The sequence below is a fragment of the Lepidochelys kempii genome, chromosome 6 (genome assembly GCF_965140285.1).
Source record: "Lepidochelys kempii isolate rLepKem1 chromosome 6, rLepKem1.hap1, whole genome shotgun sequence".
Lineage (NCBI taxonomy): Eukaryota > Metazoa > Chordata > Testudines > Cheloniidae > Lepidochelys > Lepidochelys kempii.
In genome coordinates, this window is record NC_136385.1 from 29,916,659 (window position 1) to 30,152,646 (window position 235,988).

The following is a 235,988-nucleotide window of genomic DNA, read 5'->3' on the forward strand; positions in this document are numbered from 1 at the left end:
TGATTAATTAGCATTCTGGAGAAAAGACCACTTTCTCATACCTTCCCAGGCCCTCCCTTTTTCATTAAGCTGTGTGAGGCCAGGATATACATTTTCCTTGTCTAGACTAGGAACAATATATTTTTTAAGACACGTTAGCTAGCAGGTATTAAGTGCTGTTTAAAATGTGTGTTGCTAGCACCTAATATAGACAGACTTTAAAAATGTGTGATTACTGGCTCAATGGTTGGCCCCACCACCAGATAGTGTTTTTAAATGACAGATTTCAGAGTAACAGCCGTGTTAGTCTGTATTCGCAAAAAGAAAAGGAGTACTTGTGGCACCTTAGAGACTAACCAATTTATTTGAGCATGAGCTTTCGTGAGCTACAGCTCACTTCGTCGGATGCATACCGTGGAAACTGCAGCAGACTTTATATACACACAGAGAACATGAAACAATACCTCCTCCCACCCCACTGTCCTGCTGGTAATAGCTTATCTAAAGTGATCATCAAGTTGGGCTGTCTCTGTTTAAACCAGGTGTTAAAAGCATTCACAAGTGGCAGCTAACACATTTCCTAACCACATCTTCCCACTTTTAATAGTGATGTCATTGAATCCCACTTCATAATTTCACTTCATGTTGTTTGCCTCTTTGGTTGTTGCAGTTAGTCTCACAAATTAAGAGAAGCTGTACTGCTATTTTAATTTCTCCCCATATGTGCAGCATCTGCATTCTCTTTAAGCATAACTCTCAACTGTTCCTGACTGTGGCAGTCTGCCAGTCTCTAGATTCAAGTTTACCTTGTTCTATGCAAAACTCATGCTCTTCTCTTAAATTCTGTACTGTCAGTACATCATGGCTTTTATGCTCACCAACACCATTTCCTCAAATAAGGGATTCCTTTAAGATCCTCATGCAGCTGTTGACGTGAGAGCTGATGAGAAGTGCAGCCCAAACTGGTATGGCTGTGAATGGTAATAGAGCCTCAGAGAAAAATCACAGGCAAGGAAAAACATCACAAACACTTGCTGATGCCTAAATACACAACTGAAGGAAAGAGTATTGCCTGCACAATTGTGAAATCCAGAGACAGAAGAGCAACTAAATATTGTCCATTCGCTCTCTAAATACAAATGTCAGATTAGATACTAAAACCTGCAGGCTGTAACACTAGACATGCTTTGTTCGGTGCTGCTGCATCAGGATTGGCAGGTGCTTGTGACACGTGGCCTGGGGGAGGAAAGGAATTGCAATAATTGTGGCAGATGTGGAAGGGGAAGCGCTGGGGAAGGGAGGAGTAAATCTGCTGTGGAATAAATGTAGAAAAAACAAAGTGACTTACTCCAGTGCTGTCATTTTACATTATTCCTGGTTCACAGAGCATCCTGAGCAAAAGACTTGGAAGGAGGGGTCAGGAAATTTAGTTACGCTTCCCTGAATCCTCACTTTCAGCAACTTTGTATGCATCTGAGTAGCTCATTGCTGACTTGGCATTTTTTCACATACCAAAATGGAGTTGGGTGCCAGACACCAGAGTCTAAAACATACAGGTAGTTAAACATCATGCTTGAGGGTACAAAATGATCATCTGGAGGAGAGTTGGTCAGGAAAGAATACTTTTTCCCGTATACACTGTTGAAGTTTTTGGCAGTAGGACAAGGGGCCTGTTGACACTAAGCTAAAAGGGGTATTTTTAAAAAACCCTTTGATTATATGATTTAAAACTCTAGAGCAGAGAGGGCAAGCTGTTGTTAACACTTTAATGGGCTGAGGTGAACTCCAGGCTCCCAAAAGAGAAAAGGTTCTTATTTGTACACTTTTTTCATCCTATAAGCCAAGCAAAATTAAAAACAGGCATAGTTTCCAGTGTATCACGGGGCCTCCATTGCAGTGATATCAGCTCTGTGCACCTGCATGGAATCTGTGTTTGCCACAAAGACCAAAATCATCTCTATTGCTAATAACTCCTTCTAGGGTTCACCTCAACCAGCCAACACAGGTTAAAAAACAACTTGCCCTGTCTGCACTGGAGTTTAGTTAACGTAGGTGAGCTAACATGTTTTAAAATATATATTGTTTTTATCCTAGTCTAGACAATCCCAAGGTGGCGATACAGCAGATTGAGCACCATGACCTGTTGAAACCTGTCTGGTTTTATGATGTTTGCATTTAATTCACCCAAATTATTTGGTGGAAAATAGGATGGCAAATGCCAACATTTTTCTTATGTGTGTATTGTGGGGCCGAGGCACAAGTGAGAGGAGAGAAATCTTCAGGCATGACTGACGATTTTCTGTCTCAGTGATTTAACCAAAGGAGGCCCATGCCAATGCAAGCAGTATGGAATATGCTGATGAAGGGCACTGTTCCTGCACTTGGATGGTCTCTCTCCCATTCTCCCTTCCAAGGACAGGAGACCAAATCTCTTTTAGTCTTCCTTTTAAATGGCTGACTTCGCTTATGTGGATGTAGGCCTGCATTTCCCCTCCCAGCCCCCAAACCTTACCTGCCTAGCTACTGCCTCCATTGCAATGGGTGAGGTGTGTATATATAAAGTTACTAAAGTGTTTTCAAATCCTTCAAATCTCTGTGGGAAATCTTGTCCTCTCTATAATATGACTGGCCTTTTCTCTCCATTTTCACAGGCTTCAAAAATCACCCCCTTGAGTTAAAATAAAAATGGGGCAGCTGAAATTGTTAGGATAGGACAGGAGTAGGCAAACTTTTTGGCCTGAGGGCCACATCTGGGTATGGAAATTGTATGGTGGGCCATGAATGCTCATGAAATTGGGGAGTTGGGGTGCTGGGGGTATGGGCTCTGGGGTGGGGCTGGGGTTGGGGGTGAAGGAGGGTGCTCCAGGCTGGGACCAAAGGGTTTGGGGGGTGGGAGGGCATCAGGGGTGCAGTCTCCAGGCAGTGCTTACCTCAAGCAGCTCCAGGAAACAGCAGCATGTCCCCCCCTCCGGCTCCCATTCGGAGATGCAGCCAGGTGGCTCGGCATGCTGCCCCGTTTGCAGGTGCCGCCCCTGTAGCTCCCAATGGCCATGGTCCCTGGCCAATGGGAGCTGCGGGGGTGGCTCTTGGGGTGGGGGCAATGTGTGGAGCCCCCTGGCTGCCCCTAGGCATAGGAACCAGAGGGGGGCCATGCTGCTGCTGCTTCTGGGAGCTGCGCAGAGCGGGGCCAGACCCCAGCCCCACTCCCGGTTGGCAGGAGCTCGAGGGCCAGATTAAAATGTCTGAAGGGTCGGATGTGGCCCCCAGGCTGTAGTTTGCCCAACGCTGGGCTAGGAGCACATCCAGTGCCCACTGAAAACAATGGGAGTCTTTCCATTTATTTTGATGGACATAGAATTAGGCCCTGATTAAGTAACAAAAATTACCTATACCACATTCTCTTCAGTCTGGATTTTTTTTTTCAGCTGAGTGATATGAGGTAGCTTTAATTGTAAACTAAGGCTCACTACCATATGGAAGAACATGGGTTTAGATTATCCATCACATCAGATGTTTCCAATATTCTGGGGGGGAAAAATCTACAGCATTAGGAGGTATTATCTCCATTTTGATACTTTGCTGTAGGGTTTAAAGTATTGTTCAATCTTGGTGTCTCTTGTCAGTTGCATGTGTCCTTTTTCTCTGGAAAACCAACTCAAAGCTGATACTGACCACTCCGAAGATGAGAAGACATGAAGCTACAACATGCACGGGGTCATTTTTGGGGTTCAATTCTGAAGTTCTTGCTCAGGCTGCGCTCCCAATGAACTCCATTGGGTTTTGTCTGCAGAAGCAGGCAGTGTGTTCTGAAGAAAAGATCAGGGGACTGAGCATCAGGATGTTCTGAGTTCAAATGGGAATGGTTTTCTAAAAGATCTTTTCTAGGACTTATTTCGAAGAAGTTCCGTGGCCTGTGTGATACAGGAGATCCAGATGATATGATCACAGTGGTCCCTTCTGGCCTAGGAATCTATTAATCTAAATCCTGGTTTACCCATTAATTTGCTCTGCACCCTGGGATGAGTCCCTTCATCTTTCTGCCTCAGTTTTTCCATCTGTAAAATGATAATATTTAACTACCCCCTCATAGTGATATTCTGAGGATTAGCTAATTAACAGTGATAAAATAGTTCAAACATGTAAACCTGTAAAATTGCTAATTATTATAATCAAGGGGTTCAGGATTGGCACTTAGATGCCATGCTGCTAGGTGCTTTAGACATACCTTAAGTTGATTAGACTAGACCAGACCCTAAAATGGACTGAGTGAAATCAGATAAAAAAGGATTGAGGTGTGTCTTTTATTGTCATTCAGTTGATTATGCGACAGCAGGGAGTGGACTTGATGTCCCAAAAGGTCCCTTCCAGTCCTGTGTTCCCAAAACCAGAAATAACAAAGTATGGTTGAGCAAGAACTTTAGTGATTGTTACATGTGTAGCAGGGTGAAATACATTGTACAGTGCATAAAATAATCATGTTTATACATGTCCCCGTGCTCTTCAGTCATCTGTAATATTCCCACTTCAAAGGTTTGTACTAACCTATAGAGAACCGAAGGCTCAAAAATGGATCCCCTCTTAGCTTGCACTAACAGATTTCTATGCACCCAACTGATTTGCCATAATAAATAATCTTCACAATTTTGTCTTGCTCTTTATCTGTTCCCACACATGCAAATATCCTCGGGGCAGAGCCAACTGGAATTACAAAGACCTAGAGCTCTTGCTACTTATTAGAAGGAGGTGCTGGCTGAAGTCTTAACACTGTTTGTTTTTTTTGTTTGTTTTTTTGGGGGGGGGGGAGGGTTGCATTGTCAGGGGGTGGGGTTAGCTGATGCAATTCTCATTTCTGGAAATTTCCACACATTTTGAAATCTTACTAAGGTACAAAAATAAACATCAGGGAAATGTAACTGAAATATAAGTGGTGATTTTATACATAACTGACAAAATCTGAAAATCCTCCACCTTCTGGGGGAACTTTTCATTATATCGCCATAGGTGTTTATTGAGATGGCCTAAGAGGCTCTCCAGCTGGTTACCAATTATTTTTGTTTCCTAGTTTACACACTTCAATACTCAAAACTTCTAAGTACGTTGACTTTTCCCCCACCAAAAAAGTTCTGTGTGCTTCCCAATTATACAGTCATGGAGGATTTGTTCACTGGTGCAGTGTGCCCTAGAGGGTAGAGCACTGAAGTGGGACTCCGGAGACCTAGATTCTATTCCTGCCTTGGCCACTGGCCTGCTGGATAAGCTTAAGCAAGTCACTTCACTGTGCCTCAGTTTCCCTCTCTGTAGTATGAGGCTAATGATGCATACCTCAGTTGGAGAGTGCCATGAGCACTATGGCTGAAAAGTTCTATTTAAGTGAGATGTTGTCATATTATTATGATGCTACATAGCTAAAACTATATTACTAACAATGGCTTCCTAAATCACAATTTTAATTATTTTAGGTTTAATGCACCACTGCGTAATTAGAGCTGAGCAAAAGCCCTGGACTTGCCTTACTTTATGAGGAGAATAAAATTATCCATGCGGGCATTAGCCATTATGTAGGACTCTATTGAGTCCTGAGTAGTGGGCTTTATCCAAAATATCCCTTTTTCATGCTGTTCTCCATAGTCTTTGTTTCTGCACAGATACCAGAGGATAAGTGTGGAGCATACAGACAGATAAGAGATGGGGAGGCAGCCTTATGCAGTGACAGGGCACTTTCTGATCTGCTGAGTGACTTTGGCCAACTCATTTAGGCTAGGATTTCAAAGAAGCCTAGGGGAGTTTGGCACCTGACTTTCAATGCGAGCCGAATGAAAAAATCTGCTTTTAGGTCTTAGTCCTAAACCTGCTACAGGAGCTAAATATTCATATTACCCCTTTATTAACTAGTGTCTTGAAATTAAGAACCCTGAAGATTTCAAGAAGTAAGACTTTCCATAAATGATAGTAAGGTCGACAGTGATACCAGAGGAATACTGCAGATCCTTGCCACTGCTTCAGTAGTGAAAGATTAGATGATAAATGTAAAAGTAGTGAAAGGTTGTTGGTAAATGTTGGTAAACATTTATTTCACAACACACACACACAAACCGACAAACAAATATTTCCATCAATAGTAATAAAAATTTACAGATCAGCAGAGTAGAAAAATGCTTAAACCCCATAATTTTGGGCAAACCCCCCTGAGTACAACTCGCTCAAGGGCTTCAGCTCCTCCCTGCACTGTGCAGCGGCGGGGTGGCTCCAGCACTGACCCAAGGAAGTCTTCATTCTGGGAATGGCTCTGGCTCTTCACGGGTGGCGCAAGCCACCTGGCTGGGAGGTGCTGTGGCCCCCTGCCCAATGCAGCCATGGGCCTGGATTGTTCACAGTCCCCACCAAGAGGCCACAGGATTTTGCTGCTGGCTGCTTCAGAACAGCAGTCCTGGGACTGGGAGGAGAGGCTAGCAGGGTGCTGCCTTTCCCCAGCACTACACGTTCATCTCTACCAGAGTGATACTCAGGCCTCAGTGGGTGAGGAGCCAGATTAGTGATCAGGGGTACCCAAAAGAGCCACAGTTGTGTGAATTCATCGTTCCATTTACTATTGTACTAGTCATATTTAAACAGTATGATGGGGAAATATTTAGTTTTTATAGGTTTCAGAGTAACAGCCGTGTTAGTCTGTATTCGCAAAAAGAAAAGGAGTACTTGGGTGCCACAAGTACTCCTTTTCTTTTTAGTTTTTATAGATTATTCTCACAGCAAAATGACTGATCAAGTATTTTTATCAACTGCAATTGGTTAATATAGTAAAAGCATCCTGATTGGTTAATAACTTAGATTGGTTAATGAAATCACAGTGTTTTCAAAAAAAAAATATCTATAGTGGGAGGCCGTGCACTGAGTCCCGCACAGAGATTAACAATCCACTTAGGTCATTTTGGGCACAGTGCATGTAATGGTTCTAATATTTGTTCCCTGTGGTGCAGAATATTAGTGCCAGTGGTAACAATCACCTAGAAATTAGCATTTAAAAGATAGTGAAGATGATTATAGGATTTATAAACCCTTTTTCATGACACCAGGCAGGTGGCCAAGTCAGATACAAAAATAAATGAGAGACAAGATAGAGATAATCAGTAACTTCTCCATAGCTTTTATTCATATCTGATCAAAGTGTTCTCTTTATCATAGATATAGTTACAGAACTAAATCATTGTAGGACCTGTGTTATCCTGGCCTCATTTCCAGAGCTCAGTGCCACACCTGAGGTGCTTTAAAAGCGCTGCAGCTGAGCTGGCTCAGCCCTAGCAGCAGTAATAGTCAGGGAGCGGCTGATTGTTTCACAGAGCCAGGCTCTTTCAACATCAAGCTGGGAGAAGTAGGCTGGCTGGTTCTTCATCAGGTAACGGAACCTTTTTAAGGCATAGTTAAAGGCTCTGCTCTGGGGAAACAGTATGCAAAGGTCACTTATTATTTATTTGGACTGTTAGTGCGTAAGGATCCTAAACGTGGACTAGGACCCCATTGTGCTAGGCTCTGTGTGAACATAGAACACAGGCAGTCCCTGCCGTAAGGAACTAACCAAAGAAAAAAGTGGGGGCAGCTAAATATCAATCCTAGCACATATATTCTTGGCAAAAAAAAGTGCCTCAAGTCGAAATGGAGCCATTTTCAAGGGGAAGGTTTCCCTGTCCCTTCAGTAGCTCTGCTGTCTTCGTGTGAGAACCAGCCGGACAAGGAGATAGTAAGCAAGCCTTCTGCTTACTGGTCAAGCCCCCTTGGCTTTCTGCTGCCTCTACCTAGTGTTGCTTTATATAAATAATTAGAGATGAGGTTTTGTGCTAGTCTACACAGAGACACATTGGCTTTAAGTTAATTAGCTGTTGTATGATATAAACTATCAGTATGGGTTTGAGGTGGGCAGGCCATGGGGTCTGAACTCTCCCAATGGCCTGGGGGAGGCAGGGGTTTGGAGTTAGAGATCTGGTTCTGCCCATTGTAAACCTAGAGGTTAGCCACAGAGTTCAGATGTGGATCCCCTGCCGGCTGTGCCCAGAGTTTGGGGCAGCTTAGGTCTAGGAGTGGTGGTTTTGGTCCATCTCAACAAAGGGGTGTTTTTTACAGCCTCCTCCCTACTTTTCATTAGGATGAGGCATGGATCTGTCTGTATGGCTCTGGATATTGTTTACAATCCCGTCATTTAACCTGGTGGCAGCCTTCAAATGAGGTAAACGGCACTGGACAGAGCAGGGAGCTTGAGGTGAGGCATGATTGATGGTGTCCTATATGAAACAGTCTGTTGGTTCACGCTCATCATGCAACACAGCTGAAAACAGTAACAAACTGTAAGCAGGTGACAGGTACTAGCTAGCTGAGCTTGCATCACAGCTACTAGGATACTGATACTTGGCACCTATCATTTTTTATTTACTCTAGGGCCTAGAAGCCCCAACTGAGATCAAGGTGGCACTGTGCTAGGTACTGTACAAATATGTAGCAAAAGAAAGACTCCACTTCAAAGAGCTTAAAATCTCAATAAGACAATGGGTAAGAGGGAAACAGATGCACAGTGAGGCAAAATGTCTTGCCCAAGGTTACACTTACATTCTTCAAGGCATTTCACAATATTTAGTAACTCTCTCCCCACCCTTCTAGGTAATTAAGTATTCTTGTTGCCCTCGGTTTTCTGACGGGGAAACTGAGGCACAGAACCGTTGCTGCTTCCTCAGGGATATACAGTGAGTCAGTGGTACATCTAGTACTAGAACTCAGAGGTCATTGAATCCCAGTCCCCTGTGCCTTTATCCAGATCATACTGAACAAGTTCAATGTAGCCATGTTGCTTTGCAAGCCACGATAAATCTTGCTTAATAACATGAGTATGACTGTTCCCCAAGGGAAATAGAACATCTAACTCCTAAGAGAAAAAGAACAAATGTAAAGAAAACAAGTTGTATAGATTCCGATCCTGCCCGGGAGTGAGTGCCCACATTTCTAGCTAAGACAATGGGAGTTGAGGGCGCTCAACTCCTCTTAGGAGGTAAATTCCAGGATCAGTATATAAATAAAGAAATCTGAAATCCTGTTGATGGTAAGATTTCTCTTTATTTAGCTTTACATACAGTCCACCACATCCATATGTACTAAGCAGCTGGCTGGTGCTTGCACTAACAACCAGGGTGTGGCAATGCCAAGGATGCAAATCTATTTTAAAATAAGTGTGACTGTAAAAATAAATAAATAAATAAAAAATAAAAAATTGGCAACACCCTGATTAGCTGGTACTGCTGCTCCATGCTCTGGAGTATGGTCTGGCCTTCTGGAACCTCTGTCTTTGGAATTTTTTCACCTTGTGCATGTGTGCTAGGGATGTTCTTTGCTAATTAGTGCAGCATTTCTGTTTCTGACCATCTTCACCCTGATTTGGTCATTGTTTGCCATCTTTTGGAGCCCCTTTGTGTACGGTGGTGCAGTTGATTAATTGCATGTTCTATTAAATATTTTTAATATTTAATGCTTTTATGTCAGAAGGAAGGAGAGTTACAGATCCAATTTAGAAATGGAGTACTTGTGGCACCTTAAAGACTAACCAATTTATTTGAGCAATAAGCTCAAATAAATTGGTTAGTCTCTAAGGTGCCACAAGTACTCCTTTTCTTTTTGTGAATACAGACTAACACGACTGTTACTCTGAAAGATGCAATTTAGTACCATATTGTTGTGGACCCTCAATGGGAATCAGATGTAAAATAAACTCAGGATTTTGATTTTGATCAATAAAGTCCCTTGCCTTGACTCCTGGTCATCTAGTCATCTCTGACTAATCACCTTCCTTCCCACCTACAAATGTGGCAGCTGGATCAACTGATCTCCTCACGCTTAGTCCCTGCAAACTGAGGTAAAATGTTTTCGGTTTAGGGGGAGGGTATTGACTCCAGAATTTGCTTCAGCCACTAGGTAAATAGAGCCCAGGCCTGTGGCCATCAGAATGCAATACAAAGCCTGTTTGCATATTCAGGAGAATGTGGATAAGGTGTATTTGTTATTTTCAATTGTTTAATTCTGGGCCTGGGTTCATATATTTGGTTGACATTGGTCCACCAATTCTTGCATTGTTTCTAATTAGTTGTGCATGATTATGACAAGGGAAGTACATCAAATGCACAAATCTATTTTCCTTTAAAGCCTTTATGGCTAAGTGTTGGAGTGGACTTGATCCTGTGAGGGGCAGAGTATTGAAAGTTGAGAGTACTCCATACATCTGAGGTAGTGCTGACCACCGGATGGCCCCTTGTTTTTTTTAAATCTTTGTTCCTGCTGCTTATCTGTACTGCAGTAAATGTATCCGCATAGGCAATCTGCTGTTTGCCTGTTGACATTTATCCATAATAGTCAATCTATAAAATATTCATGCACGCGGCTTTTGTGTCTGCAGGATTTGAGTGCGAGGACATGTTTTAAAAGGGAGAATAATGAATCATCTGCAGTGTTTCTGACCCCTCGGGCAAAGGGTTTTTTAAAGGTCAGTTAATTCAGTGTGTGACCTATGTAAGAGATCTTGGGCATAAAAGAGAAGTCAAAAATAACCCCTTGGAAGGTCAGAAAAGGCACATCTTGTGCACTAGGATAGCTCTGTATTTCATGGCAAATAACTGTATTGTGGTTGGAAACACAAGAGGCTACCAAACACATTTCAGTAGAGGGACTCCTAGGACCAACAGGCCTGTGTAATGGATTCTTTACTCGGACCAGCCCTTGTGAACTACTCTCTGCTTGGGAGACTTTCCCTTTGTAAAACAGAGAGCCCAAGTCTATCTTTATGAAAATATTTCAGACGAGATTAGTTGTCTAGGAATTAAATCTTGGCTTGCCAACAGGATGGACAATAGCACAAGAAATGTTTATATTTAAAACAGAGCCAGCAGTTCATATGGATCTGTTTTCAGATTATTTGAGCTTTTGATTGGTCTAGGGATGAATTTCAGTTTGTCATACGGAATGTTCTCTCAGTGTCAGTGCAGGTAAAGAGGTTTATAGAGAGCGTATTTATAAAGCTTCCTATTCAGATCTGCTGTAGAATGCTTTTTTTTTTAACCTATAAATGAAGTATACCAGAGCAGATGTGAAAGCGAAGAATTCAGTGATTCTGCACAAATGAAACCCTGCTCGACTCCTCTCGGTTAACGAGGTTATGTGCGTTCCATTTCACAAAGGGAGCAGAATGCTGCATTGGTAGAAACCAAATATTCCCTGTTGTCAAGGCAAAGGGAACTAAATGTGTTTAAAGCAGGAACCAGTTTAGAAAAGAGAAGATTTCCAAATGGTCAAATACTCACTTTGCACATGCTCCAGATATTACAGTAATATACATCACCACCACCACCCCCCATCTCTGCTCTGCTCCTGAAATCTGTGCTGGTTAGATATCTCCACACAGGGAAATGCATGGGTCGTGCCTCCTGGATCATATGACTAAACAGGAGTGAAGGAAGCTTGCAGTGAAATGCATTTTGCTTCTTTAACATATCCCTGTCTGAGCATGATTCATGAGCTGCATTGGTGGTGATTTGTGTGTGCTTTTTAACTAACAGTGATTTTGCTTTAACTCAGAACAAATGACAAATTTGCTAAACAATGTATCTGTGCATTGAACAAGGTGCATACACCCTCCTGGTTGAGCCCAGACCCTGAAGTGCTGTAGTAGTTAAACTGGTTACACAGCAGAACGTGCATGTTCTGGTCCTGTACCCAGCAACGCCATCTCACTTCAGCCTCACTGCACTCAAGTTATTTGGGCAGAGGCTGTGAAAATGGAAGTGTGTCAGAGATGAGCAGCCTGAATATAATGGAGACCTTTCTGAACGGGAGCCAGCATGCCCACAAACACCATCGTTAACCTACCTTGGTTTTGCTTCAGTTTGCAAAAAGGACGTAGGGTTCTGCTGGCAGCCTGAGTTCCTGGCAAACCTGTGTACTGAGAGGAGTTAGTTACAAATGGTCTTGAAGCGGAACCAGAATTTCTGATCTGAGTGCCCCCAGGCTTCAGGGGGACTCCGAATCCAAATGTGGATATGCTCTTTGCAAATGGCTTCTGGTCTGATCTCAGGTTTTGATTCAGCACTCCATGTCCAAGATATGAGCTTTTGGCTGTTCAGTATCTGGATCCAAATCCTGCAGTTCAAACTCTCCTTTATTTTGAAATGTGAAGGGTTTATTGCACCAAGGTCTTGTTTGATGGAGCTTTTTGGGACAGGGCTTATCACCCGAGCTGAGACTCGGCAGGTTGGTTTTGCAGGGGATGCGTGTGCATGCACTTTTTTTGTTTGTTTCCATTTGACCAGAGTTTGCATTTCAGGGCTAACCCCTGACACTCAAAGCCAGACCTTCCGGGTTGTGCCAGGCTATGCTACTGAGATTCCTGTAGCCTCCCCCCTGAAACCGTAAATCTTTCCCTTAGCTCTTTATCTTGGCCTAAGCTCCCTCTTATTTTAGCCAGGGCTTGCACGTTGGTTTTGTAAGGAAGCTCCAAACCACAGGTGCGATGCTTGCTTTTGTGTTGTATCATGGATGCTTTGCTCAGATCTAGCCAGGCACGGTTGCAGTGGGGTATGCCGCATGTTATTTAGCGACCATTTCCAGCATTCCTGTTTGCTAACAGTGTAGATCATGAGCTTTTCTGCAGCCAGGTGAATGTTAAGGGAAAGCAGGAATTACTCTCCTCTAAAGGGGGCATATGAACATTAGGAAATACAGGCTGTGACAGGTTGGATCGCAGAAACCCCCTTAGGAACTGCCAACTAGGCTGAGCAGATAGCAAGTGTGAGAAATCGGGACGGGGGTGGGGGGTAAATAGGAGCCTATATAAGAAAAAGCCCGAAATATCGGGACTGTCCCTATAAAATCGGGACATCTGGTCACCCTACTGCCAACTGATGTGCTTAGACTACCTCTGAGCCATTTCCCCTGCCAGCTTGGGACTTCAGAACACTGCCTGGTTTGAGCCAGACACGCTTGCATGCTGCAAATCCAGACCCAGGTCTGAACCACGTCCTCTGAATGCTGCAGGCTTCACTGAAAACAGCTTAAGAAGTGTTCCTGTCTCTAACGCTCAGATGCCCAGCTCCCAATGGGGTGCAAACCCCAAATAAATCTGTTTTACCCTGTATAAAGCTTATACAGGATAACCTCATAAATTGTTCGCCCCCTATCACACTGATAGAGAGAGATGCACAGCTGTTTGCCCCCCCCCCAGGTATTAATACATACTTTGGGTTAATTAAGAAGTAAAAAGTGGTTTTATTAAATACAGAAAGTAGGATTTAAGTGGTTCCAAGTAATAACAGACAGAACAAAGTGAATTACCAAGCAAAATAAAATAAAAAACACAAGTCTAAACTTAATACAGTAAGAAGCTGAATACAGATAAAATCTCACCCATAGAGATATTCCAATAAGCCTCTTTTGCAGACTAACCTCCTTCTAGTCTGGGTCCAGCAATCACTCACATCCCTGTGGTTACTGTTCTTTGTTCCATTTTCTTTCAGGTAGCCTCTCCACCCCCCCCAAAGGATATCTCTTCAGCCAGCTGAAGACAAAATGGAGGGGTCTCCCAGGGGCTTAAATAGACTTTCTCTTGGGGGTGGAGACTCCCTCCTATGCAAAATCCATCTCCAAGATGGAGTTTTGGAGTCACATGGGCAAGTCACATGTCCATGCATGACTCTATTTTTACAGGCAGCAGCCATTGCCCACATGGTATCTTGAATGTCTCCAGGAAGACTTCTTATGTGGATTGGAGTCTTCCAAGATCCATTTTCAGAGTAACAGCCGTGTTAGTCTGTATTCGCAAAAAGAAAAGGAGGACTTGTGGCACCTTAGAGACTAACCAATTTATTAGAGCATAAGCTTTCGTGAGCTACAGCTCACTTCTTCAGATGCATATCGTGGAAACTGCAGCAGGCAATGCTGGAAATCACTTTAGATAAGCTATTACCAGCAGGACAGTGGGGTGGGAATAGGTATTGTTTCATATTCTCTGTGTATATATAAAGCCTGCTGCAGTTTCCACGATATGCATCTGAAGAAGTGAGCTGTAGCTCACGAAAGCTTATGCTCTAATAAATTGGTTAGTCTCTAAGGTGCCACAAGTCCTCCTTTTCTCTTTCCAAGATCCATTGTCCGTCAAGTTTCTTGATTGGGCACTTAATTTGCACATTCCTTTTTCAAGAAGCTGACCAAATGCTTTACTAAGGCTACTTAAACTCAAACAAGTACACAGCCAATATTCATAACTTTGAATACAAAAATGACACATGCATACAAATAGGATGAATATATTCTGTAGATCAAAACCTTTACAGAGATGGGTTACATGGCATATGTAGCATAAAACATATTCCAGTTATGTCATATTTACATTCATAAGTATATTTCCATAAAGCATTATGGGGTGCAACGTCACACAGGCCTCAACTTTAAACAGTGAATAAATATGTGCATGGCCCATGGCATTAAAGCATGTTTACATGTTTGACGGTACACAGCAGCACTATTCAGAAGGCCACAAGTTCCTCTACTCTCACTAATGCACAAAGGGTGGAAGTGAACACACATTGGGCCGGCATACTAAGTTGCTATATAGGAAAGATCTACCCTAAACGCAAGCCCCTAAGGCAATTCTGGTGTTGGGGTGCTGCATAGATCGAGGTGTACGTGTGCCGACAGATAGTTTTGGGGGCCAGGGCATACATTTCGAAGCCCTTTGAGAAGATCAAGCCAAACAACGGCACTGTTTGCAGATCCACTGACACTTTTATACTCTACCACATCAAGGTTGAGCTGTCTGTCAATCCTAAGTTACTGTTACGGTATTACTTGATTGCATCTATTGTTTTGTAATTTTTGTGGCTCTGCGGCGGTACACTTTGGTGTGGGGAAGGACTTAATTGAATCAGACTGAATACATTGCTGCCTGCCTGTGAGAAGCCAGCATGTGTGTGAGAGAGCAGCGTGTGTGTGAACAAGCAGAGGGTGAGATGAACTCTGGCCAGGAACGGTCTCAGGGCCTGGCTTCACTGCTAAAAAAGCTGTTTTTTACCCAGGACTAGCTCAGACACAGTAGTTACCCTCAAGTAAAAGACGCAGCCTTTTTTAGCAGTGAAGACAGAGACCTTAGAGACTTGGGCTCAACTATACCCAGCCCTAGGTAGGTGTGTAAGGGGCACAGGGGAGACAGCTCAAAGATCTTTCCCCTCACAGTCCTGCGTGGGAGTCTGAGGCCTGGCATTTTGGAAGCACAAGGACTCCGTGCAGTTAGTACCCACACTGCAATGGCACGAACCTCCCCAAGGAAGCAGGCCAGGCCATCCTCATGCAGGAGCAAGGGCACCATGCACCTTTGGTGAGAGTGACACGGCAGCCACGTACCCCCCGAGTCAGGCACAGTGTCTCCCTGCTGGGACTGTGCCTCTACAGCTCCCCCCAGAGAAATTTGGGGCCCCAGAACATCATGTTTGCTGGACCCCACCCCTTCCCATTTCACCCCAGTTAAGAAGTTTTGGGGGTTGCCCTGAACTCAGGGTCCCAGTACAGTTGTTCTCTTTTTCCTGCCTTGTCAGGCCTGCCTGTAGCTGTATTTCCCTGTGTGGCTTTGCCCAAAGAGCCTAACTGATAACGTGCTCATGGGGCACAGGAGGCCTTTTTTTCTATGCCTGGTCAGTCTTGCAAGGTAAAAGAGCATTCAAAAATCTGGAGTCCGGCCCAAAAAATCATGAGATTAGCTTCAAAGTCATAAGAGATTTAAAAATATCATCATTTGGGATTGTTTTATTTGCTTCTCTGGTTTCTGAACCTGTAGTGAGCACTTAGTTCACGGTTTCAAGCTTTTTGCCAGCACCATGAAGGCTGGAAATGTTTCTTCAAATGAAAGCTGAGTTTCTTGCACAGTCACATGACTCTAGAAGCTGGAGCTTTAAGACAAAACCAACCACTGCATGAGTTGGTAGCACTGAGCCAGTAAAGAAAAGGAAGAGGAGAAAACGCGCGGGTTTGCTCCTGGAATCCGGGTAGTGGATAGGCTTTAACAATGGCACCCTACAGCATAGGCTTCAGCTACTGCTTGGATGTACGTGGCAAGGTTTGTACTCAGTGGCTGTGATGGGTTGCGTCTTGCAGGCTGATGGCCCAGACCATCACTGGAACGTTGCTTGCTAGTTAATTGTTGCAGAGCGAACAGGGAGAGCTGCACAAGGGCACAATGTTAAGTTATTAGGTAGGTTAAAAAAAAAAAAAAGGTGAAATTAAAAAACCAAAATAGATATGAAAATCTTGATCTATATTTCTCACCAACTTAAAAACAGTGTAAGGTCTAATTTTGGACCTCAGCTTTTTGACTCTGCACAATTTTAAGTGGAATTTCATGGAAGTTTACAAATAATTCATGCGTCTTATTTTGCAATGGGGCCTTAAGGCCCCGCAGTTTGGGGCACGGAAGAACGTTCCGGGAGGGAGGGGAAGAAGACGTGCAGCAGGGCCTGCACCAGCCACCACAGGAGCGAGGAGGGACCACCTCCCAGCCCAGCTCCTCCCCCAGCCACAGCTCCGCTTTGCCCCCCAGACTAGCCCCACTCTAGCCCCAGCTCCTCCCCACATCCCCAGTTCTGCCCCCAGCTTTGCTGTCAGCCCAAGCTCCTCTGCTTAGCCAACTGTGCAGTAATGGAAGGGGGCATGGACGGACTCCATTACTGATAAAGGGGGGGGGACACGACTTTTGGGCATCACTGCTTTAAGGCCTTAAGATCCTTGTAAATTGCTATGGATTGCAACTCCATCAATGGCCCCTAGAAATGAGACTTGCACATTTCTATGGCTTTGCTCCAGCCTGCTTGCAAACAGGTTAATTGTTGCTAATGTACACTTTTGATGGGTTCAGGGACTGTACAAATGACAGTACATGTGTCTGTTACATTTCACATCTAGTTCAGTTTAAAAAGAAATAAAATCGAATAGTATTAAAGATCTGATCCTGCAGAATTTACTCTTACAAAATTCACATTAAGGTCAATGGGACAAATTAATCCCTGGTCCGACTCCTCAAGTCAATTTGGCATTTCACCACGGATGAATCTGGCCCAGTAAGAGCTTTGAGCATGACTTAGGACAGCAGCTTATTGTCTGACTTAAAAGAGGAGAATTCGGATCCCAAAGTGATCACACAATCACCCTACTTGCTTCACTGTTACAGTTATGCTGATGATGTCGTCATAGTTAAGAAAAAGGGAGAGAGGTTTTCAGGCCAAGATTTTCAAAAGTGACTCAGGTTTTTAGTGTCTCCACTTTTGGGTGCCCAACTTGAGATACCTTTGTCTGATTCTGAGAGGGCAGATGCTCAGCACTCTTTGAAAATCAAGTCCCATTAAGATATCGGTTGCCCCAAATTTGCCATCTCCCTACACTACTAATCACTCTTGAAAATCTTGGCCATCATACTGAGTTGTGAATTTCAAAATAAATCCAAACGTTAATATGTGAGGATAGGTTGTCAGGGTGTGGATACTGTGGTGGTGTGTGCAACGGAAATGCCTGTACATAAATAAATTTTGTAAGGGTGTCTTTTTTAGAATTTGATTTACTTTGTTTTTGGAGAAATGGCTTAAAAATGTTTGTTTGGGCATAAGCTTTCGTGGGTAAAAAAACACTTCTCCAGATGCATTCAGTGTTTTTTGTTTTTTGTTTTTTTTACCCACGAAAGCTTATGCCCAAATCTGTTAGCCTTTAAGGTGCCACCGGACTCCTTGTTTTTGTGGATACAGACTAACACAGCTACCCCCGATACTTAAAAATGTTTATTTTACAGAAAACGTAAATGTCCTGCCCAAACTCCCTGGCAATGCCCCTAATCCTTGAAAAACTTTAAATTGCAGTTTGAGGAGAAAGGTCGTTAATGACTTGTTACATAACCCATTGGATCAAACCCTGGAGGTTTAATTGGTTTTGAACTTTGCACCAAGGCCATTTCCTGCTCGTGAGTAACAAGTTCTGATCACAGGTGGATGGAAATATCAGATTAACAAATACTAAGTGAACTCAAATTATTTGACCTCTTTGTGTTTCCTGAAGTGCTTACATGGAAATAGATAATGAGGTAATGGGTGCATTGAAACAGGGTAGTTAAGCACCACGCTTCTCAACTGGGTCATGATCTTGCACCCGTTGAAATCAGTGGTAGAACCAAGGCACTTAGTGCAAACTGGTTCCATTCTGCGTCGAGACCACAGAAACACAGACCCACAGATAAGCATGCAAAGTTATAGGTGTGTGATGTGCGGTGTGTGCCGTGGGAGGCTGTTTTTGAAAAGCTGACCCTTTGGGGCTGTTGTATCATCCCATGCATCTGGGTCTAGTGCAGAGCAAATGCCTTTTGAACAGTGTTTGCTGAAGTGGGCTCTCCACTCGAGTAAGGAGCTGTTGTTAAGCTAATGAGCTGGAAAAGCTTCATGTGAAAATGATGCGGAATATTTGTCCAGTCCATTCACCTGAAAGAATCGTTAATTTGTGGCTGCTCAGTGACCACCTCGAGTTGCTGTAGTAGCAAGTCCAAGAAGTAACTTACTGCGTTACAGGAACGGAAAGCAGGAATGGGCCCAACCAGCAACATTTGTGGGAGTTTGGATCCAGATTTTTGTGTCTTCTATAATCAAAATATATTCAGTCCCAATGATTTGTCCACTGTGTCTAACAATAGTATGTGAGATTCCTAAATTATACAGGACTGTGACTGTGAGCTGGGATATTCAGATCTTGGTTAGATATCACAATAAGTGCCTTATCTACCTAATATAGTATCAGACTCTTAGAAATACACTGATGTGCAGCTATTTATTACTTCAAATGTAGAGAGAGAGCGAGAGAGACACTGACTAGAACGAGAATAGAACTGAACCATTTGACAATGGCTGGTTAAAAAGCAGTATGGCCATTGTATGAAGCCACAGCACTATCTCTGTAATGTGGTGTACATCTGTCTGTCTCTCATGCACATGCAGCTGATTTGACAGAGTTTCCTCCCTGCACCAAATGATCACTTTGGGAAGCAGCATCTCTAGGAAGAAGTGAAGTGGTTTGACATGATAGGAGGAGACACTTTTCTGAGTCAGAGCTGGGAGGGAGGGAGGAGATCTCACAGCAGCAGAGGGCAAGAGAATAACCTTTAATTTTGTAAAAAGAAAAGGAGTACTTGTGGCACCTTAGAGACTAACAGATTTATTTGATCATTAAAGTTTTCATGACCTACAGCTCACTTCATCAGATGCTGAAAGCTTATGCTCAAATAAATTGGTTAGTCTCTAAGGTGCCACAAGTACTCCTTTTCTTTTTGTGAATACAGACTAACACGGCCGCTACTCTGAAACCTTTAATTTTGTGTTTCTGGGGGACAGTGTTTGGACCATTTAGCATCAGGCAAGACTCGATACTAAAGGGTCCGAAGAGTCCATCTGGGATGTAACCAAATCCATGTGATGGATTCTGTGTGTTTCTGTTTGCTTTCTGTGGCCTGTACATACGCACAAGGCTTGAGCACAACGCGCCAACTGCTTCCGGAGTGAATGAAATTACCCCTAACCTAGCCAAGTGAGTAGTGTGACCAATTAGGCCTGTGTACAACAGCTAACGTCCTATTTCAACGAGCAGTAACCCCATCAGATATTAATGCTGGTAAGAGATCCCTGTGTGAGGATTGCATATCTAAAGCATGCCCAGATTTTGTGCCATTGAGATTGCCGTGCCTAGTTGCACATCTGGTATCTCCTCATGACCTCCAGCAGAATGATGGGGTCAGTCCAGAGGTCCCCCCAGCCTGCTTACATTGACCTGACTCTGAGTTGTCTTTGAGTGGCAAAAGGCTGCTTCGTGCACCCAGACTTCTAAAACCTCTGAAAACATGTAACCTCCCTGGAGGCTCTTCTGAGCTGGCTGGCACATGTCCCATTGACATTGCTAATTGCTGCGGTGCATCCCCACTGCTGCTGTTTTAAAAGCTGAAATAGGAATGTCAAAGGGGGGCGGGGGGGAGGAAGAGGCTGTGTCTGTGATGGCCTGTATTCCATGGATTCTGGCTCTGTTCCCCAAGCCAGTACATATGTGGAGATGCAGGCAGTGGAACGTGTGCAAAGTCAGCATCGCTCAGCTCTTCCTGCTTGCCTGGCTGCCTCCCCTATGAATAAACCATTTCAGAAATGTAGACCAATATTTCATAACCTTCACCATCCATCAGTGCATAAAGCTGCAGTACACAGACGTGCACTGAAATCAGTAGGGTTTCTCTGGATCTGTGCTGGGGAAACTGGGAGCAGTGTCTTGCCCCAGGAATGTATAAATTGTTATGTAAGTGGACCATACATGATTGAATATTGAAATTCACAAACACCATGACATGGTAAATATATGCATGGAGCAAATCTGTAGTAACACGAAAGATTTTGGATGGTCTCCAATACAACAGAACAGTTACTGATACAAATAAGTGACTGACTTAGTTTTCTTGTGTGTTTTTGGGTGGATCATGTCTCCTAGATCTGCAGCTTTCCTCCTACCCCCCCTCGCACACAGCAGGGAGCCCAGCTCGGCACAGTTCTTCCTCCTAAGACTTTGCCCGAGGAGGGGAGGGGAATTGAGGCTGGGGGGAGCTATGGGGATGACATGTTGTCCCATGCTCCCCAGCCCTGAGCACTACAGAATCCCCAGAGAAATGAATGACGATTTAAGCCATGTCTACACGTACAAACTTAGAGGCACAGCTGTACAGATACAGCTGTATGAGCGCTCCTGTAGCTGCATTATGCTGATATATTAAAACCAGCTCAACCAGCTCCTGCTTTTGAGCAGGGGGTTGGACTAGATGACCTCCTGAGGTCCCTTCCAACCCTGATATTCTATGATTCTATGCCCTGGTCTACACTAGGACTTTAGGTCCAATTTAGCAGCATTAAATCGATGTAAACCTGCACCCGTCCACACGATGAAGCCCTTTATTTCGACTTAAAGGGCTCTTAAAATCGATTTCCTTACTCCACCCCTGACAAGTGGATTAGCGCTTAAATCGGCCTTTACGGCTCAAATTTGGGGTACTGTGGACACAATTCGACGGTATTGGCCTCCGGGAGCTATCCCAGAGTGCTCCATTGTGACCGCTCTGGACAGCACTCTCAACTCAGATACACTGACCGGGTAGACAGGAAAAGAACCGTGAACTTTTGAATCTCATTTCCTGTTTGGCCAGCGTGGCAAGCTGCAGGTGACCATGCAGAGCTCATCAGCGCAGGTGACCATGATGGAGTCCCAGAATCGCAAAAGAGCTCCAGCATGAACCGAACAGGAGGTACGGGATCTGATCGCTGTTTAGGGAGAGGAATCCGTGCTATCAGAACTCCGTTCCAGTTTTCGAAATGCCAAAACCTTTGTCAAAATCTCCCAGGGCATGAAGGACAGAGGCCATAACAGGGACCCGAAGCAGTGCCGCGTGAAACTGAAGGAGCTGAGGCAAGCCTACCAGAAAACCAGAGAGGTGAACGGCCGCTCCGGGTCAGAGCCCCAAACATGCCGCTTCTATGATGAGCTGCATGCCATTTTAGGGGGTTCAGCCACCACTACCCCAGCTGTGTTGTTTGACTCCTTCAATGGAGATGGAGGCAATATGGAAGCAGGTTTTGGGGACGAAGAAGATGATGAGGAGGAGGAGGTTGTAGATAGCTCACAGCAAGCAAGCGGAGAAACCGGTTTTCCCGACAGCCAAGAACTGTTTCTCACCCTGGACCTGGAGCCAGTACCCCTCGAACCCACCCAAGGCTGCCTCCTGGACCCAGCAGGCGGAGAAGGGACCTCCGGTGAGTGTACCTTTTAAAATACTATACATGGTTTAAAAGCAAGCATGTGAAAGGTTTACTTTGCCCTGGCATTCGCGGTTCTCCTGGATGTACTCCCAAAGCCTTTGCAAAAGGTTTCTGGGGAGGGCAGCCTTATTGCATCCTTCATGGTAGGACACTTTACCACTCCAGGCCAGTAACACATACTCGGGAATCATTGTAGAACAAAGCATTTGCAGTGTATGTTTGCTGGCATTCAAACAACATCTGTTTTTTATCTCTCTGTGTTATCCTCAGGAGAGTGAGATATCATTCATGGTCACCTGGTTGAAATAGAGTGCTTTTCTTCAGGGGACATTCAGAGGAGCCCGTTCCTGCTGGGCTGTTTGCCTATGGCTAAACAGAAATGTTCCCCGCTGTTAGCCACGGGGAGGGGGGAAGGTTGAGGGGGTAGCCATGCGGTGGGGGGAGGCAAAATGCGACCTTGTAACGAAAGCACATGTGCTATGTATGTAATGTTAACAGCAAGGTTTACCCTGAAAGAGTGTAGCCACTGTTTTATAAAATGTGTCTTTTTAAATACCGCTGTCCCTTTTTTTTTCCTCCACCAGCTGCATGTGTTTCAATGATCACAGGATCTTCTCCTTCCCAGAGGCTAGTGAAGCTTAGAAAGAAAAAAAAACACACTCGCGATGAAATGTTCTCCGAGCTCATGCTGTCCTCCCACACTGACAGAGCACAGACGAATGCGTGGAGGCAAATAATGTCAGAGTGCAGGAAAGCACAAAATGACCGGAGGAGAGGTGGCGGGCTGAAGAGAGGGCTGAAGCTCAAATGTGGCAGCAGCGTGATGAGAGGAGGCAGGATTCAATGCTGAGGCTGCTGGAGGACCAAACCAGTATGCTCCAGTGTATGGTTGAGCTGCAGCAAAGGCAGCTAGAGCACAGACTGCCACTACAGCCCCTGTGTAACCAACCGCCCTCCTCTCCAAGTTCTATAGCCTCCACACCCAGACGCCCAAGAACGTGGTGGGGGGGCCTCCGGCCAACCAGCCACTCCACCACAGAGGATTGCCCAAAAAAAAGAAGGCTGTCATTCAATAAATTTTAAAGTTGTAAACTTTTAAAGTGCTGTGTGGCATTTTCCTTCCCTCCTCCACCACCCATCCTGGGCTACCTTGGTAGTCATCCCCCTATTTGTGTGATGAATGACTAAAGAATGCATGAATGTGAAGCAACAATGACTTTATTGCCTCTGCAAGCGGTGATTGAAGGGAGGAGGAGCGGGTGGTTAGCTTACAGGGAAGTAGAGTGAACCAAGGGGCGGGGGGTTTCATCAAGGAGAAACAAACAGAACTTTCACACCGTAGCCTGGCCAGTCATGAAACTGGTTTTCAAAGCTTCTCTGATGCGTACCGCGCCCTCCTGTGCTCTTCTAACCGCCCTGGTGTCTGGCTGCGCGTAACCAGCAGCCAGGCGATTTGCCTCAACCTCCCACCCCGCCATAAACGTCTCCCCCTTACTCTCACAGATATTGTGGAGCACACAGCAAGCAGTAATAACAGTGGGAATATTGGTTTCGCTGAGGTCTAAGCGAGTCGGTAAACTGCGCCAGCGCGCCTTTAAACGTCCAAATGCGCATTCTACCACCATTCTGCACTTGCTCAGCCTGTAGTTGAACAGCTCCTGACTACTGTCCAGGCTGCCTGTGTACGGCTTCATGAGCCATGGCATTAAGGGGTAGGCTGGGTCCCCAAGGATACATATAGGCATTTCAACATCCCTAACAGTTATTTTCTGGTCTGGGAATAAAGTCCCTTCCTGCAGCTTTTGAAACAGACCAGAGTTCCTGAAGATGCGAGCGTCATGTACCCTTCCCGGCCATCCCACGTTGATGTTGGTGAAACGTCCCTTGTGATCCACCAGAGCTTTCAGCACTATCGAAAAGTACCCCTTGCGGTTTATGTACTCGGCGGCTTGGTGCTCCGGTGCCAAGATAGGGATATGGGTTCCATCTATGGCCCCACCACAGTTAGGGAATCCCATTGCAGCAAAGCCATCCACTATAACCTGCACATTTCCCAGGGTCACTACCCTTGATATCAGCAGATCTTTGATTGCATGGGCTACTTGCATCACAGCAGCCCCAACAGTAGATTTGCCCACTCCAAATTGATTCCCAACTGACCGGTAGCTGTCTGGCGTTGCAAGCTTCCACAGGGCTATCGCCACTCGCTTCTCAACTGTGAGGGCTGCTCTCATCTTGTTATTCATGCGCCTTAGGGCAGGGGAAAGCAAGTCACAAAGTTCCATGAAAGTGCCCTTACGCATGCGAAAGTTTCGCAGCCACTGGGAATCGTCCCAGACCCGCAACACTATGCGGTCCCACCAGTCTGTGGTTGTTTCCTGAGCCCAGAATCGGCGTTCCACAGCATGAACCTGCCCCATTAGCACCATGATGCATGCATTGGCAGGGCCCATGCTTTCTGAGAAATCTGTGTCCATGTCCTGATCACTCACGTGACTGCGCTGACGTCGCCTCCTCGCCCGGTATCGTTTTGCCCGGTTCTGGTGCTGCATATACTGCTGGATAATGCGTGTGGTGTTTAATGTGCTCCTAATTGCCAAAGTGAGCTGAGTGGCCTCCATGCTTGCCTTGGTATGGCGTCCGCACAGAAAAAAGGCGCGGAACGATTGTCTGCCGTTGCTCTGACGGAGGGAGGGGCGACTGACGACACGGCTTACAGGGTTGGCTTCAGGGAGCTAAAATCAACAAAGGGGGGGGCTTTACATCAAGGAGTATTTCAGGCAGGACTTCACGGAGGGTTCCAATAAGAAATAGTGCACCTAAGTTATTGTTCTTATTGGAACAAGGAGGTTAGCCTGGCCTCTGATTGATACATGGCTAGATTTACCTCGCTGCACCTTCTCTGTGAGTGACTGCAGTGTGACCCAGAGGAATGAGTCCCCTAGACAGGGGAGGAGGCAAATGAGTACAAAACAAATCTGGTCTCTTTCTTGTTTTGATCCACTCCATCTATCTTTTACATCTTTGGCTGGCAGCGGATGGTGCAGAAGGACTGCATGCCATCCACATCTCATGGCTGCTCGGCAGAAGATGGTACAGTACGACTGCTAGCCATCCTCATCTCTTGCCTGCCCGGCAGAAGATGGTACAGTACGACTCCTAGCAATCCGTATCGCCTGCTTGCTCACCATAAGACGGTTCAATAGGACTGACTGCAGGACTAAAGAGAATGACCTGGTCAAGTCACTCCAAATTTAATCCCTGTGCCCATGTCTGCCCAGGCGCTCCCAGCCGACGTGGCCAGGAGCACCTCGGACACGATGAGGACGGCTACCAGTCGTACTGCACCGTCTGCTGCCAGAAGGCAATGGGTTGCTGCTACTGTGTAGCAAAGCCGTACCACGTCTGCCAGCACCCAGGAGACATAGGGTGACGGTTATCTGAGCGGGCTCCATGCTTGCCGTGGTATGGCATCTGCACAGGTAACTCAGGAAAAAAGGCGCGAAACGATTGTCTGCCCTTGCTTTCATGGAGGGAGGGAGGGAACGGGGGCCTGACGATATGTACCCAGAACCACCCGCGACAATGTTTTAGCCCCATCAGGCATTGGGATCTCAACCCAGAATTCCAATGGGCAGCGGAGACTGCGGGAACTGTGGGATAGCTATCCACAGTGCAATGCTCCGGAAGTCGACTCTAGCCTTGGTACTGTGGAAGCACTCCGCCGAGTTAATGCACTTAAAGCATTTTCTGTGGGGACACACACACTCGAATATATAAAACCAATTTCTAAAAAACCAACTTCTATAAATTCGACCTTAGTCCGTAGTGTAGACATACCCTATGATTCTAAGTGGCGGTAGCTAGGTCGGTGGGAGACGCTCTCCTGCCGACATAACGCTGTCCACACCAGCGCTTAGGTCGGCGTAACTTATATCACTCGGGGGTGGCTTAGTCACACCCCTGAGTGCTGTACGTTCCACTGACCCCCATTACTGTTAGTGTAGACGTAGCCTAAGGCTGTACAGTCTTTCTTGAAGAGAGCTTGCAGAAGAAGCAGGGGTGCCATGCTGCCTGTGGTGAGTCAAGGGCAGGAGGTCCCAAAGCTGGTGCCAAAGCACATGAGTGTCGTGTGTGTGGAGGTCAACTCCTGCAGCTCCTCCCAAGTCCACAGTCTCTGGTCATTCCCCAAAAGGTGACCGCCCCTCTAAGCTCCCTAGAATAATGTGGGGAAAAACTGAGCAGCGCTTGCCCTTTGTCCCCTCACCCAGGAGGGTGACCTCTGGTCCCCTGTTCCTTTGATGATGATTTTGATTGTGTTCAATCCTAGATTTGACAATCTGTATGAAGTTTATATGCAGGGTCCCATCTAGCGCCTCCCTTCCTTCCCCTTCTTGAAGGAATGGTCAATGCCCTGTACCTGCCCATAACTTCCCCCTAGCAATCCACCCCCCTCCCATGCTGGAGTATGGGACAGTTCCAAATGCCCTCAGCTACTCAACCTACAACATGAGGGGGATTGGGAGGAGAATCTCCCTATGTAGACTGGGTGGCCCAGGAGCAGTGAGATTGTCAGCAGACTGCCTAGGAGTCAGCTCCTCTGGCTGGGGGTGTGTGGACAAACATGCATAAACCAGTCCCATATTTTGATAGTTGATATTAGCCATTGAGCCTTGGTTTATTTAATGAAGCCTGACCATATGGAGCTGGTCTTAGAATTGCACCCATTCTCAGCCAATTGGTCTGCTCCCTAAATCCAGGCCATGTTATGAGCATGGTACTGCACTAGGGCTAAAGTAGCATCTACAAATACATTCCTGAGATTTCGCCCCAGTGTATCGTAGCACAGAGTTTATAGATGGGAATGAACAGGCTTTTTCTCTGGTTTTCTCTAGTAACTATTCAGCCATTTCTCTTTGACTTTCTTGATGTTGCATTCTAGTGACTAATCTCTAGTTAGGATGGACTAACAAGTGGCAGTGAGAGACTTTCCACCTGCTGGGATGCTTAACTTTCACAAGAAAGCAGAAAAATCTTTAAGGATTTGATTTCCTGGGCCTATTAAATTTATAGGACTAACGGCAAGAGTTCTGAGTAAAGCAAGATAATTTGATCAAGCCTCCATTTCCGCCCTTCTGGAATACACCTCTATCAACTCAGCACTGCCAGGTGCCTTGTTCACACAGGGACATGCTAGATTTTTAAAATCGGAACGCTTTGGGAGCCTTGCTTCCCAGATGTAGTATCCATTCTCTGCTGTCACCCATGCAACTTTTGTGTCTGGCTGCTGAAAGCTGGTAGGAAAAGACCACTTGTTTTCTAGGATATTTTTCATTTGATGAGTAGTTCCTAAGAGTGGATCACATGGGGCTGCTTGTATAAGCATGCTCTGTACACCCTGCATGCACCAGGAAGTATAAATGCTCAGTCATATCAAGATAAGCTGGATTCAGCATTAGTCAGATAGGAAGTCTGATTTTTACAGCCACTAGGCAGGGTTTAGAGCCACACCCATAGGATAAAGGAAAAATTTAGGAGATTTCTCACCAGGAACTAGCTATTTCTGGGCCATGGTGTCAGAGCTTTCCCTTCAAATCACTAGACGGCTGCATTTTATATAGCATTTTTCAACTTGCTGTATCCCAACCTGCCCCACAGAGTCCGGTAAAACTACAAACTGTATGTGGTAGGAAACGAGTGCTTTTGTTGTTGATACTACAGTACAAACTAGACCAGTGGTTCTCAACCAGGGGTACGTGTACCCCTAGGGGTACACAGCCGTCTCCCAGGGGGTACATCAACCCATCTAGATATCTGCCTAGTTTTACAACAGGCTTCATAAAAATCACTAGCGAAGTCAGTACAAGCTAGAATTTCATACAATGACTTGTTCATACTGTGCTATATACTATACATGGATATGTAAGGACAATAGTTATATTCCAATTGATTTATAATGATATGGCAGAAATGAGAAAATCAGCAGCTTTTCAGTACTAGCGTGTTGTACACTTCTGTATTTTTATGTCTGATTTTGTAAGCAAGTAGTTTTTAGGCGAGGTGAAACTTGAGGGTACGCAAGACAAATCAGACGCCGCAAGGTGGTACGGTCGTCTGGCAAGGTTGAGAGCCTCTGAGCTGGAGACCCTAATGGAAATTGGGGCCCGTTTCGCTAGGTGCTGTACATATGCATCGAAAGAGCGTTCCCGTCCCGAAGCGTTTGATGATCTCTATCCAGTTCACAGAACAAAATACCATGTTTAGGCCTGGTCTCCTTACTGGGAGTTTGGCCTGAGTAAAGAATGAAAGAAAGGGCTCAAAACTGGCTCCTTTGCTAGTAGCTGCAGGAGAGTGAGGCCAGGATTGGAGTGTATCATGGAGCCTGAACAATGCCTTTCCCCTAAAGCTGTTCCCCCTCTAGATAAAGGTTGGGACGCTGCTGGGATAATACGGGGAACATGCTGGGCCAGATTTACACCTTACATGCCCCCAGGCACAGCATCTTCAGCCCCCCCCTGCCTGCAGCGGACTTTTCTGTTGCACAGTTTGGGAGAGGTAAGGCTAGGGGTGACCAGATGCCCATATTTTATAGGGACAGTCCCGATTTTGGGGTCTTTTTCTTATATAGGCGCCTATTTCCGCCCCACCAGCCCGGTTTTTCACACTTGCTGTCTGGTCACCCTAGGACCGTGCCTACTGTGCCTAATTAGAAATCCAGCCCTGGGAACATGCTGGAATCTGGACAACTGATGCTTTGGCAGGCCAGAGAGAAGGGAGCTGCTGTCCTGAAGACTAGGAGAGATGCTGGCATACATGAGGACTTGAGCAGAGGTGGAATCAAATCAGTGGCTGACATGGATCACCAAGGGAAGGTCATGCCTGACTAATCTAATTGCCTTCTATGCTGAGATTACTGGTTCTGTGGATGAAGGGAAAGCAGTGGATGTATTGTATCTTGACTTTAGCAAAGCTTTTGACATGGTCTCCCACAGTATTCTTGTCAGCAAGTTAAGGAAGTATGGGCTGGATGAATGCACCATAAGGTGGGTGGAAAGTTGGCTAGATTGTTGGGCTCAACGGGTAGTGATCAATGGCTCCATGTCTAGTTGGCAGCCGGTGTCAAGTGGAGTGCCCCAGGGGTCGGTTTTGTTCAATATCTTCATAAATGATCTGGAGGATGGTGTGGATTGCACTCTCAGCAAATTTGCGGATGATACTAAACTGGGAGGAGTGGTAGATACGCTGGAGGGCAGGGATAGGATACAGAGGGACCTAGACAAATTGGAGGATTGGGCCAAAAGCAATCTGATGAGGTTCAATAAGGATAAGTGCAGGGTCCTGCACTTAAGACAGAGGAACCCAATGCACAGCTACAGACTAGGGACCGAATGGCTAGGCAGCAGTTCTGCGGAAAAGGACCTACGGGTGACAGTGGACGAGAAGCTGGATATGAGCCAGCAGCGTGCCCTTGTTGCCAAGAGGCCAATGGCATTTTGGGATGTATAAGTAGGGGCATAGCGAGCAGATCGAGGGACGTGATCGTCCCCCTCTATTCGACATTGGTGAGGCCTCATCTGGAGTACTGTGTCCAGTTTTGGGCCCCACACTACAGGAAGGATGTGGATAAATTGGAGAGAGTCCAGCGAAGGGCAACAAAAATTATTAGGGGTCTGGAACACATGAGTTATGAGGAGAGGCTGAGGGAACTGGGATTGTTTAGTCTGCAGAAGAGAAGAATGAGGGGGGATTTGATAGCTGTTTTCAACTACCTGAGAGAGAGTTCCAGAGAGGATGGTTCTAGACTATTCTCAGTGGTGGAAGAGGACAGGACAAGGAGTAATGGTCTCAAGTTGCAGTGGGGGAGGTTTAGGTTGGATATTAGGAAAAACTTTTTCACTAGGAGGGTGGTGAAACACTGGAATGCGTTGCCTAGGGAGGTGGTGGAATCTCCTTCCTTAGAAGTTTTTAAGGTCAGGCTTGACAAAGCCCTGGCTGGGATGATTTAATTGGGTATGGGTCCTGCTTTTCAGCAGGGGGTTGGATTAGATGACCTCCTGAGGTCCCTTCTAACCCTGATATTCTATGACTCTATGGGCAGCCAGGCAGATCTAGGAGAACTCAGAGTCAAGGATGGTGCTGTGGTTACAGGCGGGGGACCCCGTGGCTGGGAGATAGACAACAGGGCAGTACACTTGAAGATACACCCCTTGCTCAAGGACTTATCATAATGCAGAGCGTTCCTAACCTGAGTCCATGGGGAAAGGAATGGGTTACGTAAGCACTGAAATTTTGGAGAGCGAAATGGTGTTTAGGCTCCCATAGCTTCAGGGAAGCTGCTCCCTTTGGAGAGCTTTAGGTTCTGAGCTTGATAAGTGCATAGAAACATCCTCCCTGTTGCAGATATTGGTGAATGCCTTCCTAGGGCGACCTGAAGGACCAACAGCCCCCCTGAAGCAGCAGGGAAAGGCAGGGCCTACCTCACTGCTGGACAGAACAAGCTTTCATCCTTATGTGGTCAGGCAGTGAGCCAGCCCTGCTGGGAAAGGAGGAGTTTGGCTCAGATAGAATGAAGCAGCAACAGCCTGCCTGGCCCCCTCTAGTTGGGGAGCAGTAGGGCAGCTCCATGGGGTCTTCTGGAGGGAGCCAGAGAGGAGAAGGAAGCTGGGCTGGACATGAGCCCAATAAAGTCTTTCAGCTGAGATGGCTAAATAGCACTTACACAGCAGGGAATGGGCTAACTGAAAGCCCAGCTCAGTCACAGGTGGAGGGTAATTCCCATAGTAGGAAATAGTGGAGAAGCTGGTGAGGTCTGATCTCTGAAAAATAAATCCACAGAGAAGGAAAAGCAGCTTCAGAAGGTTCACGCTGAAACCTCTTGCCACCTTCCAGACTGTGAGGGCTGTACGGTGCTTTGCGGAGAACGCGTTAGGTCTGTGCTCACAGCTTAGTGTTTGGGGCTCATTGAGGCATCTTTCGTGTCATTTTCAGAATTGATGTTCATCAACTTTATTATATTGTAGTCACATTCAATGGCCCCAGTCAGGATCAGGGCCCATTCTGCTGGGGGCCATGCAGACACCACACCTACAACCAAGACAGAATAAGCAAAGGGGTAGTTTTTAAAATGAGGAAATCAGGCTCTTTTGTTTAAGTTGGATAGAAGAGTGTACGTGAACTTTGGGTGTATAAATTTAGCTCACTTTACTGTGATCTCTTTTGCAGTTCTCCTTCCCCTTCTTGATTTACTACCACCAGCTGTTCCTGCTTTTGCAGCCAGGACTTTATTTATGTGCCCTCTAGTGGACATTGTGTATTTTTTGTTTTTTAAAATGCTTAACTTGCTAGCATCATAGAAATGGGGACAGCTTGTACTGACTTGGACTCTCTTATGTCTTGTTATGTAAAGAAATGGTGAACAGTGGTAAACCAAGTATAGGTCCTGCACGGGGATATTTAGCTTATTACTAGGGTTGGGTAGGCAAATCCCCTTCACATACGCTTTTTAGGAACAGCTCATATTGGAACAAATAGAGCCTTGAGATGACTGAGCTATGCCAGAGATGAATTTAAGGAACTTAAGAGCTCAGTCTGTTAAGCTAATCAAAAAGAATATTGAGAACTGACTTAATTACAGTATACAAGTATCTTCAGGGGGAGAAAATACCCTGGTTCTAAAGGGCTCTTTATCCTAGCAGCAAAAAGTATAATAAAAATGAGTGGCTGGAAGCTGAAGCCAAATTCAAATTAGAAATGTATACACAAATTTTTAACAGGGAGGGTGATTAACCATGGGAACAAACTACCAAGGGAAGTGGTGGATTCTCCATCTCTTAATGTCTTCAAATCAAGACTGGATGCCTTTCTGGAAGTTATGCTTTAGTCAAACAAATTATTGGGCTCAATACCAAGGTAACTGGGAGAATTCGTCTGAAATCAGCAAGATGAAATTCAATAAAGACAAGTGCAAAATATACTTAGGAAGGAAAAACCAAATGCGTAACTTACAAAATGGGAAATAACTGGTGAGATAGGAGTACTGCTGTCAAGGTTCCTTCCCCACTCTGAACTCTGGGGTACAGCTGTGGGGACCTGCATGAAAACCTCCTAAGCTTACTTTTACTAGCTTAGGTTCAAACTTCCCCAAGGTACAAACTATTTTACCCTTTGCCCCTGGACTTTATTGCTGCCACCACCAAGTGTCTAATAAATATATAACAGGGAAAGAACCCGCTTGAAAATGTCTTTCCCCCCCAAAATCCTCCCAAGCCCTACACCCCCTTTCCTGGGGAAGGCTTGATAAAAATCCTCACCAATTTGCATAGGTGACTACAGACCCAAACCCTTGGATCTTAAGAACAATGAAAAAGCAATCAGGTTCTTAAAAGAAGAATTTTAATAGAAGAAAAAGTAAAAAGAATCACCCCCGTAAAATCAGGATGGCAAATACCTTGCAGGGTAATCAGATTCAAAACATAGAGAATCCCTCTAGGCAAAACCTTAAATTACAAAAAGACACAAAACTAGGAATATCCATTCCATTCAGCACAGCTTATCTCCTCAGCCATTTAAAGAAATCAGAATCTAATGCATCTCTAGCTAGATTACTTACTAAGTTCTAAGACTCCATTCCCGTTCTGTCCCCGGCAAAAGCATCACACAGACAGACCCAGACCCTTTGTTTCTCCCCCCTCCAGCTTTGAAAGTATCTCTTCTCCTCATTGGTCATTTTGGTCAGGTGCTTGCAAGGTTATCCTAGCTTCTTAACGCTTTACAGGTGAAAGGGTTTTTCCTCTGGCCAGGAGGGGTTTTAAAGGTGTTTACCCTTCCCTTTATATTTATGACAACTGCTAAAAGGGATCTGGGGATGAGAGTTGATCACAAATTGAACGTGAGTCAGCAATGTGGTGCAGCTGTGAAAAGACTGGGGTGTATTAACAGAAGTGTTGTATGTAAGATGGGGGATATAACTGTCTCACTCTACGTGACACTGGTGAGGTCTCAGCTGGAGTACGGTGTCCAGTTCTGGGTGCCACGCTTTGGGAATGATGTGGAGAAACTGGAGAGAGACCAGAGGAGAGCAACAATGTTGATAAAAGCTTTAGAAAATCTGATCTATGAAGAAAGGTTTAAAAAGGATTAAGGGCCGTTATAAAGAGAATGGTGATCAATTGTTCTCCCTGTTCACTGAAGGTAGGACAAGAAGTAATTGGCTTAATCTGCAGCAAGGGAGATATAGGTTTAGATTTTGGGAAAAGCTAATGATCCAACCAGTGGACCAAATTGGTGATGAATCCTGGTCATGTGCCACCTGAGGCATGTTGTGTATATGCTAAGATGATGACTTAACTATACGGGTAGTTAAATTCTGGAATAGGCTTGTTGCTGAATTCCCATCATCCTGGAGGCTTTGAAAAACACCTGCCAGGGATGGTCTTGATTTACCTGATCCTGCCTCCGTGGGCAGGACTCGATGTCTCTAGGTCCCTTCCAACCCTACATTTCTAGGATTCTAAATTTAATGGCCTGTGATATACAGGAGGTCCAACAAGATGACCTAATGGTCCCTTCTGGCTTTAAACTCTCTGAATCAATCCCTCCCTTTGACTAAAGGAGTATATTTGCCATTAATTGCTAGTGTTTGCAACTGAAGGGTGACTTTTGGACACACTCCCAGGTGCTGTTTATTCCATATTACAGTAGTGACCCATCTGCAGCTAGCTAGGATGTTGTCACCTTTCCACCCTTATCTAGGCTTTTTTGTTACATTAAGATTACATTATTGCAATGCACTCTACATTGGACTCTACTAGAGCTGGTTGGAAATTTGACTGAACAGTTTTATTAGAAAATGCCAATTTGTTGCAACCCAAAATGTTTCAGGAAACATCACAGGGTTCAGCGAACTTTTGGCAGATCAGTGTCAGGGTTCCAGTAGACCCTTGCCTGCTCAGCAGGTTTCTGTAGGAAACCTGGCAACTTGCTGGGGAACCCAATCTTCCAGGGTCCATGGCTCTGGGAAAGTCCCATTGGATAAGACTGCAGTTCAGGGAGCCAGCTCGGCCAAGAGTCTGCAAGTCCTGAGGTTACCCAGCCCAGGACAGTCTGCATGGCAGGGCTGCCCCTGCCAACTCCAATAGTTGAGTGAAATTGATGTTGTCAGTTTTAGGCTGCTAATAGCAGTTGTGAAACAGACAAGAATGTCATTTTCACTCAGCAGCCATCAAGATCTTGGGCAGCAAACTTGGTTTTGTAAGCACAACCTGTCAGTGTTTCCAAAATGACTTTTTTGGAGATTTCTGGTTCATGTGAAATGTTTGAAAAATTTGGATCTAGTCTGATTTAGACCAAACCCGCAACATTACCCATGAACTGGAAATCCCACATTTTTGCCAGCTCTGTGTTACACCTTAAAATCAACTGGAGACTAAAGCTGTTGCAGAACACAGTGGCTTACTTATTGAGGGGATGTGGGGAGAAAAAGAACAGTGCTTTAGAATCTGCAATGGCTGCCTATTGGTGTCTGGGTGGAATGTTAGGGGTTAGTTATGACCTGCAAAGCCCTGAGTGGCCCAGGACTAGCCTACTGGAGGGATCACTCCTCCCCCTGTGCCATTCTGCCACAGCTGTGGTCAGCAGGGGAACTGAAGCCGACTATATGAAAGAGGACTGGCAAGGTGTTGTGATGGCTCAGACTCTGGCACTCTTCCCCTGATCCAAAATAGCCTAAATCTCATGACTTTCCAGGCATGTGCAAAAGATACCTGTTTGGACAGGTTTTCTACCTGATGAAGGGGTTGGTGGGTGGCTGGCAGAGCTCCTGTGGAAGTGATGATTTTAAAGATGCTGCAGCTTACTTATTTCTTGTATAATTAATTGAGCACCTTGCTTAACTTTATTTTAAATCAAGGTAGGCGGTGGCCTAAAAAGGCAGATTTTTCCATATAAAGAGAAGCAAGGAAGAGAGATGTGATAGTACAGCCCTATGACTTTGGACTGTGTAGAAATTGTAGAGGATCAAGAAGGGTCAGACTGTATACAACAAAACTCATGCATGCAGAGGAAGTAGCATTGCTCATACAACAGATGGCACCCTTTCCTCTGAGTCAATGGCCCAGCGTTAGCATAGTGCTTCTGGTAGTAGCAGAGCATCAGTCTTTCAGTGAGGCCTCCAGCTGAAGGACCCAACCCCATATTCTCATTAAAGATCCCACAAGGACTAGTCCATTTTTTGTTTTGTTTTTTGCCAGATTCCAGTGTAACTAGTCACTGTAGCCATAAGAATTCAGTAGATGAAATTCTTTACTTTCCATTCTCATTTTAGGGTTAGTATATGCTGTTAAGTAGCTGCCATCTTCCACCCTAGCAAAGCCTGCCTTTGAGTGATAGATGATGCAATTGTTACAGTACCTATAGGTTGTAAAGTATTTTTGGTAATTAAAGTTGCTATGTTAGTATATATAAATACTAGGGTTTTCCTATATTACCGTAAAGCTCCAAGACTTAAGAGGGGAGCAGGTTAATATACCACCAATGTCCTCTTATCCAATAGCTGTTGTACGACTGACTGGGAAAAGTCATTACAAGAGAACAGAGTAGCAATAGGAAGATGGTACTCTGCTGTTGCAGCAACAATGAAATGCTTCCTACATTTAAAAGCTAAATGAGGAATTTCAGAAGATGTTTCAGTCACAGAATAAAGAGGATTCCTTTGCCGCAAGTAAGTCCTCTTCTGAAAAGCACTCTACTGCCAAGAAGAGAGCTGAGCTTATGCCATATGCAGCACCTTTGGCTGAGACCCATAGAGTTTGTTTTGGTTTCGATTTGTTTGAACATCGCAAAATACATAGTCGGAAGCATTAGAGAAGACTTGACTGCAGAATTCAGTAGGGTTTATTCTACAAATACTTTGAATCAATGCCAGTGATACAAGTTGTATGAATTTCCTTTAAAAATACAAGTCAGTATAAAAGATTCCAATTGGCATATTAAGCAAGGTAGCGAATGATTCAGTTTCAAAATGGTTAAGGAATTGTCAGGTCACTTTTTTGACCATGCTACAAAAGTATTGAAATCAATGCTGTCAGGAGACAAAAAAGGAGAAAGGTACGTAAAGTATTTCAATTTGTAGGAGAGAGGGTGACTGCCTCCCTTACTTTAGGAGGGGCTTGCATCTTTTATTGCCAAAATATTTGAAAGAGCAATATGCGCAGTGCATAGCAGCCTAGCTCAAATTGTTCCTGGTCAGAACTGCTGCTTTCAGCATTTCTTCTCAACACATGTTTTATTAATCCATCACACATTTAGGTAGCAACAAGCTCCCTGGTATCCATGTAAACCTAAGGACCTGTGAAGAGGAACATATCCCTCCCTCAAACAATGATTGCAAGGCAAGGATTCCCCAGAGTGTACGGACAGTGTGCATATGCCCTGAAACTTAAACGTTTTGCCCAACATTTCCAGGAGTCATAAATGCTGTTGCTTCAGCCTAAATGCCACTTAATTTGATGTTCAAAACCCTACCTTTGTAATGTTAAAACAGTGCAACTGCTTAAAAAAAATTCAGTGCAATCTTGCTTAAGTTTATCATAGCTCCAGGGAACATTAGAATGCAACTATATCAATTTTCCTCATTCCTGGTCTGATGAAAGTTCTCCCACTGAGAAATGTACTACAGTTCAAAAAAAGCCACTTAGATTTACTTTATTTTGGAGCATACTGCTCTCTTTGTGGCTATTTAAAAAGCAAGATGTATGACACTGATAGGTGTCCAATGTTAAAGACAACTATTGTGGGTCAATGTCTCCCTGATATGAGTCCATTAAAATCTAGTGGAATTCGAGCAGGGATGGATTAGGTTTACTTTAGTTTTAGTTCACGGAGAAGTAGGTTACTTTGTTTCTACACGGACAGTAGGACCATATACTACCAGAACACACACATTGCATTTTTAGCAAGATGGCTTCCCCTACCTCTTCCCCCTACTACGCTTTTCACCATGTAAGGTTAGAAAAACTGTTCCTCTTACTAAACCCAGCAGTCTGTGTGGTAGCAGAACCGTATTAGTTACCACAGAGCAGATAACAAGCACCTATCTGCAAGGGCAGATTGAGGGAAGCTAGGTTAACAATGCATTATTAAATTTCTAAACCAGGCTTCGTCAGTGCAGACAGGGAGAGAAATTCTGATTGTACCAAAAACCTTATCAGACTATGCAACCCACAAAAAGTGCATACAATAAGCATGTAGCTTACATACTTTACTCAATGAGAAAACCCTCCACCCCTTCAAAGGGAGTAGCGGTAGAGCATGGACACCATAGATAGATTCTGCTACTGTGTGTGTGTAAACACACACACATTTTGTCAGGATTAGGTGCCATCCCCTTACTGACAACATGTGTGTGTGTAAACACACACACATTTTGTCAGGATTAGGTGCCATCCCCTTACTGACAACATGCTGTAGGGTTTAAGTACCATTGCAATGCTCATCTGTCTCTCTCAGGTAAACCATTCTGGAGGCTGATGAGTCAGTCTCCAATTTGAATGGCTGTCTGCTCTTAAATACGTACTGTCATTCTGAGTTGTTTCAGTGTATTAAATACATCCCAATTCTCCAACAGTCACATTTAACCCAAGTCAAAAACTCAGTAGCCCATACCATGGGCCTTGTTAATGATCAAAATGAAATACAGTGTGTCATTACTGCATCTACTAATATAGAACAGGTTTACTTTGTCTCCAAGTCAAATATTTAATACAAGACGGATAGGTTTTATGATCAACTCACAGTTTATGTATTTGGAACAAAGTATGGCACAGATTCCAGATACCTCAGGAGCTTGTGTATTCACACACTTTTCACTCTTTTGCAATGATTATCAATTCGCCAAAAATAGTGTAACAGTCAACAAGGAAGAGTGGAGAAAAACAGATTTAGGAGCAATCTCTCTCTTCTAAGAGGTGAAAGTAAGTGACTTTTCCTCTAGTTCTTTAGTAAGAAACTTTTATTTTAGAAAATGCATTCTCTCCTTCTCAAAACAGATGCCACCTTAAAAAAAAATTGCAATAGCAACCCTTGCATTCAAAGGAAAACATGCAAACTTGATGGCTGAAAATATTCTGCATAAAAATCCAAGACAGAGGCAAAAGTGTGCCCTCCCCCACTCATGCCTTTAGGGACTCCAAACCATAAACAGCTTTCAGTGCAATGTCTGTTGCTTCCAGTTTGTGGGGAAACATATGGCCGAAGCTGGTCTTCTGACAGCTAATCTTGTCAGATGTTTGAAGCAAAAACAGTCTCAGCTATATTTAAAATGTCATTGTTAACCTTTGTTTCAGTAAGTACAAACAGAATTCAATAAAATGCCAGAATCCAGTGAAGAAAAACATTACATTCTACCCTGTGCCATACACATTTTAAAAAAATTAGACAAACAGTTTCAGATTTTATTAATACACCCTTTTTAAAGTTTATTTCTGAAAGCAGCTCTTTATGCAAATCAAAAGCAGTTCCTGAGTAACTGCAGTAAACAGCATCTTAAATATGTTATTTTTTTTGCCTCTCAGCTCTTCTGTTTTGGTTCTTCCTCAATTTTTCCCTAGTTTCAAGTTTAATCACAGGTCTTTTTCCAAAAAATGTGCAAGTTCAGTTAGCAACATTTCCAGGAATCCACATATTGCAGATGTTCCTGCAATATCTAAGAACTGCACATTTGCCAGGTTGTGTTCCTACAGCTATTGCAGATTTCCCTCTCCAACCTTTATAGCAGGAGTCTTCACGTTTTCTTCAGCATACGTCGGGACTGCCACGTGTGGAACTTATTGTAGGCTGTCTGCAGCATCTCTTCTATGTGATTTATCAACTGAAAGATAAAACAAAGGGATCATCCCAGTATCTGAGAAACGTGTGCCCTTACTCTGCTCAAACATAAATGGGATTGATTGTTGTTTCTCTCAGTATGAGGAATCAGGAGTAACTCCTCTAAAGCCTAGGGAGTTGCATCAGGGTATGTGATGTGAGAGGAGAATTGGCCGCAAGTTTCAATTACAAAATGTCTCGAAGTCAAGTATGGCAGAGTATCAGTAAAGACAGTGGATATGCAGTTAGCTAGTTCAAGGGAAATTATGTGGACAACTTATGTTCAAGTGCTGTACTTAAAAGCACTTTCCATAGTCACTGGAAACTAGCTAAACAGGCCATTCATCTGGTCATTGAGAAATCAGACTATCAACTTGAAAGATAATAAAAGGAGAAAATTATTCCAAAATATAATACCCCTAACATCCTTTTCTCCATCAGCCATTTTTTTTGGGGGGGGGGGGGTGAGGTGGGGGTAGAGAGATGATGATGAGAGAAATACACTTAAGAAAAATTAAGCATTATACGTGTAGTTAATGGAACAAATTAAAACCCCCCCAAATACAGGAGACCAAAATCTGCCATCCTGTGATAAATATGAGTCAGTTATTTTTTTTTAAAAGATCAATATGTGCACAAATAATTGAAATTGGAAAGAATACTTTTTCCTCTTACATTTGTGCTTAAATACTGTCTCCGAATTTTTTCTTGGAATGGACAGAGCTTTGTAACTTGAAATCTTTCCAAGTTACTCTTCATTTTCATAACCTGAAAGAGATCAACAGGAAAAAAGAGTACAAACTCCTTCACATGAACATTTTCTTGCTTTCAGCAAATTGCTCCTGCAAATTGAAATACCTTGAAGCTAGTACCTAGGATTACTGTAAATATGTACAGTTAAAGCAAATTGCTAGGAAGCACTTACTGTATTGAAAATGTGATAATCTTTTTGCTTTAAACAACTGAAAACAAGCACTAAATGGCTCTGCATTTTTCTTAAACTTAAGCTGTTTAACTGAGCATAATATGCTTTACACCTGTACTGTGGTAATTTCTACAGTATCTTTGTCAGCAACACCTCACATTTAACATTATTTATCTCTCTGCTTCAAGCCAACAGCACACTATGATTTTTTTTAAGTGTTGCAGTAGAAGGCCCAAGCCATCTGAATAGAAGTTTTTATTTCACACAGTAACCTACAGTGGCAGAGCTAGAATCCTATGCTTTGTTTCCGATTCTTAACCCCATGCTCTAACCTTTTTGAAGTGCAGTTATACTCTGCAAGGTGACTAGAATGGCACAATGATACTGTGGATGTGTGTGAGATTCTATACTAAACTTGCTCTGTTTAGACAAGTTCTCTCCTGCCTACCACTGTTATCTTGATTTTGAGATCCAAGGTTGATTGTATTTTCTTTCCAGTTCTCATTACCAGTAATCAGGATTCTACAATTGGAATATAGGTAATACGACAATTTCTGAGCCACAAGTATTCAGCCCCTTCTTCTGTACTGTAGTTAACAGGACAGCAAAAAACAGTTTTAGGCAATAGCATTGGCAGATCACACTCCAATTATGCAGAGGGAGCAGATCTGCTGAGTTAATTATGCTGTTTTTACATAGTGCCTTTCTGTCCATAATCATTTCAAGAGTGAAAGGACAATCATCATGTAGAATTATATATACCACATGATTGATAATGTGATACTACAGCTTGAATAAAAATACTTTCAATGGTCTCATTACAGAACATACACGTTTACAAGACACACTGACATTTATACTGGCAAGTTTATACCATCAATCGCTCTTACCTTTTCTTCTAGGAATGGTGTATTAACAGGAAAGCAGGACCAGAAGTGTCGCAATAGCTCCCCAACTGCCACATACAAGTGTTTCAGTTCAGACTGAACATCATTTGGCACCATCTCTGCAACAGGAAAAGAAATTTTCGAAAAGGCATGTCACTTAATTTATGTAATGTGTAAGTAAAATAAGAGCTGGCTAATACATAAAGAAAGATGTTTGATACCTGTAACAGGAGCAGTCTAGGACTCAAACAACTGTATTGTGCCAGTCCACAAGCAGAGAGTCAATTACACTATTTCTTTGTAGTCTACAAGTCTCTTAAAAAAGATGCTCTAGGGCTCATTTAAAGTTAACAGAGTGTTTATTAAATGTATCCCCTTGGAGGTAACAGGACCCGAAGAACCACCCAGAGTGGTTAGGAACACTGGACCTTAACCTGCTACTACATCCTCCATTTTCCTCCCGGGGGCTCTCACCCTCAGCCCCCACTGAGCACTTCCCCAACCTGAAGTGGTCAACACTATCACAATCCACTCATTGTGGAGCAGAAGCAGCACAATCAGTTTGGATCCTACTGACTCACATAATCAGGGTCCTTCCCTCCTCATGACATACAGGGGTAGGGGCAAGATCACGGTGGCAGAGGGAGTAGAGAGGAGAAAAAAACTGGGAAGGAAAAAGCACAAAGAAGCTATAGGAGTGAAAGAAGCAAGGGAAAAGAATTAGAGACTGAGATGCACAGGAAGAGAAGTTAGGGAAGGAACAATCAGACAAAGTGACCAAGAGAGGAAAGGGGGAAAAAAAGCAGAAATATAAAATAGTCAGTGAGGAAGAAGCTGTACAAGGAGCCCCCCAAAAGTCTGTGTGGGGATAAAATGGGGGAGGGTGGGTCCCCAGTAAACATGATGTATCGGGGCCCCAAATTTCTCTCAATGCACTGTGCTGTGGCTCTTTAGCCTTGAGGGGGAGGGGAGCTGTAGAGGCACAGTCCCAGCAGGGAGACACTGTGCCCGACTCGGGGGGTATGTGGCTGCCGTGTCACTCTCACCAAAGGTGCATGGTGCCCTTGCTCCTGCATGAGGATGGCCTGGCCTGCTCCCTTGGGGAGGTTCGTGCCATTGCAGCGTGGGTACTAACTGCACGGAGTCCTTGTGCTTCCAAAATGCCAGGCCTCAGACTCCCATGCGGGGCCGTGAGGGGAAGATCTTTGAGCTGTCTCCCCTGTGCCCCTTACACACCTACCTAGGGCTGGGTATAGTTGAGCCCAAGTCTCTAAGGTCTCTGTCTTCACTGCTAAAAAAGGCTGCGTCTTTTACTTGAGGGTAACTACTGTGTCTGAGCTAGTCCTGGGTAAAAAACAGCTTTTTTTCGCAGTGAAGCCAGGCCCTGAGACCGTTCCTGGCCAGAGTTCATCTCACCCTCTGCTTTTTCACACACACGCTGCTCTCTCCTGGCTTCTCACAGGCAGGCAGCAATTTATTCAGTCTGGTTCAATTCAATACCTAATTGCAGCTCTCCAGAGCAGTCACCCAGTCCTTCCCCATGCCAAAGCGTACTGCAAAGAAGTATCGTGCAGCAGAACCACAAAAGGGTAATAGCTGTGATCAAGTAATACAAACTCACAGTAACCTTAACTCGACGGTCTCAGCAGAACTCCAAACAGAGGCCACAAACAATGCCGCTGTTTGAGTTTATTTCATTAAGGAGCTTGCAACTCAGCATGGCCTCATTATAAACCTGGCCCCCAATACTATTTGCAGGTACTTGTAAGCTTTGACCTATGCATTACCCCAACACCAGAATTGAGCACTTTAGCTCTCTATAATACCCCCAAGGTCTTACTACACCTTGCATTTTGGGCGGATCCATCCTATGTAGCAACTTACTATGCCTGCTTAATTTGTATTCACTTCTACCCTTTCTGCATTCTTGAGGGTAGAAGAACTTGTGGCCTGCCGAGTAAGGTATTATTTTTTTAAGAGTGGAGTTGGGGTTGCAGAAGTGGGGTAGAATACAAAACAAAACCTGACAGCATGGGAGGGAAAACCCTGTCCTTTCCCACCTTTTATTGACCCCTTTTCATCCATTCTGAAGTGCACTCTACACTTTCCCTTGTGGTACCTGACTGTGGCTACTTCTGCCCTTGTTTCTGTGATGCTTCCTGTCAGTTACCAGGGAAGTAAGAGTGCAAACTGGGCCTTACAGGGACTCAGCTTAGTCGCTGCAAGGCTGAAGAGGCAGGAGCTCAAGGAGGTATAAGCAGGATCGGTTGAAAGGGGAAGAACTAAGTGGACATATAGGGCCTGTGTAGAACAGTTATGCCTCTGTAATCCATAAGAAAAATTAACATTGAGCAATTATTTCATAGAGACAAGGTGGATGATGTAATATCTCTTTTGGTGAGAGACGAGCTTTTTGAGCCACACACAGTTCTTCAAAAGATACTCCGAGCATCACAGCTAAGTCCAGTTAGCTGTGACACTCGGAGTAACTTTCCGAGACCTGAAGAAGAGCTGTGTGTGGCTTGAAAGCTCATCTCTCTCAACTGGTCCAATAAAAGATATCCCCTCACCCACCTTATCTCTCTAATATCTTGGGATTGGCACAGCTACAACTACACTGCATACAATTATTTCACAGACAGATTTGGTTACAAAATCTGTTTCCAAATAAAATCTACAGCTTGCTCCCCTAGCATAAATGAAGCTTTATTTTGTAAATGTCAGAGAAAATGTAAGAGCCAAGAAGCTACCCCTCTGCTTTTACACTGTGGCATACCTTCCAAGGCCAGGGAGTGTTGAGTTTTAGCCCTTAACTCAAGGCTTCAGAGCTTTCATTTGTGTGCAGCTGGACTGCTGCTGCTACCTCTTATCTCTTGTGATTCCTCATTTCTACCACTGCAGAAAGCCAGCAGGAGGAGAAAGAAGGGGGAGGAGAAGCCTACACAAAGCAGGTGTAGAGATGAAAGCACCTAAGCGTGAGCAGAGATATTGGAGAAGAAAGTAGGCTTACTGGCTGTCCTCAACTCAACAGAGTGGCTACTTGGGTTTCACCCTATCTGCTCAAAATGGTGGCAACAGGTTGGAAGCAGCTAGACAGGGCCTTTAGTGGAGGAGTAATAAATGGTTTTACCTTTTAAATAACTTAATATTCTGAGAGTCAGTCTGGCTTTGTTTGCTCCTAGCTAACTTAATTCCATTTACCTCTGCACCAGAGCCACCACTGCTTCCCTATCGGGCAGACTGGATTGCTAGTTTCTCTCAGAATTTTTCCTTTGTCCTTTTTCCTGATAACTTCTATACTTTGCAAGGAGTATTTTCGATGAATGTCTCTGCATTTGCTTTGTCAGTATAACCTGTTGTATCCAAAAATTTAAAAAGCCAGGGCACGCCACCTTGCTGTTGGTGTAGCCTATACGGCTAAAAGGTAACTTACAATACGAAAACTTACGGTTTATGGCTTGCTGTGTCCCACCCTGCATAAGGGCTCCTCCAGGCGACAGGGCTGTGATGGTGCTAGTAGCAGCACCACTTGAAAGAACCTGAGGGAAAAAAAAAAACCCAAAGCCCTTTCATATTGTCTTCCCCAGTGACTCGCTTTAAAACATTCTGGACAAAGTCTTAAAGAAAAGCGTGAACTGCACTGGCCCAGACATATCCATCCGGACGTACGTTAGTGATCTTAGATTGAAATAATTTTGAATTTTGCAAGTATAAAAGTCATCTCCCCACTGATGGGATAGGGAACTGGACATGCAGTTCTACTAAGCATTAACTCATGTTGCCTTAGGAAGTTCCAGAAACCATGATGGGAACCCAGAGAGCACCTGTCCACCAGTATTGTTCTCTACTTGATGTCTGTGGTGTGGGTTCTTAACATGCACATGATATTGCCAAACTAGTGCAAGTCAAGATCATTCAAACTTTTAATAAGGCAATATGACAAGTGAAGGAAAATTTTCATTGGTCCTCATGACTTTACTAGAACTGTGAGGCACAAACATTGTGGTAATTTAATAAGGGCCAAAAGTAAATTTTCTGAGTGCAAGGGAAGTTACGAGAACCAGCTGCCCCAGTCAACCTGAGGGCACAGCACACATGCAGCCATTTGGCAACCTCAGAGAGGTAGTAGCACCTGTGTCCTACAGATCCACTTAGTCACAAACCCACTGGCTGTGACCTTGTATTGCCATCAAACCCTCCCCACCCCTCCCTGTGCCTGAGGTAAGGGCCGCCAGAGATAGCTCCACCTTCACGTTGTGGAGCTAAGTCCCCATGTGTGGCTTTCTGTTGTACCCTGTGCAGTACAGCAATGCTGATTCCACTACATTTGGAGCTTCCTCGCAGGTATGAGAGGGCTATAGGATTTGCCGATCAATACCAGCAAATATGGTAGTTACTTGTCTTAATATTACAACTTCAGAGAAGAGCTGAAGTGGTATGGCTAAAACACTGCTCTGCAACTTAAGTGTTGTTCTGATGGAAGACTTCACTTCTAAAATAGTTTCCAACATTACGCAACTTAATCGGAAAAGTATCAGGCTCATCTTGAGGGACAAAACTCTGTAAGTACCAGAATTCTAGTAAGTCAAGAAATATCTAGACAAAGCTAATTTGACACTAACTTTCCAGTATTAAGGAGGGAGTTTTACTTTTTTGTATTTAAATTAAAATGAATTTTTCCTACCTGAGTTAGTCTGGGTATGTAGGCTTCCATTTCTTGTCTAATACTATGAAAAGAATTAATAATATCCTGACTGGTTGCATATTGCTGTGATTGAATTGGAGTTGGACCATGATAATACCTATGGGAAGAGAAAGGGGAAAAAACCAAACCAAAACACAAGGTAACTTAATTCTCAGTAGATTAAGATTTATGTAGCAGTCGCACCTCTCAGATTTTAGGTGCTGTACAAACTTGGCTTTTGGCCTCTATTAAAAATTAAATAAATCAATAAATCCAGTGGTCTGACTGGAAATGTAAAACAATTAAAACTTAACTGTAAGCTTCCAAATTCCACCTACAACCTAATTTTCTCCCACACATGACAGCAAAATGAGAAGGGACATGCCATTCTTGATTTTTTTGTTATGCAGATCTTAGGGCAGGTCTACACTTAAAATGCTGCATCGGCCCAGCTGCAGAGCTCTCCTGTCAGCCAAGTTAATCCACCTCTGAGACGCAGTAGCTTTATTGACAGGAGAAGCTCTCCCATTGACAAAGCGCTGTCTAAGGGGGGGGGGGGGGGGATAAGGCTGGTATGACTATCACTCGGGGGTATGGATTTTTCACACCTGAGTGATGTAGTTATACCAACGTAGGTCCGTGGCGTAGAGCTGGCCTTCGTGTCATCACCCCTTTTATGCTTTGCTCAGCACTGGCACTACTGTCACTTAAACTGACAGACTCCAGATGAGTGGGGCAAGTCCCACCTCTCAGGACTAGTATTTGACAAACACCACTACACCACTGGTTCACATTTGGAAGGCTCTCTTTGTATCTCTTGTCCTGACAGTTGCAATGTTTTTCAAACTGAAAGCTTAGGTTCTGGAAGACAAAAGGGCAGCCCATCACAAAAGTAGTGAATCAAACCACTGAGAGTTGTCCCAAGTCAACACCCAAGTACAATCTGTGTCTGTGCAGAGAGTGCAAATATTTCCAAATACATCATACCAACAGAAATGCTTATAAGATATCTCAAACTAAATTAATAAGGTACATTTGTTAGATTTTCATACTCAGACTAAAATTATGGATCTCTTCTAGTAATCATTTGTAATAGGCTTACTAAATTCAAAAGTCGATATGAATTAAAGATACAGTTTTGAAAATGGTAACTAAAATTTGTTTAAACAAGGTTTCAGATTAATGAAATTTTAATTTAGAAGCATTGAAACACAAAGCAGATTAGCATATTAGGGACAGATTGATTCTGAATAGATCATAAAGAGATTTATATTAGTTTTAATATGCTGAAACATCCAAAGAACTGCAGTTTTCTTTTATCCATTGAACTTACCGATCAGATTTCTTTAGGTTTAGTGCAATAGTTTTAATGCTATTATTCTTTCCTAAATCTTCATATTCAATAGCCTCCTGTAGCTTCACCTGCAATATAATGAGACAATAAAAACTAAATTACTTATGATATAGTTGCACATACACAGACTGTGCTTTTTTTCTTGTCATAGTTTCCTGGTAAGAGAATGGAAAAAGCCAAGATAAATGAAAAAAGCCCATGTGGCTCAGATCCTCTGCTCTGGCAGTGCATCACCAGCGTAGGTTGGGAGGAGAGGTGTATAGGTGGCTCTGGTTGTCTAGCTCAGTTTTCAGTGACACTGGCTGTGAAGGCCACAAGATCCCTATACTATTTGCCATGGCAAAGGGGGACCTCCTTTCTCCCATCACAGCCCAACTGGCAACAGCAAGAGGAAGGAAGAGGATGGTGGCCTAAGAGCGGCCATATTTTCTCTATACCACAAGTGGATTACCCCCATATAAATGCGTCTTCCTTCCATAGCAGGCTGTTGGCCCAGTGATTAAGATTCCCTCAGCAGCGCAGCACGAAGTGGCCACATGCTGTGCTATGATCTCAGCCAAATCTCAAAGACCTTTACACAAACAGACAGGCCTAATTTTACAAATGACTAGCATTCCTGGGTATCCAACCTAACATCTTAAAGGATCCAGGTCTTCAGAGAGCAAGTACTCAGCACTTTTGGAAAGTCAGATCCCTTTAAGGATCTGAAACTGGGCACTCAGAACTTAAGACACTCAATACCACTGGTTTCAGAGTAGCAGCCGTGTTAGTCTGTATTGACAAAAAAAAAAAGGAGTACTTGTGGCACCTTAGAGACCAACAAATTTATTTGAGCATAAGCTTTCGTGAGCTACAGTGAGCTCACTGTAGCTCACGAAAGCTTATGCTCAAATAAATTTGTTGGTCTCTAAGGTGCCACAAGTACTCCTTTTCTTTTTGTCAACTGTAGCTCACGAAAGCTTATGCTCAAATAAATTTGTTGGTCTCTAAGGTGCCACAAGTACTCCTTTTCTTTTTGTCAACTGTAGCTCACGAAAGCTTATGCTCAAATAAATTTGTTAGTCTCTAAGGTGCCACAAGTACTCCTTTTCTTTTTGTCAATACCACTGGTCAGTTCTGAAAATGTAAGACAATTATAATTGGAGTCAATGCTTGTGCGAGGGCTTCAGAGTTGGGCTGAGTGTTTAAATGCACTGGAAGTTACGTGGTGGTAAATCCGATCGTAAAATTATTTCTACTATTTTTAAACTAAAAAGCACAGAAGCCAACTAAAATGTTTAAAAATTCCAAAATCATTGTCTTGTTAAACAAATTTTTAAATGGCATTTGAGAAATTTTAATAAAAGCAGAAACTTGTCGAAGAACCTAGTGTCTGCCAGTTTTGAAGGAAGTTACAGTAAAACTCACTCTATGAATATATGAACAGGAAAAACATGACCAAAGCCATATTTAGGTAAATACTCTACTGAAATCCCATGGGCAGAGCTCCCTGCCACCTTCCCTTTTTTAAAAAACATGTTCACATGCTTGTTTTAGTACTAATGGCCTTTACTACTTTTTCTGCAGATCCTGGCCCGGATTTTTTTTTTTTATAATCAGAGCCAACTCATTTTAAAAAAAAAGTGCACACATACATAAACAACCCTTTGTAGTCCCTGTTTATGTGCATATGTTACTTTAATACAAGAGGAAGGAACAGGGTTAATGTTTTTAGTGCAGGAATTTAACCCTAGAGCCAGCGCAGATATGTAGCTAAATAAGGTGTTCATTTGTGGCAGAAAATATTAAGGATCATTAACAGTAGTATACTTAAATATGATACAATGAAAATTAAGTGAAAACTGCTTTGGACATCTCTTGCTTTCTTCATTCATTAAGTGTAGAGAGATTTTCCTTTAGTCCTGCTCTGTTGTTCATTCCCACTGAAAACTGCACCATATAGTAAAGTCAGAGCTAGTGACTGCCACAAAAGCTACAATGGGTATTTTCTACAAACTGTTTGTTACTTGTGTAGATTTCAAGTAATTTTTGGGGGTTGGGGGAAGTGTATGTGCAAAGGTTAAAAGTCAGTGAAGTTTTCCCCCTTAGCTTTTTGGATTGCAGTATGCAGTCATTCAAAACATTCTATTTTCTTTGCAATTTTTACATAATTCCAGTATCCTGAACACAGCAGCTCTGTGGAAAAATTCTAAGAGAAACACTATAGTTGCCTCATTTTTGTGCACCAATAATCAATCAAATTTGAAACTCACTTTCAGTTGAGCCCTATGATTCTGATGCAAGGTCAACCCCTTTAGCTTAAGTATCAAATTAGCATTCTGTTTACTAATAAGTAGTAAGTGTGCATTCCTTCCCCAATGTATTCAATATATTAATTCCATGCAGTGGTTGCAACTACTAATAATATCTTAATTCTTTGCCTGGATGTTCTCCTAAAGGTGCTCAGGCACTTACAGTGGTAATGCATAAATACAACCACACACAATGAACAGAACATGCCTTTTAAGATCCATTAGAAAGGTATGGGGGAAAATGTCAATATTTACTCAGTGAAAGAAAAAAAAACAACAGGAAGATTGTATTATCAATTAAAGTTATTTGCATTTAAATAAATGAAGAGCTCTGTGTCAACAGCATGTTCATCTTAAGGCTGTTGTATTTAATACTTTATTCATATCATTCTTCATACTTTTAAGCAGATGATGCTTTATGCAGCTGTTCGCAGTATTATACGTCAATTGGAATTGCAGTGGAAAACTCACTTTGTTCATACCTTTTTTATTGGTGTCTGAAAGAAATCTGAATCCCGGGAGTTTCCATCCATACTGCTGGTCTCACTGTAGTGATCATTTTGTGCTTCTCTTAAAATAAAAGACAGTATTAGAAGGAAGCGAACAATAAGTCATCTTGTGGGAGACTGACATTTAGACTGAGGACATGTAGTAGGTTAATCTTTATTTCTTTCAAAAAGGTCTGCACTTAAATGCTGGACCCCTGGGTGTCACTCTAAAAAGGGTCAGTATTTTGTTGACGATGGGCAATGGGGATAATATTCCTCATCTCTGCACAAAGAAAAAAAATAGTGTACTCTTGACATAGACAGGGAGGTAACAGGACCATACTGCAGTGAAGAAGTCCTCCTGCCAACTAAAACTTTAGTCACACACGTGGTGTGTTACTGTTAATGCATTTACATCACATCATTTCCATGTCAGTGTTGGCACACAGGACAGAAACTACTCTCTTTTAGTCCTCTGTTATTTGCTGCTGCTTCCATCTGCTCTATGGTGTTGAGATCTACTGTTCTGTCCTCCCTGTTAAGGGTTTTTCTTAAAGTGTCTCTTGGACACCCTTGTTTTCTCATACCAGTTAGTTTCTACTTAACATCTTCATGTGGGAATCCATGTTAGTTTCTGGAGTACAGCTACTCCTTCTGATTCTGGTGGAGATGAGTGGCTGGTGGCTGATTTCTCACATCTCTTCGCTGGTAAATACGTATTTCCAACCAATGCCCAGGATCTGTCATAGACACTTATTTTCAAAGGGGTCTAGTTTTCTGTCTAACATTTTGATAGATCTCCAGTTCGAGGCCACATGATAGAACAAAATTGAGAATTTTCAATTCAAACGTAATCTCAGTGCTGAGTATCTTAGCTTTCCATACGTTAAGTTGAATAAGTGCTCTGGATGCCTTTCCTATCCTTGATGTCACTTCCTTCTTGAGGTCTCTGTTGGCCATGATGGTGCTGCGCAAGTAGGTGAACTATTCTACTTTCTCGATGTTTTTGTCTTCAAATGTGGTGTTACTGTTTGATGTCTGGGTTTCCAGGATGTTTATTTTAGCAGATGTCTGTTCTGAGTTCTGCCTGGCATGCTGTATTTGCCAGGCTGTCTTTATTTTTAACTTTTCAGGGGTAGTGTTCAGTGCAGGAAAATCTTGGCTTTCTAGGTATTTGCCATCTATCCATGCTATACCAGTATTTGTATTGCTAATATACTACTTTGTTATCCTGTCTATGACCATGCCAAACAACAGCAGTGATAAAATGCAGCCCTCATTTCATGCCACTCTCCACATTAAACCACTCTTGTGTGGTTGTTCCCCCCCTTAAAACACTTCTGATCTCTGCACATGGCCTTGATGATATGGCCAACTTTAGCTGGGATGCTATAGAACTGAAGAATATTCACTATGTATGTCTGTGAAGGCTGTCAAATGCCTTTTGAAAATCAGTGAAATAGGTAAGGAGGGCAGCTTGCCATTCTATACACTCTTCTATGAGGGTGCTTAGTGAGAATATCTGCTCTACAGGCTCTCTTGGGCCTCAATCCTGTTTTTCTCTAAGCTTTGCATCCACTGCCTGCATCATCGTCTTTAGTATCACACTGAAGAAGTCTTGCCCAACACCATACTGTCACCTCCACACAAACTTGTCTGGAGTGTGGGAGTGCTGGGCGTGCTACGTTCACAGTATGAGTGTTGCTATTCTCCCTCTAATTGGCACTCTGATTCTGACTGCTGCTGTGCACATACAATAGGGAGTACTCCCACACAGGACGGGCAAGTAAAGGTGCCTTAATCTCCAGACTGTGCATTTTGTAGAAAGGAGCAATATAAGTTTTGGGGGATGGAATGTTTCCTATCAGAAAGGCTTATTAAGGTAATGTATTCTATTTAAATGAAAACACAAATACATCATATGAGCAAATAAAGAAGCACTAAGGGGAAAATGTGTCTCCTAAAGAACAGACTGGATAAGTTGACTATAGTTGGCTGAGTTTTGCAGGACTCAGATGGAGAAGGAATCCTTCCTGGGCTGCACAGCAGACACTACTGCAACAGAACTGTAACTCAGCCACCTTGTGGATCTGCATTAGTAAACCCAGTTGCCCTGGCTCTTCTGTCCCCTCCTCCTGAACACAGCAGTATAGGAAGTCCCTACAGAGCTATGTTCAATGTGCAGGTGGCATGAACTCCACGTGATGTCCTTGCATCTAATCAATCTATCCCTCTGCATGGCAAAAACTGGACCAATTTCACTGCACTCATGGCCTTCTAGGCCTTAATTTGGGCTATCGTTTGGATGAGGTTGTCAGTTGTCAAATATTCTCTAAGGCAAATCAGTCAAGGCATGATTGACTGTCATGATTGACAGTCAAGGCATGATTTAAATAAAACATGAAAAAAATCCATGTTTGAGATACAGTACAGAAGAGGAATATATGAAGGTATTTCCAGATGGCCATATTTTACGCCACCTTGTGCAAAAATAACATCTTTAATTTTGGTGGTTGGTATGGCCTTATACACTGAAAGGGATTTTAAAAGTAAAAATGGAATCCACACTATCAGATTTGTTTTTAGATCATAATATTCCACAGGCTTCAAGATAACATTTGTAAAATTTTCAAGTTTGAATTAGTCACCAGTTTGGAGAGCTTTTTCCTATGCTGAAACTTACTGTTTTCTGAGCCCAGCTGCAAGGACCATGGCACTGTGATGATTAAAGCGTTTTATAATGGCAGCATTGCTACTCTCCTTTAAGGACTTTGAGGAGTTTGATGTGGATGGCACAGAGGAAACACCATAACCCTGCAAGTAAAGTAATTAACAGTTAAGTTATTCCAAACTAACTGCAGCATGGGGCACAGGTCACTTGCAGGTTTAAACTAATGTAAATAGTGGATTCTCTGTAACTTGATATCTTCAAGCCACAATTTGAGGTCTTCAGTAACTCAACCAGAGATTATGGGTCTATTACAGGAGTGGGTGGGTGAGGTTCTGTGGTCTGCAATGTGCAGGAGGTCAAACTAGATGATCATTTTGGTCCCTTCTGACCTTCAAGTCTGAGTCTAAAAAGTGAGACCATTCCCTATTTTCCATTAGATCAGACATGTAGCAGTGATTCTGCATTTCCCATTTTCTGGGCTTTACTGAATGAACAGCATTGCAGTGTGGTTTAGAGGAATATACATAGTATTGGGAGTCCTCAGGGTCCTAATGCTGGCTCTACTGCTTATGTGCAGTGTGACCTCTTCACCTCTGCCTCGTTTCCCCATTTGTACGCTGGGGATAGCACTTCCCAACCTCACAGGGACGTTGAGAGCATTAATGCTTGTTTTGCACTTTGAACATGTAAACCTCTGTATAAATGCTAATTCTTTATTTTCAAACTGTTAGCTCCAATTACCAAATTCTTACAGAAGTTTATAGAAATCCAGTAGGCCAAGGACTGTTTAGTAAACAAATGAATAGGAATGTCGTTCACCAAATCTGTCGTCATATTTTAAATTTTATTAAGTGCTTAGGGATACAGCTTATATCATTGTAAAACAATATAAAGTTGTATTAATTTGCACTCTGACTCTAGCGACTAATTCTTCTGTTTTAACCATTAAGTCAGTGGTATCTTTGGAACTATCAAACAAGCCTTTGCTGTGTGTGGTGCAAAGCACACCTCTATAACGCAACCTGATATAACACAAATTCAGATATAATGCGGTAAAGCAGCACTCCGGGGGCCGGGCTGCACGCTTCAGTGGACTAAAGCAAGTTCGATATAACGCGGTTTCACCTATAACACGGTAAGATTTTTTGGCTGCCAAGGACAGCGTTATATCAGGGTAGAGGTGTATTTAATATTTTAAATTGATATTAAGAAGTGTTGTGTATATAGTTAACTTCATTTTAAGTACATAAGTTGGACCAAAAACGTGGTAACTTTTATATTTATCTTCGCTTTGATCTTAATCTTCTGTATTGTAGGATTCCTGTTTACCAATGCCAGGTAGCCTCTAAATGGAAAGGATTAAATAAGGAGAGGTCTATTTTAAAATAAAAAAGCTGTACAAGAATGCTTCTAGAAACAAAGTCAGATTTTATCCCAGTGTGCTTAGGAAGCCAGCTGAGGTAATGCAGCGCCATCGAATAAAGAAAAGATGCATAGCACACAGACTGAGAATACAAGTTCTGATTCTCCATCCACTACCCCAATGTATATCAGAAGTAACTCTATGCAGTTACACTGGTGTAGAACTGATGTGATTAGAATCAGACCCAGAACATCAACACAAAGAGGAGACATTCAGTGAAAAATTAGCACTGGGCACCAGAAGTTATTCAGTGGAAAGTTTGTATTTTGGTATTGTTTGCAGTCCTTTAAGCTGATAAGTTGATCCAGTTTTAAAATGTGGAAAGTCTTACTTTTTTTGTTTTACAGTCTCTGTACTTACCTCATCTAACGATTTATCCTCCAAGGCCGTTAAATCTAGCAGTGGATTTTTCACCCCTTGAGACACCATTGTTTTTAACCCTATGAGAAGGAAAAAATCCAATGTCTTCTTGCAAAGTAGTATCTAAACAAGAATATCTGTCAACACTCAGGGCTGATAAAGCGTGAGCCTCCAAGTTATCTGGACTTCAGTACCTTTTTATGATTCCATAATTTTCTTACAAACATATAGTACTAAATTACTATTAGACACCAATATATGTGCAGGAAATTTATTTCTAAAACAGCACTAGTTGTTGCCAAACTTGAATTTGTAGTTTATATCTAACCAAGCAACATGTAAGACATCAGGTACATTTTAGATTATATGGGTTTGCAGGAACCAGTGAACTGAACACTACAGGTATCAAAAAAAAACAAGGCTGTATCTATTTTAGGACACAAGTATTTCTAAAAAGTACAACGATTTTTTTTTTTAATCCTCCGAACATGTTCCGTGGTTGGGAAAAAGGGTATTGTCAGAAGGTTTTGCATGTGTCCAAGTGCTATTATGTGCAGTAACTTTCAGCCCTTTATAGCATCTATCATTAAAGTCAGTCTTTTGCTCTGTATTTTTGAAAATTATTGCAGGAATTATTCTAACTAGTTCCAGATACTTCCACCCACAATTCTGAACGTTTTCTAGTAATTCATCAATGGTACTGCCTTCAATATAAAGTATTATATTTAATTTTTCAATAGATAGTATTGACTAGTGGTTAGAACAGAGAACTGGAAGCCATAACTCCTATGTTCTATTTCCAATTCTGCCACTGTCTTACTGTGTGATCTTGGGTAAAACACTTAACTTTTTTATGCATCACTTTACACATCTGATGATGAGGTATGGCTTTTGTTTGTTTTTGCTTTGATAGTGTCCTTCAGCTGACAATCCCAGAATGAAAAGCATTCAGTATTAATATATTAAAGGATCTAATCTTCTCTCCATACATGTGTGTATCATTCGTGGATTATACACATGCATCAAGAGAAGATGACATTTTCAGAATATAACTTTGACGTTTTTCACCTCAAGGTCATGGTTTCAAATATGTCTCAGAACTGTGATGGTCAATGAAAGTAGAATGTATTCAAATGGCCTGTGAAAGAAACCAATCTTTATCCACTTTCTAGAGAACTGATTTATCACAAAACCCATGTCTGTTGCAAGTCTCAGCAGAGACATCACAGAATAAATAGTCACCTGAACAAAACTATGCCCTACTATCAGAGGTATGGTTAAGGCCCCTTCGTTGTACATTATGAGGAAGCTTTCACTGACATTATCCATGCTGCATGAGTTGTGTATAAAAAGGATTTTCTAGTGCTGGCATCTTTTAAGCACTAATTTGTTTCTAAGGATTTTAGTACAGAACCTGAAATGTCTTCCATAATCAGATACTGTAAATATATAGGTTTCAGAGTAGCAGCCGTGTTAGTCTGTATCCACAAAAAGAAAAGGAGTATTTGTGGCACCTTAGAAACTAACAAATTTATTTGAGTATAAGCATCCGATGAAGTGAGCTGTAGCTCATGAAAGCTTATGCTCAAATAAATTTGTTAGTCTCTAAGATGCCCCAAGTACTCCTTTTCTTTTTGTAAACATTCAGCGTGATCAACACTGTCTAAAGATTACATCACAGGTCTTGGCTCCTGTCATCTTGCAGCATTTATCAAATAACAGGACAAATACATAATTTTTAAAAATGAGAATGTTGGTTTTATCTGATTAATCTAATGTGGCTTTCAAAAACTTAGCTTTATTTTTTTAATTAATTTTGAAGTTTCAGTTTACTGTGGCTACCATCACAATCACCTGTTGCAGAGAAAGAAAAGCTTACCTTTTTCATCCATTTTGGCACATTCAGCAAAGAGGTCTTTTGAGCCTGTATTCAGCCTATCTCGATGGAAGTAGTGAGACTGGAAAAATCGTGTCCAGAATTCTTTTTCCGTCATATTATGTGGAACATTTTCTGCATATTTCACTTTTACTGCAAACAAACCAAAGTGTGTTTAAGCTATTTTGCAATTCAAGATACTGTTTTAATTGTTGGTGTGTGATGGAAAATGACCAAAGCTTATGTTGAATAGGCGTAAACACTTACTAACTAAAAAGATATGGAGTTTGGATTTTAAAAAGAGATGGCAATTTATGCAACAAACTGAAGTTCTGTCATGCCCAACAATGCTTATTAGGTATTGGAAACAAACACCAATAGCCTATAAACTTTGAAAATGGTATAGCTGAGCACATCTGGAAAATTTCGAAGGTCAGAAGTCTAGTTATTTAAGAGGAATCCTTCCATATTGTTCCCAAGATGGACTGGTTCTTTTTCATCCAGGACTGATCAAACTAATGTCAGTATCAGGGTCCAATCTAGCATTTGTAAATCAGATAATTTACCAACAATCTCTCATTAGAAAATTTTAGAATCGTTAAAAAAAAATCCTTCAAATGGAGAGTGGAACTTAGCATGAACATTTACTCATGGCTTAAAGGCAAAGCAAACTGAATAATTCCAGAGTCTCTTTTCAGCCTCAAGCCTTAAAATTAGGGCCGTCGAGTGATTAAAAAAATTAGTTGTGATTAATTGCATATTAATCAAACTCTTAAACCATGGAATACCATTTATTTAAATAGCTTGATATTTTCTACATTTTCAAATATATTGATTTCAATTACAACACAATACAAAGTGTACAGTGCTCACTTTATTTTTTATTACAAATATTTGCACTGTAAAAAAAATAGTATTTTTCAATTCACCTAGTACAAGTACTGTAGTGCAATCTCTTTATCATGGATGTTGACCATACAAATGTAAAATTATGTAAAAAACCCAAAACCCCTGCATTCAAAAATAAAAATGTAAAACTTTAGCGCATACAAGTCCACTCAGTTCTACTTCTTGTTCAGCCAATCGCTCAGACAAACAAGTTTGCTTACATTTGCAGGAGATAATGTTGTCCACTTCTTGTTTACAGTATCACCTGAAAGTGAGAACAGGTGTTCGAATGGTACTATTGTAGCCAGCATACGCCAGATGGACTAAAGATTCATAGGTCTCTTCATACTTCAACCACCATTTCAGAGGACATGCGTCCATGCTGATAACAGGTTCTGTTCGATAACCATCCAAAGCAGTGCAGACCAACACATGTTCATTTTCATCATCTGAGTCAGATGCCACCAGCAGAAGGTTGATTTTCTTTTTTGGTGGTTCGAGTTCTGTAGTTTCTGCATCAAAGTGTTGCTCTTCTAAGACTTCTGAAAGCATGCTCTACACCTCGTCTGTCTCAGATTTTGGAAGGCACTTCAGATTCTTAAACCTTGAGTAGAGTGCTGTAACTATCTTTAGAAATCTCACATTGGTACCTTCTTTGCGTTTTGTCAAATCTGCAGTGAAAGTGTTCTTAAAATGAACAACATGTGCTGGGTCATCATCTGAGACTGCTATAACATGAAATATATGGCAGAATACAGCTAAAACAGAGTAGGAGACATAATTCTCTCCCAAGGAGTTCAGCCACAAATTTATTTAATGCATTATTTTTTTAATGAGCATCATCAGCATGGAAGCATGTCCTCTGGAACGGTGGCCAAAGCATGAAGGTGCATATGAATGTTTAGTATATCAGGCACGTAAATACCTTGCAATGCTGGCTACAAAAGTGCCATGTGAATGCCTGTTCTCTCTTTCCAGTGAGATTGTAAACAAGAAGCAGGCAGCATTATCTCCTGTAAAATATAAAGAAACTTGTTTGTTTTAGCGATTGGCTGAACTAGAAGTAGGGCAGAGTGAACTTGTAGGCTCTACAGTTTTACATTTTGTGTTTAAGTGCAGTTATGTAACAACAACAACAACAATCTACATTTGCAAGTTGCACTTTCACCATAATGAGATTGCACTATGGTATTTGTATGAGGTGAATTGAAAAATACTATTTCTTGTTTGTTTAATTACAAATATTTGCACTGTAAAAATGGCAAAGTGAGCACTGTCTACTTTGCATACTGTGTTGTAATTTAAATCAATATATTTGAAAATGTAGAAAAACATCCACAAATATTTAATACATTTCAGTTGGTATTCTATTGTTTAACAGTGCAATTAAAACTGCGATTAATATTTTTAATCGCATGAGTTAACTGTGATTAATCGACAGCCCTAAAATATTTCCAGAACCTACAAAAAACACCACACTGAAGTAAGACCACATAAGAAGTGCAGAAGGGAGTAGGAGGGAATGTTCAGAAGCCCTGTACATTTTACCAACAGAAACAAGTGTAGGACTAACCCTCTAGTCTTCTAATGATAAAACATAAAATCAACTTGGCGTGCTTTGTATCACATATGTATTGATTTTTCTGCCTACCTGCAGGATAAGTCCTGAATATGGATTCAATAATATCTGAAGTTAAGTTATACCTCAGACCATTGCAGCCATCTGTTTGAGGCCGAACATCAGCCTATGGGAATAACATAAGAATATTGTCAAACTGGGTAAAATCTTGTTATGGGTTGAGTTAAAACTTTGTTAAAACTGATGTGTGAACCCACATTTAAGATAGCTGTAAGAGAGAATTAACCTATATAAACAAAAACAGTAGTAGAGTGGGTAGTTTTTTTTTTTTAAGCCACAGTACAAAATGAAGAGCAGCTTTGATCGTCTCTTAAGGAAACTAATTTATTTGCTTACAGACAATGTCTTTCATTATAAAATTGTCTTTTCAGGTGGGAAGAAGGATTTATCAATTTAAAAAAAAAAAGGACTGAATACACACATTTCTTGGCTAAGAAAAGAGCCTACAAATATCTGAAGGTATAAAGAAAAAGGGCAGAGGAAGTATCATACAAGGAGTAAGAAAATGAAATAGAGAAAAATTTAGGTTAGATATCAGGAAAATCTTTCAGATGGAGCGGTATAACAGAATATGGAAGTATAACAGGAAATAGAGGAAACCTCCTTTCTCATTACATTTATAAATAGACCAGACAGAATACTTTAGGGTATATGCAGAGAACAATCCTGCACTGACAAGGAGATTGGCTTAACTTCTGAGACTATGGAAAGATAATGGATACTCTTGTTTAGAATTGGGGAATTTCACTTACAAAAAACACCACATTAAAACTCAAGGCAGGGCCTTTTTTTTTGTATTGCATTAGGTAGAAAAAGATTTCAAAGCAAATTGTATTTGGGGTAAAATTTAAATTCATCCACATTTTACAGAGAAAGTCTAGTCAAGAAATAAATGTTTTTGTTTTAAAATCCTTCCTATGCTATGTAGGTCAAACGTACCAGAAAAGCTGCAGAGATGCCCACATCCTGCTTACTAGGTGCCACAGAATTATCCACAGCATTCAAGCTTAAACGGTTGGCCCAGAATTCTTCAGCACTAATTACTTGGCTCACAACGAGATCTTTATAAAGCTGAAACAAAACAGGATCTTCTTGCAGCATTCTAGTAAAAGAATGTATTGAATAAAATTGAAACATTCCACACTAATTCGGCAGGATTTCCATGTCAATAAGCCATATGGGTTCCTGAAGCGAACAGATCAGTGAGGTAAGAAACGCACAGCATTGTCCAATAAAAGTTAATTAGTTGTACAAGTGAGATATTGAGGCCAATACTACTATTCATATTGGTCAAAGGGGAGAGACAAAGGGTTTGTCCGCATGAGGACACTCAGTTGATTTGTTTTCACTTCCCTGAAAGTGTGAAGTTCACAAGCATTAGTTTAAAAGGCATTAAACCCCTGTGTGGTCACTCATTCAGCAGTAAAATGGCCGTAGTTCGCTGTAGCTTAATCCTCACTTAAGAAGAGTCTACCCAGGTTTAATGTGTTTTAATTTATGCACTTTAATTTCACATCTTTAGTTGATTCATCTTAACTTTTGTGAGTGTCCTTGTGTAGACAAGCCCTAAACAGAAACAAAGCTGCTGGATGAGGGATAGTTTTAATGGGCAAAAATGGTGATCCCTAGAGAGAAGTTAATACAAGACAGCACCCACAAAAAGAAAAAAGTTACTTGCCTTATAGTAACTGGAGTTTGAAAGCTGTTAATGTATAGTCACTCTTGGTGCCCACGGGGTTGAGATCAGAGTCTTAGTCTTTTGGCCAGCACTATCCAGTGGGGATGCACATGCACCCTGAGTATCTTCATGCTCCTGTTCCAAGGACATAAAGGGCAGAGCATGCCCAACTACCACTATTTCCTTCACCATCACAGAATCCAGATGTTCTAGGACTCCATAGTAGCAGGGAAGAAGGATGGGTCACGGAATATACATGGAAAACACATTTCAAAGAATTTTTTTTTCCTAAGTGGTTATTGATAAATATTCCATTCTTGATGACTCACAAGCAGTGACCTGATGCAAGTAGGTAGGTGCCTGGAGTTTACTTAAAGATTGAAGCACAGCACCAAACCTCAATGCTTCTACCAGGGAACACATTTACTAAAATATGGATTGAACCACAAATAACTTCTTTTCAGGTGTCTGAAACAGGTATGCTTTGCCAGGCAGCTGTTGGGTACCTAAACTAGCTAATTTGTAACAAATCTTAATGTAGACTGAACACACATGGATAGCCTCTGGGCTGATGCTGCTCGACCTTTCATTTTCTCAGCAAATGCTGTAAATTGATTCGGAGAGGTCCTGAAGGATTTAGTCCTTTGCAAATAAATGGATAGAGCTCTGCAAATAATTTAAGGTGTGCAGCCTAACCTCCCCCTGATTAATATGTAATTTAGGGAAGAATATTGGTAAGTGAATCATTTGGGCAAGAACTTGGGATGGGGTGTAAGTGATACCTTTATCTCTAAGAAATACGGCATAGGGAGGTCCTGTCATAAGAGCCTATATTGTCCCAACTCTAATTAGCTGATGTAACTGCTACTAAAAAGGGATGTTTTCATAGATAAGTCAAGCACAGGGCTAAAGGTTCAAATGGGAGGAGGGGGAAGAGCATTAAGTATGCCACAACCACATTAAGGTACCGGGAGGTTTCCTTACTAGTGGAAAAACATATAAGGCCTTTAAGGAATTACACCACAAGGGGGTGAGGAAGGTGTAATAAGCAGAAGGGGCTATGAGGTGCACTCTAACAGAGCTAATCAACAGTCCAAAACTCTTTAGAGCAAGCAAGCAATCCAAAAGAGGAGGGACCTGGTTGTCAATAGGCTGTGATTCACGTTGTTTACAGCAAATCCTGGATCTTTTCCATTTAGCAGCATAAATTAGTCCTATTCTGGACTAACACATGTTCCTCAGATGTCCAGAATGATCTGTCTGACGACATCCACTCAGTAGCCAAGCAGTGAGATGGAGGGAGGCTGGATTTGGATGCGAGTTGTTCATGTTGTCTTGAGAGATTAAGTTTGATAGAAGAGGAAAGGTTTTCAATGGATGAACTGGTAACAGCATCAGCTTCAGGTACCAAAGCTATCTCAGCCAGGCGGGAGCTATCATGATAACTGTGGCCGCATCCTAACTGCTATTCCTCAGCACCACGGGAATCAGGGATTGGCTTGTAAGCATACATCATCCCTGGTAAATCACTGAATAAGGAATGTTTAACAGAGATCCTGGAGCAGAATCTGACATACTACTTGCTCTTGTCTGTTGTGAGTAGGTCTATTGAAGGATGCAGCAGAAAACAGAATCCTTGATCATCCACTGGTGGTCTGATGAAAAATGTCTGCTCTAGCAGAACATTTGAGCTTTCTGTAGACCTGGAAGATACCTGGTGCTAAATGCACCAGTTCCATAGCAAAACCATGTCCTTCAGCCATAATGGGGATGAATAGGCCCCTCCCTGCCTGTTTATATAAAACGTGGCCATTGTGTTGTATTTCATAACTTGACCAGTCAGTCCTTGAGTCAATGGTAGGAACATGGCCCAGGATTTGTGAAGAGCTCTGAGCTCCAATATGTTTATATGTAGTAGAATCTCCTGATGATGGTCCAGGTATGCTCCCAAACCCTGAAAGGGACAGGAAGATGGAGTGGGCATAGTATGGAACTGTAGAGAATATCCGTTATCAGGTTCCAAGACTCCTTGAAAAACTGAAGGAGATTCCCAATTGCATGTGTGTAGGGAGTGGCACAAGAAGGAAGGGTGTTGATCCAGTAGACCGATCAGAGCGACTCTCAACCAGCCGACTGAAATAATAATTTAGATAGACGGAGAATGGGATGAAGTCATAGCCAAGACAGAAGAGCTCCTTTTATGAAAATGCTGCCTCGTTCTTGGAAGCTTTGCGTTTCTCTAGTGAAAGAAGGTACCAGATGATGGTCTCTGTTTGGCATAAGTGTGAGGTCTTCCCTATTTTGTCCGGGGGAGAGTCTTCCCTGCCTGAATCAGAGGCTGGGTGCATTGAGTGGTCTAACAAAAAAAAAAAAAAAGTAAGAAATCCCAAATCTTTAAAGTCCTTTGGGCCATAATTAACTTAACTTGAGGTGGCTGGACTAATGGGATCAGGTGATAGTAAGTTGAACATCTGGGCCTCATAAAAAGGCTTGAGAGAGAACAGTTGGAGAGAAAGCTTTGCCAGAGGCCCCAGACAACAAGAAACTCCTGGAGGGATAAGGAACCAAAGGGAGCAAGTTAAGCTCCTATGGGCGGCCTTGAGCTATGAGTTTGCAAGAAGGTCCTTGGGATGAGACACACTGGGGGGGAACTTACTATGAAAATGACTCCAGGAAAACCAGCCTAAAAATCAGTGCTGTATTACAGCCACAGGGAAGGATTTAAAGTATGGCTGTCAATCACAGTTAATGCTTGTGATTAACTGAAAACAAAATTAACATGTTAATAGTTTTAACAGTATTAATTGCATACCTCTGGAAGGGGAAGGAGGCATCGGCTGTGGAGGGACCCTACAGTGCCCAGTCAGGTGCAATAACCCAATCTGCCTCCGGAGGGCAGGAAGAGGAGAGAAGAGAAGAGGAAGTGGCTATCATCCCAGCTCCAGTGGAGAGGAAGGGATCCTGACCCTGCTGTGCCCCACTGCCCCCAGCCGGCCCCTCGCTCTGGGGACCAACCTCCCCGCACACCCTATTGTCCTTGGCCAGCTCCTTGCTCTGGGGACTACCCCCTCTGTGTTCCATTGCCCCGACTGGCCCCTTGCTCCCGGGGGGCACCCCATAGAGAACAGAGGCCTGGTGAGCTCAGCCTCCCTGCACCAGCCTCTACAGTACTTGTATGAGGTGAATTGAAATACTATTTATTTTGTTTATCTTCTTTGCAGTGCAAATATTTGTAATAAAAAATATAAAGTGAGCACTGTACACTTTTTATTGTGTTGTAATTGAAATCAATCTTTGAAAATGTACAAAACATCCTAAAATATTAAATAGAATACCACTTATTTAAACAGTGCTATTAAAACTGATTAATTGCAATAAAATTTGTTTAATAGCTTGACAGCCCTAATTTAAAGGTGGCCCAGAAGAGGCTGAGAACAGAATCCAGAAGGTGGGCTGAAGAGTAACCCAAAAGGGGCAGAAGAATTGTTTGTCTGACCTTCTGGTTGGACCTTTGCTATCCAAGAGCGAGACTGAACTTTAAGTGTAACCAGGCCGTAGCACCAGGTTGCTTGAAGAATATGACCACTGCAAAACAGATCAGCCAACAAAAGGAAGCGCGGGACTGGAAGAACCACTGCGATGTTATGTACTGACATGAGGAGGAGCTCTGACAGCAACTTTCACCCAACAACAGTCTTGCACAGTGAGTTTCTGTCAGAGATATGAGCCTTTCCAAGACAAAAAGGCATCTGGGATGCCCATTGTTAACTGGAATTGCTACCTGGCAAAAGGGACAATACTTAAAGCCATGTAGTTTAATCCGTACTGACAAGAACATCCTGATCAGAGGTTCAGGGGGAGGGAGGGAGGGAATCAAAATAAGGAAGGTAAACATTTCCAAAATCAAGTAACTATCCTAGCACTAATATAAATATATATACACAATTATCTATAAAGATTATGAAAAAGGTTGCATTGAGACCTGGACACTGAGGAGCTCCATTTTGCAGTTATGGATGGTGAGAAGGAACTGAGCGGCAGAGGGACCCACTCTGCCCTTCGTGTCCTTGGTACAAGGACACTTAAGGTGCACGTGTAACCCCAAAGGACAATGCTGGCCAAAAAAGACTCCAGTCCAAGCACATGCTCAGCAAGCAGAATATATAAATATGGAGAACTCAAATAGCCTATGTTTAGTTTCTTGTAGGCAGTGTATTTATTGCACCTCACATGTTAAGACAGTTAAAGAAGAATTTTCTACTCAAATTCTCACATTACCCATCAGAAATTCTAATCTAGAAATACTACAGAAGTAGACAGAAATCAGTTTGAGAAGGTTATTTAGAAAGGGGTAGTTTAAAAAAAGCCTAATTACTAATGACATAGCAAATTCTAGCCTGCAAACCCTCCATCATGTCCTTTCTAAATAGATACAACGAAAAATTCTATTTTTTTTTTAAAACACAAACCTGGAGTTTTCCAATTCTTCAAAATTATACAGCTGTTCCTACTCTTTAAAAATACTGTAATATTTAATGAACTGTGCACTCGAGTCTTATTTGCCATCCCGCTGAACACAAGTCTATTTAGAAAAATGGTATAGCTATGTTCAATTTAGGAAGGAAACTGATTGGATAGAAAAAGTATTTGTATTCCAGGATTGGGGAGGAAATGAATAGATTCCAATGCATCACTTATCTTGCTCCACTTGTCTGCTAGAAGGAAGTAATTTCTAGTCTCTCTCTGAAATCCATTGATCCTTATAAGGTAACAGGTTAGTCACAAAGCTTTTAACAAAATAAATGGCTTGCTTACATAAGTCCTGTGAAATGAAAACATGCCCAGAGGAATTTCACCAGAATCTAAAGCCAACAGATTTTTACTACTGAAGTAGAACACAAAAAGCATTTTTGTGCTACAGCAATATAGCTCAAGAACTGTTCACAAGTCATAAACATTTATGTTGTAATTAAAGATCTTCTCCTTCTCCCTTCCCACTTTACCTGTTCTTTTCCTCAAGTTCTTTATTTGCTTTCCTCTTGAATTTGGGTAACAGCTGCTGAAGAAGGTCCTTCACTGCATCTCGCTCCTTCACTGCTGTGCTTTCATTAGAGAAGTGGAAGTTGGTTGTGTCCCCTGCATGCAGTACCAGCTGTAGTTGAATTTTAGCCTTTCCTTCCGGACTGATTTTCTGGCCTAGAATATATAAAGAACAGCAATTAGTGATACAAGTACATTTATGTAACAAACTTTCTCCACAGATCATTCATTTATATGCCGTTGTCGGTATCATCCCATTAAATCCTGATATCCCACATTGGTGGTATTATAGCACATTTCTTCCAGCCCTGGAAGAGAAGCATGCTGCTGCCTCTACAAATTAGCTTTAAAAGCTGCATCTCACTTTTCCCCACTGCAACCAAAGACATCCTGGCCCAGATCCTGAGCTGCAGCAGAGTACTCCTTGGCCACCTTTATGTTCCACCTTTGCTAGTTTTCTAGCAAAACTCAGAGCAGCCCTCAGAGTTTCTGTTCCCTCCAAGTTGCAGGACCTAGCAATGGCCCCATGGTGCTGCTTATAGCAGCTGGAGATCACTAAGGCATAAGGATACCTGAGCCCTTCCTCCTTTCCCATAGCCACAGAGAAAAAGGAGATACAGGACCAACTAGGGGAGATCGACACCACCCATAGTGAATATCTACCCGCTTCTACATTGAGGCATTATCTTATTTGCATTGCTTCCCTAAAACCCGCAAAAACTGCCCTACCACACCTCAAGATCTGAGCCCCTTTCTCCAATATAACCCCACTGTATACCAGATTTTAATCTAGATTTTCAAAGATGAGAGGCTAGTATAATGAACCATCAGACCACATAACTCTACCAAACTTTAATCAATTTATTGTGAGCTGGGTTTTATAGAATAGACTGTGGCAGAGCTAGATGCACATCCTAATTAGCCGAAAATGGGTTAGATAGTTCCCTCTTGGGGCCCATAAATCCTGTATCCTCCAAAACAAGACATATGGCCTAGTGATTTTCCATTAGGCTACAATACATATTTCTGCTTCCAAGCGATTGCAGAGATTAACAAATTGGAAAAATGAAAAAAAAAATTAAGAAATTTGGGGTCTATATTAAAAACACCTGAAAATTTTTTGAATTGCAGAATCTTCTATGCCTGTAATTTACTCCTGGTTCCACTCATGCTTGCCAGAAAGAATAATCTAATGAAATGCCCAAATTGGCCAAATACATGTGAAATAAGGTTTGAGTTTTATTTAAATATTTACTGATAATTTGCATACAAGAGCAATAGATAAAATAGAAAGTGCTTTCACTTACATTTTATATCTGCATACATATGGCTGACTGTGAATCGGTCTTTGCCTTCAGGTGCCCATGCTATCCTTTCAGCCATAAGGTAGAGAGCCCCATCCTGTTTCTTTTGACGCACCTTCTTTACTATCAGTAACACTTCCTCAGATGATGTTGCCATGATGGCTATAAGGTGCTATTAAAAGCACATGGTACTGTTAGTTACTTAATTCAATAGCAATTAGTACAGTATTTCCATTGACCGATTTTTCCCCCCAGTATTCCAACTTGTTTCAAGGCATTAAGACTTGCATTTTCACTTCAATACTTACATTCTGTAAACTAACAGCAGCATATAGTCACTGTCCAAGCCTTATGAGACACACTCTGAGCTTCACTTTATACATGCAGTCAAACATTTTCGGATTAAATACAATAATCACATACAAATATAATAATCCACAGCCATATTATACCTAGATTTCTTTTCCAATCCTCCTTGTGCTCCAGCTACACCTACATTTCATCTAATTCCTATATTTTCTATTTCTCTTTTATGTTTCTTTACTGGTTTGTCCAGTTGTGAAGAGGGCTTATACCTCAGAGAGCATGTACATTCCAAATCCCCTGTGGCATTTCATAATGCTTTCCTTCTGTGATAGGAACTCTATAGGTTAAAACTATTTGGAAGGGGAGAGGGACGAAGACTTACACGTTCTTGCAACTGTGTACCTCCCAAGTAAAAAAGATGAACCAGTTACTTTCCCCTTCCTTCAGCACGATCCACTGATTACCATGCAAGACTTGAATGAGACTTCAGACACAATCATAATTTTAACTGGCCTATTTATTTTGTTCCAAAAATACTCAGGATCTAATCTTGCAACAACAGAAAAGAATGTTTCAGAGCAGCAGCCATGTTAGTCTGTATTCGCAAAAAGAAAAGGAGTACTTGTGGCACCTTAGAGACTAACAAATTTATTTGAGCATAAGCTTTCGTGAGCTTCAGCTCACTTTATCGGATGCAGTGCTTAAAAGCTCACGAAAGCTTATGCTCAAATAAATTTATTAGTCTCTAAGGTGCCACAAGTACTCCTTTTCTTTTTGCACAAAAGAATGAGAGTTTTGTCATTGACTTCAATAAGATCTTTTGTAATTGGGAGGAAGGATAATGGGAGTGCCAATATCTTTTTTCCTTTATAGTTTTCCCAATCTTAAATTTCTCAAGAGAACAGATAAACAGTAACATACAAATTTTACTGTATTCCATCACTACACATTTCACTCCTATCAGAATGACATGAAGTTTCCTTCAGTACTATATCCTTTACATATTTTATTCCCATCCTACTCCTGCAGTTTTATTTGCCATGTACCTTACTGCCCCCTCCTCACTTTGCTACGAGTGTATTAAGTAGTTTTAGAAATCCTTTCAATACTTTGAATATGTACATGTACATTTGCTTATTTTAATTGCCAAGATCTACATCAATACTTTAAAAGAACATCTGTACCATATTTTACCACGTATTAATAGGCATCAGAAACCAATATACATATCCATTTATACTTACGTATGGATATGTTTTTAAACTGGATTTTAAATACTGTACAATGTTGAAGATAAAAATCCAATTGTTTTAAATTTGAACATCTATATAGATAATTAGTAATGACCAGCGCTCTGCTCAGTGAAAATCTTATAAGCTGAGCAATCAGACAAGTGTATTAAGTACAATATTTATGAGAGAAGATGTTGAGTAGAAGATGTATCTGCACGTAGGCTTTGGTCCAGAACCAGATCAACAGTTTTGCTATTGACTTCAATGCTGCAGTATTGGGCGCTTATATGATTTCTGCCTGTTTGTGACAAAACTGTGGTTATCACTAGAATACTTAGTATTTAGGGTGCTATAGCTAGAGAAGTTCTGGTAATACTTTGCTTCAGAGGCAAAATGAGACATGTATGAAGCCAGTATTTCAAGAGAGCACCCAGGATATTCTGTGCCATTTCCCCTTCCCCCCAATACCACTATTCTTTCCTGGTATTATTTAGGACACCCATCTCCTTTAAGATTTAAAACCTTCCCAGCTCTGGCTCTGCAGCCTCCCACAGGATTCTTACCCTTGCTGGAAGTAAGAGATTTGGCCATAGAATGAGAACTTCAATGTTTTCTCAATAGTGTAGATTTTAACAATTTTCTCACTTGTTATTTTTAAATTATATACCCCACGTTTACTACAGTTGAAAGAGGGCAGAACTGCACTAAAGGCGATGGACTTCAAATCACACTGAATTGAGATGAATTAAAGGCATTTTCATGCTTAGGCTTAGCCTATTGTGCAGTTATACTTTCTCAGCTAGGTAATGTTTCCTCTATAAACATCTGATTTTCCAAATGAGAAAAAAATATCAGCTGTTCCTGATTTATCTAACAAAGACAATATTTCTGGCACTGTACTTTGCAGTGTGCAGCTTCTGAATGCATAATATCCCACAAGTAGCTTGTTCCATTGTCTGGGAAACTGAATGCACTAAATCAGTGCTCTTCTGTTCTTTTTTGGTCATTGCTACTTCTTTTGCTTTCATGCCTCTGTAATAACTGCACTTTAAAGATGACAGCTCTGACATAACTCTGTCTGCAAACTACTTGCAAGCAGCAAACATTATCCAAGATAGGGGGAAAAAAACCCTGGAGTCCTCTTTAAACAGTGCATTAAGAATCAAAATATTTCACTAATCAGGGTTTAAAAAAATACTATACACCTACAACCTAACAAGACGAAATGGCTCCACCAGTTCGGTTCTGAGGTATTACTAAAATAGAAATCCAAATGCTTCTCCTCTAATTGCTGGTGGGAAAACTCTCTTTTGTATCATCTCTAGATAATAAGTGTCTTCTCCACCATTTAAAACTTTCTAGCTGCTGTGAGGGAGGAAAAGTTTCCCAATACTCTACCCCCCCACTCCCTTTTTTGGGGCACTTTCTCTTGAATGTCTGCAGCAGCACTGTGAAAGTGACATGATTCATGACAATATCACTGCTGCTCCCAGGGGTCTGAACTACAGTCCTCAAGCTGACAAGTTTTGTTAATTTTAATCTACTGGTTTTTTTAGCAAAACTATAAATTAGCAGTAAAGGCATTGGAGTTGTCTAGTTGAAACTCAGAAAGATGGCTCTTTGTCAGTTTACACTTGCTTCAAATTTGAAAGATTACCTTTGCAACTCTGAAGGGTAGAAACCCAGTTTTATTTAAAAGCTTTAATTCTGCAGAAATTGATAGTTAAGAGACCCCCACTCAAGACCGGTAAGTGGACTTTACATGCCAAGTACTAAGCAATATGAAAAGACAACTTGTTAGACACAGGTTTTCGCTGCTTTGCATAGACATGTATCCCTGATAGTAACTTATCTATGAAACATGAGGTTATGTTGTTGAACATTTGTGTTCTGCAACAGGGCCTTTGAAATAATAAAATAGGTAATATTTTCAAAAAGCATGTAGATAAATCAGTGGTTCCAACTTGTGGGTAGGACTCCATGGAGGAGGCACAAAACTTCTCCCAGGACTGACACTTTCAGCTGTACATGACTACTGACACCACTCATCCTGCAGCATAAGTGGTGTGTTAAAAAAATGAAAACAAAGGAAGACTGAGCTGCAAGGGTTGTTTATTTCCCAGCCCATTTCTGAATATTCCCCATGAAATTGGGAAAGGGGGGGTAAATGCAGCATGGGAAGAGTCCAGCAAAAATTGGACCGCAGTAGTGGGGAAAAGGATCTTCAACATACCCACTTTCAATTCCCTAGTTGGTGGATTAAGTCAGGCAGAGACAAGCTAGCAGCTACTTTTAAGCCACCTGCCTGGCTTCTTTGTTTCTCTTTAATTAGCTCTCCCCTACCATTCCTTTTCTCTGCTCCTTCTAGAGTAGCCAAGTAACATAGTGGCACCAGGGGATCTTGCCTATTCCCCTCCCACATGGATTGCTTTGGCAAGTGAGATTTGGATAGAGAAGAGAGGCCTCCAGTACCCCTGCTAATAGTCCTGATTTGGCTGAGACAAAAATGGGTTTTGAAATGGTCCTAGGCTTCTATGACAGGTGGACAAGAAAGGGAGCTCATCTGTCATGTTACTGTAAGGAAGGGTAGAGCACAACAAGTTGTTCTTATTAGGCAAGCAAGGCAACAAGCTGAAGAACTCTGGAACTTATGTTTTGGCCTGTCTACACAATAAGTCTGAACCCCTGGCATGGTTAGAAGCTTCTGTGGTCTAATGTAGTAAAAATTTTAGTTGCAGTGAGACTAGAAGAAACAACACATTATTTGCTTAAGTGAGAGAGAAAACTAAGATGTGAATGTGTGTCAGATGCCACCACTTTTTAAATCGGTGGAATTTTCTTTTAGATTTTGGAAAAGGGAGAGTGGTGCTATCATTTCTTTGCCTTTAAATTACTTTGTATATAGGCCTAATGGCTGTAATCTCCAGCTAAATTTCCCAATATCAAACCTCTGAATCTTGAAGTTTCATTTCAACTACAGTTTCAAGGTCACAAGTAAAAGGAATACCGTAGTTTCCTGCCCTCTTTGGTACTTCTCGCTATCTTGGATTTTATGGCAAGACAGCAATGCTGAACAATAGACAATTACTGGTGACATTTCCATCTCTCTCCTTCCTTAACCTTTTGTTCCAGTTTTATCCCTCCCTTTCCCAAGTTTCAGTGTCTCATGTATACACCAAACAGAAAAAGATCACCCAATCTGTTGATGCCATCTGTGCTTCTGCACAGGGGTGCTTTTAACAGCACAGAGCACGGAGTGGTGACCAGGGTCAACTGGGCTAGCAACAGCACACGGAGATGTGAGCAGACCCACCTCAGTCAAAACACGTGGCAACAGGGTCTCAAATGGGAGGCTGATTCTTTTAAGGAAAAAAAAATGAAGGGAGGGAGGAGGTAAGCCTCACAACTATTTACGGAACTATAACCTAAACCTTGATCCTACGAGCTGCTCCACACAAGCAGACGTTCACACCCACACGGGGTTCTGCAGAGGCACAGAAGTCCACCTGCATAAAGCAGCTTGCGTGATCAAGGTATATACTTTAGGGAGGCACAGCATGATTATCTAAGCTGGGTTGCAACCAGACCATCAGGCATCAAATCCTGATCATTACACAATGGCATTTTTTTATCTTTAACAAACACACGAGCAGGACCTTGGTTTTACCTCATTTGGAAGGGCACAGGGTCAGCAGGGCAACATTCCCACACGTTACACACTGCTGGATCAGTCCCACCTCAGAGAGAGGAGCATGTTCCTGCCACCACGCGCCCCTGGGTCCTCTCCCGCCCAGCTTGCCCTGTCATTCCCTCAACCCGGCTGCACGCCCTCCCCCACGTCCGAGCACACCGCGTGTGTCAATAAATCCGCCTCTTCCCCCGGCCGCATCCCGCTCAGCGGTAGCCCCCAGGGCAGGACAAGCCGAGCCGCCCTCGCCCGGCGATAGCTGGGGAGCCCGGAGCAGCGGGGGCCGGAGGCGGCCGGAACGCGTTGTGCTCTCGGGCTGTCAACGCCGGCTCGCAGGTGCCTCGCTCCCCGCCAGGAGCCAGCACAGGGACCCCGGCCCGGCCCATCCCCTCCCGCACAGACACGAGCCCCCGCCTGGGGAGCAGCCCCGCTGCCCCAGCCCGCCCGGGAGACTCCGCCGAGCCCCTGGATACCGTCCAGACTCCTACCGTGCGGGCGGCTGCTCAGGCCCCAGGCCGCGGCTGGCTGGCTGTTGCTGCCGCCGGGTGCGGGCGCGGCGGGATGAGAGGGCGGGTGGCGCTGGGCACTGACTCCAGCCGCTGCCGGTGCCGCTACTCGGGGGGTCTCGCCGCCTCCTCTTCCATGGGGCGGCCAAACTGGCCAGCAAGGGCACGTGACCGGAACTAGCCAAACTCCCGCGACGCGCAGAGGGAGACCGGGTCACGTGACGGGGGAGACTGGTGTCGCCATGACACCTCCCGGTCACATGACAGGTTCTCCCCACCACCATCACAATCCTGCATCACGTGATGGTTTCTCCCTTCCCCCTCCCGTCGCCATGACAGGGCGCGGGAGGGGGTGGTGACCAGGTACCAACAACGCGGCTGCCACCGTCCGATCCCTCCCATCCCAGTCACCCGGCCCCGAAGAGCGAGGAGTCCGGCTCCGTCCCTTTCGTTCCGCCTGTTCGGTCCTGTCTGTTCCGCTCCGGGGTACCGCGGCGCTGAGGGGGGGCGGGGACTTCCCTAGGCAACCGCCCGAGGGGGGAGGGGTGAAAAGAGCGTAACCGTCACGTGACTGGGGGGGGGAGAAGTTGTGTGCGCGTGACGCACTTTTTTGCGGGCGCGCGCGCGAGCTGACGTGTTTCAGGTAGGCTGGGGAAGGATCGCGTGCCGTGGGGGCGGGGCCGGAGAAAGCAGCTGACGGGGCTGGCCAGGTTGGAGTTCGGTGGGTGAGTGTCCGCGCGGGGAGCTGGGCCAGGGTCTGGGCAGCAGCAGCAGCAGCGCTGGGGCCCAAGCATCGTGCAGTGGGTGGGTCCCATCCGTTTCCTGCCTCCCCCTGGCCCGGTGCCGCGGTGTGACTGGCGCCCAGCTCCTCTGCCTAGGCAGTGCTGGCTCTCGCAGGGGCTGTCGTGCTCCCCGCCTGCCTCCCCTGGCTGCCACAGCGAGCACTGCGCCGCCAGCAACCCCCAGAGGGCGAGAGCCACCCTCTGCAAACTGACAGGTTTCAGAGTAGCAGCCGTGTTAGTCTGTCTTCGCAAAAAGAAAAGGAGGACTTGTGGCACCTTAGAGACTAACCAATTTATTTTGAGCATGAGCTTTCGTGAGCTACAGTAAAGTGATCATCAAGTTGGGCCATTTCCAGCACAAATCCAGGTTTTTTGGAGGGGGGTGAGGGAGTGAGAGAACCTGGATTTGTGCTGGAAATGGCCCACCTTGATTATCATACACATTGTGAAGAGAGTGGTCACTTTGGATGGGCTATTACCAGCAGGAGAGTGAGTTTGTGTGTGGGGGGGGGGGGGCGGAGGGTGAGAAAACCTGGATTTGTGCTGGAAATGGCCCAACTTGATGATCACTTTACATAAGCTATTACCAGCAGGACAGTGGGGTGGGAGGAGGTATTGTTTCATGGTCTCTGTGTGTATATAATGTCTGCTGCAGTTTCCACGGTATGCATCCGATGAAGTGGGCTGTAGCTCATGAAAGCTCATGCTCAAATAAATTGGTTAGTCTCTAAGGTGCCACAAGTACTCCTTTCCCTCTGCAAACTGGGAGCCTGCACGTTGAAATAACTTCTCGGTTTCGTGTCCTGGCGGCTCCGTGTTGTCATCGCTAGTATGAGTGGCAGCCGGGAGAGTCTCCCCAACCAGGTCCTGGCCCTGTTGCCCAAAGTGTTTGCAATCTGAGCTTAAAAGTGAACGTACACGTGTGTGAAACGTACGCGCGGGGAAGAAGATGACCCCGATGGACCTGAGTCTGCAGGCAGACAGCGCTAGTGGCACTGCTGCTCCTTGGGAAAGCCAGGGGCTGACTCTGGTATTTAGCTTCCTGTGGCAGCAATGAAGGAACATGTCAGTTTCAGGCTACAGCTTGAGGAAACTGTGGGTGGTAGACATGAGTACTGGAGGGAGGAGGGAAGAGGATCTACAAAAAAAGTTGGGGAGCTCCCCACCCATTCCTCAGAAGAGCCTGAAGGAGGGGAGGAATGGCAAAGCCCCTTCCAACAGTTGTCAAAAGGCTGTGGCAGAGGGGAGAAAAAGATCCTTTTCTAGGCTTGGGTGGTGTGATTTGTACAAGGGTACACTCCCTGAACCGTATTTGGGGAAGTGTGGATTCAATCTGCTACTGTATGTACTAGAGTGGGATTAGAGTATTTTGTTTATTAGGCCAAATCTCCCCTAAAACGTGTGAACAGCAACAAATATCTTAGTCTGTAGCCACTAGAGATGCTCCCGTCCATATCCTGGAACGGACTTAAGAATTCCAGAAGTCCCAGTGTTACTTTGTTGTCAGCAAATATCTTTGAAATTCGCTGTCAAAGTATGTGTCTTATCCTTCTAGTGACTGGTCCTCAGTAAATAAGTCTGCTGCTACTGCCAGGTAAGTGGTAGAAGTCTGTGCTGTGGAGCTAAAAATGCATGCCTCCCGACCCTAATGATATGTAGAGTGGTCAGTATAAAAAAAATATCGTATATTGTTTTTTGTTTTGATAAAGCTTGTGAGGAAACTGCCAATTTTGTATTCAGTGCAAGGTTTGGATGATGTGCAGGAAATAATGCATGGGGCCCCACCCTGATGGTGAAGATAAAAATATTGAATAGCTATCCCATTCAGTGCATGAATGATGGGTCCTGTGAAAACTGTTGTATGTCGTTAGGGTGTATCATAGTGCATGTGCACAAGGAGGCTGAATTAAGGTTGAATGGACTACCTTGGTTTTGGTGTTAGGGAAAAAGGGTTCCCCTCCCGTCTAGGGTTAGGAGGGTAGCCTTCCCTGGACTTCTGTATTAGCCAAACAAAACACAGAGTCTTGGCTCTTTGATAAAGTGAGGCACTTTATTGCTAGCGAATACGACAGCTGAAGGGCTCACCAATTCCTTTTCAGAGGAAAATGGTGAAGCCCCGAACAAAGAACAGGGATGAGCTTTTATAGCTTGGTTCAACATACATTGTGATATCTCTTCCAGTTCGAACCGGTTAACCCAGTCTGTTTGAAGTTCTGGGGTAGGTAAGAGCATGGAGGCTTATCTGTATAAGGAATTCTCTCCCCAAAAGCAGGGAGTGCAGGTTACACACAGTTCGCATTCTTTCTATCCATAAACAAAGTAGAAAGGACAGATAAGCATAGAAAAAAGACAGCAGCGTAGCTTTACATGATTATAGGGTCGCTTTCTGGGTTTTTTCCCTATCATTGGTATTTTTTAACTTTTGAGTGCTTGATATTGTAACATTCATATTTTAACAACATATTTTACATGTAATATCAATTTTAAGTGTGTCAATGCAGTGATTTACACTGGTTTAACCAGATTGATTTTCAAAATTGATTTTTAGCTAAATCAATGCAGTTTGAGTCTATGGGCTGGGCTTACATTGCACAGGAGACTGTAAACCCGTCAGATATTTACCTTTAGGAATACTCAAATTGTAGCTCATCCAACAGACTAACATTTCCAGTGTAAGTTCATAGACAGAACAAACAAGGGCCCTGCCCTTGTAGTCGGATCCATGTGGGAGGATCCTTATGCTTGTATGGGTCCAGTTGCAGGATCAAGCCTGCAGCCTGTTAGATCCCCCCCTTTTTTTTATCTTTATGAGCAGTCTTAAGTCTTTGTCCCCATTAAAAAGGGTTTCCCTGAATAGCTATACCAGCTAATCCTCCTTGTGTAGGCAAAGTTTATACCAGCAAAATATTTCTTTTGTCAGTATGACTTATACCAGTTCTCTGAACAAAATAAACTGTATATACTGTATATAATAAACTGCTATACTCGTGTTTGCTATCAGGCTATATTAGGTTAGGGGTGTTTCCCCTCTCCCCCTCCATCCCATTTTCCTAAGTGACATAGCTATGTGAGGAAACTTTTAACTTTAGATTAGTTCTTAAAGAACAAAGGTGGGGCTAGAAAGCAAATTGTAACAGCTCAAGAAAGGGATTATATTCTTAAATTTAACTTCTGCAGGTACAGCTAGAAGCTGAAGTAAATAATGCACCAATGATTGAGTATTGCCAGGCTTTCTTAACTCAATGACATCTGTGCCAATGATACCAGAATCTTACAGCCATGTATTGGCAGAACTTGAGTGTTTGGATCCATTGCTTTCTGCACTCAGGTTGGATTCTAGCCGTCTGAAGGTAAGTTTGGTTCTTGCTTGTTGCATTTTTTGCTTTGTTGCTTCTTGTTTTTCAGACACAGAAGTCAATATTTTTGTCATGCTACTGCTTGGTGAATGACTGCATAAAATTGCTTTGATTTGTATAGCTCTAGAAGCTATTATGCAATTTGCAGATTATGACTTGGTGTTTGCTACTTAAAGCTTGGGTGCAGTTTTATTACTGTCAGCTGCATGGTCGAGAACAGTGGCTTCTTGGAAGAACAGTTAAGAGCAGTGTAGAGCAAACAAAGATGGATCTTCTTTTGTCTGTAATGAAATAAATAGAAAAATCTTGCATGTATCTTTAAAAATGTTGCTTGCCCATTCTTAAAGTCAGAGTAATTTGCTGTTTAATTCTGTTTTTGAAGCAAATTACAAATATAAGGTACTTTGAGAATAGATTAGTCAGTTCCAGGAAAAATGCAATATTTACCCCCAAAGCCTCTAAGTGCATAGTCACTTAATTTGAATTAAAACATTTGTATTATGATTTAAGGTTTATTTTTTGGTCAGCCCATGAAATCGGATGATTGGTTAAACTTTAAGTGGATGATACCTTATTCCGATGTACAACTTCATAGCAAACTGTTCTACGCTTTGATCTGTGCTTATTGGGTATGATGGCAGATCCATCAAAAGAAAATAAGTTTTGCCCTTGTTTAAAAAATATCGTCTAACAAGGTTTAAAGTGCTCAAACAGCTTATGAAAAAACCTGAATTTGTCTTTTTCTGTGTCCTTTATCACTAAATATATTTGCAGGAAAACAGTCTTCAAGAGTTTGTTTGCTTTTGCTGCATTGGTTTCACTTCTCTGACAACCTAGCCTTGCTGTTGCATACCTTGAGGGGGGAAGGGAGGGGGAGATGAGCAGCAGGCATAGAATAGGTTCATTGTCAAAGCTTTTGTTTTTAACAAATAAAGGACAAATGAGATGCCATTATCAGGGAGTTTACGTTTAAGTAGCTACATTGTCCTGTGTCATAATTTTTTCAGTGCACATGTATAGCTGTGTCTCGGAAATGGCTGGCTCTGGGCAGTTCAGGAGGGGGATTAAACCTGATTCAAAAAGATGGTTGGAAACAGAGGCTGTTCCTCACTCATAAGGTAAGGTTAGAATTGTGCAAAAATCTCAAGAAGGGCAATATTTCAATTGCAGAAGTGGGGAAATGGTATATTCATATTAAAGTCCCAGGAATGTACAGCCTGTTGAATTATCCAAATAAGCTGAATTTTTTCACTACTTGTGTTTGAAGAGAGAGGTGATTGTTTGCAAAAATAGCGCTTTGCAAAGTGTGGGGGTTTGAAGGAAGAGTAGCCTGAAAGGGTGCATAGTCTACTCAGTTGTTCTCCAGACTCATAGCTTTCCTTTTTTAAACACGTCTCTCTCTCTCTCTCTCTCTCTCTCTCTTATGTTCAAAAGAAAATCTTCAAATCTTATGTGAAGTCAGCATAACCAGTTTGGAGATATCTACCTAAATTTGCAGTGAACCTGAAACAATAACTCTAGCTGTGAATTGCCTCAGTCATTTCAATGGGTGTTAACTCAAACGCCAATGATGATTCTCTATATATTAACACTGTTAGCTATTACTAAGGCTGCGAGTTTGTCACGGAAGTCACAGATTCTGTGACCTCTGTGACTTCTGCAGTGGCTGGTGTGGCTGGCTCCGGGGCTGCCTGATCAGCTCAGGCAGCCCCTGGACCAGTTGCACCAGCCCCTGCTGGGGCAGTCTCAGGCCACTGCCCCCGCAACAGGAGGATTTTGGATGGCGAGCTTAGGGCTGGGGCTAGAGGTGCGGGAGGGGCAGCGCTTACCTTGGGGGGGCTCCCCAGAAATGGTAACATGTCCCTCCCTCTCAGCTCCTAGCTCTACTTGCTGCCTTCGCCCGCAGGCACTGCCCCTGCAGCTCCCATTGGCTGCTGTTCCTGGCCAATGGGAGCTGCAGAGCTGGCAGCACGCAGAGCTAGGAACTTAGGGAGGGACATGTCGCTGCATCCCAGAAGCTGGGTAGGGAGCCTGCCAGCACCAGTGGGGGTCCCGGGCCCGCCAGCACTCGCGGCACCCCCCGGACCACTCCCCCAGCATGTGCAATTGCGTCGCTCCCTTGACCGCTCCCCCCTGTAGCACCCATGGCACTCTCAATATTTAGACAGGGGTATAGTACAAGTCATGAACAGGTCACGGGCAGTGAATTTTTGTTTACTGCCCCTGACCTATCCATGACTTTTACTAAAAATACCCGTGACTAAAACATAGCCTTAGCTATTACCGTGCTCAACACACGTAAGACTGGAATAGATCTTCAGAATATACTTCGTTTCTTGTGTTCCCCAAAGTTGGTGGCATATGTAAAGGACTAACTTGGGCTGGAGGAGGTGTTGAAGATATATAAATTAGGATTTTTAAAGGATTGTTGGCTTTTAACAACACGTGGCAGGATTGGAGGCAGAGAATGATGGATTTAATTTTCCTTTGCAGAGGAAGGGGGATCAGCTTTCAAAAAGCTGAGACTGTGTTTTGCAATCTCTGCATTATTAGTATATCAAATGGTCTGTTTCATTTTTCACTGTTGTGGGGGGGATGATGGATGAATAAAGGTTTTGTTTATTTACAAGTCTTGATTTCTAAAAAAGTACAGAATTAAAACTGCTTTGATGCTGGTGATGGGATCAGTAAAGGTCCTTGTCAACCAAATGATTTGGAGGCACCTCTATTACAAAAATTTCTGTTGTGTTGGTCTTCTTGTAAATGTATCTCCTTTCACTTGTCCAAGTGCTAACACCGTGCTTGCCTTGAGACAGACATGATTGGCAGCATTTTTTTAGATATGATTATGCCTTTATTGGTATCCTTGTGTATTTGTGTATGCCAGGATTTCCCCCTTATTTGGTTACTTTTCAAAACTTTACCTTTAAACTTGAGTTGTGTACAATTATTTAAAAATATAACCACAGATTTCCAGTTGGCTCAAGGGCCACATGAAAGATCCCCTTTGTTACTTGAAGCACAGAGTGAAGAGGATGCTGTCTAATACAAATGGTATACTTAACTTCCATGTGCAGGAGACTGTCTTTTTCACTGGGCCAAAATAGGCTGTCAGTTGGACTTAGTTACACTGACGATTGGTAATTCGTTATGAAGCCTTTTGCGTTGAGTTCATCAGTTTAGAATCCAATACAGATCAGTCGTGATCAGATATCTTTACAGTCTAACAATAGTTGGTGAATTGAAACCACAAACTCATTTTGGTTCCTTGTGCATTGCTGTTTGTATTCTGAAAACAACCCTCGTCACTGGCAGAATTGAATGGGTTTGGAAACTGAACCCTTGTCACTCATGGAGCTGGTTCCTTTAGTCCAGATTTTAAGACGTTGCGTAGACTGTGTCAGATGAAATAATTTTCACTGCTACTACCTATGTTCCTCTTCAATGGATAAACATAAGGCTTCAGTCTCCAGGACTGTCAGTTGGACGTTTTTCACAACCAGTAAGTTCCACTGAAAAAAAAAAAAATGAAGAGAAGGCAAAGGATCCAAGAGCACTCAAAGCAGCTATGAAGACTGACTTTCATCTCTTGTTGTAGTTCTCAGATAGAGGATAAGAACTGTCTATAACCAAACGTAGTAATGAGAACTAACTTTACTACTGCACTTGGAACTATATTCACTTCATCACTTGACTGGTCTTTCTTGCATCAGGAAGGTGCCATTTCCCGGGTTGCCTGTTGTTTACATGATGAAGATTATGTTGCTGTTGCCACCAGGTGAGAAATTCGATTTAATTAATTTTTCCCTTCCTGCCCCAAGGCTATAAAGCATCTTCTCTGCTGGAGTGTATTCCACAGTAGCCATGTTGGTCAATTTCCCTGTTAGCTAAGGCCTGAGACATTTCAGTGGCACGGTGAAAGTGTGTTTGCTGACCTGATAAAGTGAAATGGGTAGCTAAAACATTTATACGTTGAAATTCCAGTTAGTTACATTTATTTTGTTCACAACAGACACCTTTATTGGCAGTTTCAGAACAGAGGCCCAGGTTTGAGTGAGCAACCCTCCAAGTCAGGGCTGATGTACGTTGGTAGGTTGGTGTGTGGAAGCTTGTATCTTTGGATAAATGTAGCACTTTATTTTTCAGAATGGTCAACCTCGTAATTTTCATATGTACAGCATTCAAACACAGCATTATTATATCAAAATGTATTCTTTGCTTGCCTCTTTCTGCAAGCAGCACTTCTTTACTACTAGTATAAATGATAGTCACTTTCAAAAGATCAGTTCTCTTAAAAATGTTAATCTCCTAACTGTTACAGTCAAGGCCTTGTAGTTGTCTGGGAACTCAATCAGGAGCGTCGTGGAAAGCCAGAGCGGATTTATGTTTCCACTGAGCACAAAGGCAAAAAAGTCACATCTCTTTGTTGGGATACAGCCGCACTTCGAGTTTTTGTAGGAGATCATGTGGGAAAAGTGTCTGCTATCAAGATTAATACATCCAAACAAGGGAAGGTAAAATGTTACCCATTTTCTTTACAATGAGAGGAGATTCCAACAGACAGACACACAGATTCAATGTGTCCATGTTTGTTAGTAAAATCAGGGTGGGGGAAAGAATTCACTAGCAAATTAAGTTCTGCTCGTTTTAGTGACTAGACAGGAGTGATGAACTAGATACTGGTATAAATGTTTGCTTCAATTCTTGACTGTATATGTAGCTAATCCAGCAAGTGGCAATATAATGTAAATATTCTAAAATACATTAGCATTCAATTTGGAGGTACGATTTACCACTTTTAACAGACATTGAGTTCAGGGTGGATTTTTTGCACAGTGATGCAACTCCTTTTTAGAAGTCTGAGGTTAAATCCATAATTTCTGTCTTGGCGGTTACGTCAGATAGTCTTAAGTAATCAAAAGATGGATGCACCACTTATTATGGTACTTCTGCTTAATTGTAGAATGGGTCCGTCACTGTACAGGATGATATTAAGTAATTGTCTACACTTACAGCGGCATATAGAATACAGGCACAGCACGCCCAGCTAGCACAGGTATAAATAGCAGTGTAGACATGTCTTAGGTGAGTAGAATAGAGTGCCCTCCATTGCTAAACACATGAGTATATATTCTACGTAGCTCTCTACATGTTCAAGCATTGCCTCCTATGTCTACACTGCTGTTTTTAACAGTGTAGTGTCAGAGTCCATTCCCTGCCACGGGGAAAGACTCTGCAATGGAGAAAGGCTCTGGTATGGGGGAGGCAGCAGGGAAACTCCTCCCCCCCCCGCCCGAGACTTTCCTTGCTGTCGCCCCGCCAGAACTTCTTACTGTCATGTCTTGCTACACACTTCAGTGACAAGTGTGCACGCAGCCTTATTTCACTGGAGCATGTAGTGACATGCATAGTGCCTGTAGACAAGGCAAAAAACAGTTTGTCACAGTCCTGGCTAAGCTTCTCCCACTGGATGCTTGGCAGACAGCTGTTTGTACCCACATGCTGGATCCATGTGCTGCTAAGCTCCTCTGGATAGGCTTCTGGTTTCTCGGGCACACTTCCCAGGCATAAACTCTCTGATGACACTTATGGGGAATGGGACCTTGTGATTGAGCAGTCTTGGTTTCCAGGATCAGTGCTAACCCCCCAAACCCTCCAGTCTCCCCATTAGCTTAAGCACACCTTCCCCAGAGCTTCATTCTCATGTACGTTCTGGTTCATAGTTTAATCCATTTGGGACATGTGAAGTTAAAGGAGGTAACGCACAAGGACTTTCTAAACTAGTCATGCTTTATTCAGAAATCACAATAGATAAACAGATATAGGCAAAATTAAATACCTTTATGCAATTCCCTCCCCGAGTGCCCATGCTGAGAGGTGTTTGGATTTTGGTTAGTGTATTCAGGGTCCCAGGACCTTCCTCTCCTTCCTTCCTCCTGATCCATCTAGCCACCTTGTTCTGTGCACTGAGAGAGTTACTCGGAGCACACTGTGTCCATTTATAACTTTCCAGTTCCTCTGCCATGTTACTCTCCTAGTCAGCCTCAAAGCTTCCCTCAGGTGATCAAGATCCACCGTCAGGTGTGCTGTTGCTTGGTTACTGCCTGTCTGAAGTCCAGACTGAAAACACTAGTTTCTTGCAACACAGTCTCCCCATATGGGTAACTGTTATGGCCAAGGTACACCTGTTAAAATGTTAATGACTCTTGATGTTCCTATCATAGCTGTCTAGTTAGGGTCTGTGCCATGTATAATACAATCCCTATTATCAAATGGCTGATTCAGTATACACTGAGACTTTCCATGGTATAGCAATTTCATAATATGAACCAGAATTCATAAGTTTTACATAAGGAAAGTCCCAAATCATGTCACAGCTCCACAGTTAAACATGTTACCAGAACAATTGCAAAAAAGAGAAAAAGTGGAACTGAAATTTGTAGTAAAGTGGAAGTTCGGGTTTTGAGGTTCGTATCATGGCAGATCTGAACAATACATTTAGCATTAAATCTGCAAAGAACTTTTAGAAAACTGGCCTCTATCTTTTTTGCTTTTTTATAATTTGGGCTTCAGATTTGTCAGGGCATTTTATATTAAAAAATCATGGAGCAGTTGCTAAGCCTGTGATTTTTACTAATTTTATTATGACTGCTCTGTGATTCTTGATAAAATGTGCCCTGACAAATGAGGGGGCACCGACCAGCTGCAGCAACACCCTTTGCTCTGACACCACAACCCTAATCCTAGCCTGGGAATGGAGGGGGCTTCAGAGCAAGCCCAACCTGCACTCACCTCGAGCACAGGGAGCAGTAGAGCCTGCATCCTGTGGGGCTGGTCCCAACTCCCCACTCTGGGCATTGCAACCAGGCATGCAGGATTGCAGCACTGCTCAGATTTGGCCCAGCTGCCTCTTCGTTGTGATAGAGGGGCAGGCCAAACCTGAGTGGTGCTGCAGTCCCATACACCTGGTTGCAACACACACAGCGGGGAGCTGGTCCCAGGCCTGCAGGACAGGAGCTGATGGTGTGAGGTGAGTGAGTCATGGATGAAAAAAGTTACGGATAAGTGGGAAGATCATGCTATTGTGACTCTTCTTTCCTGCCATGACAAATCTATAACCTTATTTATAATGTATAAAATATAGACTGTAAGAAGGCCTGAAAGCCTTTGTATTAAAGAAAAAAATCTGCTTGTTTTATTTTAGAAATATCAAGTAAGTCAACTCTATTCTTCCCTGGTTTTCCCTGGGTAAAATGTCTCCGGAATATATAATGTGTGCACTAAACCCTCAGTTGAAGGGATTGGACTGTTGAAACTCTGACGTACTTTCTCCACAGTGTTAATTGGCCATTGAAGCTAAATAATACCGAAAGCTTTAATAGTCAGGCTATGGAACAATTAGAGAATTGTAACGAACTTTTCACTTGTGCGCCTCCTGGTTCAGCTGCATCAGTGTCCTCACGAGTGAGAGCCCAGGTGTGTGCTACTTGTTGTATGGCCCACAGTCAATGCAAGTCATCTATGTGAGAATTATTTAGTAAATGGTATTTAGACAACATGCCGCAGAGGAACGATGAAACTTGCTGGCATTTGTAGGTCGATTAAATGTGAAGCTAAGTTACCTTAGTAAATAGGTGTATTCCCATAGGGAATACACCTAAGGGAGACTATTACAGGCTTAAAAGAAAATGTGCATTACATGGGTAATGACACATTTATGTAGAAAGAGAACTTACTAAAAAAAAAGTCAAAGAGGACTATGATGTACAACAATGAATATAGTACAAGTATACATTGATGGGGAGAAAAATTACAAGACACTATAAACAAGGCCCCCATCTTGCAAGCACGTATGTGAATAACTGTATGTGTGTGGATCAGAGGTTGGCAAACTGTGGTCCGCGGGACCATCCTGCCTGGCCCCTTAGCTCCCAGCCGGAGAGGTTAGTCCCCGGCCCCTCCCCTGCTGTCCCCACTCCCCCACAGTCTCATCGTGCTGTGTCGCCAACACTCTGGCTCGCCGCTCCTGCTGGGCAGCGTGGGCGGTGTGGCTGGCTCCGGCATGGTAAGGGGGCGGAGGGTCCCGGGAGGCAGACAGGGAGCAGGGGGCGGTTGGATGGGGGTGGAGGTTCGGGGGGGCAGTCAGGGAACGGAAGGGGGGAGCTGGATAGGGCGTGGGAGTCCCAGGGGGCCTGTCAGCGGGCAGGGGTGTGGATAGGGGTCTGGGCAGTCAAGGGACAAGGAGCAGGTGGGGCAGTCAGGAGACAGGGAACAGGGGGGTTGGATGGGGCGGTTAGGGGACGGGGAACAGGGCGGGTTGCATAGGCGTGGGAGTCCCAGGGAGCCTGTTAGGGGTCGGGGGTGTGGATAGGGGTCGGGGCAGTCATGGGACAAGGAGAGGGCTGGGTTGGATAGGGGGTGGAGTCCCAGGGGGGACAGTTCGGGGCGGGGGTCCCGGGAGGGGGCGGTCAGGGGACAAGGAGCGGGGCGGTTGGATGGGTTGGGGATTCTGAGGGGGGTAATCAGAGGGCGGGAAGCAGGAGGGGGAAGATAGGGGGCGGGGCCAGGCTGTTCGGGGGGGCACTACCTTCCCTACCCGGCCCTTCATATAGTTTTGCAACCCCGATGTGGCCCTCGGGCCAAAAAGTTTGTGGATAGTCCATTGAAATCTGTAGGGCTATTCACTCACATAAACATTCTCAAATCCAGGGTCTTATTTGTAGGGGGAAAGTAATGGTGTATGTTATTGGACACAGGACAGAGTTAAATTAATGTGAACAACCACAAACAGTTTGAAGTTTGCCGTTTTCTGACCTTTGAGTGCAGCAGTTTGCAATTTTTTCTTAATGTCGTTTTTATAGAATATTATCAACATTGACCTAAACCCAGTATATGTTGTTTTTTGTTTGTTCCTTTAGGCAGCTGCTGCTTTTGTGATGTTTCCAGTTCAGATTATAACCACTGTTGACTCCCGTGTAGTTCAGCTTGATTATTTGGATGGAAGACTGCTTATTTCTTCACTTACTCGCTCCTACTTGTGTGATACTGAGAGGTAAGTTATACACTAACTGCAAAAGTATCAAAACATCTCTTAAATCTGGAAACTGATTCAAATGGATCAGCTGAAAGATTATTCTTTAGCATTTACATTTATTATTTGTAAATTTCATCACTCAACATTGTTACCATTTAGCTGGTCATACATACTCGTCATTGAAGAAACTTTCTGACATATTGTAGACCAGATATTACCCCTTAGCAGTATTATCTTAACAGTATTAACTTACTTCTTGGTTTTGCTTCTGATTTTAGGGGTTGGGTTTCATGGTTTTAAAATGAATGATAACTTTAATTTACAGCTCTTCAGAACAGTATTTAGTGTCTACACTGCACATGCAGTTTAATGGACACAGTTAAACTTTGAGTTAAGCAGAGACAGCAAGGAAGATACCGGCCCTGCTGTGTAGACCCTAGTAAGATAGACCCAATTGGCTAGGCAAATAGCATAGAAATTACTTTGATTGCTAAATCAAAATAAGTAGTAAAAATTAATGCAGAAAGTATGCAATGTCTTCGTAAAGTACAAATTTAAAAATAATGGAAAACTGACTTGTATCAAGCAAACAGGTTTCGTTTTGGTTAAACTGCAACTATCTCATCACTCTATACTTTGAATTATAATGGTGAGATTTTTTGGTTTAACTTACTGGTCATCAGGAAGTTTAGACTTGAAATTAGATGAAGGTTTCTAACCAACAGAGGAGTGAAGTTCTGGAACAGCCTTCCAAGGGAAGCAGTGGGAGGCAAAAGACCTATCTGGCTTCAAGACTAAGCTTGATAAGTTTATGGAAGGGATGATGTGATGGGATAGCCTAATTTTGGCAATTCATTGATCTTCAACTATTAGCGGTAGATATGCCCAATGGCCTGTGGATGGGATGTTAGATGCGGTGGGATCTGAGTTACTACAGAGAATTCTTTCCTGGGTGGCTGGCTGGTGAGTCTTGCCCACATGCTCAGGGTTTAGCTGATAGCCATATTTGGGGTCAGGAAGGAATTTTCCTCCAGGGCAGACTGGCAGAGGCCTGGGGGTTTTTCGCCTTCCTGTGCAGTGTGGGGCACGGGTCACTTGCTGGAGGATTCTCTGCACCTCCAAGTCTTTAAACCACAATTTGAGGACTTCAATAGCTCTGACGTAGGTTAGAGGTTTGTTATAGGAGTGGGTGGGTGAGATTCTGTTGCTTGCGCTGTGCAGGAGGTTAGACTAAATGATCATAATGGTCCCTTCTGACCTTAAAGTCTATGATTCTATTCAATAAACTTTACCATATCAAATACAAACTAAAATATTTTGGAAGCTTACGGTTATGAATGTTCCTTTGGTGGTTACAGTCCTCCAAGAAAATGTTAAAACAGAGCCTGTTTTTCTTTATTGTCTAAATATATATTTTCCCCCACTAGAGAAAAATTCTGGAAAATTGGTAACAAAGAAAGAGATGGAGAATACGGCGCCTGTTTTTTCCCAGTTGGAAAGAGTTGTGGGAGCCAGCAGCCATTAATATATTGTGCACGTCCTGGGTCAAGGATGTGGGAGGCGAACTTTGAAGGGGAGGTGCTAAGTACCCATCAATTCAAACAGCTGCTCTCATCTCCTCCTCTCCCCGTTATTACTCTAAGGTAGTGGTATTGATGGTGGTTAGTGATAAATTGGGTTATGCTTTCATCCCGTGACTCTTTCTGTGAAAGCTACTCTCTGAAAGTCACAAAATACAGTAATAAAAAGTCAAGTCATGAACAAACACTTCCACTTGTCATGCAGCCTAAAGTTTTCATTTTGCAGCTCTCAGAAATATTTGTTCAGCTGTTCTTTATAGCATCCACTCGCCCACACGCTTGCATCCAAAAGTTTTCTTCTAAAAGGAAAAAAAAAATCTTCTAATGACAAAAGATCATGCTTAAGTAGTGACTAATGCAATGGTTGCCATTTCAATTAGAAGTGGTCAGTTTTTATTACATATCTTCAAGTTGGCAGGAGCTCTGTGCATGAGTGCTTTAAGAACTGATTTCTTTGTTTTGTAGTCAATTCTGGCTTCCAATTAAATGTAGCTGTAGCAAGTTACCGTCATATTTGATTAGAGAAGTGAATTCATACTTTGACTCTTGGGTTATATTTTCCATAGCAGAGATGCAGTTTAAAGTAATAAATCTACAGTGTTGCCTTTGGATGCTCTAAAATTATTATTACTAAACATAGAGCTGTTAATGCACTTCTGTTTGGTAACATGTTTGACTCTTTTTGGAATGGGTTAGGTTGGGGTAAGGGTCATAGCTTTATCAGAAATACTTCCAGTGTACTTTATGCCTATGGAAAATATAACTACATAATTATTTCATAGAATAATTAATTTTTTTCTATATTCGTATTTTTAAATGTTTTTGGTGGGAAAAACTTTTAAACAAACTGATCTCTGACCTTTACTGTAAATTATCTTAAGAGTTAAGGCAACCAGAGGTCTTGGACTCTTGTAAATTTCTATTTCCTGTTCTGAAGTATCAGTCCTTTTGTAAAAAGAAAAGAAGTACTTGTGGCTCCTTAGAGACTAACCAATTTATTTGAGCATAAGCTTTTGTGAGCTACAGCTCACTTCATCGGATGCATACTGTGGAAAGTACAGATGATCTTTTTATACACACAAACCATGAAAAAATGGGTGTTTACCATTACAAAAGGTTTTCTCTCCCCCCACCCCACTCTCCTGCTGGTAATAGCTTATGTAAAGTGATCACTCTCCTTACAAAGTCCTTTTGTAGTTTATGATGACCTCTTCCTTCCATATTCATGGCTATTTAAAATGCCAGTGAAAAACAATTCTGTTAGTTAAAAGATTTAAGCTAATCCATCCACCCTGTATTAATTTTAGAGGTAAATTGTAATATAGTCAGATTGTGACTTTAATAAATATTGAAATTCCTAAGTATTCCACTTTAGTAATAGTAGGTATTTTGCCAATAAACTTTGTTCATAAGTGACAGAAAAAACTAAAGCCTCAATCTTACAAACATACCCATATGTTTAATTTCATACATATCACTTTAGTGGGACTAAATACATGCTTAAAGTTTAAGCATGTGTGTAAATGTTTACAGGACTGAGGGTTTAAATATTTTGCTAACGTGTGTTTTGTAATTAAAATGAATAATTGTCAATTGCCATTTAGATATTATATATTCTATAGGTTGGATCCTCAGTATAATACTTCTGCCTGCTCTCTCCAGTCTTTGTCTTTCCCAAAACTGTTATATTTGACGTAAGTATTTACCAGCACTCTGCTTTAACAACAATATTGTCTTTGTGTTAGCTTTCATCTCATCTGTTCAAATTAATATCCTGCCAAGCTCATGAGCAGTAGTTTTGATTTGTTTATCCTCTTCTTCCCATGCTCCAAATCCTCTTAACCCATTTCCCCCCAACCCTGTTGTCTAGTGAATTCTTTTCAAAATCCTAATTACTTTAAGTTTCCAGGTCTTGTCAACAAAATATAAATTTGTACTAACTTTTAACATTTTCACTAAACGCATTTTTTTACGGGTTCACAGTTTCATGTAAATCTGCAAACCTTCTCCAAAAGTCAGTTTTTTTTTAAATCTACAAAATAATCTTCCTACCTGAATTCCCTGTATGCAGGTTTGGTAAAAGACTATAGAAAACAGATGTGTTAGGTCAGGAGGCTGTGTCTTAAATCTTGTTTTAGAGATCTAGAGATCTTGTTCTCTAAATAAAAAAATAATAGATTAATTAAATATACTATTAAATGGCGTACTCTGGCAAGAGAATTTCCTTCTGAAATGAGTACGTTAAAACTTCTTGAAACAATGCTTAATATTTTTTTCTTTGCTTACAGCGAGCATTGTGTTATGACGTGGACAGAAAGAGGCATTTATGTCTTCATTCCTCAGAACGTTCAAGTTTTACTTTGGAGTGAAGTAAAAGGTGAACTTTAAGAAACTTATGTTTTTGCTGCATTGTTCATTACATTTTGACTTTCTAAAGTCCTGTACTTACAGTTCAGTAAACCAATTTCCATTTCCACAAAAGGGTAAAATAACATTCATTAATAACTTTCTAGTTTAATAGTCAGCAATTTATATGACAAATTTTTGAATATTAAAAAAAAACCAAACCCTTTGAAAACTAATCTTTACAAATTACTTATTTGGATGCTTGTGCAATAAAAGTAATAGGGGACAGTGTATTGAATCTCAGAAATAAAATGACCAAATGTGATTCAATGAAACATCATAAATATTATGGTTTTCTTTCCTTGCTTCTCCTTACTCTGTTTTATTATCTTTCAAAGAATATCTGATGTGGATCTGACTCTAACAGATTAGGAGACTTTTGTATAGTGTTCTTCTAAATTGTATTTACATTCTTCAGTTTAGACAACTGCCGAGTTACACAGAAGGACTAAGAAATGTCAAACACATATGTGCTTACTATATTGGTTCTAGAACTGTTCTAAGAGTATTTAACTGCACTCTTGATATTAACAGTTCAAAATGCCAGTGTTATGGAGCATTTGCACATTAAGTGTTTCTTGTACATCAAATTAATTAAATCCTTAACAAGCAACTAATTAATTTCAAATAATGGGACCTGTCATTGTGCTATGTAGTCTCTGCGTTTTGGTTTGTTTTCTTTTCCAAAGAAAAAAGGTGCATAACTTGTAATTAAATACTTCCAAGTAACTTGGTAAAGATCAAAGGACTCTTAGATTTTAATTGTATGCAATGATAATTATATATTAATGTACTGTCATCTAATTTTATCCCATATTCTGTTGGTCTATTTCAGGAATGGAAATTTGTTGTAATCATTAGTAGGCAGATGGAAAAGTACAAACTGTTTCCAATGTGTTTGTGTCCGTGTCAGTCCCAAGAAATTAAAAATGTAGGGTGGCTGAAGAAATGTCTTTTATTGGACTAACTTCTGTTGGTGAGAGAGGCAAGCTTTCGAGCTTACACAGAGCTCTTCTTCAGGTCTGGGGAACTTACTCAGAGTGTCACGCTAAATCTGTTCTACGTTGTATTGGTCCAGTACAGAATTTGGTCCAATAAAAGATATTGCCTCACCCATCTTGTCTCTAAATTGTTTCCAAGTTTACCCAGAAATGGAAAGGAATACTGATAAGTACATTCATCCCTAAGACTTCTCTACTCGTCTGTTTTATATAGATATCCAGGATATAGCAGTGTACAGAAATGAGTTGTTCTGTCTGCATACGAATGGAAAAGTCTCGCACTTCTCTCTTCTGCTAGTGGAGCGGTGTGTAGAACGTCTGCTAAGAAGAGGTTTCTGGAGTCTTGCTGCCAGAGTCTGCTGTCTTTTCCAGAACTCTATTATTTCCTGCAGAGTAAGTTAGGACCTCTTCCCACCTCTTTCATACATCTATTCATTTAGTACATCTATCTTTTGTCCTAAACCAAATCCTATAAAACTCTGCACTTCGGATTTTGGAGCTTTTTATCGTGTTGAAATGTTATTGTAGAACTAATCAGCAATGATTCCTTTATTAGAAAACTTAGCCTATACTTGTATGGGTAGTAAATTAAAACCCATCTGTTATGTTTCCTATGTGCATTAAGACTATTAACAAACCTCTTGCTTTTTGTATTGTTAGGCAAGAAAATTTTTGCCTCTAGACAAACTAGAGCACTTGAAATCACAGCTGGACCTCTCAACCCAAAGTGATGTCAGTAGCCAACTGGAAGAATTGATATCAAAACTGGAACCTTTAGATTCTGCATGCAGCAGCAGAAGGAGCAGTATTTCATCACATGTAGGTGTACATAAAGTTGAATTTTTTCGTTAATTGAGTTCTTCCTCGTTTTGTTATGAGCTTGTCTTTTGCCATCTTTGACCGGGGTTGCTGGAGGGATGATGCTGAAAATGCTCAAATGCAAAGAATAGGGCAGACAATCCCCAAAACGGGTAGTTTATTCTAATAATTATATTCACCAGGCCAGTAACAAAACAGCCTCTGTAATGCCTGACAGGTTCCCTTTAAGCACTCTAGCCTTTGGCTTCCACTCAAACAGCCAAGTCTATATGGTGAGGATTATTTAAAACCTTATTCACCATATATAAAGTCCTACCAGTCCCAAGGGATCAGACACATTACCCACCAGGTTAATGAATATTTCAGATCTTACCCAAATACATGCTTACAACCAATTCTTATTAACTAATCTAAGATTTATTTAAAAAGAAAAGAGTTACTGTGGTTAAAAATCATTATACGTACAGATATGAGTATAGTTCTTAGGTCAGTTTCATAGCAGAGATGGTGATGATGCTGATTTGTAAAAATCCTTCCTGAATCAGTTCAGTAGGTTATAGTCCAATAGGCAGTTGATGTGTAGAGTTTGTTCAGATTCTTCCATGAGAATTTGCAGGGATAATTCAGGGTACACCTGGAGACCTCTTGCAACTTGAACTTCCTCATCAAAGTTTAAGCAAATCTGAGATAGTAAAGATCAGGCCCGAGCCCTTTATAACTAAAGCTCAGCAGATAAGTCTCTTGATAGCAAATGATCACAGCGGGGGCCTTCCCGGATGAAGAATAGGCAGTGTATATTGTGCTTTGAAGCTAAACTTCTATTTCCTATGTATATGCTGATAAACTAGTTGCATTGATTAGCATTATCGCAATTACCCATTCAAATGGTTAATAGGTAGTGTACTGCACACTTCAAAGAGAAATAAAGACGATATTATTACACCACAAGTCTCATCTAAGTGTTAATATCCCTTTTTGATCTCTGAATCAATAGAATATAGTAATGAAACATTACAGACAGGAACTGAAGTTTAGCATGTACAAGCTAATTAGATTACATTGTTAAACTTCTGATAAGATATAGATAAACAGACAAATATAATTAATATCTGCTTCTAATTCTTTAACAATAGAGGTTTACATTTCAAGAACTCTGAGTGTATTTAACATGGCTTTCTTAACTATATACAAGGAATGGTCCTGTTTACCATTTCAGTACTATTCTAGTATGTCCTGAAAGGTTGATTTTTGGATCAGCCAGCTGCTGGTTGCTTAACCCTCGCTGGCTCAGTGTCACACAATCCTTCACTCTGCAGATTAGAAAAAAGGTTTATCTTATATTTGCCTTTCTTCACTGATAGTGGTCAGATATTTAGGGTGTGGGGGAGGTAATATCTTTTATTGGACCAACTTCTGTAGGTGAAAGGTACAAGCTTTCAAGCTACACGGAGCTCTTATTCAGGTCTGGGGAAGGAAATCAGAGTGTCTTAGCTAACTACAGTTTGAGACACATTGCTAAACGTAAGGGTTAACTCATATTGTAGGAGGCCACATGAAAAGAGGTGGGCAATTGAGGGTTTAGACTATTATTCATAAGGGGTTTGAAGTGGGCAATTAAGGATAGCAGGCGGTGGTGGGGGTATTACAAAGCATTGTAATGAGCCATAAAACCAGTGTTCCTGTTGAGTCCATGGTTTTTGTTGTCCATCAGAGTTACGAATTTAAGTTCCCAGTTGAGACCTACCACCCCACACTGGAACCCATACTGCATGTCCTCATACAGTTAAAACCCATATTTGATGCGGACCACATCCTGAAGTAAATCTTTCTTGAGCACCCTATTCTTGTCTTCAAACAACCCCCCAGCCTTGTCAAGCTCTTCATCAGAAGCAAGCTCCCCACAGACCGGGATGTACCAACTCAGAGCAGCACCAAACCCTGCCAGAATAACCGATGTAAAACCTGCAGACATATCTCCACTGCTACAATGATCAGTACCTCACACAACAAACACACCTTTTGAGATTCATGGGTCCTACACATGCTTATTACAACTCATTCAGTACATCAAATGCCCCAAAAAAACTTATGTGGGTGAAACCAGTCAATCATTACATTCTTGAATGAACTCTCACAAAAAAATGATAAAAGACAAAAACACTTACTGCCTATGGTCAAACTTTTCTCACAAAGTGATCACTCCATATCTGGTTTCAGAGTAGCAGCCTTGTTAGTCTGTATTCGCAAAAAGAAAAGGAGCACTTGTGGCACCTTAGAGACTAACAAATTTATTTGAGCATAAGCTTTCATGAGCTACATGCTCAAATAAATTTGTTAGTCTGTAAGGAGCCACAAGTACTCCTTTTCTTTTTACTCCATATCTGTTCTTTCAATACTCGCCCTCAAATACCACAATACCTTCAAAAGGTGAGCTTGGGAACTTAAATTAATAACTCAGCTAGACACCAAAAAACACGGATTCAACAGGGACACTAGTTTTACGGTCCATTACAACAATTTGTAATATCCCCCACCCCCACTGCCTGCTACCCTTAATTGTCCACTTCAAATCCGTTATGCATAACAATCTAACCCTCTGTTGCCCATTTCCTTTCAAGTGGCTGCCTATAACATGCATTATCCCTTATGCTTAACAATCTGTCCCAACTTGTATTTAGCTTACACACTGATTTCCTTCCCAAGATCTGAATAGGAGCTCTGCATAGCTCAAAAGCTTGTACTTTCCACCAGCAGAAGTTGGTCCAATAAAAGGTATTACCTCACCAAACTTGTCTTTTTCATATCCTGGGACCAACCTGGCTACATCCACACTGCAAGATACTTAGGGTGTCTATTACTAACTAGTCTAATGGGGATAGGAACCTAAAAATGTTAATTATGCAGTTTTTTAGATTTGTGAGGGTATGATTTGATAGATTTCATGTTTATCTAGGGCTACTTAATTCTATTCTCTGACCCACAATGATTCCTGCATGACAGTACTTCTCTTCTAAAGTTATATTTTAGAGTGCTGTAACATTCTTCAGAAAATGCTGGTTTGTGTGGAAATGTGACCTCATTTGGGCATAAGACCTTGTACTCAGTTTTAAAAATTGGCTTTAACTTTACTTACAAAAGTGTCAAGTGCTGTTTTACTCATGTGGTTGGTAAGATGTTGACCCTTTTAATGTCTTGTGAAAAGGAAAAACTTGCTTCGTATTTAGCACTTACATAGCTGTTTTCATCTTCGAAGCACTTTAGACAACTAATTATTCTCACAACATCCTGTGAGGTTATCCATGTTGTAGAGATGTAGAAATGTACAGCTTGAGCTGAACCATGACCAGGGAGAAACGTGTGTTTTGGGGAAAACTTTTGTGGAGGGTCTATAATTGCACTTACAATTGTGTTAGCAAACCAGTTATTTAAGAATCAATTAACTGCAATTACACCATGACCAAAACTCCCTTTATAGGCGAGAGGAAGTGTCTTGTACAGTGTGGCTTTGTCAGAGACGATATTAAAACTGAGGAGTTCTTAGTTCCTCATCTTGTGCCCACCCCACCAGACTTGCAATTTTTCTTGTAGTTACTCTTCCTGTAAAAGTTTCATTTTAACTCTTACTTAGTTCAATTTCTTTATAAATATACAGTGTGGCATACTCATCTGCGTACAAATACCAGAATGCTTTTCTAGCATACATGTGTTTATTTCCAAGGTTTCAGATTAAAAGCTCTGGTGGTTCACTGAATTCTCAGTGTGGTTTAATAAGGATATTTTTGTGGCTCATGTGACTATTATTTGCCCCCACAGGAAAGTTTCAGTGTCTTAGACTCTGGAATTTATCGTGTTATTAGTCGAAGAGGCAGTCAGTCAGATGAAGACTCTTGTTCCCTAAACAGCCAAACATTGTCAGAAGATGAGAGACTTAAAGAGTTTACTGCACACCAGGAAGAAGAGCGGGTGGAGCTTGGTAATGGCTTGCCATGAAAATTGCTTTTCGGTTGCCTTTTTTGTGTTCAGCAAGTAGCTGGTGATATGGTGTCTAAGTTTAAAACAACGACAAAATCCTTTATAGCTGTAAATTCCATTTGTCTTCCACCATTTAGATATCCCTGATTTAAACCCTATAAACTGTTCGGTGAATCACATGTGCCACATCTTGCTGGTAAGCCTAAAGTCACCACTTATGTGGCCTCTTGTAGTAAAACATTGCACTGAAAACCTTAGGGTTGAGATCCTGACTCAATTGAAGTAAATGGCAAAATTCCCTTTTATTTCAGTAGAGCCAGGATTTCACTCAAGATTTCCTTTTTTTGTAGGTAACTCAGCTAGGTTATTCTTACCATTAAGGCAAAATACCCTGCTTCAGTATTAATCCAGCCTCTGCTAGCCAGATTTCCACTTTTGTTGTCCTATCCTAACTCTAGTTGAGCCAGGCCTTATATTGGTGCCAGGGCGCTGGTCGGTGTCGGTCAAGAGCTTTTAACTTTCTTGCAGGGTTTCTTTTCTGGGTTTTTTTGGAAGGGATTCCCTCCTGTACATTTACACATTGGTGTATGAGGGATGCAATCTTTTGAAATAGTAACCCCATTATTCCACCCAATCAGCTTTGTTCTTTTCTTCCCCCAACAAATGTCCATCTCTGGACAAAAGTAGAGGCTTCTCTGGCTTTTCAAGGGGTAGTGTGATCTCTCCTTTCTGAAAAAAACACACCTTTGTTAGTAGCTCCTTTCTCTGCTGCTGCCTGTCTGTGTTGATAGAGGAAGCTGTTTAAAGCTGGGTAGAGGATAGAATGGCCTGCAGAGAGGGAGATGCTCTTGGGTTTCTGCTGGGAATATACTCTAGTGCTATAGGGAGAATATTGGGATTTATTTTTTGTATAGTGAGCTCTCTCTTCAGATGCACCAAAAGAGCTGGATGAGGCAGACCTGAAGGCACACTTCTATTAAATATTAAACTCCTTCCACCTCACCCACCCAATTTAGAGCTGCTTGCTATGAGAAGGTGTGGAGTCTTTCTCCTGACCCCTAGGTTGCTGATGACCTAAAAATTAAGTGGGGCAGGAGAGCAAAACTCCTTTCTCATCAGGGAGTCAACTGCTATCCCCTGCAGAGTGGGAGTGTCCTGTAGGAAGGGATGGCGCCCCTTGTGATCTACCTGATCTTGAATTGAACCCTGCTCTGTTTGGTCAAGAGGGAAGGTGAAGAATGCAGCTGTATTGGTAGACTCATTCTTTTCTAAAATCAAGTGGATTATACTAAAGTGTATGAAAATATGTCAGGGGGTTTCTTTGGCCTGTTTTTTTAGTAATCTGTTGGTGTCAGAAACTAAAATGTTGTAGTGCAACAGTTTTTTTTTGCCAAGGTGTTTGTGGACTTTCTCACAATTTGTGTCAAGAAAGAGTGGAAAATATAAAGGTTTAAAAGCTAATACCATCTTTAGGAAGGTTTGTACTATTAATAAATGCATGTTTTGTGACCATGAACTTTACACTTGTCATTTGTGACATTTGTTCACCCATCTTTACTTTTTGGTTATGCCATCTTAATGTATTTTAGAATGTAAAATTTTCAAGTGAAGAGACTTGGCTTTACACGTTTGGAGTTAGAGCTTTCCTGTTGCTGCTCAACTAGTGATCTCCAAGTGGCTGGTTATTTCAAACTATAAAAGTCCTAGCTGCTTCTGTATCTCAGTGCATGTGAGCATCATTTGGTACTTTAGATCAGTGGTTTGCAGACTGCAGGTTGCGACCTAGAACTTGGTCGCGGAATGTAAGGTGCTGGGTTGCGGCAGCTCTGGTCAGCACCGCCGACCTGGTCGTTAAAAGTCCCATCGGCGGTGCTGCCTGACTAAGGCAGGCTAGTCCCTACCTGACACTGTGCTCCGCCCCAGAAGCGTTCAGCAGCAGGTCCGGCTCCCGGGGGGGGGCACGGGGCTCTGCATGCTGCTCCTGCCCCAAACTCTGGCTCTGCACTCCTAGCCAATGGGACATGGGGGCAGTGCTTGCGGGCAAGAGCTGTGCGGAGCTGCTTATATACCTTTGCCTCGGAGCCGGACTTCCTGCTGGCTGCTTCCAGGGCACAGCGTGGTCTGCGGTGCCAGGACAGGCAGGAAGCCTGCTTGAGCACCCCCACTGCACCACTGACCGGGAGCCACCTGAGGTAAGCATGCACCCCCAATCCCCTGCCCCACCCCTGAACCCCACCCAAACCCGGAGGCCCTTCCTGCACCCAAACCCCTCATCCCTGGCCCCACCCCAGAGTCTGCCCCCTCAGCCCAGATGTAATCTAACTTTCTCAGCCCAAATGTAATCTAACTTTCATGAAATGTCACTACATAGTTTAATATGACATATTTATGTTAGTTTTTTTTTTTTTTTTTTTTTTGAGCCATCTTGGTTACCTGCTGAAAACAGCATTGAGCTGTTGCCTCAGAATAGGCCAGAAATCCATGTACAGAAGACAGTCACCCATCCAGTGTTCTCCTCTTACTGCCACTAGTTTGTCAGTTGCCTCTTTATCAAATAAAGATTCAACAGGTTAATAAAACAAATACCTACTGGTCTAAGGCCAGTAATGCTAAAATTGCCCTTGATCCCAAGGACTGTGTGTGTGTGTGTGTGTTGCTAGTTCCTATCCTATCTCCAGTCTCCCAGTCTCAAAAAAAAAAAAAAAATAATAATAAAAAAAATCCATGATAGAACCTGCAAGTAAAAAAGAAAACACAATTTAGGCTACAAGAGTAAAATTTCCCAGTTAAAGGAAAGCATGGGTCCTAACTGGATTATATGTTTCGTTGTCAAGTCATTGCTTCATAATTTTATTATTTCAATTCCGTTTGTTAGAAAACGTATCTCATACTTCTGTGGTGGTTGAGACTGATCGGAATGAGACTTTTCTCCCATTCAGTATTCCATTGTCATTTCGTTCACCATCTCCTCTGGTCTCCCTCCAAGCTGTCAAGGAAAGGTAAACATCATAGGATATTTGTTCATCCATTATATTCCTTTTTTTCTGAATTCATAGCATTGTTGTTTCATACTTTGCCGAAAGATAAAATATTACATAAAATACACAATATAAAATCAAATTTGATAGGGAAGTTAGAGTTTAATCCTGACTCCAATGAAGATAATAGGAGTCTTGCTATTGACTTCAGTGAAGCCAGGATTTCACTCTTGAGTTTTAAATGGAAGTTAAGAACACATACCATAGTCTTGTGGCTAGCGTTTCCAACTTTTGAGTGAGTCTATTGATTGTGGCTATGGGATTTAGCATTTTGGTACTTAGATTGTTGAAGATGTTAAGGTCCTGTGTGTATTTTAATGATGGTATGTATTGTCAAGATATGTACCCCAAATCAATTAAATTGTCCCTTCCCTCCTTCAGTAAATCTTATGCATTCCTCACAGGTATCTGGAATCAACTGTGGTTTATACCTACTGTATGTGAACAAACCCAGTTTTATGTCTAAAAATCAAAATGTGCGGCTTTAAAATATAAAACAAGCAAGCCACTAAAATAAGGGGGGGAAATAGCTTGGATAAAACTGGTTATTTCAAAGCTCTGAATATAATGCATCTTATTTAAAACCAGAAGTGCTGGCCCATGGTGTTTGTAGCATTATCTTGAAATGTTGGGTTAGCCCTTTCATTCAGTTTTCTAAGGTAAGTGTATTGCTCCCAGACCCTTCAATAATAAAATAATGTTTTCATCAAATTACTTGATGCCTGTTAGTCTATTGAAAGCTTCATCCATAAGCTTTATGTGGATATTCACACCTCCATTTTCCTCTTTCCAAATACCAAGCTATATCCATTTAAAAAAGTTTGTTACCAGAGAACATTAATTTTTACACAAGCAGAAAATTAAATCCATAAGTATTCATATGCTACATTCTAGTTACTCCAGTTTAAAGGCTTGGGTCAAGAATCCTATTTTATTTTGTGGTTTATAATCTTTTATAAAAATTTCCCTTCAACGCTCACTGTATTTTAAGATCAGTAACCTACTGGGCTTAAACCCATTCCCTCTTCTTAAATTTGAAGAGCAGCTCTTTTTGTGTTGTACTGTGCCACCACTAGGAGGGGCTCTTTGAGTGGTGAATGTTAACTGTTTAACCAGAGAATCCAGAAGTTCTATTTCGAGTGATTGTACAAGTCATTTCCACTGTAGGGGTGTGTGTGTGTGTGCCTTGCACAATTGTTGGGAACCTTTTCCCTGAGTGGTACCCAGCAGGGTGGGTCAAGCACTCTCTGCCATCACTCGCCACTGCTTGCAGGTATAGAAGGACAGTGACAGCTTTTGTAACAGTTCCAGTCTTGCTATTACATGTTTATTTCACTTGCTCTTTGTATATAGTCTGTTGTTTAGTTGGTAGTTCGATATAGTTCATGGTTAGTGTTAGTGATAGGTTTCAGTTTTTAGATTCTTTATGGACCAAATTTGATTCTCAGTAGCAGGCACTGTACTGGAGCCATGCCTTGTTCTCTGGGGTTCAAGTCCTGCCAATCTTTGTGCTAGAGCTTTGCCCGTCAGTGACCCACAGCCCAGCTGCCTAAAATGTTTGGGGGAGTCCCACATCAGTGAAAAAGTGTCACATTTATAGAGAGTTTAAGCCTCACTAGAAAAACGAGAGAGCAGCAAGACTTAAACATCTCTTTATGGAGGCGGCATTTTACCCTCCTTTGGAGCCATTGGGTTCAGAGCATATTCCAAGCCCGGCACCATCAGTACAGAGACACATCTTCCAGGGACTCAGTACCTCGTTCAGCAAGGCCAGCTAGAGACGAGGACTCTGTGAGGGACTCGAAGGGGAAGTGTTTTCTAGAGCATTCCTCTGCCACAAAGTGGGGTTGTCAACTCCAGAATCTATGCCAGGTCTGTTGAGGCCAACCCCTGAATTTATTATACAAACACAGCAGACTGAAGACCAGTTCTGGTATTGATGACGTCAGAGGTACGCTGCCACAGAGAATTGCTTAACCTTTTGGTACCGGCATCCCCAGCAGAGCAAGAGTGGTTTCAGCAGGTCAGCAAGAGCATGCAGTCCTGATGCTGCTTCCAATACCTAAGGGGCCAGTACAATCCAGAGGCAAGCCACTGTCACTATCCTGAGTACCACCACCTCTGGGTTCAGCTTACCTGTATCCTGTCTACATGGGTTCTGCTCCGCTGTTACTGCAGGACTCAGTCATCTTGGTCAGATTTGGAAGTGGGGTCTTCTGTGTCCCAAACCAGATGGCAGGGTTATTGTCCATCAGAACTTTGTGGTTTATGGATGTCCCAGTCTGAGAAGTCATGTCTGAATCCAATGGGAAAGGCAGAGGAGACCCTACTAGTGTTGCTAGAAAGACCAACAACCAATTTTGCTGATACCATGCTGGTGCAATTAGTATGAGGTAAGCATGATTCTGCTTGGCCTTGAACAGGACATTGGGTAGTAATGTATGCATTTCCTCTAACAACAGCAGGGAGCTCATCTGTGATAGCATGAAACTCTGTTAAAGAACCTGGGCTGTGACCCCCTCTGGAGCAGAACTGATGGCACTTTCTATTGGTCTTTGTTGCAAACAGGTCCTCTTGGGGAGTTCTCCACAACTGGGCGGTGGACCTGGCCACATCCAAACAGAGACCATTCCTGGTGAGCGGAGGAGGACCTGACAATGTGTTCTGCTCGCCTGGGAAGCAAGCAGCTTTGGGGTGTATTGAGTTCGTTTTACAGAACTCCCAAAGCAGAATTACCTCCTGGCACAGCTAGAAGGAACACACCCCTCCCTGTCTGTTCACATAGGACATAGTCCCTGTATTGTGCATTAACGCTAGCAGACTTTTCCCTCACAGTATGTGGACGGAAGGTCAAACAGGCTAGATTGGTAGCATGTAGCTCCCTGATGTTTATTGGAATCCTCAGATCTTGCGAGGGCCACAATCCTTGAGTTGCAGGGTTCTGATGTGGCCCTCCCAGGGATGAGGTATCCATGACCAGCTTGAGCATTGGTTGCGGAGAAACGAAGGGAACTCCTGCACAGACATACCAAAGGTCTGTCCATCAGTTCAGAGAGGATAAAGTTACCTATGGAACACTAATCACTCTGCCTAAACTACGTCGCAGGGGACATACACCGACGCTAGCCATTCCTGAAGCCTTCTGAGGGCAGAAGTGTAGTCTGGCATGCTGCACTATACGGGTACATGCCACCATGTGTCCCAGAAGCTTGAGCCAAGTGTGTGCTTGGTAACTGGATGTGCTTTTAGATCCAAGACCAGGTCTCTGAGCATTTGAAGAGTTGACAGGGACAGATACACGCTGGCTTTTGTAGCATCCAAGCATGTGCCGATAAATTCTATTCTTTGCATGGGTTTTAGAACTGATTTGTCCATACTGAAGAACAGCCCTAGTGTTTTGAAGGTGGACTGAATGATGGTCATACTGGACAGTGATTGAGACTCGGACTGACCTCTCATCAGTCAGTCGTCCTGGTGGAGGAATCACATGGATTTCCAATCTCTGCAGATACACAGTTACCTGCGCCCTGTACTTTGTGATAATGCAACAGGCTGCTGATAGGCTGAATGGAAGCACTGTGAATTGGTAGTGAATTCCATTGACTACAAACCTGAGAAACTTCTGGTGGTCTGGATGGGTTGCAATATGGAAGTAAGTGTCCTTTAAGTCAGGGGCAGCATACAAGTCGCCCTGTTCCAGGGAAGACCAAATGAAAGCTTAGGATAACTGTAAGGAATTTTATTTTCTTCGGGTACATGTTTAATTCTGTTAGGTCTAAAATAGGTCTTTTGCTTTGGCACAAAGGAAACAGCACAAATAAAAACGCTTCCTACTGAGGAACAGAGGAACTTTCTCTCAGGCTTCTGCTAGAAGGAGAGATTGGACCTCCTGCTGAAGAATGGTCTTGCAAGAGTGGTCCCTGAAGAGTGACAGGGAAGTGGGATTTGAAGAAGGGTAGAAACAAATTGAAGGGAATAATCTCCCCTCCCCAACCTACAGGCTTTCCACGTGGCCATAGGGATGCCTCTTGGTTAGCACTATTGGAAATGGCTCACTCAACAGATGTTCAGGAAGCACTTCTGAGTAGCAGAAATCCTTCAACTAGATGTGCTTATCTGGCCACATGGAAACGTTTTTCTATTTTTTCTCAACAGAAACGGTGTCTCTCTAGTGCAGGCTTCCATTAACCATGTTTTGGATTATCTGTTGCACCTCAAACATCAAGACAGTTCAATTAAAGTCCATTTGGCGGCTATTTCAGCATTCCACCCTCTACTGGGTAATAAATCACTCTTTTCCAACCCCGTAACTATCAGATTTCTAAAAGGGTTGGATGAATTATACCTTTAGGTACAGGAACCTATTCACCCAAGGGATCTCAACCTGGTGCTAAAAAAATGAACAGGACTTCCCTTTGATCTTCTTGCAAATTGCTCCCTGCTCCATCTCTTTATGAAAGTGGCATTTCTGGTTGCGTTAACCTCAGCAAGGAGAGTGGGTAAATTGAGAGTCCTGGTTTCCGAGCCTCGTTATACAGTTTTCTGTAAGGATAAAGTGTACCTCCTCCCCCATCCAAAATTCTTGACAAAGGTGGTTTCCAATTTCCACATTAACCAGGCAGTTTATTTGCCAACTTTTCCCCAAAAGCCTACATGTGTACAGATGAGCAAAAACATCATTTGTTGGATGTGAGGAGAGCATTAGTCTTCTATTTGGGCTGCCCCAGACCCTTTAGATCTTCAGCACAGTTATTTGTCATGATTTGCAGCCAGGGTGAAAGATTAACCGGTTTCCACTTAGGAAATCTAGAAAGAAATCCTCTCTTGCACTTGTTTGTGCAGTTAGCTTATGTCACGCCACTTCTTACCTGGAGTATTGGCTCATTCAACTAGAGCACAAACAGCTTTCCTCATGCATGTACCTGGTCAAGACATTTGCAAAGCAGCTACCTGGTCATCAGTTCATACATTTGCTGCTCATTATGCCATTTCCCGTCAGTCCAGGAATAATGCCAGTTTTGGATGGCTTGTTCCACCATAACTGTTCAGACTCCAAACAGTTATCTGCTTGTGAGTCACCTGTAGTGGAATGGACCTGTGCAAAATATTTTGAAGAACAACAGTTATGTAAAGGTAGGTAACTGTTTTTTCTTTCTGACATGGCTAAACTTGTTCTGACCTAGAGCGCAGGAACTTGAGGTTGCTTTTGAATCCTGGTTTTCTAAAAAACTCTTGCATGTTATGGGCCAATATATTAGAGTTTTGGAATGTAGGTAGGCCTTCCTTTGGAATGAGACATTCTAAGGGTTAGGAATGGATAAGTGAAACAGAGGACCTCTTAGAATGCTCTCTAATTTATTAATAACTGTAAATTTCCTGAACAATTTTCTTGTCACTGTGAAGGTCATTATAGACCAAATTAAAAGATAATTAACAAAATTCTTGTGCGTGTGCGAATTTAGAGGCTTTATCATGGAAAAATTAACCTCTCTGTATTGCAAATAAAAATCTCATAATTTGCATAATTGTTAAATCTCCTCTACGAGCAGCACAAAACCAAACTTCCAGTGTTTTATTTTGTGATTTCCATTGGGGCCTAAAAATCTTAGGAGTAAAGAACTTGACTAAAGCATACAAGTTCTGAGATGTTTCTTACTGAGTGCAACATTTTTTCATGTTTGGTTCTGACTGACTGATACTTGCTGGTTGCCAGTGCGCCCATCCTCTCTTCCTGCCTCCTTCAGATGATAAAGGTTTCTGAAGTGAGAAGCTGGCTAGAAAGACCGAGATTTATTGCGTTGACTGAGCTCCCCCCTACTGCCATCTCAGTTGTTTGAACTTTTGACTTTTAGTGTTTCCAGCTTTGTACGCAAAACCACTGAAAAGATTGGCACCCTTCATATGAGTCCTGATGTCAGAGTGAGGCAGGAAATAAAAGATGATGAGGAGTCTCACGAAGTGACTGCTAGTATAGCCACGCACTCCCAGGAAGAAGATGAAAACGAGTAAGTTCAAGCTCGCATAGTTTTATTAGTCGAATGTGCCAGCTGCCCAAGGACTGGGAACTCTTGTCTTCCACAGTGATCCCATTCATTTAAAGAATGGGAAATCACATGATTCTGCTGGAGATTTTTTTCCAGCTGGCTGTATAGAGAGGCTCCATGAATTTACCTGGTTTCTCCCTCCTCCCTCACCCCCTTTCTCAATTTTTTACCCCCAAGCTTGTTCAGGTGTCAAACTCGTCTCGAAAATGGATGTTAACAGTTTACATTCGTGGTGCTGGAATGGTTGAGGAAGGGGAAACTAATATAGCTCCCTACTTGCTCTTCTTGGGTACCTAAGCAGGCTTGTTGACGCATGTGAATTTTAAAGCCTACATCCTATTTTTAATTAAAAGAGGAACAAGCAACTTTATCAGCCTCAAAACTGGGTTGTTTAAAGGAATAAGAAAACACTCTAGTGGCTTAGTCATATGAATAAAGAATGAGAGCTAAATTGTTATCTGGAGTTAAATTGGCAAATCATTGAAATATTTTAAGCAATGAATTTGTAATAGCTCAGTGTTAGTTTTGTTTCTTGACATCTGAGAACCCTCATAGGTAATGAATTACAAGATGGAAGAAATTATTTTTCTTCTGCTCCTCAAGTCCAGCTGCTCCATAATTACTGTAGTCTCATTTGTCTGTTTCTCATGAAAAGTAACAGAGCTGCATTTCTCATAACAGAATTAATGCTATTTCTCCCTCTGTTTTGAAAAGAGAGCACAATTTTGTCTTCATATTTCTTTCTAGAGTGGAACTACAGAGCCAGCCTCAAGAAGAGGATCGGCTAAGAGATCTCAAGGTAGCAACGACAGAAGCTATGTAAGTAGAGACCATAGAGCTATATTTTACTTTGGCAGAAAGCCTTTATTGTAAATGTCTGCAATAAATGATACTGTGCAAGTATATCCAGACATGGTGTATGGCTGTCTTGGGAGTGGGCAAACTTTTTGGCCCGAGGGCCACATCTGGGTGGGGAAATTGTATGCAGGGCCATGAATGTATGGCTGGGGCAGGGGGTTGGGGTATGGGAGGGAATGCAGGGTGCAGGAGGGGGCTCAGGGCAGGGGGTTGGGGTGCAGGAGGGAGTGCGGGGTGTGGGAGGGGGCTCAGGGCAGGGGGTTGGGATGTGGGGTGTGGGCTCTGGCCCAGCACCGCTTACCTCAGGTTGCTCCGGGGTGACAGCGGCACTCAGTGGGGCTAAGGCTGGCCCTGTGCTGCTCCCGGAAGTGGCCAGCATATCCAGCAGTGGCTCCTGGGGGCAGGGTGGGGTAGGCGGCTCTGCTGAGCGCTGCCCTCGCCTGCGGGTACCACTCCCAAAGCTCCCATTGTCCACCATTCCCCGTTCCCGGCCAGTGGGACCTGTGGGGGGCGGTGCCTGCAGGTGAGGGCAGCCCAAGGAGCCGTTCCCTCCAGCCCCAATAGTTTGCTCTTCCCTGGGCTATCTGAAAGTCCTTCCTTGAATAGTGGCTTTTTTCCATTAAAAATATAACTTCATTGTGAGTTTTGCTGAGAAAAAGAGGACTGTAGCATTAGAGGTAGAATTGAACAGTTGCCTACCAAGCTACATGAATCATTTGGAGGGGAGATCCCCCAAAGCATGCGAGGAGAAATTATATAGTGACTTTCCTACTGTCCTGACTACTCAGGAAAACAGCATTGGTCTGACCAGTATCTAGGAATATACTAGAGTTGCGTTGTCCTCTTGATATGTCTAATAGATCAGCTCTGGCATCTCTTGATTATTAAATAGCAAGTTCAATTCATTTCCACTTTGTTTTACAGAAACAAACTGCAAGATCCACTGGTTTTGTTAGAACCACAATGCTTGAGAGGAGTTTTGCAGGAGTGGTTTTTGTATCTGGAAGAAACATTTGGTTTCAAAGAGCCTTCCTTTTCAGGTGACTGCTTATCCATGAAGAAAGTTAAGAACGTGCTTGCTGAAGAACAGAGTGAGGTTTTAGAAGAAAATATTGCACCAGAGCAACACAGTGAAGATCATGTAGGCAAAGGACAGACAGATGCCTTGCAAGGAATTACTGAACAGGATCAAAGTAGCGAAGCTCATTTTGGCAGAGAAGTGTGTGAAAATGATGCCAATTCAAAGGGAGCCTCAGGCCATGTTTTTCAAATGTATCCTCCATGTCTCATAGCGCACGATATTCACAAGGACCTAATGGAGTTGACAACATTATGTTTTGAATTAAATGTGTTTCCTTGCGAGAATGGGAATGCGGAAGAAAGTGCTGAACAGGATTTACAGCGAACAATGGCATGGGTCTTGGCTTGCCAGTTCATAAAGGACTATTTCTTTCTCTTGGATTTAAAAAGACTGAAGCGATGTATTACAAGCAATTACACTAGCAGTCCCAGTGTTTGGGAAACTTACATTGAGGGATTGAAAGGTAATGGCTATGGTGGCTTTTTGTTTTAACTTTTAAACCAATTGAAGCTAAGTTTTAGGTTTTTGTTCTGGAAAAAATCCAGATTTAAAAAAAAATAAATAAAAAAAATCCAGCCTGAGGGGACATTCCTTTCTGAACCACCTCTGAAACAAGTGGTCTTTTTCGTTTTTTTAATAAACAAAACTAGGTTAATAAGAACCAGTGGCTTCTAGGGGAAAATGCTTCTTGTTTAGTTACTACACTGATGTTACTTCCTAAACAAGTTAATCTCTAGTGCAGCTGCAGTTAGCTAAACATGGTAGTGATATGAATCAAATGTGTTGAAACAGAATATGCAAATGTCAAAGAGAACTTGAAAAAGTGTGGTGCTGTTAAACTCAAATAATTTCAATTATTTAACATATAAACCTAAAATTAGGGAAAGAGTTTCAGCACCCTCAGGGGCAAAGTAGGCACAAATATTTCAGCTCGTTTCCAAAGCTTGAACGACAGCACATTTATGAAGATCAGCAGTGAATTGGAAAAACATTCCCCATATCGCCTCAGACATCCTTTTCTTCTCCAGAAGTCCCTTCTGCCCTTTCTCATACGTTTGCACTCCAATGAATGAGGCTTCCTGGATGTAACTCAGAACAGAATTTGGTCCACTATATGCAACTTCTAAAACTGAAGCAAAACCTTTTTAGGCAGGTCTTCAGGGCCACCAATTGATAGAACCCTGATTCGGCATAGAAAGTTAAGCACATGCTTAAGTTTTTTGCTGGATGGAGGACTATGTTTGGGCATGCAGAAATTTGTTCCATGTTGGCGTAAGCAAAGTTTAGAGTAGAAAAGTATTAATTGCATCCCTGCATTGATTTGAGCGGAACTGGTTATTTGCATTCAGTTAAGGATGTGAGGTTTCGCAAGATCAGGGCTTATGTGCCCAGTTTGCTTCCTATGAATTCAGTTACAGAATTCCCAGTGACTTCAGTAATGTCCTTTATTGGTAATTTAAGCTTTAAATTGAACTTGTAGTTCATTAACAGTTGGTGTCGAAATAAGTTCAGGATGGTCTGTTCTGTACATGTGAAGCATATGTTCTGAAATTCATGTGAGTTATGTAACTTTATATAGTAGAAAGTAAGTTGCCTTAAATCTTAAAGGGAAGGAGAAGTGGAAAACCTTATCTTGAAGTTTTTATACAAAAAAATTCCCTAACAAAAAAAATCAATTTAATAATGTTAACTTTGCCGTAACACTATTGATGGTAATTCAGTCAAAGCCAAACACACCGCTTAAGTGTGATTTACTCACCTGCTACCATTGCAGCTAGAGATACATTTCCATGATGGGGACTTTGGAAGAATAAAGGACATTTTTCTCTTCCTTAATTGTTTTTTAAACCAGCTGAGTTGAAAAAAATAAAATCTTAAAACGTTTACAATGTTTTGTGTTTCAGAACTGACTCACACTAGTCCAGTGACTCTGGCAATGGAAAATGGAGATATGTTGAAAATATTAAAACTGTTAAATGACTTGGGGCCCTGGGATAGTCCTCTGTTATTGGCACATGCTCAAAGGTCTGTAGTGTGTGACTTTTTTTCTTGTTGGTTAATATGACAAATTTCAGACTGTCAGTTCACTTTCTGTTTGCCTTGCTCTGGATTTGTATTCCCACTAGCCTCTTCAATGTTTTGTGAGACTTTATGGTAATAGTTCTAGTGTTAGCCTTGTTAAAGCAGAAGAACTTGAAACATGCTGGTAAATAAATTAGAATCTTGAAATAGAGTTGTATTTTCTTATCAAAGTGGCAATCTTGCTGTGATTTGGCATTAAAGATAATATTTGTTTGTTTGTACAGGCTCTATGAAAAGTTTGGGGAAACAGCTATAAGGCCCTTGGTCAAGTTCTACCCATCAATCTTGCCCTCTGACATCATGCAGCTTTGTAGACATCACCCTGCCCACTTTTTAGCATATTTAGACAGTCTTGTTAAATCAAAGCCAGAAGATGAAAGGTAAAGGGGCTGCATGTATGCTGTGTGCCTTTTTTTGTTGTTGGGAAATGGTTACATAATAAAAAGACTGGATATCATCCAGGTGTGTGGGGTTTTTTTAATGTAATGCTACTTTGCCTGCTCATTTAAAAATAGAGTGGAACTTAACATTAAATAAGCTTTTTGTTTTGCCAGTTAATTTCTATGCACCAGTCTCTTCCCATGTTGCCTCATTACAAAGCAGATTCCATTTTATCAAGATTTTTATAACAACTCTTTAATGACTTAGTGTTTTATAGACTGTAATGTATCAGATTAACTCAAACTAGCAATGGGAAACACTTCAATATGTAAAATTCAAATGTGGATGTAGTCTGTAATATTTCTGATGATTAAAGGAAATGTAACTTGTCTAGAAATCATCTTTCCAGTGCACTGATCCTAGGTATTTTTAAATAGTATATATAAAAAGTTTATCACATTTCCATATTTGGTCAATTTAAAACCCGTGGATTTTCCCATTCTTTCTTTAGGTCGTCCCTGCTTCAATCTCTTCTTAATCCTGAAGCGTTACGACTGGATTGGCTGTGTCTGGCAGTTTCCCATGATGCGCCACAAAGAACAAATACAGTGGATTCTGAAGGAAACCCTAGGTAAGGTAGTAAATAATGTATATTTAATTGCACTGCGCAAACCAGACGTAGTTGTTCAGACTTTCTATGTGTTCCATGATGGAGCTGGCTACCTCAGAGTAATTTCACTTCCCTAGAGGGTGAAATTCACCCCAGTGGAGAGAATCCCTATAAAGCCTTCAGTTAAACAAATGGCTGTAAATGATGCATAGTCTTGCCTTGGCCCTTCTGCAGCAGGTTGAATTTCATTCTAGAGTATGTTATCTCATCTACCTCAAGATGTCTAACAGCAGCAACCAAAGGATTAAATAACTTTCCTATCTTCATAATCCAGGCCAGAATGATCTCTTCAACGACTATAAATACATCTCTCTCTTAAGAAGCTGCCACTTCGTTTTTCAGAATCATTTTCAGTGTGTTTCTGGGGAAAACATTTTTTTAAAATGTGTGAAATTCCCCTACTGGCTCAGCTGGAGTATACAAAACGCCATTCCCTGCGCTGTGCACATGCCTCCTAATGTTGATGCTGATACACAAAAAGGCCACATTAACTTTTTTCTGTCCCTCTGTAATCACGTTAATCTGTGCCTACAGGGAAAATCTAATTTTAAGTGAATCCGTTAAGAAGATAGCTGGATGCACTGCTCTTTGAATTAATATTGTCAAAACTTCATGTGAAAGATGAAACAATCCCATTCATCTATTTGGCCTCCTGATAAAAAAAAAAGTGTTTTTTTTTAAAACTCATCAGAATGTTAACGTTTAACTTGAATTAAACTGTCTTCCCAGACCACGTTCACATTTGTTTACCTGGGGCTATAGCCAACTGATTTTGCTTCTGATTAAACTCCCAGCTGATTTTGTAACAAAAGAGAGGATGGCTCACTGCTGCAAGTCATATGGGTAAGTCGGAAACTTTGTAGTTTACTGAAAAATTATGATTATTCTTGAAACTGGTTTAGTTGGTATCTTGGCCCGCTGAACATACAAATGAAAACCAATATGCTTCCTGCCAGTCTACTGTCAACTAAATCTGTTTAAATGAAGTATTTTGTGGCTGGCTTTATTTTAAAGTGTCGTCATGTATAGGTTATAAATAGCCAATGTGAAACATTCCTCTGCAGTATTAATGGTATTTTGCTTTGTAGCTAAGAAGCAACAAAGTCAAGTTGTAGCACATACTACACCATTACCTGTTAAGCTCTGTTTACTAGCCAACAAATGTTATTGACCTAAAATATGACCAAGGAAATAACCCCAATGCAAGTCACAAGGGTTATACCTTCATAATTACACTAATGCCTCTCCCATATTTAACCTGCTTTAGCAGAGAGAAATTTACCCATCAGTCTTCATGGACCTCTTGTAGGCATAAAGACAGTCCCTCTGTTCCTAATTACCCCCACTCACTTATTTCCCTAATGACTTCCCTTCTTTTCCTTATGCAGCTCTTACTTCCGTATGATGATTGTTTTCCACTTGACCCTTTACACTGTCATTCACAAAAAACCCCTCATTGTAATATGGGACCTGGATTTGTTGATCATTGAGCACTTATGACCTTTGTGAGGGTGGTGTTTGACAAAAAGCCGGCTCTAGTTCATTCAGTAAACTGACAGTTCTGGGGACTTATGGCATGGCCAGGTTATTCCTAGTATTTGGGGTTATTTGCTTTTACTGATGAGTTTGGTAATGAAATGCTGATTTACCAATGACATTAGTTTAGAACAGATAAGTATTTGATTTTGGAAATTTTAATCTTTTTTTAAGCTTCTGGCCTGGATATCTCTCTCTGTGTTTGGAACTGGATAGAAGAATAGAAGCCTTTACTAATATTGTTCATTTGGATGATATGAACCTGTTGGATGGAGAACATGGTTAGTGAATCTTAACTCGTGAGCACACCAGTAGAATACATGATCTATATTGACTATGTACTGATTACCATTTAAATATAGAGAAGCATTTATCGAGAGTTGAATGATGTATTTTTTAAGCACTGATGTAGCAAGATCACTTAGCATTTTGTATAACTTCATATAGTATATTGTACAGCATAAATATAATTGAGTGTATAAATCAGTGACGCTCTTTGTAGTTTAATTCTTGTCTTCCAACAAAACAGCAGTGTTTTAAAAAATAAATAAATAAAAATCATAGTCTCGTTTTGAGTGGTTCAAATCTCTTGACATTTTAATCGGATTTTTTGGCTCCAGCTTTCCCTCTGAGTTTTTGTTGCCCAGTACCTTGAAGGATCAGCTAATTCACTAGCACTATCTCGTGGCTTTTCTAGAATATAGTGAGCCAGTTTCTGTATCAGATGGCAGAGTTGCAGGGAAAATCTACAATATACTAAAAAGACACACAAAGGAGCTCTTTTGCTCTTAGTTGAATCCAAAATCTCAACAATGGCTATGAAAAAGCTGGTTTTAGTGCTATACAATTAGCTCTGGTACACTTGAAAATGTTTTGTGTGACTGTCAAAAAATCAAATGCATTTTAAGCCATTTAACTAAGATATGAATGTAGAAAGTTGACTCTAGAAAACTAGCTTCTTTTAAATGCCAGTAGATGTAAAATTAGGTTGCTACAAGCTTTTTCCTCACAGATAACTACAGCCAGTCATTTAATTTTGCATTTAGGCTCAATTCCAGAGACCGTGGAAGAATGGAAGTTCCTTCTCCATCTTGCACAAAGTCACAGCACTGACCTCCACTATCATGGTACACAGAATGGGAATACTATCGGCCATGGTAGCACTAATTGGTCAAACTGCATTACTGTTGAAAATGTAGCTCTTTTGTTGGCTAAGGTAATTGGCCCAGATCGTGCCTTGCCAGTACTGCAGGAGTGTGATTTGACGGCTGAATTCTCTGAGAGATTTACCAGGATCTGTGAAATACTGAGAATTGCTGAAAAAAGGCAAAGGTAAGATGGGTGGGTGGGTGTGTGTGTGTGTGTGTATATATATATATAGAGAGAGAGAGAGAGAACTGTATTGATACTTCACTCAGTGCCATCCTAGGCCATAGTTTTGTCTTTCATTAAATTTAAAAAAAAGTGAAAACACTTCAGACTTGAGCTCCAAGAGTTTTTAAACAGTGTTACAGAGTGGTAAAACTACCTGAAAATACTTCTGTCCCCAGTTTAAGAGGTATATTTGAGATCTGTAGCTTAAAAATGAAAAATGTATTAACAGAAAATATATTCAGAATAAATGTTTAAAAAAAGGGGGGGGGGGAGAGGTAAATGACTAAACTATCAAAAGTCCACTGCTGAAGAACTCAGAAACTCCTCACCTGTACTTCATCCTCCTATAGCTAGACTGCTCTGATGGCTGCTTCATAAATGCTGTAATAGTGCAGTGAGACATTACAGTATTTGGGATTTGAGTCTACTTACACTGCAGCTGTTGCTGTTGAAGTAGTTCACCTGCAAATACACTATTTAACTCCTTTACGGAAAAAAAGCATGCATGGAAAAACATAAGAGGTTTTGGAATTAAATGAATTAAGTTCTAGAAGATGGCACTTGAAATGGTCCTATTGCAATCTCTCTTACACCAATCCTGAGGGGTGGTTACAAGCAAGAGTGAAGGCCTGGAATCTAGGAAGCTTTAAATGCTAGCATTAAATACAAAATAAAATAAAAAAACCCTGGTATCTTCTATTTTCTATTTACGGTTTATCATTCATGCTGTCTATTCAGGTCAGTGAAAAATCTTTAAAGGCAGGGGCATGATAGGGCTCTCTCTGAAATGGAATAGTATTTTTCTCTACATCGGACAGTTTAAACTCTTTCAAAAAGCTAGTGTCCAGCAAATTAGGTAACTAATATGTTGGATTTTTTTTTTCTATTTTGTCTGTAGAGCCCTGATACAGTCCATGTTGGAAAGGTGTGACCGTTTTCTGTGGTCCCAGCAGGCATAGCAAATATTCCAGGAAACACTGAAACGAAGTTGTGTACTGTGCATCTTCTACATTAAATTGCCTCTTAAGTTTCATCATCTCTTAAAGAAACAAACTCTTGTCCATACAATAATGTATGCAGCCACACTGCATGAAAATAGCACCTGAATTGGGTTTTCTTCTACAACTCTTCCTAAATAGTTTAAAACGTGCTTCTAAAACTGGTTTTAGAAATTGTTGAAATACTCCAATGTTTATGTTGAAATTAAGACCACAAGTGTCTAACAGATTTGGTTTTTTTACAATAGGATTAAAAGTGTTGAATGAACTTGGTAATAACTCTGCATGAATTAAAACAGTTGGTTAAAAGTACAGTCTTTTGAACATTAAATTATGTTTGAAAATAGTGTATTTTGACTTCAGCTGCTTTTCTGTGGGTTGGTTAAGACGTAAATTTCAAACAGATTAATTCTGTGTATACTGCCAGCATGAGCAGCCCCTGCTGGTAAATGTTAAGACTCACCCAAACTGTTTTCCCCTTCTGACATTCACTTATGTCAATAGCTGCAGTGAATCCATGCAAGAATGCAGATTTTTCCTTAATTGCATAGAATATCTATTCTTTTGATTTATTTCTTGGAATAGCTACATCTTTATCTTAAGAGCTATGTAAAATAATGTTATGGGGTATTCATTGCATAGTGTTGAAATATGCATTAAATCTTTGAAATACTCATTTATTAATAGAACACTGAAAAGAAGTGTAAACACAGCATTCGTAAATTGTATGAATCTGTCATGAGGTCATCTTCAGATAAATTACCACACAATGAACATATCTTTAGATGTCAATATTTCATAACTGATTTTTGATCTTTTTGGAAGAAATGATGAAACTGCATACTTCTTTTTATCTGAAATTGCCTTAAAAAAAGTATTTTAAAGGGAGGCTGTCAAGTTAAGAATCATATTTTTTAAAAACCTTTACCTCTGTTAAGATAAACATTGGATTATTAAAACTGAATATTTAAAACACCCAGTTTTACTTAATCATTTGCAAAAACTAGCTTTATACCTATTCTGTTTACTCTGTGAACTTCCTAGAGCTTAGATAGTGAAAACAGACAAGTGAGATTTACTTTTGGTTTTAGCTTATTTCAATTTAGAGCCTCATTTACTAGCACAATCCTATAATATTTAGGCAGTAGTCAAACCCCAAAGAACTAACTCCCTATAAAAAAATTTGTCATTTTTTCCCTCGTACACCAACATTTTGTGAGTAAATTTATTTGACAGTATCCCTTTGAAATAAGAGCCTTTATATGTTTTATATATATAGTTTTGTCTCCATGGTTTGCTGCATTCCAAATTAATGGTTTTGTTTTTATTTTATTTAAAATTTAATTATTTTTTGGTCAATGTGAATTTTATCTGTGAAGTTTGGTCTGATATATAAAACTACAGTTGGATGGGTAACCTCTTTGTCTCAATTGCTAGTACGAGTCACTCCCTTATGGTGGAGTGTTTCATAGCTCTTCTGGTGTGGGAATAAATGTCTACAGAAATAGGCCCAGTGGCAGGAATTTCAAACCTTAAGGTTCCTGTCTCTGAAAAGCCAACGAAACGTCCTCTTTCAACTTCAGTTTTTCCTGGGGTTGAGATTTTCAGCTGAAGTTGGGAAAACAGCACAAATGTGCCATCCTATACCTTCAGGCACACCATGTCTTATTTATCATAGGTGTAAAAAGGATTGGAAGTCAGGTACTCCTCTGTCGTCCTAACTTTGGTATTGATATGCCATGAGGCTTAGAACAAATCACTTTACCTTTCTGTGCCTGTTTCCCTACCTCTGCAATGAGAACACTTCTACCTCATGTCGGTGTTAGAATTAATTAGTTCAGTTTTATACAGCACTTCAAAGAAGTAAAGATCTATATAAGTGGAAGAATCATCTGTCTCAGGAAAATACATAACCAATGCTCTTTGTCAAAAGTCTAGTGAAATATTTTCAGTTTAGAGGATAAACAGCTGAAAGCTTTGTGTACATAATAACCTTTATTTTAAAATGCACAATTAACAATGCTGACTTTTACGATATATTACAAACTTTCTTTCAAAGAGCTTGTTTTTCCTTTTGCATAGCACTGTTCATATTAACCAGTTCAACAACAATATTTAAGTTTATTGCACCTAAAATGAACTTGTATTCATAATTTCAACTAATTTTAAGAGATTTCAATAAAAAAGAAAAATGTTTAGACTTAGTCTGAATTTCCTTATTTATACGTGAATAAGATGTGAAGGATACATGAACACATTGTGACTTCATCCTAGGAAATGCTGCAGTTGCACACCTGCAAGCATAAGAAAGGGAAGTCCGTCACCCAGATACGTTATGAGCCATTTAACACTTGTGTTTAACCTTTTTGGTGTGGAAGTGGAAAAAGGGATAAAGGGAATCTGAACGCAGACATCTCAGTTTTCTTAGGAATAGAGCTAACTCTAATAATGCAAGACTTTAAGGCAGGGCCTGGGCAAGTGGGAAGCGAGTGGGAAGACTGCAAGAGATGCTGTTTTGTCCTTGTGTTAGATAAGAATGGAACGCAGACTGTAGCAGGAACTGCTGTAAAAAGTAAGATATCAGGAAGGAATATGTATAAACAAGACATGGCTGTTGATCATTATTGTATGCAACAAAAGGTATAAATGCTTGCCCTAATTGTTTATCTGGCGGAGACCTGCCTAGGAAGGGGGAATCCCTGTCTGTGCACGCTCTCCCCCTTGCAATTGCTCGAGAATAAACTGTCTCTGACTTGTTACAAACAACCCAAGAGTGAAAACTGCGTTTTTCTTCTACATTGGCTAATACTTTGTGAAATCCTGTCACTTGGCTTATGAGTAAGATGGTCTGTATAGTGGGTTTTCGTGTCAAGACAAGAATCCACATATGTTGGTCAAAAGAGGTGTAGTTTAAATAATACTGAAGTGAATTTACTTTTTTGTACATTGTTTCACAGAGGAAAAATATACAAAATAGCCCAACTGTCAAATATTGCAAGCATGAGGACAACACTTTATTTTGATGCTTAGCTGTCCTCTGCTGGACAAATTGAAAGGTCTTTCTTGATCGGTGACTGAAACTGTACCTTTCCTCATTAAATAACCTAATCATCTGTCTTACTGGAATGCCCAGGCTCACTTCCAAGTTTCCACAATAAGCCCAGCCTTTTGGATATCCTCTGAGTGAGGCGTAGTAGGTCTCAGTAGATAAGACAACTTCACTGAGAATCCATAGAAATGGGTTCTACCAGTGAGTGCTGTGGCCTTGAATCTATTACTTCTCTGTGCCTCAGTTTCTCTATTTGTAAACTGAAGATACTTACCTGCCTATGTAAAATGCTTGGAGATTTGTAGATGAAAAAGACTATAGCCATTCAAGGGGTTCATGCACCTGTGGCTCGTGCATGTGGTCTCAGTGTCAGGTGTGTTCCCTGCACAAACACCTTTTAAAAAAACTCCAGTCAGAGCAATAAAGACTTGGCATTTCCTGACTTCAGTATGTTTCAATGTAAACGTTAAAATTGAACGTGCAGCCTTAACACTGTTTATGTGCATGTATGCATCGCTATATCGCCCTCAAATACTTTGTCCAACTTTTGGTAACACTGTATATTATGCCATTTTTTCTGATGGCCTTAGACACCTGTGTGACACTTATATCACTGTGTACAATCCGTAAGTCACAGATGCAGTTTGTGAAAATAGTTTATACACAAGATGTACAGCTAATAAGGCCAGGGCCCTACATCACTCTCTGCTCCTCCTACAAGATTGTAGAAATAATTGCATTCTTTGAGAGTGTTTTCAACGATGTGATTATATACACTGCAATGCAAACAGCTGTGGAATCTGATTTTTGCCTGTGTAGGTTTAAGAACTTTAGAAAGCTATGGCATTTAAGCTTTTAAAAGAAATCATATTCTGTAAGAACAACCCTAAATTTCACTGAATTATGCACATTACTGAATGGACAACTTTATACTCGGAATACATGAAGCTTTTAAGATTGAGGAATATTAAAGGGCTGTCTGCATGATATTGTAAATTCCCAGCACTCTGCTTCATACTGCTTGCACTTCTAACTGTGCAGGTCCTAAGGTAGTTGCCTGGCATGCTGCATGGCAAAGTTAGCCACAGCAGCATACTCTTCCTTACGAAATCCGTTAAAAAGAGCCAAAACATCAGACCAATCAGTGTTTAAAGATAAGGTGAGATTCTTAAACCCTCATGCCTGCCAAATACAAAGTATTGTTACAAGGAACTTCCTTTTTTCTTACCAAATGTTCACTCCAGTCATATTGCCCTTCAAGCTTTTTTGTTACAAAAGGACAAAATGTACAGAATCGATTTTCATTTCAAATTTTTTAAAAAATGTTTCTTTTTGGATGTAGACCAGGCCTGTAAAATTTCAGTCCAGAAGCTTGAGTGTTTTCAGAATGTTGAGTGAATGAAAAGAGGGCTAAAGGAAACATTTCGATAACCTTAAATACCGCTGTTAGGAGAGCTCCAGCTATACAACCCACCGCTACTTTAAATGATGATGTGCAGTGTCTCTGGTAGGCAGATCATAGAGGGTCTGAAAAACTAATGCATTACAGCAAGGTTTTCAAAAAGATGGAGTCACATAATTTAGGAAACAAAGTGGCTCTCTCCTGCCCCTTGAAGCCAGAATTGTTTCCAATTCCAGGTATCAAAGGTGGAGATTTACCATAGTTCAGTTCATCTAGGGGAAAATGCAGTTGTAGTTCAGGGACTACTGAGCTTCTCAATCTCTGCAGCTTTGTTACTTCAAGTAGTAAATGCTCTCCAGGATAACATGACCTAGGAGTTATCTTTCCCTTTTTTAAAGAACTAGTTGGAGTTTGTCTAGAAAAGTGTAGATGCTCATGGGAATAAAATGAGTAAGATTAAAATAAAATTACACGATTCAGCCTAACATGTCATTTTGCTGTCAAGGCTGTTACTGTTGAATGTAGACACTTCCAAAAGCTTCCAGGAAGCTCAAAGCCAGACTGGTCAACAGGGCATTGAGCATGGACAATACAGCTATGGTCTGTTGTGTTTACAAGTCATAGCATTCTGTTGGGCTAGTGAGCGGGACTGATTTAGCACTGGTTTCACAACACTTTCCCAATCATGATGATTTTATTCAGATTACATTCCCATAAGAACCACACTGACCATTTACAAGATCTGCTGTTTAGTTTACAAACTTTAGAGGGCAAAGTCTGACCTGAACTAGCAGATATTTACCTGCATCTTTCCAGCTAGAATCAAAAGGAGTTTTACATATTATCGCCCATGCACTGATCTGAGAATGTAAACCGTATTTACTTCATTTAAACACAATTTTGATAGTTCAGATTGTTATTTATCAAAAATGAAAACACTTCACAAAGTACCCTGAATTCCAGATAGAGCTGATTATTCCAATCCACTGGTAATATTTTGAATTAAAAGATACTTTTATAACTCTTCATATAACTGCACCTAGCTTATGGCTTAGATCTTACCAACAGCTACACAATAAGTTAACCGCTATTCAGACAAATTAACCTCTCCCTTTTGAGGTCATAATGGTGGTAATCAAAGCTCGTTGATGTTGTTCAAAATTTTGACAAGTTTCCATCTAAATTTAAAAGGGAAAAAATGAAAATGTCTACAAAGATGACATCCCATTTCTGACCAGCTCTGGTCATTTGTTTTTTTATTGATTTCTATTACCATAGCCTCTTGGAGCCCAAGTCATGGAGCAGGACCCATTGGCTAGGCACTGTACCAACAGTACAAAAAGATGGTTCATGCCCCTATAAGCTGATGGCAAAGGCTTCTCCAGCTACCTGTGGCATCTCTTGTGTGAACCCCTAATTACAATTACAGATGAGGATAAAACTGATTTGGTGTCTATCGTACATGCAAGATGATTACTTAAAACTTCGGCATAAAAATCTCACATAAAATATTTTTCTTTTTTGGATTTCTCAGATCTTCCACTGAACCAAAAAAATCAGATTTCAGAGGAACAGCCGTGTTAGTCTGTATTCGCAAAAAGAAAAGGAGTACTTGTGGCACCTTAGAGACTAACCAATTTATTTGAGCATAAGCTTTCGTGAGCTACAGCTCACTTCATCGGATGCATACTGTAGAAACTGCAGAAGACATTATATACACAGAGGCCATGAAACAATACCTCCTCCCACCCCACTCTCCTCGCTGGGAATAGCTTATCTAAAGTGACCACTCTCCCTACAATGTGCATGATAATCAAGGTGGGCCATTTTTGGGCAACAAAGCCCATTGCCAACTGTGCCCACATATCTATTCAGGGGACACCATCACAGGGCCTAATAACATCAGCCACACTATTAGAGGCTCGTTCACCTGCACATCCACCAATGTGATATGTGCCAGCAATGCCCCTCTGCCATGTACATTGGTCAAACTGGACAGTCTCTACGTAAAAGAATAAATGGACACAAATCAGATGTCAAGAATTATAACATTCATAAACCAGTCGGAGAACACTTCAATCTCTCTGGTCACGCAATTACAGACATGAAGGTCGTTATCTCAAAACAAAAAAACTTCAAATCCGGACTCCAGCGAGAAACTGCTGAATTGGAATTCATTTGCAAATTGGATACTATTAATTTAGGCTTAAATAGAGACTGGGAGTGGCTAAGTCATTATGCAAGGTAGCCTATTTCCCCTTGTTTTTTCCTACCCCCCCGCCCCCCAAGACGTTCTGGTTAATCTTGGATTTATGCTGGAAATGGCCCACCTTGATTATCATACACATTGTAGGGAGAGTGGTCACTTTGGATGAACTATTACCAGCAGGAGAGTGAGTTTGTGTGTGTATGGGGGTGGGGGGTGAGAAAACCTGGATTTGTGCTGGAAATGGCCCAACTTGATTATCATACACATTGTAAGGAGAGTGATCACTTTAGATAAGCTATTACCAGCAGGAGAGTGGGGTGGGAGGGGGTATTATTTCATGGTCTCTGTGTATATAATGTCTTCTGCAGTTTCCACAGTATGCATCCGATGAAGTGAGCTGTAGCTCACGAAAGCTTATGCTCAAATAAATTGGTTAGTCTCTAAGGTGCCACAAGTACTCCTTTTCTTTTTCAAAAAAATCAGAGTTTACTTAGCGATATATAGGAGCCTTTCTGCCTTCTCTAGAAGTACTATACTTGGAAGCCACAGTGGGGAAGTGAGAAGAATGGTGCTTGACGACTTCAGAGGAATGTGGGTGGAATAACCTCAAAGTGTTGTTTTTAAATTTTGCAGCGTCTCTATAATCCTTTCTCTCCTCCTGTTGTGGTTCTGGATGCACTTTTCCCCACCTCTCGTCATATAGTCACGCCCTTTCTGTGGCCTTATGAATGAGACCTCGTCATCAACCTCCTCCTGGTACTGGCAAAGTGTCCATTTACAACACCAGGATGAGGATGCTAGACAAGGGAGTACTCTGTTACTGTGGGGCCTATTTCCACTCCTCCCTGGTCTCACACATCCGGGCAGAGTTCCTCTGGGCAGCGTCTGCTGGCTCCTTAGGCAGCTTTTAGGAGCAATAGGTGCTGTCTGGGGTTCTCTGCTTGGTGTCGCCCTCTGGATCCCTAGTTCTGAACCTGTGGCCTCCACTCCTGTCCCTGTTATTCCTTAGTTGTCCCAAGAATTCATTTGGATCCCGGGTCCAGTGGTCCCTTGCACAAGGCTGGGGGAAGGGCCTTTAGATGCGGGTGGGCTTGTGCAGCTGAGCAGCGAGTCCAGCTGGGGCTGATTCAGAAGCTGCTCCCATCCCCACAGCGGCGTGAGGAGCTGAGCCCCCAAGCAGGAGTGGAGGGAGCGGACTGCGCTTGCTCCGGGTGCCCCCCGCCACACACCATGCCTCTGCCTCGCCAGGCGATGGGCGGAGTCACTTGCCCCGGCCCGGCACTCCCAGACCCAGTGGCTGCCTGGGTAGGGTGGGGGAATCGGTACTTCTTGGGGGGTGTGTGCTGTAAGGCCTGTGTACCTGGGGTGGAGGAGCTGGTGCTCCTTATGGTGTGTGTGGTCTGGGTACATGGGACGGGGAAGCCTGTTCCCCGTGGGTTGTGTGTGCTGTGGAGTCTAGGTACATGGGTGGAGGTCAGGGGAGCCGGTGCCCTGTACAGGGGGTGTCCAGGTGGGGTAGGGACCTGGGTTTAGAGAGAGTAGATGGGATGGAAGGAGGAATCAGTGCTATGTGGGATAAGGAGTTCATGCTGTGGTGGGGAAGGGGACACAGGTTGTGGCTGTGGGGGACCCTCCCATGGTTTGGTGGGGACAGGGATGCTGCTGGCTCTTGCCTGGAGTCACTGCCTGGTCATCTCTGTTTCTAGAGAATCAGGATTGCTGGAAAGATCTTGCTGGATTTCTGAAAAATGGACCGGAATCCTTCGCCCCCTTCTAGTGATGCTGAGGACAAGGAGGCTGCAGGGGATTCCATTGCGAACACAGTTTACAGAAAGAATTGGCTGTTCAGTGACCTTACAAAACTGATTGACGTGCATGATTGGTCCAGATCTAATGCATCCGAGGATGCTGAGGGAATTGGCTGATGTGATTGCAGAGCCATTGCCCGTTATTTTTGAAAACTCATGGCGATCGGGGGAGGTCCCGGATGATTGGAAAAAGGCAAATATGGTACCCATCTTTAAAAAAGGGAAGAAGGAGAACCTGAGGAACTACAGCCTCACCTCAGTCCCTGGAAAACTCATGGAGTAGATCTTCAAGGAAACCATTTTGAAGCACTTGGAGGAGAGGAAAGTGATCAGGAACAGTCAACATTGATTCACTAAGGGCAAGTCATGCCTGACCAACCTGATTGCCTTCTATGATGAGATAACTGGCTCTGTGGATATTGGGAAAGCAGTGGACATGATATATCTTGACTTTAGCAAAGCTTTTGATAACGGTCTCCCACAGTATTCTTCCCAGCAAGTTAAAGAAGTATGGATTGGATAAATGGACTATAAGGTAGATAGAAAGCTGACTAGATTGTCGGGCTCAACGGGTAGTGATCAATGGCTCGATGTCTAGTTGGCAGCCGGTATCAAGTGGAGTGCCCCAGGGCTGGTTTTGTTCAACATCTTTATTAATGATCTGGATGATGGGATGGATTGCACCCTCAGCAAATTCGCAGATGACAGCTGGGGGAGAGGTAGATATGCTGGAGGATAGGGATAGGGTCGAGAGTGACCTAGACAAATTGGAGGATTGGGCCAAAAGAAATCTCATGAGGTTCAACAAGGACAAGTGCAGAGTTCTTCACTTAGGATGGAAGAATCCCATGCACCGCTACAAGCTGGGGACCGACTGGCTAAGCAGGAGTTCTGCAGAAAAGGACCTGGGGATTACAGTGGATGAGAAGCTGGATATGATTCAGTAGTGTGCCTTTGTTGCCAAGAAGGCTAAAGGCATATTGGGCTGCATTAGTAGGAACACTGTCAGCAGATTGAGGGAAGTGATTATTCCCCTCTATTCGGCAGTGGTGAGGCTACACCTGGAGTATTGAGTCCAGTTTTCAGCCCCCCACTCCAGAAAGGATGTGGACAAATTGGAGAGAGTCCAGCAAAGGGCAATGAATATGATCAGTGGGCTGGAGCACATGACTTACGAGGAGAGGCTGAGGGAACTGGGATTGTTTAGTCTGCAGAAGAGAAGAGTGAGGAGGGATTTGATAGCAGCCTTCAAGTACCGGAAGTGGGGTTCCAAAGAGGATGGAGCTTGGCTGTTCTCAGTGGTGTCAGATGACAGAACAAGGAGCAATGGTCTCAAGTTGCAGTGGGGGAGGTCTAGGTTTGCTATTAGGATACACTATTTCATTAGGAGGGTGGTGAAGCACTGGAATGGGTTACCTAGGAAGATGGTGGAATCTCCATCCTTAGAGGTTTTTAAGGCCCAGCTTGACAAAGCCCTGGCTGGGATGATTTAGTTGGTGTTGGTCCTGCTTCGAGCAAGGGACTAGATGACCTCCTGAAGTCTCTTCCAACCCTAATATTCTATGATAGGTATCATTTATCTGTCTCAGAAGATGTGCTGCAGACACTCTTAGGTACTGAGCTCTTTCTATGTTAACAGTTCGCCTGCAGGTTAAATAATGGGTGTTGTAACATGGAGAGAAAGTGACCTCCTCATTGAGTGACCTGCAATATGATTGTTCACTATGAATGCCTTAGTGGGGTCAATACAAGGGAGGATGAAGAGCTGTTTTAGCTAAAGGACAACTTTGGTGCAATAATAAATGGATCAGAGGGATGGGAACAGCATCCCAGTAGGAGTTGTGGGGGCAACCAACTCAATGAGTTTTAAGAAAGCGCTGGAGAAATTTATGCGTGTAATTGTATGACAGCGTTGATTGTGATGTAGGGAGTTAAGGCTTGAGAGCCCTTGGGTTCACTTCTGGTTTATGTCTTATGTTCCTAAAAGCTCATGCTTCAGGGTTTTAGTCAGCCACTGGCAGGGGATCGGAAAGGGATTTCCTGCCAGCCGCTGCCCCCTCATGTATTCTGGGAGTGTTTTTTTTTTATTATTACCTTCCTCTGAAGCCTCAGGGATAACCAGGACTGGAGATAGGATACTGGACGGGGAGGGCCAGGACTCTGGGGTGGCACCAAACATTCTCTCTCTCAGGTGCGTGGTTTGCTGGTTTTTGCTCACATGTTCAGGGTCTAATCGATTGCTATATGTGGGATCAGGCGGAATTTCCCTACAGGTTATATTGTCAGTGGCCTTGGGGGATTTTTGTCTTCCTTAGCAGCATGTGAATTTGGGTCACTTGCCAGGTTTATCTAAATATAATCTCACATAATTGATTATTTCCATCTTATTTCAGGAGCCTCGGACACTGGTACACCTCGGTCTTTCCTGTTCTCTGTTTGTGACACATAATAGTCTAGTCACTTATGGGCTGTAAAATTTTTGTCAAATTTTTGTTGTTGGGTTTAGTGTTCAGGTGCTGGGTGGTGATGGTGGCCTATGATATGCAGGAGGTCAGACTAGATGATCTGGCTGTCCCTTCCCACCTTAAACTGTATGACTGTGACTTGTTCTCATCTAAGCTTTAGTTATTTGAAGTTCACTAGCGATCTCTAATATCATTGTATGATTTCATAACTTTAATATGGCTAGCCCAGTGCACACAATTAATTCTGATCCACGAGAGTTTCACTTTGTCACTCATATAATGTTTTACTAAGTAGTCTGAAGATTTGTTTTGAGAAATATATCTTAATTCATCTGTATGTAATATCTCTGCAAAGGAAGTAATACTTGAACTTTTCAAGAGAGGACCTCACACCCTCTAACAAATGTTGATTAAACTTCCCAGCAATTTGTCAGGTAGGTAAGTATTTTTGTCCCTGCTTTTTTAGATGGGTAAATTGAGCCAACATGAGGTTAAAGACCTGCATCTCTTTCAAGGAAAGTCTTTTCTGCCTAAGAAGATTCATTTAGAAAATGCTTAAAAATTAGCAGTACAGTTTGGAAAGGTCTGAAAAGAGTAGATTGTTAGTGATGTCTGGCTTTGAATAACTAAAGCAATAGTTGTAGTTCTTGACTGTGACTCCCTTACTATTGCCCCATTTTCTTTTACTTCACTTGATAGGTCATTAGCCCTGAAAAGAGTGACTCCAACTTGAACTGTGAGAAAGTGCAGACAGAGCTAGATGAAGAAATGGAGAATGACATTTATAAAGTGTGGGACATGTCAATGGATGAGGTATGTTGGTGAGCATCCTGTAATGAAGTGTTGAATACAACTGTAAAGCTGAATAACGGATGAAATGCTGTGGTTGGGTGACAAGAGTGGTAAGATAAAGGAGAATAAAAAGGAAAGACGCAAGTCTAAGAGGGGAGAATAATAGGTTGACCAGAGAGGTGAGACAGAAAGCAAGGGATTCCAAAACAACTGGATAAATGAACAGCGTAAAGAAGCAGAGAAATACACAAAAAGAAGTGTGACACAAGTTGTACTGCAAGATAAGAAAACTGAATGGAACACATGAGTTGAAGATGTCAACTGTGAAAGAGAAGCAGGGCAAATAGTTGAGGATGAAAAGCAAATCACAAATGAGGGAAAGCGTATTTTGCAGAGCTGTATGGAATTCAAAACACAGGACAAGTTTTCCTGTACAAATGAGGTAGAACAGAAGCAGGAGTTCTTAGAAGTAAAGATTTCACTAGAAAGTCTGAAAAAGGAAAGGTCCTGGGAAGTGACGAGCAGAGCAGTTAGGCGCAGGTGAGCAACACACATGAAAGGCAATGCACAAACTATGTAACCAACTTTACGAGCAAGGGCAGAGCAAATGGGGGAAGGCGATAATAGGAGTGATCTATAAAATAGGAGATTGAATGAGTTTAAGAACTATGGAGGAATCAGCTCACTGAGTCTGTGGGAGGAAAAGCACTCACCAGGATATTTCAGAGGAGAATGAAGAGGTACATAGAAGCATCGCTTGCAGAGGGACAGGCCAGATTTAGACCGGGATGAAGTATAAAAAGTCAGCTGTTTGTGATGAGACAGATATCAGAGAAGGAGCTAGAACAAATTTGGTTGCGTTCTAACAACTTGAGAGCCTTCAAACAGTCTTTTGATAGCATTTGGCAGAAAAGATTATGACAAGTCTTGAGAACATATGGCATCCCCAAGAAATTGATCAAGCTGGTAGAAAACATCTATAGCAAGTCAATGAGTGCGGTGAGAGTAGACAAGAAGCTGATGGAAAGGTTCAGGATAACCATAGGAGTGAGACAAGGATGCACCCTTTAGCTAGATTTGTTCAACTTGATACTGGAATCAGTATTGTTTAGCACTGAGAGATAATATGACTCCTTTTATTTCATGTGGGAGGATAGTGAATCACCTTTAGATTCACAGAGGATATTGATTTCATAGCATTGTCCCAAGGAAGATTTACAGACAATAACTGCCAAGGGTAGATTAGGAATGCATAAAATTTGGACTGAAGATCAACACGAGGAAGGCAAAAACTGTGACAACTGGAAGAGAAGAGGGAAGAGGTCGAGATCAAATTTAGAGACAAAGAACTAGAACAGTTGGAAAAACATGGGAATTGCAAAGATGATATAAAAGAAGACTGCATTGAGAAAACTCTGCAAGATGTGGAAGGCTAAAATCAGTGTATAGGAGACAGTTATCATGCCTGTACCGTGGTACAGGTTGGAATGTTGGAGTGTGAGGAAAGCCGAGGAATGTAAGATACTAACTGCAGAAATGAACTGACTGAGGGGAGTTTTGGAAGTTTCAAGACTGTGGAAAATGAACAATGAAATAAGAAAACAGGTAAAGCAAGAAATAGTGCTTTTATGGAAGAGTGAAGAAAGATAATTACAGTTTGGACACATGTCAGGAATGTATCCGGAAAGGGTATCATTTTGGTGGTATATACCAGAGTTCAAGGAACTAGAAATGAGGAAGACTGAGGTTGCGTGTTGGATAGGCACAATGAAGAATGATATAGAACAAAAAGATTTAAAGATGAACAAAACCATGGAACTGGCACAAGACAGAAAGTGATGGAAAGACTTCTTTCGGCCCTGTCGTCGCTGGCCGATGGGAATCAAAGAAGAAGCTAGTTCCCAGGTTGATCTTTGAAGTAAGGGAGCCCGGGGTATGGGAGTTGCTTGGTGTACAATCTGGTGGTCACTGGTTGAGGATCACCTGAGATAAATGGCTGCAATTCCTTGTATTTTACATATGATTTGAACTAAAGCCTTTGGTAATTAGAGCTCAATACATCAGCCATTATTGATGCTAATTCTGATGGCTTTCAAATTTATAATGGTTGTTTAATCTTCAGCATTTTTAAGTATAGAGATAATGTGATGCTGCCTTTAAAATGACACATTTCTCTATAGCCATGATAACTATTATTGCTATTAAATGTAATTAAATCTGATCAATAGACTAGGTTTATCGGTTTGATTGACAAAGTCCCAAGGTAGGGATATAACATGACTTGTTTATTTTGTGGGACAGATTGGTACCCAAAGATTACAAACACTGAAGTATTAGCAAATTCTCAATTAAAGAAAAGAGACATTATCTGCTTCTCTCAGTCTTCAAAATAAACAACTTGGGAGATGTCTCCCTCACTTCTTGTGGCTTAATGAGGTGAAATAGGAGTAGGAGGAGAAAATTTCTAATACATTCCTCTCTTGTACACGCTGATCGAGTCTGAATGGTAATCCCTTCCCTTGTGTTTCTTTTTATATGCCTGATATAAGGTCATTGGCTAAATTCTCATGGCTTAGGGAAAGGGTCAAGTGTGCTGAGAGAAGAAAAATAATTAAAATATAATTTTTTTTGGTACACTGTTGATAATTCAAGAATTTGGAGATATGCTGAGTAGGAGTTTGTAGAATTTCTCATTGATCTGATTGAAGGAATAAGGATGATAACGCCTGTGGACACATCAATGTACAGTAACTCCTTGCATAATGTTGTAGTTATGTTCCTGAAAAATGCTACTTTAAGTGAAACCATGTTAAGCAAATCCAATTTCCCCATAAGAATTAATGTAAATGTGTGTTGGGGGGGCAGGTTCCAGGGAAATTTTTTTCACCAGACAAGAGACTGTGTTTTTATATATACACAGTATATATATACATATACATATATATAGTGACAAAGTTCCTCCTCTGCCTTGGTGGGTCCTGTGCTTATTGGCAGTTTTTCTCGCCTCAGAGGTTCACAGCTCAAACCTGCCGTTCAGTCAGTTAGCCTCATCGCTGGCCAGCGTGGGGAAAAGAAGAAGAACAATACCCTCAGTCTCTGCTGATTAAGCTTCTGGCCTGGATATCTCTCTCTGTGCTTGGAACTGGATAGAAGAATAGAAGCCTACACTAATATTGTTCATTTGGATGATATGAACCTGTTGGATGGAGAACATGGTTAGTGAATCTTAACTCGTGAGTGCACCCGTCTAATACATGATCTATATTAAATATTGATTGCCGATTAAGCATAGAGAAGCATTTATCCAGAGTTGAATGATGTGTTGAGTTTTTTAAGCACTGATATAGGAAGATCACTTGGCACAGTGTATAACTTCATATAGTATATTGTACAGCATAAATATAGTTGAGTTTATAAATCAGTGATGCTCTTTGCAGTTTAATTCTGGTCTTCCAACAAATCAGCAGTATTTTTTTTTAAAAAATCATAGTCTTGTCTTGAGTGGTTCAAATCTCTTGACATTTCAATCAGATTTTGTTTTGGCTCCAGCTTTCTCTCTGAATTTTTGTTGCCCAGGACCTTGGAGAATCAGCTAATTCACTAGCATCATCTAGTGACGTTTCTAGGACATAGTGAACAAGTTTCTGCATCAGATTGCAGAATTGCAGTGAAAATCTACAATATCCTAAAAAGTCACACAAAGGAACTCTTTGGCTCTTAGTTTAATCCAGAACCTCAACAATGGCTATGAGGAAAGCTGTTTTTGGTGCTAAATGTCCATAAGCCCTTACAACTAGCCCCCTCAGTGGCCACAACAGACCTGGTTGCCAAGAACAGCTTCCAGGTCTGGAGGAGGTGCTGGTAGAAGACTGGCAGCTCAGAGACATCTCGCAGAAGACCCCTTGGATGGAGAAAAAAGAGCTGCCAATCGTATCGGAGGCGGCGGATTATTGGAACAGGCTCCCCTGCCCCACCATGTACCCAGACCCCACAGTGCACACACCCCACGGGGCACTGGCTCCCAGGGCCAGCTCTAGGTTTTTTGCTGCCCCAAGCTTAGGTGGGGCTGGGGCTCGCAGGCGGTGCTGGAAGCGGAGGGAGTTGATGTCCCCTTCTCCCAGCGCCTGCAGGGGCTTTATCCCCTCCCCTGCCCGGCTCCTCGGGCCTGCCCAGGCAGCCACAAGTCTGGGAGTGCTGGGCCGGGGCAGGTGGACTCTGCCCAATGCCCGACAAGGCAGGGGCACGATGCAGGGGGGCACCCGGAGCAAGTCGCGGCCTGCTCCCTCCTCCCCTCCCTGGGGGCTCAGCGCTCTCTGCCACGCGACTGCTGGGGCCAGCACCAACAACCCTGCCCAGGGGCTGGCCAGAGAGAGAGAGACAGACAGCACCTCAGCCACCTCACAGCGTCCCCTGCAGCCCTGCCTCGCACAGACAGACAGCGCCTCAGTCGCCTGACAGTGCCCCGACAGTGCCCCCTGCCTCCAAGAAATTGTAAGATTTTGAGGCCTATTGACTACGCACTTTTACCCTAAAAATTGAGGAAAGGCCTAAAAAATTATTTGAGCAAAGTCATGCTAAGAACCCCCCACTGCATGCTGCTAAATTCTTTGATCTTTTGATCAAGAGTGGGACTAGGGGTAATTAGTGTTGTTGCAGCTGTGTTGCTCCCTGAATATTAGACACACAAGGTGGGTGAGGTAATAATGTCTATTTTTGGACCAACTTCTGTTGGGGAGAGACAAGCTTCCGATTTGCAAGAGCTCTTCCTCAGGACTGTTAGGCTGACATGAAGATGGGATGGGTCACTACAAAAACTAATTTCCCCGTATTAATTTCACCCTACTGTTACTTACACCTTCCTGTCAACTGTTTGAAATGGGCCACCCTGATTACTTTGGCCTCATTACCACTACAAAAGTGATTTTTCCTCGCTTGGTATTCTACTGTTGAGAATAGCCCACTTCCACTGAATTGTCTCATTAGCACTGACCCCCCCCCGCATTTGGTAAGGCAACTCTCATCTTTGCATGTACTGTGTATATACCTGCCTCCTGTATTTTCCACTCCATGCATCTGATGAAGTGGGTTTTAGCCCACGAAAGCTTATGCCCAAATAAATGTGTTAGTCTCGAAGGTGCCACAAGTACTCCTCGTTGGTTTTGCTGACAGACTAACACAGCTACCACTCTGAAAGCCAAGATTCCTCTGTTTTTAAGTGAAGATGTTAGGGTTAAATGCACGACCAGAAACCTCTCATGAGACTGCTGTCAGCTGCCTGATAACTATCCAAAGACTAGGAAGCACACAGCCGGAAAACACTGGTTTCATTTTGATTTGGTTTTGTGCTACTACTTTCCTTTTCTTTCTTTTCTACTTCAAGTTGTGAGCATTGAGTCTTTTAACCCCTATAATCTCTTCAGGTTTTTATCAATGTACATTAACTAGTTTTGAACTTAGTTTTGCCACCCCTCTCTGATGCTGTTTCCACTCACTCCTGGTCTTCAGAAACAATGGGAAATTTCATCCAGTGATGACTCTGATCCAGCCTTTCTAGCCTGACCTCAGATGGAACAGAGGTTCTACCCACCTGACAACAATAAATATATACTTTTAAAACTTAAGCACCATCACTGCTTATTAAAGTGGACCCAGACTCCCAGCCCCATAGAAAATGTGTTTTCATCTTTTCATTTAAAATGTTAACTTTCCTCCTGACCTGCCCTAAAAAATTTCTGTTTTTGCCATGATACCTAAACCTTTGCAGGGTGGTTTTTATGCCCCCAACTAATTAGCCAGGTAGGATGGTCTTATAGTTAGAGGACTGGACTCCATTCCTAGCTCTGCTATAGACTCCCCTGTGATGTTAGGCAAGTCAATTAACATCTCTCAGATCCCTGTCTGTAAAATGGGGACAACACTAAAAAGGAGAATTTTCATAATGGATCACAATAGTCCAGTAGCCTGTCTGTGACAGTGGCCAGTGCCCGCTGCTTCACAGGAATACGCAACAAATCAAGTAAAGAACAATCGTTAAATAATCTGGAAGAATCTTCCAAATCCCGGGCAGTTAAGGGTTATCTTTGGCCCCAAATCATGAAGGTTTGTATGTATATTGCTTTTTATCCTTTCTAATGTAGCTGAGGATGTTTGTTCATTCACTGAGAGCTTCAGAAATTTAAGGTTTTATTTATTGTGGTTTTGCACAGCTGGTAGAAAAATTGAACCATTGTAAAGTATTACAGGCTGCATTAGTATTTCGAGGGAAGGCCCTCTGGTCTGTAGCGGTTTGGGTCTCCTCCACTTCTGCCCCATGCATTTGCCTCCTGGTCTTGACGTGTGTCTTCGTCTCCTCTGCCGCTAACGTCACTCTGCCAACCTTCCCTTGCATCACTGGAAAGAGGAAACAAAGATTATTTTAGACAGTTTATTATTAAATCTCAATAACTAAATTATTTACTTTTCAGTTTTTCCCCAGTTTAATCCCTACTTTTCCATAAAACTGAGGACACGCACAAATACCTCACCAACAGAAGTTATTCTAATAAAATATATTAGCTCGCCTACCTTGTCTCTCTCTCTCTCTCTCTCTCTCTCTCTCTCTCTCTCTCTCTCACACACACACACACACATCTTAGCCTGTCTGTGAATAGCATCGGTCGTCCCAGAAGTGCATCAGTCCAGCAGTTGTGAATTAAAAAGCTTTCCCATTACTTGCCTCCACTAAGTTCTGCCTACTCCTCATAAGCCTCCTTTGTATCATAGTCATCACATTGGACAGCAATATTTTAAAACAATCCTCGTTCAAGGTCCGCAAGTGAACCATTGATCATAGTTTTCTTGGATGAAATACCAAGGGCAATATGTTCCAGTTCTAGATTAAAGTGAGGTCCTGCAATTATTTAAGTTTTAAAAGCCCTGTGGTGAACTCATCAGCCTCCTGGCACATAGTAATGATATCTGATATCAGAATATATCTAAATAGGTCAGCTCAGAAATCACCTTTACAACTCAAGAATGGGCACGGTCTTCACACTTAGCTAGTTCGGAGGTTAAATAAAAATGTTTTTGCTTCAAACAGGACAATAAGGAGTTATGAATTACAATGTACTTCATAGTTATTTGATGGCATAGCTCTTTACTGACATTTAACTCGTAATCCAAGTGGAATACATTACCTAATAACTTCTGCTGCCCATTTACCGCCAGGCCCTCTTTGGGCAGCATCATAATTCCCACGAGCATGGAAATATTTATCTGAATTTTTATAATTTGCCTCCCTCATGTCGCTGTATGCACGCCACATATCCTCAGCGCCTGGAGAAGAGAGAGAGGATTATAGAGACTCTGCAAATTTAAAAACAACACTTTGAGGTTATTCCACCCACAGTCCTCTGAAATCGTCAAGCCCCATTTCTGACACTTCAGCACTGTGGCTTCCAAGTATAGTGCTTCTAGAGAAGGCAGAAAGGCTCCTATATATCGCTGAGTAAATTCTGATTTTTTTGGTTTGGTGGAAGATCTGAGAAATCCAAAAAAGAAAGACTGTTGAGTTACAAACCAAAACTGATTTGTTAGGGTTTTTCTCATCAAAATGAAAAAAAAAATTGTTCAGGTTGATTTGAATAGACATTTCTGCAGAAAAATGTCAGAACAGCTCACTGTGAAAATTATCAGTTTTGAAATTATTTTTGACCAAAATTTGCCAAAAGTTGCAGTGTCCCTCTGAAATGCATTTTTTGGTGAATTTAATATTTGCCAAAAAAAAAAAAAACCTGCCCAACTTCCTTTGGTACCCAGGACTCCCATTAGAGATACATGGATTTGCAGCTATATATGCTTTTTTATTAACTGAAGCTTCCACCAGGTGACATCTTTGGAAGAGGAAATGAAAGGGAGTTCCCTTGAGAAGGATCTCATAAAAACATGGAATCTCCACAAAACTCTGTTGTAATATCTTTGGGGAATTCTTTAGGGACAAAGAAACCCTCAAATTTCTCTCAGTGCTCACCAGGACAATGGAGTAGAGCTATGATTTAGAAACATCAGTCTCCCAAATCTCCTTTAGCGCTTTGTCTGCATACGGTTTGTGCATCGATGTAACTAAATCTGTTTAGAAGCCAGTTCAGTTAAATCACTGCCACACAAGTCCATTTAATCTAAATCCATCTAAGGCATTCTTAGGAGTGTCTATTCCAGCATTTATCAGCAATTTAACTAACAACTTCTCAAACGATTTACACTAGAGACAGTTGGGGACAAATTGGTGAGAATATTTAAGCTGTGAGTATACAACGTGAGAACAAAAAAATCTGATTTCATAGATGTGAACCTCTATCTACCACTAAAGTTTTAAAAAAAACCCAACACTTCTTACAGCAAAAAGGCGAGATCACGGAGTATCAACCTAAAATAGAAGCATGAGGATATTTGGGCATATAGGAGACAATAACTAGAATCAAAGACTATGCTGAGTTGTTTCTTGAGACTAAATAAATCACAACGGTAGAAGACCTGGTGGTCCACTTTAATTTGATCCACATCTCCATCCAGACAAAACCTATTATATCTCACATACCTCTCTGATTGAGTAAAGCATCTCTATTCAGGAAGGGTACTTAAGCACATGCTTAAGCTTTCTTAAACAAGGATGAATTTAAGCTTGTGCTTAAGAATGCAGTTCTGCAAGGTGTTGCATGCCCTGAGCTAACCAGCCTGGGAATAAGGGAAGTTCAGCACCTTGCAGAAGATGCTCATTCCTGTAGTGCTGAATCTGACCCCAGTGCTGAATCTGACCCCAGAAACGTTTCCGGGAAGGGGAAGGAAAGCTTCTGAAAATATTCAGCCAACATTTACAGTATATTAGATTTCCTTTACTGAGAATTGGAATACACCTCTCACAAAACCTAGAACAAACATATAAAAGGTACCCATTAGTTCTCAATGTATTAATATGCCTCCAGATTTTACTAGACCCACTGAGATCCACATCAGGAAAGTGCAGAAGTTAAAGTCAGAACATGGTCAGCTGGGTGCACAGGTTGCAGTTAAACATCTTGCTAAATGTTAAGTGAATCTTGTCTGGTGAAAATATCTGTTTAGTTATGATCCATAATTTGTACTATCTATGGCCCATACCTGCCATCTGATTGGCTTTGGTTCAGCAGCCTTGTGCTTGGACTCCCAATGAGGGACCTAAAACTGCATCACTTTAAGGGATCATGAAAAAATTCTAATGTATCTTTTTGTGAAGAACTGAGTAAATTTCTTATTTATCAGAAATTGGCCTAGAACTCCTGTCTTCAGCTTGGCTTTGCGGGGTTTTTATTCCTTTATTAATTTTTTTAATATGTACACCGTGCTGAGGACAGTTTTGATGAAGAACAAACAGTTAGTAAAAAGCATACCTAGATAAGCATCCCTTATGAATGATCCAGCATCAGTGAACCAGTTCTGGGCACTGACACATAGTACCAGGGACAACAACAACATGCAGTTGTAGAACTTCATAGTTCACTTCTTTAGGCTGTAATAGAAGGAGAATATATGTCAGAAAACTGGTCAATCTTTTAAAGACTCCAGACATAATGTAAATTTCTCTTATATCTGCTTTGGAACAGGTACATGGATCTTCAGGGTCACACACAATTCAGAAGAGTTCCAAAAGTGATGATTTCAACTCAGAAAAATGAAATGCCCTCTGCCATCACAGCACCAGGCTGGGACATAAGTTGTAAATATAGAAGTTTTTATTTCCGCTTAAGTTTTTACATAATAAAAATCACTAGTTCTATGACAAAAATTGAATACACAACAAGGTAAAGTGGTACAAATATGAAGTTTCCATATGGAATGAAACTTACCACTGCTGTATTGCAAAGCCCCGGAAAAATGGAGTCCTTTCTGATGGATTCTCACAAGAAAAATGGTACTATATTTATAGGAAGCCTTATCTCAAAGAGCAAATGGGAAATAATTAACAGAAACCTGACTAAATTCAAATTGGGCAATTCTTTGCTTGTTGAATGCAAACAAACATTGCTTCTGTTGGGAATTTACTGCAGTAAATTCCCTTATTTCTTCTTGAGCCTTCCTGATTTCAATTGGTCACGGTCTGTATTGTCTCTCTATTGATCCAACGATCAATTACTTAACCAGTGCCTAATATGATGAAATGTCCATCATTTACTGGAAGTTGCAGGCAGTCACTTTTTCTGACTTGCTTCTAATTTTTTTTAATGACTGAAATGAGTGCGTAGCCAATGGGTCCTGGTCCATGACTTTGGCTCCAAGAGGCTATGGTAATAGAAATAAATAATAAAACTTAAATTACCAGAGCTGGTCAGAAATGGGATGTCATCTTTGTAGATATTTTCATTTTTCCCTTTTAAATTTAGATGGAAACTTGTCAAAATATTGAACTTTGAATAACTTCAATGAGCTTTTATTACCACCATTATGACCTCAAAAGGGAGAGGTTAATTTGTCTGAATAGTGGTTAACTTATTGTGTAGCTTTCTTGGCAAGATCTAAGCCATAAGCTAGATGCAGTTATATGAAGAGTTACAAAAATATCTTTTAATTCAAAGTATTACCAGTGGATTGGAATCATCAGCTCTATCAGTAATTCAGGTTACTTTGTAAAGTGTTTTCATTTGTGATTAAATAACAATTTTAACTATCAAAATTTTACTTAAATGATGTAAATACGGTTTACATTCTCAGATGAGTGCATGAGCGATAATATGTAAAACTCCTATTGATTCTAGCTGGAAAAATGCAGGTAAATATCTGCTAGTTCAGGTCAGACTTTGTCCTCTAAAGTTTGTAAACTCAACAGCAGATCTTGTAAATGGTCAGTGCAGCTGTTCTTATGGGAATGTAATCTGAATAAAGTCGTCATGATTGGGAAGGTGTTGTGAAACAGTGCTAAATCAGTCCCACTCACTAGCCCAACAGAATGCTATGACTTGTAAACACAACAGACTGTAGCTGTATTGTCCATGCTCAATGCCCTGTTGACCAATCTGGCTTTGAGCTTTCTGGAAGCTTTTGGAAGTGTCTATGTTCAACAGTAACAGCCTTGACAGCTGAGGGTTTAAGGTTGCTTGAGGGTTTAAGAATCTCACCTTATCTTTAAACACTGATGGGTCTGATTTTTTTGGCCCTTTTTAACAGATTTCCTAAGGAAGAGTATGCTGCTGTGGCTACTTTGCCATACAGTATGCCAGGCAATGCCTTGGGACCTGCACAGTTAAAAGTGCAAGCAGTATGAAGCAGAGTGCTGGGAATTTACAATATCATGCAGACAGCCCTTTTACATTCCTCAGTATTAAAAGCTTCATCTGTTCCAGGTATAAAGTTGTCCATTCAGTAATGTGCATAATTCAGGGCTGTTCTTACAGAATATGATTTTTTTTTCTTTTAAAAGCTTAAATGCCATAATTCTCTCAAGTTCTTAAATCTACACAGGCAAAAATAAGATTCCACAGCTGTTTGCATTACAGTGTATATAATCACATAGTTAAAAACACTCTCAAAGAATGCAATTATTTCTACAGTCTTGTAAGAGGAACGGAGAGTGATGTAGGGCCCTGGCCTTATTAACTGTACATCTTGTGTATAAACTATTTTCACAAACTGCATGTGTGACTTATGGATTGTACACAGTGATATAAGTGTCATACAGGTGTCTAAGGCCATCAGAAAAAATGACATAATATATAGCATTATCAAAAGTTTGACCAAGTATTTGAGGGTGGTATAGTGATGCGTACATGCACATAAGCAGTGTTAAGGCTGCACGTTCAATTTTAATGTTAGCATTTCCTGACTTCAGCATGTTTCCATGTAGAGTATTTATTGCTCTTACTGGAGTTTTTAAAATGGTGTTTGTGCAGGGAACACACTTGACACTAACATCACATGCACCAGCTGCAGGCTGCATGAAGTTGGAATACAGCCCTCTGCATGTGGCTGTTACCTATGCCATGTGGAAGTCTGTGTGTCAGATGAGATGAGGTGCCATGGAGTCAGATGCTTTTGCATAGGCTGTATTGCTTTTCTTTCAGGAAACCTCTTTCTACGTGTATCCATCTTGTTGGACAGGACCTACAATAGGTTCTCACTAGGCTGAGGACAATGGGGGGACACTTAACTTTAAAACTATGTTCTGATGATAGCATCTTTATGCTAAGTATGGTGCCTGAGTTGGGAACCCAGTTTGGCCAAGTTGGTGTTAAGGAGAATGGGGGTTAGGAGTGGAAAGTTACTGAAGGTTGACAGAGACAGATGACAAAAACAAAAGGTTCTAAAAGAAATCACTAGGGGAAGACGCACAGGACATTTGGGCAAGAGGAAGGAAGGGGATGAACTGGCCAAGGTCAGGTTAGCTAAGCTTGGGGGAGAAGGCTCTGCTTTTGTGCATAAAAGTGATGCATTGCAACAGAAGGATGTTGGATGACCCCAAGTGACCCTGATCCAGGCCCATAGAATGGCTTGGTGTTTTGAGGAAACTGAGGCCGGGAATTGTGTATAGGGTTTACAATTTAGATAACACTATATATTTACAATTAGATAACACTATATATTATGCCACTTTTTCTGATGGCCTTAGACACCTGTGTGACACTTATATCACTGTGTACAATCGGAAAGTCACATATGCAGTTTGTGAAAATAGTTTATACACAAGATGTACAGTTAATAAGGCCAGGGCCCTACATCACTCTCCGTTTCTCTTATGAGATTGTAGTAATAATTGCGTTCTTTGAGAGTGTTTTTAACTGTGTGAAAAGAAAAGGAGTACTTGTGGCACCTTAGAGACTAACCAATTTATTTGAGCATAAGCTTTCGTGAGCTACAGCTCACTTCATCGTGATTATATACACTGTAATGCAAACAGCTGTGGAATCTTATTTTTGCCTGTGTAGATTTAAGAACTTTAGAGAGTTATGGAATTTAAGCTTTTAAAAGAAAAAAATCATATTCTGTAAGAACAGCCCTGAATTTCACTGAATTATGCACATTACTGAGTGGACAACTTTATACTCTGAATAGATGAAGCTTTTAAGATTGAGGCATGTTAAAGGGCTGTCTGCATGATATTGTAAATTCCCAGCACTCAGCTTCATACTGCTTGCACTTCTAACTGTGCAGGTCCTAAGGCAGTTGCCTGGCATACTGCATGGCAAAGTTAGCCACAGCAGCATACTCTTCCTTAAGAAATCTGTTAAAAAGGGCCAAAACATCAGACCAAACAGTGTTTAAAGATAAGGTGAGAGTCTTAAACCCTCATGCCTGCCAAATCCAAAATATTGTTACAAGGAACTTCCTTTTTTCTTACCAAACGTTCACTCCAGTCATATTGCCCTTCAAGCTTTTTTGTTACAAAAGGACAAAATGTACAGAATCGATTTTCATTTCAAATTTTTTAAAAAATGTTTCTTTTTGGGTGTAGACCAGGCCTGTAAAATTTCAGTCCAGAAGCTTGAGTGTTTTCAGAATGTTGAGTGAATGAAAAGAGGGCTAAAGGAAACATTTTGATAACCTTAAATACCACTGTTAGGAGAGCTCCAGTTATACAACCCACCACTACTTTAAATGATGATGTGCAGTGTCTCTGGTAGGCAGATCATAGAGGGTCTGAAAAACTAATGCATTACAGCAAGGTTTTCAAAAAGATGGAGTCACATAATTTAGGAAACAAAATGACTCTCTCCTGCCCCTTGAAGCCAGAATTGTTTCCAATTCCAGGTATCAAAGGTGGAGATTTACCATAGTTCAGTTCATCTAGGGAAAAATGCAGTTGTAGTTCAGGGACTACTGAGCTTCTCAATCTCTACAGCTTTGTTACTTCAAGTAGTAAATGCTCTCCAGGATAACACGACCTAGGAGTTATCTTTCCCTTTTTTAAAGAACTAGTTGGAGTTTGTCTAGAAAAGTGTAGATGCTCATGGGAATAAAATGAGTAAGATTAAAATAAAATTACACGATTCAGCCTAACATGTCATTTTGCTGTCAAGGCTGTTACTGTTGAATGTAGACACTTCCAAAAGCTTCCAGGAAGCTCAAAGCCAGATTGGTCAACAGGGCATTGAGCATGGACAATACAGCTACGGTCTGTTGTGTTTACAAGTCATAGCATTCTGTTGGGCTAGTGAGCGGGACTGATTTAGCACTGTTTCACAACACCTTCCCAATCATGATGACTTTATACAGATTACATTCCCATAAGAACCACACTGACCATTTATAATGACAGGTTTCAGGGTAACAGCCATGTTAGTCTGTATTCGCAAAAAGAAAAGGAGTACTTGTGGCACCTTAGAGACTAACCAATTTATTTGAGCATGAGCTTTCGTGAGCTACAGCTCACTTCATCGGATGCATACTGTGGAAAGTGTAGAAGATCTTTTTATACACACAAAACATGAAAAAATACATTCCCCCACCCCACTCTCCTGCTGGTAATAGCTTATCTAAAGTGATCACTCTCCTTACAATGTGTATGATAATCAAGTTGGGCCATTTCCAGCACAAATCCAGGTTTCCCCCCCTCCCCGTCACAAACCCACTCTCCTGTTAGTAATATTTCCAACATACCTCTGAACAACATACTAATCCACAGAGACCTCCCTACCAACACTACAAAAAGAAGGATTCTAGGTGGACTTCTCCTGAAGGTCGAGACAGCAGACTGGACTTCTACATAGAGTGCTTCCGCCGATGTGCACGGGCTGAAATTGTGGAAAAGCAGCATCACTTGCCCCATAACCTCAGCTGTGCGGAACACAATGCCATCCACAGGCTCAGAAACAACTCTGACATCATAATCAAAAAGGCTGACAAAGGAGGTGCTGTTGTCATCATGAATAGGTCGGAATATGAACAAGAGGCTGCTTGTTCCAACACCACTTTCTACAAGCCATTACCCTCTGATCCCACTGAGAGTTACCAAAAGAAACTACAGCATTTGCTCAAGAAACTCCCTGAAAAAGCACAAGATCAAATCCGCACAGACACACCCCTGGAACCCCGACCTGGGATATTCTATCTACTACCCAAGATCCATAAATCTGGAAATCCTGGGCGCCCTATCATCTCAGGCATTGGCACCCTGACAGCAGGATTGTCTGGCTATGTAGACTCCCTCCTCAGGCCCTATGCTACCAGCACTCCCAGCTATCTTTGAGACACCACTGACTTCCTGAGGAAACTACAATCCATTGGTGATCTTCCTGATGACACCATCCTGGCCACTATGGATGTAGAAGCCCTCTACACCAACATTCCACACAAAGATGGACTACAAGCCGTCAAGAACACTATCCCTGATAACGTCACGGCTAACCTGGTGGCTGAACTTTGTGACTTTGTCCTTACCCATAACTATTTTAATTTGGGGACAATGTATACCTTCAAATCAGCAGCACTGCTATGGGTACCCGCATGGCCCCACAGTATGCCAACATTTTTATGGCTGACTTAGAACAACGCTTCCTCAGCTCTCGTCCCCTAACGCCCCTACTCTACTTGCGCTATATTGATGACATCTTCATCATCTGGACCCATGGAAAAGAAGCCCTTGAGGAATTCCACCATGATTTCAACAATTTCCATCCCACCATCAACCTCAGCCTGGTCCAGTCCACACAAGAGATCCACTTCCTGGACACTACAGTGCTAATAAACGATGGTCACATAAACACCACCCTATACCGGAAACCTACTGACCGCTATTCCTACCTACATGCCTCCAGCTTTCACCCTGACCACACCACACGATCCATCGTCTACAGCCAAGCTCTGCGATACAACCGCATTTGCTCCAATCCCTCAGACAGAGACAAACACCTACAAGATCTCTATCAAGCATTCTTACAACTACAATACCCACCTGCAGAAGTGAAGAAACAAATTGATAGAGCCAGAAGAGTTCCCAGAAGTCACCTACTACGGGACAGGCCTAACAAAGAAAATAACAGAACGCCACTAGCCGTCACCTTCAGCCCCCAACTAAAACCCCTCCAACACATTATTAAGGATCTACAACCTATCCTGAAGGATGACCCAACACTCTCACAAATCTTGGGAGACAGGCCAGTCCTTGCCTACAGACAGCCCCCCAGCCTGAAGCAATTACTCACCAGCAACCACATACCACACAACAGAACCACTAACCCAGGAACCTATCCTTGCAACAAAGCCCATTGCCAACTGTGTCCACATATCTATTCAGGAGACACCATCATAGGGCCTAATCACATCAGCCACACTATCAGAGGCTCATTCACCTGCACATCTACCAATGTGATATATGCCATCATGTGCCAGCAATGCCCCTCTGCCATGTACATTGGTCAGACTGTACCCCCCCCCCCGACGTTCTTGTTAAACCCTGGATTTGTGCTGGAAATGGCCCACCTTGATTATCATACACATTGTAAGGAGAGTGATGATCACTTTAGATAAGCTATTACCAGCAGGAGAGTGGGGTGAGGGGAGGTATTTTTTCATGCTTTGTGTGTATAAAAAGATCTTCTACACTTTCCACAGTATGCATCCGATGAAGTGAGCTGTAGCTCACGAAAGCTTATGCTCAAATAAATTGGTTAGTCTCTAAGGTGCCACAAGTACTCCTTTTCTTTTTACTGACCATTTACAAGATCTGCTGTTTAGTTTACAAACTTTCGAGGGCAAAGTCTGACCTGAACTAGCAGATATTTACCTGCATCTTTCCAGCTAGAATCAATAGGGGTTTTACATATTATCGCCCATGCACTGATCTGAGAATGTAAACCATATTTACTTCATTTAAATAAAAGGTTGATAGTTAAGATTGTTGTTTATCACAGATGAAAACACTTTACAAAGTAACCTGAATTCCTGATAGAGCTGATTATTCCAATCCAATGGTAATATTTTGAATTAAAAGATGGGTACCTTTTATTTATTAGTTCTTGGTTTTTGTGAGAGGTGTATGCCAATTCCCAGTAAAGAAAATATAACATACTTGTTAGGGGGCTTATTCCTTCACCCACTTACTTCCCTGGTCCTTCTCGCATGAACAGAGAGCAACAATACCCAAAGTCCAAAAGTGCAAACAATTCGATGTTTATTGGGGTGAACTTCCAGCAAGCATGATTCCAGTTTCCTTCCTTAGTGTCCTCCTTCCCAGCTCTGACGCTACAGAGCCTTACACCTGTGTCCCTGTTCCCATTCCTGCCCTTAGCCAAACATGATTCCAATTTCCCCACTCCCATTCCCTGTTCCCATTTCCCCCTTTAGCAAAACATGATTCCAATTTTCTTACCCCCATTCCCTGTTCCTATCTCCCTCACCCACACACCCACCCACTCACTTCCTGATTGACTGCTGACTATATCGTAAAACTTGAGTTCAGCTTAGCTATACCTAAACCAATCATTTTCCTGAAATTTAACTAACGAATCCTAACATATTGTAACATGATTATGTAACCAATTATATCCCACCACCTTAATTAGTTTACACCCAGCAAAATTAATTATACAGCAGTCAGAAACAATCACAGAACCAGACAGAAATTATACAGACAAACAATAGCAAAGTGGGAACTATGATGACAAAACAATACAGAAGTGAGGATTTCACATCCCAGCTATGGATAAGTGAGTTCTTGCCAGACAGGATGCTATCAAACTAAGTTTCCTTTTTCATCTTCTAGGCACTTCCCTTTCTCTGGAGGTGATTGGCATTATCAGGACAGGATTGTATTCCTAACAGCCCAATGGCACCTTCTTTCAATGTGACTAGTTTGGAATGTGAGGATGTGACCGTTCACTTCCCAGTTTATGGCTGCCTCTGCTGCTTAGCCAAAGGCCTTAGCCTAAGAACAGGGCCTCAGATTGTCACAGTAAGAGAAGGACCTTACACTGGCAGACAGTGATTTTGATTCTTTCTTTTATACCTCTAACTAGCCAAGTGATAAGAATACACCTAAATTCTTAAAGTACAGGCCTTTGCAGACAGGCCTGAATATCTATATCCTAACAATACTGTAAATGTTTGTTGAATATTTTCAGACGCTTTCCTTCACCCTCCCAGAAATGTTTCTGGGGTCAGATAACTTGGGTCCTGATTCAGCACTGCAGGTATGAGCATCTTCTGCAAGGTGCTAAACTTCCTTAATTCCCATGCTGGTGAGTTGTGGCCATTTAACACCTTGCAGAACTGCATTCTTATGTCCTGACTGAGGAAAAACACTTAAGTACATGCTTAAATTCATCCTTGTTTAAGAAAGCTTAAGCATGTGCTTAAGTACCCTTCCTGAATAGAGATGCTTTACTCAATCGGGAAGGTATGTGAGATATAATAGGCTTTGTCTGGATGGAGATGTGGATCAAATTATAGTGGACCACCAGGTCTTCTAGTGTTATGATTTATTTAGTCTCAAGAAACAACTCAGAATAGTCTTTGATTCTAGTTATTGTCTCCTATTTGCCATTGCACTTTTTAGAGCCAAATATCCTCATATTTCTACATTTAGGTTGATACTCCATGATGTCTCCCTTTTGCTGTAAAGAAGTGTTTTTTTTTTTTAAACTATAGTGGTGGATAGAGGTTCATGTCTATGAAATCAGGTTTCTTGTTCTCACATTGTACACTCATAGCCTAAAGATCCTCATCAGTTTGTCCCCAATTGTCTCTAGTCTAAATCAGGTTAGAAATAGTTAGTTACATTGCTGCAAACCCCTGGAATAGACTCTCCTAAGAATTCCTTAAATTGATTTAGATTAAATGGACTTATGTGACAGTGATTTAACTAAATTGGTTTCTAAACAGATTTAGTTACATTGATGCACAAACTGTATGTAAACAAAGCCCTAAAGGAGACTGATGTTTTTAAGTTGGAATCACACCTCTACTCCATTGTCCTGGTGACCCTTAGAAAACCAATGACAGAAATTTGAGGGTTTCTTTGCCCCTAAAGAATTCCCCAAAGATATTGCAACAGTGTATTGTGGAGATTCCATGTTTTTATGAGATCCTTCTCAAGGAACTCCCTTTCATCTCCTCCTCCAAGGATGTCACCTGGTGGAAGCAACAGTTAATAAAATAGCATAAATAGCTGCAAATCCCTGTATCTCTAAAGGGAGTCCTGGGTACCAAAGAAAGTTGGGTAATTTTTTGGAGGGGCAAATACTAAATTCACCAAAAAATGCATTTCAGGGGGCACTGCAACTTTTTGCAAATTTTGTTCAAATTTGGCAAATAGTTTAGGTTGGAAAAATAAAACTTCAAAACTGATAATTTTCACAGTGAACTATTCTCACATTTTGCTGCAGAAATGTCTATTCAAATCAACCTGAACAATTTTTTTCTGATTTCAATTTTGATGAGAAAAACCCTAACAAATCAGTTTTGGTTTGAAACTAAACAGTCTTTTTTGGATTTCTCAGATCTTCCACTGAACCAAAAAATCAAGTATTTGCTCAATGGTATATAAGAGCCTCACTGCCTTCTCTAGAAGCACTGTACTTAGAAGCCACAGTGGGGAAGTGAGAAGAATGGTGCTTGACGACTTCAGAGGAATGTGGGTGGAATAACCTCAAAGTTTAGTTTTAAATTTTCGGTGTCTCTATAATCCTTTCTCTCTTCTCCAGGCGCTGAGGATATGCGGGGTGCATACAGCAATATGCGGGAGGCGAATTATAAAAATTCAGATAAATATTTCCATGCTCGTGGGAATTATGATGCTGGTCAAAGAGGGCCTGGCGGTAAATGGGCAGCAGAAGTTATTAGGTAATGGATTCCACTTGGATTATGAGTTAAAAGTCGGCAGAGAGCTATGCAATCAAATTACTATGAAGTACATTCGCAAAAAGAAAAGGAGTACTTGTGGCACCTTAGAGACTAACCAATTTATTTGAGCATGAGCTTTCGTGAGCTACAGCTCACTTCATCAGATGTTTACCGTGGAAACTGCAGCAGACTTTATATACACACAGAAATCATGAAACAATACCTCCTCCCACCCCACTGTCCTGCTGGTAATAGCTTATCTAAAGTGATCAACAGGTGGGCCATTTCCAGCACAAATCCAGGTGGTGAGAAAACCTGGATTTGTGCTGGAAATGGCCCACCTGTTGATCACTTTAGATAAGCTATTACCAGCAGGACAGTGGGGTGGGAGGAGGTATTGTTTCATGATTTCTGTGTGTATATAAAGTCTGCTGCAGTTTCCACGGTAAACATCTGATGAAGTGAGCTGTAGCTCACGAAAGCTCATGCTCAAATAAATTGGTTAGTCTCTAAGGTGCCACAAGTACTCCTTTTCTTTTTGCGAATACAGACTAACACGGCTGTTCCTCTGAAACCTATGAAGTACATTGTAATTCATAACTAGTTATTGTCCTGTTTGAAGCGAGGACATTTTTATTTAACCTCTGAACTGGCTAAGTGTGAAGACTGTGCCCATTCTTGAGTTGTAAAGGAGGTTTCTGAGCTGACCTATTTAGAAATATTCTGATATCAGATCTCATTACTATGTGCAGGGAGGCCGATGTTTTCACCACAGGGCTTTTAAAATTTAAATAATTGCAGGACCTCACTTTAATCTAGAATTGGTACATATTGTCCTTGGTATTTCATCCAAAGAAACTATGATCATAGGTTCACTTGCAGTCCTCTAATGAAGATTGTTTTCAAATGTTGATTTTGAACATGATGACTATGATACAAAGGAGCTTATATCTTAGTGGAGGCAAATAATGGGAAAGCTTTTCAATTCACAACTACTGCAGTGATGCACTTCTGGGATGACTCCTGCTATTTAGAGACAGGCTAAGATTTGTGTCTGTGACAAGGTAAGTGAGCTAATATCTTTTATTGGAATAACTTCTGTTGGTGAGGTGTTTGTGCATGTCCTCAATTTTATGGAAAAGTAGGGATTAAACTATGGGGGATAAGTGTAAAGTAAATAATTTAGTTAATGACAGGTTTCAGAGTAACAGCCGTGTTAGTCTGTATTCGCAAAAAGAAAAGGAGGACTTGTGGCACCTTAGAGACTAACCAATTTATTAGAGCATAAGCTTTCGTGAGCTACAGCTCACTTCCTCAGATGCATATCGTGGAAACTGCAGCAGGCTTTATATATACACAGAGAATATGAAACAATACCTATTCCCACCCCACTGTCCTGCTGGTAATAGCTTATCTAAAGTGATTTCCAGCACAAATCCAGGTTTTCTCACCCTCCACCCCCCCACACAAATTCACTCTCCTGCTGGTGATAGCCCATCCAAAGTGACAACTCTTTACACAATGTGCATGACAATCAAGCTGGGCTATTTCCTGCATAAATCCAGGTTCTCACATCCCCCCCACATTTGACCAATGTACATGGCAGAGGGGCATTGCTGGCACATGATGGCATATATCACATTGGTGGATGTGCAGGTGAACGAGCCTCTGATAGTGTGGCTGATGTTATTAGGCCCTGTGATGGTGTCCCCTGAATAGATATGTGGGCACAGTTGTCAACGGGCTTTGTTGCAAGGATAAGTTCCTGGGTTAGTGGTTCTGTTCAGAACCACTAGTGTTCAGAACCACTAATCCAGGAACTTATCCTTGCAACAAAGCCCGTTGCCAACTGTGCCCACATATCTATTCAGGGGACACCATCACAGGGCCTAATAACATCAGCCACACTATCAGAGGCTCGTTCACCTGCACATCCACCAATGTGATATATGCCATCATGTGCCAGCAATGCCCCTCTGCCATGTACATTGGTCAAACTGGACAGTCTCTACGTAAAAGAATAAATGGACACAAATCAGATGTCAAGAATTATAACATTCATAAACCAGTCGGAGAACACTTCAATCTCTCTGGTCACGCGATCACAGACATGAAGGTCGCTATCTTAAAACAAAAAAACTTCAAATCCAGACTCCAGCGAGAAACTGCTGAATTGGAATTCATTTGCAAATTGGATACTATTAATTTAGGCTTAAATAGAGACTTGGAGTGGCTAAGTCATTATGCAAGGTAGCCTGTTTCCTCTTGTTTTTTCCTACCCCCCCCCCCCCCAGATGTTCTGGTTTAACTTGGATTTTAACTTGAAGAGTGGTCAGTTTGGATGAGCTATTACCAGCAGGAGAGTGAGTTTGTGTGTGTATGGGGGTGGGAGGGATGTGAGAACCTGGATTTATGCAGGAAATAGCCCAGCTTGATTGTCATGCACATTGTGTAAAGAGTTGTCACTTTGGATGGGCTATCACCAGCAGGAGAGTGAATTTGTGTGGGGGGGTGGAGGGTGAGAAAACCTGGATTTGTGCTGGAAATCACTTTAGATAAGCTATTACCAGCAGGACAGTGGGGTGGGAATAGGTATTGTTTCATATTCTCTGTGTATATATAAAGCCTGCTGCAGTTTCCACGATATGCATCTGAGGAAGTGAGCTGTAGCTCACGAAAGCTTATGCTCTAACAAATTGGTTAGTCTCTAAGGTGCCACAAGTCCTCCTTTTCAATTTAGTTAATGATATTTAACTATAAACTGTCTAGGATAACCTTTGTTTCCTCTTTCCAGTGATGCCAGGGAAGGTTGGCAGGGTGGCATTAGCAGCAGAGGAGCCGAAGACACACGTCAAGACCAGGAGGCAAATGCATGGGGCAGAAGTGGAGGAGACCCAAACCGCTACAGACCAGAGGGCCTTCCCTCGAAATACTAATGCGGCCTGTAATACTTTACAATGGTTCCATTTTTCTACCAGCTGTGCAAAACCACAATAAATAAAATCTTAAATTTCTGAAGCTCTCAGTGAATGAACAAACACCCTCAGCTACATTAGAAAGGATAAAAAGCAATATACATACAAATCTTCATGATTTGGGGCCAAAGGTAACCCTTAACTGCCCAGGATTTGGAAGATTCTTCCAGATTACTTAACAATTGTTCTTTACTTGATTTGTTGCGTATTCCTGTGAAGCAGCGGGCACTGGCCACTGTCAGAGACAGGCTACTGGGCTATTGTGATACATTATGATAATTCTCCTTTTTATTGTTGTCCCCATTTTACAGACAGGGATCTGAGAGATGTTAATTGACTTGCCTAATGTCACAGGGGAGTCTATAGCAGAGCTAGGAATGGAGTCCAGTCCTCTAACCGTAAAAGCATCCTACCTAGCTAATTAGTTCGGGATGTACAAAGTTTTAGGTATCATGGCAAAAACATGGCCAATGGGGGCTGCGGGAAGCAGCGCAGGCCAAGGGACTTGCTGGCCACCCTTCCCGCAGACCCCATTGGCCTGCAGTGGCGAACCGCGGCCAGTGGGAGTGGCGAACCGCGGCCAGTGGGAGCCGCGATCGGCTGAACCTGCGGACGCGGCAGGTAAACAAACCGGTCCAGCCCGCCAGGGGCTTTCCCTGAACAAGTGGTGGACCGGCTTTGAGAACCACTGATCTAACCAATTGAGGCTATGTCCACACTACAAGTTCAAAGCGCTGCCGCAGGTGCCAATGTCTGGATTAGCTCTGAGCACTGGGAGCCGAGCCTGTCCACAGTAGCGCTTTAAAGTGCTCAAACTTGTTGCGCTCGGGGGGGGGGTGTATGCGTGTGTTTTCACACCCCTGGGCCAGCAAGTTAGAGCTCTTTAACTTGCTAGTGTAGATCATCCCTGAGATTTAATTCAGTGAAACATTTTACATATATCCCCTCAGAAACAAAGAATCCCTTATCACTGTATCTGATTGCATAGAGTCTCATCGTCATTTCCCAAGTTGTCTTATCTGCTGCTGGGATTCCCTGAATTTTTAATTCTAATTTTTTCATCTTATTTTTAAAGCAGATGTTTATTCTGTTTGATTAGCTGACGTCCATTCTGACTGAATTTCTGGCCTAGTGTCAAAACTTTGTTTTGATTCAATCCACCAATGGGGATTCCATTTTTGCAACTGTTATTTTGCCTCTAAGTCCAGCCCTTAGTGTTTTTCTGCATTCCATTGCTTGTGTGTACAACTTGATTCTCAAATATTCAATAAAGACAGTATACTATCTCCTATAACATCTTTCTCAAAGGCAAAAATCTATTGCAATTTTTGCTGAACATTAGAACTCCAATAGTGGAGTTAGAACTCCAATAGTCAGTCTAGTCTAGTATCCTGTCTTCTGACAGCGGCCAGTGCCAGGTGCTTCTAAGGGAATGAACAGAACAGGCAATCACTGAGTGAACCATCCCATTGTCCACTCCCAGCATCTGGCAGTCAGAGGACGGTTTAGGGGCACACAGAGCATGGAGCTGCATCCCTGATTATCTTAAGAATGGTCCTACTGGGTCAGACCAAGGGTCCATCTAGCCCAGTATCCTGTCTTCCATCAGTGGTCAGTGCCAGGTGCCCCAGAGGGAATGAACAGAACAGGTAATCATCAAGTGATCCATCCCATGTCGCTCATTGCTAATTTCTGGCAAACAGAGGCTAGGGACACCATTCCTGCCCATCCTGGCTAATACCTATCCTCCATTAATTTATCTAGTTCTTTTTTTGAACCCTGTTATGGTCTTGGTCTTCACAACATCCTCTGGCAAGGAGGTCCACAGGTTGACTTTGTGTTCAGTGTGAAGAATAATTCCTTTTGTTTGTTTTAAACCTGCTGCCTATTAATTTCATTTGGCGACCCCTAGTTCTTCTGTTATGATAAGTAGTAAACAATACTTCCTTATCTACTTTCTCTACACCAGTCATGATTTTATAGACCTCAATCATAACTCCCCTTAGCCATCTCTTTTCCAAGCTGAAAAGTCCCTGTCTTGTAGAATCCTAGAATATCAGAGTTGGAAGGGACCTCAGGAGATCATGTAGTCAACCCCCCTGCTCAAAAGCAGGACCAATCCCCAATTTTTGCCCCAGAATCCCTAAATGGCCCCCTCAAGGATTGAACTCACAACCCTGGGTTTAGCAGGCAAATGCTCAAACCACTGAGCTATCCCTGCCCCCATCTATATGTCTTATTAATCTCTCCTCATATGGAAGCCGTTCCATACCCCTAATAATTTTTGTTGCCCTTTTCTGAAACTTTTCCAATTCCAATATATCTTCTTTGAGATGGGGCGACCACATCTGCACACGGTATTCAATATGTGGGTGTGGATTGGATTTATATAGAGGCAACATGATATTTTCTGTCCTATTATCTATCCCTTTCTTAATTATTCCCAGCATTCTGTTTGCTTTTTTTGACTGCCGCTGCACAGTGAGTGGATGTTTTCAGAGAACTATCCACAATGACTCCAAGATCTCTTTCTTGAGTAGTAACAGCTAATTTAGACTCCATCATTTTATATTTATAGTTGGGATTATGCTTTCCAATGTGCATTACTTTGCATTTATCAACATGAAACTTCATCTGCCATTTTGTTGCCCAGTCACCCAGTTTTGAGAGATCCTTTTGTAGCTCTTCGCAGTCTGCCTTGGTCTTAACTGTCTTTAGTAATTTTGTATCATCTGCAAATTTTGCCACCTCACTGTTTACCCCTTTTCCCAGATAATTTATGAACATGTTGAATAGGACTGGTCCCAGAACAGACCCCTGGGGGACACCACTATTTACCTCTCTCCATTCTGAAAACTGACCATTTATACCTACCCTTTGTTTCCTATCTTTCAACCAGTTACCAATCCATGAGAGCACCTTCCCTCTGATTCCGTGGCAGCTGCGTAAGAGTCTTTGGTGAGGGACCTTGTCAAAGGCTTTCTGAAAATCTAAGTACACTATATCCACGGGATCCCCCTTGTCCACATGCTTGTTGACCCCCTCAAAGAATTCTAGTAGATTGGTGAGGCATGATTTCCCTTTACTAAAACCATGTTGACTCTTCTCAACAAATTATGTTCATCTATATGTCTGACAATATTGTTCTTAATTATAGTTTCAACCAGTTAGCCTGGTACTGAAGTCTGGCTTACAGGCCTGTAATTGCTGGGATCACCTCTGGAGCCCTTTTCAAAAATTCGTGTCATATTAGCTATCCTCCAGTTGTCTGGTACAGAAGCTGATTTAAATGATAGGTTACGGACTACAGTGAGTAGTTCTGCAATTTCACATTTGAGTTCCTTCAGAACTCTTGGGTGAATACCATCCTGTCCTGGTGACATATTGCAGTTTAATTTATCAATTTGTTCCAAAACCTCCTCTAATGATACCTCAATCTGGGACAGTTCCTCAGATCTGTCACCTAAAAAGAATGGCTAAGGTTTGGGAATCTCCCTCACATCCTCAGCTGTGAAGACTGATGCAAAGAATTCATTTAGTTTCTGTGCAATGTCCTTGTCATCCTTGAGTGCTCCTTTAGCACCTCAATTGTCCAGTGGCCTCACTGGTTGTTTAGCAGGCTTCCTGTTTCTGATGTACTTAAAATTGGTTTTGCTATTACTTTTTGAGTCTTTGGCTAACTGTTCCTCAAATTCTTTTTTGGCCTTCCTAATTGTATTTTTACACTTCATTTGCCAGTGTTTATGCTCCTTTCTATTTTTCTCACTAGGATTTAACTTCCACTTTTTAAAGGATGCCTTTTTACCTCTCACTGCTTCTTTTACTTTGTTGTTTAGCCCTGGTGGCTCTTTTTTCGTTCTCTTACTATGTTTTTTAATTTGGGGTACACACAGGGGTGAAAGTAACTTAAAGGACTTACAGAGGGCTGGGGTCCTGAGCAGCAGGGGGCGGGGCCTCAACCAGAAGAGGCGGGGACTTAAAATCCCCGGGTCCTTTAAATCGAGATTTAAAGGGTGCGGGGCTCCAGCTGTGGGAGAGGCGGCTGGGAGCCCTGGGCCCTTTAAATCACCACCAGAGCCCTATGGTAGCAGCAGCCAGGAGCCCCAGGGCTCTGGTGGTGATTTAAAGGGCCCGGGGCTCCCAGCATGATTCAGCCTAATATGTCATTTTGTTGTCAAGGCTAATACTGTTGAATGTAGACACTTCCAAAAGCTTTGTTCATGGCAGGTATTTTGTATGAGCTATTGTCCAAGGGAAATTTTCAGAACATCTCCAAAATGCTTTTAAAGCTTGGACAATATATGAGTGAATTATTTCAGCACAGGAATGATTATTCCTTTTTAGGAGAATATACCCAGTTAACTTTCCACACATCATGAGAACTTATGAAAGGGCGAGGTGGTGGATTATGTATTTAATATGTCTTCAGTCAGATGTCCTACTGTCCTACTTCAATAATATATAAAGTTTCCATTGCTGAGAAATCACTTGTGAGCTTTACATAGAATCTCAAGTTACAGATTTCAGGTGGTGAAAGAAGTATAATAGCCATAAATAATTGAAAAGAACAAACTATGACATCTGGAACATAGAGGAAGAAATTTGACACCTTCAGGGAAGAAATTCTGCAGAAGAAGCCAACCAGTGAGGGGGTTCAAAGCGAGATTGGTCAACAGGGCATTAAGCAAGAACAATACAGCTACTGTCTGTTCTCTTTACAAGTCATAGAATTATGTTGGGCTAGCATGTGGGACTGATTTAGCACTGTTTCATAAGACCTTCCCAGTCATGATGACTTTATTCAGATTACATTCCCAGAAGAATCACACTGAACATTTACAAAAACTATGTTTTAGTTTACAAACTTTAAAGGGCAAAGTCTGATCTGACGTATCAGATACTTATCTGCATCTTTCGATTTAGAATCAATAGGAGTTTTACATTTTATCTCCCATGCACTGATCTGAAAATGTAAACTGTATTTACGCCATTTAAATAAAATTTTGATAGTTAAGGTTAGTATTTATCAGAAATAAAAACACACTTTACAAAGTACCCTGAATTCCTGATAGAGCTGATGATTCCAATTGACTTGTAATATTTTGAATTAAAAGATTATTTTGAAACTGTTCATATAACTGCATGTAGCTTATGGCTTAGATCTTGCCAACAAAATTACACAATAAGTTAACTGCTATTCAGATAAATTAACCTCCCTCCTTAGAGATCATAATGGTGGTAATAAAAGCTAGTTGTTTTCCAAAATTCAAAATTTTGTAATATTTCCATCAAAATTTAAAAGGGAAAAAATGAAAATGTCTGCAAAGATGACATCCCATTTCTGACCAGCTCTAGTAATTAAGTTATATTATTTATTTCTATTACTATAGTCTCTTGGATCAGGACCCATTGGCTAGGCACTGTACAAACAGAACAAAAAGATGGGTTCATGCCCCAACAAGCTGATGGCAAAGGCTTCTCCAGCTACCTTTGCCATCTCTTTTGAGATCCCCGAATTACAATTATACATAAGGATATAACTGACTTGGCATTTATGGTACAAGCATGATGATTACTTAAAGCTTCTACATAAAAATATTGCTCATTTCACCAATTAAAAAAAATTAGAAGAAAGTCGAAAAAGTAACTGCCTGCAACTTCCAGTAAATGATGGACATTTCATCATATTAGGCACTAGTTAAGTAATAGATAGTTAGATCTATAGAGAGACAATACAGACATTGACCAATTCAAACCAGGAGGCCTCGAGAAGAAATAAAGGAACAATAGAAGCAATGTTGGCATTCAACAAGCAAAGAATTGCCCAATTTGAATTTAGCCATGTTTCTGTAAATTATTTCCAATTTCCTCTTTGAGATAAGGCTTCCTATAAATATAGTCTTGTGAGACTCCATCAGACAGAACTCCATTTTTCCGGGGCTTTGCAATACAGCAGTGGTAAGTTTCATTCCATGTGGAAACTTCATATTTGTACCACTTTACCTTGTTGTGTATTCAATTTTTGTCATAGAACTAGTGATTTTTATGATGTAAAAACTTAAGCGGAAACAAAAACTTCTATATTTACAACTTATGTCCCAGCCTGGTGCTGTGATGGCAGAGGGCATTTCATTTTTCTGAATTGAAATCAGCACTTTGGTAACACTTTTGAATTGTGTGTGACCCTGAAGATCCATGTACCTGTTCCAAAGCAGATATAAGAGGAATTTACATTATGTCTGGAGTCTTTAAAATATTGCCCAGTTTTCTGACATATATTCTCCTTCTATTACAGCCTAAAGAAGTGAACCATGAAGTTCTATAACTGCATGTTGTTATTGTCCCTGGTACTATGTGTCAGTGCCCAGAACTGGTTCACTGATGCTGGATCATTCATAAGGGATGCTTATCGAGGTATGATTTTTACTAACTGCTTGTTCTTCATCAAAACTGTCCTCAGCACAATGTAGATATAAAGCCAAGCCAAAGACAGGAGCTCTAAAACAATTTTTGATAAATTCTGGTGAATAAGAAATTTACACAGTTCGTCACAAAAAGTTACATTAAAATTTTTTTCTGATCCCTTAAAATGATGCAGTTTTAGGTCCCTCATTGGGAGTCCAAGCACAAGGCTGCCTGAACCAGAGCAAATCAGATGGCAGGTATGGGCCATAGACTGTACAAAGTCCTATGGATCATAATTAAACAGATATTTTCACCAAACAAGATTCACTTAACATTTAGCAAGATGTTTAACTGCAACCTGTGCACGCAGCTGACCATGTTCTGACTTTAACTGTTTCAATTTCCTGATGTGGATCTCAGAGGGGTCTAGTAAAATCTGAAGGCATATATATGCATTGATAACTAATGGATAACTTTTATTTCCTTCTCTAGAGGTGTCATCTTGTGGAAGCTTCAGTTAATAAAATAGCATAAATGGCTGCAAATCCCTGTACCTCTAAGGGGAGTCCTGAGTATCAAGGAGAGTTGGGCAATTTTTTTTTTTCAAATACCAAATACACCAAAAAATACATTTCACAGGGCACTGCAACTTTTTGCAAACTTGGGTCAAATTTGGCAAATAGTTTTGGCTGAAAAAAAAAACTTTAAAATTAATAATTTTCACAGTGTACTATTCTGACATTTTGCTGCAGAAATGTCTATTCAAATGAACCTGAACAATACTATTTCTGTTTTTCATTTTGATGAGAAAAACCATAACAAATTAGTTTTGGTTTGAAACTCAACAATCTTTTTTGGATTTCTCAGATCTTCCACTGAACCAAAAAATGAAGTATTTGCTCAATGGTATATAAGAGCCTCACTGCCTTCTCTAGAAGCACTATACTTGGAAGCCACAGTGGGGAAGTGAGAAGAATGGTGCTTCACTACTTCAGAGGAATGTGGGTGGAATAACCTCAAAGTTTTGTTTTAAAATTTCAGTGTCTCTATAATCCTTTCTCTCTTCTCTAGGCGCTGGGGATATGTGGGGTGCATACAGCGACATGCGGGAGGCGAATTATAAAAATTCAGATAAATATTTCCATGCTCGTGGGAATTATGATGCTACCCGAAGAGGGCCTGGCGGTAAATGGGCAGCAGAAGTTATAAGGTAATGGATTCCACTTGGATTATGAGTTAAAAGTCGGCAGAGAGCTATGCAATCAAATTACTATGAAGTACATTGTAATTCATAGCTAGTTATTGTCCTGTTTGAAGCGAGGACATTTTTATTTAACCTCTGAACTGGCTAAGTGTGAAGACTGTGCCCATTCTTGAGTTGTAAAGGAGGTTTCTGAGCTGACCTATTTAGATATATTCTCAGATCAGATCCCATTACTATGTGCAGAGAGGCCGATGTTTTCACCACAGGGCTTTTAAAATTTAAATAATTGCAGGACCTCACTTTAATCTAGAATTGGTACATATTGTCCTTGGTATTTCATCCAAGGAAACTACGATCATAGGTTCACGTGCAGTCCTCTAATGAGGATTGTTTTCAAATGTTGATTTTGAACATGATGACTATGATACAAAGGAGCTTATATCTTAGTGGAGGCAAATAATGGGAAAGCTTTTCAATTCACAACTACTGCAGTGATGCACTTCTGGGATGACTCCTGCTATTTAGAGACAGGCAAAGATTTGTGTCTGTGACAAGGTAAGTGAGCTGATATCTTTTATTGGAATAACTTCTGTTGGTGAGGTGTTTGTGCATGTCCTCAATTTTATGGAAAAGTAAGGATTAAACTATGGGGGATAAGTGTAAAGTAAATAATTTAGTTAATGATATTTAACTATAAACTGTCTAGGATAACCTTTGTTTCCTCTTTCCAGTGATGCCAGGGAAGGTTGGCAGGGTGGCATTAGCGGCAGAGGAGCCGAAGACACACGTCAAGACCAGGAGGCAAATGCATGGGGCAGAAGTGGAGGAGACCCAAACCGCTACAGACCAGAGGGCCTTCCCTCAAAATACTAACGCGGCCTGTAATACTTTACAATGGTTCTATTTTTCTCTTAGCTGTGCAAAACTACAATAAATCAAATCTTAAAATACTGAAGCTCTCAGTGAATGAACAAACATCCTCACCTACAACCACCCTAAGCCATATTAGCAATAATAAAAAACAATATCGGATACAAATCTTCATGATTCGGGGACAAAGGTAATCCTTCACTGCCCCAGATTTGGAAGAAACTTCCAGATTATTTAATGATTGTCCTTTACTTGATTTCTTGCATATTCCTGTGAAGCAGAAGGCACTGGCCACTGTCAGAGACAGGCTACTGGAATATTTTGATTCATTATGGTAATTCTCCTTTTTATTATTATCCCCATTTTACAGACAGGGATCTGAGAGATGTTAATTGACTTGCCTAACATCCCAGGGGAGTCTGTAGCAAAGCTAGGAATAGATTCCAGTCCTCTAACCATAAGACCATCCTACCTGGCTAATTAGTTGGGGGCATAAAAACCACCCTACAAAGGTTTAGGTATCATGACAAAAACAAATTTGTGGGGCAGGTCAGGAGGAAAGTTAACATTTTAAATGAAAAGATGAAAACGCATTTTCCATGGTGCTGGGAGTCTAGTTCCACTTTAATAAGCAGTAATGGCACTTACGTTTTAAAAGTATATATTTATTGTTGTCAGGTGGGTAGAACCTCTGTTCAGTTTGAGATCAGAGTCATCACTGGATGAAACCAGTGTTTTCTGGCTGTGTGCTTTCCAGTGTTTGGATAGTTACCAGGCAGCTGACAGCAGTGTCATTAGGTTTCTGGTAGTGCATTTACCCCAACATCTTCACTTAACAACAAAGGAATCTTAAAAACTCAAAATCATGTCAGCCTTATATTCCTGAGGAAGAGCTCTGTGCAACTGGAAAGCTTGTCTCTCTCTCCAACACAAGTTGGTCCAATAATAAGCATTATTACCTCACCCATCTTGATAGCCAGGGAGCAATACAGCTGGAACAACACTGCAATTAACCTCTCATTCCACTCTTGAACAAAAGAGCAAACAAATGTGCAGCATGCAGTGGGGGTTTTTTAGAATGACTCTGGTCAAATAATTTTTTAGGCCTTTCCTCAATTTTTAGGGTAAAAGTGCGTAGTCAATAAGACTCAAACCTTACAATTTGTCGGTGCGAGGGGGCACTGTGGGGTGGGTGAGGCGCTGTCTGTCTGTGGGAGGCCGGGCTGCAGGGGGCGCTGTGGGGCGGCTGAGTCGCTGTCTGTCTGCGGGAGGCTGGGCTGCAGGGGGCGCTGTGGGGCGGGTGAGGCGCTGTCTGTCGGTGGGAGGCCGGGCTGCAGGGGGCGCTGTGGGGCGGCTGAGGCGCTGTCTGTCTGTGGGAGGCCGGGCTGAAGGGGGCGCTGTGGGGCGGCTGAGGCGCTGTCTGTCTGTGGGAGGCAGGGCTGCAGGGGGCGCTGTGGGGCGGCTGAGGCGCTGTCTGTCTGTGGGAGGCCGGGCTGAAGGGGGCGCTGTGGGGCGGCTGAGGCGCTGTCTGTCTGTGGGAGGCCGGGCTGCAGGGGGTGCTGTGGGGCGGCTGAGGCGCTGTCTGTCTGTGGGAGGCCGGGCTGCAGGGGGCGCTGTGGGGCGGCTGAGGCGCTGTCTGTCTGTGGGAGGCCGGGCTGCGGGGGGCGCTGTGGGGCGGCTGAGGCGCTGTCTGTCGGTGGGAGGCCGGGGGGCGCTGTGGGGCGGCTGAGGCGCTGTCTGTCGGTGGGAGGCCGGGCTGCAGGGGGCACTGTGGGGTGGCTGAGGCGCTGTCTGTCTGTGGGAGGCCGGGATGCAGGGGGCGCTGTGGGGCGGCTGAGTCGCTGTCTGTCTGCGGGAGGCTGGGCTGCAGGGGGCGCTGTGGGGCGGGTGAGGCGCTGTCTGTCGGTGGGAGGCCGGGCTGCAGGGGGCGCTGTGGGGCGGCTGAGGCGCTGTCTGTCTGTGGGAGGCCGGGCTGAAGGGGGCGCTGTGGGGCGGCTGAGGCGCTGTCTGTCTGTGGGAGGCAGGGCTGCAGGGGGCGCTGTGGGGCGGCTGAGGCGCTGTCTGTCTGTGGGAGGCCGGGCTGAAGGGGGCGCTGTGGGGCGGCTGAGGCGCTGTCTGTCTGTGGGAGGCCGGGCTGCGGGGGGCGCTGTGGGGCGGCTGAGGCGCTGTCTGTCAGTGGGAGGCCGGGCTGCGGGGGGCGCTGTGGGGCGGCTGAGGCGCTGTCTGTCTGTGGGAGGCCGGGCTGCGGAGGGCGCTGTGGGGCGGCTGAGGCGCTGTCTGTCTGTGGGAGGCAGGGCTGCAGGGGGCGCTGTGGGGCGGCTGAGGCGCTGTCTGTCTGTGGGAGGCCGGGCTGAAGGGGGCGCTGTGGGGCGGCTGAGGCGCTGTCTGTCTGTGGGAGGCCGGGCTGCGGGGGGCGCTGTGGGGCGGCTGAGGCGCTGTCTGTCGGTGGGAGGCCGGGCTGCGGGGGGCGCTGTGGGGCAGGTGAGGCGCTGTCTGTCTGTGGGAGGCCGGGCTGCAGGGGACGCTGTGGGGCAGCTGAGGCGCTGTCTGTCTGTGGGAGGCCGGGCTGCAGGGGGCGCTGTGGGGCGGCTGAGGCGCTGTCTGTCTGTGGGAGGCCGGGCTGCGGGGGGCGCTGTGGGGCGGCTGAGGCGCTGTCTGTCGGTGGGAGGCCGGGGGGCGCTGTGGGGCGGCTGAGGTGCTGTCTGTCGGTGGGAGGCCGGGCTGCAGGGGGCACTGTGGGGTGGCTGAGGCGCTGTCTGTCTGTGGGAGGCCGGGCTGCAGGGGGCGCTGTGGGGCGGCTGAGTCGCTGTCTGTCTGCGGGAGGCTGGGCTGCAGGGGGCGCTGTGGGGCGGGTGAGGCGCTGTCTGTCGGTGGGAGGCCGGGCTGCAGGGGGCGCTGTGGGGCGGCTGAGGCGCTGTCTGTCTGTGGGAGGTCGGGCTGAAGGGGGCGCTGTGGGGCGGCTGAGGCGCTGTCTGTCTGTGGGAGGCAGGGCTGCAGGGGGCGCTGTGGGGCGGCTGAGGCGCTGTCTGTCTGTGGGAGGCAGGGCTGCAGGGGGCGCTGTGGGGCGGCTGAGGCGCTGTCTGTCTGTGGGAGGCCGGGCTGAAGGGGGCGCTGTGGGGCGGCTGAGGCGCTGTCTGTCTGTGGGAGGCCGGGCTGCGGGGGGCGCTGTGGGGCGGCTGAGGCGCTGTCTGTCGGTGGGAGGCCGGGCTGCGGGGGGCGCTGTGGGGCGGCTGAGGCGCTGTCTGTCTGTGGGAGGCCGGGCTGCGGGGGGCGCTGTGGGGCGGCTGAGGCGCTGTCTGTCTGTGGGAGGCAGGGCTGCAGGGGGCGCTGTGGGGCGGCTGAGGCGCTGTCTGTCTGTGGGAGGCCGGGCTGCGGAGGGCGCTGTGGGGCGGCTGAGGCGCTGTCTGTCTGTGGGAGGCCGGGCTGCGGGGGGCGCTGTGGGGCGGCTGAGGCGCTGTCTGTCGGTGGGAGGCTGGGCTGCGGGGGGCGCTGTGGGGCGGCTGAGGCGCTGTCTGTCGGTGGGAGGCCGGGCTGCGGGGGGCGCTGTGGGGCGGCTGAGGCGCTGTCTGTCGGTGGGAGGCCGGGCTGCGGGGGGCGCTGTGGGGCGGCTGAGGCGCTGTCTGTCGGTGGGAGGCCGGGCTGCGGGGGGCGCTGTGGGGCGGGTGAGGCGCTGTCTGTCGGTGGGAGGCCGGGCTGCGGGGGGCGCTGTGGGGCGGGTGAGGCGCTGTCTGTCGGTGGGAGGCCGGGCTGCGGGGGGCGCTGTGGGGCGGCTGAGGCGCTGTCTGTCGGTGGGAGGCCGGGCTGCGGGGGGCGCTGTGGGGCGGCTGAGGCGCTGTCTGTCGGTGGGAGGCCGGGCTGCGGGGGGCGCTGTGGGGCGGCTGAGGCGCTGTCTGTCGGTGGGAGGCCGGGCTGCGGGGGGCGCTGTGGGGCGGCTGAGGCGCTGTCTGTCTGTGGGAGGCCGGGCTGCGGGGGGCGCTGTGGGGCGGCTGAGGCGCTGTCTGTCGGTGGGAGGCCGGGCTGCGGGGGGCGCTGTGGGGCGGCTGAGGCGCTGTCTGTCGGTGGGAGGCCGGGCTGCGGGGGGCGCTGTGGGGCGGCTGAGGCGCTGTCTGTCGGTGGGAGGCCGGGCTGCGGGGGGCGCTGTGGGGCGGCTGAGGCGCTGTCTGTCTGTGGGAGGCCGGGCTGCGGGGGGCGCTGTGGGGCGGCTGAGGCGCTGTCTGTCGGTGGGAGGCCGGGCTGCGGGGGGCGCTGTGGGGCGGCTGAGGCGCTGTCTGTCGGTGGGAGGCCGGGCTGCGGGGGGCGCTGTGGGGCGGCTGAGGCGCTGTCTGTCGGTGGGAGGCCGGGCTGCGGGGGGCGCTGTGGGGCGGCTGAGGCGCTGTCTGTCGGTGGGAGGCCGGGGGGCGCTGTGGGGCGGCTGAGGCGCTGTCTGTCTGTGGGAGGCCGGGCTGCAGGGGGCGCTGTGGGGCGGCTGAGGCGCTGTCTGTCGGTGGGAGGCCGGGCTGCGGGGGGCGCTGTGGGGCGGCTGAGGCGCTGTCTGTCTCTCTCTCTCTGGCTGGCCGCGGGGCAGGGTTGTTGGGGTCGGGCCCAGCAGCCGCGCGGCGGAGAGCGCTGAGCCCCCCTGGCCGGGTGAGCCGCGTGCGGCGGGATCCGGCCCCTGGCGGGGCTGAGCAGCTGGGGCCGATGCAGGAGCCGCTCCCGTCCCCGCAGCGGCGTGAGGGGAGGAGGGAGCGGGCCGCGACTTGCTCCGGGTGCCCGCCGCGCCCCTGCCTCGCCCGGCGATGGGCGGAGTCTCCTGCCCCGGCCCTCTGAGACCGGCGGCTGCCTGGGCGGCCGGGGGAGCCGGTGCTCCGTGGGGTCTGCGCGCTGTGGGCTCTGGGTCCGTGGGGTGGAGGGGCGGGGAGCCGGTGCCCCGCGGAGGCGGGGTGGGGCGGCAGGAGGCAGCAGCGCTCTGCGGGATGCGGCGTTCGTGTCGTGGCGGGGAAGGCGACGCAGGTTGTGGTTGCGGGAGACGCCTCGGGGCCGGTTTAGCTTTTTGTGGGCCTGGCCCCACACACATTTGTGGGGCAAGGTGCAGGGGGGCTCGGGGCGGTCGGGCTCCGGCGTGACGGGGGGGCTGGGGCACGGAGCCGCAGGGCGGCGGGAGCAGCCCAGCAGGAGGGCCCTGCTTACAAACCTGCGGCTGCCAGGCGCACACTGGCCTGCCCAGCCCTGGGCGGCCCGCAGGCCCCTTCCCCTTGAGGGCGAGCCCGCCCCACACTGCCCCCCTGCCCAGAGACCTCCCCCAATGGCCTCCCACCACAACTGCACCACACCGCTCCCCGCCCAGAGACTTGCCCACCGCCTTCCTCACAGCCCCCCCAACCCCGTCACAGCCCCCCATATTCCTGAGGCGAGTCTGCACCAACGCATTAAAATTTCTGCGCACAGTGTTTTAAGATTATGCAGAGTTTATTCGTCAATAAATAAATGTGGAGGCTCCAACATGGCAGTGGGGAGCACAGACCACTGGTTGCATGGAGGTGGGAGATTACCCTGCAGCCTCCCCCCACCCCATCCTGGGACAGGGGCTCGGCCGTGAGGCTGTACCCGACCTTGACGCAGTGCAGGGGCCAGGCCTGCCCCAGAAACACCCTGGGGCCCTTCCCCCCCCGTGCCAGGCGCATCAGGTTGTGGGCGAACAGGCTCAGCCCGGCAGCAGGATCCAAATGCAGAGGGACTTAGTGTAGGGCTAAGAGAGTTCTCTGTGGGGCAATCTGGGTGCGGGAGGCTCAGTGGGAGAGTTGGATGCACAGAAGTTCATTGTGGGGTTTCAGGGGCAATGGGACTCTGCAGGGGATCCAGGTGAAGGTGTTTGGGGCTCAGCGGGGAGGGTGAGATGGGGTACAGGAGAGATGGGGTTCATTTGGGTGGGGGTGCAGGTGTTTGGGGCTCAGTGGGGAGGGTGTCTGGAGGGCTCATCGGCGTGGTTCAGATGCAGGGGAGATTGAGCTTGTCAGAGTGAGGGTTGGATGGGCCTGTTTAACAGGGGAGCCCCAGTTTTTGCCAAGGGGATGCTGCACACTGGGCTCCAGCGTTCTCCTGCCCCTGCTTTCCCTTCCCTTCCTCTCCCCACTGCTCTATCTCCTCCCCATCCCACCCCGTTCCTTCCCCCCTGTCTCTTTCCCCCTGCCCCTGCTTCTTCCTACCCCGGCTTCCCCATCCCCTTCTCTTCTCCATCCCATGCCCCTTCCCCACCATTCCATCTCCTCCTCTCCCCACCCCACCCCCTTCCTTCCCCACTGCCTCTTTCCCCCAAGCCACAGCCTGCCCCTGCCCTTCCCCACCATAGGCACTTACTGTTGTACAGAAAACAGGATGGCTCCCAGCACACAGAACGGGAGCTCAATCTAGGACCCAGAAAGTGGCATCTTCTGAGCAGCACTCTCTTTGGGCAGCTCTGTGCTTGCAGAAAGGGTGGGGGAGGCAGTGGCATGTGACTCTGTGTGCCCCCATGCCTTGCCTCTGTTAGGGGGATACTGCCCCCCCCAAACTAAGCCCATGTGTGTTCTCCGCTGCCACCCCCCTCCCTTTGCTTTTCCGTCACTTTTGAAAGGGAAGCAAAGAAATCTGCAGGGGATCTGTTTTCATTCCCCCAGGAGTACTCCATACAGAACACCCACTGCCCAGTGGCCCTCCCCCTGACCCTCCAGAGACCTACTCCCCCACGCCCTTTCTGCCCCCCAGCCACACTCACTGGCCTGCTGGCAGTGACTATGTCCATACATGGGCTGAGCCTGCAGCACTGCTGGGGCCGGTCAGGGATCCCTCTGGCTCCTTGGAAGCGGCATAACCAGCCAGGGCAGAGTGGGAGCCTGGCCTGCCCCAGCCAGGCTCCCTCAAGACCCACATGCCTGGAGGGGGCCAGTAGGGCTGCCCCTAGACATTGTGGTGCCCTATGCCGTCCCCTGCAGGGGGGAAGAGGGGCTGCACCCAAGGTGTGTGGGGGGCAGGAGCAAGCTTGGGGGGTAGGGGAGAAACCACCCTCCAGCACAAGCTGGCGGAGCAGGCTGGGTCTGCGTCGCTCCCTTTCCTGCTAGCTGGTGATTGCAGGGGGGCCTGACCCCACACTCATGGGGTGTTGGGAAGTGGAGTGACCCAGCCCCAATATGCTCCACTCTGCTCCCCTGGCTCCCAGCCTTGGGACTGGGGGGCACAGGGGAACCACCCCCCGCACTCACTGGTGGTGCGGCTGGGAGCCGGTGGAGCGGGCTGGGGCTGGGTCACTCCACTTCCTGCTACCCACTGAGTGCAGGGAGAGCCTGACCCCTGCTGCAGTCCCCCAGGACTTAGCTCAGGGGAAGGGGTGGGGTGAAGTGCGGGCAGGGCTGGGGTGGAGCAGAGGCAGAAAGAGGCGAGGCGGGGGTGGAGCAGGGTCGGGGGTAAATTTCCTGGCCTGCTCAGCCGGCTGGGAGATAAGGCTTGAGGCTGGAGCAGCAAGTCCGGACACTGGGGCCCCTTCTGAGTGTGGCCCAGCGCCATGGAGCCACTGGTGCCATGGTAAACCCAGTACTGGGACCCATCCGTGGTTTGGTAGGGACAGGGATGCTGCCAGCTCTTGCCTGGAGTCACTCCCCACTTATCTTTGTTTCTAGAGAAGCAGGATTGCTGGAAAACTTCTGGTCCAGAGATTGTGCTGGATTTTTGAAAAATGGACCGGAATCCTTCGCCCCCTTCTAGCGATGCTGAGGACGAGCAGGCAGCAGGGGATTCCATTGGGAACACAGTCTACAGCAAGCATTGGCTGTTCAGTATCCTTACAAAACTGATAGAGGTGCGTGATAAGTGCCATTTCTCGGTCTCTGAAGATGTGCTGGGGACACTCTTAGGTACTGAGCTCTTTTTGTGTTAACAGATGACCTGCAGGTTAAATAATGGGTGTTGTAACATGTAGAGAAAGTGACCTCAGTAAGTAACCAGGGATAAGATTGCTCACTGTTATAAGGAAGGTGAATAGCTGTTTAAGCTAAAGGACAACTTTGGTGCAAGAATAAAGGGATGTAAACTGCTCATGAACAAATTCAGGTGGGAAATTAAAAGAATGTTTCTAGTCATTAGAGGGGTGGAAGCAGCATCCCAATAGGAGTTGAGGGGCAGCCAACACAATTAGTTTTAAGAGAGCACTCGAGAAATTTATGAGTATAATTTATAAGTATGTATGACAAATATGTGATGTAGGGGGTCAGGGCTCAAGAGCCCTGGGGTTCACTTCTGGTTTATGTCTCATGTTCCTAAAAGCTTATGCTTCATGGTTTTAGTCAGCCACTGGTGGGGGGTCAGGAAGGCATTTCCTGGCCCACAATGTATTCTGGGGGTGTTCTTTTTTTATTTCCTTCCTCTGAAGCATCAGGGATGACCAGGGCTGGAGATAGGATACTGGATGGGGAGGGCCAGTACTCTAAGTTGGCACCAAACATTCTTTCTCTCTCAGATGCTTGGCTACCTGGTTCTTGCTCACATATCGTTGTATGATTTGATAACTTTAATGTAGCTAGCCCAGTGCACACAATTAATTTGTTATGAGAAATATATCTTACTCACCTGTGTGTAATATCTCTGCAAAGGAAGTAATACTTGAACATTTCAAGAGAGGACCTCATACCCTCTAACAAATGTCGATTAAACTTCCCAGCAATCTGTCAGGTAGGTAAGTATTGTTGTCCCTGCTTTTTTAGATGAGTAAATTGAGCCCAGGTGAGGTGAAAGGCCTGCATATCGTTCAAGGAAAGACTTTTCTGCCCAAGAAGATTAATTTAGAAAATGCTTAAAAATGAGCAGTACAGTTTTGGAAGGTCTGAAAAGAGTAGATTGTTAGTGTCGTCTGTCTTTGGATAACTAAAGCAATAGATTGTCTTGAAGAATTCACTGTCACTCCCTTACTGTTGCTCCATTTTCTTTTTACTTCACTTGATAGGTCATTAGCCCTGAAAAGAGTGACTCCAACTCGAATCGTGAGGAAGTGCAGACAGAGCTAGATGAAGAAATGGAGAATGACATTTGTAAAATGTGGGACATGTCAATGGACGAGGTATGTTGGTGAGCAGCCTGTAATGAAGTATTGAATTCAACTGTAAAGCTGAGAAATTTCTCTGCAGTGCCTCAGCCTTTCACTGAATATCTTCAGTCGAAATGCTCCTCTAAGAAGAGGATTGATAGCGCTGGTTAGTGGAAGATTTAACAAGCACTCTTTGCCAGCTTCCGAACTTGGATGGTGTTGCTCCTTCTCTATTCTAGTTGGTGCTATCTGCTGAGGATCCCCTAAGCAGAGTACGCCTGGTAAGTTGACGTAAAAGATGCCTGTCCCTATCATGAAAGTTTTTCAAGTACCAGGCTGAGAATTGCAAGATTTTTTATGTGCTTTAAAGCAAACACTATCTCATGAAGAAAGACCTTCTATTAGATACAGGCAGTTGGGTCCCGGGAAGGGAAGGGGCGGACACCAGGATGGAGTTGCATTGGTGCTAAAGTCCAATATCTTTTCATATGTTGAGGAGATTTAGAATAAAATCTGCTTCTGTCACAATAGTACAAGTATATGCACTGACTTTAGCAGTGCGCAAGGAAGAAATCAATGAATTTTATAATGATGTACAGAAAGCAATACAAGAAGTTTGAAGACAAGATAGGTTATAGTGTTGGGAAACTTTCATGTGAAAGTAGGATTGGACTGGATTTCTGGGATGGAGCAACAGGCAGATTGAAACTCAATGAAGAAAGCAAAAGAGGAGAGAAGCTACTAAATTTCTGTCTACGCAACAACCCAGTGATAATGAACACGCTGTTCCAACAAAGAAAGCTGATGAGGGAGTGGAATTGGCTATCACGTGATGGGCAAAGTAAGAATATGATAGATGATGTACTTGTGAATCACAGGTGGAAATCAAGTGTGTTGTCATGCAGATTATTTGTGGCAGATATTGGATCAATTCATAAGTTAATGTTGGCATTGACAGGGTTGAGGCTGGGCGCAACTGAAAATGTGCCAAGAACTAAAATCTATGACCAATTTATCAGGAAATGTGTCAGGAAAGAATACAAGGAAGCTGTTCAGAAAAACATCATGTTTCTGGTGAAAGAAGAAATGAACATTGAAAAGACATAGAACAGTGTTTTGTTTTGTTTTTTAAAAAAAGAGGAATACACAAAAAGAAGTGTGACACAAGTTGTATTGAAAGATAAGAAAACTGAATGGGACATATGAGTTGAAGCTGTCAACAGTGAAAGACAAGTGGAGGCAAATAGTTGAGGATGAAGAAGCAAAGCATGAAGGAGGGAAAGAATATTCTGAAGAGTTGTACGGAGTCTGGAACACAGTAGATGAAATGGTCCCTAAAAAGAATGGAGAGGTGCATAAAGCAGTGCTTGCAGAGGGACAGACCAGATTTAGACCAGGATGGAGTATAAAAAGTCAGCTCTTTGTGATGAGACAGATATCAGAGAAGCAGATATAACAAATTTGGTTGTGTTCTAACAACTTTAGAGATTTTAAACAACCTTTTGATAGCATTTGGCAGAAAAGATTATGACAAGTCTTGAACATATGGCATCCCCAAGAAATTGATCAAGCTGGTAGAAAACATTTACAGCAAGTCAGTGAGTGTGGCGAGAGTAGACAAGAAGCTGATGGAAAGGTTCAGGATAACCATAGGAGTGAGACAAGGATGCACGCTTTAGCCAAATTTGTTCAGCTTGGTCCTGGAAGCAGTATTGATTAGCACTGAGAGATAATATGACTCCTCTTATTTCATGTGGGAGGATAGTGAATCACCTTAGATTCACAGAGGATGTTGATTTCCTAGCATTGTCCAAGGAATATTTACAGAGAATAACTGCCAGGTAGACTGAGAAAGCAGAAAGTTTGGACTGAAGATCAGCATGAGGAAGGCAAAAACTCTGACAACTGAAAGATCAGGGAAGAGGACAAGATCAAACATATCTACAGTTGTGTGTCTCTATTTTCATTTGTCATTGACTGTAATTGACAAGCCTACAGGGCTTGGTAGATAACTCACCTGTCATAGTGAATCTGACAACTGCTTGATCCAGCCTGATTCAATGAGAGAAACATTTGATTTGCATGTGGAAATTATATTTTAAAAAGGAAAAAAAAGTCTAATTAACACTTTTTCTCCCCAGGATGTTGCATTATTTCTCCAAGAATTTAATGCCCCTGATATATTTATGGGAGTGTTTGCCAAGTCTAAGTGTCCTCGACTTATTGTAAGTATAGATTAATGGAAAGTGCTGTCCTAGGTGAACACTTGCAAAATATCCTCCCCTTTCTCCTTCCTTCTTGTTTTGTTTGTATAGGAGTTGAATGGTAAGGTGGAGTTGGGGGGTGGCTTTTAAAATAAACTACAGCCAGTGCTTTCAATCTTCCTTCTGCTCTTTGGTCTATGATCAGTGTTTAGAAAATGTTACAGGTCTTGAATGTAGGTATTTGTTCTGGTCTCCCAAGGTGATTTTGGTCTTAGTGGATTATCAGATATCAGTACTTACAATTCTGTCATTCTTATAATCACTTGTCCCGCCCCCACTCCCCCGCTTTTCAGCTCATGTGATTTTAGCAGTCTGTATCTCACAATCCACTCTAGATAGGAATTAAGATTAGGAATTCCAGAAGTGCTCAGTGTTGTTGTGATGGGTCTGGTACTGCAGCGCCCCTTTGTGGCGGGGGCGGGGGGATGTTGGGGCCTAGCCACTCCTATGTTCCCACGCCTGTCCTGTAAGGGCGTTCCAGTGTGGCCCCATGGCCGGCTTTCCTGTGCTTGCCCCTTAGTCGGGGTAGTGGGACCTATCCGCTTGAGTCCAGGTGTCGCCCTGAGTATCGGGCAGTGTGGCCCGACGGCCAGGTCCACGTAAATCGCTCCCCATGTTGGGGTAGTGCAGCCTGGTGGCTGGAGTCTATACAATCCCCCTCGCAAGCAGGGTAGTGCGGCCTGGCGGCCGGAGTCTGTATAACTCACCCTGCACCTTGGGGCAGTGTGGCCCGGCGGCCGGAGTCCATATAACTCCCCCTCAGGAAGGTAGGTGTATCCCAATGGTGGGAGAGGTAGGGGGACCCGGGCCTGCCCTCTCCACCGGGTCCCGACCCAGGGCTCTTCTACTGGCGGTGTTTCCCCTCGTGCTTAGCTCGGCGGGGATCCGCCTGCAACACATCGAACGTCAGCGCAGCTTTGATGCTGCCTGTCTCTAAGATGCCCCTGGGTCACTTCCTACCCTCAATGTCGCCTTCTCCACTCCTGCGGGGGGGGGTCCTCCGGTCTGTCCCCTCTGGACAAAACCTCCGTCCTGGGCGTTGGGTGTGTCCCGGCTTGGCTGGCCCCTGGATCTGGGAACTTTGGGTGTCCCTCCTCCAGAGCTGGCAGTGTGCCTCCTTCTCCTCCCGTGGTCAGCCCAGACTGAGCACCTTTGCAGGCTTTTATACTTATTCCCCAGTTGGGGCATGCCCAGCAGGGCTTCCTCTGCCAGGAAGGAAGGGTTAACCCACACGATACCAGTGTGGGGCCACTCTGCCCCGTCACAGTTGTCTTAACTCCACTCGCACTGAAGTCAGTGGAAGAAGAATTAGGCTAATACTGATGGCTTTTGAAAATCTCACTTTTAATGCTTTATGTCATTTGAAAGTTGGGTTCCAAATTCTCTGATCATATATGCCGTGGCATTGGCGTCTCTCCTTAGCAATTTGAGACAGTGGCTGCTAAAATTGTGGTGTAATTTAAAGGTGGTGAAAAAAGATGGGAGTAAAAATGACTTTCTTTTTTACCTTTTTACCTGTCAGGGCTAGAATCCAAACTTTACGTTACTGAAGATTTGAGATTTCAAGGTTTCCAGTGACATTTGTTATTAGCACTAGTTATTCACAAGATACTTCAGAGTCCTTGATCTTGGTGTAGAGCTGTACATTCTTTTGGTCATTGTCCAGGAGTGAATATAATCTGTTGGTGATATCTGCTGCATTTTGTTTTTAAAAATACTGCAATCAGCAATTGAGGTCTGTGAGGGGTTTATTGAGAAGATCCTTTCTCTTGTCAGGAGGCGAATATGTCATGGGGTTGCATTTGTGTGCTGAGTTCTTATGAATCCAGCTAAGCTCCAAACTGATTTGCACAAAGTATCTATTTGTCTGGCCTATCTAACGAAACCAGAGAAGTTTGTTTCAAGGTATATTCATTTTTGATTTTTTAAACCCTTAACTATGATAAGCCTGAGGAATACTTGCCATCATTTGTCCATAGTATAATTAGCCATCAGTGCATCCGAGGCATTCCTACATGACATCTCTAATGGAAACATTCAGTCTGTGTGGAAAGTGAACGCTAATACTAACTCCTGTAGAAAAGAAGTGAGAACCAGCTCCCCCACAGTTAGATCTGTACCCTAAGGGTACCTATATTGCATTGTCTAATCCCACTATAATTTGACTTCACAGGAAATCTGTGTGGGAATATTGGGTAATATGGCCTGTTTCCAAGACATATGCATGTCTATTAGTAAAGATGACAATCTTGGGTGAGTTTGTTTGTGTGTGCTTTTGCTTTGCATCATGTGTGTGTATATGTTTACAAAATATGGATTAAACATTAAGACTCTTTTTAGTCTTAGATTTTGGACCAAATAGATTAGGGTTAAATGTTAGAAAATTAATTTTATTGTAAATATTTTTGTCTCTGTAGTCGTTTCTTTTATTTATTTTTTTTAACAAAGAAAGGGTCATTTATTGGGCTTGTCTGTCTTGAGAAGTGCAATGCAGATAAATTAATCCACTGTTCTGTATCTCACATGGGTTATGTTAAGAGGAGGAACAAAGTTTCTCGTTCTCTGCCCCAACTTAGTTCAGGCATTTCAACTGACTAGTTGCTGAATGGAAGATAATGCCGCTTTGAGAAATTTTCAGTGCTAAAAAAAGCTATGATGAAGAGAAGAACTATCAGTTAACCATGAGTCTCCTCCTAACACTCATCATAAACCCTTGAGCATATATTGATAGATGCCCAGGAATGCATTTTTGTCTGAATTTTTAGAATTGGAAATATCATTAATTTCTGCACAAGTAGAGGAGGATTTTACTTTTATGTTGCGGCAAACTGCTGGTATGAAAAATTGATGTGAAATTAATCCTGTTCTAAAATTAATTTTTTTTAAGAACAATTCAGTTAAACTTAAGATTGTAACTTTTATTTACAGACAAATATTATTGCAACATTTATGTGATTCGGACTCTCCTACTTTGCTGGAAACAAGCAGGTAGGGCATCTTGTTAGCAACTGAAATATTGATGTTTGATAGTTTTAATGTGTTCTAATGCTTGTAAATAAAATCCTTGAGAGTGGGCTGATTATTTTGTTTTCTCTCCCTTTCCATTCTTAAGTTCCACAGTGTACTTGGATTTCATCCCTCGTGGGCTTGATTTTTTTTCTCCATTGTACCAGTAAGATTAGTGTAAATCCACATTAACACTACTGTAACTAGGACCTGACCCACTATATTTTAATTACATGCAAAGCTAAAATTGCAATTATTGTCTAGGTTGTTGTTAACCTGCCTCTCCCAAGCTGAGGTGGCCAACATCTGGGTTGAAAGAATCCGAGAAAACCCATCCGTGTATGACTGTGTTTGTTTTATCATGTCAAGCTCTACAAATGGTAAGTTGCCAAGTAATTTGGGTATTGGTGTTGATAGATAAAACGCAATGCTGAAGTACATCTGAATTGTAAAGACAAATTGTTTTTTTTTTAAAGTGTAGAATACATTAAAAATAGTAAACTTCATGAGTACAGAATAAACTGCATGTACTCTTGCAGGTTTTATAGATCTGTCTGATCCCTAAAGAAAAAGGGAAGATTGAAATCGGCCCTAGATTTACATCTGTGCAGGATCAAATTTCTTTCATTAAGGCAAATCACATGGTCCTTATTGAAGTACATGTACTTGGCATTTTTATTGTTTTAAAACAAGCCCATGTTTTCAGTTATTCCAGTGTAACATTGTATCTCTTTTTAAGGTTTGCTATCTAAATGCACTGTTGTCTTGTTAGAACTAAACTGAAAAACACTTTTAGAAAAATAAGCCAAGTAATAGGCAGCTATTCTGTTTCTTCTTGTAACATTTCAATTCTTACACTGTTTTAAGCATGTACCTTGACTGACATTTATAAAAATGTGTTTTTCATCTTCAGCTAAATAAAAACAGCAGAATGTTTATGCAAAAATCCTAAAATTTCAGCTTTTTGACTTAGAAGAAACATCCCTACTGTTCCCTATTTTAAGAAATAATAATACTTTGCTCTTCTGTTTGAGGGTCTTGTATGTTTGATTTCAGTGGGACTACTGAAAGTGTGAAGTGCTACTCAGCATGAATATTTATTCTAAATTCTGTTTTTTGTGTGTTAACATGGGTAAGAATTTTGTATGCTAGTTTTTCATTATTCATCAAAATTTATTATGTTTTTGTCTGTGCAGTTGAACTGCTGGTTAAAGTGGGTGAGGTGGTGGACAAGCTCTTTGACCTGGATGAAGAACTAATGTTAAAGTGGATTAAAAATGGCTCTTGTCAGTCAGTGGGACAGTCTACAGATGATTCCCCAGAAGAACATCCAGATTTTAAGATTGTACCTTGTGTACTTGAAGCAGCAAAACAAGTCTGGTACGTGTGCTTTTTCTCCTTAATTTTGGGGCTAGGGTGACTGCTGATTATCTTCTTGCAGCCCAATCCTGAAACTCTTGACTTCAGTGGGGCTACTCCTATGAGTAATAGGATTTGGTCCCTGTGATTTGTCATATAAAAGTGCCATGATGATTTATTCTAAAGTTTCTTGTTGTTTGTGGGCCAGTTGGATAATCCTTGTATCCTAGTGTTCATGAAGAGTCATTTTTCTATTAATAATGAACTCATCTGTTTTCTTTGTTTGATGTAGCTCAGATAATCCAGAGGGGCTTGATGTTTATATGCATATCTTGCAGCTCCTAACCACAGTGGATGAGGGCATTCATGCTATTGGTAAGACACTTGAATTGTTGTATATTATGGAACAATGCTGCAGTGACGTTAGATCGTGACAGATACTTAAGTAAAAAAAAAATTCTCTCCTTGAATCGGTTTTTTTTCTTTCTCAAGTGCAGTCTCCTGATGGAGGAAAAGAGACTTGGACTTTACTTTATGGTCTGGTTTGCCATGAACTCTGCCAGCCAGATGATCCACCAATCATCATTCAAGAGCAGAAGAGTGTATTGGCCTCTATTTTGTCTGTACTGTCTGCCATGTTTGCTTCACAGATACAACAGGAATATGTCAAGATGAGAAAAAGCAAGTATCATTTTTAGTTCCTGTACAATTGATGACTTTAGAGTCATGCCAGTAGTGGGAGGGCATGTTAATTTAATTTATTAATGGTTACTCAAGACTGGTTTAGGGCACAGAATTGTTACAAGTTTAGAACAACATAAAGGTAACAAATTGGCCCATTATAAAGAAAGGGGTGACTTGCAAAATTTTTATCTAAACCAGAGTTCAGATTTAAATGTTTCTAAAATTCGGGGGGTATTTGGAGCTGGATTTTCAGCTGAGTCTCCTCTTTACCAGTTATGGTGATAAGTAATAGAACTGCAAAAATAATACTTGTTAATGACAGAGGCTGGGGTTGCAGTTATTTTAAGAGGTAGGAGGGAATTCTGTATTTAATTCGTGCATTTTTATCATTTGCATCAACCATTGTGAATGTCTCTGAGAAATGGATGAAAACATAGGCTAGCCTTTAAGATGGAAAGGAGTGACATGGAATGAGAGTTGATTTCTTTAGGAGCAGAAAATTGCACTGCTCACTTGGCTGGCAGTTGGGTTTATTATTGTGCAAAGTTTACTGTACTACCCTCTGTTTTCCTTTCTTCAGATGGTAACTAAATTGAATGGCTTACAGCAATGTCCAGGTTTCCTTTGCTATTGGGTCTGGGCTTGGTGCAGCCTAGGTATACAAGTAATGGGGAGAGGGCTCAAGGAGTTGGACCTGCACAAGGTAGCACATACCCTTCCAGTAAAAGGGGGGAGATTGGTTTGGCTTAGGCATCAGAAGCATGGGAGGTATTGTGCTTTCTGTGAACTATTGCTGGGGAAATTCCCCCATGCCATGGAGCTATGTCTTTAAAGACACATGGCCTGCAGAAAGGAGTGGTGTGCAGTTATGATAGAGAGTGAGATACCAATTGTATGTAACAATTCCCAGGTCTCTCGAGTTTTGTCTCCTGGATTGTGCTATCTCCTGACACTTTTAAAAACCTTATTGACAAACAGTGACATATACAGATAACCTATGGTCTTGAAGCAATCTGAATGTACATTTCTACATCCTTATCAAATCTTTCTTCATGTTTCAAAATGGATCCTCTTGACAGTATCTGGGAAAAAAAACCCAAATCTGTCTTTCAGTTTGTAAAACTGTGGTTTCCTGTTTTTGTATGTTAGATATGCCTCTGATTGGGAGTTTGATTCGAATCTTACAAAACATGGAGGACTGTGGGAAGAGATCTTTTGATAACTCAAAGAAATCACAGCCAGAGGAGACTAAGAAGTCGGGAACAGTTGAGGAAGACTTCCATCTGAAAATCTTGAAGGATATCTGTTGTGAATTGCTTTCCAATATGCTTCAAGAATTGACTAAGGTAAAGAGAAAAAATTTAGGAGGATTTTATGCAGAGGAGGGAAAGAGGAAATCTTATTATTCAAGGGGCATTTTCTTCCTTTTCTTTGCTCAAAGTACAACTATGTACCAGAATTGAGTTCTGTAAGGTTCTGGTTAGAGAAGTGACTGGAGGCACAACTGTAACCTATATGGCACAAGATAGAGACCAAGATATTTCTGAGGACTTCAATCAGTTTATCTCACAAAGTAACCTTCTTGATGTACATTGGTAATTCCTTGTTGCATGTGAATTAATGAAGTTCAGTCAGGGAAAGAATACATGTAGGTCTTTATTTAAGTGGCAATTTCTCAGCTCCTGGCTAATAAGTTCTGAAGATTTTTTTTGTGAGAGCATTTAAACTGAGAGAATGTTTTCCCATTTTCTATTCGGTTTTGCGTCAACTATTGTCTCTAGACTGTAAGCTTTCTTATTTATATGATGTATTTTACCTGCTTTACAATACAAGGACATGTATATGTAGAGCCCTTTATTTTCAGTTTTTATTTTGTTTGATTTTTCCCAGGAATTTATCAGTGTTTATTACCACAACAACAAAAACAGGTGAAAATCAGTGCAAAAAATTATTAATAATTTTTCTGGGTAAATATTGGGGTATATTTTGGTGGATGAAAAGACGGGGGGGAAAGTATTCAGTAGATTAATGCTCTGAATTCCATTCATCAATGTGGTTTGCTGTAGAATTAAAACACAATGCCACCTCTGAGTTTAAGAACCAGTATATCTCTAATCCCCAAATAAAACTTTTCATTTGAATAAAAAATGTACTCTTGTAGCCTTAGAACTATTAGACTATGAATATTTACATTTAATAATTGGGACACATCGTGTGCAGCGCATACACTCAACTTCATCCTTTTCTCCTGTTTTTGTTTTTTTAAAACTTTTGAGTGCTTCCTTGAGTTCTGAAACATATTCCGATACAGATTTTCGTTTTCTTCCCATTTGTGTATGTCAAATCTTTAAACCGTTATCTGCTAACAGCTTGAAATGTGTACGTGGTGGGTGTGAGATTCATCAGTACGTTCGCTTGTGCATGCACTTCAGAGCTTGTGTGCGTGCCTGTGTACATCTCGTAGACTAATTTGTAGCTTTACTTCAACGGGCAGCTTTGCACATACACACAGACTAGTGTATTATCGTAATACAGTACAATGCATGAGATATCTGTATTTTCATAATAGAACAAGTTATTTTTTATATATTTGAATGATACAAAAGTAGGGTGGAACTCAGGAAAAAAAAGAATAATACTTTTTTGTAAAACCTGGGAGTTCTTTGGTAAAAATCCGTTTAAACTGAAAACGAAGGGGCTTATATATATGACACTATGCACGTGGCTGTGAGCTTATGTATTCAGCAACTGTTTATGAAATACTAGTTGTGTTTATTTTTTACTGTTGTTTTCTAGGAAAACATATTAGAGGGATTGAACCAGGGATATCTAAATGAACAGAAATGTTCCTGTGCGTTTCAGAATCTTTTACCACTATATTTCACTTCAGTGAGTATGTGACAAAATCTTTAACATGGGTGAGAACATGCAGGGCAATTTATAGCCAGGTTTAAAGAGGGCAGGATTACTCTGACATAAGATGCAATATCGGATGACACATCAGACATTTATATTTTCTTTCCTTTTTTTTTGGCTCACATCAGCCAAAACTTTGAGCTAGATCATCAGCTAATGTAAATTGGCAGAGCTGCTTTGTTTTAATAGAGTGATTTAAAAAAAAAAAGCATATCTGATTTCCAAAGAACGAAAAACAAATATATATTTTTTAAGCAAGCTCAAACCTTCACTGGTATTGGAGCGAATTGTATTCTATAGATTAGTCTGTGGATGTCGTTGGACTCAATGATATCTCGTGGCAAGAGTTTAGCATGATTCAAAAAAGGTTGAGCTATTTATATAGATAACTAGAAGATCCAGTTCTACATCAGTAAACACTTAAAAAAAAAAAAAAAGTCTTGGAAGTGATATAAACACTCGTTTTTCAGGCTTCAAACCAGCTTCTAATTTTGGATGTTTGGGGGGCAGATTAATTTGTCCTATAACTGCCTAGTGCAGGGTTTCTTGCACCTTCTTCTGAAATAGTACTGTCTGCTGTCAGTGATAGGCTACTGGAATATACAGACCACTGGTCTGAGCCAGTATGGCAATTCCTTCATTCCATCTGAGTGTATTTGTGTTTTGTTTCATACTTGTGTTTTATTTCTAGGTGGAAAGTTTCCTTGAAGCACTGCGTGAGGCTGATCAGACGCTTGCTGACAGTCTAGAAAAACGTTTCCCAAGCCTGAGGCTGCAGACATAAGAAAGTACATGGAATATTTTCTTCCTATGGAATGAGGATTTTGACTGTTTCTTTACAGTATTTTAGAAATCAACATGTCCATAAACTCAGAAGAATGAGTTTAACCCCCTTACCTGCAGATGGTATTTAAGAAATTTCACAGATATTCCTGGTTAATCTTGGATTAACCTGATCTGGGATGGGGAAGGAAATAAACTCACTTGAAGTCAGTTCTTCATCCTGCAGTCTTGTCAGCTTTTGTGATCAGAGGCTTTGATTTCTTTGCTTATTTGAAGTGCAAAGCAGAACTATAAATATTCTTTTGTATTTTAATAACCTGTGAGCTTGTGCTTTTCATCTGTTGAAACAATGAAATGTATGGAATCTTTTAAAATGCTACTGACTCTCTTGCATTGTTCTTGGTAGGAGGGTTAGTCAAAAAGAAATCTTAAATATCTTCTAGCTAAGCAATCATTAATTTCTTCAGTCACCTCAGTAAAGCAGTTATATCACACTGATAAATTACTTGCTTTGTTTTGGAAGATGTCAGTAATGTGTGCAGATGTTATAGAAATTTTGCAACCTATTCTGCTACGATGTCTGTACATCTAATTTCTAAGCCCCTTTCACTATGGGCAATCTAGGGACTCTAGCTCCAACACAGTTTAAAATGAAATACTTTCAGGCTACACGGCAACTTCTGCTTGTTGTAGTCAAGTTGCCTGACGCAGAGTTATAGAGTAGATCTAGATTTAATCTCTTGCATACAAGACGCTGCTTTTTAGAAAAGCTCTCTATGCTTCAGTTCAGAAAAATATCAAACAGTTCTCGTTCCTTATTGATGTATGTTGTTATGTTGAATTATTTTGAATTAAATTAGAAATGGCTTTTTAGGCTGGGATTTTCAAAGATGCTTAAGGGAGTTAGATATCCCAGCTCCTACTGAATTTCAACTCTCTCAAATGCTTCTCAAAATCCCACTCTTCAGGTTTTTTTTAACTGCAGTACATTTTCATATGTTTTATCTGGGTGCAGTGCAGCTCATCTGTCTGCTGTGTTTGGACATCAAAGATATTACAACAATATGTTGGCTCATGTTGTTTCTATAAACTGGAACTGGCAACAAGTAGACAAAATTAATTTGAGATATAAAGATACGATGGAACAAGTTCATGGAGAATAGCTCATTAGCATACATTCATTCCACAGTTATCCAGATTTCTCTAGGCTTCTACTTTACTTGTCCTGAGTTACATGTACAGGTCGTAATTATTGAAGATACAGTATCTGTACGTGTGCTAAGTCTTTTCATCCAAGCTTGTTTTCAGAGGTGGTATTACTCAGCCATTCCATCAGGTAATTGACAGCATCTCTGTTGTTGGCAAGGGGACTTAAAAGCTTGAAAATGCTGACTGAAGTCACCATAAGAATTGCAGTCGTTTCTTGCATTTTTTATATGTTATTGGAAGCAGTTGGTAACTGAGTGGCTACAGGGTTTTCATACTACGTTGGCATTTTTGAATATTTTATTAAAACTACAGGTTTATAATAAAGTTATTTTTAAAAAGCACTTTGGTTTTCTTTACTTTGTGTCAAATATGCCTTCTGAAGAACTGTCAAATATTTACTACTGTCTTGAGTGAAGGTAACTTCTAAGAATAGAACTGAAACCTGTTTCCTGTTGTAAATATCCTGTGAAACATGTCCTCCTTTACCAGAAATTTGTTTTTAACACTGTCTCTCAATATATTGTAAGCCTTTGCTTTGTCACTAAAGCTAATGAGACAAATTATCTTTCTTCCAGTGGAAGTAGCCTTCTGGCCTTTTCCCTACATTATTTTAACGATGCTTATCTAAGAGAATACCATAGAAGTCCTTTTATTGGGAAGGTACCATAGGTTTCTTTCAGCATTCACAATCTTTGCTTGTTTTCATCTCTTGAGGTTTAGTGCTTTACAAACTCTCCTTAAAGTAACTTTCATAGAAATTGAGAATGGAGAAGACCTATTAGCTCATCTAGTCCAACTCCTGGCCAATAGAAAATCATTCCCCACTCCATATTATCAATGCTTTATGCAGAGGTTGTATGTGTTTTAAATGATTGGGTGGGGGCGAGAGGATTCAGCTGTTTCTGGAATTTTTTTCCCCATAGCCTGGGTAATATCTAGCATTGCAAGACATGGCCTGAACATTATATTCTGTGGAGAAAAAGTGACTGGTTTTAACTTTTTTTTTTTAATCAGAGGAAAACACACAGGATCTGTTTAGATTTGGGTGGCTCTAAATTCAGGCTAGTGTCCTATATAAACAGAAAATGTCAAAGGTCTATGTTGTTAAATCCCTGTAAAAATGGTCCCCAAAGATATAATATGAGTACTTCTCAGCATGCTGTGAGAATGGAAAATTCTCCGTTCCATGCATTCTGCCTTTTTACAACTAAGCCAACTGTCATTAAACAACATTTCATCTACAAAGTTTTAAGATTAAAAGGGAATTGGACTGGTAATGGGATATAGTATTAATATATTGGGCTTTAGGTGTAGGGACTCCTCAGTGAACAACTCTCCCCTCTGAAATTCTTTTTCCCACTGTTCTGACAGAGTGCTAGAATGTTAATCTTCAGGCCAAGAGATAAGATTCCAGCTCTTACTTTTCTCAGGCTCTTTCCTGTGGGAATGATTATCAGCATAGTATAGTTTATTGGTGGAGTAGAGTCCACTAGTGACATCAGCCAAGCTGCTGGGTTCTTTTTAATAATTAGGGTGAATTCCCAGCCTCATTGAAATCAATGGCAAAATTCCCATTGACTTCAGTGGGGCCAAGATTTCAATCACAATCTGTTCACATCCATTTGATAGTGACAAAAAATTGTTCCCAACTGATGGCTTGTTTGGCCTATATGGGATTAGCTGAAGATCCTTGCCCAGCCCCTGTTGGACTGCAGTCAATACAAAAAAACACTATTCTAGTTAAATTAATAGATTTTAAGGCTAGGGAAGGGTCCACTAGATTATTTAGTCTTACTTCCTGCATAACACAGGTCAAAGAATTGCACCCAGCTAACTCAGTATTGAGCTGAATAACTTGTTTGACAAAGGGCTTGTCTACTTGGGGAAATTTTGTGACACAGCTACAATGGAATTATTATTCTGTTATAATTATATCAGTACATATCCCTGTATAGACCTGTATTGTGGAATAAAGGTGATTTTGTGTGAGAAGAGTAATTACTCTGCTTCTAGTCTGCCATAAAATTTACTTTTATTCTGCAATAGCGGTCCATACAGGGACTTGATATAATTATAGCAGAATAATTATTTCAATATAATTGTGCCAGAAAATTTCTCCATGTAGATATTCCTTAAATGGGAATGTAGATGGAACTCTCTCCTCACGACCCACCAGAGTCAGCTCTTCATTGTCTGAGCTATGGTGTATTGTCAGGAGAGTGCAGGGAGAGGTGGTTTTTTTTTTGCTTCTGCAGCTCATCTGTGCTAGTCTATATATAAAGGGTTCAGGCTGCTGATTCACACCTTTTGCTGGTGCTAAATTCTCATGAAAAGTTTGAAAGGCAAAAGTTAAGATTTTAAAATATTTTCAGTTGTGACATATTTCTTGGTGATAATCCCTTTCATGCTAATATCATTTAGAGCGGAGATCATGTTTACTGAGCCTGGGGACTTGTTAGTGTGTGTTTTAAAAAAATCCCAGTATAGTGGGTAAATACAGTAGAATCCTAGTTTTGCAGCACTGTGATAGGAAACCTTGCTGAACAAAAATCTGGCAGCAAACGTGCATTTCCCCTGCACACTAAGCAAATATATGTAATATTTTCAGCATTCAGAAATGGTGCAAGTTATGTTTCTACATTAGTTGGTAGTTTATGTGTGTGGATGTTATGCAAGTGCAGTATCCATAATTACCACAAGGGATCTCTCTCAGCCTGGGCTTTTATATCGTGCTCCTGTTTAGATTGTAATCTTTATTCTTAGTTTTGGCTCCCGTTTCCAGCCTTGTTATCATGCTCATTGCCAAACCAGAGCTATCTACATCATTGTGATTTTGAATGTCTATACCTGTTCATACAGGCAGGTAGCTTACTCCCAAACGGAATGGTTACCTTCAGTGACATCTTATCTTCCTTTTTTTAAAAGAAAGCTACATCTCTGTGACTAGTGCAGAGTTCTAAGCCCTGGTCTACACTAGGACTTTAGGTCGAATTTAGCAGCGTTAAATCGATTTAAACCTGCACCCGTCCACACAGTGAAGCCCTTTATTTCGACTTAAAGGGCTCTTAAAATCGATTTCCTTACTCCACCCCTGACAAGTGGATTAGCGCTTAAATCGACGTTCCCAGCTCGAATTTGGGGTACTGTGGACACAATTCGATGTTATTGGCCTCCGGGAGCTATCCCAGAGTGCTCCATTCTGACCGCTCTGGACAGCACTCTCAACTCAGATGCACTGGCCAGGTAGACAGGACTTTTGAATCTCATTTCCTGTTTGGCCAGCGTGGCAAGCTGCAGGTGACCATGCAGAGCTCATCAGCACAGGTGACCATGATGGAGTCCCAGAATCGCAAAAGAGCTCCAGCATGGACCGAACGGGAGGTACGGGATCTGATCGCTGTTTGGGGAGAGGAATCCGTGCTATCAGAACTCCGTTCCAGTTTTCGAAATGCCAAAACCTTTGTGAAAATCTCCCAGGGCATGAAGGACAGAGGCCATAACAGGGACCTGAAGCAGTGCCGCGTGAAACTGAAGGAGCTGAGGCAAGCCTACCAGAAAACCAGAGAGGCGAACAGCCGCTCTGGGTCAGAGCCCCAAACATGCCGCTTCTATGATGAGCTGCATGCCATTTTAGGGGGTTCAGCCACCACTACCCCAGACGTGTTGTTTGACTCCTTCAATGGAGATGGAGGCAATACGGAAGCAGGTTTTGGGGACGAAGAAGATGAGGAGGAGGAGGAGGTTGTAGATAGCTCACAGCAAGCAAGCGGAGAAACCGGTTTTCCCGACAGCCAGGAACTGTTTCTCACCCTAGACCTGGAGCCAGTACCCCCCGAACCCACCCAAGGCTGCCTCCTGGACCCAGCAGGCGGAGAAGGGACCTCTGGTGAGTGTACCTTTTAAAATGCTATACATGGTTTAAAAGCAAGCATGTGAAAGGATTACTTTGCCCTGGCATTTGCGGTTCTCCTAGATGTAGTCCTAAAGCCTTTGCAAAAGGTTTCTGGGGAGGGCAGCCTTATTTCGTCCTTCATGGTAGGACACTTTTATCACTCCAGGCCAGTAACACATACTCGGGAATCACTGTAGAACAAAGCATTGCAGTGTATGTTTGCTGGCATTCAACCAAAATCCGTTCTTTCTCTCTCTGTGTTATCCTCAGGAGAGTGAGATATAATTCATGGTCACCTGGTTGAAATAGGGTGCTTTTCTTCAGGGACACATTCCTGCTGTGCTGTTTGCCTGTGGCTGAACAGAAATGTTCCCCGCTGTTAGCCACGGGGAGGGGGGAGGGTTGAGGGGGTAGTCACGCGGTGGGAGGAGGCAAAATGCGACCTTGTAACGAAAGCACATGTGCTATGTATGTAATGTTAACAGCAAGAAGAAAAGGAGTACTTGTGGCACCTTAGAGACTAACCAATTTATTTGAGCATGAGCTTTCGTGAGCTACAGCTGATGAAGTGAGCTGTAGCTCACGAAAGCTCATGCTCAAATAAATTGGTTAGTCTCTAAGGTGCCACAAGTACTCCTTTTCTTTTTGCGAATACAGACTAACACGGCTGTTCCTCTGAAACCTGTCGTTAACAGCAAGGTTTACCCTGAAAGAGTGTAGCGACTGTTTTATAAAATGTGTCTTTTTAAATACCGCTGTCCCTTTTTTTTTCTCCACCAGCTGGATGTGTTTCAATGATCACAGGATCTTCTCCTTCCCAGAGGCTAGTGAAGCTTAGAAAGAAAAAAAAACGCACTCGAGATGAAATGTTCTCCGAGCTAATGCTGTCCTCCCACACTGACAGAGCACAGACGAATGCGTGGAGGCAAATAATGTCAGAGTGCAGGAAAGCACAAAATGACCGGGAGGAGAGGTGGAGGGCTGAAGAGAGTAAGTGGCGGGCTGAAGACAGGGCTGAAGCTCAAATGTGGCGGCAGCGTGATGAGAGGAGGCAGGATTCAATGCTGAGGCTGCTGCAGGACCAAACCAGAATGCTCCAGTGTATGGTTGAGCTGCAGCAAAGGCAGCTGGAGCACAGACTGCCACTGCTGCCCCTCTGTAACCAACCGCCCTCCTCCCCAACTTCCATAGCCTCCACACCCAGACGCCCAAGAACGCGGTGGGGGGGCCTCCGGCCAACCAGCGACTCCACAACAGAGGATTGCCCAAAAAAAAGAAGGCTGTCATTCAATAAATTTTAAAGTTGTAAACTTTTAAAGTGCTGTGCTTAAAGTGCTGTGTGGCATTTTCCTTCCCTCCACCACCCCTCCTGGGATACCTTGGTAGTCATCCCCCTATTTGTGTGATGAATGAATAACGAATGCATGACTGTGAAGCAGCAATGACTTTATTGCCTCTGCAAGCGGTGATTAAAGGGAGGAGGGGAGGGTGGTTAGCTTACAGGGAAGTAGAGTGAACCAAGGGGCGGGGGGTTTCATCAAGGAGAAACAAACAGAACTTTCACACTGTAGCCTGGCCAGTCATGAAACTGGTTTTCAAAGCTTCTCTGATGCGTACCGCGCCCTCCTGAGCTCTTCTAACTGCCCTGGTGTCTGGCTGCGCGTAAGCAGCAGCCAGGCGATTTGCCTCAATCTCCCACCCCGCCATAAACGTCTCCCCCTTACTCTCACAGATATTGTGGAGCACACAGCAAGCAGTAATAACAGTGGGAATATTGGTTTCGCTGAGGTCTAAGCGAGTCAGTAAACTGAGCCAGCGCGCCTTTAAACGTCCAAATGCACATTCTACCACCATTCTGCACTTGCTCAGCCTGTAGTTGAACAGCTCCTGACCACTGTCCAGGCTGCCTGTGTACGGCTTCATGAGCCATGGCATTAAGGGGTAGGCTGGGTCCCCAAGGATACATATAGGCATTTCAACATCCCCAACAGTTATTTTCTGGTCTGGGAAGAAAGTCCCTTCCTGCAGCTTTTGAAACAGACCAGAGTTCCTGAAGATGCGAGCGTCATGCACCTTTCCCGGCCATCCCACGTTGATGTTGGTGAAACGTCCCTTGTGATCCACCAGAGCTTGCAGCACTATCGAAAAGTACCCCTTGCGGTTTATGTACTCGCCGGCTTGGTGCTCTGGTGCCAAGATAGGGATATGGGTTCCGTCTATAGCCCCACCACAGTTAGGGAATCCCATTGCAGCAAAGCCATCCACTATGACCTGCACATTTCCCAGGGTCACTACCCTTGATATCAGCAGATCTTTGATTGCGTGAGCTACTTGCATCACAGCAGCCCCCACAGTAGATTTGCCCACTCCAAATTGATTCCCAACTGACCGGTAGCTGTCTGGCGTTGCAAGCTTCCACAGGGCTATCGCCACTCGCTTCTCAACTGTGAGGGCTGCTCTCATCCTGGTATTCATGCGCTTCAGGGCAGGGGAAAGCAAGTCACAAAGTTCCATGAAAGTGCCCTTACGCATGCGAAAGTTTCGCAGCCACTGGGAATCGTCCCAGACCTGCAACACTATGCGGTCCCACCAGTCTGTGCTTGTTTCCCGAGCCCAGAATCAGCGTTCCACAGCATGAACCTGCCCCATTAGCACCATGATGCATGCATTGGCAGGGCCCATGCTTTCAGAGAAATCTGTGTCCATGTCCTGATCACTCACGGGACCGCACTGACGTCGCCTCCTCGCCCGGTATCGCGTTGCCATGTTCTGGTGCTGCATATACTGCTGGATAATGCGTGTGGTGGTTGATGTGCTCCTAATTGCCAAAATGAGCTCAGCGGCCTCCATGCTTGCCTTGGTATGGCGTCCGCACAGAAAGAAGGCGCGGAACGATTGTCTGCCGTTGCTCTGACGGAGGGAGGGGCGACTGACGACACGGCTTACAGGGTTGGCTTCAGGGAGCTAAAATCAACAAAGGGTGTGCCTGTACATCAAGGAGTATTTCAGGCAGGACTGCACGGAGGGTTCCAATAAGAAATGGTGCACCAAAGTTATCGTTGTTATTGGAACAAGGAGGTTAGCCTGGCCTCTGATTGATACATGGCTAGATTAACCTCGCTGCGCCTTCTCTGTGACTGACTGCAGTGTGATCTAGACAGGGGAGGAGGAAAATGAGTCCAAAACAAATCTGGTCTATTTCTTGTTCTGACCCACTCCATCGATCCTTTACATCTTTGGCTGGCAGCAGACAAAAAAGGCGCGAAATGATTGTCTGCCCTTGCTTTCACGGGGGGAGGGAGGGTGGGAACGGGGTCCTGACGATATGTACCCAGAACCACGCGCGACAATGTTTTAGCCCCATCAGGCATTGGGATATCAACCCAGAATTCCAATGGGCAGCGGAGACTGTGGGAACTGTGGGATAGCTACCCACAGTGCAACGCTCCAGAAGTCGACGCTTGCCTCGGTACTGTGGAAGCGCTCCGCCAAGTTAATGCACTTAGAGCATTTTCTGTGGGGACACACACACTCGAATATATAAAACCGATTTAAAAAAAAACGACTTCTATAAATTCGACCTAATTTCGTAGTGTAGACATACCCTAAGAGAGAAACATATCAAAGTGCCGAACCAAGAAGACAGAGGATTTTGGTCCCAATGAAACTGAACTTGGCATGAACCTTTAGTGATCTGTGACAGCACCAAAATATTACAGGGATGGGAGATTTAAAAATCAAGAGAAAAAGCTTAGTTGGTTCTATGTACAAACTAGGAATTGTATTTGAAAACACTAAATTAGATTCATCTATGCTGTAATTCTGTTGACTTCAAGGGAATTACAACAGATTAATTTGGCCCATGTTTTTATGTAAAATTGCAATTTATATGACTCCTGTGGGTAGCTCTCATAAAACCATAGAAACTAGAACTGGAATAGGACTGTTAGAACATTTAATCTATTCCCCAGCCAATGCATGTTTGTGCTCTACATCCCAATTTTTGTAGAGTGTTACCGTATAAATTTATATGTCCCACCTGGTGGGATTTTTACAATTTCCTTGTGGGGAGACTACACCACAGTGCTTAATGTTGGGAGATTTTTTCTCTAATATTCAGGCTGAATTTCTGCTTTATCAGTTTTATCCCATTAAATTTTTTAGTTTATACTCTCTCACCGCCCATATTTTTTTCCCTCTTTTGTGATTATATAGTTCTCACCCTTGTATATCTGTTTTATCTACCTTTAATCATTCTTCGTAAGGCAGGCTATCTGCTTCATTTGTGACAGTGGTATGAAAGAAACAGAAGTGGTGTGGTATGAAGAAACAGATTTACAGAGCAAGAAGTGTATCCAGAAGTCACCTACTACAGGACAGGCCCAACAAAGAAAATAACAGAACGCCACTAGCCATCACCTTCAGCCCCCAACTAAAACCTCTCCAACACATCATCAAGGATCTACAACCTATCCTGAAGGACGACCCATCATTCTCACAGATCTTGGGAGACAGGCCAGACCTTGCTTACAGACAGCCCCCCAACCTGAAGAAAATACTCACCAGCAACCACATACCTCACAACAGAACCACTAACCCAGGAACCTATCCTTGCAACAAAGCCCATTGCCAACTGTGTCCACATATCTATTCAGGAGACACCATCATAGGGCCTAATCACATCAGCCACACTATCAGAGGCTCGTTCACCTGCACATCTACCAATGTGATATATGCCATCATGTGCCAGCAATGCCCCTCTGCCATGTACATTGGTCAAACTGGACAGTCTCTACGTAAAAGAATAAATGGACACAAATCAGATGTCAAGAATTATAACATTCATAAACCAGTCGGAGAACACTTCAATCTCTCTGGTCACTCGATTACAGACCTAAAAGTCGCAATATTACAACAAAAAGACTTCAAAACCAGACTCCAACGAGAGACTGCTGACTTGGAATTAATTTGCAAACTGGATACAAGTAACTTAGGCTTGAATAGAGACTGGGAGTGGATGGGTCATTACACAAAGTAAAACTATTTCCCCATGTTTATCCCCCCCCCACTGTTCCTTCTTGTCAACAGCTGGAAATGGCCCACCTTGATTGTCACTACAAAAGGTTTTCTCCCACCCCCGCTCTCCTGCTGGTATTAGCTCATCTTAAGTGATCACTCTCCTTACAGTGTGTATGGCAACACCCATTGTTTCATGTTCTCGGTGTATATAAATCTCCCTACTGTATTTTCCACTGAATGCATCCGATGAAGTGAGCTGTAGCTCACGAAAGCTTATGCTCAAATAAATTTGTTAGTCTCTAAGGTGCCACGAGTACTCCTTTTCTTTTTGCATCCTGTGGAAAGTGTGGGCACAGGAATTATTATCAGGCCCCCCCTACAGTGTACAGGAGGGTCCGGGAACACTGATTTACCCTGCCCCTGCGGCTACTCACCATTTTGGGGGTCTTGTGGCTTATGTGTGCTTGCCTGGGGTCAGCCAGTTAGTGACAGGTGTGTGAGTACTGGCTGTGTTTTAAATCACTGAATCAGTGTTCTTTGTGTTGCAAACAAAACTGCTTCTTTAAAATATTGCATTTAAACTTCACAGAGGTGACCTTGGGAGGCCAGCCTCCCTTACCGGCAGCAGAACGGCTGCGCAGAATTAAAAAGCGGACAAGAAAAACTAAGGAGGACCCTCTGCGTGATGTTATGATGCTCGCCACCGCCGAGAAACAGGAATTGAAGGAGCTTTGGGACAGTGAGAAGAGGGACTGAAAGGAGAACACAGCATGCCAGAATGAAGCTATGGAGTGGCTCTTAAAGGTTATGGAGCACCAAGCAGACACGCTCCAGGAGATACTAGCTCTTCAAACCAAGCAGCTCTGCGCTCACCTTCCCCTTCAGCCGCTGTCACAAAACTCTTTCCCATGCTGCCCCCAGACACCGTCAACACACTCTGATCAACCTCCTGGCTCCAGTCTATACCCGTGGCATTCCACTCCACCCCCCTGCGTTAATGTCTGTAAAATGCCTATGGTAATCCACAAGCTCCTGGAGAACCATTGAGAAATACCCCTTGCAATTAATGTACTCAGTGGCTAGGTGATCTGGTGCCAGAATTGGAATATGCGTGCCATCTATCACCCCTCCACAGTTAGGGAAGCCCATTTGTGCAAAGCCATCCACAATGTCACGCACATTGCCCAAAGTCATGGTCTTTCGGAGCAGGATGCGATTAATGGCCCTGCACACTTCCGTCAACAGGAGTCCAACGGTCGACTTTCCCACTCCAAGCTGGTTAGCTACCGATCGGTAGAAGTTTGGAGTAGCCAGCTTCCACGGTGCAATCGCCACGTGCTTCTCCAGTGACAGGGCAGCTCTCATTCTCGTGTCCTTGCACTGCAGGGTTGGGGTGAGTTTATCACACAGTCCCATGCATGTGGCTTTCCTCATCCAAAAGTTCTGCAGTCACTGCTCATCATCCCAAATGTACATCACGATGTGATTCCACCCCACCACTCAGTGCTTGTTTCCTGAGCCCAAAATTGGCGTTCCACTGTGGTCAGCACCTCCGTGAATGCCACAAGCAATCTCGTGTCATAGCTACTATGTGTGGTGAGATCAATGTCACACTCCTACAAAGGCAAGAGTTTAAGGAATAACTCTACTGCCACTCGTGACATGTTAGTCAGAGTGAGCAGCATACTGGTCAGTAGTGCGGGATCCATTCCTGCAGACCGAAGAGGCAGGGCGCGCAATACACAAACCATTGAAAGATGGTACCAAATGCAGATGGAAGCACACGGATTGCTGGGATGCAAAGCAATGTATCATGGGGCACTTGGACAGGAAACCAGGATGCCCCGCGACCCCCCTCTACTTCCCACAAGTCTTAGCAGCAAAAGAGAAAGAGGTGCTCTGTGGGATAGCTGCCCAGAATGCACCACTCTGAATACAGCTGCAAGTGTGAACACGCTATTGCGCAGGCAGCTGACAGTGTGAACACACAACAGCGCTTTCCCTTCAGCGCTCTCTGAGCGGTGCTGTAACTCTGTCAGTGTAGACATGCCCTTAGACTCTTAAGGGTTGTTTTAAAAAAAAAAACCCTTATGTTGGCCTAACTCTGCTCCTGTTGAAATCAAACTCTCATTGATGTCAATGGGAGCAGAGTTAGGCCAACACTGAGCACTTTGAAAATCCTACTATTTAGCCACATCAGTGGTTTTCAACCTTTTTTCATTAGCGGGCCCCTACAAAATGTCAAATGGTGGTGCAGACCCCTCTGGAAATCTTCGACATCGTCTGTGGGCCCCCAGGGGTCCACTGACCGCAGGTTGGAAACCACTGAGCTATATCATTTACATTTCTGCAGTTTACAAATTAGAGTTATGAAAGCAACATCTTTACTATATTTTCACTTAAACATTTCCCTGTAGATCTTGGGCAAAATGTCTTGGTATCAATAATGGTCTCTCGGCTTTTCCTTCCCAAAGAGTCTGAACCTTTGTCTTCTTTGCTGTATTTTTGTTCTAGACAATAAAATCATATTTCATCTGTTGGACCAGATGAGACCTTTTGGGGTCTAATGTACCTGAGGTAATAACTATTCCACCATAGTATTCTGCAATTTCTCAAATCTTTAGTAGAGCACAAACCATACTAGAGCAGCCTTAGGCTCCTAAGTTTCAATTGTGCACATCAATCATACCAGGGAGTGCGTCCACAGCTGTAGGAGTAGGTTTTGCAATAAGAAAATACTCCTTTTGCTTCCCTCTCTGAGTTTAAGACTTATTTTCTGATTTATCACTTTTTTTCTCCCATGCTACATAAAGTAGAAACAACGTAAGAAGCAGAAATTTAAGAGTGGTAAACTAAAGAAACAAATGTGTTCTTGCAGAGTAGTTACCATGAAGGAAGCATGGAAAATTACTGTACCATCTGAAGTCGGTTGAAGTTTTCCACTGACATCAATGAGAGCTGGATCAAGCCTTTAGCGATGGGGAACACAAAGGTGCACTGTGCAAGGGCTTAATTTTACATACTGACCAATGTGAACTGGATTCACAAGGAGATGACAGCAGTAGGATGAGATGGAAAAATAGCAAAGTGAGAGAGAAAAGATGAAAAAACACAAGAGAGAGGTAGGAGAAGAAGCGGGAATGGAGAAAGAAGAAAGGAATTAGGAGTAGAAGAAAGGAAGTCTAGAACAGATGAGAGAAATTTCTAACAATCCCGACATTGAAGAAAAACAGGGTTGAATAATAGTAAAAAGAGATGTTAATAATTCTAGGCCACTAACTTCCCCCTAAATGTCACATTCAATACACCATTGTATTTCTCTTAAATATGAGGTTGATCTAACATGTTGAAAAGTGAATGCACTTTGCAATCTTCTAAGAAGATGTGAAGAAGTTCAGCTAGGCTGGATAAGGTGGGAATAAGCATTGCTGCAGATCAGAATGAACAGGGATATGAGGGCTTCTGATCATCCATCACAGTCTTCATTTGCCAAAGACTGCAGTTTTTAACTGGTTCCTAAAATGAATGGGAAGCCAATGGAGTTGTTCAGCGGTTGGGGGCGATGCAATTTCCGTTTTTTGTACATGTAAAAGTTTGGGCAGCATTTCATAGAGCTAATACTGATTGTTATTTTGCAGTGCTTTGGCATTAGTAAAGTACCTTTCAGTGTGCTGTAGAATTTTATAACTAGTCAAACATCAAATTAAATGGTATCATATTATTTTGAATGTTTGCTATTTTTCTTTCTTGTGAAGGAAATAATTTCTCAGGCTGCAACATCGCTCACTGAGGTGACCCAAGATATAATTTCAATAATTGTTGTCTAAAATCTTTTGAACTAGATCTAGAAACTCAGTCAACTAACACATTCATTTCCTGTTAGGATCAAAACCCAAGGCCCTGATCCAAAGACTATTGGAGTCAATGGTAATTTTCCCTATGACTTCAAAGATGTTTGGAGTGGGCTCCAGGTGCAGAATAATCTGATTTACTGATGACTTCCAGCAGACTCATGTACATAATAACTATAAGCCACAGTGGTTTAGGCAGTCCCATGCTTTGTTTTGTTCCTTCAAGCTATTTAAACATTTTTCACTTCAAAACCATTTCAAAGGAAACCCTAAAGAGCAAATGCATCTCCATAGTCCTCTGTATTGCAATGATAGCAGTTATTAATGTTGCGTTCTAGTTTATGCAGACAATCTTTTAATTGGGCACTGAGTTTGTATCAATATTATTTTTGTTGCCATGCAGAGCATTTTTGGTGACAGCCTATTTAAAGAAGAAGTTGTAACTTTAACGGGCCATCTGTTAACCCTCCTTAGAGGGAAATGCTTCCGTCAGTTACTCTAATGAAATCACAAAAATCATTTCCTGGTCTCCAATCCTACCACAGGTCTCCTATCTTCTGTCAATAGAGGATATTGAAATACACAGGAAAGTGTACGTATACTTTTATCCAGCTCTACAATATAGCCACAACGTTATATTCTAGTGTTAAAGATCATAAATAACCTGTGACGTCAAACCTTTTGCAATTATAAAAGGTGATTGATTAAAAATCTTCTGCATTGCATAAACTCTGCTTTATTTAACATCATGGAATATGTTCGTAAATAAGGATTTGGCTAAATAAAGAGTAGAGTCTTGTTTGAATGGGCACAGCATGCGGAAGGAGGGTTAGAGACGAACCCTGGGAGTGGCTGTATCTAAAGTCCCTCTTGTGCCTTGTTCAGGTCTGTCCTGATTTGTGAGGACTCTGATTTCATGGCTTAAGGGTGTAGAAAGGAAACAGTAGCACAGTAAATTATTTTGGGACACACCAATCCTATATAAAAAAGATAATCTGCCAAATAACTAGATAATGTTTGTGAGGCAGGCATTAAAATTAGCTGACTGAAGGAGGAGGTGAGAGGTGTGTGTGTGTGTATACACAAACCCACAAGGTCTGAATGGCGAGAAAGAGAAAAATGAAATATGATTGTAGTGGAAATACATTAAGGAAAAACAAGCAATTTGGGGTTTATGGACTATAATATATAGAAAAAAGTAAGCTCAGTAATGTGTTGTTTACAACTGAAAGACATCTAGGAAGGAAAAACAGGAAACATGGAGGCAAAATTGCATATAAGGCATTAATAATGTGGATCCAACTGAAGCCTGCCTGGAGCTGTGATACCTTGGCCATTGAGTGTTTCAGGTTGTTTCTATGGGACTGTTCAAAACACGGATGAAGGGAAGATTTATCCTTTTTTGTTAGAGAGGATTTGATAGTCCTTGAAAGGAAGGAGGAGACGGATTTGGAAGATATTGGCACCGAGTCACTCTACGTGGAGACTGAAGATGCATGAGTCAATTACTTAGAGGATTAATGGATATTATAGGCCACCTGGTCTTGAGGATGAGCGACTAATAACTGGAGTAGCCTGGGTACAGTCTGCACAGGCAAGCTTCTCCACATAGTTCAGCCAGCATATTTGAGCCCTGACCTGCAACACCCCTGCTATTCCAGTCTTGATCAGCTCTTGAGCATACTGGCAAATGTAGAATCATAGGCCTAGAAGGGACCTCGAGAGATCATCTAGTCCAGTCCCCTGCACTCATGGCAGGTCTAAGTATTATGGCAGTTGGTGAAATGGTTTTATGATGTAGACAAATGATGACTAGGAAGAGCCTATATAATTCACTGCACTAGTGCCCTGCTTGGTATTTGAACTTACTGTAGTTTTCCAAAGGTGAAAGTCTAGCATCAGGGATTAGAATGATGACTTTTACTACATTTTTCTGCATGATTTGGGTGCATGTTTTGGGTCAAATTTTGCTAATCTATATCCCCTAATGAATTCAGTGGATAAGTCAGCCCAGAATTTGGCCCTTTACATGTAAATTATAGTCTCATAATGCAAACTTTGGTAAAAGTATATTCAAGGATGTCCAGATCAGTGTGTTCCATAGGTGTCCTTCATTTTACAACACAATGGTGATGTCATGGTGTGATGACTACTTTAGATCTGGAAGCAATTTTGCAGTATTTTTGCATGATCACTTGTGGGTAGTTGGATGGCAGAGTGAATAGGGATTCTTTGCTTTCTTTTGGCTAATTCATCCCTGGGCATATGCCCATTAACTTCAGTGGGCTTTCAATCCGGGAGAGTGTTGCCCAATGACTCTATTTTGTCCTGTATTTGTGGCTGCCCCAGTCGTGGGTTATAGTAGCCCCTTTGGATCAGTGTCTGCATTGTGTACTACATAAAAGATGGTCACAGTTCCATGGGAAGCAGATGATAGATGAAAAACAAGGCATTCCCACTTGGAGCAAGAGTGCAAGGAACAGAATTACAGGAAGGAAGGAACAATTAAAGGGCTACCCCATGGATGGCAATTCTGAATTAGAAAATCCCCTTGTAATGTTGATATATCATCCTTTAAATGCTAGAATGTTTGCTAAACCCAGAGTGTAAAGTACTACAGAACTGCTTTGGAGGAACGTGTCAGGTGCTTCATAGCACAATGCTGGCTGTCCTTTAAGGAAACAAACAGTGTTCATAATCTAATTAGCCTGGTTGCTCTGGATCCAGAGTTTACTCAGACTTGAAAGAAGTGAATTTAATTAAAATTAAACAAAGCTCTTCCCTCCCCCTGTGGTCCAGTCCCTTTGCTGCTTCTCTGAGATGACGAAAAGGCTATAAATGTGTAGTGCTTTTTGTTGCCTCGTCACAGAAGAATAATGAGAGAAACATTGTATCCAGGTGCAAAGTGTTCATAGAACCAGAGAAAAAGGACACGTGTGTATTTAGAATGAACTTATTACATTTAAATCTCGAGGGGTAAACACTGTAAAATGATTGAACTGTCAGAAGTTCAGTATGACACATTAACAGTGTGATCAAGATCGCGGTAAGAAAAGAGTGGGGACTAGAGAGGAAGCATGCTCAGCTGGTTCTGTTACAGAAGTAGGAGGCAGGAGACCTGTGGTCTGTTCCTGGCTCTCCCAGTGACTGTGTGCAACCATCAGCAAATAAGTTAACGTCTCTGTGCCTTAGTTTCCCCATTTGTAAAAGGTGAATATTATTTCCCACGTATCTCAAGGGAGTGTTGCCAGGCTTATGAATATAAACCCTTTGAGCTCCTCTGGTGACAGGAGCTATATAAGATAAAAGTAATTTTAATTTTTTTATTTTATTTACTGACCTCTCCTTCCAGCAGTCTTCTGGTAGGAATGGCAGCAGGCCCCGACCCCTGGAGTTAGTGCCTTGTAGGAACTGGCTGAAACCTGAGCCTGGCCACATTCAGAAACGGTTGTAAAAAGCATTTCTTTGGCCTGGCATTTTGCTATGGCTGTATTCTCCTGTCTGGTCAATGGGAAGTGGGATTGGAATGGGGCCCCAGCAGCAAGGCTTTCCAACTCGCTCTCCTAGTAAAGTCATGGTGCCGAAGGGGATTTGTGTACTATTAGCGCCTTATGCCTGGAAAATATATTCTTTTTAAACTGTGCCAGGTGCAGCCCAGCTGCTGACCTGCAATATTTTCTTAACACCCATTTGTTTTCCATTTGCAAAATGAACGTGGGTGCAAATGACACTGAATGTGTGCACACAAATGCCATTTAGGTTACAAAATTATAGGTACAAATGTCGTGGCAGCACTGAGGTGTCATTAATCATCTTTTCCTACTCCTGTTTTTCATATGAACTCCTACCAAAGAATCAGATGGATGCCATTCATTATAGGCTCAACCCCCCCCGATTGTTTCAAAACATCTCCATAAAACCAGATGTGGGCTTGACCCCTAGAATTCAGTCCCAGGCTTTCCCAATTGCTGGAGCTTCGGTCCATTTCTATAAAACTTGTATTATAGATCTCCCCCTCCCCCATAAGATTTAGTACCTGTGCTTTACAAGCCTCCTCAGTGCCTCCTTCAATGTCATATAAAAATAAATACAATCAAATCAGTGGCCACAGTAAAGAGCTAGGGCCAGAACCTCAGCTGGAGTAAATCCACATAATGCCATTGAAGTCAATGGAGCTACAGCAAATGACACTCGCTGAGGATCTGACTCATTTTGTTTCGAAGTCATGGCTGGCTTTGTGCTAATTGGCTTTTCTTTTAATGCTATAAAGTATTTCTCTGAAATGAAATTTTGCACAAGCGGAAACTGAAAGCAGAGTCCCCTAATCAGACAGATGGAGCTCATTAACAGTTCATTTAAGAAAGATTTTCTTTGATGCAGACTAATGAAGTTTACCTAATTACGAAGTTGGGCTAATGCTAATGGTAGGTAAAATTTAATGACAGAAGAAGAAAGGAGACTCAGATACAACATGGGCTGTCGTGAGAAGGCAGGTTTTGCTAATCTTGGCCCTGAAGGTTTGTATTAAAACTCTTGGCCATTTTAGGATCTGATTCCCCCTAACGGCATGTGAGTGGGCAGAAAGTGTCTTTGATTTAATTTACCAAATTCACACTGAGCCAATGCTCCACCCCAGTGTGAGGGGACAGTGTGTTGTGGGAGGTACTGGGCCAGACTTTGGCCCCAGTAGCACAAAACAGATATAAAACTAGTTTGTGTAATTAGCTGGGGTTTCCCCTTGCATGGGGGATCCTCAGTGCCACGGAAGTGAGATGATTTATGAGGGAAAGTTCTGCGTTTTGAGGACAGTTGTTCAAGCTCATTTCACTTTGGACTCCCATGGTACCTAAAGAGTGGACTAAGGTAAAAGATCTCTCAGCATTCTGTGCTCCAGAACAGTGTACGGTTTATAAAGATGAACAATGGAGTGAACACAGAAGACTGCTTTAATAGGCAACCTGTATTTTTAAGCACCCTCTTGTAAAGCATCTCCAAGTTTGATCTTTAAAGACCCAGCACTTGATTTTCTTACTGGCTCCTTAGTTTGACAGTTTTCACTATATTTTTAAATCATGGCGACATATCACATGCAGTCTTTCTGTTTTCTAAATGTGACCATCTGGAGAACTTATACGGCATCTGACTGATTATGAATAAGGAAGATCGTGAAGTGTGTGTGTGTGTGTGCGTAAAAAAGACAGAAGGACGCCTGCTTCGTCAGAAGTGATTGAAAAGCTCTCAGCTGCGTTTGAGTGGATCAAAGCCTGCTGAGTTGCTTTCTGAGCTGTGCTTACTCATATAATTTAAAACTACAAAGCCTGCTCCATTGCTACAGTGCTTTTTCCTCCCCTCCGATGTAAAATGTGTTGCTCGTAACCTGTGTGCCTGTTGGCCTAATTAGTATAACAAAATGTTCAATAGCTTCTGTCATTAACAAGATTATTTATGCATTTGATTATTTGGCCCTGTGTTTGGCTACACCAGGAAAGACTGAATAACTCATGAGTTTATTTGTTTAGTGGAACAAATAGCACAGTAGCAGTACACAACAGTGGCCCTGCGGTGAATGGTTTATACTGTATGTTTGTTTCCAGGGGTGTAGAAGGTGTTTGGAGGGGTGTAAAAATAATACATGATTTTGAGCGCAGGTGAAAAGTGTTAGACTGATAGCACTTGTGGCTGATATCCACAGAGAAGTTATAGCAGCGGCATGCTCATGGGGCTGTGGCTCCAGGGCTTCTCCAACTAAGTGAGGAATCAGGCATTGTTGTCCTCCTCTTTTCCAGTGTTTTATAATGTTTCCATCTTGCACCTCTTACTCTTAACATAAGGTGAAAGGGAGCATTAAGAAAATAATCAAGATTTGCTGTTAGGAGAGGTTCTTAGAATAGGGCTCTTCAGCTACTATCAATATCAATAGCAGGGCTAAATATTTATTAGGATTGGACACCAGGGGCTTGATTCCACTGCCTGGCATAGACAAATACACTTGTGAGGACAAAAGGGGTGTAAAATGCCAGATCAGAATGGTAGTTTTTAAGATTTGCACTGGTGTCAATAACTGCACCAGGTAAGAAATAGAATCAGAGAACTGGAAGGGACCTTGAGAGGTCATCTAGTCCAGTCCCCTGCACTCAAGGCAGGACTAAGTATTGTCTAGACCATCCCTGACAGGTGTTTGTCCAACCTGCTCTTAAAAATCTCCAGTGACGGAGATTCCACAACCTCCCTAGGCAATTTATTCCAGTGCTTAACCACCCTGACAGTTACGAAGTTTTTCCTAATGTCCAACCTAAACCGCCCTCGCTGCAATTTAAGCCCATTGCTTCTTTTCCTATCCTCATAGGTTAAGAAGAACAATTCTTCTCCCTCCTCCTTGTAACAACCTTTTATGTACTTGAAAACTGTTATCATGTCCCCTCTCAGTCTTCTCTTCTCCAGACTAAACAAACCCAGTTTTTTCAATCTTCCCTCATAGGTCATGTTTTTTAGACCTTTAATCATTTTTGTTTCTCCAGTGTGTCCACATCTTTCCTGAAATGTGGCGCCCAGAACTGGACACAATACTCCAGTTGAGGCCTAATCAGCTCAGAGTAGAGCAGAAGAATTACTTCTCGTGTCTTGCTTACATACTCCTGCTAATACATCCCAGAATGACGTTTGCTTTTTTTGCAACAGTGTTATACTGCTGACTCATATTTAGCTTGTGATCCACTAAGACCCCCAGATCCTGGCAGTACTCCTTCCTAGGCAGTCATTTCCCATTTTGTATGTGTGCAACTGATTATTCTTTCCTAAGTGGAGTACTTTGCATTTGTCCTTATTGAATTTCATCCTATTTACTTCAGACCATTTCTCCAGTTTGTCTAGATCATTTTGAATTCTAATCCTGTCCTCCAAAGCACTTGCAACCCTCCCAGCTTGGTATCGTCTGCAAACTTTATAAGTGCACTCTCTATGCCATTATCTAAATCACTGATGAAGATATTGAACAAAACTGGACCCAGAACCGATCCCTGTGGGACCCAACTCGTTATGCCCTTCCAGGATGACTGTGAACCACTGATAACTACTCTCTGGGAATGATTTTCCAACCAGTTTTGCACCCACCTTATAGTAGCTCCATCTAGGTTGTATTTCCCTAGTTTGTTTATGAGAAGGTCTTGTGAGACGGTATCAAAAGCCTTATTAAAGTCAAGATCTACCACATCTATCGCTTCCCCGCTATCCACAAGGCTTGTTATCCCATCAAAGAAAGCTGTCAGGTTGGTTTGACATGATTTGTTCTTGACAAATCCATGCTGACTGTTGTTTATCACCTTATTATCTTCTAGGTGTTTGCAAATTGATGGCTTCATTATTTGCTCCATTATCTTTCCGGGTACAGAAGTTAACCGTGCAACTAGTGGAGAATCAGGCTCTGGCTGTTAGGTATAGGCACCTCACATGGACAATAGAAGATGTGCTAAAACTGTTTACAGATGCTTTCTTTTCCTCTGTGTCTTAAAGGTTCCTGTATATACAACCATATTTCTGAGGAGTTTGGAGATCCTGTTTTCATCCCGTTCTACTTGAGTTTTACCTTCCTCTGTTTCATGTATTGCTGTTGGATCAATTTGTGCTACCACGGAAATCAACAAACCCCTCACTGACTTCAGGGCAACTGGGATGTATTCCAATACTGCAGACACTTTGTCTCCTTCCACTGTTTTCCAGGCCTTGTATTTTGCACATTCAGTTTGAATCTGAAAGTTTTACTGATGACAACCCACTCAGGATCCTGTCCTCTCTCTTGTGTCATTTTCCACATTCGTTTACTACCTAGAGAGGTGACTTTATAATCTAAGTTATGGGATTTTCCATTCATGGGGTCACTGGTAGTTGAAGGCTGCTCTAACTTGAGCTGAGGGGACCAACACAGCACTGAGCAGATCCAAGAAGTGGGGATTGCAAGTAGCACCTTTTCCCTCACCTTCGCTTGCAGATGAGGAATTTGGTCCATGGAGTTTTTCAAGGATTCTACAGAGTTTTGATCTAGAATCTGAAAGCAGTTTCGATTGGAACGTAGCTGATGGTACGTGCATGGTTGCATGTTCAGTGTCAAAAAGAAAGCAAAGCATAGTTAAAGTTTTTCTCTGTTCCCCTCAATATCCTTAAGGAAACCTTTCATAAAAAACTTACACAGATATTAATTGGCCAAATGACAACTTGTTTGCTCAGAGCAGCACCTAACTCATAGCAGTCAGAGCGCTATTTGACTTCTATAAAAGGAAGAAGAAAAATGACTTGGTTCACATGAAAGGGCTTATGTTACTTCTTTCAACAATGCAAAGCAAACACAAAAACAGCTGATCATCTGGAAACTGAATGCGCTTCACTACATTTACAGCCTTTCTGTTTTTTTTTTTAAATAAGCATGGTTAGAGATTATTGATACTACAGCAGTTGAATCATTCATTGTGAATAATTGACCCAATCAATTCTGGCAATTTTTTTTTACTGGAAAAAGGTATTTGTGAATATTTTAAAAATGATTTGACCAGTTTTTTGCAATTAATGTTTAATTAATTATTTGCAAATAAATGTTTTCATTATTCAATCAACTCTAAGTGATACTGTAGAATTACCTTTTTGCTAAAACCATGCATAATGAGTCAGCCTGTCCAGTTACTGAGCTTCTGCATTCTGCATTAGCTGAAACCTCCAGATGCTTCTCAAAGTCACTACAAATGCAGTAGATTGCAGTATTCCAGCTCTGACTTTGCAAAGGGATGGCTGAATTGCTGTGGTGAGGTATTCACTGGAGAATAATGGTTCAATTGCCACTGGCAGAAGCGCTAGGCAAACAGCAGTTTTCCCCTCGTTAAATTTCTGGGACAAAATGAATGTTTTCAATTAAGCTGTGCATTCTGTCAGAAGTTTTAACCAGTTCTTGAGATTCGGAGGCACTTACCTTCTTTAATTTAAAGAAAAAGGAAGCTAATATATCACTAGATACCTAATGTGCTTGGAAGTTAAGGGGTAGGAAAATGGAGATGAGAGGATGGCTGGAAGAGAAGATTGTCAGCGAGACCCTATAGTCAGTGGTGCGCTACAAATATTTATGATACATTGAAGAAAATCAGTCAGAAGATCTGTTAAACCAGTAGTGTCCATAGCAACAAGTTCTGAGGATGAACCATAAGACCCACACAGACATATTATAATTCAAGCGTTCAACCTCTGCAATTTCTATCACTTAAGCTACAGTGCAGGAGGTGTCAGTCAGGTGAGTAAAATAAATGTAACAGTGAAGGGTGACACAGGTTTTCAACATCCCTTCCAAAAGGCTTGTGACAGGTGCTGTAGCATACGGTATAATCAGTGGAAGTTCCCATTGTGCTAAATGGGGATGCTGAGTTCTGCTACTGTCATGTCAAAAGAAAAGATGGTAATTAGCACATTCATGTCTCCTGTCAGCCATAAATACATTTTCTTAGATTCACAGGGTGCGATCCTCACCCCCCACTCTGGCCCCTTTACACAGGGTAAATCATCTGGAGTGGCACAGGGGGGTCCTAAAAGTCATGGTTTTGGCTGGAGGAGCATTCTCCCCAGGACAGAAACGGCAGAAGCCAGCTATCAGGCTGCTTCCTGAGGACTACCTCCCAAGTAGGGGGTGGGGCATGTCTGGGGCGGGTGCAGAACTGCAGAGATTCAGGGCAGCCCTGGGAGGTGGTTGTAATTTAGACAGGACCCCCAGGGCTAGTTAAATTATGCTGGGGGTCTCTCCAGGCCTTGGAGGATATAAAGGCGACTTAAAGCCACACTAGGTCTCCCCTCCTCCTTGGCTTCTAGTTTTATCCTGCATCTCTCAGAAACATAGCACAGCCTCTTACCTGCAGAAAGTAAGGCCAGCAGGGACCATTATGATCATCTCTATTTAGTCGCAGTCCCAAGAGAAAACTAGAAAAGCCCTCTTCCTACAGTTTCAAAGAGCTGCATGATACTGATCTGGGTGCTTCCTATTGACTTCATTGTTGTTTGGCTAAATCTCATGCAACCCTTGACCATTTAACTCCCCTGTAGCAGTTAACAAACAGAAACGTAAAGGCTGCGGTTAGACCTTGCAGCAACCTGTTTCGAAGCAGGTAATTAAGACAAAGCAGACTTGGTATTTGATTGTCTTAAACCTGTTTTGTAGAGGGACTTGAAACTTTATACCTCTTACTGTAAAAGCTTCAGGTAGCTGAATTCTGCCCTCATTTAACACACACGCAACCCCATTGGCTTGAAAGAGGTTAAGTGTATGTATGTACCTGAGGGCAGAGGATGGCCCTAGAAACCTACTTCCCAGAACTGATAATGTGAAGTTGCCTCTGAAGATTAGAGCACTTTCTCCTTTCACAATAGGAGCAGATTTAGTCGATGCTGATGACCTTGAGAGGATTGAAAAGACTTTATGGCTGACTGATTATCTCTCCAGCATTCCTGCAGCCCTCAGGTAATTAATCTCATCTTTCTGTAGCGGATTAATATCTGTGCAGATCATTCTTGTCTCATCTTCCTACAGTCCCGATCACTTGCGTTATGCATATTTGGGCAAATCCATTTCCCCAATCCCACCATAGCCCTTTATGGGCAGAGCGGCCCTGAATGCATCAGAAATGGTTTGGCTTCACTACAGCCTACACCGAACACTTGGGGTGTGATAAAGAATAGGTGGGGATGGGTGACAATACAGATTCCCAGTCATTCTGACTGTGCGTGTGTTGCGGGGGCAGGGGAGTCCTAGTGCGTATAGGGACTGTTGAAACGGCTGCCGTGGATCAACTCTGCTACTCTTCCAAGGCACGTGAGAAAATTCCTTCCCCCAAACTCATGGAGAACACTGGTGCCAAGCCCATGTAGTTGGGCTTGATGCAAGGTACAGTGTGTGCCCCCACATTGTACCTAGAGCTGTACAGACACAGCAGTTCTAGCAGCCTCTGAGGCAGTTTGGACAAGTGATGAGACTCCTGGGGTGAAATCCTGACTCCACTGAAGTCAGTGGGCCTTAAATGGAGCCAAGATTTCACCATGGGCTTAAATCCATTGGTGCCTTTCCTCACCTTTGCCACTGACTTCATAGATAACCTTGGGCAGATCATTTAACCCTAGCTTTTAACCTATCTATAAAATGGCTGTGGTAATCTGACCTTCCTCATAAGTCAAGTACCAAACCCAGGCCTAGAGGGCTGCTGAGCAAGAGCCTTAGCCTTTATGCTAGTGCACTGCAAAGGGGGAGAACAGGGAACTGCAGCTAAGACCCCACCACCAGAAGCTACACCCACTGATGCTGTTGGGTCAGGTGACTAGCACCAGACTGCTGATTGGACACCACTGTGCATAAAGCTTCCTGTTCCTGTACCACCCTTTGTCTAAACAACTAGTTGCTAGACTTCAGACTAAGTAACTTCTCCTTATTCCTGGTTTTGCTCTTTGTCCCTGTTATCGCTACTTGTTACTGGTTCCTGCTTCCTCACCTTAAATCCAGTGACTACTCTGGCTTTGACCTTTGATGTGACTTCCAGTGGTGACCCTGACTCCATCCTGTGTCTGATCACTGGGCCGGACTGCCCCAGTATGGGCTCTCACAGACAGTAAGGGTTAATTGATTTAATATTTGTAAATCACTTGTAGATCTGCAGATGAAATGTGATAGTTAAGGGCAAATTATATTAATAGTACTTTTCTTATCATTTGTTGTTTAGTGGCTACTGTGGCTTCTACATTGAGAACCAGATTATAAAAGGATCTAATCAGATTTCTCTCCCCCTCCAAAAAAAAACCCCAACCAACCTAATTTTATAAGTTTTACAGTGGTGTTAATGCTAGGGGCATGTATGTTTAAGAAGTCTACATTATTACTTTCCCCCCCTTTTTTTAATGAGACACTGAACAGGGGCTAAAGAATTAAGGTCAAAGTTATACAGTTACCATCAAAGAGTGCAGTGACTGAGGTTTCTACAAGTGATTAATGGTGGTCATGGTGAATGGGACAATTAAACAAAACACGCAAGATTTAAGCTACTCAGAGCTTCATGAGAAACCCGTGTAGGACAAGAACTAAATCAGTCACTTCCATAGGGCCTGATCATTCCACTGGGAACTAAAAGCTGCCCAAGAGGATGGAAACTCCACGAGGTTCCCCTTCTGGAGGAGGATCCTGCTATCAGGAGCAGGGGGTGCAAGTTTGCCCCCTGCAAAAGAAACTAGGGATTGAGCCCCTGGAATCCAAATTTCTCTCAGGATTTCCTACAGATCTTGAAGGCTCCTCCAGAGGCCAGAGCTATCTATGCAGTCCCTGTGTGAAATCCCAGCCCCTTTGAAATCCATGGCACAATTCTCATTGACTTTACTGGAGCCAGGATATCACCTTCTGTGTCTCCACAGCAGCTTCTGGGCCTCCTGCTTCTTGCTCCAGCTCTCAAGCAGTGGATTTCCAATGAAGTCATGCTGACGGGGACCAATGCCATCTGTCAGGGTTCCTTCCCCACTCTGAACTCTAGGGTACAGATGTGAGGACCCACATGAAAGACCCCCTAAACTTATTCTGACCAGCTTAGGTTAAAAACTTCCCCAAGGTACAAACTTTGCCTTGGCCTTGAACAGTATGCTGCCACATACTGAACAAAGAAAAGGGAAAGAGACCACTTGGAGACGTCTTCCCCCAAAATATCCCCCCAAGCCCTACACACCTCCTTTCCTGGGGAGGCTTGAGAATAATATCCTAACCAATTGGTTACAAAATCATCAAAGATCCAAACCCCTGGATCTTGGAACAATGGAAAAATCAGCCAGGTTCTTAAAAGAAGGGTTTTATTAAAAAAAAAAAAAAGAAAGGTAAAAATCATCTCTGTAAAATCAGGATGGAAAATACTTTACAGGGTATTCAGATTCAAAACACAGAGGATCCCCTTCTGGGCAAAAATTTAAAGTTACAGAAACCAGGAATAAACCTCCCTCTTAACACAGGTAACATTCACATAAAACAAGATTTGAAAGTATCTTGTCCCCTTATTGGTCCTTTGGGTCAGGTGCCAGCCAGGTTAGCTGAGCCTCTTAACCCTTTACAGGTAACAGGATGTTGCCTCTGGCCAGGAGGGATTTTATAGCACTGTATACAGAAAGGTGGTTACCCTTCCCTTTATATTTATGACAGGAGCCCTTGTATGCCCTGGGGCTGCATTCATTTTAAAGACAATTCCCTACAAGGGTGGTGGATAGGCAATGTGTGTAGCACTCCCATTCCTGCTATTGGTCAGCCATGCCTCTTCCTCTACCCATAGCTCTTGCCCCATGGAGAGCCCTTTGAGGGTCTACAGATGGAATAGGGTGTGAGGATAATGCTGCAGAGGTGCCAGCCCCCCTTTTCACATGGAAGAAGAAGGGAGTCCCTTCCACATGTGCATTGTTTTGGGGGGGGAGATCAGTGATCCAGCCCTTTATATTTTCAGTACTTTTTAGTCTAATGATTGCCAAGTGAATTTCTTTACAGATGTATACCCAGAAAACTAATCTTGCTCTTAGGCTTTGACTGCAATGCCAAGGAAGACTAGGAGGATAGGACTTTATCCTGAAAGAGCCGGCAGACCCACATTGACCAGTATAATAGCATGTAGAGAGCCATGCTAATAATTATGTCAGTTATTTCTTTGGGAGACACTCCACTTTCCTGGAGCTACGCAGATTTATACCAGTTGAGGCTCTGGTCCTAGGAATCTTGTGGCTTCTCTCCTTGTTTTAATACTGCCCTTTTGCTCCAAGCATTAGGGTGCCGTGAAGATGGATTTATGCAATGGGAGTAATTAATTACCAGGGGATAATGTAATTGAAAGAACAGCTCTACCAGCTTTTCAGATAGGGTGATATACAGTTCTTGTTATGTCAGTGGAATATGTCAAGCAGGCACGTGTGACAGAACTCTACTTTTCAGAACGTCGGATCAGTTTCCTTGACCCAGTTTCTAGCAGGGTCAGATTTGTATCAGATTCTCAGGTGCTGATAAGCTGAGTGTTTAGAGGGAATAGCAACTAGAAGCCAAGTGTCTAAAATCTCCCCCTAGCTAATAAGTGATTAAATGTACGTAAGTCCAAAAAACCCACAACCCTTTCTCACCTCTTGTGCAGCATGCTGAACATCATTAACGCCATGTGGATTTTCTGGATCAATAATTGTTTCAATGTGACTATAAAAGGCTCTTAGAATAAGTCAAAGATTTTTACACGTGCTTAACTTTATAGTGAGTAAGTTAGAACATAAGAATGGCCTCAGTGGGTCAGACCAAAGGTCCATCTAGCCCAGTATTCTGTCTTACAGCAGTGGCCAGTGCCAGGTGCTTCAGAGGGAATGAACAGAACAGGTAATCATCACGTGATCCATCCAACCATTATGTGGTTATGTCTTTTCCTCTCTGCTTTCAGTGTCTTTATTCCCTGCTTTCTCTCCCATCTATGACTTTCATTTTTTCTTTTCCATTTCCCTTTTTCTATTGGTCTGTGTTTCTTTCTCTCACTCTTTCTCTCTCCTGCTGTAGTTTATTATTATTGTATGTCCTCGTTCCCTGTGCTTGCCTCTGGTCTTTTGCCTCTCTCTATCCTGGTACCTTTCTTTTCCTATGCATATTCCATTTCCCACCTGGATCTTCCCTTGTACTCTGTCATTCCTCATTCTTTCACCTTATTGTTTGTTTCAGAGTAGCAGCTGTGTTAGGTGCCACAGGTACTCCTGTTCTTATTGTTTGTGTTACTGCTGCACCAATCAAGATCAGTCTCCACCAGGCCACCCAGCCCTAATCACATAGCTATAGGCAGTCCTTGCCCTGGAGATTGTATACTACAACTAGACAAGACAGACAATGGAAGCGGTGTTATCTCCTATTCCTCTTTCCCCATATCAGTCTTATCTTTCCCTCATGCTCCTACAATATTTGTGGCCTTCTACACCATATGCACCATGTCTTTCCTTTTCTCACAAATCTGTCATTCCTCAGGATCTCCTAAGTCATTCCTAAATCTATCCCCCGCAGTCTCACCTCTTTTCTGCCCTCCCCACTTCTTGCTGCCCGTGTACTCCTTAGCTATATTCCAGTGATTGCATGAGTTTTCTGGATCAGTCACTGGTCATCTTCTCCCACTCCAGGCCATATGTGTGGCCCACTTATAGCCCAGTTGTTTGTACTGAGCTCCATAGGCTGGCTGCTGGCACCTTATCTGCTGCAATGTGTTGCCCATCCCATCCCTGCCCCTGTGGCCACAGTTATCATCAGCACCTCAGCTATATGGTCAGCCTTTTGAAGGAGGGTTAGGTGGCCATTGGCTTAATGGGCCATGAAAGGCAGTGCTGACTAGGGCCGAGTTGTAAAAGGAATACTGTTATTACTGAATCATCCCCGGATCCAAAATTACAACTTGGAGTTGAGAACACACAATGGGACATTTCGCCTTGTAAAAAGTGATATCCTGCTGCTAAATTTCCTGGTCATAAGGTTCCCTTTGTTCTCAGAACAAAACTAGAAATGTTCCTTAGCATTAGATGTATACGCTTTTTATCTGCGGAGACATCAGGTATGTAACTTTCTAAGCATTTGATTTGTTTAATTTCCCCATTTGTCCAGACATTACAAAGACTCTGCTTTCAGATTAAGCTTTTCAAACTGTTCCCCTTAAACCATCTTCAAATGCACGGCAACTACAGATCTGGATTGTGGAGAGTAGAGAAGAACGGGGCAGACTGTAGTAAATATCCAGTGAAAAATGAAGTGGACCTTAATGTAGTCAATTCACGCTTCCATGGTCCTTCTCGTCCAGACTATAGGTCACTGACTTTGGTAAACTACAATTGTTATGATCCAGTGAACTGGGTTTAACCAGTGACGGTAGGATCAGGGTCCTGTTGTGCTAGGCAGTATCCAAACACAGAGTAAGACATAGTCTGTGTCCCAAAGAACTTTCCGTCAAAATAGACAAGATGGATGAGGGGCAGGGACTGTCTTTTTGTTCTGTGTTTGTGCAGTTCCTAGCACAATGGGGCTTCTAGGAGCTATGGCAATGTACACAACAGCAAAGGAACATTTAAGCTAACATTTAAGGGGAAATGTAAACTTGATGCCCAGAATATATCGCCACTGGTTAAACTCAGTTCACTGGTTCATAACAAATATAGTTCATCACAGTCAGTGACCTGTAGCCTGTATGGAAAGATCCATGAAGCATGAATTTACTAAATGATGATTCATTTCTTATTAACAAAACAAGAAAATTGTTAATCTAATGTACATTCCTGATTAACAAACTGATTTTCTACTGTAGATTGAAGATAATGGCTCTGGGTACTTTCGCCTTTTATTTTCTATGTCTGTATCCAGTAACGAAGCTGATAATTTCCAAGCTAGATTAAACCCTCATTCCTAGACTTCAAGCACAGTGCTGATGTGGGTGCCTCACTTGAGAAATGTCATCTGTCCAAAGAGAGAAGGGCTCTCTCTCAAATGGGCAGTTGATCACAGAATACTTGCCACCAGGGCACCTAATGAAACAATTTTCACAGTGTTGAATGTGTGAGCAGATTACCATCACTACATTGGTTATGTATGCAGTTTACTTCTTTGGAAAATTATTCTATTGTAACCTAACCCATGCTGTTTCTCAGGGGAGATTGTAATAAGAAAAGTGTATTTGTTTGGAAGCAGTCTAGTTAGATTACTGAATTTGTGCCCTTGTAATCTGAGTTGAGTATTTATTTATTCTGTTACTTTATGAAGTTTAAGGGCCAAATTTTCAGCCACAGTCATGAAATTTGAATCCACAAGATTGCTCATGTGCGTGCAGCTACAAAATTCCATGCATGCTCATTTAGGGCAGGCAAATGAATTTTGCATGAGCAAATTGGTTGGGTACCTGTTTGTCTGATTTTGCATGCAGATACAGATGTATATGTAACTACATGTACTTTCCAGCCTCCAACATTTGTGCAAGTGTCAAATATTTGTGGCCACAATCGATGAACAACATGGTTATCCATTAAGCAATAAGACATGTTATTTCTTTACAAAATAATGAGAAATTAAATTCCTTGTAGCTGGAGTTCTTGTAAAGCAGAATGCCCTGTAGATTTACACTCCCTGGTTCTAGTACTTTGAAAACTGGGGCCATATTCCACTCTGTGCAACCACCAGATTGACACTTCCACTGTATCTTTTATTTAGCCAAGTTAGGCAGTAGAATCAAAATAAACTAATCACTAATGCCTTGGTGCTTGGCCATCTCCTTCATATGATCCACATCCAGAATTTAATTAAGGAGGCTGTTTGTTATTCTAGTCAGCCTTAAGGATAGTGATCAGTTTTAGCTAAAAGAACCAAACTGAGTCTTCACCCACAACTGAAAGCAAACTGAACCCCAAAGTTTTCTGATGCCTGAAAAATTCTAGTGGACTTTTAAAATATTTTTTAACAAAAATTTTGGTCTGCATTTTCTTGGTTTTATCCAGGATGGATGATAGCAAAGGTACCATAATACCACAAGAAAGGCATGCAGTGCTGTTGTAGCCATGTTGTTCCCAGGATCTTAGAGAGACAAGGTGGGTGAAGTAATATTTTTCATTGGACCAACTTCTGTTGGTGAGGGAAACAAGCATTCAAGCTCCACAGAACTCTTCTTCAGGCCTGGCCTGGCATGTCCAAACAGGCTGCAACCAGGAAATACTAGAAAACTGGCATTATAGCCTGATCTTGGGAGATTTCCAAATAAGGGACATTCAGGTAAGTTTGGAGAAGCTTGGCTTTAGCAACTGAGCTTTTAGATACTTCTCTAAACTTTTAGAGGCCTAACCATGACTAATCAACTTTAAAATCATACCTAAGAGGAGAGGACACACTATCTCTGACTGTTGCTGTGTGGTAGGTGCTGTCCCTGGTTAAACTCTTACAGGTTAGCCACATTAAGTCATATTATAAACATTTTACTGTTTGCTTGTTTGCAGCTTCTTTACTAATAACAGGATCTTGTATGCTTAAATTTTGTTGTAAAGATAATATTCTAATGAGCAGGAATATGAATTGTTTGTCTTTTGAGTCAACTTGTTTGCTGGAGAAATGTTTTCAGGAACCAGGAAGAGAAATGTCTATTGTGGTATTAAGAATATACAGCAAGTTAATGCTGTGTCACTTTATGAATGGAAGACTGAGTCATTGTGTCACATGAAATTCCTAGTAAAAGATCTAGACAGACTAGAATTTTCCATTATGGGTCATGTCTTATAACATGTTCTTTTGATGCTCTTGTGTTGTTAAAGGAGCAAGGCGAGTCCCCATTTTTGCCAACATAGAGGTCCCCTTGGCAGCAGAAATATTTGAAGTTTCATGTCACAAGCAGGAAGGGCTAGATTTGGGGGTCCATACCCCCTGCACTGACAGAGACCAGCTTCACACAGGGTGGGTAGTGGTGGAGTCTCTCTTCCTGCTTGGCCCCCACCCATTCCTCTGCAATGCCAACAGAAGAGTGCAGTTGTGTTTCTGTGACTTTCAGCTGGAGGCTGAATCAGGGCTAGTGTGGTCCCCCAGTGGTCTGCAGGTTTTCTGCTCACTGTTTGTTTATCACCAGCCAGAAAAGTGGCATTTTAGATTTGCATTTGTCCCACTAATGCTCTAATTGCAGACTGGTTCCCTGACTCCATTTATTAGAGACAAAGTCCTGATCCTGCAAGAAACTAATGTCCGTTACTCCCATGGGACTTCACTGGGAGGAGAAGAGGCTCAGCATCTTCCAGGAGGTGCTCAACACAGTGTAACCCTGGGCCCTATTTCAGCAGGAGCAAAAAAATTTTGAAAAGTTCAAGGAGTGAAATTCTGTCTCTATGGAAATTTTACCTGTGTTATCAAAATAAGTCCAAGTACTTCCATTCCTAACCATTACTGCTCACTTGCAAGAGAGCTGCATTTCCTTTACAGTATTTTCTTAACAAAAACCAACCAGCAAGAAACTCTTTTATCCAACATATCTTCCTCCTTAAATATTTAACCTAGCAGTCTGTGGGGAGCATAATTCTGATGAGCAGGAATATGAATTGTTTGCCTTTTGAGTCAGCTTGTTTGCTGGAGAAATGTTTTTGCCTGTTTGAAATCTGCAGGATTTGCCCCGAATCAATTATTTTAATGTGAGTTTCCTTTCATTCACATGCTCAAAGGATTCCAGGGGTGTTACTTACGAAAGTTGCCACGATAAGGATTTTGCAGAAGGAAATAAAGCCCTGTGCATTTTCTCTACTTGATAAATGTCTCCAAAGTGAATAATCACTTACAAAGGCGAGGAGCTCAGTTTAGATAATGTTTGGAAAAATGCTTTTAAAAAAAGAATGGTTTTCCGCAGCTTACCTGATTGATTGTCGTCACTTAGTGTAACAGAGATCAGCTCCCACCCAGACAGGCTTAAGGGGCTAGTTCAAAGGGAGAACTGCTGACAGCTAGCACAATAGAATGATGATTGCTTACAAAACTACTGTAAGTGGATTTACCTTTCAAGGGCCTGATCCTGCAATTCATTCCATGTGGGCAGGCACCTGCACTAGCCCCCAGGGAAGTCACTGGGACCCTGGGTGAGCAGCACAGTCTGTCCTTGTGCAAGGAATTGCAAGAGCAGGGACCAAGTTGGTAAACAGGGGCTTGATCCTGTACCTTTGAAGTGATTTGTTGGAGTTTTATTATTGACTTCAGTGGGAACATGCTCAAACCCTAGATTAGCTACTCACACCTGCTTGAAACTTTGTTTTATTTTCTCAGTTATTTTTTGTCTGAGAGTTGGGCATCTGAGTTCCGAAAAAAAATCTGATTAAAGTGAGGAAACAGATGAAGAAGGTCCCGTTTTAGAACATAACTGCTAACTTTGCCCCTCATTCAGCAAAGCACCTGCTTATCTTTATTCTCCTCTCTCACCGCCATATACTTTATTACCATATCAATGAGTAAATATTAAATCCTACTGGAAACAATGAGGCCTAATTATATCCTTTTTACAGGAATGTATTTTTAAGGGGATAGCAAGTAAAGTTAATAATATATGAGGAAGTAGGTTTATGTAGGGGAAAATAGATCTAGATTTCAGACTATTCTTCTTCCTCCTACAGATAATCAAAACCTAGTGATGACAAGATTATTATTTTCATCAGTTTTATTGGCCCATATTAATCTTCCGGTCTCAGAACAGGATGTTTTTGCTGCATTTTTTTATAAAAAGACTCACTACCACTGTTTTAAATAAACATTTTAGGACTTTTATGACAGAGGGACGTGAATTACACAATAGGGATACAGTCCTTATTCAGACAAAACTTGTTGAAATCAATTGAATTTTTGCCTGCATACGAACTGCATAACTAGGCCCTATTGTTATAATTTATACTTTGTATTATACAAGTGCTTTGAAGACCCAGCCAAGATCAAGATCCCACTATGCTAGGCACTGTATATACAGGATAAATGGGGTTTGCCTAGGCACCTAAATGAATTAGGTGCAGTGGCTTTATCACAAGACTATTCTTCTTTTTGCAGTTTTCTTTGAGGAAGTTTGTACTGTGTGTCTGAAAAGAGCTGGAGTGAGATGGCATTCAGGGCATGACGAAAGTTTATTTATGTGAATTTGGGTTTTTTGTGATGTTTATATATTTAAAAACATTCTGGGTGGATCTGATCCTGCAAAATACTGAGTGCTCTCAGTTTGCACAGACTGCAGTGAGAGTTGCTTAAATATGTCACTGAGGAAACATGAACCCAACTGAGGTGAGTTCACCTCAAGTGTCGAGGACCCTCAGTTCCTCTTTTAATTTAACCAGTGGAAGTTGAAATCACTAAGGACCTTGCAGAATCAGGGCCATCATATTTTTAAATAAAATCTAGTTGCTATGGCTCTAGGCACTGTGGGTGTGATCCAAAACCTGCTCACGCCATGGGAATCTTTTGGTTGGCTTCAATAGGCTTTGGATTAGACCCAAAGTAATTTATTAATGTTCTGATTCCAGAGGTGATGACCGGGGCTGGCTTAAAAAAATAAAAACTTTCATGCAAAGTTTAAATAAAAATTCTTCCTGTTTTTTTGCCAAAACTTTTAAAAAACATTTTTTTTAACCAGCTCTCATGATGAACAATCCCAGCTCCTATTAGAGCAAATGGGAGCTAGAGTGAGAACTTGGGAGGTGTGTGTATGTGTGTGTGTGGGAGGGCTGAAGAGTTTGATCCAAAATATTTGATCCAAAATAAAATATTTTTGAAATATTTTAGCTGCCAGTGACAATGTATTAGCTTATTTGTTTGTATTGTGATAGAGCCTATGAACCTTAGGTAAGGACCAGGACCCCACTGTTAGGTCCTGTACAAACATAGAACAAAAAGACAGACTCTGCCCCAAGGAGCTTACACAATTTCAGAATCTCAGGAGTAATATTCCTGGTCTTGCTATCATAAGTCAGCTAAAACTCCACTTAAAGTCACCTGAGAGTTTTTCCTGACTACTAGGATCAGGCTCATGCACTCCTCATTTGATCAATGCATTACAAACAGGTTTAAAGTTTACTAAATTGAATGTTTCATGTTATCTGAAAAGGACAATGATTCTGAATCCTTATTACATGTGCAAGTACTTAACAGTTCCAAAAGGATGATAGTCATGCACCTTTTATTTTAATTAGCTGAACAATGTGTTCATTTCTTTAAAGAATTTGGGATTTATGCTTCATCCAGTACAGAAACTGGTGATGGAATCAATCTAGTCCATATCCACCAAATGTGGAGTCAGTATTCCTACTGTATGAAGCAATTTACCATCTGCACCTTGCAGGTTATTTGCAAAATACTGATGGGGCCAGATCCTCAACTGGTATATTGACTTTAATACAGCTAAGCCATTGACTTTAATACAGTTTTGCTAATTTACATCAGCTGATGATCTGGCTCTGAAAGTTTACAGAAAATTATTTGAGGGAGTCAGCAAGCATGTGGACAAGAGTGATCCAGTCAGTATAGTGTGCTTGGACTTTCAGAAAAGAACAAGGTTTCTCACCAAAGGTTCTTCAGCAAACAAAACAGTCGTGATAAGAGGAGAGATCCTCCCAGGGATCAGTAACTGGTTAAAAGATAGGACACAATGGGTAGGAATAAATGGTCAATTTTCACAATGGAGAGAGGTAAGTAGCATGGTATCCTAAAGACCTGTGCTGTTCTGTTCAACATATTCATAAATGTTCTGGAAAAGGGGGTGAACAGTGAGGTGGTAACATTTACAAATGATACAAAATTACTCAAGATAGTTAACTCCAAAGTTTACTGAAAAGAGTTAAAAATGGACCTCATTGAACTGGGTGACAAAATGGCAGATGAAATTCAATGTTGATAAATGCAAAGTAGTACACATTGGAAATCATAATCCTGACTATATATGCAAAATGTTGGGGTCTAAATTAGCTGTAACCACTCAGGAAAGAGATCTTGGCATCATTGTGCATAGCTTCCTGAAAACATCTGCTCAATGTGCAGCAGCAGTCAAAAAAGCAAACAGGATGTCAGGAACCATTAGGAAGGGATAGACAATAAACAGAAAATATCATAAAAACCACTGTATTAATCCATGGTACATGCACACTTTGAATACTTGTACTTCTCACTTAATCTCAAAAAATATATATTTGAATTGAAAAAGGTACAAAGAAGGGCAAAAAAAATTATTAGAGATATGGAACAGCTTCCAAAGGAGGGGAGAGACCAAAGACTGGGATTGTTCAGCTTGGAAAAGAGCTGACTGGGAGGAATATGTTAGAGGTCTATAAAATCATGAATGGTGTGAAGAAAGTGAATAAGGAAGTGTTATTTATCCCTTTTTACATAACACAAGAACCAGGGGTCACCCAATGAAATTAATAGGCAGCAGGTTTAAATCAAACAAAAGGAAATACTTCCTCACACAATGCACAGCCAGCCTGTTGAACTCATTGCCACTGGGTGTTGTGAAGACCAAAACTATAACTGGGGTTCAAAAAAGAATGAGAAGTTCATGGAGGATAGGTCCATCAATGGTTATTACCCAATAGGGTCAGGGATGCAACCCCCTGCTCTGGGTGTCCCTAAACCTCCAAGTTCCAGAGGCTGGGACTGGACAACAGGGTATGGATCACTCAATAAATTGCTCTCTTCTTTTCTTTCTCTCTGAAGCATCTGGCACTGGCCACTGTCAGACACAGAATACAGGAATAAATGGACCATTGGTCTGACCCAGTATGCAGTTCTTATGTTCTTACATAAAGGCTGTGGCTGTACAAATGTTTTTCTGGTAGGTTAATGCACTTGTTACTGATAATACCTTCTTTCGGTAAAATGGCTGTATGAAAAATTTGGAAATACAGACAGGTGTGATCCATCATGGAGGATCAATTTCAGCACCTAACAAAACAGCTCCTTGCTGTCAGCAGCTTTGTATTAAACAGCTGTAGTTTTTCAGCACCACAGTTATCGGGAGAGCTCCAGAGCCACATCTGTGTGCCTGCCACCAGTACTGAAAAGAAAGGAAATTTAACAATAACCCTTCATCACTCTCAACCTTAACCTGCTTTATTTGAACCCACAAGAACAAGGAGCTTTTGAGGCCACTAGGAAAATCCCTCTTCCCTAGATTTTTCAACACATATGGGATATATATGGTTATCCACTATTTGGAGAGCTCCCTGCCCTAAACACACACACACACGCTTGATTTTCAATTTGAAATCAATCCGTTGTGATTTTTTTTTGGAATGGCTAGGTTTTATTTTTCTGGGGTCAAAGAGCTTAGCTGTGATCTGGACAGCAGTTCTTCCTTTGGTGCTCACTGTTATTAATCACAACTACCTACTCTGAGTTACAAAGTTTGGGAAGCTGTGAATGCAAAGACAGAAACACGCTCGTGTGTTAGGCGTGGGATTCCGGCTCTAGCAGGCAGGCTGTGCCATTGGTGATGGGAATGATCACATGGCACCAGCCAGATAACTAGATCTATTATGAGCCAGACTGAGTAGTGCTGGAGAGTCTGTACGGGCCAGGGTAAGGATCATCGATTTGAGGAACAGATAGGGGGCCTGGGCTCTTACCTTTAGCACTGACGTGTTCCAGAGACATCCTGTTTATTCTCCACTCCCCATTCGCTCCAATTACATTACAGCGGGCCCTCATGCCACGTTCCTGGGGGGATCGAACCAGGACTGTTCCCGCACGGACAATAGGTCAGCTGGGCTTGGGTAAACTCCAGTAGACTTCAAGCCCCTTCACCGTGGAAATCAGTCGCCAAAAACATGTTTAGATGGGCTGATATCGGTCTTCTGCGCCCTGATCAGACGCAGGGCTGTTGAAAAACCGTGACCATGATTCACGCACAACATGTAAAACTTTTTCACGAAAAATTGTTCAGGGAAATTCGAAAAAATGTCAGCCAGTTCTCGAAGTGCTAAGGAAAGATGCTTTGGGAATTACACAGCAAGCCGCTAAGGGAAAGGACCTGGGGGAACTCATTTCACCCCCAGGAGGGCGGGAGAGAACACCCGATAATACAGGATTAGATCGACAGCGAATTATTATTCTGTTTTCAAACTCAGTGTGAGGTCAACTGAAGCTCATTTTCAAAAGACAGCGCTCTCAAGGGGACGTCAAAGGTGGAGAAACCCGCGAGCAAATATTCATGTAGCGACGGCACGAGGAATGGCTCGAGCATCATTTCCTCCTGAAAGATTCAGGTCGTTTCCCTGACCAGCTCTCACGTGCTGCAGGGGGAATAATGCCCCTGGAAGCATTAACATGTGCAGCTTCCCGTCCCAAACCTGCGTCCCCTCTGTGCCAGCAACCCCACCCCGCCCCTCGTTCCTTAGTGGTGACTTGTTGGCCCTGTTGAAGTCAATAGGAATTGCCATTGACTTCAATGCAGCCGGGGCTGTAAGGAAGGGGCTCCTCACTCGTCCTAAAATTGCCCCGGGTTTTCTCGTGCGAGTGGACGGGCACCGCAAGAAGGGAACTGTTTGAGGTGGGAATCTGGGCGAATAATGGGAGCCGCTGGTAATGTCCGTGCAAATGATATTGTTGCCAGATAGCAGGAGGAGCCATCCCGATTTCGCTCTCCTTGTGGCCCAGTCGCTTGCAGGCTGTTTTCTGGGACATCCCCTGAAGCTGGGCAGCCCTAACAGTGTCTAACCCAGTGATCGTGTGGAAACCACCAACAGATCTGGACCCGGAAAAGTGCCCAAGATGGTCCAAACGAATTCACAGGGTGGTTGTTTTTTAAAACCGGAACACCTCCCACCCCCAACCTGCTTATAGGACCCTAATACAAAATCTTCCCCCATCTCCCTCCCACGCCCAAAACTCACGCTTACCTCACCAAAATGGAGCCGAAAAGCCCCCGAAAAAGAAAGCCCCCCCCGGTACTGTGTACATGGAAGATGGTGTGCTCTGGTTTGGGGTTGGGTTGTTTTTATTTTTGTTATGTCTTTGCATTCTTCTCCTTGGCTGCTTTCTCTAGTCGTTTTGTTCTCTTTCCGTTTCATTGCATTTCGTTTCGTTATTTTTCATTTCCTCTGTTGCTTTTGCTTTACAGACCCAGCTGACACTTTTCAACAGCCGCGAAGAGGGGCAGTGTGTCCCTGTCTAGTTAGGATTACTAGTAACTTATGTACGGTCGCCTTCAAAATAGAGGAGTTTCTCTCTCTCTCTCTCTCTCTCTCTCTCTCTAAGTAGGCAGGTATGGAAGGGGTTTACAGGCAGTATACAATTGCTCCTTACAATTCATCTAGGAAATCTTTAGGCTAGGCAGAAATCACAATAAAGAAAAAAAGCTGCTTCTAAAACAAAGGGTTAAAAGGAAAGGAGGACTTGTGGCACCTTAGAGACTAACACATGTATTTGAGCATAAGCTTTCCTGAGCTACAGCCCACTTCATCGGATGCATGCAGTGGAAAAAAGGGTTCAATTGACTTCTGTAAGATTTAACAGCGCGGTGGGGATTTATTGCAGCTCGCACTGGGAGGGCTGGCTTAGGCGATTTACCTTTGCTGAGGAGAAGCTGGCCCTATATTATTAGAAGGCAATTAGAAGCTCTGTTAATTTCAAATGGCTGGGATTGTCATTCACTTTGCCTACTTGGGGTGGGCTGGGCGCGGAAGGGAACCGCGTCTGTGTTGATATCGAAACCCCACTGAGTGTTTCTGTCTGTTTGCTGGGTGTCATCTCTTCTTGGCTGAGCGGTCTCCTGCTCTGACTGCGTCGGGCAGATCTGGACGGTAACCCACCTCGATGTGTTTCTGGCCTTGGAGAAGAGAAATGACCCCTCCCGCCCTTCACTTCCTGACCAGCTTGTTTTATTATTGGGATCTTTGAGGTTTGCCTGGAGCTGGGGTAATGCGCTTAGCTGTCAGCCCGCTTCTAGGAGAAACAAGTTATTTTTGAAGTACAAGTTAAACGGGAGAAATCGCTCCGGAGTTTTTTTGTGTCCGGAAGAGAAGCCTCCCAAATCCCAGTTCTCTCTCCGCTGGGTTTGCAGCGGGGTGAACTCGGGGTGGTTTCCAGTTCAGGACTGGAGCTGAGCTGAGCTGCCAGCCGGGCTGGTACAATGCGGACCCCAGGATCGCCAACCCCCGGCCTCCCTTTGCCCGCGACTGCCCGCCGGTCTTTGGAAGGGCCAGGATCAAACAGCCCCGGGCCCCCTTGTACCGCAGGTGAGTCACTCCCCGCTGCGAACGGCCCCGCGGGGCCTGGGAGTGACGCCTCGCCAGGGGCGGATCCACTCCCCGGGGAGCGCCTCTCCCGTGGGCCCTGCGCGGGGGGGCGCCCCTGCCGGTCCGCGACTGGAGTGGCCCTGACGCGCCCTTTTTTCTATTTGCTTTGGCAGGAGATTAGGAAAGGCTCTTCCTGCCCCCCTTCGTCCCCCCCCCCTCCCGCCTTCGCCCCGCATAAATAGCCCGGGAGCCGCGGACGGTCACAGATCTAGGGTCCCGAGCTGCACGCCCCGGAGTCGCTCCTCCGGCACCATGTTGTCCAGCCGAACGGAGGGAGCCCGCAGGGGACTGTCCTTCGATTCCATGAACTCCAGCTTCGAGGAGAACCAGCTGAATAACGAGGTAGGGGAGCCCTGGGGCGGCACGTGGGGATCAGCCCTGGACACCTATCTCCCCCCCCCCCACCTTCAGGCAGCCGCTCCAGGCTGGTGGGTTCAGGCTGATCTCAGCTCGTTGGGAGAGCCCAGTGGCGTTTGGCGACCGCTTAGTTGACTCTTGTGGCCTATTAAATATCCCCAAAGTATCCTAACGGCATCGGGAGGATGTTTGTGGTTCAGTAACCTCTAGTGAGAGCTTCTGCTTTGCTTCCCTGCTGGCAATGTCAGTGTTTTGTCTTTCCTGTTTTCTGGGCAATTCGTAAAACTCAGATCTCAAAGGGACAGATGAGATCTAATGCAGTCCAGCTAGACCAGTGGTTCTCAGCCAGGGGTACGGGTACCCCTGGGGGGTACTCAGAGGTTTTCCTGGGGGTACATCAACTCATCTAGATATTTACCTACTTTTACAACAGGCTACATAAAAAAAGCACTAGTGAAGTCAGTACAAACTAAAATGTCATACAATGACTTGTTCATACTGCTTTATAGACTGTGCACTGATATGTAAGTGCAATATTTATATTCCCATTGATTTATTGTAGAATTATATGGTGGAAATGAGACAGTCTGCAATTTTCAGTACTAGTGACACTTCCATATTTTATGTCTGATTTTGTAAGCAAGTAATTTTTAAGTGAGGTGAAACTTGGGGGTAACACAAGACAAATCAGACTCCTGGAGGGGGTAGTCTGGAAAGATTGAGAGCCGCTGAGCTAGGCCATCAAACTGTCTTTCTGCAGTATGATCACATTTGAAGAAACCTATAAACCCTGTGTATGATTGAAACCACTTCCAGCCAGGGGGCGATGCACCACCCCAGCACCTCTATTTCCAGCACCTATGCTCTCATGCTACGAAAATACCGCATAAGTCTCCTGATGTTTGGAACTACCATGAGCAAAAGGTGAGCTGGGCTGTCCATCTTAAGAGTGCATAGGGGACTTATTGGAGCCAGCACTGGGAGGGCTGGCTTAGGAGGTAATAGGAGATTTACCTCTGCTGAACCTGCCCTTGATGTAAGTAGTTTGAACAACCCTTCCTTGAGATCTGGAGCAGATTAGGAAAGGCAGAGGCTCCATATTAGTTCAGCACTAACATCTGCCCTTCACGAACCAGATCTGAATAAATTAGGCAGCTCTGCTCTAGAGCCATCTAGCCCCTTTTTCCACCACACCAGGGACAGGATCAGCCGTGTCCCACACCCAGTTGACATTTGGCATGAGGTGGGCAAGCCTATCTAAAGCCAGACAAGACACATCAGTTTAAAGCAGCGGTTTTCAACCTGTCCCAATACATCAGAGGAAAGTTTGGGGGTACCACTGCTCTCTACCCATAAAGTCTAACATGAGCGTGTTCCCCGGCCACCTGCTCCTGGCCCCTCTCTGGGGTTGCAAGAGCCTCAGCTTCAGAGCTCATGCATGGAAAGCATAAGGGGATAGGATAGTGCCTTGTCTTGGGATTCATAAACATAAAAGGCCTGTTTGCACCCCAAACAGTCAGTTTCACAGCCGTTTCATTAGGGATTAGAGATGTCTCCCCACGGGTATAACATGAAGCCAATGAATTCTTGAGCCTGATTTTCAGTCGTTTGGAATAAACGACCTGCTGACATTTTACTTCCTAATGGGATTAAGACAAACACCCTGGGGGCATTTAATAACTCCCCATTTAATCTTAGCAGTGCCCGGGTCCCGCTCTATCTGCACAGTCACCTACAAGATTAAGGTGGATTTCGCTGAGCCCTTTTCAGCCCCACTGAGAAACTCTATGGGCCTGTGAATTACACAAAGTGGCTATGGCCCACTGGACTAAATTGTGAGCTCGGGATTACCTTTCTAATGTTAAGACTGCTGAAAACATGGGGAACCCCCCACTCCATCTTCTTGTTTGCCAGCAGTTCTGCCATTGCTCTCAGGGTATTTTCATTTTTAGAAAAAGGAATCTGGAATTCTTGAATTTTTGGTCCAGATTCTGATCTCAGATACACACCAGTGTAAATGCTCAGTAACTCCACTGATGTCAGTGGAGTTACTCCAGATTTATGCTAGTGTACCTGAAATTGGAACAGGACCTGTTATTGCAAATTGTGCTTGTGTCTGAATAGGAAGGAAAACATTTAGCTATGCAAGTAACATTCAGAAACATGAGCAAATGAAATACAGGTAGCATAGAAGTTACTTTTGGCTATGTGAATGTGTGAGAAAGAGAGAGATCTGTTTCAGGAGGGGAAGAAGAAGAAGAAAGGGGGAAAAAAACCCTAAACAAGAGTAACTTGTTTTAAAATGTGTCTGAGCATAGCGGATGAAACAGGCAGTTATCTGGGCAACGTCTGATTGCCCTTAAGGGTATTATTCAGTATTCAAATGAGGCTGAAACTTTATTCCATTACTATCAGAAACAATAGCTTTTCCATGTCCAACAGATATTTCAGGAAGCCAAAGTAACCAAAATATGAATTGTATTGCAGAAGCTGGCCAGCGATGATATTTTGTTTTCCAGAATTAGGTCACATGAAAATTTTAAGCAAGGGTCCAATACCTTCCCTATCAGGTTGCATCCAATAATGGTCACCCAAAAGAACATTCCTTCATGCCTATTTAATAACAAACATGTTTAAAGGAAACTGAGGAAGTAACCTGCAAATCAATACTAATCGAGGGGAGGATTAAAACATTAATTGCCCATCAAGTTATATTCTCACGTAAATTTGTCTGCCTAAATTACTGTAGGCCCCCCAAACACGGCTTTATAATGGAAATGCTGCCAGACCCTTAGTTTTACTTATGTTAGTGATATTATTGTGATATGAAAAATACAACTGGGCGGGATCATGTACTCCTACTGCACTCAATAGCAAAAGGCTCATCGACTTAAATGGGGGCAGAATTGTCCCCCTCTAACGTTCCCAGTTTACACTGTAGCCAAGTATGAATCTTATTTTTCCTTTAAATGCATGTTTAAGGAGAGCTTAAACCTGCTCAAAGCCACACAGATTCTAAGGCGCAATAGGTAACTCAATCAGCAGTAATTTACATTCACTATTCTATTTTAACAGGGTTTTTTCTCATCATTTCAGCTGTACAGTTAAAGGCTTAAAAAGATGGTTATAATTTAGAAGACTATATTTAGATCTGTTTACACCCCAGTCTCGCACCCCAAAAGTAAATTAATAAGACAAAAACCCTACCCCAAGAAGGGGTTTTACCTGAAAAGGGAGAAGTGCTGGAGATTCAATGAAGTCTAGTGGGGACTTTACTATGATTTTTTATTTTACATAGAAGGCACTCAGATACTACAGTGATGGACAGCAGTATAAAATTCTCAGATGGATGGACGTTGAGTGTGCATTTTCATTGAGATTTAAGTCCTATCAAAGGCTAATTGTTTAATAGATCACTGTTACTACATTATTAGATAAAGAAAATAACAATGAATTGGGGGAAAAAGTACCATTTTACATTTTCAAAATACCTTTTTCTTGCCTTCTGGCTCATATTCTGTGTAGAGACTGGCAGGTAGAGCAAAGAGAAGCATTTTTAAAATATGTATTCTAGTTAAATTATAAACTATTAAAATCAGTTGTTGCAACTATGTTACCATATTTTAATCAATAATTCATGCAGAGATTGGTTATGGTTTGTACCTTAACAGGAATAGTCTTAAAACACGAGGCCCAATCCTGCTCTGCTGACGCCAGAGGCAACAGAACAGGATCGGGTCCCATGTTGTCTGCTAGTTTTCTCTAGAATTGTGACCCAATTTTGCAAGGTGATGTGTCCTCAACAGACCTCCCACTGAGCTGATTTTAATGGGAGCTGAGGCTGCTCATCATATCCCAGTTCCCATTAAAGAGCTCAGCACCTTGCACGATTGGGCCCATAATTCACAAAGGTGACCACCTGCATAGGAATTTTTTTTAATGGGGGTTTCTACCTTCTTTTGCCTCTTAATGAGGTGTAAAAAGGCTTGACAAATTATATTTTTAAAAGTATTTGTTCTGACTTTTTTGGTTTTTTACTGTAGAAGTACAAGGAATGTCAAGTCTAGTCTTCACTGGAGGACTTGGGTTTTTTTGGCTATTTATTGTGAGGTCCTTCCCCCCCTCTCCATTCCTGATTGAATTACATGGCTAGAGGGTTATGCAGGTTTTTACTTTCTGCTCTGAAAACTGAACATTTTATATTTAACCTAAGTGTTACTGTAAAAAAAAATATGTATATATATTAGCTTTCTCTCACTTCCCATTCCCTGCAAAGGAGTGCACAGATGCTAAGAGGAAAAGAAAAAGTGACTGACCAGGCAGAGGTGAATAGGCGGTGCAAGGAAGAACTGGAATGCTTGTGGTGTAGAATAGCTATTCTCTTCTATGCTACCATTTTGTTTCTGTCCTGGGGTTGCAGCAAAATGGTGGCTGCATTTACTCAGACCTCCTTCGCCATCCCTTTTTTTGTTCATTCTGTACAACATTATTATTGGAAGTCAGTGGTCACCACTGGCTTTTTCATCACGCAACGTATGCATACAGAAGAATCTGTATTCTAGAGATCTGTGAATTTTTAGTATTCCAATTTCTCTTCTCTTCTCCCCCCACCCGCCCCAGTTTTGCAAGATGGAGACACTCTTCAGAAAGTACCCATTACAATATAATACATTCTTTTCCTATGCTTTCTATATCCCAGTCATATTATGCTTTGTATGCTACATAAATTGATCCTAAATATGACATTGTTGTAACTAGGTCAATATGAAAAGAGAAAGTATTAGTGTTCATTTGTAATTACAGTTTGTGGTCAATTGCACATCTTACAATATCGTTTATAACTATGTCGAATTTCAGAATAAGGTGGTGCATTACACTGTATAAAATGATTTTGCTGTCTGACAGCTTTCGCTCTCAGACAATGCCATCCCACTCTGTGTATCCACAATACAGACCCATATTCTTCACTTCTAACTTCAACTGTAGTGTTGCTGGTGAAGGATGTGGTCTGAAAATGGAAATGTGGGCCTCTGTGTTTGAGAATACCATGTTAATGCATGTGAAAGGTTATTAAATTTTCCTGTCTGTGCAGTATATGATACTACTCCCCAAACACCATAACTTGAACAGGTCCCTTTATGGATCTGATCCAGATCTCACTGAAGTTAATTGAAAGAGTGAAATTGCCATCCGAGGACTCTGGATTAGACTCTCTGGTCCAATTTCAGCAAAGGACCTAAGCATGTGCTTAAGCCCCAGTGACTTGAATGCACATTCTTGAGTGTTACGTCGAATCAGACTATGGGTATGTCTACATGACAAGTGCTACTGTGGCACAACTGCAGCTATGCTGCTATAGTGCTGTAGTGTAGACACTTACTACAGAGATGAAGGGTTTTTTTCCATCACTGTAGTAAATCCACGCCCTCAAGAGGCTGTAGCAATTCTTCCATTGACGTAGTGGTCTCTATAGTGAGGGTTAGGTCAAACTACATCTTCACAGCCCTGAATAATGCAGCATGATTGATCTACATTTTAGATGTAGACAAGGCTTGAGTGCTGAAGTCTACACCATTATTCAAAATCAACATTCGTCATATAGTAAAGAATCTTTAGTGGCGCCCAGGGGCCTGATCCGAAGCCCCTTGAAGTAAATGGGAATACTTCCATTGAGTTCAGTGGGCTTTGAATCAGTTCCTAGCAAAGGGGATAACACCTGCATGCTCCAAACTAATGCATATAATTATGAAAAATAACCCAGTTAATTGTTTTCTGCTCATATGCAGCTTGGCTTTCTCTGATAGAGTACCCATTACTTTCTCTGTAACCTAGAACTCTAGCTTCTCTAAATATATGTACCTGCTTCTGTTCTTTTTCAGTACTCACTCTTTGGGAAACACAAATCCTAACGGCTTTGCCCTGATCCAATCCCACCCTTCTGCTTGTGGCCTAGCATAAATCCTGATTCTACTAGAGTCATTCATTCCAATTTTCCTAATCTTATCATTTGAAAAGGCCATCTGTGTGCAGATGAGGTAGTCCACTTGAAGCAATGTGTGCCAAAATTAGCTGGGGCAAGTCCAACGTATGTCAAATAGAGATGATCCACCCATAAAAAAGAAAAGGAGTACTTGTGGCACCTTAGAGACTAACCAATTTATTTGAGCATGAGCTTTCGTGAGCTACAGCTCACTTCATCGGATGCATACCGTGGAAACTGCAGCAGACTTTATATATACACAGAGAATATGAAACAATACCTCCTCCCACCCCACTGTCCTGCTGGTAATAGCTTATCTAAAGTGATCATCAGGTGGGCCATTTCCAGCACAAATCCAGGTTTTCTCACCCTCCACCCCCCCACACAAATTCACTCTCCTGCTGGTGATAGCCCATTCTTCATCAGGTGGGCCATTTCCAGCACAAATCCAGGTTTTCTCACCCTCCACCCCCCCACACAAATTCACTCTCCTGAATGGCCCACCTGATGATCACTTTAGATAAGCTATTACCAGCAGGACAGTGGGGTGGGAGGAGGTATTGTTTCATATTCTCTGTGTATATATAAAGTCTGCTGCAGTTTCCACGGTATGCATCCGATGAAGTGAGCTGTAGCTCACGAAAGCTCATGCTCAAATAAATTGGTTAGTCTCTAAGGTGCCACAAGTACTCCTTTTCTTTTTGCGAATACAGACTAACACGGCTGTTACTCTGAAACCTTCCATTTGTTGACTCCAATGGATTTTGGATGAGGCACTCTAGCTTTTCAAGTTTGTACTTAACCCCTAGAAAGTATCACGCTAACCCTTATTACTTCTGTGAATCATTTATTTTTAATTATAAACTATACTTTTATGAAATATATGCATTGCATCCTGCTGAAGAACTACCAAAGACCTCCCAAAAGGGTCCACATTAATTTTTTTTAAACCCTATATTAATCCCCAGTTCTGTGAAGACTTGTATATGTTCCTATCTGTATGCATGTGAATGTATATAATGATTTGAATGGCACCTTATATTTGCAATTGCTCCATCAAAATGTGATATTCCTGCACGGAGAGCTGTAGCATATAAACTGCACAGGAGTCTTTATAGCTTATTATTATTTAACAAATCTATATTTTCTTATTTGCTTTTAGTTAAATAAGTCGAATTACACAATGGTTGAAGACAATAAAGAGAACAAAGACAATTCAGCTGAAAGAGGTAGAGCGGCTGTTATTTTTTCCTTAAAGAATGAAGTTGGAGGACTTGTAAAAGCATTAAAACTCTTTCAGGTATGTAGTCCTCACATTTCTACAGCTTTTTATTTTTTTTAATGTAAGTGTCATTTTGGCACCCAGCATAATTTATTTCCCTTAGTAAGAAAAGACCCATAATAAACTCTGAATGCAACATTGTGCTTGCAAAATTAGAGGCTGCGTTGATACCCCTCAAAAACGGGGCCCTGTCTCCTGCTCCCACTGAAGTCCAGAGAGTTTTGTCTTTAATAGGAGAAGGATCAGTACGCTTGGCCTTTTAGAAGGGATGGATCTGAAATAATAACCCCCCTGATCAGAATACTCCAGATCTGAACTCTACTGCAGCTCCCCATTTCTATGATAGGATGAATCAAAACCCCACATCTGCAATGTTTCAAAGGTTGGGAAGTTCAGCTCTGAACTCTGTGGCTTCAGCCTATGGGTACTGCTTGCTGTGTTTTCCCCTGAGTATGCTCCTCTTTGTGACAACTATCCTACATATGAAGGAAGACTGAATTAACTCTTTTCCGGATCACCAATGTCATTCCTTTATCAATGGAAGAAGTTGTATTACCATTGAGCAAGATGAGATACCCCAGGCTTTGAGCATACCGTCTATACAGCACACTGAACCATTGGGGAGTAAGTGGGTTAATACTGCTCTCCAATGTGTCCTTGCATAATATTACTACTAAGAGAGGCCTATTCATTCATTTTATGAAACATTGTTAAGAAATATTCTTTCAGATAAAACAAAAGTTAATGATACTATTGAAAAATTATCATTTTCACTTTTTTTTTATTTTTAAGAGTAACAAACATTTGTTGACTTGATTGGCAGACAGTGATTTATAGTGACTCAACTGCTAATCAACTATACTAGTTAATTAACCTGCAGATTTTACGCTTTCATTAGCCAGTGGAAGGTTTGCTAGAATAAGGACTATGGGATTTGGTTCACTTTATTATGCCGCTCTGTGCTTAAAAATTTTAAATAAAATGTATTTTACTACAGTTATAAATTATAATGGTATAGATTTGATGAGTCAAACAATGAAATCATGGAGAGAGTCCTCAATAAGAGACAAGAAGTGAAGTATATATTAGCACAAATCAATATGGCTTCATGCCTGGAAGGTTGACGGTAGTTGCAGTTTTGAACTGAGACAGCTAGTGGATAAATTTAGAGAGGACAGGAAATATATTCACATGATGTTCATTGTTCTGGAAAAGGCTTTTAACAGAGTTCCAGGATAAAATGATACCAGAACTTTATGTGCAGCATGTTCAAGCCACGTATATACGTGCAACAGCAATAGTCAGAATTTCTAGGGGTGAAACAGACAAGCTATTGGTGAAGGTGGTGGGAGTGAATCAGGGATCAGCACTGAGCCCTTTCTTGTTTATCCTTCTCTTGGATGCCCTTACAAAGAACATGCAGAAGGAGGCACCTTGGTGCACATTGTTTGCAGACAATATCATTCGACACAGTGAGGAGCAAGTTAGTATAGAAGAGGAACTTGATAAATGGAAGGATGTGTTGGAGAGACATGGGCTCAAAATAATCAGAGGAAAAACAGAGTATATGGTATGGAACTTCAATAATGTGAACACTGAAGAATTATCATTGAAACTAGATGGGTAGACAATACTGAAAACACAAAGTTTCAAGTATTTGGGGTCCAGAATCCAGGGAAATGGTGGACAAAATTAGAGATAGGATAATAAATGCTTAGCTCCAATGGAGAGAGATAAATGGTGTAGTATGGGACAGGAAGATACTAGTAAGATTAAAAGGGAAAGTATACAAAAACAGTGGTCCATCCAGTTTTAATGTATGGCACTGGGCACCAAAGAAGAAACATGAGCAAATGATCTGTTCCACAGAATGTGAATGTGGAGATGAATGAGTGGTGTAAGCAAGAAAGACTGCATGAGGAATGTGTATGTTAGAGACATGCTCGAAATAACACCCATAAATGAAAAAATGAAGGAGTGCAGGCTCAGACTGTTTGGTAAAGCAAAGTCCCGACAACTACATGGGGAAGAGAATCCAACAGATCAAGGCTGAAGGAAAAAGGCAAAGGCTGACTGAAGAAGCAGTGGTTTGTTGGAAAGAAGGAAAAGGAAGGAAGACATTTTAACATGTGGGGTGATAGAGAGAGAGAGGACCCCATTTGATGGGATTAATGCAAGAAGGGGAAGGCATTTCTACCATACTTCTAAATTAAAATTGAGGAAATAAAAGCACCCCTCTTTCATTTTCTATGACATGGGGAATTTTTTTTTTAAAACAACCATTCCTTATCTTTTTTTTAATAAGCAAGCTGCTATTAATAGGTCTGTTTACCTAAAGAGACTTCACAGAGATAATGTTAAGCAGTAGAATATTGGCTTGGCAAGCAGTGCAGATTATCTAATCAACCTGGCTTAAAACATTTTTCTTATAAATAGGAGAAACATGTGAATCTGATGCACATCGAGTCCCGAAAGTCAAGGCGAAGAAATTCAGAGTTTGAGATCTTTGTGGACTGTGATAGTAACATGGAACAACTGAATGAGATCTTCCACCTGCTAAAATCCCACGTCAATATTGTATCCATGAACCCCACAGATAATGTCACTGTGCAGGAGGATGGTAAGTATGGAGGGATGTTCTAGCAAAACTACACATGTGGAAGAGGATATTGTGCTACTTTCTAATGAGTCAGTTTTCAATCCTTTTATGTCAGGTATTTGGGAACTAATAAAACAAGGAAATAGGGTGAAACAAAAGGTATGTTCCATTGAAAGCTATAAGATGAAATGCTCAGATTGTGAGTTGGCATACCTTCATTGAAATCAGTGGGGCTATGTTATTCACACCAGCTCAGGATATGGTCCATCACTTCAGTCAGTGCAAGGTATCCCTTCCTACACTTCACACTCTGTAGAGATCCATCTTGTGCTCCCCCAGTGGAGATGGTTCCATGTTCTATTCTCTGTGTAGAGATTCTCTCTGGTGCTCTTCCTCCCAGGCAGAGATACACACCTTATGAATCCCTTCTTGCTCCAGAGGATGCCCCTCTTGTTTCCTTCTGACTTCCTTTCCCACATCAGGATGGTGAGCCTGGATTAGTGCTGGGCTCATACAAACCAGGAAAATGCTTTAAAATATCAATGAAAGAGTCTTTTTATTTTCTGGTTCCGACGTTCAGGGGAGGTGAGATCCACCCCAGAGTGCAGGTTGCAGAGGACACCCTCATCCTCTTAATTGCCTCTTGAGTTCACTTGTTGCTGCCATAGCTAAACTTGAAACAGGCATTTCCTCTTTTAACCCACTGATTTTATTAATGACTTTGTGGATTTCATTGTAACAGAACTGCTGCAGTTTCCTTACATAGGGTTTGGGAAGCTGCAGATTGGGTGAACTGAGACCCTGCCCCTGCTGAGCTCTGCGTAGGCCAGCACTTTGACTGAGGGCCTGGCTGAGGGACAGGCGGGTGGCCAGTGGGTCCAGGACTACAGAGATGCAGTGGTCACGGCAGCCCTCCACGTTTAGGTTTGTACACACTGTTCTGAGCCAGGAACTGGAGTGATGGCCACAGCAGGGGGGTCCTGTGTAACTCCCTCACACAGGGCATGATTCTCTACCACGCTGCATCCTGGGTGCAAGATGGGTGTAAAATGCTGTCATTCTGATTTGATGGAGCTTTCCACCTATTTTGCACTCATGTTGCACTGGTTGAAATGATTGCGTGAATTTCAGGGCAACCGGAGTATCAGACTTCTAGTCTTTGCTCAGTTGTATATTACTACACAAGGTGCAGGGCAATGGAGAATAAGGCTTGTAGCTTCCCTGGACAACACCCATTTACTCTGGCTTTATATAGGGGCAGGAGCTGAACATAGCCCAGCTGACAGGGGAACAAAGGCTCTCTTGGGCTAAGCAAAGCCGAGTCTGTAATAAACAATGACATGTCCCTTTAAGGCTGCAGGGCTACTGTAGCTGAGAACCCCAGACTCAGTCAGAAAAGCTATTAACATTGATGAGCACTTCTTTCTCCTTATTAGGGAGGCAGTGTGGTTCAGTGGTCTGGGCTCTACAATAGGACATGGGAGACCTGGGTTCTATTCCCACTCTGCTGTGAAAATCACTTCACTGCCTCTGTTTCCCTTTCCACCCTTTGTCTGTCTCTTCTAAAGCTCTGTAGGGCAGGGACTATCTCTTACTATGTGTTTGTACAGCACATAACACAACGTGCTGAGCTGGGGCCTGGAAGGTGCTCCTGTAATACAAATAACAGCGAGAGAAAAACCATTTAAGCTCCAGGCCTTTCGTTAACCATTTTCTCCCCCTATTTTTATGACTTAATGCTCTTTAAATAGAATGTTTTAGTGACACAGGAGGAAGTGTTAGATGTTGTGCTGGTGCCAGATAGGCAGAAGACACCGCCATCCTCTCAATAGCCTCTTGAGTTCACTTGTAGCTGCCATAGCTAAAGCTGAAACAGGCATTTCCTCTTTTAACCCACTGGATTTTATTAATAACTTTGTGGATTTCATGCATTCCTTAGACATGGAGAATACCCCCTGGTTTCCTAAGAAGATCTCAGATTTGGATAAATGTGCGAACCGTGTTCTGATGTATGGGTCTGAATTGGATGCTGACCATCCAGTAAGTAGCTTCCCTGCTATTTGTAACAATGAGTGAAGACAGATCAGTTTTTGCCCTATAAGAGTGGCTTTGTGGTTTTGACTGTGTCACTCTGGGACTTATTCCTGGTGCCCTTGCTCAGGCATGGCTCTCATTGACCTCAGTTCTGCAAGCTTTAAATGGAGTCTTGCCTGTGTAGCAACTGCAGGGTTAGGTCCTGAATACTCAGACAAAAGGAATGCTGTTTTGAACTAGATTTATTTTTCCCCTAAAGTAATGACACCCTAGTTTTTCCCCACCCCTCCCCAAATAAAGAAAACAAATTGAAAGGGTATAATTTCTAATATTCAGAGCAATCAATTAAATAACCAATTTAGTGTAATGCTTTGAAAAAGGAATCCTTATCTACAGAATATACTTAAATCAAGAGTTATGTGCATGAAGTTGCTGATCTCTGTTTTAAATTGGGGGATTTATTTATTTCATAGACTAACAACCGCTAACAGTCTCCTATTTTGACCATTTATTTTCCCAGGACATGCTTTTACAATAGTGTTTTCTTTGTTAATAAGCTTATTTATTACAGAGATGGAAATGTGTATTACTTTTTCTCCACACATAGGGTTTCAAAGACAATGTTTATCGTAAGAGGCGAAAGTATTTTGCAGACCTAGCTATGAACTACAAACAGTAAGTATGACTCTTTGCAAAACAAGTCTCTTGCTTTGGAATAATGAGGTGGATAAAATAAGTAGTTCTCATTCACCAGGCCAGATCTCCAGGCCTAGCTGAACTGTGTTTGGTATAGGAACCAGGGTGGGAGGAATAGAAAGGTTGATCAAAGCCACCTTACTATTCCCAGGATTTCAGATAGGTCTGAGTATCAAACTATAATTTAAAGCTAGCTATTTATGCCGTCTAGAGTGGTCGCAATGGGATGGCTCCACCAGCTGGGAATAATTGGACTGTAGTGATTTCTGACTTAACCCTCTCTCACTTATGGTCACTCCTCCATCTTGCCTAGGAAAACACACTGTAACTGAGAGAGTGGGGAACACATGCTATAGAGCTGGCTATACCAGCTTCATGATTACCCTATTAGGGCAGATCTCTATCACCTTTGTGCCACCGGAGTGGGGCAAAGACGTTGAGGTCAGAATCTAGCCTGCTGACTGATAACTATAAATGAAGCAAGAAAATAATCATTATTCTAGTTTCTTGTTCAAAATAGTGCAGTGTCTGGTTCATAATAGGGCATTAGCTACAGTGGTTTAGAAGTGCACAGTGAAATGAAACTGAAAAGGGCCTTGTGGTATTTAGGACCCCACAGTGGGCTCTCCTCGAGTCAGATACATTAATGACTTAAGTGCTATAATTTGACTCTGAGCATACTTTTTATGTTGTTCCCTATCTGGGTTTAGATGTCAACCCCCTCCACTGGGAATGACACAGAAATGTTATAAACCTGTAATCACAGCAGCATACACTAATGCAGGGGTTCTCAAACGGGATCGCGAGGGTATTACATGTGGGGTTGCAAGCTGTCAGTCTCCACCCCAAACCCCGCTTTGCCTCCAGCATTTATAATGATGTTAAATGTATAAAAAGGTGTTTTTAATTTATAAGGGGGATCGCACTCGGAGACTTCCTATGTGAAAGGGGTCACCAGTACAAACGTTTGAGAACTACTGCACTAATGGAATCAGCAAGCACCGCATAAATCCAATAGTCTGCAACATTATTGTGTTGATACAGTTATCTTTGGGAGGTTAATTTCTATCATGTTTGTTAGTCAGGCCCTGAAATCACTATTGGTAAAATCATGACACAGCATTCCGATTACCCTCAATGGGTTTTGACTCAAGTCCTCACAATAGTCCAGTTTAATCAAGATCCAGAAGGCTAATGTGAGGTGATAGGTTAGGTTTAATACATTCTGACAGATACTCATGGTTTTTCTAGAAAAGCATGATTTTCACATGGCAAATGAACATTTAGATGCTTAGATTTATCATGATGATAACTGAGCTCATTATTTTTCCTTTCCTTTCCTTTCCTTTCCTTTCCTTTCCTTTCCTTTCCTTTCCTTTCCTTTCCTTTAAAGAAATTGAAAAGGTAATGAAGACTAGTAATATACAGGTTGAGGAAAAATTTTACATTCTTAGGTCCTGATCCTGCAAAGTCTTATGCAAGGGTTGAACTTTTTACTCCCAATGTTAAACACATATGGAACTCTTTGCAAGGTGTGGGCCTGAGTCCCTGAGCCAATTCCACTGACGTCAGTGGAAAGATTCCCATTGATTGACTTCAGTGGGAGTTGGATCAAACCCGTAGAGCGTAAGCTCTTCAGAGCAGAGACCACATCTAATCTTCCTGTGTATTTATAAATTATCTAATGCAACAGAGCCCTGATCCTGACTGGATGTTACAGCAACATAAATGTTAAATAATAACAGTACTAGGTAAATGAGTCATCCATTTCCAGAGCTATCCATTCTGAGCCATGACATCCTTTCTTTCTCCTTTCATTATAGTGGTGAGCCAATCCCCAAGATTGAATTCACTGAGGAGGAGATCAAGACTTGGGGCACTGTATTCAGAGAGCTCAACAAACTCTACCCAACTCATGCCTGCAGAGAGTACCTTAAAAACTTACCCTTACTCACCAAATACTGTGGGTACCGAGAAGACAATATCCCCCAGCTGGAAGATGTATCGCGCTTCCTGAAAGGTAATGTGCTAATTTCTCTGCTATACCAATGGGAGTTAAACACCTAGGTGCTTTTGAAAATCTCCCTTGATGCCTATCTGCATGTTTAGGCATCTATAAACCTTTAAAAAGCTGCCCCTCTGTCATCTGTGAATCACAGCCACTAGAGGGTGACATGCTCTCTCTCTCTCTTCATATTGGCACTACAAATTATAAGCAGTATTTAGCTACTAGATGGTGACTTCAGCAAGTACTATAATCCAGTCAATATGGGGCAGGGGTGCACATGTACATCGTGGGAAGACAGACAAACATCGTGTAATATTATAGAGATATGAATATTACATTTTTCTGTTGCATGCATTTTAAGGGACCTCTTATGCCCAGTATATACTTTTTTGTGATTAAAACAATACCCTGGGTATTATCTTGTTCCTGTGCCACATAACACTTTAAAAATAAAAGGACTGTATACAGCCACTGATGTCAGTGGAAGTTTTGTGTGGGGATCACATGATGTACATGACCTGCATGCTGTACATTTGAAAAGCACAGGGTCCATTTTAAAAATAAATATCTGCCCTAAGAAGAGATCCTCTCTCCAAAAGAGAGAGGTGGTGGGTTTCCCATCACATGAAGTCCTTAAATCGAGACTGGATGTCTCTAGCTCAGTCAGAAGTTACAGACTTGATGCAGGAGTCATTTGGAGAAATTCTATGGTCTATGTTGTCCAGGAGCTCAGATTAGATTATCATAATGGTCCTTCCTGGCCTTAAAAGGTTTGAATCTATGAAAGCGAGTGCTCTGTAGTTCTGAACACAATACAATGAATCAAAGGAGAAATAGAAAGGAATCATTACACAATGAGACCACATGCTATACTGACATGGACTGCAAGCAATGCTAACCGAATCATGAATAATACACGAGTAAATCATAAAGGCAAACAGCAACCCTTTTGACATTTTCACCCCTCTCCCTTATGGTCCTTTATTACAGCTTTCCCTCTCCCCACCATTTTTATATATGTGGTATTATTGTTTTATATAATAGTGAAATCTGTGGGCAAGGCCAGCACTAAAGTGACTGCTGGAGTTTGTGAATGAGATGATTAGGCATTATCTTGGTAATTTTCAAATGTGGGAATTTTGATCATGGCTCATCTTTAGTTTTCCTCCTTGTCCTTGAGCAAAGCCATGCTGTGGTACCTAACCCAGAAGTAAGAGGAGAAACACAGTTTTGAACATCCTACAATTCTACACCACATTGACCTATGATTTATCTATTGCTTTTCAGAGCGCACAGGTTTCACCATCCGTCCAGTTGCCGGATATTTGTCACCCAGAGATTTCTTGGCAGGCTTAGCATTCAGAGTTTTTCACTGCACTCAGTATGTTAGGCACAGCTCGGACCCTCTCTACACCCCAGAGCCGTAAGTTGTTTTATTTCTGGGGAGAAGTCAAATATGTGCAAAAACCCTGTTGTTTATAGACAAAGTTTTTAAATCTGGGTGCCTGAAGTTTAGGCTCCTACATCCATATTCAGGCATCTGGGTAAGAATGGCCTGATTTTTCAAAGATACTGAGTGTCTGCATCTCTCATTGCCTTTAATGAGATTTTTGGATGCACAGCACTTCTGAAAACCAGGCAACTCCTTTCTTATGTATGGTATTTTCAAAAGCGCCCAGTGTTGGCCTAACATTGCTCCTCTTGCTCAATGATAAAACTCTCACTGACTTAAATGGAAGCAGAGTTAGGCCAACATTAAGCAATTTTGAAAATCTCACCCTAGGCTCCTAAATATGGGTTTAGGAGCTTAACTTTGGGCATCCAGATTTGAAAATTTGGGCCTAAGTATTTTTTGTAGAGTTAATATGATGCAATCTAATACGAGAAATTTTTTTTTCTGTCATTTTGAGATTAAATCATTTTTCAGTGTTACAAAGAGTTTTCTTCGGAGACCATTGTATTCGTTGGATGGTGCTGCTTTTTCACTCCCTCAGCAAGAAAGAGCATAATCTCACAGCTTCTGCTTTGTTTCTTTTTCAGTGATACCTGTCATGAACTCCTGGGTCATGTCCCACTCTTGGCTGAACCCAGTTTTGCTCAGTTCTCCCAGGAAATTGGCCTGGCATCGCTTGGGGCATCAGATGAGGCTGTTCAAAAACTGGCAACAGTGAGTAGTATCTCAGTCTTTGGTGGTGATAATCCCACTTGCATTGCTCTCAGCATTTTACAGGGCTGATCCCACTCCCCTTGAAGTAGGTGGGAGATTTATCATTCATTATCAGCAGAAGCAAATCATTCACTGTATTGTCTGTTTCACTGGTTCTAAACTTTTTCTGTTCTGTAACTCCATAATAGAACAGAAGTGATATGAACTGAATGATATTCTCCATCTAGCCATAAAATAAGTGTCTCTGGGTATCATAACTTCCAGATTGAGAACCAATGGTCTGGTTCTTCTAAATCCAAGCCCTTTTACCTCTGGGATGAATTCCCACAATAATCTATTTCTTTATCCTTTAGAGTTAACCCAAAGGAAATATAGTTGTCATAGGATGCAATTGATTGTGTATCTTTACAATTTAGTAGTGAGAGGGTTTTCCCCTCAACAAATTAAAAATATATATATTGTGGGTGCCCCATGTCCAAAGTCTTCTGGATGTTTTGAAAGAAATTTTAAGAGGGAAAAAATAATTATAATAAACCGAGACAATGGGTGGATTTTTCAAAAGCACTCAGCTCTGGCCTATCTTTGCTCCCATTGCCTTCTATGGGAGCAGAATCAGACCAATACTGCTAAGCACTTCTGAACTCTCCCCTCCCCCAAATATACCTACACAAATCTCCAAGGCCAGCAAACTGAAATAAACATAAACTCCTTCAGACAACAGAACTAAAGAGAAAACAGGGAGCTTTGCTCTTTTTCATGCTCCTCTGGCTGACCTCATTATTTATCAGTTTTTAAAAAATTCGGTCGCTTCCAGTGCTTCTATTAAGCTGTCTCATGACAATTTCAACTGGATGGTTCAATGCATTTGTGTGGCAGGACTAGAGCTCAGACTAGATTCTGCTGAGATCAAAAGTCTCTGTGATAAAGGTGAGCCTAGGGTGTGGAATAGTAGCAGTAAACTCACTGGTCAGAACTGTCCAGCTCAGTGGTTCTTAACCTTTCTCATTCTGGGCCCCCTTCCACTTAGCAAAATGGGAAAAGCAGGGTAATTGTGACCCTCTGACATTTGCTCAAGACTCTATTAGGGGTTGTTACACCCAGCTTGATAACCCTTGGTCTAGTTTGCTTGACTTACAAAATTTGCTGCACTGATAGTTGCATCTGTGTTGAAGACAGTTCCCCCCCCCCACACTCCATTTCAATTCTTTTTTGTTTTCCTTCTGTATCAGTGCTACTTCTTCACCGTGGAGTTTGGTTTGTGTAAGCAAGAGGGACAGCTAAGAGTCTATGGGGCTGGTTTACTTTCTTCCATCAGTGAGCTCAAGGTAAGAAGATGAAAACATCCTCCCTTTATTTGCCCTCTTTGTTCTCACCTGATTTTTGTGGTAGTTTATTCAAAATATTGGGTGGAGTGAGTAGCTATGGCCAATGGCCCATTTCAAAACTGTGAACTGAAGCATCATATCTTTGGGAAGCATTTCTTCTGGAAGCTCCTAGAGCCAGATTTTAAAAGACATTTAAAGGTATTGATTTCAATGGGAGTTTGTACCTAAATACCTTTAAAAAACTGGCTCCTAGAGACCTCTAGGGATGATTCTGGTTAAGTGAAAAAGCATGGAACTAATACTTGGAAATTGTGTCTTTTGGTGTGTGCTGAGCCCTATTGTTCCCAGTAGTTTTAGATGGAGATGAATGTGCCCTGCATTTCTTAGAATCAGGTCAAAAGTAGATGTGTTTTAAGCATAAGGCTCGGCTTGTCAGACCAGATTCAGATACTGTTGTTCTCATTGAGTAGCCTCTTGCTACATTTGCAGTCACGTTGGCTTCAGAGTTCAAGTATGCTGACTTGCTCACATAACAAGATACTACTCCTGTAAGTAAGGGGGGCAGAATGTGGCTCTTTAAGCATAGCCAGTTTCCTAAGGGTTAGCTGGTACTAATCTGCAGACACAACTCTTAAGAGCTGATGTGCTACAGAGATTTCATTTATGGCATCATTTTGTCCTCTTCAACACGCTGTTTCTATCCTCCGTTTTCTCCTGTGGACTATTTTGGTGCTGATACTACTCTGACATGTGCTAATGTTAATATATTTGCTTCAATGCTTTATCTATTATCCAGCATGCTCTCT

At 42.6% G+C, this 235,988-nt stretch overlaps 7 protein-coding genes across 30 annotated transcripts in view; 5 read left to right on the forward strand and 2 right to left on the reverse strand.

The window, feature by feature from the left end:
• Positions 1-35,726: 35,726 nt before the first annotated feature.
• Positions 35,727-72,489, reverse strand: GTF2H1 (general transcription factor IIH subunit 1). The gene is made up of 15 exons (XM_073347331.1): positions 71,937-72,489; positions 66,226-66,394; positions 64,882-65,074; positions 59,140-59,302; positions 58,213-58,306; positions 55,677-55,826; positions 53,798-53,877; positions 52,027-52,157; positions 49,338-49,425; positions 46,544-46,632; positions 45,211-45,328; positions 43,975-44,065; positions 40,530-40,645; positions 39,390-39,482; positions 35,727-38,718 (listed from the first exon to the last, which is right to left on the reverse strand). Exons 2-15 carry the CDS (start codon positions 66,377-66,379, stop codon positions 38,632-38,634), a joined length of 1,647 nt encoding a protein of 548 aa, XP_073203432.1. The 5' UTR covers positions 66,380-66,394; positions 71,937-72,489; the 3' UTR covers positions 35,727-38,631.
• On the forward strand, positions 72,257-153,823 carry HPS5 (HPS5 biogenesis of lysosomal organelles complex 2 subunit 2). Of its 12 annotated transcripts, none has more exons than XM_073347311.2 (24): positions 72,258-72,440; positions 74,292-74,330; positions 75,914-76,086; positions 77,100-77,210; positions 79,806-79,870; positions 80,414-80,606; positions 85,011-85,144; positions 86,554-86,769; positions 88,329-88,400; positions 88,995-89,083; positions 90,328-90,506; positions 90,774-90,932; positions 94,746-94,905; positions 97,780-97,903; positions 103,795-103,947; positions 104,734-104,805; positions 105,769-106,388; positions 107,830-107,950; positions 108,232-108,387; positions 108,900-109,019; positions 109,788-109,901; positions 110,769-110,875; positions 111,641-111,926; positions 112,867-115,732. In XM_073347311.2, exons 3-24 carry the CDS (start codon positions 75,979-75,981, stop codon positions 112,925-112,927), a joined length of 3,420 nt encoding a protein of 1,139 aa, XP_073203412.1. In that variant the 5' UTR covers positions 72,258-72,440; positions 74,292-74,330; positions 75,914-75,978; the 3' UTR covers positions 112,928-115,732. The 12 variants fall into 12 exon arrangements, with proteins under 12 accessions (XP_073203416.1, XP_073203412.1, XP_073203413.1 ...); XM_073347314.2 differs by lacking the exon at positions 72,258-72,440 and adding an exon at positions 72,641-72,679; XM_073347315.2 differs by lacking the exon at positions 74,292-74,330 and having other exon boundaries at positions 72,257-72,317.
• LOC140912633 (serum amyloid A-5 protein) lies at positions 124,634-147,485 on the forward strand. Of its 2 annotated transcripts, none has more exons than XM_073347336.2 (4): positions 124,634-124,712; positions 134,309-134,421; positions 144,335-144,473; positions 147,268-147,485. In XM_073347336.2, the coding sequence occupies exons 1-4, from the start codon at positions 124,660-124,662 to the stop codon at positions 147,407-147,409; spliced, it is 447 nt and encodes a 148-aa protein (XP_073203437.2). In that variant the 5' UTR covers positions 124,634-124,659; the 3' UTR covers positions 147,410-147,485. The 2 variants fall into 2 exon arrangements, with proteins under 2 accessions (XP_073203437.2, XP_078709302.1); XM_078853176.1 differs by lacking the exon at positions 124,634-124,712 and adding an exon at positions 127,852-127,906.
• LOC140912630 (serum amyloid A protein) lies at positions 130,874-162,639 on the reverse strand. 6 transcript variants are annotated; one of them, XM_073347327.2, is made up of 4 exons: positions 162,261-162,350; positions 134,096-134,214; positions 131,867-132,005; positions 130,874-131,081 (listed from the first exon to the last, which is right to left on the reverse strand). In XM_073347327.2, exons 2-4 carry the CDS (start codon positions 134,196-134,198, stop codon positions 130,940-130,942), a joined length of 384 nt encoding a protein of 127 aa, XP_073203428.2. In that variant the 5' UTR covers positions 134,199-134,214; positions 162,261-162,350; the 3' UTR covers positions 130,874-130,939. The 6 variants fall into 6 exon arrangements, with proteins under 6 accessions (XP_073203428.2, XP_073203425.2, XP_073203429.2 ...); XM_073347324.2 differs by lacking the exon at positions 162,261-162,350 and adding an exon at positions 157,087-157,171; XM_073347328.2 differs by lacking the exon at positions 162,261-162,350 and adding an exon at positions 139,293-139,559.
• Positions 153,760-155,984, forward strand: LOC140912634 (serum amyloid A-5 protein). Its single transcript, XM_073347341.2, has 3 exons — positions 153,760-153,862; positions 154,925-155,063; positions 155,789-155,984. Exons 1-3 carry the CDS (start codon positions 153,760-153,762, stop codon positions 155,928-155,930), a joined length of 384 nt encoding a protein of 127 aa, XP_073203442.1. The 3' UTR covers positions 155,931-155,984.
• SAAL1 (serum amyloid A like 1) lies at positions 160,444-177,517 on the forward strand. 4 transcript variants are annotated; one of them, XM_073347332.2, is made up of 14 exons: positions 160,444-160,550; positions 163,556-163,734; positions 164,875-164,988; positions 165,195-165,236; positions 167,097-167,180; positions 169,393-169,472; positions 170,148-170,207; positions 170,490-170,605; positions 171,422-171,605; positions 171,877-171,959; positions 172,077-172,265; positions 173,418-173,614; positions 175,065-175,157; positions 175,876-177,517. In XM_073347332.2, the coding sequence occupies exons 2-14, from the start codon at positions 163,612-163,614 to the stop codon at positions 175,966-175,968; spliced, it is 1,458 nt and encodes a 485-aa protein (XP_073203433.1). In that variant the 5' UTR covers positions 160,444-160,550; positions 163,556-163,611; the 3' UTR covers positions 175,969-177,517. The 4 variants fall into 4 exon arrangements, with proteins under 4 accessions (XP_073203433.1, XP_073203435.1, XP_073203434.1 ...); XM_073347333.2 differs by lacking the exon at positions 160,444-160,550 and adding an exon at positions 160,648-160,916; XM_073347334.2 differs by lacking the exon at positions 165,195-165,236 and having other exon boundaries at positions 160,445-160,550.
• Positions 177,518-216,174: 38,657 nt separating this feature from the next.
• TPH1 (tryptophan hydroxylase 1) overlaps positions 216,175-235,988 on the forward strand; it is a 24,490-nt gene continuing 4,676 nt past the window's right edge. Inside the window, exons 1-12 of one of the 4 annotated variants that reach the window (XM_073347344.2) lie at positions 216,175-216,674; positions 216,848-217,076; positions 224,234-224,371; positions 225,768-225,923; positions 226,790-226,973; positions 228,892-228,992; positions 229,594-229,661; positions 231,506-231,702; positions 232,978-233,113; positions 233,731-233,857; positions 235,087-235,182; positions 235,979-235,988. The exon at positions 235,979-235,988 is cut by the window's right edge and continues 124 nt beyond it. In XM_073347344.2, the coding sequence (XP_073203445.1) occupies positions 216,987-217,076; positions 224,234-224,371; positions 225,768-225,923; positions 226,790-226,973; positions 228,892-228,992; positions 229,594-229,661; positions 231,506-231,702; positions 232,978-233,113; positions 233,731-233,857; positions 235,087-235,182; positions 235,979-235,988 (1,303 nt within the window). In that variant the 5' untranslated portion in view covers positions 216,175-216,674; positions 216,848-216,986. Of the gene's footprint in view, positions 216,675-216,773; positions 217,077-217,954; positions 218,016-224,233; positions 224,372-225,767; positions 225,924-226,789; positions 226,974-228,891; positions 228,993-229,593; positions 229,662-231,505; positions 231,703-232,977; positions 233,114-233,730; positions 233,858-235,086; positions 235,183-235,978 lie in introns of those variants that run through there. The other 3 variants (XM_073347345.2, XM_073347346.2, XM_073347347.2) reach the window with 3 other exon arrangements.

Bases quoted from the DNA above. Each gene is read 5' to 3' on its own strand.
- GTF2H1 (XM_073347331.1), bottom strand. From the start codon at position 66,379: ATGGCAACATCATCTGAGGAAGTGTTACTGATAGTAAAGAAGGTGCGT. The intron at 53,878-55,676 runs GTAAGCTTTTCT...TCCTTCTCATAG, and splicing joins TGCCAAAATGGATGAAAAAG to GGTTAAAAACAATGGTGTCT. The intron at 49,426-52,026 runs GTAAGTTTCAGC...TTTTATTTTAAG, and splicing joins GCAGCTGGGCTCAGAAAACA to AGAAGCACAAAATGATCACT.
- HPS5 (XM_073347315.2), top strand. From the start codon at position 75,979: ATGACATCTGTGCCAATGATACCAGAATCTTACAGCCATGTATTGGCA. The intron at 76,087-77,099 runs GTAAGTTTGGTT...TAATTTTTTCAG, and splicing joins TGGATTCTAGCCGTCTGAAG to TGCACATGTATAGCTGTGTC. The intron at 103,948-104,733 runs GTAAGTTCAAGC...ATTTCTTTCTAG, and splicing joins CAGGAAGAAGATGAAAACGA to AGTGGAACTACAGAGCCAGC.
- LOC140912633 (XM_073347336.2), top strand. From the start codon at position 124,660: ATGAAGAAATGGAGAATGACATTTATAAAGTGTGGGACATGTCAATGG. The intron at 124,713-134,308 runs GTATGTTGGTGA...GCTTTGGAACAG, and splicing joins GGGACATGTCAATGGATGAG to GTACATGGATCTTCAGGGTC. The intron at 144,474-147,267 runs GTAATGGATTCC...TCCTCTTTCCAG, and splicing joins TGGGCAGCAGAAGTTATTAG to TGATGCCAGGGAAGGTTGGC.
- LOC140912634 (XM_073347341.2), top strand. From the start codon at position 153,760: ATGAAGTTCTATAACTGCATGTTGTTATTGTCCCTGGTACTATGTGTC. The intron at 153,863-154,924 runs GTATGATTTTTA...TCTCTTCTCTAG, and splicing joins CATAAGGGATGCTTATCGAG to GCGCTGGGGATATGTGGGGT. The intron at 155,064-155,788 runs GTAATGGATTCC...TCCTCTTTCCAG, and splicing joins TGGGCAGCAGAAGTTATAAG to TGATGCCAGGGAAGGTTGGC.
- LOC140912630 (XM_073347326.2), bottom strand. From the start codon at position 162,396: ATGCCACTGCCTCCCCCACCCTTTCTGCAAGCACAGAGCTGCCCAAAG. The intron at 132,006-162,260 runs GTAAGTGCCTAT...TCTCTTCTCCAG, and splicing joins ATCCTGTTTTCTGTACAACA to GCGCTGAGGATATGTGGCGT. The intron at 131,082-131,866 runs GTAATGTATTCC...TCCTCTTTCCAG, and splicing joins TGGGCAGCAGAAGTTATTAG to TGATGCAAGGGAAGGTTGGC.
- SAAL1 (XM_073347332.2), top strand. From the start codon at position 163,612: ATGGACCGGAATCCTTCGCCCCCTTCTAGCGATGCTGAGGACGAGCAG. The intron at 163,735-164,874 runs GTGCGTGATAAG...TTCACTTGATAG, and splicing joins TCCTTACAAAACTGATAGAG to GTCATTAGCCCTGAAAAGAG. The intron at 170,208-170,489 runs GTAGGGCATCTT...ATTATTGTCTAG, and splicing joins ACTTTGCTGGAAACAAGCAG to GTTGTTGTTAACCTGCCTCT.